This window comes from Bubalus kerabau, chromosome 4, assembly GCF_029407905.1.
Source record: "Bubalus kerabau isolate K-KA32 ecotype Philippines breed swamp buffalo chromosome 4, PCC_UOA_SB_1v2, whole genome shotgun sequence".
Taxonomy (NCBI): domain Eukaryota; kingdom Metazoa; phylum Chordata; class Mammalia; order Artiodactyla; family Bovidae; genus Bubalus; species Bubalus kerabau.
Window position 1 is genome coordinate 51,702,547 of NC_073627.1, and position 208,649 is coordinate 51,911,195.

At 38.3% G+C, this 208,649-nt stretch overlaps 1 protein-coding gene, 1 long non-coding RNA gene, 1 other non-coding gene and 1 pseudogene across 5 annotated transcripts; 3 read left to right on the forward strand and 1 right to left on the reverse strand.

Annotated features, from left to right (window-relative positions):
• Positions 1-1,717: 1,717 nt before the first annotated feature.
• USP32 (ubiquitin specific peptidase 32) lies at positions 1,718-208,408 on the reverse strand. Of its 3 annotated transcripts, none has more exons than XM_055577392.1 (34): positions 208,171-208,408; positions 144,189-144,316; positions 98,641-98,746; positions 95,085-95,203; positions 90,920-91,079; positions 62,371-62,502; positions 60,393-60,500; positions 58,371-58,486; positions 57,775-57,837; positions 56,403-56,486; positions 50,961-51,022; positions 47,694-47,796; positions 43,876-44,071; positions 41,525-41,700; positions 40,615-40,755; positions 36,424-36,583; positions 33,103-33,257; positions 31,936-32,017; positions 30,838-30,912; positions 30,210-30,348; positions 29,596-29,701; positions 27,744-27,917; positions 26,784-26,958; positions 26,128-26,279; positions 25,129-25,240; positions 23,577-23,788; positions 18,789-18,973; positions 17,517-17,603; positions 16,346-16,466; positions 10,469-10,660; positions 7,525-7,813; positions 5,681-6,105; positions 5,144-5,236; positions 1,718-3,895 (listed from the first exon to the last, which is right to left on the reverse strand). In XM_055577392.1, the coding sequence occupies exons 1-34, from the start codon at positions 208,226-208,228 to the stop codon at positions 3,722-3,724; spliced, it is 4,860 nt and encodes a 1,619-aa protein (XP_055433367.1). In that variant the 5' UTR covers positions 208,229-208,408; the 3' UTR covers positions 1,718-3,721. The 3 variants fall into 3 exon arrangements, with proteins under 3 accessions (XP_055433367.1, XP_055433368.1, XP_055433366.1); XM_055577393.1 differs by lacking the exon at positions 208,171-208,408 and adding an exon at positions 156,293-156,320 and having other exon boundaries at positions 36,466-36,583; XM_055577391.1 differs by lacking the exon at positions 208,171-208,408 and adding an exon at positions 156,293-156,320.
• Positions 31,733-60,626, forward strand: LOC129649691 (uncharacterized). Its single transcript, XR_008713218.1, has 3 exons — positions 31,733-31,869; positions 31,949-32,011; positions 60,408-60,626. It is a non-coding gene; the product is annotated as an uncharacterized LOC129649691 (long non-coding RNA).
• On the forward strand, positions 99,877-138,828 carry LOC129648502 (V-type proton ATPase subunit G 3-like; annotated as a pseudogene).
• Positions 105,098-105,204, forward strand: LOC129651891 (U6 spliceosomal RNA). The gene has a single exon (XR_008714393.1). It is a non-coding gene; the product is annotated as a U6 spliceosomal RNA (small nuclear RNA).
• Positions 208,409-208,649: the final 241 nt, after the last annotated feature.

Below are 208,649 nucleotides of genomic sequence, written 5' to 3' on the forward strand. Positions count from 1 at the left end.
CTCCCAACCTAGCCCCTATGGGCCTCTGAAGGGGCAACCACTGCAGTATTTATGACCTTGCTTTCCACTGCCACGAAATCTAAAGGCAGTGTTTTTCTCATTTGTTTTTTAAAGATTAATTTTTGGCTGCCCTGTGGCAGCTTGAGGGCTTTCTCTAGTTGAGGTGAGCGGGGGCTACTCTTCATCGAGGTGTGCGGGCTTCTCATTGTGGTGACTTCTCTTGTTGTGGAGCATGGGCTCCAGGCACGAGGGCTTAGTTGCTCTGAAGCATGTGGGATCTTCCCGAACCAGGGATCAAACCCATGTCCCTTGCCTTGGCAGGTGGATTCTTAACCATTAGACCACTAGGGAAGCCTGGCAGCCTCTTTTTATTGCACCATCTTGTATGGGTCTCTCATTACGAGGTAGGTACATTTCTGACCTCGTGATTTCAATACTAAGGAACCTACCTGGTGATACGTCATCGAGGAAAGCTGGGATCTTTGTTCCCTAAGCTGCACGTTCTGGCTATAGCCTATTAAAATTCTTATTTAACCTTTAGAACAGTTAGGGAAAATAAGCCAACGCATCCACTTGCTCCTGTTCAATGGTATATACAACAAAGTGAGCAATGCCACCAAGTGGAAGAGAGATTCCATGTTGAATTGCCTTAGCCAGAGCGGCTCGGAGGCTGATGACCACCCTCAATTTACAGGGCCATTCAGAACTAGAAGTCAAACACCCATCCACCTTTCTATGCTGTTTCTTTCCAAAGTTGTTCCCTATTCTTATTTTTTCATTAAAACATTATTTTATATATAACTGACTTCCTGTGTGCCAGGAACAATGCTTGAGATACAAGGATGAAGATATTCAAGGTGGTCATTTAAAAAGCCAGAGACACAGACTGAACTTTAGAAGTGGTGCTTCATTTTGGATCCCTTTTCTGTTTGTTTCCTTAAACAAGCTCCTACTGCTGCTGATTCAACATGTTTCATTCTATACATTTTTAATGTTTTGTTCCTGGGTTTTGGAGAATGTAGGCAGAGAGATATGAAATTCTTTGAGCGTCAGTGTAATAAGCGAATACATAAATCTGCTTGTCAAATAGGACTGAATCTCATGGGGGTAGGAGTTCACCTTCACTGAGCACTTATCAAGAAACTGTGTCAGGCATTTGTATACCTCATTTCCTAAAAATGAGCCCAAGAGGCAGGTATTATGATTTTAAAGGTAAATAAACAGGACTGAATGTGAAGGTTCCGTAACTCTAAATCTTCAACTCTTCTTAACACTGTCAATGGACTCCCTGGAGACCTCTTGGAACGACAACCTGGGATATATCCCTGCTTTCTCAGTGTCCTCTATAAACTAAGGATCATCTCCAGGCATCGTGTAAGAAGTGCATCTCTTCTTCACTTAATTCCTTAATCTGCATGAAAACTATTGCAAAAACTCCTTCAATTCTCAGTTTCAAATGAGCAAGCTACTCTTCTCCTAAACACTTTCAATGTCTTCCAAAAAATTTCCTAACAGGGATGTGAAGCAAATTTATCTGGTCGCTGCAAGTACCTTGTTCTACATTCAACACACCTTCCATTCTCTCAGAGATGGAACCTCCAACTCTGTACGTCAGGTAGGTATTCAAATAGGAGAATTAAAACAGGGTCACAGAGAGGAAGGCTAAAGAATTTGACATTTTTGTGTTTACTTGTATAGAGGAAAAAGAGCACATAGATGCATCCACAGTATTTAATTTGTTTGGATAATAGTTACAGAGAAACAGGTACACTCCATATACAATTACCAATACTTTTTTATACAGTTCATATTTCAGTACATCAACACTATTTTATTTACACTCTATGTACATTAACATCTTTCTAAAGTCAGTGCATTGTCAACAAGTTTTATACAGTAATTTACAAGGTGAATGTAGTTAGTTAATTTAATAAATTTTCTGCTAGTCATGAATTAAAAAAATTAATTACAACCAATGTAACAACACAGATCAAACAACATTAGTAGATTGTGCTACCTGCTTAAATAAAACATCTGTAAGGAAATTATTTAAAATCTTCCACTTTTTCATGGGACTTGTCCAGTTAGGAATGGACAGATTTTATACACTGAAAATCATGAAACTCTAAAGTCTGCATTTTGTCTGACTTCATTATATTATAGCATTTAGGCCAACCCTTCCTACTTGCAATTATAGTCTTCTTCTGAATAGGCTTTCAACTCAGCCATTTACCTTTCTAAATGCTCTGAGAATTGGTTAGTAATCGACCTTAGGTATCAAAGCACAAACGCTTAATTACATTGGTACCTACTATCTATGAGGAAGGAAGGGTAATGGAATCTGACAATTAATGAGAATCAACTTCCAGGGTCCAGATGAATAAAAAAAGTGAAATATTTACCTTGAATATATATTTAGAAACAACACAGAAAAAAAGTGTTGCCTGAAATAAATAACATTTATATTTTTGTTCCAGTCTTGAATTATTGGAGGATAAAATGAAGTAAGCAAAGAAACATAACTTTTGATGACCAGTACTGTTTAAAAAAAAAGCAAATGGAGATGCAAACAAAAAGTTTACTTCCTAAATCCCCCAACTGCATTAAAAATACTTATACATTATCAACGTTTGGGATGTATTTTGTTTTTAAATTTAATATGATAGGGGAAAATACCCCCATCAAGTTAATTTATAGCCCTTACAGCCATCAAATATGAACAAGTTCTGAAAAGTTCATTTGCACATATTCTTTTTTTAAAGTGCAAAACAAAGAAACAAAGAACAAACAACCACTAACTGCAAAACACCATCTAGCTTTGTGGCCCCGTCCCCTCTCAGACACTGCACAACAGTGCATGGAAGGATGGTGTCCATGTCGGCCGCCACTCCCCTCCCACCCTCAGCACAGGGGGAACGTTTTTGAGGGCACTTGAAGCACCCTCAGTGCAAGCTGCCTCTATCTGGAGGGCTATTTTAGCTGGATCTCCCACGATGTTTTTTTTTTTTTTCCTACAGGGTCTCCCAACCAAGGCCCTGGGGAGAAGGCACGCAGCTCTTAAGAGAGCCTCCCTTTCAGATTGACCACTTATATATGTCTCTACTACAATGACACAACAACAGAAACAAAAAGCAATGAAGATATAGAAAGAGTGGGAAAATGGTTTAAAAAGTAAATTGAAAAATCTGTGTCCATGCTGTAAGAATCCTTCACACGCCTTCATGATCTCGCTTTCTCCATCGTGTCAGTCGCTACAATGGAATAAAACTTCAGGAAAAAGGAGGTAGCATATCATGTCGTCCCCAGACAACACTACAATTTTTTGTTTTACTTTGACTCTAAGGAGATTCGTAATATTCTGTTACGATTATTGGTAAACTATATTCGCTACAGGGTTGTTCGTGTCTGGACAAGCACAATTTAGTTCTTATTTGGTCCCAGGTGGCTGGTGCCAAACCCTTTTGTTTACAGGCTCATGGTGGGCTCTGCCTGAAAGCTCTCTACCAGGGAGCTTACGTGAAACACTTTCAAACAAAATTATTACTACTGGTATGTTAACTGCTATTTTAATTAGAGTTTTTTTTTTTAATTTTGTGCTTCAGGGTCACAGGATAAAATAAGTACACATTGAGCTTGCCTTTCAGCGATGCTTTTGCCAAATGTCAGCTACAGGGAGTCATCTCCCTCATCACCAGTCTACCTAGCAGCCAGAGTGGTAGCTTCACTGTAACACACAGTACTTTTTGTAATCAGACTCGAAGTCTTCGTCCATGCTGCTTGTGTCTGCCATCTTTTTGCCATCGATCTTTGGCAGAAATTGTGCATAGTCTATCCCCTGCTGCTCATAGAAAAGAATGTAGGCAGAGTCGGTGTCAATTTCATCAGGGTGAAGTTCCTGGAGGAGCAAGAAAAGTTTTTAACAAAAAAGCTGGGCTTCCCTGGTGGCTCAGACGGTAAATAATCTGCCTGCAATGCGGGAATCTGGGTTAAATCCCTGGTGGGGAAGATCCCCTGGAGGAGGGAATGCAACTCACTCCAGTATTCTTGCCTGGAGAATCCCCATGGACAGACGTGCCTGGCGGGCCCCAGTTCATGGAGTCGCAAAGAGTCAGACACAACTGAGCGACTAAGCACACAGCACACACGCTGACTCTAAATCCTCACCAGGGAAGGGAGGACCAACCCTCTTTCATGACTAAAACGGATTGCTTCCAATCAGCTTAACATTTTGGCTTTCTCATACCTGCCCCTAAAATAAGAACCATTATTTTCAATGTTTGGTTTTGGGAAAATATACAGGCCATAGACAAGTCAAAAGAATGATAGAAAACAAAATAACACATTAACTTCTAATGGGATTCCCTGGTGGCTCAGAGGGTAAAGCGTCTGCCTGCAATGCGGGAGACCCGGGTTTGATCCCTGGGTCGGGAAGATCCCCTGGAGAAGGAAATGGCAACCCACTCCAGTATTCTTGCCTGGAGAATCCCATGGACAGAGGAGCCTAGCGGGCTACAGTCCACGGGATCGCAAAGAGTTGGACACGGCTGAGCAACTTCACTTTCTTTAAATTCTAATAGCTCAAAAGATAAGAACTTTTTCTTATTAATCAATACCTTCTATTTTTTCACTGTTTTCATTTTCTGCTCTGTATATCACTTTTTTGGGGTGAAGGGGCATGCTGTGTGGCTTGTGGGATCTTAGTTCCCTGACCAGGGATGGAACCCAGGCTCTGACAAGTCTCAGCCACTGGACTTCCAGGGAATTCCCTGCATGTCACTTTTATTCCTTTATATTGAAGGCATCTATATATGGATTCTAACAGAAACAACTACTTTCTATTCAGGAGAAAGGGCTTCCCTAGTAGCTCAGTGGTAAAGAATCTGCCTGCTAATGCAGGAGACACAGGTTTGATCCCTGGTCCAGGAAGATCCCTTGGAGAAGAAAATAGCAACCCACTCCAGCATTCTTGCCTGGAGAATCCCATGGACAGAGGAGTCTGGTGTGCTACAGTCTATGGGGTTGCAAAGAGTAGGACATGACTTAGTGACTAAACAATAATTCTGGAGAAAATCCATTATTTCAACAAATGTCTTCTAGATCTGTTGAATTTCTGTTTCTTTTATAAAAGATCGGGGACATTTACCTTACAGCTGCTGTCATTGTAACAGTACCACTTGCTATTTGGGTTTTTGGCATAAGTGACGTAATGGCCCCCGCCCAGAATTCCTGAATGGCACTGTAAGAGAGAAGAAAGTGGAGGTGTATTAGTAGTTGACAATACTCAGGCCAGGGCAAGTACCAGGATCCAATCCAAGGAAAAGTGTTTTTCTTCTTCCAAAAACAAACCAAGAAGGAAAACTGAAAATTTTAAAACTTTGAATCTTACCATTCTATTTTTGTAATTATTTTTGGAAAGCAAAACTCCCTCAGAAACACACACTTCTGAATGGCTTAAGCCTGTGACTCCACCTAGAATACTACATGACTGTTCCCTTTATTAAACTGTGAGCATCTTGGATTCTACCCAAAAGGCCAAGATATTTACTGCTAACTTAGTCTATCACCAAGCTCAATGCCTTGCAAATGAGCAGGCTCTGAAAAAATAATGAATGAATGAAGATGAACAAACCAACCACTGAAAAGGTAGATCATTCCAAAAATCATACAAGCAACCACTTACCGAAATTGCATATAGGTTATAAATAGGTTTAACATGAGTATCTTCTCTTTGGTCGTCAGTACTGTCTTCTTCACTGTGGTTTTCAAGCTGACCATTGCTGTAGCCATTGCCACATGCCTCGTGCTCATAAAGGAATCCATTGGCCAAAGCTACTTCGTGGTCCTGCGGGGTGACCAGCTCAGGCTGGCTGCCCCCTAGCACGTGCCCTCGGCTCAAGGCATCAGACAGGTCACAAACGTGCCCAGCCCCGTTCTCTTTGCTGGCATCCAAGTTCTCCTTACTACTTGACAATTTGTTTTTGCTGCCGATTTGGGGTAGGCGGAGCCTCCCTTTGCTTCTCCCTAAAGTCCTAGGGCTGCTGTTAGGGCTGCTGTTTTTGCTGGAGGGACAGCTGGTACCACTTTTTCTTGATGTAGATGGTGAACCTGTGAAAGGGAATAAAAGATAAATCCAAATGTCACAAGTTAAACCAGCCACCAAAAGCTAACTCTGCAGTCAACTGCACAAGCGTACACAAAAAGGTAAAGCCAGGGGCATCCTGACTGGCTAGGCTTTACTCCTATTATGTGGCCGATAAGTTACATTCTTGTCTTCCTCAATGCCAACCCTCTCAAGGCAGCAGTATCCTGAAAATGTGCAGTACAGTTAAGTATGGACTTAGAAAAAGAGCAGAAAGATGATTTAGGGCAGATTCAATTCAAAATAGTATTAGATGAAGGGGTTTGACAAATATGCATTCTTCTTTAGATTAAAAAATATGACCACAAATTATCAAGCACTTACTCCTGCAAGGCGTGACATCGGAAACTTTACTATCTCTACCTCTCACAACAATCCTGCAAAGGAGCAGGTCTCAAACAGCTCCTGACTCCCTTATATACCCTCAAAAATTGCTGAGAATCTTGAGAACTTTTGTTTTTGTGAGTTTCATTTATCAATATTTACCATGTATTTATTTACCATATTAGAAGTTAAAACTGAGGAATTTGAGAAACACAAGACATATATTTCATGGACAATATCACATATATGTTGGCTCTAAGTCAACCTGTGAGAGAATGAGAGTGGAAAGGCAAATATTTAGCTTTTGGTTTTTTTTTTGGCTGTACCATATGGCTTGTGGCATCTTCAGTTTCCTTACCAGGGACTGAACTTGGGGCTACAGCAGTGAAAGCGCTGAGTCCTAACTACCAGACTGCCAGGGAATTCCCAAATACTTAGTATTTTTATGAAAATAGCTCTGATCTTCAGAAAGGGTCTCAGGCACCCTCTAGGGGTTTCCCCAAATTTTACTTTGAGAACCTCTGATATAAGCAAACAAGGATGACAACTATCATTCATAATCACCAAATGCCAGGCGCTATGTCAAGTGCTTTACTCTCCATTTTATTAATACTATTTATTTATTTGGCTGCACTGGGTCCTGGTTACGGCATGAGGGACCTTCCTTGCAGTGCCCGGGCTCAGCAGTGGAGGTGCTTGGGCTTAGTTGTCCTGCAACAGGTGGGAGCTTAGTTCCCCCACCAGGCACTGAACCCTGGGCCCTTGCGCTGCAAGCGGACTCTTAACCCCTGGGCCACCAGGGAGTCTCTATAGTGCTGGATTCTTGATGTATCGATTTCTCACTCTGTGAACTGAGTATTTTCTTCTTTTTATGAATGAGAAAAGAGATTTAGTGAGGCTGTTCTCTTGCTAAAACTCACACAGCTCAAATGTAGATAGGTCTGAGTCCAGAAGGATCCTGGTACAACCAAGCTGTTGCTCTAGAGTGGAAGACGGAGGGAAACATGCAGCCTAGAGGGCCCAGGAAGGGCCCCCTCTGGAGTGAGCTTTGGGTTCCTCACCTTTAGGACTACTGACGACGTTGGCACTCAGTGAGGACGGGCTCTTACTCAGGAGCACGACATCTTCCCCAGCGGAGTTCTGAGCATCTGCTTTCTTCACCTCTCCTGTCGGGATCCTGGGCTCAGAGAGGTCATCCCCTTGGGGTGTGAGTGGTTTACGCTGACAGAGAGCTGGGTCCCTCGGCACCAGAAAAGCACTAGGGTCAAAACTTTCACGAGGAAATTTAACAATTTTCTGTGATTTTATCCATCGACCATTTACAAACTGAAATCGTTTGAGATGAATAATCTGGAGAAGAAGAGAAAACAGTTGTATTAACGTGTTCTGAAGACACAAATTACACACTAAAAAAAAGTCTAAAACATATGTATATGTTCCAAAAATATGTCTTTCCCCCCACCAAAGAATATATGTTCTTATGTAACCTAGTTAAGAGGCCACTGCCCTTTAGCGATGTGGCTAAAACGGTAATCCCCCTAATTTCATAATCGGTGTACATCCAAACTCTCTCCTACATGTCTTCAACATCAAAGGAGCCTCTTCTTCCATGTCCTCTGGGCTTGTGACTCACACTGACCTTTACCTCTCTCCAATATCATCCATTCACAAATACACGAGGCTAGAATACTATAGACTGAATCATTTGAAGAAAAGTGGAGGCGTTTTTAACAGATGAAAGTTACCCAGCCTCCAACAGGAGGCCTCTCCTTTCTTAACATTTCTGTTGGCTGAGATCAGGGGGTTTCACTGTCCTGAAGAGCATAAGAATCTTTCTTCTCCTTTCTGGCTTCTCTCTTTCTTTTCAAAAGCAATGAATTTCTTCAGGCTTAAACACAGTGTTATTATGCTCCCTATCGTGAGCATACTCTTGAGAGTTCCTTGGACTGCAAGGAGATCCAACCAGTCCATCCTAAAGGAAATCAGTTCTGAATATTCATTGGAAGGATTGATGCTGAAGCTGAAACTCCAATACTTTGGCCCCCTGATGTGAAGACCTGACTCACTGGAAAAGACCCTGATGCTGGGAAAGATTGAGGGCGGGAGAAGGGGACAACAGAGGATGAGATAGTTGGATGGCAACACCGACTCAATGGACATGAGTTTGCGTAAGCTCCGGGAGTTGGTGATGGACAGGGAAGCCTGGCGTTCTACAGTCCATGGGGTCACAAAGAGTCAGACATGACTGAGTGACTGAACTGAACTGACTGTGGGCACAGATATTTGGGTGGCTACCTCTACCCTAAATGCTTAACTATTTACTATTTACATACAGAGAATCCCTCTCTAAGGGCCACGCTGGTATGTGGATGTAACAAAAGCCCATCGAGCTATCAACATAACATTTACTCCTCATTATTCTTTGTGTTCAGTTGCTAAGTCATGTCTGACTCTTTGTGATTCCATGGACTGAACTGGAGCCTGCCAGAGTGATTCCTCTGTCTGTGGGATTTCCTAGGCAAGAATATTGGAGTGGGTTTCCATTTCCTTCTTCAGGGGATGTTCCCAACTCAGGGATTGAACATTAGTCTCCTGTCTCAAAAACACAGTTTTATAAATGCTGATACTTCATGATACGTGATATGTTTTATGTGATGGTCATATGAGTATAAGTAATTGTCAAAATTCATCAAACTAGATATTTTAAATCTATGAATTTAACTCCATGTTAACTCCATACCTCAATCAAAAAAAATATACCTTACCCCTTCCCACCTACTTGTTCTCAAGCCTGTCCCTATGCTCAGCTTCCCATCCCTGTGCTGTGCTTAGTCGCTCAGTTGTCTCCGACTCTTTGTGACCCCATGGACTGTAGCCTGCCAGGCTCCTCTCTGTCCACGGGGATTCTCCAGGCAAGAATAGTGGAGTGGGTTGCCATGCCCTCCTCCAGGGGATCTTCCCAACCCAGGGATCAAACCCAGGTCTCCAGAATTGCAGGCGGATTCTTTACCAGCTGATCCACCAGGGAAATCCATGAATATTTAAGTGGGTAGCCTATCCCTTCTCCAGGGATCTTCCTGACCCAGGAATTGAACTGGGGTCTCCTGCATTTTCAGGTGGATTCTTTACCAGCTGAGCTACCAGGGAAGCTATCCCTGGAGCTAGCCAATCCCTGTTAGTAACTTCTTGTGCTTCATTCCCTGGGGAGTTGTTCTTGTCTACATTCAGTCTCACAGAGTGGTAGGAAGAAGATATGAATAAAAAAATAGACACAAGGTCTGGTTATCAATATGATTTCCTCCCTTATGGAAAAAAGCTTTCTTAAATGAATAGGAAGAACTGACACTCCAACTCTTGACAATCAACAGGAGAGTCTCTAATCCATGGATGGAGAAGGCAGAAGTGCATCAAATCAGAAAGAACATATTAGCCCCCATGTACCTGGTGCACACACATTTAATTCAGCGGTGTCTGCGCCTATGTGACCAAGCACAGCGGGACCGGAGGCTCAGGCTCCTCTGCTCTTCTATAGTCTGTAAAGCGCAAGCCTCAAGCTTCCTCTCTCCCTAGAGCTAGAAGTGCTTTCACCTTCTCCTGAAGTTCAACTTCACCAGGCTTTACCACTTGGGGCACTTCTCACATGTCTCACTCAACTGCAGTTACTGGTCCATATGACTTCTCTTCCCTTGGAGGCTGTACCCTCTTTAGGATACAAAACTAGTAAATGTCTGTAGGACAATTCAGGTCTGCGTACACCAGCAAAAGTGTTTTATGTATGTAAATAGTTGGTTGAACTGCGTGGCTTGTGGGATCTTAGTTCCCTGACCAGGGACTGAATTGCCAATGAAACTGCCGAGTCCAAAACACAGGACTGCCAGGGAATTCCCAGCAAAAGCATTTTAAACACTGTGGCAAGAAAGATTATTCTCAAAAATTCTTATTTGTTCACAGCTTCTTTCCTTCAAGCTAGACTGCTACTCTCTCAGAGGTGGGGTTGTAACATACCAGGATCGGGGGAAGCCTCCAGAGATCTAGCTTCTTGGTTGCCAAGCAGTGGGTCTTACACTTGGAGCAGTAGTACATCTCGTTCTCCCCCAGCTCCTCCTCGCTGGTGAAAGCTCGGAGACAGCTGTCCAGGTTGATGGGCTCAGCTTGTGCACGCCGACTCTGTTCCACACTCTCGTGCTCATCTACAACCTGCAGGTGGAGGAAATGAGGAACGGGAGAAGGGGTAGGAGGGAGTTTAGAATGGTCACCTGCTCTGCATCATCCTCTTGGTGACTCAATCTCATTTACTTTACTTTAAAATACAACCAAACCAGAGTCTGAGTAAATAGAGCATTTGCACATTTATTCCCAGATATCACATCAATAACATCTTTGATCAAATTTCTACTTAAATGACCATAACTTTTTGGGAAAAATTTCTGCATGCTACTAAATGACAAAAACAAAACCAACAAGGAATTGCCTGTTTATTTTACAATTTTGAAATCCAAAAACAGCTTATATGCAGGCTGGCTTTCAAGTCAAGGGTGTTGAGGTTAGGACATTTATTTTTTTAACAGGGACAGGGGACATTATTAGTATGCTGCAGGCTCTACAGAGGCTAGGAGAAATAATATCACTGGAACACAGAGGCCAGATCTGGATTAAATAAGAAAGGGTACAGAAAAACTCACCTTGAGAGGACAGTCACCAGGGCGTTAAAACCCAGAGCCACAATCATTTGCATGTTGATGCCAAGTCATAACACAGAGTTAACAAAACACCATGTGTGTGCTGAAGAGCAAATAAGCCCATGCGCCACAACTATTGAGCCTGTGCTCAAAACCCTGGGAGCTGTGACTACTGAAGCCCTCACGCCCTAACTCCTGTGCTCTGCAACAAGAGAAGCCTCCGCCATAAGCCCGAGCACCGCAACTAGAGAAAAGCCTGAATAGCAATGAAGACACAGCATAGCCAAAATAAATAAATCAACAAAATTATGAATATAAAAAAAACAGCATGTGTATCATTACCTGTCTCTTGCCTCTTGGTGCCTTTTTATATGACATGGTTAACAAAAGGAATAGCAGACTCAAAACAACCTGATTTTCCTAAGACCTGCCCACACCTCTGTGGTGCTATTGAAGCAAGGAAGAGGCCAACATGAGGAAGGCGGTGGCGTGGGAATCAGGAGGAAGGAGACACTGAGGGGCCTAGGATGCAACAGAAAGAAATTTTCCCTCTGCCATTCTTGGCTGCCACTTAGAAAGCAATTAGGAACCACAGCGGGTGAGGCACACATTGCATGACTATGAACAACCGTGAGACCACACACAGGGATCACATCCCAGGGTGGAGCCCGGACAAGCACAACAATGAATGTCTCTTTTTGGCAAAGGTCATACTCAGGTCCCTTCACCCTACTTGTTACTCCTCCCTTCCAGAGGTGAAATGGTTCTCTTTGCCCAAGGCAATTTCCCTCCAGCTTTCCTTCCTGAGCTCTCAGTTTAGAACAGCTTTCAGGTGTGACTTTGTCCCTGCATGAGATGGCTGAGTCAGAGGCCGTCAAATGTTTGTATAAACTATCAAGGTTGGGGTTGATCATGCAATGAAGAGTTTAGCACTGCATCACCAATCATTTCTAAAGAATTTATTTGAAAACGGGGAATTTCAAGGAAAACCCTTTCAGAAAGGGAAATCTGGATTGACCGTGAGTCACTGACTTCTGACACTTTCCCCAGGGAACACTGACATGCTTCAAAAAGAAACATGCTGTATCATGGTGGTTAGAATCAGAGTAGAAAAAGAGGTATGTCCGGAAGGTCATGTACACACTGCTATATTTAAAATGGATAACCAACAAGGACCTATTGTATAGCACAGGGAATTCCGCTCAATGTTACAGGCCAGCCTGGATGGGAGGAGGGTTTGGGGGAGAATGGATGTATGTATATGTATGACTGAGTCCCTTCGCTGTTCACCTGAGACTACCACAACACTCTTAATTGACTATATCTCAATACAAAATAAAAAGTTTAAAGTTTAGGGGAAAAAAGAAAAAGAGGTAGGTCAAATATAGTACTGTCTCTTTTCTCACAGCCAGTTAAACATTATCTATATTATCTCTACCAGGGATGCTTTATGGCCAACCACAAATTACAGTAAGCAGGTAAAGAATGTTGACTTTTACTGACTATATTTTCTATACAACACACAGGCTAGACAGCTGGATAGAGACAGGAAGGAATGAGAAAATGGATGAAAAAACATATCTGCAGATGACAGTAATTTTTATTAATAAAATTTCCCCTTGGGATCTAGCTCCAGATTCTCTATAATTATTCAAATAGTCTAAATTATTTATTGGCACCCTCTTCCTTTATTTTTCTCTAAGTTGCCTGAAAGCTCATCCTTAGTCCAAAACATAAAGTAATGAAGTAATAGCTTTCATACATTATAAGACTATTAGAAAAAGAGAAGATCTAAGAAGTTACCTAGTTTAATTTTCTATTAATGAATATGAGGGTCAAACAGGGAAAAAATTAAAAGAATAAGAGCAATTGCCTATTTTTTCCCCCTCCTTATCAAATAAAACATTCATGTAGAAATTTTGGAAAGCAGTGAAAAATGTTAAAAGGCAGGAAACCTTATAAAGGCAAACTGTCAAAATATTGGCAGATTTTCTTCAGCCCTTTTTATATATTTTTCAGGATATGCAATTTTATATCTTACTTTATAAAAAACTTCACATGATATTATTAGCATCTTTCCATATATGTTGGTGTAAAAACTTCTGGTAATCCTCATTTTCAGTGATTGCATAGTATTTTATCCAATCACTATACCATGCTTTATTTAACCACTCCTCTAATGTGAGAAAAATACAAGTTGCTTCTAGTTTTTTTTAACTACTCTAACAAATGCTATGATGAAATTTGTCAGCAAATCAGAGTATTTCCCTAGGATAAACTCTTAAAAGGGAAATTACTAGAATAAAAAACATAAAACATATATTTTACAAGGCCACATGAATAATCTCAATTTTGAACCAAGATATCTCTTTTGTCTACGTGACTCTCCAAGCACATGCAGAATCCACATGTAGGAAGATATTAGTCATGTGGCCCCATTCCCCAGAAAGGAAGGATATCTCAACAGCAGCTTGGTTTCCATGGTACCCTAAAAGCATCACTGAAAATGGAAGTGGGGTGAGATTTAACAGGTCACACAGGTCCTTCTTCCTGTAAGTAGGATGTCCTCTAGAGTTTTTCAGATTGCACACTGGGCTTCTTAAAAAGGGAAGGAGATTTACAGCCAAATAGTTTTTCATCTTTGACAGGAGTTATCTTGTCACAGTAATGTCCTGTCAGATTCTGTGCTAACAAAGATTTAAGAATCTTTCAGTTGCTAAAATTTTCCCTCTTCAAAGGAAGTGTGGTGGAGGTTACTGAATTAATCTTGCTCCAATGAGCAAAATCTGCCAAAACATCAATTTCTCTGCAGCTTCCTTTCATTTGGCAACTATCCATAAAGAATTCTTGGTTAGTGAGAGCCTGAGGGTGTGTGGGGACATAGTTAGGGTTCCAAACAGGGAATCTGGTCTAGAATCGGGAGTTCCCCCACTCCTCAACAGCACAGAAAGACAGAAAAGTCCATAGAGAACAGACTGTGGTTGCCAAGGGGGTGGGGAAAGGTTGAATGGTGGTTTGAGAATCAGTTCAGTTCAGTAGCTCAGTCGTGTCCAACTCTTTGCGACCCCATGAACTGCAGCACACCAGGCCTCCCTGTCCATCACCAACTCCCGGAGTTCACTCAAACTCACGTCCATCGAGTCGGTGATGCCATCCAGCCATCTCATCCTCTGTGGTCCCCTTCTCCTCCTGCCCCCAATCCCTCCCAGCATCAGAGTTTTTTCCAATGAGTCAATTCTTCGCATGAGGTGGCCAAAGTACTGGAGTTTCAGCTTTAGAATCATTCCTTTCAAAGAACACCCAGGACTGATCTCCCTTAGAATGGACTGGTTGGTTAGCAGATGCCAATTATTTTATATAGAATGGATAAATGACAAGGTCCTACTGCATAGCACAGGGCACTGTAGTCAGTACCCTGATTATAAACCATAATGGGAAAGAATGTATATATGTATAAGTCAATCACTTTGCTGTACACCAGAACACTACACTGTAAGTCAACTATACTTCAAAAAAAAAGAAAGAGAAAATTTAATTTTCATTGCTACCTTATCTAAAGGGAATATATTAAGAAACAGTGAAGGAAATTTCCATCAAGAGTCATATAAATGCAAAATCCACTACATTTCTTCATGTGACTAAAACATTGCCTTTGATTCTGTTGCTTTTACTTCTCCATCGGATTCTTCCTATCTCTAAACACAAGCCATCTAGTCAATCTTCCCTTCAAATATTTTTGCATATGCAGTTAGTGGAGTTAGTATTCTCTTGGAAGTTTTATTTTCAAAATTGAAGAACTGCTCTGGCCTGAGAGTGGCAGTAGAGGAATGCTAAGTGTGAAGAACAGGCAAGGAGATGTACTCTTAGGTGCCCCATTTTGAAACAGTCAATCCTTTCTCTAATTTTTCTGACCACTATGTCTATTAAAGGTGGCAGCTACAGCCCTGGAATGCATTTGAGCTAAGTAATAGTGGTTACCAAATGCTGAAACTTCAATAATAATTAATAAACAGGCAGAGAGATTGGCATGCTTGACATGCCCTGGCCAGAGAATATATCTTCTTACTTATGCCCAAACTTTGGTTTCAAGATTTACTTACTATTAACATTTTCTTTATTTTCTTGGGCTCCAAAATCACTGCAGACAGTGACTGCAGCCATGAAATTAAAAGACGCTTGCTACTTGGAAAAGCTATGACAAAAGTAGACAGCATATAAAAGCAGAGACCTTACTTTGCCAACAAAGGTCCATCTAGTCAAAGCTATGGTTTTTCCAGTAGTCATGTATGGATGTGAGAGTTGGACTATAAGAAGGCTGAGCACCGAAGAGTTGATGCTTTTGAACTGTGGTGTTGGAGAAGACTCTTGAGAGTCCCTTGGACTGCAAGGAGATCCAACCAGTCAATCCTAAAGGAAATCAGTTCTGAATATTCATTGGAAGGACTAATGCTGAAGCTGAAGCTCCAGTACTTTGGCCACGTGAGGCAAAGAGCTGACTCATTAGAAAACACCCTGATGCTGGGAAAAATTGAAGGCAGGAGGAGAAGGGGAGGACAAAGGATGAGATGGTTGGATGGCCTCACTGACTCAACGGACATGAGTTTGAGCAAGCTTGGGAAGATTGTGAAGGACAGGGAAGCCTGGCATGCTGCAGTCCATGGGGTCGCAAAGAGTTGGACATGACTGAGTGACTGAACAACAACAACAATACAATTAACTCGTGTTTTGTTAGTGTGTGTGTGGGGGGGGGTGGGGGGGGAATGCTCAGTCGTGTCCAACTCTTTTTGACACCATAAACTGTAGCCCATGAGGATCCTTTGTCCATGGAATTTTTCCAGGCAAGAATACAGGAGTCGGTTGCCATTTCCCACTCCAGGGGATCTTCCTGACCCCAGAATCGGACCAGAGTCCCTTGTGTCTCCTGCACGGGCAGGCGGATTCTTTACCACTAGTGCCATCTGTGAAGCCCCACAATTATCTCTACAAGTGGGAAAACTGAAACCACATAATCATGCTAATATATCTAAGTGCCACAGAGAATATCAATGAATATTTGTCTGGTTATTATTTAAACTGTCTGAAAATAGAAACGGCATGATACAGTTAAGCTGGGGGAAATTTTACATATATTTTACATATAAAAATGTATATATTTTTATTTACATATAAAAACTGCCATCTTATGGTGACTTGGAGTACTTACCCTTTCCTGTGATGTTTGATAGCGGAGGTGAAGGGCTGTGGGGTCCCAATCCACAGCAATACAGGCATTTCCAATGAAAGCCCTGTCTTCCCCACAATCAATTTTGCAGCCTCTGCAAAATCTAAAGGGGGGAAAAACAATCTACTGAGGAAAGAATAATTAATGAGTCCAAATTTTCTTTATCAAAATTATTCTCCCTGGGAATTCCCTGGTGGTCCAGTGATTAGGACTTGGTGCTTACACTAACATGTCCCAGGGGTTCCATCTCTGGCTGGGGAACTAACATCCTGCAAGTCATGGCCAAAACATAAAAAATTCTCTTTCTACTTCTCTACTTTCCTTCTTGGCATCACAATTCGTCATGGGCTTCTAACTTCAGACTGATAAATGCATGAATATGTATTAGTAATTATTAGTAGTTCAGTGAATCACACTTAACACTTCTCAAATCTTTAGTTTTTCAAGGCATTTGATAACCAATTGTTAATCCACATGAATATGTGAAACTTCATGGCAAATAAATGATAAGGGAAGTGGATATTTGAGATAATTTACCTCTCATGAAATTCTAAATTTAGTTACTTAATGCTTGAAGTTAGGACAACTTATGGGGCATAACAATGCCTATTTCCTTGTTTGTCAAATGGCACATTAAATACATATAAAATTTTATGAGTGGGTAGGAACCATGACAAAGGCCATGGCTTCACTGCCTATACGTCTCAAGTTTGTGAAGGCCACTACAGTGCTCTGATAGCTGACTTCAGTACTCAGGCATTTTCCAAGCTGGAACACTAATGACTAATCAATCTCTATAACTTTTCTTAAAACCAAAAACAGACTTCCAGTAAGGTCTAGTAAATAGAATATGTTTTACTGAACTCAGAATTGCTAAACTGATTTATAACTAAGGAGCAGAAGGTCTAGAATAATAAATGTTGATCATAAACTATGAATCTGATGAGGATTGTCGAGTTAACAAAATCATCTAAGTCTCAAGAGCAAAACTTAGCTATAGACCTCACAGGGAAGAGATGAATGAAGAACTCCTAAGTTTATTTCAAGCTTCCCATTACTACTTATTACATCTAAAAACTGGAAAGCTTATGAAAAAGGTATAATATCTGAAGCTGCAATTCTAACATTTTTCTTTTGCAGAAGGTGACTTTACCTGTACCATGGGCACCAAGCACAGGAGTTCCCATCTTTCTGCACAACTCGTAGAGTGAATGGATACTGATAACCCATACTGTCATCACTGAAACAGAACATAAATCAAAGAGTGTAAGAAACATTTCTTACCTGGAGTCTCTTTCATCTTCTCTGAAGTAACCCTAAAAAGGGGCATCTGTTAGAGCAGTATGCTCACACTGACAGCTCCATGCTGGTTATCCTAACCCATTCACTTCAGCCCTGCACAGCTGTGCTCAGGGCTCCCTGCTTGTAGAGGGGACACACAGCAGACTGCCAGATGCCTCTGACACAGTCCATGTGGTCCATGGAAATTTCATAAAATAAGCTAATCATGAGATCAAATGCTAGTTATCTTTCGGCCCTAATTCTATCAGAAGATTTAATTCACATTAAACCAGACTCCTTCTATGACAAGAACACAGATACAACACAGGAGAGTGAAAGGTCACAACGGTTTTAGAGGAGTTGACTGACTATATATTTAGAAGTTTCTTTAATCCGAATCCCTGATGTGGTACATGACAGACATCCCTTTTTCCTTGCCCTAACTATCTAAAGCTATAAGCTATATAACATATTTAGAATAATGTTTTAACTGCAAGATAGCTTTATGAGTTCTCCGACTGTAAAAAAAAAAACAACAAAAAACTATTCATCCTTGCCCCAATAAGAAGCAACACAAAGAATATAACATAAGAGCAATATACTTTATGGATCATTCGGCAATTTGTAGTGGCTATCACATGACTGCTAAAGGTAATGAAACTATGATAAGGACTCATGGTTGTAATGGCACCCATTGTAAGGGCAAGAACGAGTATTATGCCTGTCACAGCAGTTCCCATCTTTCTGTCTAACTCGTTGACTGAATGATTATGGATAGCCCATGTTGTCCAGTATCATGTCAGTGATAACCAGGTCAACAGTAAGTAAGGAATGCAAAGAAAGATAAAGAGATAAAACAGCCAGGTAACACTCCGGCAGAGAACTATACAACAATTCTCTTCTAAAAAATTTCTTTACTTACAATATTTGCCAGAGAGATTTAGGTAAGAGATCAGAGATTATAAGGATTACAGGACTCTGGAATGTCTAGGTGATGAAAGTAAAGTGTAGTGTCTCTCCTACTCAGAAAACCAAAACAAATGGTTGAATTGTAGTGAGTCCTATAAATCACCCAGAATTAACATAAATTCTCCTTTTTCTACATTTGGAAATTGTACATCTAGGAAGATGCCCAGAGACTCACCAATCCTGAGCATGATTACTCGCTTCCTGAGGTGGGAGTGGGCTGGCTAATCGTGACACTTGAATCCAAACCGCATCATACAGGTCTTTCTTCCGGGTATGCACAGTACATGGAACAATCAGAGGCATTCCAAAAAGGCTGGGGCGATTCTTCTGAGATGACAGGAAATACAGTTCTGTCCTCATCTATAAGTACAAACAAGAGAAGACTGAGCTGAGAACAGGCCTCTGATTCCTCTCTTTTTTCTTCTAGGACTGCCCCGAACAAGCATCACTACCATTTTCAAATCAGTCACTATCACACTTCTCTTTATTTACAGAACTATCTTTTATTAAAATGTGAAGAGAATGGTTATTCAAAGTGGAGACACTGAAGGGGTGCCAATTTCAGAGTTGCCCTCTATCAAACTTGGGTTTTCAGCATTTAATATTTTCAAGTTACACAGTTTTCTCTGATAAACATTTCTCACACACAATGAATCATATATAAAAATTTTTAAATCATATTTTAATTATATGATGGAATAAAAGGTAAACTTTTGAGATGTTTGCTCTGAGTATGTTAAAGGAGATTTTTATCACTTCTTAACATGCGAGATACTGCACAGAATTAGCCTGGAAATGGTGACTTAAAACAAAAGTTTAGTATAATAGAAAAGCTGCTGGGAGTTAGTTACAGGATTATTAAAAAAAATCTGCTGAGCACTTGGACATTTAATTCTTTAAATTTGAACTTTATGTAGTAGAGAAGCTAAGCCAACAACTTATAAACTCACTAGTTTCTAAGTGGAAGACTCTTATTTCAGATCCCCAAGTATTTTATTTTGCTGTTATTCACTTAAGATTATTATCTAAATACATGATTTTAAGACCCCATTTCATGTATTGGTGGTTATATTATTATCAGACCTATAGAAAGGAGACATAGTTCAGAAGAACTATTTTTTAAAAATCAAAAAACTTTGATTAGTTTTTCTCTCCTTAAACTTATACCTTTCTTCCACTCCAACTCTCAGTAGATGACTTATGTTACTAAATAAATCAGATTTAAGCAACTATCTCTTTCTTCTACCCTTCTCAGTGTTATTTCTTTTCTAAACTCATATGATTTTCTTCCTCTTGGAGGTAACTTCTTCCAGCCAGGGCCCTGTGGCCTATACCTCCCATACCTGCTCAGTTCTTCATGGGATAATGCTCCCAGCTTTACTGTACAGGAATCTTTCTTTGGTTCTATCCTAACAGCTTCTTTAATCTGAAAAATCTCACTTGACCTAACTGTGCTAAATTCTTGCCCTATTTCTTTACTTGGTTACTTGGCCAAACTCTTCAGTTTTCATTCTTTTCGATGTCTCTAGTCCATGTAGCCACTTCTTTCTTTCCTCTTTTGAAGTTGACTTCCCTTTAGTAGTTGTGTCAACACAACACTATTATTTCTCCCTTTATTCTCTGATATTCTTGCTTATGTGACCTTGCCTTATTCCTCTTCTTTTTCTTTCTGGTAGAAGGGAGTAGAAGACAAACTATTTTCAAAGTAATTCAATCATGAGATCAAAGCGTCTGAAAGAAGAAGGTGGCAACGAAAATGAAGGAAAATGGTAAATTCAAGTAGTATTTTGAAAGAAGAAATTAAAAGGCATGATATACTAGAGTTTCAGAAGAAAAGGGGGAAAAAATCTAAGAATATCTCTAGCCTTGAGCCTTTAACATGGAAGGATGGCATTGCCTTTCACATAAAAAGAAAGGGAGTTGGCTTGGGATAGATGGTAAAATCGATTTTCAGTTCAGTCGCTCAGTCATGTCCGACTCTTTGCGACCCCATGAATCGCAGCACGCCAGGCCTCCCTGTCCATCACCAACTCCCGGAGTTCACTCAGACTCATGTCCATCGAGTCCGTGCTGCCATCCAGCCATCTCATCCTCTGTCGTCCCCTTCTCCTGCCCTCAATCCCTCCCAGCATCAGGGTCTTTTCCAATGAGTCAACTCTTCGCATGAGGTGGCCAAAGTATTGGAGTTTCAGCTTCAGCATCAGTCCTTCCAATAAACATTCAGGACTGGTCTCCTTTAGGATGGACTGGTTGGATCTCCTTGCAGTCCAAGGGACTCTCAAGAGTCTTCTCCAACACCACAGTCCAAAAGCATCAATTCTTCAGCACTCAGCTTTCTTCACAGTCCAACTCTCACATCGATTTTAGGCACTCCCCAAAGCAGCTATTAGATTATGAAGTAAACTGGAAACAGGGAACTGGTTAAAAGGTAAAAATTTAGAGCACACTTTATGGTCCAATAATTACAAAAAACGCTGTATATAATGCTTTAAGCACTTACCAACCACTTTATATAACATGCATGATAGATGAAGGGAGCTGTTTTGTAAGAAAGATTTTTTAAAAATACATCCGAGTTCTTAGTATTTAATCTGATAATGCTTTGTTTAAAGACATGGGGAAATGCACGAATCACTCCAATGATCTTAGCTGATGGGACTGTGCTTAAACAAGATTTGAGTTGCACTTAAACAAAATTCTAAGACACAAATATATCCCTTAATTCTCTAGGATGTTTACTCAAACAACCCTGTCTGGAAAATGATCCACAGACCATCATCTACATGGTCAGAAAAATCACTTTAACTTGGGAGTTACTAATTCAAAGGGAAAATGTACATTTCAAAGAATTATCACAAAGTAATTAGCTGTGTAATCACCAATCAGGTCAAGAAGCAATTCAGTCAGCACTCCAAAGCTTTCCTTGAGCTTCCTCCTAGAGGTAACAGTTTTTCTGAATTCTGGTAATTATATCTTTGCTTTTCTTTGTTTTATACGCTATGCATAATAAACTGTAAATTTCATCTTCCCTGTCTTTAACGTTTTATTTATAAATATATTATTTCATTTCTTTTTGTTTCTGACTTCTTTCCTGCATTATTTTTATGAGATTCTTTTATGTTGGGAATAAGTATAAATTCATTCATTTTCAATGCTGCATAATATTCTATGACTACGACTCAACTGCCTTACCCTTTCTACTACTAATGGACATTTTTAAAAACACAAAATAGAATGGTGGAATTATTTATCTTCAGTTAGAAAACTTAGTTTTCCAATTAGCTGTATTAATGTGCACTCATCAGCAGTGTATGAGAGCTCTTGTTGGTAATATGAGTTACAAACATCTTCTACTCCACGGCTTGCCTTTAATTCTTTTAGTGATGTCTTCTAATGAAACTGAAGTTCTTAGTTTTAATGATGTCCAATTTAACAATCTTTCCTCTTATATTTAGTGCTTTCTGTGCCCTACTGAAGAAGTTTTCCCCCTAAACCAAGGTCATGAACATATTCACCTTTGTTTTGCCTTCATATTTAACTCTACAGTCCACCTGCAACTGATTTTTATGTGGTGAGATCTAGGTATGTCAAATTTCATATGGATACCCCATTATCCCAGCACCATTTACCAAGTGAGTTGTCTTTTACAGCTCTGTAATGCCATCTTTGTTATAAATCAAGTGCCCATACATGTGTGAACCTGTTTGGGGGCTATTTTATTTCATTGGTCTATTTGCCTTTTCTCATACCAGTATCACAATGTCTCAAATATCATTGCTTAATAAAATCACTCTTTGCGACCCCATGGACTGTAGCCTACCAGGCTCCTCCGTCCATGGGATTCTCCAGGCAAGAGTACTGGAGTGGGGTGCCATTTCCTTCTCCAGGTGATCTTCCCAACCCAGGGATTGAACCTGGGTCTTCCGAATTGCAGACAGACGCTTTACCGTCTGAGCCACCAGGGAAGCGTTAATAAAATCATGATATCTGATAGCTCAATTCCTCATTCTTTGTTCTTTAAGACTGCTTTGGTTATTTTAGTGCTTTGTGCTTCCATATATTAGAATCAGCTTATGAAGTTATACACATACACACATAACATACAGAGTTTGCATTTTTATTAGGACTGTGCATTGAATCTATAGATCTGTTTGTGGAGAATTGTTATTTTTGAAATATTGAGTCTTCTAATCCATGAGTGCATGCTCTGATGCTTCAGTCATGTCCAACTCTTTGTGACCCTATGGACTGTAGCCCTCCAGGCTCCTCTGTCCATGGGATTCTCCAGGCAAGACTATTTGAGTGGGTTGTCATCCCATGGACATAGTCTATTCCTTCAAATTGAGTCTTCTTTAATTTCTAGCAATAATATTTTATTGTTTTCTACATAGGTGCCTTGTATATTTTTTGTAAAGTTTATTTTCAGGTATTTACAAGTTGGAAGAGGCAAGAAGGATTCTCTCCTAAAACCTGTAGAGGGGCACAACCATGTTGATGCCTTGATTTCAGACTTCTGGTCTTCAGAACTGTCAAAGAATTAATTTCTATTGTTTTAAGCCACTAAATTTGTGCCAATTTGCTATAGCAGTCCTAGGAAACAACTTGTCTTGCCTAGCAATCTTCTTGTTTCTCCCTCCAAAACAAACAAAAGCTTATCTAAGGCAGCCACACTTATATGGTAACGAAGATGTACACGCTGACATGAACATATAGGAGTCACAAACTTTCTAGAGACAACAGTATTCTGATGCACCAGCTGTCTTGTTGCTGCTTAATGTGAGTGAGGAGTATCATTTCCTATGTAGGCCATCAGATGTGATACTAGATCCTGGCTGTAACCACTTAGAACAGCATACACAACACACTGAAAGTGCACACACTGAAGATGTTGCCAAGGCAGAAACTGCTGTTTCATAAACAGCACTGGCAAGACCAGCAGTAATTTGCCTAACATTGAACTAACCATTTTCCGGTGGACTGCAATGATGTAGCCTGTAAAGGAACTGTCGGGAAGAGATGGCATATGACCATTCACCATTCCATTTGTGAAGTTTTTCTCAGTTCCACATGGCACAACAGTGTTTGGCATTCCATTGGGAATGAATATTGGTCGAGGCAGGTCCCCGTTGGCGGTCAGGGTGAACATTCCGTTTGTAGATGGGGAGGAGGAGAAATCTACAAATTCAAAGGTAAGCACAGCATCATATGTTTGTGGTACCTTTATCTTTGCTCTTTTCTCAAACATTGCTGGGACCCAGACCACTGACAGTCTATTTTAACTTAGGACTGGAAGTAATCATATGTCAAATAATTCTAGATTAACTGGAAGATTTTCATTTTAGATTTTACTTTCATTACTAATACTTTTGATTAAATGACTAAACAAGAGTAACTGCTAGAAAGAGTAAGTGAAATTTTTACAACAATCTTTATCAGTCCTATGTTATGGCATGAAAATAGTTCTGCTTTTCTTTTTCTTATCCTCAAAAAATTCATTTCTCCATGTAGTCTTTAGCCAGATATTTTACAAACACTTTATTTTTAAAAACACCTGCAGAGAACTCCCATCTGCTCCCTGCCCCGACACAAGCACAGTCTCCCCCATTAGCACCCTCCCCCACCACAATGACACATTTGTTATAACTGAGGAAAGACAATGCTTTTTAAATTACAAATGCATTTTCTTAGTTTTACTAGCCACAGTTCAAATGCTAAACAGTTGGTGTGACTATTGGATACTCTGCTGCTGCTAAGTCGCTTTAGTCGTGTCCGACTCTGTGCGACCCCATAGACGGCAGCCCACCAGGCTCCGCCGTCCCTGGGATTCTCCAGGCAAGAACACTGGAGTCGGGTGCCATTGCCTTCTCCACTGGATACTCTATTGGATGGCAAAGATTAAAGAAAGTTTTCATCATTGCAGAGGGTTCTATAGGACAGTGATATAAATGATATAAACAAACAAAAAAAGCAATAATAAATCATCCACCAACCCACCATCAGTACTATCTACTGAGCACCTATGAGAGGAGTCCCCTTCTCTCTAAAGCCTTTGACAGCTGGGAAATCTAATTATCAACAATAAAAAGAAGAGACGATGGCCAAGAAGACTAACTGGATGACCATATTAAATTATATGAATGACCATATAAATATCAGAGTATAAACAAACTTCTTTTTTAGACAAATTCACTATTCTGTTTTCTAAAGCACATTTCTCTCATACCGGCTGTTGCCATGTTAGTATTAGATAAGAGAGTTAAAAGATCTGAACTCCAGTGGTAGATTTAGCTAAGAACTACCTATCCAACTTAGGTTCTCTGAATTTTAGGTTCCTCATCAATAAAATGAAGAATTTAAGATGTTCACTACGGTTTCCTACAGGTGCCAAAATTCTTTGGCTGCAATTTTTTTTCTCTCTAATATTTTTAGCCTAAACAAAAACCAAAAAAGAATGACAACCCTTAGACTATTATTCAAAGCTAAAATCATGAGAAAGAGCTCTAGTTCTCTCTTACCTGTCTGTATTGGACTAGAAGCTGAAATTGGAGATCCAGGGATGGGAATTTCAAATGCACACAAAAATCCACTCACTGAGAGCCGTACTTTCTGGTTGTCCTGAGGGAAATTCTACAGAAAAAGAAGCAAGAGGAGAAGGGGGAGATGTTTCAGACAAAATGGAAAATCATCTCTGATATATTTGAAGCAAATGTCTTAGAGTCTTTTATCAGTAAAGCAAACAAGATGTCTGAATAAATTTTCTAAAATAACTAAAAGATGCAGGTTTGATAAACTGAATGAAAACTAACCTTACTGGAGAAACCGTTATCCTCTTTCATAGGAAGGTAGTATGATGTGTATAACTGACTTAAGTTTTTTCCTTCATTTCAAGAATCTAAACCCCAAATCCCAAGAGATCTCACCTCTGCATCACACATGAAAAAAATGTTAAGGAGGTGGGAACTTGTTTAAAAATCCTGAAGATGAATATAAATAATACCAATGGTAGGAACTCAATTTAGGGCAACTTATTTATTGAATTGCTTCTTTCTCCAGCTGGTATGGAGGAAGAAGTGATTTGCATCACTTTGTTTTTACCCTCTTAGTGTGTTTAAAGGCCAGGTATATATATTTATAAATAAGTATTAAGAACACACATTCATAAATACACAAAATACTTAAAGAATTCTAGGAACAGTAGTAACACATAAGAGATGTAAAACAAAGCAGTGGTGGTCCTTGGGGTAAATTCAGGCTGTACTGACATAGCTAGATCACTCCATACAGGGGGCTCTGGGCTTACATGTTTCTCTTCTTTAAAAATATCACCATCATTTTACTCTTTTATTCTGGTGGACAACTCTTTTAGTTTCTTCTAGAATGAAAAGCTTTACAATTTTTTTCCAGTTTTTATTGTGTTTTATTATCTCCCTTGGTCATTTAACACAATAATTAATTGAGAAAACTGTGATTTTTGAAGGAATCAAGGGTTTCCCAGAGAGAATAGTTAATATCACCTTTATGTTGGAACCATGTACTTCGGCAAGAAGGATTTGTTCTGATTTAAGTCCACAGAGATCACTCAGCTGTTTTTTTAAACCTGTGTACTTTTCATCCATATTCAGTCTTAGTCCATATCGTACAGGGGTAGTACCATCCAGCTTAATAACTAGTAAAGAGAAAAGATTTTTATTAGTAAAATTCAGGTTTCACTGAAAGCTTTATACCTGTGTGTGTGTGAGACTTGCAACTAGTAAACATTTGTCTAGAATTTTTATATGTACACACTACAACAGGTGGTGTTTAAAATAATATTAAGTGAAATCATTATTTTTGTATGTTCACTCGATAAAGAAGTGTGAGCGGCTTTGCAAGATTTTTCAAGAGAGCTTCTGGCACATTTAAAATTAAGAGAACTCAATGAGCACAAAAACGGACGCATGTTCAAGTCTTTCAAACCTCAAATCATGCCTGAAACCAGACTTGTTATCATTACAGAACATTGTAAATCAATTATACTTCAATAAAATTTTTAAAAAACTATAACATGCTGACTACCAATCTTTATGAGAACTCACTATAAACAAATGACTAAACTTACAAATTCAAGCTGACTGAATACAAGGTTAAAAGACTAAGGAATTAAATAATATTTCAGAACTTTGTGACCTACCTGTTATTTCTAAGTGCATGTAACTGTCCATTGGTAGTGGCAAAGACAAAAAATTGAAAGGGTCAAATCGGACACTTATATGTCCACATGTCTTGCATTTGACTTGGGACCTTAGTTGCCCATGGAACAAATCCACAACAATTGATCTATTTCTCCTTAGATGATTATCCCAGGCCTAGCAAGAAAAAAGATTAGAGAACTTTTTTATCCCCTCCAAATTCAAAAGATAAGCTTTTCTCCAAAAATTCAAGGCAATGGTTAAATATATTAGATTTAATGTCAAGATTATAATCCTTAATTTTTCCTTCAAAAATAAGCTTTCTGCCTACAGATTTACAAGTCAGGTATGTAATTTTAAATATATTGCCCACTGAGAAAGTAAAGAAAACCAGTGATTGAATAGAATGTAATTCTTTTTTTTTCTGGCCACACCATGCAGCGCTCAGATCTTAGTTCCCTAACCAGGGATCCAACCTGGGCCCCCTGCAATGAGAGCATGGACTCTGCCACTGGACTTCCAGGAAATTCCTTAGAATGTGTTTCTTTTTGCTCAATATAGAAAATACTAAATTCAGATGAAAAATCCTACTTTCTTTTTCTTTTTACCATGGTAACAATGGTGAGTTCTTTGTCCATTAAAGGCACATAAAATATGCCTATTAGTCACTATACACATTACTTTAGCAATTATGGGGACTCCTAAAGTTCTACTGAATAATTATTCCTACATCCTCTCCCCAAAATGTGTGATGTGAAAAGGAAATGTTTTTCTATGTTCATTAACGATACTTTGTTTTGGGATTATGGCACAAGAAATAAGCAGAGAATTATAAAATTCCTTCATTTTCACAGTAAAATTCTGATCACAGAACAGTTTAGTTAGTATTTAAGTTGCACAAAACTTATTTGGGGCCAGAATATTTTATCTGTGCTTACATTAGAAACTCAAAAGTGACAAACCTCTGCAGCTACTTCCCAGTCTGGTCTGCCATCACTGTCCTTCAGTTCCACATATGGCTTCTCATGGACTCGGTTGAGATCTTCATGCAGACCATCCAAGAGAAAAGCCAGAAGTTCTTGGGAGTCTTGTTGCTGGAACCCATTAAACCTGGGAGCATATTTTGCTATGGTCCACTATAAATGTAAAAGGAATCAAATTCGTTATTTGCTATCCCATAAAATTGAGACTGACCATACCCATAATTCAATCAGAGAATAAGTAAACTATACAGTCCACGGGATTCTCCAGGCCAGAATACTGGAGTGGGCAGCCATTCCCTTCTCCAGGGGATCTTCCCAACCCAGGGATCGAATCCAGGTCTCCCACATTGCAGGCGGATTCTTTACCAGCTGAGCCACCAAGGAAGCCCAAGAATACTGGAGTGGGTAGCCTATCCCTTCTCTAGCAGATCTTTCCGACCCAGGAATCGAACTGGGGTCCCCTGCACTGCAGATGGATTCTTTACCAGCTGAGCTACCAGGGAAGCCCAAACAATATAGAACTTAGTCTATTTCAGCAAACATATTTTGGGTAATCAGGAAATCTTTCTAATCTTTATATCAAATGATGCTCTCCCCAGCCCACTAAAAAAAGTATTATGGCCAGTCCTGTGTCCTGGTTTAGTATCAATATAGGCAAACAGTTCTTTAGGTACATGCTGCTAAGTCACTTCAGTCGTGTCCAACTCTGTGTGACCCCCATAGATGGCAGCCCACCAGGCTCCCGTCCCTAGGATTCTCCAGGCAGGAACACTGGAGTGGGTTGCCACTGCTATTTAAGATACAATATGAAAATATTAAAATAGCATTTGGTCACATTGGAAGATTCCCTGTTTTCTTTTACAGTTAGCTTTTCTGGTGGTGTTGTATCCTAACTTTTATTATTAGAGGCAGAATAGCCCAGTGTTCAACTGTGAGGACTTACTTACTAGCTTGCAACCTTGGATAGGCTACTTAACTGCTATTAGCCTTAGTTTCCTGAGCCATAAAATGGGGATTGTAACACTGCTTTATATTATGGGGCCATTTAGAAGATTAAATGAGTTAATACACATAAAGTAATCAGATAGTGGCTGCTAAGTGATAAGTAACCAAATTTTTAGCTACTATGATTATTTAATTTTTAACCTAAAAAGCTTTTGCCTTGCCTTAAAAAAAATTATTTATTTATTTGGCTTCACCAGGTCTTAGCTATAGCATACAGATCAATCTTCATTGTGACATGTGGGATCTAGTTCCCTGACCAGGGATCAAACCCAGGCCCCCTGCATTGGAAGCAAGGAGTCTAATAAGCCACTCGACCACCAGGGAAGTTCTCAACTTACTTTTAAATAAAGATAAAAAATAATCCAAACTTTACTAAAATTCACTATAAACAATATTAATGTAAAATTTATATTCATTAATTACAGTCGTTCTGCTACTTTTTTTTTTTCTCTATGGATAGAACTAATTATCTTAGTGATGTTAAAAATGTACTGAGTATCATTAATTAGACTCAGGGCTACCTTGCAGTTAGAATACTCATAATAATGAAGGTCGAAAAAAGAAAAGTTTACTATATATACAAGTAAAATACTTGATAAATTAGTAAAATGAATGAAATTTCTAAATTTAGACTGTACTTCTGAACTTTTTCTATCTACTATGCCTATAAGAGTATTTTGCTTATATTTGAACAAGTAAAAGTTTATGTCTTATGAAAGACCCAAAAACATTAAGCTAAAATTAAAAGATAAATACAAAAAGCAAAGAAAATTACTTAAACAGCTGCTTAAGACTTAATACCTTTATATTATTTTAACATGCTTACCCGAAGCTTTAATGGGGCGACATTCTTCTGAGTTCCACTCCAAAGCTCCTGTACTAAATCCCCATAGCATTTAGCCATATGCCCCTTCATACCAATGGGATTTGTCCTACAAGTTTGGGAGGAAAATGTATTGCTTAATGATTCTTATAAATCACAATCATGTGAACACAGAAATGCCTAGTATCTGTTTTCTCACATCAAAACACATTTTCAAAACAAGAGAAGCAACATGTGGTCCTTGTCCTTCAGTTGCTTCAGTCGTGTCCGACTCTTTGCAACCCCATGGATTGTAGCCCACCAGGCTCCTCTGCCATGAAATTCTCAGGCAAGAATACAGGAGTGGGTTGCCATTTCCTTTTCCAGGGGATCTTCCTGACCCAGGGATTGAACCCATGTCTCCTGCATTAGCAGGTGGGTTCTTTACCAACCCATGTCTCATGTACTGGCAGGCGGATTCTTTACCACTGAGCCACTAGGGAAGCTTACTTCATGCTTAACAGGGCAAATAAGATGAAGAATTTTCTCCCTCAGGGTGAATAAAGAACAGATTTAGGTAATATTGGGTTCATATCAAAATTACGAAAGTTAAGAGCCAATGACTCAAGGAAGATTACCTGTTGAGTTCATAAAGATGTCTTCCTGAGATAAAATACTGTGTCAGTGGCTGCGTGTTACTAACACACTGGATACTTGAATTCATGAAGCATGTATTTCCCAGGTTACTCAGACCTGTGGCCCCCTTTTCTGTCGGAACTGGAACAAACAATATGAGAACAGAAGCCTAGCTGCAGCAAGATGTCATAGACCAAACAGTTATTTGTATTCAATGCAATGATTTTTATAATTTTTCTAATCAGTTAGATGGAGATAATAATTTTCTGTTGGGTCTTGCAATGTTAAAGTAGAAGTTTTTCACGGAGCCTCACTGGCAATCATGATAATCTACTGGATCTATGCTCATTTGTACTCTGGAAGTAGCAATGATTCTCTTCAATTGCTCTGATGGTTTTTTAGAGTTCAAACAATTCTCTCCTAGAATTGTATCTTTTAAAATGACTAAATAATTTAATTGCAAGGTTAGAAAGAAATGTGATGCTTCAGGAAAAAGAAAAATAAGACGAGGCTTAATCACTATTGAGCTAGAAAGCTACAATTTGTTAACACTTCAACAGCTGAAAGAAGAAAACATAAAATAATACTTTTAAGATCATCTGTTTAAAAATAAATACAGTGGAAACTTACCCTTGTGTCTATCTATTTTACTACTGTTTGCTATAAAGGACATTTCTTCAGGCCAACTCATATCTTTGTTGCGAACTAGAAAGACAATAATGTGTTAATCTCTTATCCAATCAAATCACACCCACTCAAGTGTACTGTTTAAAAACAAAAACTTATTTCTAAACCAGAAACTGAAAAAAAATTTTTTTTTGTAATTGGCTCTGAAACCATTCCAATTCTTTAGATAGGGGGCTTTATAGTCAGTGATTAGAATTAATTAGTAAACTAATCCCTCAATTGCATACCTGAAGTAAAATTATACTCAACCTTCAATAGAAGGAATTAAAATTCTTAAGCCTAAAACACTGGAACTATCACAATTCTTTCTTCTTTCTTTTTTACAATTCTTTCTTAAATTGTGAAACTGCCGGAGTATTCATTTTAATACAAAGGCAGCTAGGAATGTTTCATGAATCTTGAGAAAAGACACACTAAGTTTTCAATGACTTATACATGCCAGTATGTAAATGTATGTTACTCGAGCTAAGCTTTCTTGATCAGTGTTGAGGACTAATGAAAAGCCTGCATCACTAACAATGCAAGAATGTTAATCTCCTCATTCAAACTCAAGGAGGGAGCTTGAAAATTTTAATAAACTGTAAACTTATAACTGAATTCACTTGTTTTTACAACTGTTTCCACCCTTGCCAGATAATGAATGTAGACATGTTTTTCCTCTTAAAGCAATCTAAATAGTATTCCATTACAAAAGGATTACATAAAGGTTTAATGGGTTTTCTTTACTATGAAGAAAACTGATCAAATACCAGTTGGAAAAACCTATAAAGGAGGCTTGTCATGCTCAGTTGCTCAGTCGTCTTCGACTCTTTGCAACATCATGGAATTTTCCAGGCAAGAACAAAGTAGGAGTAGGTTGCCATTTCCTGCTCCAGGGGATCTTCTCGACCCAGGGATCAAACCTGCATCTCCTGCACTGGCAGGAGGATTCTTTACCACTGCACCATCTGGGAAGCCCCATGAAGTAGATTATCGGTGAGTAATTAAACCTTTCATTCTTCCCCTAAAAATCTAATACAGATGTATGCTTCCATCTTGTACCTTCAATTACCAGGTGCTGCTCATCCTGGATTTTCAAATATTCCAATCTGTGATCCTCATCATCCAGAAGAGTGAGGTAATTCTGTGTATGGAGGAGGAAATGTTTTGTTAATTTAATTACTAACTTTGAAACAAATGCTGAAATAAAAATGACAATTTAAAAAATTCCTTGAAGGTACATGTACATAACTCATGTACAGACATTTAGCATATTACAGTTATTCAAAAGTACTTATAATTTTGGTGGCAAAATAAGGGAAAGAATCTATACTCTGTAAACACATATTTTATATTTCTAAAAAAATTATATCTGATTTTGGGGAGACCAGGAAAGACTGATCACACAAACCAAAATCCACTGAGGTTTAGATTTTCTAAACAGCTTACAGAAAAGAAGTTTTGATTAACATATAGTAAGTATATACTAAACTGAGTAAATGTGCTTGTATTCAAGATGGACCTTGATCACTAACTAGGAAATGAAAATGTAAAACCAAATGCCATGCAACAGAATTATACATTTTGTTGACACTCACCCTGTCTAAAGTGCTCGGAAAATTAACTCATCTAATTCTTACAACTATCCTAAGGGAAATATTATTATTTTCCCCATTTACTCATGGAAAAACTGTGACAGAGAGTTAAGGGACTTGTCCTTGGTTAGTTAACTAACAGGAGTGAGTCAGGACTTAATCCTTGGCAGTGAGGCTCCAGGAGCTGTGCTCTCAACTTTCTTTACTATACTGCTTCTCAGTTCTCAATGGTGACCAAAGAAGGATGTAAGAAAGAAGGAACTAGGGGATAAAGAGCTGGTTAAAACTACTTACCATCCAATTTCAGAGTAAAATAAAAACATATTGCATGTGTTAGGAAGAATACATAAATAATTAAAAGCACTGCCTCTAAGGAGAATGGAAGACAGAGGTCAGAGGATGGGAAGAATTTTCACCACATACTTTCGTATTGTTTGAATTTCAATATGTGTGTACCTTACTTTAAGACAAATCTGAAATAAACTATTTCTTAAAAAGATGTATTTATTGTTACTTTATAATAATAAGTTTATAAGATTGTACTGTTCATGAACAATTAATGTAGACAAACCCTCCATACTTATGAAACATGGATCTAACAAGGAGGACTTTCCTTGACTGACATGCCTCTTACCTCACTGTTGTATAGCCACAGGCGCATATCTTCCTCTTTGATGCGCAGCCTCTGAGATAGATATTCATGAATTTCCTTGATGGTCTGCATTCGACTAAAACAGCCTGTATAGGCTAAGACCCGCTTTAATGGTGCATTCGGAGAAGGGACATTTCCTATGGTCATAGTAATCACAGTAAGGAAAAAGGCAGATGTTAAAAAAAGAGAAAGCACCCCTTTTAGTAATGGGGACCATACTATTTTAGGAAATAATAATGAGAAATAAGAATTACAGATTTAATAATTTTATAAATTAAGAAATTTTAAGAAGCTGTAAAATGAAGATAGGAGTCCTAAGCGTCTTAGGGTAAGCCTTAACTTTGACAGGAAGAACAACAAAATCAGATACGCAAATAACTGGCAGTATCTGGAATCCAAGAAGAGTGGCAAATATCAATGGGCACTGATTTCTTGGCCCTCAGCTGGGTCATACTCAATAGCAAAATCAAAACTCAGAGTTAAAGAATGGGGAAGAGTCTTACACTGGGAAATGGGACTGGATTTGAACACCACAGAAGGATAATTGGATTCACCTGATCTACTTTCTTAAAATAAACTGTATTTGCATTGCTAATCCCTCACTCTCATTAAGTGGCCCAATTACCTGGTCCACTGTGGCACAATTACTCAAGAAACTTTTACTTAGAATTCTAAGTAGGCACAGATATTTCATGGCCAACAGAGCTTTAAAATAAGCCAAAAATGTCCCATGACAAAAAAGAAACTGCCCTATTGAAAGGTACCAGGGAGAACCATAAGGCCCGTCTACCCAATAAGGACAGTAGACATGACCTTGAATTCTTGAAGGGCTCAAAGTGCAAACAGAAAGAGGCAATAAAGGGAAAGAGTAAAGACTAAAGGAAGAATGTATCAAGTCTAGCCATATATTTCAAAAGAAAAGGGGGATAAAATGACAAGAGATTATGGAAATCAAAAACAGGTTGCTAAAACCGTCTGCTAAACCCTGGGTAACTATTCAGCCAAAAATCTAGACAAAAGCTGAAGCTTAAAATGGTCATCTCTGCCTATGGGAGGTTATATTTAGTTCACTGAGCAACCCAAAACAAAAATACACTCAATGTATCAATATAATCTATCAAGGGTACAATTATACACTCCAGGTAATTTTCTACCCATTCAATGGTGACTTAGCTTTTTTCCTTCCCATTAAATGTGCTTTGAGTATTTACTTACTAAACAGAGGAGAAAAGCACTGGCATCATCTACTTTTTCAGAGCTTCCAAGAATTAACTCACCTAAAATAGGCTGAAAAATCATTTAACAATGACTTCTGTAGCTTTGTCTATTAAAAAGGCTACCATTAAGTCATTGATAACTGTAGTAAGGTTTGGAAACCTGTTACTTCAAAAGGAATAAATTGTGTGCTTAATCACTCAGTCGTGTCCGACTCTGTGACCCCGTGGACTATGGCCCTGCCAGGCTCCTTTGTCCATGGGGATTCTCTAGACAAGAATACTGGAGTGGGTTGCCATGCCCTCTTCCAGGGGATCTTCCCAACCCAGGAACTGAGCTCAGGTTTCTTGCATTTCAGGCAGATTCTTTACTGTCTGAGAAACCAGGGAAGCCGAAAAGGAATAAAAGAGCCCAGTAAATAGCTGTGATAAATTAGAAAGAAAGATGAAAACTATGTATGGAGAACAAAACCCAACTACGATTAACTTTTAAATTCTAGCAAAGCAAATCATTTACTATCAGCAAGCAAAGGATAATCCTAGAAGAAAACAAAAGGGCAAATTTCTCTAAATACACATCAGAGGATTAGTTATAAGATTACAGCAAGAAAGCATGTTTTTATAAACTTCAAAATGATTAATGATTGATTTCATAACTAATTAGTAAGAAATAAAATTTCAAATTAAGAACAAATTTGGAGCATAATGACTATACAGTTGTAGGATTCAGAAGCATTTGCTAGTGTCCAAGTCAATTTCTATTGTCCTAAGCCATATAAGAAATTTATTTGAATTCTAGACAGTTTTTGTAGCATAGCTCATTAAGCAGGCAGCCACTTATTATACATAATTTCATACTTTTGAATAGCACCAACAAATCTAGTGGAATTTACAGAAGCAGCAAAAATCTAGGATCAGCACAAGAGTTATAAAGAATACTTACTAAAAGCGCAACAACACATCTTGCCTCTCATGTTATCTTTCAAAGAGAATTGAAAAAGATATGTACTATGGGTGCCATGAAAGAAAGGCAAATACTATTGATATTACTCAATGGAAAATTAAATCAAGAGTGTTTCAGAGAGATTCTTATTTCACTGTTTTTTGATTATAATGTGTTACCTAAAGACAAAGTTTGAGGGCACTGCTTTGGTATAATTCTTACCAAACAGTACATGTAAGAATTTCCATATATTATCTGAATATAATCTTTAATGATGAAATAAAACTAATCCTACTAAATTTCAAAGAAGAGATGATACTTACAGGGTTGGTTTGGGTTCATAGGTGGTTTTTGCATAAGTTATAGCGATTATAATAACATTATGGCATTGTTAACATAATCGGAGATTTTGTGTAAATGGATGAACTCATTATTTTTGCTGAAGAACTATTTCAAATATTTGTAATGCAAAAGCATAGAGCAAGCCTGGCCCATCGGTAAAATTTAACCTCAGAGAGAAATCAAAAGGGAACTTTTTGCATCTATCACATTAAAATGAAAACTTATTTATATATCATTTTGATAGGCTTGATGTTTTTGAAGAAAATGTTCACTTTCATTTTTAAAAACAGATCTTTTCCTTTGTATTATCTGTTATAAAGGCTCCTTGGGCCTAGCATGAGAAATGTATCATGTTTTATTACAAAAACCTCCCAAAACAAAAAACTCAACACACACACACGATTAGAGGATACTGCTGAAGAAATTACTTCTTAGAAATCTGAGTGGAGTTGAAAAGAACAGTCACTGGCTGGCAGACTCTAACTGAGGTCAAGCACATAATTTACAATGGCTTGTTCTCAAAGAAACAAAGTATATAAAATTCATTTCTGCTTATTATCTTTGTATGTTTGCAAGCCAGAAAAGGAAACAACCCTTTTCAGTTTGCTGCTGGGACTTTGCCTCTACCCCAGCTAGTCTTGCGCATGACCGTAGATCTAAGGCCCATAAGAGATTTTCTGATTCTGTATGAAAACAGATGAAAATGTGTATTAGTAATAGTGGCACCAGGCTTGGAGCAAATTGGTTTTCATTTTTATTTTTTTCAAGGAAATGCACGGTATTCTTGCTGCATTCTTAAGTTACCTCTTGGTAAATGCTGAGGAAACACTCTCAGGCTCATCATACCCATATTCACCCAGATGTTAGACTGTTGTGTCCGAGTGGCAGGCTGCTGTCTCAGGAAGAGAAGATAGCGAGGAAACAATTCCAGTTCTGGGATTTCTGTCTTGCTATTTTTGATCACCTGTTGTTTTAAAATATATGAAGTGATCACTATAAAAGAAATAAAACCTGCCATTTTTTACCTAATTTCTGAGATTTACTTCCAAAATGAAATGTTCAAAAGCTTCACTGCCTATAGGTCAGAAAGTCACCAGTTTACATGACATGGGTTTATAGGCCCTCAGGCTCCCGCATCTAAGTCCATTTTCCAGGATTAGGATTCCTGGTAGGTATTTTCTCCCCCTTCATTTAAAAGCAAGTAGTATCAATATTAAGGGGAAAATCTTAAATATTATCTACAATTCTAGTACTTTCACACAATAAGTCTTTTCACTTTTACATATCTCATATAGAAAAATGATGTTCTTTTAGAGGACAAATTCTTAGGAATGGAGTCACAAGTAAAAAGTACAGGATTATTCATCAATCTTGCCTGGGGAGTCCCAAGGAGAGAGAAGCCTGGAGGGATAGTCCATAGGGTCACGAAAGTCGGACAAGATTAAAATCACTGAGCACACACGCATTCATGTTATTAACTGCATAACTTATATGGCCACCCAAAATGCAGCAATTTACAATATTCCCAGAATTATATGAATGTATTACTGTCACAAAACCTTATCACTGGACATGACTTTAATTTCTTTAATACATATAAAGAATATTTTAAATGTACTTGTATTAGTAGTGAGAACAAAAATGTTTCCATGTTAAAATTTACTATCTATGTTTTCTTTAACTGGACTGTTCATATATTTTTTTGTCTATGATTAAAACAACTAAATTGGATGTACTAAACTGAAAGTCACATGGTTAAAACAGCCCTCACAGGCTCCACAACACAGGCTTAGTAGTGTGGCACATGGATTATAGTTCATCAGGACAGGGACTGAACCCATGTCCTCTGCATTGGCAGGTGGATTCTCAACCACTGGGCCACCAGGGAAGTCCTCAACTCTCTAAAACATAAAATCTTACAGAATTTTTAACAACCTCAAGTAATTGGGCTTTCATTTTCTTTTGCTTTAAAAATCAATGTATTCTGCAACGGAGCATTTTTTAATATCAAGAGGGGGCAGTAAAGAGCCAGATAAAAACAATGATACAAACCAAACCTTTAGGACTATTTCTTTAAAGTATTCTGCATGTTCTGATATGCTACAGTATACTACAAAAGCTCCACTTGTAAGCTTTATCAACTACTATTTAAATAATAAGCAGTAAAAGGAGCTCTCCCCAACAGTAAGACCAATGGAGAAAAACAAAAGTCTCTCCATTTCTTCTAGAGTCACTGAGAGCTACAAAGCCAACAGTCAAATTTTCTTAGGACTTCAGTTTAACTGTGATTTGGGGAAAGATCAATAATTCTGTACCTGTAGTTATCAGGCTACAGAGAAAACATACTTTTGGCAGAATCTGAACTGATAATGAAGTAACTTTTATAATGTGTAGAATACTTTTCAAGATAAGTGAATTTGTGAGCAAATTACAGATCAACGAATTCTTATACATTCATGCATAATCAAACATATATACATATTTATTTACATTTTAATTATTCTTGTCTATGAACTAATTGAACTACAACTGGATGACAATAAATGCAATTCCATTTACAGAAATTTATCTTAAAGAAATCATCACACGTTGGAGAAGAGAATATTCACCAGAAAATCATTTTAAACAACGAAAATCTAGATGCAAACTAATTGTCTATCCATGGTGATTGGTTAATAAATTATGTTATTAACCTAGAAAGATATCAATAACATCTATATTAGATTGAAAAGATTACATGACAGCAAGCATAATTTGATTCAATTTCATAAAATTATTTATACTAATTTGTATATGAATAGGCACAGAGGAATGTTTGGGAAGACGTACACTGAAATGTTAATAGTAATTACTTCTTAAGGAGTAGGATATGGTTTTTATTTTCTTTGTTCTTTTTTACTTTGCTCAATTTGTCAATGAGCTTGTTCACAAGAATTAAAGTTATTTTTTAAAAAAATGGTGTGATTTATGTAAACATGGCAATGAAAGTATTGATTTTTAACCTTGCTGTGGCAAATATATTTAGTATTCTTTAACGTGGAACACCATACTTTAAGTGTTTTTATAGCAATTTTTCCTGAAATCAGGCAAATTATTATATTTAGAGGTGAAAAAATATTGTCAAACCAGCAAATGAAGCTTTAATGCAGTAAAATGGTAGCTTAACTAATATTTATCTGCTATCAATGTTAAAAAGCATGACCTTTTGTGAGGCTTTGAAAAAACTCATTTAATAATTATAATGATGATGACAGCAGCAACAGGCAAAATTTGCTACTGACCATCACTGTAACTCAGGTGCTGTGCTAATCATACGCATTACTTACTTATCAAAACAAGTCTAACGAGGTAGATACTATTGCTAACTCCATTTTACAGAAGAGGAAACTAAGATTTAGAGATTAAAACACTGATGCTTTTGAACTGTGGTGTTGGAGAAGACTCTTGAGAGTCCCTTGGACTGCAAGGATATCAAGCCAATAAATCCTAAAGGAAACCAGTCCTGAAGCTTCCTGATGCGAAGAACGGACTCACTGGAAAAGACCCTGATGCTGGGAAAGACTGGAAGGCAGGAGAAGGGACGACAGAGGATGAGATGGTTGGATGACATCACCAACTCAATGGACATGAGTTTGAGTAAGCTCCAGAAGTTGGTGAAAGACAGGGAAGCCTGGTGTACTGCAGTCCATGGGGTAGCAAAGAGTTGGACACGACTGAGCAACTGAACTGAACTGAACTCAGTGTGAATTCAGGCAGACTCTAAAATATCAGACTGCATCTATCTATCCATCTATCCATCAAACATCTATCCAATTATCACAATGATTCCCTTACAGGTACAGAATATTAGATAGAACAGGGAAGTCCTAGAAATTAAGTGATTAATTCAAGGACTACCCCAAACCCCAATAAATAAAGAATATGTATGCATATACATCTATGTATATTCATATTTACATGTAACTACCTAGGAGTTCTGTTGATAAATATAGTAAAAACCTTTTGGAGCCAACAAATACAAACCGTAAATTCCTGATTAAGATTTAAACATAATTTTTGTAAACATAATTATTAATAACAAAATCATTATAAAATTATAGACTACGGATATACAGCAGAGTTTTACTCTTTGGAAGTGATCTAACTTACTATATCTTATCTATGTAAAACCTTCCTGGTATAAAAAAGTTCTAGTTTGGACATTATATAAGGGAGAGTGTTTTTTGATATGGCAAAAGAATCTGCTTATAAAGTATTTTACTGCATCAATAATGTAAAGAGTATTTAAGGCAATGAATACTGCTGTTTACTGTATAAGCAAAATGATCCTGTAGAGTTAACTAATATTTTCATATTATACACTCCAAGCCCTTTAAATTACTTCAGAGCATTTCACTTATGCTCTAAATGACTCATTCTATTAATGGTCACGATCAGAATTCACCGGCTTTGAATTCTTATTATCATCTACTGTGATCTTGTTATGTCCCTCCTTCAAAAAGACAAACCACAAAATCCAGAACAGCTAAGTGGATGCCTGTGTGGCTAATGGGAATAACAATTTTAGAAATAACATCTGCACCACTGTTTCTATATTCACTGAACTTCTTGGCACTGGCTCTCAGACTTCTGCTCCAGTCTAAGTTCTGCATTATCTAATGTTTGTGTTTATGTGGATGACTTATGTAATTGCCTAGCCTCATAATTCCTTGACTCTATTTAGTCCAGTGATTATTTCCTTCGCTTTATGTAAGTTGCCCATTCCCAAAGGAGTATCATTTTGTGGTTAGAACCTAATACAGTGCTCAATAAATGTATGAGTAAATGAGTGAATGAACATAAAAGAACCTAAAATTTATTCAACTAATTTGAACAGGTATTGAAAGCTCTATCATGGTTAAGAGCTAATTTGTGGGTAGTGAGGTTCACATAGTGAATTAATAGAAGGCCCTATTATAAATGCTGCTTATATAAGGCAATACTGGCTGTACTTACAGGTCTAGGTAGGGCCAGGTTTGCTCCATACCAATGATAAAGTGCTCTCCATACAGGTTCTGGAACCATCTCATAATCTCTTCCATGGATCAGCTGTGGGGTTCGTTTTAATCGTCCTCCTTCTAGTGTTAATGATGTAGCCTTAGAAAGAATGGAATGTAAATGTTGACTTTTTTTTTGGCCCCACCTCTTGTCTTATGGGATCTTAAGTTTCCTGACCAGGGATGGAACCCAGGCCCACAGCAGTGAAAGCTTGGAGTCCTAACCACTGGACTGTCAGGGAATTCCCCCAAATGTTGGATTTAAAATTAGTCTCTTGTGTTTTAACAAAACCTAGTTGCCACTCCAGTGTTCTTGCCTGGAGAATCCCAGGGACAGGGGAGTCTGGTGGGCTGCCGTCTCTGGGGTTGCACAGAGTCGGACACGAATGAAGGGACTTAGCAGCAACAGCAGACACAGGAAAATAAACACATGTCACTACTCAGTTTCACATTACTAGAAAAAAAAAAGAATTTTCTAACAGGTTTTTATTTTGAACTTTCAAAATAAACTATTTAAGAAAGGAAACTCATGGTAAATCACTTGAAAGAAAATCACTGGAACATTTGAAAATATTAAGGATGGCTTTCATAGACTTCTTTCCAACAGTAAAAAGTACTATTATTTTTTAAAAAAGCTTTTTTCACATACATGTGAAACTACATTTTCATAGCAGCTGTTCTAAGTAAGAAAAATAACATTTCCAAGGATCACTAAACTGAGTCTATGCAAGTAGTAAGTCATAAAATACTCTCACAGAAACATTTCTATCTACAACAGGTTAATAAAATGAATCACAAACATTTTCTATGTGCTGAACTCTTTAGAATGAAATTTATTAGCAACTTGAAAGAGATGTCAAATTACTTACCTTTACTGGTTCTTGAGTTACTAGTGGCTGGTTATCAATAGCCCCTGGCTTCTGAGGATTGAGGTGCAACAAAATAGTCCCATTGGCTCCTAGTAAACACTGGTTGTTATTGTCAGAAGTGTTATGTTGTCGAGCAAAGCACATGTCTGTTCCTGGTGTGGCAGAATACATAAAACCTGTAAAGGACAAAGAAGATGGAATCTCTGTTTTATTATACATAAAATAGGCTTGAAGATATGAACTCAATGTCCATGTATTAGGTTAATGCTATTATTCTGTGGACATGTCAGTACAGTGTTAGATTCTGTAATTGTGTAGAAGACACAGAGGTATTCCTTTCTGGAAAATACCTAGAATAACACTAGGTAGAATAAGTTTTAAAAGCTATTATCAAATGAACATTTGGCCAGACTCCTAGAATATCTAATAATTCACAAGAATTCTATGTCCTCTGACAGGAAAGGAAGAAATATAGCCAAGTAGCTGGACTCTCCCATACCTTCCCTTAATTCTCTTCTGCCCACAAAGGTTCTTAGTAGATAAGGGTGATAACAAGTCTCTAAACCAAAGAGCAGGCGCAAAAACAAGAATGCCAACAGGAGAATGGAGAATGCTAGGACAGAAGAAACTGTTCCCTAATAAATCTATTTGAAAGGAAGGCATGGATGTTACAACAGAAAAATATATACAGGAAAATGATTGATAAGTCTGACTGAAGAGCTGTGAACCTGAATGGCATCTTAAGGTATTTCAACTCTCAACCACATGTAATCTCTGGTAAACATTCTAGTCATCAACCACTTTTAACCTTCTACTTGTGGTGCTGCTCCGCATGTGGACAGCACAGAGGTGAGCTGTGTGCAGAGTGAGCATATATCAAAAAGGACCTGAGGGAGGGTCAAGAAACAGTGAAACGCTGATCAAAGACAGCACTTTTAGGACTGCTGAGTGATCTCTGTAATAACATCAGATGGGGAAAGAGAGCACCGAAGAACTGATGCTTTTCAACTGTGGTGTGGAGAAAGCTCTTGAGAGTCCCTTGGATGGCAAGGAGATCAAACCAGTCAATCCTAAAGGAAATCAGTCCTGAATACTCACTGGAAGGACTCATGCTGAAGCTGAAGCTTTAATACTTTGGCCATCTTATGCAAAGAACTGTCTCATTGGAAACGACCCTGATGCTGGGAAAGACTGGAGGCAGGAGGAGAGGGGGACAACAGAGGATGTGATGATTGGATGGCATCACTGACTCCAGGGACATGAGCTTGAGCAAGCTCTGGGGGTTGGTGATGGACAGGGAAGTCTGGCATGCTGCATTCCATGGGGTTGCAAAGAGTCAGACACGACTGAGCGACTAAACCGAACTGAGATTCTACAAGGAGTTCTGTAAAGAAAATGCTGCTGCTGCTACTGCTGCTAAGTCGCTTCAGTAATGTCTGACTCTGTGCGACCCCATAGACGGCAGCCCACCAGGCTCCCCTGTCCCTGGGATTCTCCAGGCAAGAACACTGGAGTGGGTTGCCATTTCCTTCTCCAATGCATGAAAGTGAAAAGTGAAAGTGAAGTCGCTCAGTTGTGTCTGACTCTCTGCGACCCCATGGACTACAGCCCACCAGGCTCCTCTGTCCATGGGATTTTCCAGGCAAGAGTACTGGAGTGGGGTGCCATTGCCTTCTCCAGTAGAGAAAATGCTAGCTCTGTTCAATTTGCCTTCTTGCTCCACAGAAAAGGGAGAAGAAAAATCTCAAAGGTGAAACAACAGAATAAGACTGGGAGTCCTGGAGAATAACAGGAATCAACTAAATTCATTTGGGCCAAAATATAGCAAAGTGCCTTCCAGATAAGTGTAAAACTACTAACTTTTAGGTAGGTATCAACAACCAAAGGGGATTATGGGCAACATTATCAATTCTTTCTAAATATGTTGACAGAATAGCTCCCAAATTCCAGCCTGGAATGTCTGAATCTAATATGAGGATGCATTTGATCCAATGAAGGTGAGCTATGGTTAGAGTTCTGGAGATAAAAATTTAGATTTTCTTCAAAAATGGCTTCTCTAATCTAAATTTATTGACAAAATGATTTAATAACAATATGGAAAGATTGACCTTATCAATGAAAACTGTGAAAATATTTTCAAATTGAGAGATTAATGATGTAGAATATACAAGAGTTCCTCTTTGTAAAGCTACTAATACATTCAAGAATCTGTTAATTGACTATTTCATTCAAAACCTGTTTCTGTGAATGGAAGCCTGATGCCCATATCCCACCAAGCATACTCTCTGACAAAGTGTACCACTTTAAGAAATGACCCTGCCTAAACCTCACGGAAAATAAGTTGTACTGACCACTGCCAGCAGTTTCTGAGGCTTCAGATGCACTAGAAACGTTGTCTGAAAATTTTTCTTCGGTAGTGTTCACATAACTTGGGCTGCCTCCTCCAATTCTATCTTCACTCTGCTCTATAGGATGTACTGTTGTTCCAAATAAGTATTTTCCTCCATTCAGCACAGATGATGGCTCAATCACCACAGGGCTGGCATCCTAAAAACCATGAAGTCAGAAATTAAGAGGTAAAATTCAATACTCTGACAATTATGCAGCCTTCAAAAATGAATCCCCCAACTGTCTACTGTTTCTAATTCTCCTGTGGCTGGCTATGGCACTTAAAACATTTGGATGTATAACTGAGTTTTAATTTCTTCAAAGAAGAATAGTGTATATAAGTAAAACTGGTAAGGTAGAAGGGGAACAGACTGCAAGCGACCCTGTGCCACATAAAGTAATTTAGACTTTATTCTGTTGAAAGTTGAAAATCATGGAAGGTTTTTATCGATATTAAAAAGCTAAATAGTATTTATTCTTTTATTATTAAAGATTACATTGTTATTATAGGAAATATAGAAAAACATGAAGAAACTAAACATTACAAGTACTCAGATTCCATCACTTAGCATTAACTATAGTTGACATTTTGATGTGTTTCCTTTATTTTTTGTGACTGAACATATACACATATCTATAAAAAATAAATGTGGGGGATACGGTTAGAATTAGGGGCAGGGTACTGACTTACCAGCTATGCAGCCTTTCATAAAATAAACTTACAAGCCTCAGTTTCTTTATAGGTAAAAACTAGGATATTCGTATCTCAGAGTTATATGAAGATTTCATGAGTGACACATGTAAATTGCCTGGCATTTAGTAAATATAAACTATCCTTCTGGTTGTTGTCAGAAAACACATTTTAAATACAGCATATTGCTTCTTTTTCTTTCACTTAACATTACATTGACAGGATTTTTCTGTGAGAGGCTTCTAAATAGGGGATAGCATAATTCAGTTTTTGTTTTAAAAATAACTCTATACTGCGCAAAAAGCAGGCAGAAAGTGAAAATTGAGACACAAGTTAGAAGACTTCTATAATAATTTAGACAAGAGATGCTGAGATACTCAACCATAAAGCTAGAACCAGAAATAAGGAGATGGAGAGAGAGCATGGATTCAGGAGGGAAAAAAAAAAAAGTGGCAATTAATCGTGTATGAAAGAAGGGCACAGATAATTCCAAAGTAGAACATGAGATGCTGACTTGGACGACTAGATGGGAGTTGACATCTTCATAAGATAAGGTGTATAAGTGAATGGGATTGTTTTGGGAATGAGCTTATTCTGGTTTGAGATTCTGTGGACATGTGAGTCTACTGCTCAGGACAGAGTATGAGATGAGATATAGATTGGGGACTATATAGATTTCTGGAAACCAAGAATATGGCATATGTAGAATAAGGAGAGAACAGTATTTATAGGATTGATGGCAGAAGAATCTAGGAAGGATACTGAGTCTGGATGACCAGAGAAAAATCAGGAGAGGCAGCTTCCCAGGTGGCACTAGTGGTAAAGAATCTGCCTGCCAACGCAGGAGATGCAGATTCAATCCCTCTGTCGGTTGGGAAGATACCCTGGAGGAGGAAAATGGCAACCCACTCCAGTATCCTTGCCTGAAAAATTCCATGGAAGAGGAGTCTGGCTGACTACATGCAGTACATGGGGTCAGAAAGAGTCAGGCACGTATGAGTGACTGAACACACACACAGAGCCCTAGAAGCAGAGGCAGCTTGCACAGAACTATTTCCTACTAAGCTTATTTGTGAGGAAAAAAAAAAATCAGCGAACAAAAAACACACAGAAAAACAGAGAGAACTAAGATTGAGGAGAAGAAGAAAGGAAGGTGCTATGAGAATACGTATCTGTGAGTCCTTTTAAAAGATCAGGATATTTTTAAGTGAAGGTAAAGACTAAAGGTGCTAACCAGTAGAACAAGGTCCCAGAGGCATCTGAGGAGACAGACAGCATGGCTAGAGGAAGTAAAGTGGTATTCAGTAAACAGCAACATAAATTTTAGTAGATGAAACTTATGAATATCCGGATGGAGGGCTTGAAGGCACCACTTAGAAAGTAACTAACTGAAACTTAAGAAAAACATCAAATTTAAAACATAAACTCCAAGTCACAGCATAGCAATAGCACAGTGGAAGCTTTAGATTCTTTTTATACAATTATAGCATCCCTGTGAAGTCACTCAGTCGTGTCCGACTCTTTGCGACCCCGTGGACTGTAGCCTACCAAGCTCCTCTGTCCATGGGATTCTTCAGGCAAGAATACTGGAGTGGGTTGCCATTTCCTTCTCCAGGGGATCTTCCCAATCCAGGGATCGAACCCAGGTTTCCCCCTCTGGAGGCAGACGCTTTAACCTCTGTAAGCCAGGTGAACACTATTAATTTGTAGATTCTTCAAAAGCCAGTTCTGAAGAAATTACAGTGATTTAATCAAAAAAGTGGCAAGAAGAATGAGAATAAAACCTAGATTTCTTTCTACATACCAATTAACTCTATTGAACTAAAAAAAGTTAAATAGCTTTATTGTTAAAACTTCAAATAATTCAGAAGCACACAGATTCATAGTCTTTATTACAGATCCAAATGTTAGTATCTTCTATTAATTATTAACTTTCTTAAAATATATGAAAGGTAGCAGATTATGTTGGGTTTTAAATAACTCTACTTCACAGTGAAAAAATTATTCCCTATTCAATTCTCTTCCAGTCCTTTGATTATTTTGAGGAAAGGGTCTCAGTTTGGTGTTAATGTGCTAACTGAATATTTGATATGCCAATCTAATACTTGATAATTTCTCTTTTTAACAGAGAACAGGCCTTAGTATCGGTCTTCAAAAGGCAATACTACTTGGAATTTAATATACTTTATTTCCATTAAATTTATTTTTATATTGATCTTCTACTTCTGGAATGTGACACTGATTTTCTATTTAAGATAGTGACATAAATAAGATTTAAAATATGATATATTAAGATATATTTATTTACGTAAAATGATAAAATTATTTATATAAATATAACTAAGAAAATAATAGTATGGAAATTATATGGCAAAAAAATGGTGATATAGTATACAGAATACAAATGATTAAAAAAAAACTGGCAACCTACCTTAAGTATGGATTTGGAGCCATTAGTATTTTAAATTCAACTATTAACTAAATAAGTCATAATTGTATGGACAACAGAACAATAGAATCACACTGACCTATGGCCTGTGAATTAGGCCTGAGTATTTAAATTATTAATCATATGTTTGGACTTCAGTTTGTAGACTTCTTGGCAAATCATTAAAGATATATTGATCTTCTCACAGCTTTTCTGACAGCAAAATGCATTTCATTTAAATTAGATTTCAAAGGAAAATTTTCAGTATACAAAAATGACTTATTTAAATTAATTCAATCCCTTTCTCCAATTATGCTTTATAAATTTATTTGCTCAGGAATTTTTTTTTAAAGCTTTCTATGTGATTCTGCTATGCAATCAGAATTGCTAACCACTGTCCAAGTGAGAATTACAGTCTCATACTTTTGTTTTCATAATGTGCTATAAATACTAAGTATATAGTACTTGATTTCTTAGTGAATCTATTACTTGCTCTGGAACTTGCTTTTTAGAAAAGCAGGTTGGTCCTTAGCAAGCATCATTTCTTTCACCTTCAAATCTTTTTCTAGGTTGGAGCATTTTATTACTGTCCAGTAGTCACACAAAGTCTGATGGAGCTAAAAATCTTATTTTAAATGTAGATAAATAGGGATCTTACTTACATATTTGACATATTCTTTCCACTGCTGCCACCACTGCATAGAGATGATAAACCAATTGTGTCCTGGTTGCAGACCATACCTGCTTTCTCGTTCTAACCATCCTCTACATACAAAAGAAATTCAGTACATCAAACGGTGTGTAAAACAGAGGACCATATACTCACAAGTTATCATTAGAAACTTTTCAAAGGAAAAGCATGAAACAGATATACTTGGGAAATGGCCACATATTAAATTAGTGAAACACTGATAAGCCAATTTCAGGAGTCATAATACCACTATTAAGCCTCCAACTGATGTTTCAAAAACAGCTTCACTGAGGAATAATTTAATAACATACAAGTTATCTGAATTTAGTGTAGAACTCAATGATTTTGGTAAATTTACAGACATGTGCAACCATTACCACAATCCAATTTTAGACTATTTCAGATACCCCCAGAAGACATCTTATGCTTTATTTTTAGTCATTTTTTTAGTCAAATTACTGCCCTCAGCCTCATGACACCATTAGTTTATTTTCTATCTCTTAAAAAGTCACACAGTTATGCCTGACTCTCTGCGACCCCATGAACTGTGGACCACACCAGGCTCCTCTATCCATGGAATTCTCCAGGTAAAAATAATGGGAGTGGATAGCCGTTCCCTTCTCTAGCGGATCTTCCCAGGGATCTAACTCAGATCTCTTGGATTGCAAGTGGATTCTTTATTGTCTGAGTCACACACTCCTGATAGCAAGGTTTAACAATGCCTGTTCTCCCAGTACTGCGATCAGAGTGGCTTGTCAAAATTATTTTTTGTCAATGTGCAAAAGAGACAAATGATGTCTCAGGGTAGCTTTGGTTTGTACTTCTCTTATTATAAGGTCAATTTGATTCTTTCATATGACGATGGGCCATTATATAGCTTTTTTGTGAATTGTTTATTCATGTCTTTTGTCCTTTTTTTCTACACATTTTTTTGGGGTATTTTTTTAACTTTGATTTTTAAGAGTTCTTTCTATATTAGACATATTGTTGTATAGTTGTTAAATCCTGTCCGACTCTTTTGAGACCCCATGGACTGTACCAGTCAGGCTCCTCTGTCCATGGGATTTCCTGGGCGAGAATACTGAAGTGGGTTGCCATTTCTGAACATTTCACAATTTTAAAATGGGCAAGGGAATTAAATAAATAAATGGAATGTTATAACACATGGTCTCCTGCATTGGACCTCTTTTACTTTGCATAATGTTTTGAAGTTCATCTATGTTGGAGCGGATACTATTACTTTGTGTGTTTTTTTTTATTATTATTGAGTAATTTTCCACAGGGTGTTGGTGTATGTTTTGCTTATCTATCTAATACCTGATAATTTGCAACTGGCAAACTGTTTTCCAAAGCAGCTGCACCATTTAACTTCCCCATCACTATTGTATGAGGGTTGTGGTTGCTCCACATTCTCACTAACACTTGTTATTGTCTGTCTTTTCTGTCACAAATCTAGTGGGTGTGAAGTGGTGTCACAATGTGATTTTTAAAAACACTATTCTTATTGAGAAGAAATTCATATAACATAATGTGGTCTCTGCACATTCTGACTGTATTAAATGCCACTGAATATTATATATGCTTTACAATGGTTAATTTTATGTTATGCGAACTTTTCCAAAACAATTTCATACACCACAGCCAAGCAGTTATTTTCTGTTACTTCTTTCCCCTAGCCCTTAACAATCCCCAATCTGCTTCCTGTACTGATAGTTTAGTTTTACCTCTTTTGGATATTTCATATAAATGGAATCGTATAATACGTCACCTCTTGTGTCTAGCTTCTTTCATTTGCGAGGTTCATCCATGTCATATCATGTATCAGTACATCATTTCTTTTTATGGCTGAGTGATATTTCATGGCATATATATACATTTTGTTTATCCATTCACTTTACTGATTGATATTTGGGCTGTTCCCACCTTATGGCTATTGTGAACAGTGCTAATAGGAAGATCTGGGTACAAGCATTTTAGTGTCTATTTTCAATTTTTTTAGATAAATACCTAGAAGGGAATTACTGAGTTATGTGATAATTGCAATTTTGAGGAAATACTAACTTGTTTTCTATAGCAGTTACACCATTTTACAAATGAGAATCCCAAATTCTCAGTGACACAATGAGAATCCCAAATTCTCTACATCAAAATTACAAACATCCTAGTAGGTACATGAAAGTGGAATTTCATGTGGTTTTGAGTTGCATTTCCCTAATGACAAACGATTTTGAGCATCTTTTCAACTGCTGGACAACCATGTGTATATCATTTGTGTAAATCATCTCTGGAGAAATGTGCATTGAAGTCCCTTGCCCGTGTTAAAATTGAGTTATATTTTGGTTGATGAGTTGTAGGAGTTCTTTATATATTCTAGTTACTTGATTCTTGTCAGATCTATGATTTACAAATATTATGTCTCAGTCCGTAGATTTTCTTTTCAGTTTCTTGACAATGCCCTTTGAAGAACAAGTTTTTAATTTACATGAAGCCAAATTTACCTATTCTTTCTTCTACTGCTTCTGTTCTATATAAGAATTCATTTCAAAATCCAAATCACTCTTGAAGAAATATTTTTTCGGGATATAGAATTCTTGGCTACAGTGTTCTTTTTCTTTCAGTGCTTTAAATTTTATGAAGGATACACACAGGTATCTTAACGCTGTTACTGCTTTAAAAGCTCTGTCTCTGGGTTTTGACAACCTAATGGTAATGTGTCTTGATATGGATCGCTTCATCAGCTTGAAGAGACAGCTCTACTCTCACATTCACTGCAACATTACTCACAATAGCCAAGGCATGGAAACAATCGAAGTATCCAAAAGTGGATGAAAAGATGAAGAAAATGTGCTGTTTATGAATATATAAAATGGAATTTTATTCAGCCTTTCAAAATAGGAAATCATGTCTTTACAAAAACACACAGAGGAAGCTTGAGGGTATTATTCTAAATGAAATAAGCCGGACAGAGAAAGACAAATATTGCATGGTATCCAAAAAAAAGTTGAATTCAGAAACAGAATAGAAAAGAGGCTGCCAGGAGCTGGGAGAGAGACTGGTAAAAAGGTACAAATTTTCATTATAAGATATATGACGGTGATGGGTGCCTTAATTAACTCAGAGCGGGAATTCTTTCAGAACACATACAATATACCAAGTCATCAGAGTAACGATATATTTCAGATGTCAGAAATTTTAACTATTTAATGAAAATATACACAGACTGTATCTATAAACTTACCTAATAATTTGTCCTTCCTCTTCTGGAGTAGCTGGTCTTAACCCCAGAACTATGTGGCATACCTAGAAATAAAATGGTAAATTAAACTTCATTGGTGCCAATGACTGGACCATTTCACATTCTCTATATAAGATCCACTTCTAGACGGGAACCTAAACTAGCAATAGCTTTTGGCTTATGAATTACCAATGATCCATTTGAGCAAATCTGAACTTTAAAGTTTGTGTTTTGTTTTTTTTTTTAAAGAAATAAATCATTTCAATGGAAGCAATTTCCAAAGCTCTATGATAGGAGGGAAAAAGAGAGAGAGAGAGAAAGGAAGAAAAGGACAAAGAAAGGAAGGAAAAAACTACTTTTTAGAATGTTTCATTAATACTATATACCTTAATTATCTCACACAGAGAATATTATCTTCTTTCCTGAAATCTGAAGAGCATACTATGGCACTTGGGTAGAAAGGTAAAGGGGAGATGAAAAGGATACCGGAAATGAAGGATAAAGGTAGCATTTCAACTTAAACAGCACCGTCTATGGGGTTGCACAGAGTCGGACATGACTGAAGTGACTCAGCAGCAGCAAGAAGAACATTAATGCTACTAGCGCTACATATGCTTTAAAAAAAAAGAATTTTTTTTTTTTAATTTTTGGTATGCCGGGTCTTTGTTGCTGCCTGGGCTTTTTCTAGCTGCGGCGAGCGAGGCTGCCTCTCTTTTGCAGTGCACAGGCTTCTCCCTGTGGGTGAGACTTCCCTTGTTGTGGAGCATGGCCTCGGGGGTGACTGGGCTTCAGCAGCTGTGGCATGCAGAAGCAGCAGCGGTGGCCCGCAGCTTAGCTGCCCCACAGCACGTGGGATCTTCCCAGACCAGGGAGCGGACCTGCGTCTCCTGCGCTGGCAGGCGGGTTCTTAACCACTGGACCACCACGGAAGTTCTAAGCATGCTTTTTAAGGCTCATTTTCTCCTCAATTTATTTGCCTTCTCTAAATCATTATTTATTCCCCACCCCCCCACCATTTTATCATGAAAAATTTCAAAAATACAGAAAAGTTGAAAGAATTTTACACTGAACACCTCATACTCATTACCTAATTCTGACATTAATATTATATACTTCATCTATCCGTCCCTCAATTCATCTATTAATCCACCTTAATTGTTGCATGTATTTCAAAGTAAGTTATAGATATTAGTACAGCTCCCTGTAAATATATCAGCCTGCCTGTTTATAATTTTGTTTACCTTTTGAGGTAAACAAAACAGTAACACAAATTAGGTTTATGAGACGCATCCATTTATCAATAGTTCATTGTTTTATTGAGACAATACTTTTTAAAGGTTTTTAAATTGAAGTATAGTTGATTTATACTGTTGTGTTAGTTTCACATGACCTTCATCTAGTCAAGAAACAGAACATCGCTACCTCCCCCAAAGTTCCACTTTGAGTTCCTTCCAAGACACGAAGTACCCTTTGATGTATTCACTACCCTGAATTCTACACCATGGATTGCTTTTTGTCTGTTTTTCTGGTCCAGTATTTTCCATTCCATATTGTGTAAGATTCCTTGATGTGGTTGTGTGTAGAAGTAATATATTTATTTTTATTGCTTTAAACTAAACCATGTGTATGCAAGTACCACCATTTATTTTATTTTATTTTTTTTTACCATTTACTTTTATGTATTTATTGTTGACAGGTAGAGTTAGGTCATTTTATGTTTGGGGCTGTAATAAGAAGTGATTAGAAGAACTTATTCTATGTCTTTTGGTGTTCAGATATACAAGTTTCTATAGAGTATATATAAAAACAGCATACTTGTAAGAATTTATATTCCTTCTGGCAATGTTAAAGTTACACTTTCTTATCTTCAACAATGCTTTATTATCACTTCAAGGCTAACCATTCTAGTGGATGTCTAATGGTATTCCAAGTACAATTTTAATATGTATTTCCATTATGACTAAAGAAGTTAGCCCCCTTTCATAATTATTAGCTATGTGGATATTCTCTTTTGTGAAGCACCCATTCAAGTTTTTTGTACATTTTAATATTAAGCTTCTGCCTTGTTTCCCATTGATTTTTGTTCTTTGTATGCCCTAGATGGGCTTCCAGGTGGCGCTAGTGGTAAAGAACACGCCTGTCAATGCAGGGGATGTAACAGACATTGGTTTGATCCCTGGGTCAGGAAGATTCCCCTGGAGAAGGGCATGGCAACCCACTCCAGTATTCTTGTCTGGAGAGTTCCATGGACAGAGGAACCTGGAGGACTACAGTCCAGGGGGTCAAAAAGAGTTGAACATGACTGAGTGACTAGCACACACATGCTCTATACATAAGTCTTTAGCTGGACACAAGTAAAGCAAATAAATTCTTATCGTTTTCTTAATGGCATCTCTTTAAAAAAAGAATTCTTAATTTTACTGAAGTCCAACTTAAAACTTTTTTTGTGCTTGGCATGCCCTACGCTGTTTAAGAACTCTCTGCAACCTCAAAGTCATTCAATATCTATGTTATTTTCTAGACACTTTATTTATTCTTTACTTTCCAAATTTATTAGATTTATAATCTACCTAAAATTACTTTTAAAAATTTTGTTTGTTTTTAACTGCAGGATAACTGCTTTACAGCGCTGCACTGGCCTCCACTGTACAACAGTGTGAACCAGCCACATTAGTTGCTCAGTTGTGTCTGACTCTTTGCAGCCCCACAGACTGTAGCCCGCCAGGCTCCTCTGTCCATGGAATTCTCCAGGCAAGAATACTGGAGTGGGTAGCCATTCCCTTCTCCAGGGAATCTTTCTGACTCAGGGATCGAACCTGAGTCTCCTGCGTTGCAGGCAGATTCTTCACTGTCTGAGCCACCAGGGAAGCCCAAATCAGTCATAATTACACATACAACCCTTCCATCCTAAGCCTCCCTTCCCGCTCCCATCCCACCCTTATAGGTCATCACAGAGTACCAGGCTGGGTGGGCTCCCTGTGCTCTACCGCAGCCTCCTACCAGCCATCTATTTTATACTTGACAGTGTATATATGTCAATGTTACTTTCTCAATTCATCCTACCCTCTCCTTCCCCTGTGTGGCACAATTCTGTTCTCTACATCCGCATGTCTATTGGTTCCCTGCAAACAGGTTCATCAGTGCTGTTTTTCTAGATTCCATATATATGCGTTAATATACAATATTTGTTTTTCTCTCACTTACTTCACTTTGTGTAACAGGGTCTAAAATTATTTTTCATGTAATAGGGTGAATAATGATGCATAGTTTTTCCCATAAGAATACTAATTAATCCAGTACCACTTACTGAAAAGACCGCCCCTTCTCATCCGCAATGCAACGTCTTCTTTGTTATAAATCAAGTGATCACACCTATGTAGGTCTGTGTAAGAACACTCAGTGTTGTTCCATTGGTTGATCTAACTTTATGCAGACATCACACTATTGTAACACTTGCTATTTTATAAAAAGTTCTAATATCTGGTAATATAAATCCATTGTTTCTGCATTTCTTCTTTGCTATATTTTTGACCCTTGTACTTCTCTGTGTACTTAGAATCCTCTGGTCACGTTCTATAAAATCTCAGTGACAAAAATGAGCTTCTGGGGATTCTGATTTTGAGTGCACAAATCTTTAAGTCAACTGAAGGGGAACTGATACCTTTAACACATTGAGCCTTCCAATCCATAAATATGGGTTATCTCCCTCTGTACTGGATTTTTATTACTGTTGTAATAAATTATCACAAAATTTATAGCTTAAAACAATGCAAATTTATTATCTTACAGTTATGCAGGTCAAAAGTAAGGTACAGATCTCTCCAGGCTAAAATCAAGATGGCAACAGGGTGGTATTCCTTTCTGGAGGTCAAAGGAAGAATAGGCTTCCTTCCATTTTCCAGTGTCTAAAATTCACCCATGATACTATGCTCATGGCTCTTTCTCTATCTTCAAAGCTAGCAGATCTGTACCTCTCTAGCCCTGCTCTTAATGGCATCTCTTTTTCTCTGACCATAGCTGGGAAAAGTTTTCCACTTCTAAGGACTCGTGTGATTAGACTGGACCCATGGGGATAATTCAGGGCAATCTGTTTACACATATATTAAGTGAACATAAAGTTTTAAAAGCATGTCTAAATATGGGATAAAGTGAGCACGGTAAAAGGTAGATGATGGGTAAATGGGTACTTGATGAAAAAAATCTTTCAACTGTTTAATATAATGCTGGAAACACTGACATACAAAAACAAATCTCAAGCATTCGTGTATTTATAAATTAGAATCACAGGAAAATACTGTCACAGCAAGTCCCTGATAAGCATGAGAAAATAGTCAAGGCAATACAAAAATTCAAAATGCTTTGCTACCTGAGAGCTACAGGATGACGCAAATACAAACTCAAGTGGTCAAAATGTTTATATAATTAATTATGACTTAAAATTTGAGAATATTATTTTAAGTGAGATTAAAAAAAAGAGCTCATCAATTTTCATATTATCAAGTAAGTCATTTCTGTTTACAGTAGTGATTTATATTACTTTTGTACATTTTTTATTTTCCAAAGCCATCAACTTAAATTCCTGTTGAAAACTGATAGTGGAGTAGCTGAGTGATTTAAATGGCTATTAGAAGTGTATCAGATTGCATATGCTTTAAATATACATTAGTTAGTAATTACCCATTAGGAAGAGTTCAATTTCCATTTATTCTAACAGTTATGTCATAGACCTCTTTATTTATAATGGAAGATCATGATAAAGACAAAGATACCAAACTTTTCTGACTTTCACAGGGTGCTTTTACAAGGAAAGGAAAATAAGGAGAATCTAAAATATCACTATTAAGTCAACTTACATATTTATGAAAAACTATGAAAAATGGAAACCATAAACTATTTTTTAAAATGGGATCAAGAGACCTATTTTAACTGGGAAAACAGTTAAAATCTGGCTGCTCATTCCTAGCAGCTATTCTTTCTTCTTTCTCCTTTCATCTTTTTTGGACCTTATAAAGAATTAGAATTTGCATCTAAGATAATCTCTTAACTGGAAAGATTGAATATTTTGTGAAAAATTTTACAGGTGCCTATTTATGAACCATTTCTGTTCCAGGGCCTTATTAGGAGGGGTCTTTGAAGAAAAATAGCAATTATAATGGCTTTCACAATTTAAATTATTCTCTGTGTCTACATTCTGCTCTGTCATGAGTTTTAAGATTAAACATAATCAGCTATATTCCACTTTCCTAACTTCTCATGACTTTGAGAAACTTTAGTAGGCATTCATGCTTTATCTCACCATCTTTCAGGTAGTATACAGGATAATATAGTTTTTTTTTTATACTATATGGTTTTGTAGCTTAGATGGCAGTAACTACTATGTAATGGAAAAGATGAAGAATTACTGGTATCACTGTCCTCTGTACTTATCATTTACCTTAAACATACCTGGAAAAGTAGATTCAAAAATTCATTGGCAAGAACATTTTTCACACTCCAGATTTGATAGTCTTCTAGAGTAAGATGACCCATCTGAAAGAGAAACAGTATTTTAAAAGATCTCATATTAAGAATGCCCTCATTTTTATTTGAGTAAAATCTGGTTTATTAAACTTCTAATGATTATTTGTCTGAAAGAAATCCAACAATTTAAGGCAGGTGCTATCTGTTCATCTGAGAAATAGGCCAGCCAGGAAAGTTTAAAAGTTTTCGTTAAAGTAGTCAATGGCAATGAGGATAATTTATCACCAACCATCTTCTTCTTTCAACAACACCTGGGAAATAATTCACATTATCTTCTGGTTCATACGTTACCTATGGAACCTACAAAAGGCCCTAGGTTGACACAAATACAAACTCAAGTGGTCAAAGTGTTTATAAAATCCTAACAATTTTCTAAGACCCCCTTCTTAGAAATATCTAGCAACTTCATCAGAGTTCTTAGAGATTGAGAAGAACTTAATAAAAATAAAAAATGAGTATCTATATTACATTTCCCTAAAATATAATTTAATGTTACTCTTTTTTGGTTTCAAAGTGTACTAAAAATTACATTTTTCATACATTCTGTATGAAAATCACAGCAAGCTACAGGAGAAAACCTATTATAATATCCCTAACTAATAAATGTTGTCAAACTAAGTTCAAGAATTTATTTGTAAAGTACACGCTTATTTCTATTACATGGTTATTCTGGATGCTATTAAAGAACTCAGAAGAGACCTTTACCAGTATTACTTTAGAAATTTTGTAAAACAATGTATGTATCCAGATTAAGGTAGTCATTCCATCATCTCCTTATGGCCCTTCCCAGTTGAATCACTCATCTGCAAAACCACTGTTATAACACCTATTACCATTTGCTGGTTTTGTCTCTATTCTCAAACTTCATATAAATGGAATCATACAATGTGTTTTCATTTTACCAGCGTTTCCTTTGCTCAGTACAAGGTTAGCCTTTCTATAACTTATTAAAATGGGAGAAATACAGATTACAAACTGTAGATGGCATGGGCTGTGTTTACTTAATTTTTATAACATGCCTACCTTATAAAATATAAATGTTTTAATGTATATAACACTTCAGCGGAGTTGTTTAAAGGTGGAATAGGCTTTGCTTGCTTCGACAGCACATATACTAAAATTGGAAATACAGAATAGGCTGTCTTTAGCGACAACTTGGAGGGACTGTAACCACTGGTCCAAATAAGCACTTGGTTGAGACAACGTAGAAGAGATTTAAATATATATATACCAGCTACATATACCAATTCAAAGTATGAGATATTTTTAGAAAAAAGTCAGTCCCAGGTGGACTCACCTTTGTGGTGTCATGTGCATTCAATATGCCTTCTACAATGTCACATAGATCCATGTGTAATTCCTGTAAAAACAGAAACCCAAAGAAGTAATTAGAAAAAAAGCAGATTATCATTTTTATTAGTCAGTGACTAAGTATATGATGTTGGGCTTCCCTGGTGGCTCAGAGGTAAAGAACCTGCCTGCCAATGCAGAAGACATGAGTTCAGTCCCTTGGTTGGGAAGATCCTATGGAGAAGGAAATGACAACCCACTCCAGTATTGGTGCCTGGGAAATCCTAGGGACACAGGAGCCTAGCCAGGCTACCGTCCATGGGGTTGCAAAAGAGTCAAACACAACTTAGTGACCAAACAATAACAAAAGTATATGATATTTTGGTCAAATATTTACAATACATTCAGTTTATTAAATTTTCTAAGGCAAATTCTCTTCCCAATTTTGTACTTTTAACTACAGATATTTTGAGTAGCATAATACAGCAACTAGAAGTCAAAGCAAATCCTTTATTCTTGATCTCTTTAAAAATTTTATTCACTCCATTTTCCTGTTGGTGTGAAGTTTACATGCACCAAAATGTATATACAAGCAGAATTTACCGGTATATCATCGGTGCGGTTGTCCTTCCAGACCTCTAAGAGTGCAAGAACCATGTTTCTCAGCTCAACCCTGGAGAGAACTCCATCACGGTCAACATCAAACACCTTGAAACAAACTAAACAAAAGAAACTCTTTTGGAGGGAAATCACTTTTATACTTTGAAGTACAATACATATTACTAGAAGCTGCCCTAGTAAAATTACTAAGTTTCTCAAGCAAGTACATTCTGGATTAAGTTTTCATCTGGAGCAGACTATGTCATGGAAGTCCTCTAAACTTGTAGGGCTTCCTGCACACATTTCTAAGTCTCTCTCTCCAAATCATTAGCCAGGCTGGAGAACCTTATCCTTCCTCTAAATCTAGAGCTAAATTCCTTATAAACTGAAAAATATTAATAAGATCCAATTTACTACAGTAAAAAGCCTCTTGATGAAAGTGAAAGAGGAGAGTGAAAAAGTTGGCTTAAAGCTCAACATTCAGAAAACTAAGATCATGGCATCTGGTCCCATCACTTCATGGGAAATAGATGGAGAAACTGGAAACAGTGTCAGACTTTATTTTTGGGGGCCCCAAAATCACTGCAGATGGTGACTGGAGCCATGAAATTAAAGGACGCTTACTCCTTGGAAGGGCAGTTATGACCAACCTAGATAGCATATTGAAAAGCAGAGACATTACTTTGCCAACAAAGGTCCGTCTGGTCAAGGCTACGGTTTTTCCAGTAGTCATGTATGGATGTGAGAGTTGGACTATAAAGAAAGCTGAGCGCCAAAGAATTGATGCTTTTGAACTGTGGTGTTGGAGAAGACTCTTGAGAGTCCCTTGGACTGCAAGGAGATCCAACCAGTCCATCCTAAAGGAGATCAGTCCTGGGTGTTTATTGGAAGGACTGATGCTGAGGCTGAAACTCCAATACTTTGGCCACCTGATGAGAAGAGCTGACTCATTGGAAAAGACTCTGATGCTGGGAGGGACTGGGGGCAGGAGGAGAAGGGGATGACAGAGGATGAGATGGCTGGATTGCATCACCGACTCGATAGACATGAGTTTGGGTAAATTCCGGGAGTTGGTGATGGACAGGGAGGCCTGGTGTGCTGCGATTCATGGGGTTGCAAAGAGTCCGACACAACTGAGCGACTGAACTGAACAATTAGAAATACTAACATTTGCTAATTAACATCAAATGAATCACTCTAGCTTATTAACTTGCACTAGCAAAAAACAATTTTTAAAAAATTTTAAGGCAATAATAAACCTCAACTGAGAAGCAAAGATGTCAGTCTCTTTATTTAGTATTTGAACTTTAATGGAAACAATCTATCATAAAGTCATGTTGGAATAATAGTATACCATATCAAAGAAGTGAAAAGAAATCTAACAAGTAGCATATCCAAAATAGGCAACATTTGTGAAACTGTATTTTTGAAAGACACAGAGATAATGACTTTTGTAAATATATTAGAATTAGATTCCAATTAAATGTAAACTTACATTTTCTCAAATATGGTTAAGATTTGTTAAAGCAATATACTAATGCTTATAAATTATGGCATAACATTTTTAGTAGGTTTAAAAGGCTTTTAGTATTTAATAAAATTGTGTTTTGATCATAAATTTCATTTTGTTAATAAAATATTAATGTATAGAAGTGACAGAAAATAAATTATAATTCAAGTCATGTAAGATACAAAATTTTCTATATAGACTACCAGAAAATATTTTCTAAGTGCTTAACATTTTCAGAGATATCATGATCGATGTAGTTCATTTATTATGAACTGCACCTTCATCTGGAAAATCAACCCCATTACTAATGACAAAGATTCCAAATCACTCCACAGTAAAAAAAAAAAAAAAAAAAGACTAAATCCTTACAGTGACCTCACTAGAACTTCAGCATAGATATTTGCCAAAGTAGTGAAAATTTAAGCCTTAATCCACAGATGATTTCTACATGAATGAATGCTGATATTTTTCTCGGTATCGTTTGCAAATTTTGTGACAATGTTTAACACACTCACATTTTTGTCTTTCAGCCAGAGGTCCTCTGCAACAGGCTGATAACCCACAGGATATCTCCTTAAAATCTATGTGATTGTCACGATTTTCATCAAAAGCATTAAATAAACCTGTAAAATAGGAAAAGACAACATAAATCAGAATCAACAAATTTCCTAATGTTAATGACATGTTTATGAAAGGAGGCATGACTTTTTCCCATAAACTACTGAATTAAAAATAAAAGTTCATCAGTAGCTCCCACTGTCTCAGGAAGGTTTTTTTTTTTCCTGATATAATTATAAAACTTAACTTTTTAACAGACTGCAAAATACATTACTATCATTTAGTGTTTGGTTCTGTTTGCCTGCCTGTCTCTATCTTATATCAAATCCTATAGCTAAAAATGACTACAATATGTAAAAAATAGAAACAAATTAAAAAAATTAAGAACCAAAAAAAAAAAAAAAAAGCCAGAGACCACAACTATCCTTATTTGGAAAGAATGAGAAGAAATAGGAAAAAAGAAGAAAAGTTGAACTGCATATCAAAGATATACTGTGCTGTTATTAATAAGCTCCATTAAGCTCTTTCATGAGGCAAAAAAAAAGTAATACAGTACAAGAGAAAGAAATTCTGTATTGCAGTCTTCTTTGTGCTACTTAATAATATAAATATTTTAAATTTCAGAAATAAAAGGGAATTTATAATATAATCTGTGGTTTTCAAACTTTTTATATGACATAGAAATGAAATAATTTTGTTTTCAAATAAAATGACTTATCACTCTCTAATTCTACAAAGGTTAAAAACACAACTGCACCTCTGAAGTAGGTGATGTCCTATATCTTCTGGCTCCCCTAACAAGTATTTCTGAAATACACAGGGAATGTGAAGAACACAGATAGTCTACAAGACTCTACTTCTGTGCCCTCAGTTTAAAGAGTAGGAAAATCATAGCTAAGGAGGAGTTAAACAACTTGCCAAAAGAAAGTTTAACAAGGTCTGGACCAGAAAGAAAATCCAAGTATTCAGACTCCATATGTGGTTTTTGTGATATCACCCGACAACTACTGTTTACATTTCCATCTTTTTAAGTGATAGCAATGAGAAATTTAGGGCTAAGTGAGAACTGTAGATATGGACCAGTCCAGTGGTTTCCTAATCTTTTTTTGGGTGGGGGAAGGAGTGATACAACAGTGGCACCTTTTTCTTCTTTTTTTTAATTTTTGCTGTGCCACACACAGGATCCTACTTCTCAACCAGAAACTGAACCCATGCCCTTGGCAGTGAAATCAAGCAGTCCTAACTGCTGGACCGTCAGGGAATTCCCCAGTGAACTTTCTTATGTGAAAGAAAAATTGTGGAGGTTCTTGAGCTGAGGAAGAGGTGGGGCTGTATGTGGAAGTCCAGAGCTTTCCCTGCTCAGTGGCCACCTCCCTAATCCCTGGACTATAGGAGTGAGTTTCTGAGGCACCCATAGGAGTACAGTTTCATAACCACTGTCATGGTCAAAACATTTTACATATGAGAATATACAGGTGAGAGGGAGGCTTCCCAGGTGGCCCTAGTGGTAAAGAACCTGCTTGCCAATGAGGAGCCACAAGAAAACCTAGTTTGGACCCTGTGTTGGGAAAATTCCCTGGAGGACAGCATGGCATCCCCCGCCAGTATTCTTGCCTAGAGAATCCCATGGACAGAGGAGCCTGGCAGGCTACAGTCCATGGGGTCAAAGAGTCGAACATGACTGAACGACTAATTAGCACATATGTACAGATGAGGGAGCTAAAGTGACTTATGAAAGGTTACATAAGTAGAATAGGACGCTCAAGACTATAATCTTAATTCCCAATTTAATTTTCCTCCCCACCGAACTATTTGCAAGAAACCTGCAAACCTATAACATTATGGGCTTTTAGAGTTAAGATGTACTGGTTAGAAATAAAAGCTGGTTTCATGTGTGTTTAGCAAGGAACGTCATATAAACAGAATGATTCCTACCTTCACTTAGAGATGGACGAATTGGTGGTGAAACCAATGGGCCAAATGTCTCTAAATCGAATCGTCCAGTTCGGGATTGAGCCTTCAGCAACCAATAGCGTTTTTCCAGATCAATGATGTCTGATTCCTCCACTGAGAGTCAAATCAAACAAGATCATAAAACCTCAGTCTTGTCTTCTAGGCAGTTAGTTAGCTCATGCTGAAAATGCAACTTCTAAGGATATATTTTAATTTCTCAGTTATACTGCTAACAACTACCTAAAACAAAACTCTGAAAAACAAACACATTATACCTAAAATGAATTGAAAAGTAAGTCAAATTAACATAAAACGGGTTTTAAAATGGAATTTTTTTCCCAGTAGGCTGTTTTAAGTCCAACATGTAAATAGTAAACAACTGAGATGTTTCATTCTGGTTTCCCACAAAATTTTTATCTGTACTCATTTTTGCTAATATTCAATCTCTATCCTGGATTTGATGATTTTATATATATATGTATATATATATATATTTTTTTTTCCTTTTCTCTCCTGGCTATACTGTAAACATCCTAACAGAAGGATTCCATGTCTGATTCATCCTGTTGATATGGTAACTACTTACACATTCGATACTTATTAAAGAAACGAAAAGGAACAGGATAAAAGATGTTAAAAGTAATGAAGTTCCCTTCGATGTTCACCTGAAACTATCACAACACATTATTAATTGGCTAATTCCCAATATATAATAAAAAGTTAAAAGATATATATTAAAAAAACTCAAATTATGAAATCAATAAATGAGAAAGAAAGTAAATTAGAATATACAGTGTGATAAGTAATAGGGGCATCATGAAAACATGAACAGCTTTTTCTCCTCGTTCACCAGAAAATGCATTTTCTTTTAAAAAAAAGTCACAGATAAGCTCTAATTATGGTTACATTCTATATGTGTGGTTTTTTTCCTTCCAAGGAACAAAGACTGAAAAAATTATTAGAATCTCAGTGACCTGTAAGGCAATATCAAAAGTACAGCAAGGCTTCCCTGGTGGCTCAGTGGTAAAATAGTCCACCTGCCAATGCAGGAGACCAGGTTTGATCCTTGGTGCAGGAAGATCCCACACGCCGTGAGGCAACTAAGCACATGTGCCATGACTGCTGATCGTGTCCTCCAGAGCCTGTGCTCTGCAGCTACAGAATCCTGCTCACTCTAGAGCCCATGCTCCACAAGAGAAGCCACCACAATGAGAAGCCCTCTCACTGCAACTAGAGAGTAGCCCTCAAAACTAGAGAAGAGCCTGCGCAGCAGCGAAATTCAGCACAGCCAAAAATAAAAAAGTTTTAAAAGCACAGCATATATATTATTGGGGTCCTAGGAAAGAGTGGGCAGAAAATGTTTAAAACACTTAACAGCTGAAAATTTTTCAAATTTGATAGAAACTATAATCCCATAATCCAGAAGTTCAATGAACCCTGTGTAAGAAAAATTCAAAGAAAACCAAACCAAGGTAAGATGTAACCAAGTTGCTGATAAAGAAAAAAAATCTCTAAAGCAGCATGAGAAGGGATAAAAAATACATTATAACCATGGGAATTAAACAATGATTTCTCTTCAGAAACAAGGCAGCTAGAAGACAATGGGGGCACGAGGAGGGGAAGAGGATCAAAAAGGAGAAAAAAAACTAAAACCCTGTTAATCTCAAACTCTAAAACCTATGAAAACTCCTTCAAAAATAAAGGTAAAATAAAGCATTTTTTTGACAAACAAAAGCTGAGAGAATTCATCAACAGCAGAACTATACCAAAAGGAATATAAAAAGATGTTCTTCAGATTAATGATACCAGATGGAAACCACTATCTATACAAAGGAATGATGAAAACAAGAAATGCTCGGCTCCTGACGTCCACCTGACATCATTAATCATAACAGATTGTGGGTGGGCGTTTAGCTACAGCTTTGGTTAGACGAAATACACTTCTAGTTCAAATGTTCTGAAGGTGAGCTCGTGTTTCTATTCCAGAGAGCCCAGAAACTACCAGTTTTTTAATCTGGAGGTCTACAAATTCTAGCCTCATTGGTTGCATGCTGCTGCTGCTAAGTCACTTCAGTCGTGTCCGACTCTGTGTGACCCCATAGACGGCAGCCCACCAGGCTCCCCCGTCCCTGGGATTCTCCAGGCAAGAACACTGGAGTGGGTTGCCATTTCCTTCTCCAATGCATAAAAGTGAAAAGTGAATGTGAAGTCGCTCAGTCGTGTCCAACTCTTCGCGACCCCATGGACTGCAGCCTTCCAGGCTCCTCCGTCCATGGGATTTTCCAGGCAGGAGTACTGGAGTGGGGTGCCACATGCATGTTTGTATAAATAATGTTTTATTAGCACACAATAACATTTACATACAGAGTTTATGGTTGCTAATATGTTACAATGGCAGAGTTGAATAATTGTAATGAAGAGCCATACGGCCCACAAGTCTGAAATACTTACTGCCTTTTAAAAATATGTTTGGCATCCCTGAATTGAAATTGCACAACCACAAGACTCCAACTCCATAAATGACAGCATCTGAGGACCACAGAGTCTTCAGACTGCAACCTTCAAGATTCTGAGACTTCAAAACTGTGAGCCATTGAAACTGCCAGCCCATGAAACTGCCTAGCCTCAGTCTCAGCAAAATTTCCACAGGACAGAACTACTGGCTGGAGATGGTTATCTCCTGACAATGTGAGGATAACATGGGCAGAAATCTCAAGGAGGCAAGGGGTCCAATCATGGAGAGAAAACACTTTAGACAGAAGGAACAAGGATAGAGGCTTTGAGATAGAGCATGCCTCGAAAGCTCAAGGAAGAGAAAGAACACGAGTGGCTAAAGTAAAGTTAGTAAGCAGAGGGAATAATAATAATAGTAAGGAGAGAGTAGTAGGAGATAAAGTCACCAAGAAAACGGTGGTCAGATTATACAGGCCACTGGAAGGATTCTGATTTTAAGTCAAACTGTGAACCACTGGAGGGTCTGAAGCAGAGGAGTGCCATGATCCAACCAACAAACACCACTTTTGACTGTTGAGTTAGGAATAGCCTGGTGGGCAGCTAAGAAGAGAAGTGTGTTTAAATCAATACATGCAGTTAAAAAACATAAAGACTACAATAGATTAACAAGTACAAGACATACAATTCATAAAAATGGGGAGAACTTTTCACTAAGAATAAAACGTCATTTGAAAAGAACAATTTAAACAGAATCATGCTACTTCTCTGCTTCAAAACTTTTTAACCCTATTTACCAAGATACCTGCATGGCTATTTCCACAACTCCTTCAGATCTTTTCTCTTATGTCACATTCTCAAGATTTTCCAAAGTCCATCCCATCCAATGACATTCCTCCACCCCTTTCCTTCATTTACTTTGCTCTCTACGACTCATTTGTTTTGTTTATTGCTGTCTCCTCCAACTAGAACATATACTCCTTGTGGGCAGGTTTTTGGGTCTATTTTATTCTTTGCTATGTTCTAAAACTTCGAATAATACCTGGTACATTTTGAGCACTCCATAAATATTTTTTAATGGACAATATCTTACAAGATACCTGGGAAGACAAGAACAATGTATTTTAAATTTCCAGTGACTTCAAAGCATTCATTCTTACACTATTTCTTAGGAGTTTTAAGAAAAAATTTCAGGTAAAAACTTGTCCTTATCAGCAAGATATCTAAGAGATAGTCAAATCAATGTATGTATTGTACTGTATTTATACAAATATCATAGTCATAAAAATTGGTTAATAAATGAAAACATATTCCACCAACTTACATAAAATTTTAAGAAAAAAACTACTCCTTTGGTTTGACTTTCAAGGGGCTCCCAGGACAGAAAGCTAATGTTTCTCTGTCTTTCCTTCCTATCCCCTACTCTACTCTGACGTTCACTATGTCTAAAGAGCTAAAAGAGAATGACTTTTTTTTGAAAACAAAAAATAAAAATCCTTTGCTGGGAGAACAAAATTTTGTACACATCCTCTTATAGATCAGTAAATTAAAGAAGTGAGATTTTCAGAAAGACACTCTTCTAATTTATTCTTAAGTAGAAAGAAAAGTTCATGGGAATAACTATATACCTGCCATAGCTGCAAACAAAAAAGGCTTTGAGACATGTAATTAGTCCCCACAATTTACAAAGATGAATGCTCTCCTGGAAAGTTCTTGCCTTGCCTATCCTAGAACATATACTCTTAAAACCTATGGAGAAGGAGTCCAGGAGCAACAATGAAGTTACCCTACACTTGAAGTAAGGGCTTCCCTGGTAGCTCAGACAGTGAAGAATCTGCCTGCAAAGCGGGAGATCTAGGTTTGATCCCTGGCTCTGGAAGCTCCTCTGGAGAAGGAAATGGCAACCCACTCCAGTATTCTTGCCTAGAAAATCCCATGGACAGAGGAAACAGTCAGGCTACAGTCCACGGGGTTGCAAAGAGTCGGACACTACTGAGTGACTAAGTCAGAAAGCAGTCACATTCCACTTCCCACTTCTTGAAGTAAAGGAAACTAATCACTTATTATTTACTAAAAGTAATAAGTAACTGAGTGATAAGGATATAAGATAATGTATTTTATGAAGTTAAAAAATGAAAATACTAACAACACTAAATTGATTTAAAAATTTGTATTACTTATTTTTATTAAACTAGTGGTATATTTTGCTGCATGAAAAATATTTAAAATGTAGGTAATCAAAAAAAGGAAAAGGAAACAGTTCTCTGGCTTCATTTAACTATAATCATAAATGTACTTGATCGTCACCTGGGCTGTTTGGGAAGATTATATCTAATAATTTCATTCTATCATCTATACCATTGTATGATTTTTCACATTACACAAAATCCTAGTTCAGAGGGGTTTTTTTTTTGCTATGCCTCGTGGCTTGCAGGATATAGAATCTCAATTCCCCAACCAGGGACTGAACCCAGGCAGCAACAATGAAAGTGCCGAATCCTAACCACCAGGGAACTTCCCCTAGTTCAATTTTAAATAATCAATGGGATAAATTCATTTTTAAGATTTTACAGAAAAATCATCAAAAGTGAGTGAAAGTCACTCAGTCGTGTTCGACTCTGTGACTCCATGGACTATATGGTCCATGGAATTCTTCAGGCCAGAATACTGGAGTAGGTAGCCTTTCCCTTCTCCAGGGGATCTTCCTGACCCAGGAACTGAACAGAGGTCTCCTGCATTGCAGGCGGATTTTTTTTTTACCAACTGAGCTATCAGGGAAGCCCAAAATCATCAAAAAAGATGACACAAAAAAAGATACAATTTTCATACAAGGTATATGTCTCAGGTACATACAATATAACTATCATATATTTTTTCTTATTTAACCAAATAACAAATATATTACTTCCATACTACATTCATTACTATATTGTAACCTCTTGATGAATTAACCTTTGCAAAGGTTCAATTACTTTGTAACTGGAATTGATTTTTAAAATTATATGAAACTTCTATGAGTTGTCAGCTGAACTGCTGAGAAGAAAAACAACTAACTTTATTTTCACTTAAAGAAGTTAGAGGTAATAATTGCAGTAGTTACTCTATTTGCAATTCATAAATCAATACCAAAACTTCTATTTTATTTGCTAAACAGGAATGAATTTATCACCCACCTATGGGTATAATTTTTTCTGGTTCACAACAGTAGCAAAACATATTCCCAACAGTCTAAATAGTTGTTGGCCTGCCCTTTGAGCCATCCTAATCAAGTCCCACCTTACCGGAAGGCTCCAGCTGCAGAAAGCGCTTTTTAATGCCAGAATTGGATTCTCATTTAAAAACAAAAAACAAGGCCCAGGAAAATAAGAAGTATTTTCAAAGAGTAACACAGTTCTGCAACATTTCTGAGAAAGCAACCTGTTCTCAAAAGCAATGACCTTCTGTAATCTACTTAAGCCTTACATCATTACAACCAGATAAGAAGATAATGAAGAGGATATTGAAGAAGGGACATGAAGATTTACTAGGCAGTTGATGGCCGAAGAACCACTCAAGTACTTTTTTCTTACACAAAGAAGGTCTTAATATTGCAAACTAAAATGTGGCAAGGTAATATATGTATATTTTAGTTGAGGTAATAAATGCTAAAATAGAAACTATATAAATTTGACTCAGATAAGAAAAGAAAAACAATGAAAGAGAGTTCAATGGCCCTAAAATTATCCCCAAATATTTATAAATTACCTCAGGATCTAGATTCTACTATTTGAAACACATATTTACACAAAGAATTAGCACACATATTTTCTTCTAAATAATATACCTGAACTCTATGAAAATATGATCATCATTAAGGAAAAAAATTCTCAATTTAAAACGCAGTCCTTAAAAATCATAGTTCTTCTAATCACCTATTTCACTGCTGGTAAACGATCTTGCTGGATCCAATGAAATTAATTATTAAAGAGAAATTCAAAATAATAATCATTTGAAGGTATCCCAAGGGGGAAAAAAAAGGAAATTGGAAAAGTGAGCCTGCAAGGCTGTCCAAAGCAAGTCTGAGAAAGATGGCTCACCGCAACCACAACTACATGGCCACCTCCTTTTACCTGCAATCACAGACCACTCATAAAAGATTAAAGAAGCAAAATAACTGTGTGTCAATAAACTGTCTTCAAATCCTAAAGGGATAATAATATGCACTCTGGGTTCTAATATCCCAATTTCAGCACCTCTTAGCTATTTGATCTTGAGAAAAGTTTCTTTAACTCTTCATAGCTGTGGTTTCCTCATTTTTGGAATGGATATAAAATTAACTTCAGAGGTGGTACAGGCTTAAGTGAGACAATGTACAAGGAGCACAGTGCTTCCTTTAGTAAGTGCTCAGTCTGTATGTGGTAAATTGGAACCTTCCTAAGCGTTTTTTTGGGGGCTTCCCTGGTGGCTCAGAGGTTAAAATGTCTGCCTCCAATGCAGGAGACCCAGTTTTGATCCCTGGGTTGGGAAGATCCCCTGGAGAAGGCAATGGCATCCCACTCCAGTACTCTTGCTTGGAGAATCCCATGGACGGAGAAGCCTGGTAGGCTACAGTCCACGGGGTCGCAAAGAGTCAGACATGACTGAGCGACTTCACTTTCTTTCTTTCTAAGCATTTTTTTTGGGGGGGAAGAAAAAAGAACAGGAGCAATAGTCAAGATCATTTAATATTTGGCAAACATTCATAAAGACATTTTATGTGTCTGACATTGTGCTAAAAATTAGACATGACTGTGAACAAAATAATTGTATTTAGATTCTAGTAGAAGAGAAAATGGGTCATTTTAATCTAGTGTGGAAAGTACAACGAAGGAACAGAGACACAGTTTTCACAGTTTAACAGAGCACATTAGCAGATAGATAGGCCCTGGAAGTCTTGATATTAAAAAGAGGTACACACAGAACATCTAAGGGTTGACCAGAAAGGAAAAATGAGTGCAGCAGAAGGATATTACAAACAAAGGCAAAAACACGTGTAAAAATCTCTATGGAAAACAGGTAGTATTAGGTTGGTGCAAAAGTAATTGCAGTTTTGCAATGTCGTACTTTGCCATTTGATACTGGAATATATTCTTAAACAAATGTGGCTATTTTATACATCATTTTAATGTGTATTTCTCACTTCACTTTTTTTTGCTAATGACTTATTACTTGATGTGTATTTTATATTTATTTTATACTAGGGAAATGATGTCAGACAAAAAGCAAATTGAGTGATTTTCTTATTCACATTCAAAATAGGTCATACAGCAGCAGAGATAACTTGCAACATCAACAATGCATTTGGTCCAGGACCTGCTAATGAACGTACAGGGCAGTGGTGGTTCAAGAAGTTTTGCAAAGGAGACAAGAGCCTTGAAGATGAGGAGTGTAATGGCCAGCCATCAGAAGTTGACAACAACCATTTGAGAACAATCATCAAACCTGATCCTCTTACAACTACATGAGAAGTTGCTGAAGAACTCAACATTGACCACTCCATAGTCATTTGGCATTTGAAGCAAATTGGAAAGATAAAAAAGCTCGATAAATGTGTGCTGCATAAACTGACAGCAAATTTTAAAAATCATCATTTTGAAGTGTTGTCTTCTTCTATTTTACGCAACAAAATAAACCATTTCTTGATAGGACTGTGATGTGCGACAAAAAGTGGATTTTATATGACAACCAGCGATGACCACCTCACTGGCTGGACTGAGAAGCTCCAAAGCACTTGGCAAAGCCAAATTTGAATGAAAAAAAGGTCATGGTCACTGTTTGGTGGTCTGCTGCCCGTCTGATACACTTCAGCTTTCTGAATTCCGGCGAAACATTACATCTGAAAAGTCTGCTCAGCAAATTGATGAGAAAACTGCGATGACTACAGCTGGTACTGGTCAACAGAATGGGACCAATTCTCCACAACAAGGACCGACAGCACATCATACAACCAATGCTCAAAAGTTGAATGAACTGGGCTATGAAGTTTTGCCTCATCTGCCATATTCACATGACCTCTTGCCAACTATCACTTCTTCAAGCATCTCGACAGCTTTTTGCAGGTAAAATACTTCCACAACCAGCAGGAGGCAGAAAACACTTTCCAAGAGTTCCTAGAATCCCAAAGTACAGATTCTTACGCTACAGGAATAAACAAACTTCGTTCTTGTTGGCAAAAATGTGTTGACTGTAATGGGTCCTATTTTGATTAATAAAGATGTGTTTGAACCTAGTTATAACGATTTAAAATTCATGGTCTGAAACTGCAGTTACATTTGCACCAACCTAATAATAGGACAGACAAGCAAAAACAAAGAATAACCGTTATATTCTGCTATAATTAAAAAAAAAGCAAAAGGAGAACCTATAAGAAGGATTTATGCTCTGGACCCACGATAAAAGACAAAAAACAAGAAAGAACTTTACTTTCCAGTGAGTGACACCTCCCCACCCTCTGCCAAAAAAAAAAAAAGGAATGTTAAAAATGTCAATTCAACCTAGAATTAGTAGACAGTTCAGTTAGAATGTAGACATTCCAAAGCATCTAAAAGATGAGCCTTCAAACTCAAGCAGACTTCCAAACTGTGTTTAGCTAGGACTATGCATGTACAATAGTAGGGGATTCAAAACACTAAATTTGTAAAAAGTTGATTAAAACAAATTACATTTTGAGTTTATAGTCTGTGTCTCCAAAGTTCAACACTATGTGATGCTAAATAATGATGAACAAAATGGGTGAGGAAAGGGTACTAAAAGGAAAAAACCAAATGATTAGTTTTAGAAAGTAGAATCTTCTTTCAGATATCAATAATAATGATGACAACAACAATAAAATCTGTACCAAACTATTTCAAATATTTAAACTATATAGAAAACGTTTATGTTATCTATACATGTTCTCCAATTCGGAATATCATCAAAATGTATAAAAATTAATTTGTCAATAAAACACTGTATATATATTAACATTTGACAAAAAAGATCTTTTTAGGAAATCTAATCTTAGGTATTTAAGTAGCAAATTACAAAATAAAAACATATCATAAAAATCTGTTGTTGATAAAAATCTGTTTAACAATTTAACCTTTTGGCTGAAGTTCTAATTCATGAAATTCCCTGGCAGTCCAATAGTTAGGGCTCAGTGCTTTCACTGAGTCCCTGGTTGGGGAACTGAAATTCTGCACTGTGGGTGGCATTGCCAAAAATCCAAAAAGTTCTAATTCAATTTCTTAAATTTAAATAAAAGGTAAAGTAACAATAGATTGGAATCTTAAGTTCTAAAAACTACTGGCCATGACAAAATTTAAAATCTTGTATAGATCAAATTAGTTAATTATTCTAAACTCTGTACTGAATATACAGTATTCAGTGTGTAATAATATAAATAAACAGTGACCCAGTTTCATCTGTAGTATACATAAAAGAGAAAAAATTTGATTAAAAATGGCAGTATGTTCAACTTACTGGACTTCAAGTTTTACTTTATACTCGTATGTGAAAAAGTAAATACATCTGTACTCTAACATAAATGTTATTTACAAGTGAAAACTTATAACTCCTTTTTGTTTCCTAGATACCTTGGCTTATTACACAAATTTAAATGCAGTCACTGATGCTTTAAAATAAATGTCTACTTATAAATGACAAGTTAATAACATTCTCTATTTTTATCCCAATTTTCCACATTCCTAATATATTATTTCAAAAGTTTAATGTACCAAATATTTTTGAGTGGAAAACCCTGCAATGTGGTCCACAGTGAACTGCTTAGCTAGAAGCTTAGAATTTATAACTAATACAATAAATCACAGTCATCAGAATATAAACCTGCCCATGTCAGGATTTCTATAAGAAATTTAGCAGTAATTCTGATTTTATGATAATGCTTTCATAGGAAAGTCCACTAAGAAAGCAGTTATTTGCTGAAGCCAGGAGCAATTGAGTTGTATGTTATACCTTTATTTTTATAAACTGTAAAGTAAAGGAAAGCAAATTAGTAAGGAAAACATTTTCTTCCTATTGACATGGATGAGTTAATTTTTGTAGTGATCTACAGTCCTCTGTTAGAAAATTGCTTGTTCCCAAAACAATTTCTAGAAAATTGCTTGTTCCCCAAACAATTACTCTCTGAGAAAGTGGGATGAAGCTTACTGACATTTCCTAGCCAAGTGTTTACTAATACAAGAGGATGAAGGGACTCCCTTACTGCTAAGTCGCTTCAGTCATGTCCGACTCTGTGTGACCCCATGGACGACAGCCCATCAGGCTCCTCTGTCCCTGGGATTCTCCAGGCAAGAACACTGGATTGGGTTGCCATTTCCTTCTCCAATGCATGAAAGTGAAAAGTGAAAGTGAAGTCGCTCAGTCGTGCCTGACTCTTAGCAACCCCATGGACTGCAGCCTACCAGGCTCCTCCATCCAAGGGATTTTCCAGGCAAGAGTACTGGAGTGGGGTGCCATTGCCTTCTCTGAAGGGAATCCCTTGGTGGTCCACTTGTTAGGACTCTGTGCTTCCAATGCAGGGGGCACAGGTTCAATCCCTGGTCAGGGAACTAAGATCTCACATGCCTTGCGGCACCTCCAAAAAAAAAAGAGAGGATGCATATTCATTGTAAAGCGCCTATTCTATACCAGGCACAATGCTGAGTCCTTTAAAAAAGGTAACATTTCATGTAGCACCATATGCTACCGGAAATGCTGCTTCAGTATAAGGATTATTTTGAGTTGAAGGCAAATGAGAAGCAGCAGATATAAGAAAAGCCCTCTAGTTCCCCCTACTGGCCTAATTTGAAAAGATGGCTTCCCGATCCCTCTCCCAGGACACAGGGAAAGGAGCAGTGACCTGCACAAGACTGAGCCAGACCTGCCTTGGAGGCACGTGTGAGCACTGTTCTGCTTCGAGGACAGGGGCTCTGGCTGCAGCAGACCTGGGAGGCACGGCATATGGCATATGTCCTCTTGGAGGAGGTCACCATTAGCTTCACTGTAGAGCTGCCAAGCAGATGACAAACAAACTGGAGAACAATTCTAACAAAGAAGTTCCCGCCCTCTTGGAAAAGTTCTGTGCCCACATTAGATTTCCCAACCTAGGGATCCAGCAAAAGGACAGAGAACCCCCAGGGAATCTGACTTTGAAGGACAGTGGGATTTGATTACAGAACTTCCACAGGACGGGGGAAGCATTCTAGGAGGGCACAAACAAAACGCTGTGTGCACAAGGACACAGGAGAAAGGAGCAGTGAACCCACAAGAGACAGGGTCAGACTTGCAAGTGAGTGTCCAGGAATCTCCGGCGGAAGTGTGTGTCGAGAGTAGCCTGTCTCGAGGTCAGAGGCACTGACTACAACAGTCCTGGGAGCTGCGGCATGCTGGCGTAAGTCCTCTGAAGGAGGTCGTTATTACCCCTATCATAGTTTGGCCTCACTGAAAGATGAACTCCCCAGGTCAGTAGGTGACCAATATGCTACTGGAGAAGAGTGGAGAAATAACTCCAGACAGCATGAATAGGCTGAGCCAAAATGGAAACAACATCCAGTTGTGGACGTCTGGTGGTGAAAGTAAAGTCTGATGCTATAAATAACAACATTGCATAGGAATCTGGAATGTTAGGTCCATGAATCAAGGTAAATTGGAAGTGGTCAAAGAGGAGATGGTAATAGTGAACACTGACATTTTAGGAATCAGTGAACTAAAATGGACAGCAATGGGTGAATTTACTTCAGATGATCCTTATATCTACTACTGTGGGCAAGAATCCCTTAGAAGAAATGCAGTAGCCATCATAGTCAACAGGAATCTGAAATGCACTACTTGGGTGCAATCTCAAAAATGATGGAATGATCTCTGTTCATTTCCAAGCCAAATGGAAATCACAGTATTTCCAAATACTGTGAGCCAAATCAGTATCACAGTAATTCAAGTAATTCACAGTAATTCAAGTTTATGCCCCAACCACTAATGCGGAAGAAGCTGAGGTTGAACAGTTCTATGATGACCTATAAGACCTTCTAGAACTAACACCAAAAAAAGATGTCCTTTTCATCACAGGGGACCGGAATGCAAAAGTAGGAAGTCAAGAGATACCTGGAGTTCAAGTTTGGCCTTGGAGTACAAAATGAAGCAGGGCAAAGGCTAACAGAGTTTTCCCAAGAGAACGCACTGGTCATAGCAAACACCCTTTTCCAACAACACAAAGAGACAACTCGACACATGGATATCGCCAGATAGTCAACACCAAAATCAGACTGATTATATTCTTTGCAGCCAAAGATGGAGAAGCTCTATACAGTTAGCAAAAACAAGACTGGGAGCTGACTGTGGCTCAGATCATGAACTCCTTATTGGAAAATTCGACTTAAATTGAAGAAAGTAGGGAAAACTACTAGGCTATAACAGTATGACCTAAATCAAGTTCCTTATGATTATACAGTGGAAGTGACAAATAGATTCAAGGGATTAGAACTGATAGAGTGCCTGAGGAACTATGGACAAAGGCTCGTAACACTGTACAGGGGGTAGTGATCAAAACCATCCCCGAGAAACAGAAATGCAAAAAAGGCAAAATGGTTCTCTGAGGAGGCCTCACAAATAGCTGAGAAAAGAAGAGAAGCTAAAGGCAAAGGAGAAAAAGAAAGACCTACCCATCTAAATGCAGAGTTCCAAAGAATAGCAAGGAAAGATAAGAAAGCCTTCCTCAGGGACCAATGCAAAGAAATAGAGGAAAACAATATAATGGGAAAGACTAGAGATCTCTTCAAGAAAACCAGAGATATCAAGGGAATATTTCATGCAAAGATGGGTACAATAAAGGACAGAAACAGTATGGCCTAGCAGAAGATATTAAGAAGAGGTGGCAAGAATACACAGAAGAACTAGACAAAAAAGATCTCAATGACTCAGATAAACATGATATTATGATCACACACCTACATATTCTGGAAGGTCAAGTCAAGTGGGCCTCAGGAAGCATTACTACGAACAAAGCTAGTGCAATGATGGTATTCCAGCTGAGCCATTTCAAATCCTAAGAGATGATGCTGTTAAAGTGCTGCAATCAATATAACAGCAAATTTGGAAAATCCAGCAGTGACCACAGGACTGGAAAAGGTCAGTTTTCATTCCAATCCCAAAGAAAGACAGTGTCAAAGAATGTTCAAGCTACCGCATAATTGTACTCATTTCACATGCTAGCAAAGTAATGCTCAAAATTCTCCATGCTAGGCTTCAACAGTACGTGAACCAAGAATTTCCAGATGTTCAAGCAGGATTTAGAATAAGCAGAGGAATCAGAGATCAAATTGCCAAAATACGATGGATCATAAAAAAAAGGCAAGAGAATTCCAGAAAAACAACTACTTCTGCTTCACTGACTTATGCAGAAGTCTTTGACTGTGTGCATCACAACAAACTGTGGCAAATTCTTAAAGAGATGGGAGTACCAGACCATCTCACTTGTCTCCTGAGAAGCATGTATGCAGGTCAAGAAGCAACTGTTAGAAACAGATATGCAACAATGGACTGGTTCCAAACTGGGAAAGGAGTATTGTATATTGTCACCCTGCTTATTTAACTTATATGCACAGTATATACATCACGCAAAATCATGGGCTGGATGAAGCCGAAGTTGAAATCTAGATTGCTGGGAAAGTATCAATAACCTCAGATATGCAGATGACATCACCCTTATGGCAGAAAGTGAAGAGGAACTAAAGATCCTCTTAAAAATGGATTAAAGATCTAAATGTTAGACCAGAAACTATAAAACTCCTAGAGGAGAACATAGGCAAAACACTAACATAAATCACAGCAGGATCCTCTATGACCCACCTCCCAGAATATTGGAAATAAAAGCAAAAATAAACAAATGGGACCTAATTAAAATTAAAAACTTCTGCACAACAAAGGAAACTATAAGCAAGATGAAAAGACAGCCTTCAGAATGGGAGAAAAGAATAGCAAATGAAGCAACTGACAAACAACAAATCTCAAAAATATACAAGCAACTCCTACAGCTCAATTCCAGAAAAACAAACGACCCAATCAAAAAATGGGCCAAAGAACTAAATAGACATTTCTCAAAGAAGACATACAGATGGCTAACAAACACATGAAAAGATGCTCAGCATCACTCATTATCAGAGAAATGCAAATCAAAACCACTATGAGGTACCATTTCATGCCAGTCAGAATGGCTGCGATCCAAAAGTCTACAAGCAATAAATGCTGGAGAGGGTGTGGAGAAAAGGGAACCCTCTTACACTGTTGGTGGGAATGCGAACTAGTACAGCCACTATGGAGAACGTGTGGAGATTCCTTAAAAAACTAGAAATAGAACTGCCTTGCTGCTGCTAAGTCGCTTCAGTCGTGTCCGACTCTGGACGGCCCCATAGACAGTAGCCCACTAGGCTTCTCTGTCTCTGGGATTCTCCAGGCAAGAACACCGGAGTGGGTTGCCATTTCCTTCTCCAATGCATGAAAGTGAAAAGTGAAAGTGAAGTCGCTCAGTCGCGCCCGACTCTTAGCGACCCCATGGACTGCAGCCTACCAGGCTCCTCCGTCCATGGGATTTTGACCCAGCAATCCCACTGCTGGGCATACACACCAAGGAAACCAGAATCAAAAGAGACACTTGTATCCCAGTGTTCATCGCAGCACTATTTATAATAGCCAGGACATGGAAGCAACCTAGATGTCCATCAGCAGATGAATGGATAAGAAAGCTGTGGTACATATACACAATGGAGTTATTACTCAGCCATTAAAAAGAATACATTTGAATCAGTTCTAATGAGGTGGATGAAACTGGAGCCTATTATACAGAGTGAAGTAAGCCAGAAAGAAAAACACGAATACAGTATACTAACGCATATATATGGAATTTAGAAAGATGGTAACAATAACCCTGTATACGAGACAGCAAAGGAGACACAGATGTATAGAACAGTCTTTTGGACTCTGTGGGAGAGGGAGAGGGTGGGATGATTTGGGAGAATGGCATTGAAACATGTATAATATCATATATGAAACGAATTGCAGTCCACGTTCGATGCATGATACTGGATGCTTGGGGCTGGTGCACTGGGACGACCCGGAGGGATGGTATGGGGAGGGAGGTGGGAAGGGGGTTCAGGATGGGGAACACGTGTACACCCGTGGCGGATTTATGTATGGCAAAACCAATACAATATTGTAAAGTAACTAACCTCCAATTAAAATAAATAAATTTATAAAATAAAAAAAAGAAACTAAAAAAAAAAAAGTGAAAGAGGAGAGTAAAAAAGCTGGCTTAAAACTCAACATTGAAAAAACTAAGACCATGGCATCCAGTCCCATTACTTCATGGCAAACAGATGGGGAAACAATGAAAACAGTGACAGACTTTACTTTCTTGGCCTCCAAAATCACTGCAGATGGTGAGTGCAGCCATGAAATTAAAAGATGCTTGCCCCTTGGAAGAAAAGCTATGACAAACCTAGGAAGTGTATTAAAAGCAGAGATATTACTTTGCCAACAAAGATCCGTATAGTGAAAGCTATGGTTTTTCTAGTAGTCATGTATGGATGTGACAGCTGTAAGATAAAGGAGGTTGAGCACTGAATAATCAATCCTTTTGAACTGTGGTGCTGAAGAAGACTCTTGAGAGTTCCTGGACAGCAAGGAGATCAAACCAGTCCATCCTAAAGGAAATCAACCCTGAATATTCATTGGAAAGACTGGTGCTGAAGCTTCAATACTTTGGCCACCTGATGCGAAGAACTGACTCATTATAAAAGACCCTGATGCTGGGAAAGATTGAAGGCAGGAGGAGAAGGGGACAACAGAGGACAAGATGTCTGGATGGCATCACCAACTCAATGGACATGAGTTTGAGCAAGCTCCAGGAGATGGTCAAGGACAGACAGGTAAGCCTGGAGTGTGCAGTCCATGGGGTTGCAAGGAGTCAGATATAACTGAGCAACTGAACAATAATAACTCTTCTACCAGGAAGGATAGATGTTAATCACCAGAGAAAACTCTAGATCCTTACCAACCTGGAGATGGCACCAGAAGAAAGAATCTACATAACAAATCTTATTAACCAGCCAAATCAACCAAAGTCTTCTCCAGTAGCTCAGACAGTAAAGAATCAGCAGGATTCCCAGGAATGCAGGAAACCCAGGTTCGATCCCTGAGTCAGGAAGATCTTCTGGAAAAGGAAATGGCAACCCATTCCAGTATTCTTGACTAGAGAATTCCATGGACAGACCATGCGGTCGCAAAGAGTTGAACACGTCTGAGTGACTGACACACATACATCAGGCAATAGTTTCTCCATGTATTTGTTTTCCCACAATGTGCCACTCCTAGCAGCTCAAAGTTCTTTTCCTTTGTTTTGTCACTTCTCCACAAATTATCGTTCTGTGCTAAGATGCTATGTAAGCTCAAGCTCTAACCACCCCTTTGAGTTATTCATCACTAAATGTTCCAGTGCGTAAGTAACTTAGTAAGTAATAAGTAAGCTTATGTTTTTCTCTTGTTTTCTGTCTTTTGTTAGTCTAATTTAAAGGGTCCCACCCAATGAACCCAAGATGAGTACAGGATAATACTTTTCCTTCCCTGCCCTCTTTACCACAAATCTATGATGTAAGTTGTATCATTACCCCTGTTTTCCATAGACAAAGTAAGAAGTTAAGAGGTCTGCAAACTAAATAAGTGGCTCACTGAACTCTACAAAGAGATAGAGGAAAACAATGGAATGAGAAAGACTAGAGATCTCTTCAACAAAATCAGAGATAACAAGAGAATGTTTCATGCAAAGACAGGCACAATAAAGGACAGAAACTGTATGGATCTAACAGAAGCAGAAGATAGTAAGATGAGATGGCAAGAATACACAGAAGAATAACTATACAAAAAAGATCTTAATGACCTGAATATAACCATGATGGTATATGATCACTCACCTAGAGCCAGACATCACAGAGTGTGAAGTCAAGTGGCCCTTAGGAAGTATCACTAGGAACAAAGCTAGTGGAGGTGATGGAATTTCAGTTGAGCTATTTCAAATCTTAAAAGATGATGCTGTTAAAGTGCTACACTCAATATGCCAGCAAATTTGGAAACCTCAGCAGTGGCCACAGGACTGTAAAAGGTCACTTTTCATGCCAATCTTAAAGAAGGGCAATGCCAAAGAATGTTCCAACTACCATACGATTGCACTTAAATCAAATGCTAGCAAGTAATGCTCAGAATCCTTCAAGCTAGGCTTCAACAGTACATCAATTGAGAACTTTCAGATGTACAAGCTGAATTTAGAAAAGGCAGAGGAACCAGAGATCTAATTGCCAACATCTACTGGATCATAGACAAAGCAAGAAAATTCCAGAAAAACCTCTACTTCTGCTTCATTGACTATGCTAAACTTTTGACTGTGTGCATCACAACAAATGGTGAAAAAATTCTGAAAGAGATGGAAATACCATACCACCTGCCTCCTGTGAAACCTGTATGCAGATCAAGAAACAACAGTTAGGACTGAACATGGAACAATAGACTGGTTTCAAATTGAGAAGGGAGTATGTATATTATTACCCTGTTTATTTAACTTATATGCAGAGTACATCATGCATAATGCCTGGCTGGATGAATCACAAGCTGGAATCAAGATTGCCAGGAGAAATATCAATAACCTCACAAATGCAGATGACACCACCCTTATGGCAGTAAGCGAAGAAGAACTAAAGAGCCTCCTGATGAAAGTGAAAGGGGAGAGAGAAAAACCTGGCTGAAAAACTCAGCATTCAAAAACCAAGATCATGGCATCTGGTCCCAGCACTTCACAGCAAATAGATGGGAAAACAAAGGAAACAGTGATGACTTTTTTTGGCCTCCAAAATCATTGCAGATGGTGACTGCAGCTCTGAAATTAAAAGACACTTGCTCTTTGGAGGGCTTCCCTGGTGGCTCAGCTGGTAAAGAATCTGCCTGCAATGCAGGAGATCTGGGTTTGATTCCTAGGCTGGGAAGATCCCCTGGAGAAGGGAATGGCTACTCACTCCAGTATTCTGGCTTCCCTGATAGCTTTGTTGGTAAACAATCCACCTGCAGTGCAGGAGACCCCAGTTCAATTCCTGTGTTGGGAAGATCCACTGGAGGAAGGGATAGGCTACCCTCTCCAGTATTCTTGGGTTTCCCTTGTGGCTCAGCTGGGAAAGAATCCACCTGCAATGTGGAAGACCTGGGTTCAATCCCTGGCCTGGGTTGGGAAGATCCCCTGGAGAGGTGAAAGGTTACGCACTCCAGTATTCTGGCCTAGAGAATTCCATGGACTGTGCATGGGTCACAAAGAGTCAGACACAACTGAGCAACTTTCACTTTCACTGCGCCTTGGACGAAAAGCAATGACAAACCTAGACGGCATATTAAAAAGCAGAGACGTTACTTTGCCAACAAAGGTCCGCATGGTCAAAGCTACAGTTTTTCCAGTAGTCATGTATGAATGAATGTGCGAGTTGGACCATAAAGAAGGCTGAGCATGCCAAAGAACTGATGCTTTTGAACTGTGGTGCTGTAGAAGACTCTTGAGAGTCCCTTGGACAGCAAGGAGGTCAAACCAATCCATCCTAAAGGAAATCAACCCTGAATATTCATTGGAAGAACTGAGACTGAAGCTGAAGCTCCGATACTTTGGCCACCTGAGGCAAAGAACCGACTCACTGGAAAAGACCCTGATGCTGGGAGAGATTGAAGGCAGGACAAAGGGACGAAAGAGGACAAGATGATTGGATGGGATCACTGATTCAATAGACATGAGTTTGAGCAAGCTCTAGGAGGCTGTAGTCCATGGGGTTGCAAATAGTTGGGACACAACTGAGTGACTGAACAACAATAACAAATTATTTCCCAAAATGCAGTTCATGATCCATCCATATCAGAATTACCCAGAGTTAAAAGTACAGAGCCCTACGGCCCACAGATAAAAAATCTTTGAAGACAGAACCAGTAACCTGCACTTTTAACACGCTCTTCAAATAATTCTAATGCTCAAGATCAAGTCCATTAACTACAAAATAGTGGTTGAATAGTTGATTATTTTGGTATATCCTTCTTACAAGAAATAAGGACACAACAAAATTCAGCTAAGAGGTCAGCAATTAAAAATATTATAAATAAGCGAGAAAATTAAAAGCATAAGTTATTTCTTCAGGTTTTTATGACACACTGCCAACTTACTTCTATAGCCACCAAGGAAACCAACAGGTACATTATAGAAGGAGATAAAATAATTAGTTCAGACAGCTTATTCCATGTAGTGTTTGGGGTGGGTTTTTTTTGACATTTTATTTATTTATTTTTTAAATTAATATTTATTGGAGTATAGTTGCTTTACAATGTTCAGTTAGTTTCTACTGTACAGCCAAGTGAATCAGTTATATGTATACACATATCTTCTTTTTCCCTATAATATTTAAAGTAGACTGATCTCTGTGCGCCTCAAGTTACTGCTAACCAATTTTCCGTAGCTCACATAATTTTTCTAACCAAAAGTTTTAAAGGGAAGATCTAAGAACAACTATTTTGCAATCTTAAGCAGTTCTTTAAATTGACATCTACAATTCATTTTCACTCTAAAAATATGGTAGGTCTTTATATGAACACTTACATACTATGAAGTTGTTAAACTTTATTCAAACATGATGATTTATCTTGGTCCTTCTCCCTCCTGTAGGTTTAGTCCTACAATCCTAAAACAACATATTCCTCCTGCTCTCCCCTGGGGAATTCAAACGTTTAAATCAATACTCAGAATGCAGACTTTTGGTTGTTGAAAATTTTCCAACACAGTTCAGTCCAACAACATGCATTGTAGATCACTGAACTAAGAAAAACCCAAAGATGAATAGAATATAAGCCTTGTCCTCAAGAGACTTGTAACTTCTGTTGAAAAACAAAGCCATTTTCAACTGACTTTACAGTAAGGCAAAAAGCATCTTAAATACTTTAATTCAAAAGTAAAGTGTGCAGGAATGCAAAGAGAAAAAGTGATTAATTCCAACTGCAGAAAAATGGAGAAAGCATGACAAAAGGGATATGACATTTGAGTTAGGATTGATGACAAAGCATTTTACCTGTCAGGAACTGAAAGATGGAATGTATTCTTATATGAAGGAATATTAGGAGTGATGGTAGATAGGGTAGCCATGAAAGTTCATGGTGCGGTCATGGAATACTGACCAGTGCTCTTCAGTTGAAGCTGAGAACATAAGTGAGGAGAAATGAGAATAAGAATAATAAACTAAGAATATGAAGATTTCTCAAAGGTTTCAAAGCAGGGAAGTAAGAATGGTTTGTTTTTGCTTTTATGCAAACTAAGTAAACAAAAACAGAAATGTGTCTTTCATTACTCCTATTATCAAACCATAGTCAGGTCAGATAAGTAAGAAAAACTATCATAATGATGACAGTGGCAAAGAAAGATGCAAGAAATATGGTTAAGATTGATAGGATTTAATATGAAGCTTGATAAAGAAAAGTCAAAGGTAACTTCAAATTGGATTACTAGAATTATTAGGTTGGTGCAAATGTAATTCCAGTTTTTGCATTGGTGAAATTTGCCATTTGATACTGGAATACATCCTTAAATAAATGTGGTTATGTTACACAGCATTTTAATACACATTTCTCACTTTATTTTTTTTTTGCTAATGACTTACTACTTGATGTGTATTTTATATTTATTTTAGACTAGGTATACGTTAGACAAAAAGCAAATTCAAGCAATTTTGTTATTCCAGTTCAAAATGGGTCCTAAAGCAGTGGAAACAACTCGCAATGTCAACAATCCATTTGGCCCAGGAACTGCTAACGCCATACAGTGCAGTTCAGTTCAGTCGCTCAGTCGTGTCCGACTCTTTGCGAACCCGTGAATCGCAGCACGCCAGGCCTCCCTGTCCATCACTAACTCCCAGAGTTCACTCAAACTCATGTCCATCGAGTCAGTGATACCATCCAGCCATCTCATCCTCTGCCGTCCCCTTCTCCTCCTGCCCCCAATCCCTCCCAGCATCAGAGTCTTTTCCAATGAGTCAACTCTTCGCATGAGGTGGCCAAAGTATTGGAGTTTCAGCTTTAGCATCATTCCCTCCAAAGAAATACTTCCATACAGTGCAGTGGTGGTTTAAGAAGTTTTGCAAATGAGACGAGAGCCTTGAAGATGAGGAGCATAGTGGCCGGCCATCGGAAGTTGACAATGACCAGTTGAGAGCAATCATCAAACCTGATCCTCTTACAACTACCCAAGAAGTTGCTGAAGAACTCACTGTCGACCACTCTACACTCGTTTGGCATTTGAAACAAATTGGAAAGGTGAAAAAGCTTGCTGAGTGAGTGCCTCATTAACTGACAGCAAATCAAAAAAATTGTCATTCTGAAATATTGTCTTCTCTTATGCCACTCAACAAAAATGAACCATTTCTCAATTGGATTGTGACGGGTGACGAAAAGTGGATTTTCTACAAAAACTGGTGATGACCAGCTCAGTGGCTGGACTGAGAAGAAGCTCCAAAGCACTTTTCAAAGCCAAACTTGCATCAAAAAAAGGTCATGGTCACTGTTTGGTGGTCTGCTGCCCATCTTGAGATAGGAGACAGATGGGTTCCAAGCTGGACATTTACAATCAGCCGGCCCCCTGTCAGCATTTCCTGAGACAAGAGCTACGTGGGCTCCAGTTGAGGAATTTACAATTGCCCTCCGAAATGGAAGTAACAACAGAAACGAGGTAAACAGCCAGTCTTTTTCTCTTGTCAACATCTTGAAGAAATATAATTATGGAGAGGAAATAATTATGGCAAGGACAGAGGCAAAACACTTTCTGAGTAAACGACTGAAGGATCTCCGCTTCTTCCTTTTTAGGATAAGGGAGACACTATACATTTTCACAAAGGCTCCTTGGGGTCAAAAGTCAGAGGATAATTCCAGGCCACAGTGAGTCTTGCTCCTCCCAGAAGTCTTTGCTTCAAGATTCATCTTGGCTAAAGGGGTGCATGTGCACCCCAGAGGAGAGTCCTGATACAAATTAGCGGGGGGATGGGAACAAAGCAAGATGACTGGCCTGAAGGAAGACAAAAACTTCTTACTTTACTCTTTACTTTCTGCCTCCTTGCCTGAATTCATTTTTAACTAGTCAGGCAAGGACTAGGAAGGGACTCCAGCCTTCACTGCTGGCCCCTGTGGTCCAGTGGTTAGGACTCCAGTCTGGGAAATTAAGACCTTGCTTCCAGCTATTGCTCACTGCTGCTTACTGTTAAGCTGCCATTTACTGCTGTGCATGTCTGAAATCAGTCTGCTCAACCACAGCATTCTGAATCCTGCCTGGTGGGCTGCAGTCCATGGGGTCGCAGAGAGTCGGACACGACTGAGCTACTTCACTTTGACTTTTCACTTTCATGCACTGGAGAAGGAAATGGCAAGCCACTCCAGTGTTCTTGCCTGGAGAATCCCAGGGACGGGGGAGCCTGGTGGGCTGCCGTCTATGGGGTCGCACAGAGTCAGACACGACTGAAGCGACTTAGCAGCAGCATACTCAGCAGATCGATGAGATGCACCTAAAACTGCAGTGCCTGCAGCCAGCTTTGGTCAACAGAAAGAGCCCGATTGTTCTCCACAACAACACTTGACCGCCTATCACACAACCAATAATTCAGAAGGTGAACGAATTGGACTACTAAGTTTTGCCTCTTCTGCCACATTCACCTGATGTTCAGCCAACTGACTACCACTTCTTCAAGTATCTCAACAACTTGTTTTGCAGTGAAAATGCTTTCACAACCAGCAGGATCCAGAAAATGCTTTCCAAGAGTTCATCGAATCCTGAAGCAAGGATTTTATACTAGAGGAATAAACAAACTTATTTCTTGTTGGTAAAAATAAGTTGACTGTATTGTTTCCTATTTTGATTAATAAAAATGTGTTTGAGCCTAGTTATAAAGATTTAAGGGCTTCCCTGGTGGCTCAGACAGTAAAGAATCTGTCTTCAATGCAGGAAACCCAGGCTCAGTCCCTGGGTCGGGAAGATCCCCTGGAGAAGGGAGTGGCTCCCCACTCCAGTATTCTTGCCTGAAGAATTCCATGGACAGAGGAGTCTGGCAGGCTACAGTCCATGGGGTCACAAAAAGAGTTGGACACAATTTGGCAACTAAACAACAAAAGCAAAAACTATACTTCAATTTACAAAAAGAGTAAAAAAAAAATCATAGGAGGAAGAATAGGATGTTTGCTTTTTTTGACCTACAAATGGACTAAAGAAAGGAAAGGTGTTATATATGAAATTAAGATGTTAGAATATATATCCAGGAGGCATTTATTAAATATACAGTTTGATACCTCAAGATCAGTAAACTTCATCTAGGTATCATCTGCAAAGACATGAAGGATAAATGAAGCAAAAGAAATGGCTGTAATGAAGCAAAAGCATGCATGCCAGTCAAGAATAGAATAGAACTAAAGGCTGATCAATGAGAAATAACTTAAAACTACAATGTTTCAAAATCAAGAGAGAAGAGAATTTCAAGAAAACTCTCAATAGTGCTAAAATGCTGCAGAGATATTAGTAGGTACAATGAGCCTAGGAGAAAGCCACTCAGTTTAGAAATTAGGTCATTATTGCAGATGAAACAATGCATAAAATCAAGATAAAATATTTTTTAACAAGACAAAGGTCATGTACTTTTCAGTCAGTTCAGTTCAGTTGCTCAGTCGTGTCCGATTCTTTGCGACCCCATGAATCACAGCATGCCAGGTCTCCCTGTCCATCACCAACTCTCGGAGTTCACTCAAACTCATGTCCATCGAGTTGGTGATGCCATCCAGCCATCTCATCCTCTGTCGTCCCCTTCTCCTCCTGCCCACAATCCCTCCCAGTGTCAGGGTCTTTTCCAATGAGTCAACTCTTTGCATGAGGTGGCCAAAGTATTGGAGTTTCAGCTTCAGCATCAGTCCTTCCAATGAACACCCAGGACTGATCTCCTTTAGGATGGACTGGTTGGATCTCCTTGCAGGTACTTTTAGATACCATTAAAAATCTCAAAATCTTCCCAACTGATAAAAAATTAAACTGAAAAGATCATTTTCAAATTAAAATGGAGTCATATAATGGGATAACATTTTTAATATTTTGATAATTATTTTGACTGATTAAATTTATACAAGCCTGTAATCTTTGATACAGTGCCTTTGAAAAACAAACAATAAGCAGCTTATTTAACTTATATGCAGAGTACATCATGAGAAACGCTGGACTGGAAGAAGCACAAGCTGGAATCAAGATTGCCGGGAGAAATATCAATAACCTCAGATATGCAGATGACACCACCCTTATGGCAGAAAGTGAAGAGGAACTAAAAAGCCTCTTGATGGAAGTGAAAGAGGAGAGTGAAAAACTCGGTTTAAAGCTCAACATTCAGAAAACGAAGATCATGGCATCTGGTCCCATCACTTCATGGGAAATAGATGGGGAAACAGTGGAAACAGTGTCAGACTTTATTTTGGGGGGCTCCAAAATCACTGCAGATGGTGACTGTAGCCATGAAATTAAAAGACGCTTACTCCTTGGAAGGAAAATTATGACCAACCTAGATAGCATATTAAAAAGTAGAGACATTACTTTGCCAACAAAGGCTATGGTTTTTCCAGTGGTCATGTATGGATGTGAGAGTTGGACTGTGAAGAAAGCTGAGCACCGAAGAATTGATGCTTTTGAACTGTGGTGTTGGAGAAGACTCTTGAGAGTCCCTTCGATTGCAAGAAAATCCAACCAGTCCATTCTAAAGGAGATCAGTCCTGGGTGTTCACTGGAAGGACTGATGCTGAAGCTGAAACTCTAATACTTTGGCCACCTCATGCAAAGAGTTCACTCATTGGAAAAGACCCTGTTTTTCGGAGGGACTGGGGGCAGGAGGAGAAGGGGACACAAAGGATGAGATGGCTGGATGGCATCACCGACTCGATGGACATGAGTTTGGGTAAACTCTGGGAGTTGGTGATGGACAGGGAGGCTTGGTGTGCTGCGATTCATGGAGTCGCAAAGAGTCGGACACGACTGAGCGACTGAACTGAACTGAACTGAACTGAAGCAGCGTTTGCATTTGCAAAGTGTGTCAGAACTAATTCAATTTGAAGCAGCCGACAGAGACTCTCACCTTGACTAAAATTTAGTCCCACTCCTTTGAGCCCTCTTTTCTACTAGGCTCAGAAGTTGGTCCCTTATTCTGTCTTTGGCCTGCCCAGCTGAATCTTAGCAAAGAATCCTGCTGTATCATCCCCTACCTTTGATACCTGATCAAGTTCCTCATACCCCATATTTAATGAATAAGTCTTTGGCCGGCTTTTAGTAAGAATTCCCCTATCCTTGATGATTTCTCTTAGTAATTTTCCTTCCACTGATCACCTCACCTTGCTCCTTGGCTGTAAGTTGCTTTCCTTATAATATCTGGAGGTAAGACCAATCTCTCTCCACTACTGCAATATGCTACCGCAAAAGTCGTGAAGTAAAGTTTTGTTTATGGGACTTCCCTGGTGGTACAGTGGATAAGAATTCGCCTGCCAATCCAGGGGACCCGGGTTCCATCCCTGGTTCGGGAAGATTCCACATGCTGAGCAACTAAGACCGTGTGCTACAACTGCTGGAGCCTGAGAGCCCTAGAGCCCACATGCTGCAACCAGAGAAAGCCTGATCACAGCAACAAAGATGCAGAGCAACCACAAATAAATACTTTTTTCAAAGTCTTGTTTACCATTTTATTAAGTGCCAGAACAATTTTTTCTATAACGTGAGTCACTCAAGGAAAGTAACCACACCCTTAGCCAATAATAGAAAAATAATTTACCATACAATTACAAATGAAAGCAAGAGTTCAGCAGAACATCCATATGACTGATAATGATAGAGCTTAAAGTATAAAAAGATTTCCTAATTTTTTATGCAAAACGATTTTTTAAAAAAGGCTTTCCTCTCAAAATAAAGATGGTAGTGCTGAAAAAGTAGGAGCATCAAATTAATTGCCTATTCATGCCAGGATTTATGTGTCAGAATTTTTGGTAACAATGGAATAAAAATGAGAGGGAAAGCAGCTGGTGAATAATTAGTAGCCAACTCATAAATTACAAGAAAAAATAAATACAAACAGTGCTTGATACCCAAGGTCCTCTACTCGGTCAACAAATACTTATTTAAGGCTTGACACTGAGAGTGAATAAAAGAATAATACAGACTCTCTATGATTTAAGAAAAATGACATGTACAAATAAATCAAATATTATAAATAATTATAATACAAAGATGAAAGTGGTAAGTTCATCCAAGAAGAGTACAAAAGAAAGTGTTATGAGAGTTCAGAGGAAGGAGAGATGATTTCTCACAGGAAGGCAAGAAAACATTTCATGGAAAGCAAGCAGCATGTGACTTAAATCTTCAAGGATGACTAGCGTTTGCAGGGAGAATAAAAGGGAAAGGCATTCCTTCTGGTCTTAAGAAGCAGCATAAGCAAAAGCCCAGAGTACGTCCATTCTGTAACCACAGAAAAGAACAGAAGAAGTTAACATTTAGGCCTGTGCTGTGGTGGACTAAACAGCATCCCTCAAAAGTTCATTATCACCTGGAATCACAGAATGTGACCTCACTTAGAAATAGGGTCTATGCAGGTGTAATGAATTAGGGCTCTAGAGTTAAAATCATCCTAAACTTAGACTGGGCCCTAAATCCAATGAGTGGTGTCTTTAAAAGAAGGGGAGAGGACACACACACACACACACACACACACACACACACACACACAGAAGGCTATATGAAAACAGAGGCAGAAACTAGAATTATGCTGCCACAAGTCAAGCAAAGCCCAGGTTCACGAGAAGCTGGGAGTGGCAAGGAAAGATGCTTCCCTGGGATCTTCAGAGGGAACATGGCTCTATTAACACTTTGGTTTCAGCTTCCAGAACTGTAAGAGAGTAGATTTCTGTTTTTTCAGTTTATGGATTGTGTTAATTTGTTACAGCAGCCCTAGGAACTAATATAGTTTGGTTAAGAACAATTAGTAGAGGGCTGCTGTGAAATAAGTGATATCGATCCCAGTTCTTGCTAATATTTTCTCTTTGAGGACATTTCTTTAATTTCCTGAGTGACAGGAATGTCTGATGCAGAGCTCCTAAATCCCTCAGAATTTTCTGGGTGACAGGAATCTTTTGTTCTGATGCCTGAAGTAACTCTCGGTAGGTTCCTGCAAAGGGGCTGGTCACTAGAAAGACCAAGCCATACAAGAAACTTGGAACTTTCAACCCCATCCCCCAACCCCCCATTCTCTGGAAAGAAGAAAAGATTTAGAAATACAGTTAATAACTGATAATGCTTATGTAACAAAGCCTGCACAAAAATCCCAAAGCACAGGGTCTGGAGAGCACCTAGACACATCTACATGCCAAGAAGGGGGCAACACAGCTCCATGTGGACAGAAGCTCCTGGGTTTGGGACCCTTCCAGATTCTGTCCTACATATCTGTTCACCCAGCTGTTCATCTGTCTCCTTTAATACAGTTTTTATTATATAATAAATCAGTTAAGGTAAATGTTTCCTGAAGTTCTAGTAAATTACCAAACCCAAGGAGAGGGTCATGGGAAGTCTCATTTATAGGTGGTCAGTCGGAAGCACAGGTCACAATCTGGACTTGGCATCTGAAGCGGGGAGGGCAGAGGGGCAGTCTTTTGGGACTGAGACCTAAACCTGTGGGGTGGGTCTGCACTAATCCCAGCAGACAGTGTCAGAACTGAACTAAAGTGTAGGACACGCAGTTGGTGTCCATAGAGCACTGGAGAATTGCTTGGTGTGGGGGGAAAAAACTTACACATTTGGAGTACGAAAGTATTCAGTGAGTAGACAAAAAAAAGTTTATCTTTTTCAGTTATGTACTCAAGCCTCCAGCATTCCATGTTATTACACTTTGGAAGAAAAAAAAAGCCACACTGATAATAGGCATATTCTCTTATTACCAGGCAATTGTGTTAAAAAGTGAACAGAGCACAATAAAATGCCATTACTTACAATGTGTGACTCCAGCCAGAGTTTGGTAGAAAGTGGGAGTATCACTATCATCAGTGAGGGTCACATATACACCTCCAGACAGTAGCCAACGAGAGAAGGTAAAAGCATCTTTGTTTAGAAGAAGCCAATTTCTAAACTTTTCATAGTTTACCTTTTCACCCTAAAATTAAAACAAGAAAACACAGGTTTAGTTAAACTTTAAGGTACCTTACTTGGAACTTACACAATTTAAAATTTGCATTTAATTGACGTTTACTCCCTTCTACTATCTATAAAGGAAGAATAATCTAAATATCATTATAGGCTATATATGTATTTGGAAAAAAAACTTTTCAAATATAACTATTTCAGAACTTCTATTTGCATAAAACCTATATGCTAATTGCAAATTATTTTATCAATTCATTAAAGCAGTGAACTTCCACTAAGTCACATTTTAGTTGCTAAGGTACATCTTGCAATCAGTGTAAACTGCATTTCTTTCAATGCTTAAGAAAAGCCATTTTTCATTTGCTTTATCCTGCTTCAACACTTCCATTGGTTAGAATCAGCACATTTTAATCAATGTGTATGGAATATGAATAATCTTTTAAATTTCATTGGCAAATTAAAAACTATCCAGGAGTCCCCTTCCAAAAGTCATCACTGAAAACGTACATTCACAAGTCAACTAAAATACAAAAAAGAAGCAAGGAGGTTTCTATTTCTTTGCTTTCTTTCCAAGTACTTGTGTTGCTAAATCTGTGGAGAAAAAAAGTTTCCAGGCTGAGAAAAAACATCATATGGCTGTGCAAGTCAATCTCTTTGACTGGAAGACAGAGTATGGGCCAGATATTTCTATGAGAAAAAGGCAGAAGCAACCCACATAGAAATACAATGAAGAATGACACTCAGGAGCCTAGTAGTTATAATCCTGATGGAGCTATTAAGTGATACAAATAACTTATAACCTAAAAGAGTTACGGTAGAAATAATTTCTATATTGTTAGTAGCATCCTATTAAGTACAGTAATATGCTTAGCTTCATGGTTTCAGAATATTTAACAGTACAATTCAAGCAATCAAGACAACATTGGAGGGACTTCCCTGGTGGTCCAGCAGTTAAGAATACACCTGCCAATGCAGGGGACACAGGTTGGATCCCTGGTTAGCAAACTAAGATCCCACCTGCCGAGGAGCAACTAAGCCCATGGGCCGTAACTACTGAGCCTGCGTGCTGCAACTACTGAAGCCCGTGGGCCTAGAATCTGTGTTCCACCACAGCGAGAAACTGATGCAGCACAACAAAGGAGAGCCCTCACTGGAGGCAATTCAGTCCACACACAGCAACGAATACCCAGCGCAGCCAATAAACAAATAAATAAGACAACACTGGAAGTCTTAGCTTTCTAAATGGAGGACTATGGCACTCAGACTTGCTGCAGGGACATGAGGACATCGCTGCATGTTTAGAGGATCAGACCCATTTTCTTTCTCTACCCACATTTGGTCTACAAAGAGGGTTTGCAGTATAAATTCCACAAGCTGAAGCACATTTTTACACATTAACATCTTTGACATTGGGATAAGTCTTAAAATCAATAATACCCTTTAAATGTAACTGGTAGTTTTTTTGTTCTTTATAGTAATACATAAAAGCACATCTTATTAATCAAAAGCATCTTATATCCAGTGAACATGGTGGTTTTAACGGTTTTATGAAGCTAAGATGTTATTATAAGATGCACCTTCATGTACCACTAAGAAAAAACTGCCTGTGATAATAGGTGCTTCTAACAACTTCACATACAGTTAATATTTAATGTGTATTTACAATGCCCTAAGCACAATTCTGAGTATTTTTATACTCATTTAATCCTCAAGCAATAATAGGAGATACTATTATCCCCATTTTACACACGAGAAAACTGAAGCTCTGAAAGCTGTATGTTCAAGGTTATACAGTGGCAGAGATAGAACTGAACCCAAGCAGTCCAGGCTCCAAAGTCTCTGTGCCTGAATTACACACTATATATACTGCCTGACAACTTAGTGAAATACAAAGCGACCTCTCTAATCTGCTTGCCCATTAGCAACACTCCATACAACTGGCAGTACTAAAATCCCATCTGTCAAACATGATTTTCTATGTTCTTGAGTCATGGCTCTAAATAAGGAAGCAAAATGGATATCTTTTATAAACTGTCACAAAAGTAGTCTAGAAAAAAACTCCCAGTACTATAAATGGCAATTAAAAACAAACAAACTTCTGAAATTGATACATCTTTGAAGAGCAATATAAAGTATGAATTCCCACCATGAGAATCAACAACCAAAAAAATTCAATAAGAAAAAAATCAATGTAACTCCTATGTGGATTTCCTTCATCTCAAGTTACTGGAAACATAGTAACTCAAAAAGCAAGAGTGTGGATCACATCACATACCTTACTCAAAAATTATGTAGGTAAATACATCAAATAGTTGAATTAGGTAAAATTAGCCCATTCACAGTCTTTTTTTACTTTACACAACCATAAGTACCTAATGATGTAAACAGCTATATACACGAGTATCCCCAAACCTTGGCCTCTCATTTCTTTGATCTCCTCTCTTCCAAAGACCTTATTCTTCATATAAGACTTTCCTAGCCATTTACTACCATACTCATTTCCTTAAAATTCTTTGTTCTAATGTCCCTTTCTCTTATAAGCTGTTCCTAACCATCCCATAACAAAATACCTACACCTAGATATCGCCTCCCTATCACCACCTACCTCCTGTAGTCTACTTAATTTTTCTGTACAGCACTAATTATTATCTTAGTTTGTGTACCTGCTATTGTGTCTAAATTTTAAGAGAACTGGGTGGCTAACCAAATTAAATCCCCGTCTATAAAACAGGAATGTCTGCATAAACCTTATTAAAATGAAAAAAAATACATTCTCCCCTAAAATAAGCAAACCACTTGATATTTCTGTGAAAAATCCAATTTATCAGGCTTGCAAAGATTAGATAACTCTTTTTTTTTTCTAATAAAATTTGGCCAGCAAATTTTAGAGAGGAAAAACAAAAAACATGATCTAGTTTGTCTTAAGGTACTGAAATACTATCACAGCAACTTTCAGTCAATAAGACAACCAAAAATGCAGGAAGACAATCCTTTTAGCACCAAACATGTAGAACTGCTGAGTAAAATGTAACACCATAACTACTACCAAAAACTACTTAGCCAAGCTGAAAAGCAAGAAAGGGAAATCTCCAGGTGTTATTAACACAGGGGAAACTTAAAGCCAGAGTGATGAAAAGCTAAAGCCAGAGTCCATTTAAAATAGATATTAGAACCAGATATATGCACATGGCTGGAGTATTAATAATCAGTGCTTATGTAGTTAGGAAGGTGACTAAACTAACTGAATAAAAACTCTGAATAAAACCAATAGCAGTGAAAGACTCTAATTAATCTGTGAAATGGAAGTGGATCAAATGGCCACAAGAAATTACACAGCACTGAATGCTGCAGGAAAGGATCAAAAACTTGTAGAAGAGCTTTATTTTGCCACCTCTTGGGACTTCCCATGTGAGCAGACCTCTGAAAAGAAATTAAAGAAAAATTTTCTCTGTTAAAAGATACACATTATCTGTTGTTAAAGTTTTTTTACAATGAAAATATATTATTTATGAAAACAGGAAAATGACCAATTTTTAAAACCCAAATATTTCACTATGCAAACCAATTAAAAAAATAAATTATAAAATGCATTTAAGATAAAATAGGCATTGATGGATCACAGAGGTCACCTACAGCTCAAGGCCAATGAGTGCTATTTCTACGTGCTCATGACGAAAAGCAATGAAGAGCACCACAACTTAAGCAATGCTCAGGTGTCTGCAGGATCACGTGTGAGTGTGTGTGCGTGGTGGTGTGAGAGTGAGGGAGTATGTTTCATTACGCCATAAGTAGAGATAGTTGCCTTTACAGCAGAACTGGGAATTTTCAGATTCACAAACACAGCAGCAGTAAGTGTCATGGACCTTTGAGTCTAGATCGCTAAAAAACTTCAACCATTAAATACAAAAATGTCAAGAATATGCTGCACATAAACGTCTATTCATCACAGCTAAACTCATACAACTAAGATTTAATACTCTGTCCACAGGGATGCAATGTACATCTTTAAATGTACCTCTGAGAAACACTTCCTGAGTGTATCTGGGACTTTACCATCCACCACATGAAGCATTCTTTCCATTTCTTCCCGTATAACATAGCTCCCGGATTCACTTGCAAAAAGACTAAAAATGTCTAGGAAAAAGAAATAATGAATTAATTTTAACATAGATTAAAAGTACCCTGGTGGATGTAGGGAGGAAAGAGAAAGGTAACAAGTATTGAGTGACCGAGCATTTTATAAATATACAATTTATCCCTTAAAAAAAAAACCCAATGCTAATTACAACAGCAATGTGGTATCTTTTCACATACAAAATTTGCAAAAACTGTTTAAGTGTGACAATACAAAGTGTTAGCAATAAACTAGGATAAACTGGAACTCTTATATACTGTTAATGAATATATATTACTGTAACATCTTTGAGAGTATCTTGCCAAAATGTAAAGATGAAGATTTATGCTAGAAGTTCAACTCCTAGGCAACTCCACCTCCACTTGTAAAAAACTCTCATACATATCTGCATGAGGTACAACATACGCCGAAGCAATCTTTGTAATAGCGAAATTTAGGGGGGGGAAAAGATAAATGTCTACCAACAAAAAAATAGGTAACCTGAGACACACACACAATGAAACACTATATAGCAATTAAAATAAAGGAACTAATGTTCCAACATGGTAAATATCAATAATCTTCAGTACAAAAAGCAAACTGAAAAATCTGTATAGTATACCATTTATTTGGCTTGGCCATGATCTTTAATTTTGAAGAAAAAAAAAACAACAACAAGATCTGGGACAAATATGACACAATGGTAAGAAATAATAAAGTTGGGTAGAAGTACATATTATGTTTGAAATACTGCTGTTAAGGGTTGAACTGCATCCGCCCAAAAGATATGCTGAAATCCTAATCTCCAAGTACCTGAGAATTTGAATTTATTTGGAAACATAGGTGATAAAAGAAGAGACATTCTATTCCTCTGAAGGCCCACTGGGTTCCTTGCCTGCCCACCCACATGCCATGGCTGATTCTGTTAGGGGGGGAATATTTGCTGGAAGGCTCTGACCATCTGTTATGGATTAAATTATATCTCCCCCCTCAAAAAAAAAGTTGGAAGTCTTAACCCCAGTACTCATGAATGTGACTTTATTTGAAAAAGGGTCTCTGCAGATAAATCAAATTAAGATGAGGTTATTAGGTTGGGTCCTAATTCAATATGACTGATTATAAGAACAAAAGACAGAAACACTGGAAAGAAACCATGAGATGAGATAGTGAGAGATTGGAGGGAAGCAACTGGCAAGTCAAGGAACACCAAGCATTGAGGGCTACCACCAGAAGTTAGGAAAAAGGAAGGATTCTTCCCTGTAGATTTCAGAGGGAACAAAACTCTGCTAATATCTTAATTTTGGACTTCTCCTGTACAATTGTGCTCATATCACACTCTAGCAAGGTAATGCTCAAATCCTTCAAGTTGGGCTTCAGCAGTACGTGAACCAAGAATTTCCAGATGTACACGCTAGGTTTAGAAAAGGCAGAGCAATCAGAGATCAAATTGCCAACATTTGCTGGATCATGGAGAAAGCAAGGGAATTCCAGAAAAATATGTACTTCTGCTTCAATGACTACACTAAAGCCTTTGACTATGTGGATCACAACTCAGCAACTAAAAAACAACACAAATTTGTTGTTCATTGTTGAGTCCAACTCTTTGTGACACCATGGACTGTAGCAAGCCAGGCTTCCCTGTCCTTTACTATCTCCTGGAGTTTGCTCAAACTTAGGTTCATTGAGTCAGTGATGTTATCTAACCATCTCATCTGCCGCCCCCTTCTCCTCTTGCCCTCAATCTTCCCCAGCTGCAGGATCTCTTCCAATGAGTTGGTTCTTCACATCAGGTAGACAAAGTATTGGAGCTGCAACTTTAGCATCAGTCCTTACGATGAACAATCAGGGCTGATTTCCTTTAGGATTGACTGGTTTGATCTCCTTGCAGTCTAAGGGACTCTCAAGAGTCTTCTCCAGCACCACAGTTCGAAAGCATCAATTCTTTGGCGCTCAGCCTTCTTTATGGTCCAACTATGACATATGTGCATGACTACTGGAAAAACCAGAGCTTTGACTATAAGGATTGTTGTTGGCAAAGTGATGTCTCTGCTTTTTAATACACTGTCTAGGTTTGTCGTGGACAATTGCACTCATTTCACTTGATAGCAAGGTAATGCTCAAAATCCTTCAAGCTAGGCTTCAACAATATATGAACTGAGAACTCCCAGATGTACAAGTCAGATTTAGAAAAGACAGAGGAACCAGAGTTCAAATTGCCAACATCCACTGGATCATAGAAAAAGCAAGAGAATTCCAGAAAAACATCTACTTCTGCTTCACTGACTATGCCAAAGCCCTTGACTGTCTGTGTGCATCAAAACAAACTGTGGAAAATTCTTAAAAGAGATGGGAATACCAGACCACCTTACCTGTCTCCTGAGAAATCTGTATGCAGATCAAGAAGCAACAGTTAGAACCAGACATGGAACAATGGATTGGTTCAAAACTGGGAAAGGAGTATGTCAAGGCTGTATGTTGTCACCCTGTTTATTTAAATTATATGCAGAGTATATCATGCGAAATGCCAGGCTGGATGAATCACAAGCTGGAACTAAGGATTGCCAGGAAAAATATCAACCACCTCAGATATGTAGATGATATCACTCTAACGGCACAGAAAGTGAAGAGGAACTAAAGAGCCTCTTGATGAGAGTGACAAAGGAGAGTGAAAAAGCTGATTTTTAAAACTCAGCATTCAAAAAACTAAGATCATAGCATCTGGTTGCATAGCTTCATGGTAAATAGATGTGGAAACAGTGGAAACAGGGACGACTTTATTTTCTTGGGCTCCAAAATCACTGTGGACGGTGACTGCAGTCACAAAAGGAAAAGACACTTGCACTTTGGGAGAAAAGCCACGACGAACGACTGCAACAAATACGTACGTGTGAAAAGTGTTTGGTTTTCTCCTCTTAATCTGTCTAACATCAACTTAATTATTAAATCAGCCAAAGAACCTAGAAAGGAAGTTTTTTCTGCTCTTTCAGAGTACTTTATTCCTTCTTACTGTCAAGCAATATTCTATTGCTGGTTATATTACACTTTATGATAAATGCATCAGTTGATGGGCATTAGGATTGTTTCCATTTTGTAACCATTACGAATGTGCTGTTATGAACTTTTTTTTAAATGAATATATGGTTTCAGTTTCCTTGGGTATATATCTAGGAATGAAATTGAAAACTCAATGTTTAACAATTTGAGAAACTGCCAGTTAGTTTTCCAAAGTGGCTGCATTATCTATCTTACACTTAAGTGGTATCTCATTGTAATTTTAATTTACATTTCCCAAATAACTACTTATGTTTAACATTTTTTCAAGTGCTTATTGGCTATTTGTATATCTTCTTTGAAGAAACATCAATTCAAATCCTTTGACAGTCATCAAAATTTTGAGGTAGATAATTCTGTACATAAATGTGGTGTTTTAACTTTTTGAGATAATAAAAGTACTTACATTTTGCTTTCTCTTCATCTCTGCCTCTTGTAAGAAGGACAAGTCCAACTATTAAGTTATTGAAGTGCAGTCCTTTGGATGTTCCACCAAAAGAACAGTAAATCACCTAGGAGAAAATAAATGGTAAAGCCAACCTTAGACATTTCAGTTGTTGAGGAATTTGAGGCTGGTAACCTCACCTTTAATAAATCTTATCTCCATCTCCAAACAAGGTCCTGGTAAACTTCAGCACAATGATGTTAAATTTCTCCCTCTTCTTCCTCCTTTATACCTTGTTATCACACTCAATCAAGAATATACTGTATCCATCCTAAAGTATATGTATCACTGGCTGACTCACTGAATTTTCTTTCTCTTGGGAGTCCTCATCAAAGTCCAAAGAGATAAGCTCTTCCCCTTCAATAGTCCCATGTGATCAGAATTTTGACCAGAGAACCTCCTTAAACTTCTGTTAAATGTCTACATATCATTTTGATTTGAAAAATCAACATTCTGTAAGTGGGTGTTCAAAAATACGATGGTGATTATACTACAATATATAAATGCACCTAATTAACATGCTGTACACCTTAAATTTATACAATGCTGTACATTAAATATATTCAACTTTTAAGTAAAAAAAAAGAAAAAAAAGACATTTTTATACTCTTAAAATTGAATATTATAACAATTAGAAATAAAGAAGAAAAGCTATTCATAAGAAAGTGACAGTAACAGCAGTCACATAAATTCATTCACTCAACAGTTCTGTGTTGAGAGCCTAGTGTGATACTGTCATATAACAAATGTATTTTGGTCTTCTGCCAGGTTCCAAAAAAAAACAACGCAAGAGATTCTAAAATCTTTGGAATTCCCAGAGTGATACAGATGAAAGGTGGAGAAGGAAATGGCAACCCACACCAGTATTCTTGCCTGGAGAATCCCATGGACAGAGGAGCCTGGCATGGGGTCACAACAGCTGGACTTGACTTAGCAACTAAACCACTACCCCCACCACCACAGATGAAAGGAGCATCTTTTGTTATTGATAATAAGCCTCTTTAAGCCACACCTGAATTTATGCTAATAGGGTAACCCTTGGCAGGTTAGGGTTAGCTTACAAAACTTTAGAATGGGAGCTGGCAGTCAGAGGAACTAATGACGTGATTAGAGGGTTAGAACTTTCAGCCCCACTTTCCAGAGTCAGGGAAGGAGCAAAGGGCTGAAAATGGAGCTAACCACCAACACGCCTATGTAATGGAACTTCCAGAAGCAGCCCTAAACTATGGGTATGTTGGTGAACATATCATGGTACAAGAAGGGTGGAACACCAGGACATGGAAGTACTGTGCACCATCTCCTTCCGAACTGTTCCCCCGCCCCCACGCTATCCGCCATCCCATGCATCTCTTTCCATCTGGCTGTTTGTGAGTTGTATCCTTTATAGTAAACTGGTAACAGTAAATAAAATGCTTTCCTGAGTTCTGCGGGCCCTTTCTAGCAAATTACTGAATCCCAGGAGGGATACATGGGAACCCCTGACTTACATCTGATTGGTGAGAAGTAGAAGAAGTTGGGGACCTGAAACTGGCATCTTCTGAAGCGGGGGGCAGACCTGGATGTCTGCACTAACTCTGGGTAGTTAGTATCAGAAATGAATTGATTTATAGGATACCCAGCTGGTGCCCAGAGAGTTAGAGAACTGATTGATGTGGGGAAAAAACTCCACACATTTGGGGTTAGAAGTGCTATGTGGTTTAAAAAAGAAAAAAACATGACCTAGTATCTGCCAAGAAGAATTTGTCATTAAAATACATGATTAAAGATAATTCAAATTAAAGAGTCAACATATGAAAATACATATTCATTAAATGATATTTATAAATATATTTAATAACACTATGACAGCTGATGCTAGAAACTGTGTGCCTACAGTGCCACTGATAGCATGCTCAGCAGAAACTAGCACAGGGACATGTTTCCAAATCAGAATACACAAAACATAAAAAGAATATAACACATCTACTTTGTAGAGTAACTATTTCAAGTTGGCCCCTGCATAACCAGGGGTCATGCAGGCCCCTGCATAATTCGTGTCCAACTCTTTTGTGACCCCATGAACTGTAGCCCACCAGGCTCCTCTGTCCATGAGATTTCCCAGGCCAGAATACCGGAGTGGGTTTCCATTTCCTTCTCCAGGGGAGTTTCACACCCCAGGGATCAAACCTGGATCTCCAGCACTGCAGGCAAATTGTTTACTGTATGAACCAGGGAAGCCCAAGAAGAAGGTATCCTCTATCTCTAAGGGAGGGTCAGGAAAACATCATAGCCACAGACCTTTAAAGGTCCCCTACCATTTGGCAAGAGGCAGAATCAGTGAGAAAGTCTCACCCTCCAAGTTGCAGAGACGTAAGGACCGCCTAAAACTGAGACAGCAATAGGACAACAGAAAGTCCCCCACCTGGTGCCCCTCGCCACCTCCACCACTGTGTTAGCAAGTGCTGAGCAATCAATTACAGCAGTCTACCACTGAAGGAGAGGGAAGAATGTGGAGAGAGCTTCTCCGAGGTACAGTACCAAGGAGAAAATAAGATCAAAAGTTAAAGGTAGAGCAGACATTACAAATCTCCCCTGGCAAACGGGCCTCTAATCTAAAAGAGGTAACCTTAGTGTGGAATTTGAAGCCTGTAGTGTCCACTGCGGGTAGTCATAACAACACACTAAAAACCCAGCTCAACTCAAGTCTAGACTGACTCAACTACTTGTGCTAAGACTCAGCCAGGCACAAACACTGTTTAGCTCAGTCTCTACTGTCCTATATAAAGCATCTATCTTCCCACCACAAATTATAAGTCACACAAGGAAGCAGAGAAAAACCCAAAACCTCACAGACTGACAAAGGAAAAACATAGAAATAGAGTTTTATAAAGCTCTGGAATGGCTCAACAGCAAACTCAATAGGCTCAAGTTAGAGATTATCCAAACGAAACACAGAGGGGAAAATATGTGGGGATGGGAGGGGACAAAACAGGAAATCCAAAGGCTGTGAGAAAATACAAAATGATTTAACACACATGCAACTGAAATCTGAGAAGTAAAAGAGAATGGAACAGAATAGCTGAAAAGATAAAAGGTTGAGAATTTTCCAAAACTAATCGACACAAAACCACAGATATAAATTGTTCAGAGAACAGGTAGGACAATCACTTTTAACTCCCCAAAACCAGCTAGACAAATTGTATCCAAACTATTCAAAGCAAAAGGTAAAAAGAAAACCTTTAAGGCAGCCAGAGGAAAAAAAATGCATTACATTGAGAAAAACATTTCTCATCAAAAACTACATAAACCAGACAACAGTGGAATGACAATTTTAAAGCAATTAAAGAAAAGAAAAGAAAAAAAAAACAAAAAAACAACCTGAGAATCCTATTCCCAATGAAAATACCTTTTAAAAAGAAAAAGTAGAGTTTTTCAGGAAAATAAAAACAGAGAAGCAAACGTATACTACATAAAAGGGTAAAAGAAAGCACTTCAGGCTGAAGGAAATAAGATATCAAACAAAATAACTCTATCAACACAAAGAAAAAAAAGAGTAGGAAATAGAATAAATCAAATATGAAATTTCCTTATTTTTCACTGGTCTAAAAGATAATTGGCTGGCTAATGGAATAAAGAAAGTGAAAGTTGCTCAGTCGTGTCCGACACTTTGCCACCCCATGGACTATAAAGTCTATGGAATTCTCCAGGCCAGAACACTGGAGTGGGTAGCTGTTCCCTTCTCCAGGGCATCTTTCCAACCCAGGGATCGAACCCAGGTCTCCCTCATTGCAGACGGATTCTTTACCATCTGGGCCACCAGGGAAGCCCAAGAATACTCTGGTGGGTAGCCTATCCCTTCTCCAGCGGATCTTCCTGACCCAGGAATCGAATCTGAGTCTCCTGCATCACAGGTGGATTCCTTATCAGCTGAGCTACTAGGGAAGGAATAACAGTAAAATCCTAATGTGTTTATAGCATATGTAAAACACTTGACAACAGAACATGGGACAGAGGAATTGGAAGTTTACTACTGTATTCTAAAATGTTATTCCATGTTGTAGCTCAGTCTTCACAATGCCAGTGAGAAATTAATCACAGCACATAGTGTTTAACCCAACATCAACTCCATTAATAAATTTATAAAAACAATAGCTAATAATTTTAAATTATATATTATTGTGTTAGTTGCTCAGTCGTGTCTGACTCTCTGTGACCCCATGGACTGTAGCCCGCAAGGCTCTCCTGTCCATGGGATTCTCCAGGCAATAATACTGGAGTGGGTTGCCGTTCCTTTCTCCAAGGGATCTTCCTGACCCAGGGATCGAACCCGGTCTCCCCCACTGTAGGCAGATTCCTTACCACTTGAGCCACCAGGGAAGTCTAGTATTAATCCAAGTGCTTTGCTTCACCAGTATTAAACCTCAAGATAATTCCATGGGGAAGATATTACTGGTGTCCCTCTTTTATGGCTGAGAAAAACTAGAGCCCAAGTAGACTGAAATAACCTTTCCCAAGTCATACACCAATGAAGCAGCAGGATCAAGATTGAAACCAAGGTTCCTAACACTGAACTCTTAACCCTTTCACTGTTCCACAGCACAATTATACACATTCTTTAGCATATAAAATGAAAAACATCACCAGCAAGATGTATACCATTTTGATCAAATATACTGAAGACTAAACAAAAGAAATTTCAAAGTATTCACAAACCCAATCTACAGACACTATGTTTTTGGCATCCCTTTCTTTCCACTTTTTGGCATCCCTTTCTTTCCACTTTAACTTGATAATGTGGTCACTTCACTGGCTTTTATACAAAGAGAGCAAAGTCATAAAAGTAAACTTAACCAAGAAAGTCTGAGTAAGATATGATTTTTCAGTTTTGCAAGTATCTGTAAATTGTAGATTTTGTTTTGAATACATCTGGTTGGAATGCTGGAATGAATATAGTGGTCCCTCATGCCCAAAATATAAGAACAGCAATAACTTTCTAAAACCACAAAGTTCAAAAGTTCATCTAACAGATGATGAAAGCAGGCCCAAGAAAATTACCATATCCCCTGATTTAAGATGAATGTATTTTCCACCTTTTATTAATGTTCCAGAAATCATTATGCATCTAACATTAAATGTGTAATTATCTTTCTTTCACTCTGCAGAAGTTATTTTTATATCAACAGTCACCTTATAACTGACAATACTTTAACATTAATGAAATGTTAAGTGCCATGCTCATTACACTGTTCTTAGGATCCACTGAAAGAGGCTGTACAGGATAAACAAGGATATTTTGTTGCTACTTTTTAAAAGGCACGTGAGTGTTAACTTATTACTATAATCTGTTATAAAAACTTTATTTTAAAATCCCTCTAATAATTTTCTGTAGCTATTAGAAATGAAGAAGAATAAAAAACATATTTTCTTAAGCATTTCGTAGCCATTAACATCTGGATTGAGACTTTGGCATACTGTTACACTAATGTGTAAAATTGATGCTTACGGTAATGATCTCACTAGCCTCTTTTCAGACAGTGATATCATCCGGTAAATAATATGATTAGTTGAGAAGACTGGGGAATTAGTCTGCATTTTAAAAGAGAAAGACTTATAATATACAAAGAACCTAACCCTCTCCATATAGTTAGAAGGTTAAAAGGCAGACGTACGTAGGTGTCCAGTGTAAAGGAAAGACTGTGTCACGTTTCAACTGACGTTCTACGATCCTCATCCTTCTCCTTTTAGCATCTTTTGGACATGAAGTACAAGGATACGCCACTGTTCCTAGGGGACAGCAGTAAGGGATGCATATTGTTTCTAAGGGACGCATATTGTTTCAGAGCACTGCTTTTGGGGTCAGGGATTCCTGAACTGAAACCAGGCTTTACTAATTTACCAGCTATGTAATCTTGGGCAAATCACTTAACTACCTGAGCCTTAGTTTCAGTCCTCTGAGGCTTGGTGTCACATGTCTTCTCATTCTAGAACCCAGGTGGAAGAGCAGCCCCTGTGTGAGAACGGCTACTCTTAGGGCAGAAGGCAGACTGCAGCCTGACTCCATTCTGTTTATCAGTAAGAATTAATTCAGCATTGATGAGCTCATGGTTTTGCCCTTGAATACAACTTTTCCTGAGTAGACACTATTACATTTTTTAAACGATTTTGATTCAGTCAAAAGAACCAAATTAATATCTTCAAATTTTCATTCATTTTATATAATTTTCAAGAGAATCAAACTTTTCCATTAAAATTTTTAATAGATATTTGATTGTCAGCTGGTTTTTGTTCATATCAAAAGTTTCTGAACTATCAAATCTAGTCTTCTTACATCAAATTTAGCTGATCTAAATTTGTTAATGAAAAATTGATTTTTCTAGAAATGTCTAAACAACAACAAATTCTTAACTGTGTGCTTGAATAAAAACAAAAACAACCTGCAGTGCTCACTTCAGCAGCACACATACTAAAACTGGAATGATATAGAGGAATTTAGAATGGCCCCTTAGCAAGGATGACATGCAAATTCATGATGGGTTTCATACTATGGTATCACTTATAAGTGGAATTTAAAATATGACACAAGAAATTCCCTGACAGCCCAGTGATTAGGACTCTGTGCTTTGAATGCTGAGGACCCAAGTTCAGTCCTTGGTTGAGGAACTAAGATCCCACAAGCTGCACAGTGTGGCCAAAGAACAGATTTTAAAAAATAAAAAATACGACACAAATGGACTTATTTATGAAACAAACAGACTCACAGAAACAGGAAACAGACTTGCGGTTGTCAATGGTGGGAAGGGAGAAGGGATGGATTGGCAGTTCTGAATTAGCAGATGCAAGCTATTATATACATAGAATGGATAAACAACAAAGTCTTACTGTAGAGCACAGGGAACTATATTCAATGTCCTATAAAAGAATATAAAATAGTGTGTGTGTATAGAATCACTGAGCTATATACCAAAAATTAACACAACATTGTAAATCAACTATATTTCCATTACAAAAAAATTTTTTTAAATAAGTAGCTAAATAAAATTAAAAAACTTATTATAGTTTATTCTTAATTTGATATGAAAATATTGTCTCTCTCCACAAGATATTTTTAAAATATAACACATAATATCATTATCAAAACTAAAAAAATCCCTCTCTTCCCAAATTCCTATGTTGAAACCCAGTAATGGGACTTTCAGGAGGTGATGAGGTAATGAGGGCGAAGCACTTATAAATGGGACAGGTGGTCTTTTTTTGAAAATTTGTTTATTTTTGGTTGCCCTGGGTCTTCGTTGATGAGCAGGCTTTCTCTTGTTTCAGCAAACAGAGGCTACTCTCCAGTTGCAGTGCACGGCTTCTCGTTGCGGCGGCCTCTCCTGTAGCAGAGCATGGGCTCTGGTATGCACGAGCTTCGGTAGTTGTAGCATGTGGGCTCAGTAGCTGCGGTACTCAGGGGGTCAGTACTCTTATAAATGGGAGACCTAGGAAAGCTCCTTTACCTCTTTAGCCACAGGAGGACACAGCAAAAAGATGGCCATCTATGACCAGGAAGTGGGCCCTCACCAGATACCGAATCTGCAGGCACCATAATCCTGAAATTCTCAGCCTCCAGAACTATATGGGAAATAAAATTCTGTTTATAAGCTACCCAGAACATGGTATCGTTATAGCAGCCTAAAAATGGACTGAGACAAATACTACAAAAATTCCTCAGTAGCATCAAATATCTAGTTAGTATTCAAATTTCTCCAACTATCTCATTTTTTTTTTTCAACTTAAGATCTAAAATATATAATTGATTGCTAGTCTCTTAACTCTCTGGATCTGTAGGTTTTCTTTCTCTCTCCCTCTCTTTTTCAACACAATTTATTTGCTGAAGAAACAAAGACATTTGTCCTAGGGAGTTTCCCAAGGTCTACATTTTGACAATGTAGACCTTGGGAACAGGTCTTGGGACAGACCTTTATTGTCTGTCCTCTGTATTTCCTGTAAATAGGTAGTTAGACCCAGAAAACTGATCACGTTTAAATTATATTTTTTGGCAAGAACCATCTCCCAGTTGGTGCTATTGCATTTTCATCAGGAGGCACATAATGACTGCTTATCTCTCTTTTTGGTTACCCTGAGATGCACTTCTTTTCCTTCATTAACCAGTTTTTAAAATATGAGTTGGTTTCCCAGCATCTTTCAGAGGTATCTGTGCAGAAAAAAGAAAATATAGACTACTTGAGACTGTTATCCTTAAATCCGCTTTCAAGTTTGGTCCTTGACTGGTATCTGTGAACTTGGATTTTGGGGAGACTTCCTGAATCTAACTGTTCCCTAAATGTTAAATGCGGTTAACTGCTTAAACTGTTTATGAAAACAATGTGGTTTATGCTCAACATCTGCTTTCTTTTGGAAGTTTGGAATTTTGGCCTGTGATAAATTAGAAGGTGTCCAGGTGACCAGCTTCAATAAAAGCCCTAAGCAATGCGTGTCTCTCTAAAGAGCGTCCCTGATGATAACATTTCACACCTGTTGTCACAACTTACTGCTAGAGAAACTAAGTATATCCCCTCCGGAAGAGGAATGGGTGAAGCTTACACCTGGTCTCCTCCAGATTTTGTCCCATATTCCTTTTCTCTTTGCTAATTTTGCTTTCTATCCTTTTGTGATACTGAATCAGAATAGTTGAGTATGACTATGCTCAGTCGTAGGAGCCCTTCCTGTGAATCATGAATCTGGGAGTGGTCTTCGAAACCTGTATCCAAAAGGGGTATATTTTTTTTCTTTTGCACTTTTTATTTTGTTGGGGTATAGCTGATTAACAATGTTGTGACAATTTCAGATGAACAGCAAAGGAACTCAGCCACACATATACACATCTCCATTCTCCCTCAATCCCCTTAAAAGGGGTAGTTTTTAAAATATATTTGATATGTTTCAATCTCCTTACACTCACACTTAGTTTAGCCATGATCAATTTCCCTATCCCTTTGTAGAGGCAGACTGTTCTTCAAATTGGCTCCTGAAGCCATTTTTTATGACTCTAAGTACTGTCTGACACTTTCCTTCCTTTCTGGTACAACAAGATATTCTAAGCTCACTTTATAAATTTCCTGACCCAAACCTAGAATCAGATATTTTCCCAAGCAGCCTGGTTCTTTAAAGTGGGAAGTTCTATTTAGAGATCACAATCACGATACTAAGGGTGCTTGCTGCTTGGGTATTATTGACTGTCTCTCAAACTTTTCAAAAAAAAAAAAAAAACTTTTCAGTGGACAGATCTAGGAAAGTAAAACCCAGAAGAATGTATACTAATAGTCCCACATATATACAATCTTTTTTCCATTTCATCTCCAACTAAGTTAATCACTGCATTTGATACAGATTAAATGTTTCATATTAACAATGTTTCAATGTTCCTTTCTAGAGGACATTATTGAACTAAGGTAACAGAGAAATAGGATAACAAGAAGATAATTCTAAATGATAACTTCCAAAGGAAATCTAGGGATTTCCCTGGTGGTCCAGTGGCTAAGTGGAGAAGGCAATGGCACCCCACTCCAGTACTCTTACCTGGAAAATCCCATGGACAGAGGAGCCTGGTGGGCTACAGTCCATGGGGTCGTGAAGAGTCGGACACGACTGAGCGACTTCACTTTCACTTTTCACTCTCATGCACTGGAGAAGGAAATGGTAACCCACTCCAGTGTTCTTGCCTGGAGAATCCCAGGGACGGGGGAGCCTGGTGGGCTGCCGTCTACAGGGCTGCACAGTCAGACACGGCTGAAGCGACTTAGCAGCAGCAGCAGCCAGTGGCTAAGACTCGGGTGCTCCCAATGCAGGCGGCCCGAGTCGATCCCTGGTTAGGGAACTAGATCCCATATGCCACAACTAAGGGTTCGCATGCCACAAATAAAGATCCCGCATGCTGCAATTAAAAGAAAACAAATGCTGCAACGAAGATGGAAGAGCCCGTGTGCCGCAACTAAAATCTGGCACAGCCAAATAAATAAAAACTTTCTTTTTTATGCTCTGAGAACATAAAGCATGAGAATACTGGACCTAGATATTTGTAAAAGAGAATTCTGATGCTCTCACAAACACAGTTTCCCTTTCCTTGGGGACATAAGGCATGGAGACATTTCCCCCATGCTCCCTGCAGATGAACAGGGCTATATATCAACTTCTGGCTAAAAGGTTATATAGAGAAATGACACCACTTTTGAGCCAAGTACCTAATTGCATGAGTAACCGAGCATGCCCTCCATTACTCCAGTACTGATTTACAGAGCTCTTTCTGATATGTTAAGTGCCAAAGATTTGACATTGCCAAGCAAAGCCACTAATTCAAAAAGATACACGTATCCTAATAATGTTCATAGCATTATTTACAATAGCCAAGATATGGAAGCAACCTAAGTATTCATTAACAGATGAATGGATAAAGATGTGGGGTGTGTGTATATACCTACATATATACAATGGAATGCTACTCAGCCATAAAATAGAATGAAATTTTGCAATCTGCTACAACATGGATGGACATGAATGAGTGACTAACCATGAATGCATGCCAGGAAGATCTCACATGCCACAGGGCAACTAAACCCAGTGCCACAACCACTGAGACGGTGCTCTGGAGTCCAAGAGCCACTGCCAGTGAGCCCATGTGTCAAAATTACTGAGGCCTGCACGCCCGTGCTCTGCAACAGGAGAAGCCAGGGCAATGAGAAAACCAAGCACCGCAACAAAGAGTAGCATCTGCTCTCAGGCAACCAGAGAAAAGCCTGTACAGCAACGAAGACCCAAAGCAGCTATTAAAAAAAAACAAAAACAAAAACAAAACGCAGTTGCATATTCAAAAAACAAAATGCTTCAGTCTGCTTTATTTCTTTATGCTTCTGCTAGATCTTAAAGATTGCAATAAATCTTTTAGTGCTTCATACATTACAGACAACAAATATTTTTTGAATTATTGAGTGCACTTAAGAAAATAGACATTTCACCCCACTATCCAGGTTTGTTGGCAGCTAGAGTCCCATTGTGCCAACCTACTTTCCATTAAAACACTACAGCTATAAGAAATTAGGAGTAGATTCATGGGACATACTAATAATTAAAATACATAAGATCCTAGACAATTTTGAAGTTCCTAAAGTCCATTCCCTTCTTCTGAATGTGAACTCATTTCAGTGTTGAAACCAGACATAGCTGTAGTCTAAGATTTCTATCTTCTTGTATGCTCAGTTATGTTGGACTCCTTTGAACCCTATGGACTGTAGCCCACCAGGCTCTTCTATCCATAGGATTTTCCAGGTAAGAATGTTGGAGTCAGTTGCATTACCTTCAGAGGATCTTCCCAACCCAAGGCTCAAACCCACATCTCCTGCATCTCCTACATTGCAGGTGGATTTTTTACCACCTGAGCCATCGGGGAAGCCTTGTATTACTTATAACCCATTATTTCAGGAAACTTAAGTGATTCTCTGGCTGCTTAGGCTCAAAAGAACTAATGACATATATCCTTCTGTTTATACTGTCTTAAAGGAAAGCTGAAATTACACAAAGTTTTAAAAGACTGGCAATTTTTCACTTTGTATGTTTTGCTTATGATCTGTCTCTCCTGAGAAAAATGTAAGTTATACAAGAGGCAGGGATTCTTTGTGACTAGTTACTGCTATTCAGCACTAGTGAGTGCTGAATATTCCTCTTTATTGGAGAAGCAAACGGCAACCCACTCCAGTGTTCTTGCCTGAAGAATCCCTGGGACAGGGGAGCCTGGTGGGTTGCCGTCTATGGGGTCACACAGAGTTGGACACGACTGAAGTGACTTAGCAGCAGCAGCATTCCTCTTTATATAAATGATATTAGAAAAACACATTTTCAAAGATAATTATAATGGATCATTTTTTTTCTCCTTAAGTAGGTCCTTTTAGATCAAATTTATACAGGTACCACTTGTTTTTACTTCAAATGATTTTGAATCTTATACAGAAATCTTAGAAAAATCAATTTTAGACTTGAATTAATCTTATGCTTCAGATTCTCCTGCAATGATGAGATGAATGTTTAATTTGGAAAAATAAATAGTCTATAGCACTGGCAAAAGGTCAACTTGACATATTCTTTGTTTTACCAATAATATAAGAAGCAACTATTTTCAAGTGAATGAAACAATCTTCTAATAATAACTGAATATATCAATTCTCATATTTTTCTACACTTATTTTGAAAAAGGATTCAATTCAAATCTCTATAAAAGTGAATTTTTATGAGAATTCCCTTAAGGTCCAGTGGTTAGGACTCCAAGATTCCACTGGAGGGGGCCCGGGTTTGATCTGTGGTGGGGAACTAAGATCCAGCAAGCAGCACTGTGTGACCAAAAAAAACTGCTTCACTTTTTAAGCTTGCTCAAACTCATGTCCATCGAGTTGGTGACACCATCCAACCATCATCCTCTGTCGTTCCCTCCAGAGGACATACAATGAAGACTGAGTGCAGACAAAAAGAAAAAGAAAGAAGAAAAAAAGCTGTAAAGTATAATTTTAAAAAATATACCTTTCCCTTTAAGAGATCACATAAGAAGTAGACCAATTTCTTCATATGCCCAGCTATAAAGCTAGCCTAGAAGTTACAAAAAGTTAATTACAGTCCACGTTATGACAAAGATCATGTTCCAGAAAATTAAAATGGTACAGTGATTAAATTAACTAATAATAATTAAGATGAACATGCTGACTTTATTTAGGAAACTTTATGACAAGGTCTCATATCAATAACAACATATTTTAGATAATAAATTGTGGACTGAATAATTAGTTAGGGTCACGCAAATCTCATTGAAACTCAAATATAAAAGAGTGATTAAAAATTCTACATCTTTTTTGGAAAAAATAGGTCTAAAGAAGTGCCAACCTGCCAACTATTAAACACTTTTTGTTGGGAGATGACTCTTGAGAGTCCCTTGAACTGCAAGGTGATCAAACCAGTCAATATTAAAGGAAATCAAGCCTGAATATTCACTGGAAGGACTGATGATAAAGCTGAAGCTCCAATATTGTGGCCACCTGATGCGAAGAGCCGATTCACTGGAAAAGACCCTGATGCTGGAAAAGCCTGAAGGCAAAACGAGAAGTGGGCAGCAGAGGATGAGATGGTTAGATAGCAATACTGACTCAACAGACATGAATTTGAGCAAACTCTGGGAGACGGTGAAGGACAGGGGAGCCTGGTGAGCTGTAGTCCTTGGGATCGCAAAGAGCTGGACATGACTTAGCGACTGAACAACAACAAATCAGTGATTTGGATTATGACATAGAAGGCATGTGTATTAATTTCATTAAAGACAAAAGCTGGGAGGAATGACTAATAAAACAGGCAATAGAATATAGAATTAACATCATCTTAGGCAGGAACACAAGGCTAAATGCAGCAAGATTAAATGTAATGTGGTCAGAATTTTTTAAAAAGTCAGAATTATATGTGAGGATAGAAGAACAAAATCAAGCTTGGAAATTTTAGCCAACAAAGCTATGACCTTTTTGCTTAAGCTAATACAATTTTATGCTACGTGCTGCTGCTGCTGCTAAGTCGCTTCAGTCGTGTCCGACTCTGTGTGACCCCATAGATGGCAGCCCACCAGGCTCCCCCGTCCCTGTCCCTGGGATTCTCGAGGCAAGAACACTGGAGTGGGTTGCCATTTCCTTCTCCAATGCATGAAAGTGAAAAGTCAAAGTGAAGTTGCTCAGTCATGTCCGACTCTTAGCAACCCCATGGACTGCAGCCTACCAGACTCCTCCGTCCATGGGATTTTCCAGGCTAGAGTACTGGAGTGGGGTGCCATCGCCTTCTCCGATGCTACATGGTAGTGATTAAAGAATTAAATATTCTCCTACTGTTCACTAATCTAATTCCATCTAGAGAACAAACAGCATGGGATTAACCACTATGCATATCAACTATGGTTAAGGAGTAGTAGTGGAAAAGGACTTGCTCAGGTTCCCACTTTGCAATTCAAATAGTTGAATTCCATCTCTGAGTAGCAGTAGATTTCCAATGGGGGTTCTAATGGTGACAGCAAAAACTACGGACTCATGATAACATGCCAAAATCCCCAGTGACTTCTACCTCTGTCCCTATCTCTAGAACCAGAAAATGAGGCTGGGACTAGGTCAGGTGAATATACAGATCTGTTTCAATGCCCCCAAATTTAAAGGGGGTAAATGAAAATCAAAAATTTCACTCAATTCATGATATTTTACATTTTCAAGGTGATGTGTCACATCAGTTTACAACATCTAACACTTAGCAAGACACAAAAACTTTAACAACATAAGAGAAATGTTAAACAGAGAAGGATGTTTGAGATAAAACTGACTATTACTAAGTTATCGCACTTCCCTGGTGGTCTAGTGGTTGACATCTGCCTGCCAATGCAGGGGACATGTGATCAATCCCTGGTCCGGGAAGATCACACATGCCACGGGGCAACTAAGGCTGTGTACCACAACTACTGAGCCTGAGTGCCTACAGCCCAGGCTCCGCAACAAGAGAAGTCACCAAAATGAGAAGCCCGAGCACTGTGTCTAGAGAGTAGCTCCTGCTCACTGCAACCAGAGAAAGCTAATGCATTGCAATGAAGACCCAGCACAGCCAAGAACTAATTAAAAAATAAATAAGTTATCAGTTACAATGGAATATTATCCAGCCATCAAAAGAAATGATGTTCTAACACATACTACAACATGGATGAATGCTGAAAACATTACACAAAGGAAATAAGCCACACACAAAAAGCCATGTGTATCATTTCACATATAAGCAGCCCTTAAAATAACTCAAGCAATTAGTTATTAAGTTATTTAATTATTAAGAAACAAGGAAATCATTCCCCACTCACAGACTACACCTTATAGAAAGAACTGCTTAGAATTCAGAATGCATTTTCCTTTACAACCAACCAATGATCAGATTTCCCTGGTTAACCCCATGAATTCTACATAAATTATAATGTGGTTAAAATACTGAGTAAGTAACAATAATTTAAAGAACACTTTAAAAGTATACAACTGTGAATGTATTCATTTCATCTGTATTATGAACTAAATAAGCTTAGGGGCTAAGTATAAGAATGCAGTCATTATTTACACATATCATACACTATGTGGTGAAAAGGAAATAAAAAGACAATATGAATGTCTCAGTCCATTTCTCCTCTTTATCCTGGCCCTATGCAGTCCCCACTGCTCAGATTTTATTTTCTTTTAGTTTTTATTTATTTTTGGCTGCATTTGTTCTTTGCTGCTGTCGTGGGCTTTCTCTAGTTGCTGGGAGTGGAGTGCTACTCTGTAGGTACATGGGCTTCTCACTGCAGTGGCTTCTCTTGTTGCAGAGCACCGGCTCCAGGGTGTGCAGGCTTCGGTAGTTGCAGCCCCTGGGCTCAGTAGCTGTGGTGCACAGGCTTAGTTGCCCCACAGCATGTGGGGTCTTCCTGGACCAGGGATTGAACCAGTGTCCTTGGCATTGCAAGGTGAATTTTTTTTAAATTTTATTTTATTTAACTTTACAATATTGTATTGGTTTTGCCATATATCAAAATGAATCTGCCACAGGTATACATGTGTTTCCCATCCTGAACCCTCCTCCCTCCCCATACCATCCCTATGGGTCGTCCCAGTGCACCAGCCCCAAGCATCCAGTATCGTGCATCGAACCTGGACTGGCGACTCGTTTCATACATTATATTATACATATTTCAATGCCATTCTCCCAAATCATCCCACCCTCTCACTCTCCCACAGAGTCCAAAAGACTGTTCTATACATCAGTGTCTCTTTTGCTGTCTCATATACAGGGTTACTGTTACCATCTTTCTAAATTCCATATATATGCGTTAGTATACTGTATTCGTGTTTTTCTTTCTGGCCTACTTCGCTCTGTATAACAGGCTCCAGTTTCATCCACCTCATTAGAACTGATTCAAATCTCTTCTTTTTAATGGCTGAGTAATAACTCCATTGTGTATATGTACCACAGCTTTCTTATCCATTCATCTGCTGATGGACACCTAGGTTGCTTCCATGTCCTGGCTATTATAAACAGTGCTGCGATGAACATTGGGGTACACATGTCTCTTTCCCTTCTGGTTTCCTCAGTGTGTATGCCCAGCAGTGGGACTGCTGGATCATAAGGCAGTTCTATTTTCAGTTTTTTAAGGAATCTCCACACTGTTCTCCATAGTGGCTGTACTAGTTTGCATTCCCACCAACAGTGTAAGTGGGTTCCCTTTTCTCCACACCCTCTCCAGCATTTATTGCTTGTAGACTTTTGGATCGCAGCCATTCTGACTGGCGTGAAATGGTACCTCATTGGGTTTTGATTTGCATTTCTCTGATAATGAGTGATGTTGATCATCTTTTCATGTGTTTGTTAGCCATCTGTATGTCTTCTTTGGAGAAATGTCTATTTAGTTCTTTGGCCCATTTTTTTTTTTTTTTTTTGTTTTGGTTTTCCAGATTCCACAATAATTTCTTTTTTTTTCTTCTTTTTTAAAAATTTTATTTTATTTTTAAACTTTACAATATTGTATTGGTTCTGCCATATATCGAAATGAATCTGCCACGGGCATACATGTGTTCCCCATCCTGAACCCTCCTCCTTCCTCCCTCCTCATACCATCCCGCTGGGTCGTCCCAGTGCATCAGCCCCAAGCATCTAGTATTGTGCATCGAATCTGGACTGGTAACTCGTTTCATATATGATATTATACATATTTCAATGCCATTCTCCCAAATCATCCCACCCTCTCACTCTCCCACAGAGTCCAAAAGACTGTTCTATACATCAGCATCTCTTTTGCTGTCTTGTATACAGGGTTATCGTTACCATCTTTCTAAATTCCATATACACACATTAGTACACTGTATTGGTGTTTTTCTTTCTGGCTTACTTCACTCTGTATAATAGGCTCCAGTTTCATCCACCTCATTAGAACTGATTCAAATGTATTCTTTTTAATGGCTGAGTAATACTCCATTGTGTATATGTACCACAGCTTTCTATTCATTCATCTGCTGATGGACACCTAGGTTGCTTCCATGTCCTGGCTATTATAAACAGTGCTGCGATGAACATTGGGGTACACGTGTCTCTTTCCCTTCTGGTTTCCTCAGTGTGTATGCCCAGCAGTGGGATTGCTGGATCATAAGGCAGTTCTATTTCCAGTTTTTTAAGGAATCTCCACACTGTTCTCCATAGTGGCTGTACTAGTTTGCATTCCCACCAACAGTGTAAGTGGGTTCCCTTTTCTCCACACCCTCTCCAGCATTTATTGCTTGTAGACTTTTGGATCACAGCCATTCTGACTGGCGTGAAATGGTACCTCATTGGGTTTTGATTTGCATTTCTCTGATAATGAGTGATGTTGATCATCTTTTCATGTGTTTGTTAGCCATCTGTATGTCTTCTTTGGAGAAATGTCTATTTAGTTCTTTGGCCCATTTTTTGATTGGGTCATTTATTTTTCTGGAATTGAGCTGTAGGAGTTGCTTGTGTATTTTTGAGATTAGTTGTTTGTCTGTTGCTTTATTTGCTATTATTTTCTCCCATTCTGAAGGCTGTCTTTTCATGCAAGGTGAATTTTTAACCACTGGACCACCAAGGAAGTCCCACTGCTGAGATTATTAATCAGACAAAAGAAAGCTAAAGAAAAAATGAGCAGCTGGAGTAGCCACAGAGGAAATAATCAAGTCCCTCCATGCCAGAAATGTCCTTGATAATACATCTATCTAAAATCACATTTCCAGAACCTAGACTACCATTCCTCTGAAGATTGATCAATCAAGCAAGATACTAACATGTTTGGTTATCCCTTTCCATGTCTTATTCTCATCCAGGAATCAGTTCAAGTCAAGAAGTAATGTGCATGAAACTAAGATTGGTGAAAAGTAATGGCAGTTTCGGACCCTGAATCTGAAATCATTATAACTAGGCTCAAACACGTCTTCATTAATCAAAATAGGAACCATTACAGTCAACACATTTCTGTCAAGGAGAAATAAGTTTGTTTATTCTTGTAGCATAAAAATCCTTGTTTTGGAATTTGACAAACTATTGGAAAGCATTTTCTGCGTACTGTTAGTTGTGGAAGCATTTTTCCTGCAAAAAGTTGTTGAGATGCTTGAAGAAATAGTCATCAGTTAGTGAGATGTCAGGTAAATATGGAGGATGAGGCAAAACTTCATAGCCCAATTCGTTCAGCTTTTGAAGCATTGTAACATGCAGTCAGGCATTGTCGTGGAGAAGAATGCCAGCGGCAGACGCTGCAGTTTTTGGTGTATCTCATCGATGTGCTGAGCATACTTCACAGATGTAATGGTTTCGCTGGGATTCAGAAAGCTGTAGTGGATCAGACAGCCAACAGCCAGCAGACCACCAAACAGTGACCATGAGCCTTTTTTTGGGAGCAAGTTTGACTCTGGGAAGTGCTCTGGAGCTTCTTCTCAGTCTAAGCGCTGAGTCAGTCATCACTGGTAGCTGCATAAAATCCACTTTTTATTGCACATCACAATCTGATCACGAAATGGTTCCTTGTTGTGTAGAATAAGAGAGGATGACACTTCAAAACAATTTTTTTTTGATTTGTGGTCAGCTCATGAGGCACCCACTTATCGAGCTTTTTCACCTTTCCAATTCGCTTCAAATGCCAGTTGATCTTAGAATGATCAATGTTGATTTCTTGAGCAACTTCTCATGTAAGTTTTAAGATCATCAGCTTATTGATGTTATGCTCTCAGTTGGTTGTTGTCGATTCTGATGGCCAGCCACTATACTTCTCATCTTCAAGGCTCTCATCTTCTTTGCAAAACTTCTTGAACCATCGCTGCACTGTACATTCATTAGCAGCTCCTGGGCCAAACACTTTGTTGATGAAAGGTGTCTCTGCTGCTTTACGACCCATTTTGAACTTGAGTAACAAAATCGCTCGAATTTGCTTGTTGTCTAACATCAAAAATATGCATTCAACAAATAAATAACATTCTGGGATATCTTATCATCAGGCAAATTTGAGAAACACCACACAAACCCAAACATACATTCATTCCAGGCAACAAAGACAAAAATAAATAACTACATCAAACTACAAAGTTTATGCACAGCAAAGGAGATCAACAAATCCCTAGCCCCAAATAAACGTAAAATAAACAGCAAGTAATAATTCATTAGCAAAAAACATAAAGCAAAAAATGTGCATTAAAGTAATGTATCATGAAACCACATCTATTTAAGAATGTATTTCAATATCAAATGGCAAAGTTAATGCAAAACCGCAATTACTTTTGCACCAACCTAATATAAGTTTAACTTAATGATGCTAAAGCTGAAACTCCAGTACTTTGGCCACCTCATGTGAAGAGTAGACTCATTGGAAAAGACTCTGATGCTGGGAGGGACTGGGGGCAGGAGGAGAAGGGAACGACAGAGGATGAGATTGGCTGGATGGCATCACTGACTCGATGGACGTGAGTTTGAGTGAACTCTGGGAGTTGGTGATGGACAGGGAGGCCTGGCGTGCTGCGATGATGGGGTCGCAAAGAGCAGGACACAACTGAGCGACTGAACTGAACTGAATCACTTTACTGTATACTAGAAACTAATAACAGCGATATAAAGCAACTATACGTTAATCAAATAAATTTTTAAAAAGAGAATTGAGCATACAGCACTCTTTCTGCACATGCGTACACTGGTTACTGGTAAAAATAAACCTGGAGGGAAAGTCAACAGCCAAACTAAGAGAACCAGCAAGGCGCTGTCATATGCAACTGCTCCCTTGTAGCTACATTTAAGAATATGTGGGCTCTAAAATGCCAGTTTTAAGAACTGACATGTTTTTGTGCCAAGATATTCTTATATTCCTATTTCCCTCAGTAGCCAAAAATATGCATTCAACAAATAAATAACATTCTGGGATATCTTATCATCAGGCAAATTTGAGAAACACCACACAAACCCAAACACACATTCATTCCAGGCAACAAAGACAAAAATAAATAACTACATCAAACTACAAAGTTTATGCACAGCAAAGGAGATCAACAACAAAATGAAAAGGCAATGAAGCAATGGGAAAAATATTTGCAAGTCATGTGTACGATAAGGGGTTAATATCCAAAATATATAAAGAACTCAATAGCCAAAAGAAACAAAACAAAAAAGAAACTGGGTTTGTATAAGGACAGAGGAACTGAATATAGACATTTTTCCAAAGACATACAAATGACCAACAGGTACATTAGGTACATCACTAGTCATTAGGAAAATACAAATCAAATCACAAGAAAATATCACCTCACATCTGTTGGAATAGCTATCATTAAAAAGATGAGACACTGTTGCATGGTGTACATGACAGTTATCAAGAGAGCAAATTAAAAGAGGTCTTCTCATGAGTAAAAAATTCTTTTCTTTTTTATATCTATATAGAATGACAGATGTTTAAATTTACTGTGGCAACATTTCAGGAAATATGTAAGTCAAATCATTATGCTGTACACCTTAAACTTCAATGCTGTATGTCAATTTGTATCTTGATAAAACTGGGAAAAAAAATAAAGTGGTGAGGCTGTGGAGAAAATGGAGCCCCAGGGTACTATTGGCAGGAATGTAAATTGGTGCAGTCATTATGGAAAACAATATGGTGGTTCCTCAAAAAATTAAAAATAGGATTACCATATAATCCGCAATCCCATTTCTGGGAATATATCCAAGGAAACAAAAACAGGATGTCAAAGACATATATGTACTCCCACTTTCAATGCAGCAAATATTATTCACAATAGCCAAGATATGGAAACAACTTAAGTATCCATCAATGGATAAATGAATAAAGATGTGGTATCCCCTTAAGAAGAAAATGGCAACCCACTCCAGTATGATTATCTGAAAAATCCCATGGACAGAAGAGTCTGGCAGACTACAGTCCATGGGGTCACAGAGTCAGATGCGACCAAGCACTCATACATTTACAATGGGGTCACACAGATTCGGACACGACTGAAGCGACTTAGCAGCAGCAGCAGCATTATTCAGCTACAAGAAAGAAGAAAATCCTGCCATTTGCAGCAACATGAATAAAGCTTGAGGGCACTATACTACAAGTAATAAACCACAAAGGGAAAGAAAACTTTTGGTGTCACTGACACGTGGAATCTTTCAAGGGGTAAAAAAAAGGTCAAGCTCTTAGAAACTGAGTGGAAAAGTAGTTACCAAGGCTTGGGGGAAACAAGGACAGGAAGGGAGAAAGGCACAAACTTCTCAGCTGTAAGATGAAGGAGGATGTCTGAGAACCTAATGTACAACATGAATATAGTTGATAATACTATTAATACATTATATGCTACTAATTCAAATTCATTAAGAGAACTTAAGTGTTCTTACCAAAACAAACAAAAAATACCAAGAGTTAGATTCTGTAAATTCCAGGATAACAAACTGTTTGGGAAATTTAAAGAAACTGCTGTGATGGCAATTTTTTAAAAATAGAGTAAATATCCCAATTCATACTTTTAAGATATATCTTAACTCTTAAAAGGATACATCAAAAATTAGTAAGAGGGAATTCGCTGGCGGTTGGTCCAGTGGTTAGGACTCCACGCTTCCACTGTCAGGGGCCTCGGTTCACTGCCAGGGGCTGGGTCAGGTAGCTAAGATTCCACAAGCTGCACACTAAGGCCAAGGGAAAAAAGTCCTGGTAAGAAATATTCTTCCTTCTGGGAAGGGAGATGAGGTGCCTTAGGGGACCAGGTGGAAAGGAGATTTTTTTCATCGTCTGTTCTTTTATAAATTTTGAACCATGAGAATGTATCATTTGTTTAAAAGTACAGAAAGAGAACAAGAAAAAAAAGATATATTTTCTAATTGTCCTCTCTGGCCATATCACACTGACAGGGATATAAATCACGTAAAAAATGAAGCCATGGTCACCAGAGAAGACGGTTTTTCAACAGAAGGCAGTGTCGTGCATCTTATGAGGGTAAAAGAATTAACATGACAAACGTAGGTTCTTGCAACTGCAGGTAAGTTTTCAGTGAAACATAATTGTTACCAACTCTGGAACCAAAAAGATCTGGGGTCAAATCCTAGCTCTTCTAATTAGGAGTTGTATGGTCAAATAAATTATGTAACTTCAATTTGCTAGTCTAGATAATGGGACTAACTACCTCCATGGTGCTATTAATAATAACACCAGCCACATGGTATGGTGAAAATTAAATGAGATAATTTACATAAAATAATTATTCTAAGCCAGGTACATAGTAAGTAACTCCATGAATTTTAGTTATTATCATCATTATGGGAGGCAACACAGAACAGTAGCTAATAAGGATTTGGATACCTGGACCTGAATCCTGGATCTCCTCATTAGGTTTAATACTGGGGCAACTAACCCAACATCCTTAAGACTCGGTATCTTTTTCTCATTCATAAAATGGTAGTAACATCAGTACTTGCATCATGAAAAACATAATATATACAAATGTGTAAGTTAAATGAAAAATTGTAAATTTACTAGGCAAACACAATTTTTACCAAGTATTCAAAGTTAATATCCCCATTAACAGAATTATGTGGTTGTTCAAAGTATAATACTAAAAGATCTATTTGCAAAGCAGCATATAATATTAATAAACCACCACCAAAGTCTCTCACAGTCATATAGTATCTCTGAGGGAAAGGTTTGGTTTCAAATAAACAAATTACTTTTATTTGTACCTCCTGTAATGTTTGCAAACCACGTTATCATATATAACTCTGATATTGCCAGTTTGGGATTCAGCTGAAATTATCCATAGAAGGATAAAATGAACCACCTTGGTCATTATAGCATGATGCTCTAAGTGACCTAGTAGAGAAAAGGCTAATGGTAAGCCCAAGTCATATCTCTTTGGGATTCAAGGACATGAAATAAATGCCCTATTATCCTCCAAATAAACAGGCTGGTGAGGGCTTAAAGTGGTTCCTATGGGTGACTGAAAAAAATATTGCTGATCCTAGTAAGGGGAAAAAAGAGACAATGAAAATCAGTAATGGGGACTATTTTTCAGTCCAAAAACATTCAATACAGTGCTTTCAAAGTACCAGTACAATTAAGCTGCTGACCCTTTTTCAGGGCTTTCTTGGACAAATGAAAGGATCCCCAAACATACTTGAATGAGGGACTTCAACTCTTAGGAACTAAAGGGTATCATGAGAAGTGCCCCCTACCAATCAGAACCAGAAACCAAAGGAACTTTGCTGGAAGACTGATAAATGGACTGCGGTAAATCATACTGCATGTGGTTCCATGCTGCGACTTCTACCAACAGAAAACCCACAGGTTATCAAGCTATGAAGCTTTGATGACTTCACCAACTATCTAGTATCTTGATTGTGGTGGTAGATACATGCACCCACACAGTTATAAAACTATACAGAATTAAACACACACACACACACACACACGGAAAGTGAAATGAGATCAGTGGATAATACCAGTGACAATACCTGGTTGTGGTTTTTTTGCATCTGGAAAATGTTATCTTCATGAAAAACTGGCAAAATATATTTTTATTGTTGTTATTAAGTGCTCTTTTCTTTGTTATTAAGTGCATGTGAATTGGTATTTATCTTATTAAAAATTTCAGTTAAAAAGTTTAGGATGAACAGATCTTAATATGTGAGTAAATGTATCACAGAAAGAATTTTTAAGAAAAATTTTCTGTTAAATGTATTCTACATAATATTTTCTCTCTACTATTAGCTATAATAGCTAGTTTTTCTCCTAAAGGGCAAGTGACCACAGAAAAAAATTCCGCATAGATCGACACATTTACAACATGAATGTATTTGAAAACAAAAAATAATATAACACTTTCCCAATTAAAAAGAAGAAGCAAACTGAGACTTCCCTCACTGTCCAGTGGTTCAAATTCTGTGCCCCCTACACAAGGGGCATGGGTTCGATCCCTGGTTAGGAACTAAGATCCCACATGCTGCACAGCACAGCCAAAAAGAAAGAAAGAAAGAAATTATTTATAAAGCCAAAAAAGTAATAAAATTATACCCCACATAACAAATATTATCTATGTGCCAGGTATCAAATGGAGAGGCAGTAAAGAAGGAACAACTTAACTGATCTTTCTTGGCACCAACATTTTGTTGAACTTTAATCAGAAACTGACATATACCTCTTCTGTTCCATGTGCCTTTTGCTTCCTCAGTCTACATCTTCATTTTGTCTTGGAACTTACTCTTGTACATTTTTTAAAAGTCCTTTGAAATGGCAAAATTATTTGATCCAGTGCTGTATACATGGACATCACCAGATGGTCAACACCGAAATCGGATTGATTATATTCTTTGCAGCCAAAGATGGAGAAACTCTATACAGTCAGCAAAAACAAGACCAGGAGCTGACTGCTCAGACCATGAACTCCTTATTGCCAAATTCAGACTTAAATTGAAGAAAGTAGGGAAAACCACTAGACCATTCAGGTATGACCTAAATCAAATCCTTTATGATTATACAACGGAAGTGAGAAATAGATTTAAGGGCCTAGATCTGATAGATAGAGTGCCTGATGAGCTATGGAATGAGGTTCGTGACAATGTACAGGAGACAGGGATCAAGACCATTTCCATGGAAAAGAAATGCAAAAAACCAAAATGGCTGTCTGTGGAGGCCTTACAAATAGCTGTGAAAAGAAGAGAAGCGAAAAGCAAAGAAGAAAAGGAAAGATATAAACATCTGAATGCAGAGTTCCAAAGAATAGCAAGAAGAGATAAGAAAGCCTTCTTCAGCGATCAATGCAAAGAAATAGAGGAAAACATCAGAATGAGAAAGACTAGGGATCTCTTCCAGAAAATCAGAGATACCAAAGGAACATTTCATGCAAAGATGAGCTAGATAAAGGACAGAAATGGTATGGACATAACAAAAGCAGAAGATATTAAGAAGAGATGGCAAGAATACACAGAAGAACTGTACAAAAAAGATGTTCACAACCCAGATGATCATGATGATGTGATCACTGACCTAGAGCCAGACATCCTGGAATGTGAAGTCAAGTGGGCCTTAGAAAGCATCACTACGAACAAAGCTAGTGGAGGTGATGGAACTCCAGTTGAGCTATTCCAAATCCTGAAAGATGATGCTGTGAAAGTGCTGCACTCAATATGCCAGCAAATTTGGAAAACTCAGCAGTGGCCACAGGACTGGAAAAGGTCAGTTTTCATTCCAATCCCAAAGAAAGGCAATGCCAAAGAATGCTCAAACTACCGCACAACTGCACTCATCTCACACGCTAGTAAAGTAATGCTTAAAATTCTCCAAGCCAGGCTTCAGCAATATGTGAATCGTGAACTTCCTGATATTCAAGCTGGTTTTAGAAAAGGCAGAGGAACCAGAGATCAAATTGCTGGATCATGGAAAAAGCAAGAGAGTTCCAGAAAAACATCTATTTCTGTTTTATTGACTATGCCAAAGCCTTTGACTCTGTGGATCACAATAAACTGTGGAAAATTCTGAAAGAGATGGGAATACCAGACCACCTGAACTGCCTCTTGAGAAATTTGTATGCAGGTCAGGAAGCAACAGTTAGAACTGGACATGGAACAACAGACTGGTTCCAAATAGGAAAAGGAGTATGTCAAGGCTGTATATTGTCACCCTGTTTATTTAACTGATATGCAGAGTACATCATGAGAAACACTGGACTGGAAGATACACAAGCTGGAATCAAGATTGCCGGGAGAAATATCAATAACCTCAGATATGCAGATGACACCACCCTTATGGCAGAAAGTGAAGAGGAACTAAAAAGCCTCTTGATGAAAGTGAAAGTGAAGAATGAAAAAGTTGGCTTAAAGCTCAACATTCAGAATATGAAGATCATGGCATCCGGTCCCACCACTTCATGGGAAATAGATGGGGAAACAGTGGAAATAGTGTCAGACTTTATTTTTCTGGGCTCCAAAATCATTGCAGATGGTGACTGCAGCCATGAAATTAAAAGACGCTTACTCCTTGGAAGGAAAGTTATGACCAACCTAGATAGCATATTCAAAAGCAGAGACATTCCTTTGCCAACAAAGGTTCGTCTAGTCAAGGCTATGGTTTTTCCTGTGGTCATGTATGGATGTGAGAGTTGGACTGTGAAGAAGGCTGAGCACCAAAGAATTGATGCTTTTGAACTGTGGTGTTGGAGAAGACTCTTGAGAGTCCCTTGGACTGCAAGGAGATCCAACCAGTCCATTCTAAAGGAGATCAGCCCTGGGATTTCTTTGGAAGGAATGATGCCAAAGCTGAAACTCCAGTACTTTGGCCACCTCATGTGAAGAGCTGACTCATTGGAAAAGACTCTGATGCTGGGAGGGATTGAGGGCAGGAGGAGAAGGGGACGACAGAGGATGAGATGGCTGGATGGCATCACTGACTCGATGGACATGAGTCTGAGTGAACTCCGGGAGCTGGTGATGGTTAGGGAGGCCTGGCGTGCTGCGATTCATGGGGTCACAAAGAGTCGGACACGACTGAGCGACTGATCTGATCTGATCTGTATCATCCCTATTTATTTATTTATTTATTTTTCTATTTAATTTTTTTAGAGAATTTTTTTGGGGAGGTGCTGTGCCAGGTCTTCCATTGTGGCATGCAGGCTCTGGTTGCGGCATTAGAACTCTTGGTTGCAGCATGTGGGATCTAGTTCCCAGACCAGAGATCACACCCAGGTCCCCTGCATGGGGGGCATGGAGTCTTAGCCACTGGATCAGCAGGCAGTTCCTATCAATCTTATTTCTTAAATGTAAAATTTGCAGTAAGGACAGCTCTTCTGAGAACTACCTTCATAGTCAGTATCTCTCACTGAACAAAAAATGAGCAAACTTCAGTATTATACTGTTATTAGCTTGACCTGTCCCTCCACCTAAGAGCCAGGAATGCTCAGATCACAATCTTCTGAAACTTACGCCTTTGGTAGCTTATACTGACCTAAACACCACGCCACGTAACTAGTAGGTATAGGTAAATACTACATAACTCTATGAGAAATGGGAAAATCAAGACTCAAGTCAACAATTTATATGAGGATGTGGTAAACACTGTGTAAACAGCCAATTTTATGTAATTAAATGACAAGGGCAACTAGAATACTTATTACAAAACCAAAGAGGACAGGTTATAAATACCTTCAATATCATCATTAGCACAATGCCACCCACACAATAAATTTTCAGAGAATAATCACTGTTGAAAATCTCTAACTGAGAAACAACCAAGAATAATTATGTAAACTTATTTCCAGTAGTCAAGGAAGATTTATTCAATTAAATAAATAAAAATATTTTCAGATAAGGTAATAAACCTGGCATTTTAGAACATGCCCATTTATTACCACAATTCCACAGACACGCCACATGCAGACTCCAGGAACTAGCACCTGGAGATTTGGGGGTCCATGATTCAGCCTATCGTACTCTCCAATTAGAGGAGCTCCAGTCCCAAGCAGGTGAGACAAACTCTCATTATTGGTTTTTTCCTCTCTCTTGTCCTCTCTGGCTTGGCTCTGATAGGAGGACTAGAAATGGGAGCTCAGGGAAAGGAAAAGTATTATGGATATTGAGAGGAGGAAGCAGCTCAGGAAAGATGTTTTTGAACTCCTGGGTTTGAAAGATGTTTTGAACTCCTGGGTCTCCAAACTGCACATGCATGGATGTGGCCCTAACCAGCATGGATCTGACCCTAAACAGAACTACAAATTGAAGACAGATCAACACCCAGGTTCCAGACTGTCCACTGGGTGGCCTGCACATCCAGTACAGATCCAAACAGCACTGCAAAGGCTGTGAAACCTTCACTGACACAACCAAAAGAAGACTGGTTGGAACTTACAGCCTGAACCCATCAATACCCACAGCATGATAAAAACAAACATACAGTTGTCCCTTGGTGTCCACGGAGGACTGGTTTCAAGCTCCTGGCAGATGCCCAAATCCATGGATGCTCAAGTCCCTTATTTATAATGGAGCAGTGGGACTTCCCTGGTGGTCCAGTGGTTAAGAGTCTGTGGGTTCAATCTCTGGTCAGGGAACTAAGATCCCACGTGCCATGGAGCAACTAAGCCTAACTGCCGCAACTACTGAGCTCATGCAACATAACTAAAGAGTCTGTGCACCACAACCAAGACCCAACATAGCCAAATAAATAAATAAGTAAGGAGGAGTATTTGCCTATAACCTATGAAATTCTCTCTATACTTTAAAATCATCTCTAGATTACTTATAATACCTGCTGCTGCTGCTAAGTCGCTTCAGTCGTGTCCGACTCTGTGCGACCCCATAGACGGCAGCCCACCAGGCTCTGCTGTCCCTGGGATTCTCCAGGCAAGAACACTGGAGTGGGTTGCCATTTCCTTCTCCAATGCATGAAAGAGAAAAGTAAAAGTGAAGTCGCTCAGTCATGTCCGACTCTTCGCGACCCCATGGACTGCAGCCTACCAGGCTCCTCCACTTATAATACCTAGTACAGTGTAAATTCTGTGTAAAAATAGTTGCAAATACAATGTAAGTGCTATATAAAATAGTTGCTAGCCTGTGGCAAATTCAAGTTTTGCTTTCTCGGAACCTTCTAGAATTTTTTTCCAAGTTTTTTTTTTTATCCATAGTTGGTTGAATCCTCACTTGAGAGACCTAGGAGATCTGGAGGGCCGACTGCAGCAACATCTCCATAGTATTTGAAGAGATTCAGCATTTCATAATACTAAAAATGTCTAGCGGGAGTTCCCTGGTGGTTCTAGTGGTTATGAGTTGGCATGATCATTACTGTAGCCCAGATTTGATCTCTGGAAGGGGAACTGAGATCCCACAAGCTTCATGGCACAGCCAAAAAATTTTAATAATATATATTTTTAAAACATCTAGAATATAACCCAAAATTACTCATTATATTAAGAACCAGTAAAGTTTCAATTCAATTAGGAAACTACAATCAGTAGGCATCAACAATTACACGAGACAGATATCAGACTTACCAAAGATTTTGGAGGAGCCATTTCTCCCAAAGAAATGAGAACACTTTTGAACGAAAAGATGAAAAGTCTCAACATAGAAACCAAATGGAAATTTTAGAATTGAAGAATACAACAACCAAAAAAATAAAAAAAAAGAATTCATTTACCTAGATCTACTGATTAGAAATCTGGGAAAACAAGTTCATCTTTTAACAGTAACAACTCCTTGAAGACCAACTATATTATTCATTAACACCTCAGTGTTATTTTAATGAGATGACTTTCTTCACAACTCTGAGACACTGTATTCAACTTTGTCACAACTTTCAGTTCAGTTCATTCAGTCGCTCAGTCATGTCCGACTCTCTGCAACCCATGAATCGCAGCATGCCAGGCCTCCCTGTCCATCACCAACTCCCAGAGTTCACTCAAACTCATGTCCATCGAGTCGGTGATGCTATCCCGCCATCTCATCCTCTGTTGTTCCCTTTTCCTCCTGCCCTCAATCCCTCCCAGCATCAGGGTCTTTTCCATTGAGTCAATTCTTCACATGAGGTGGCTAAAGGATTGGAGTTTCAGCTTTAGCATCAGTCCTTCCAATGAACACCCAGGACTGATCTCCTTTAGAATGGACTGGCTGGACCTCCTTGCAATCCAAGGGACTCTCAAGAGTCTTCTCTACCCCTTTTTGATAAAGGGCCTATAGCTGGCACCATTAGTTAATGAACAAAAATAAATAATATCAAAATATAAGTCCTTATGAGAAGAAAAAAAAAGTAAAATGTGACTACTAGGTACAAGAAAAGTCCACTGTTGTACAAGATGTGTTTAATATATTAACATCTTGAGATTCAACATGCTGTTTCTTTAAAGTGAGATGAGTAGGCAGCTCTGTGAAAGTGAAAGTCACTCAGTTGTGTCTGACTCTTTGCGACCCCATGAACTATACAGTCCATGGAATTCTCCAGTAGCTCTGTAGAACTAAATAACATTTGTTTGTGTATCTAAAAAATTGTCCTTGGAGAAATGAATTTAGTAAGTATTATACTACAAACCAAGAAAATATATAAGTGATTTAAAAGCACTTTATCTTGGTTCTCTATAAATTTTCAGAAAATTTATACAAAATTAACAGATAAATATTATAAAAAATGGATTTTAAAAAGGAGAAATTCAGAAAAGGGATCAAGACTGGAAAACATCAAAAATGAACTGACTTGGGGTTCAAAAAAGAGGAGACAGTCCCTGATTTCTAGACCTAGAATTTATAAAGCTACCATATAAAATATAGATTAAGTCCTTTATATCAACATTAAATTTGATGAATGACTATTAAAATTTTCAAATTTTAATTTGATGAATGACTTAAATTTTCAAAAGTATCTATTGCTGAAATACAGAAAACCTCAAATTCTTCAGTGTTTTGAAATGGCTTGAGCCAATTAAGCCAAATACAAACTGTCACATATATGTATACCACAGAATGTAAAAACCTTTACTATACATTTTACATCCACTAATATATTTAGTCAGGATACCTGAACAGTTACTCTTTTCAAACACTCTTCTTTAAGAAAATAAAAACTTTATTTCAGGATACCACTATTTAACAAAATGCAAATCAAAACCACAATGACATACTACTTCACACACACTGGGATGACTATAATCAAATACAGTTAATAACAAGGTTGGGCTTCCCAGGTGGCTCAATGGTAAAGAATCTACCTGCTAATGCAGGAGACACAAGAGACACAGGTTCCATCTTTGGTTGGAAAGATTCCCTGGAGAAGGAAATGGCAACCCACTCCAATATTCTTGCCTGGGAAATCCCATGGACAGAGAAGCCTGGCAGGCTACAGTCCAATGGGTTGCAAAAAGATCTGGACACAACTTACCAACTAAAACAACAAATAACAAGGTTGGCAAGGATGTAGAGAAATACTGGACCCTCACACACTGTCGATGGTAATGTAAAATGGTGCAGCGACTTTGCAGAACAATCTGGCAGTTCTTCAAAAGGTTAAACACAGAGTTATCATAAAGATACAGATATTTCATCCAATGTATATACTCAAGAGTAATGAAAACACACGTCCACACAAATGCACATGAATGTTCATAGCATCATTATTTATAATAGCCCCAAAGTGAAAATAACTCGAATATCTATCCATAAACAGTAAGCAAAATGTGATATAGCCACATAATAGAATATTATTCTATAAAAGGGAATGAAGAAGTGATACATGCTGCAAGATAGATGCTAAGTCAAAGAAGCCAGTCACTAAAGACCATACATGATGTGATTCTACTTATATGAAATGTCCAAAATAGCTAAGTCTATAGAGATGGAAGGTAGCTAGCATATTCGTTAGTTGAGGGCTGGCACAGGAGGGGATGGAGGAAAAAAGGTTTCTTTTAGGGTGATAAAACTGACTGTGGTGATGGTTGCACAACTCTGAGAACCAACTAAAAACCACGGACTATATTCTTTAAATGGGTGACTTAAAGAGCATATATTGTATCTCAATAATTAGGAAACTGTTAAGGAAAAAGCTGCCAGGAAAAGAAAGACTACTATTTCATTTAAAGCAAAGAAGGGGCATACATAGCAAAGTTGGTTTAATACACTTTTCTGAAGACTGCTCCTGTAAGTCTTTTGATTCCTAAAGTTTCTGAAAATAAAATGTAACTACAAGAAAAAGCAAAGATGGGAAAAATAGTTCAGGATGAGTCTTAACATGAGGTATGATATGCCAGTATAGTTTTCTGTACAACTGTCAAAATGCCTTTACTGCTTCTGTCATTCAGAAACTTATGAAAAAATTATTCTTCAAAGATAGAATACTATTAAATTTGCCACCCATACATAAAACTATTTTGCCTACTACTAATTTCTATGAACAGCACAAATTATAAACTGATTTTTAGATTAATAAACTATTTGAAGAGCTAAACTCTAGCCAGAATCTAGAAAAAAACAAAAACATTTTCAGAGATGCTGCTAACCTGATTTTAAAGGCTATTTCAGCTTCTTTCATGAGGGGAAAAAATAAAATTAAACAATTCCTAAGCCTGATTTCTCCTTCCTCTGAGGTCAGCTGCTTTGTACAGATGGAATTTTATATCTAGTATATTCCCACTGTTGTCATTAATGGTAATTTAACAACATGCAAATGATGTGATTAAAATTCACCCTCAATTCACCTCCTATATTTTATCGCAATGTCCCAGATTACTTCAATAGCCAGTAAGGTAACGTCACTAATTAAATCTTGCATCAAATTTTTTTTTCATTCATGGTTAGGACAAGGAATTCTAAAAAGCACAAAAATCCATGGAATATTAGAGGAAACAAAGAAGCCCGGTATAAATAGATGGATATGACATGTATATATGAATCTACCACAACTAAAATACTTAAGCTAAAAATACATTTAGAAGATCAGTGTACAAAGTTAACTACTGTCTCACAGAAAATTAAACTAAAAAGCTGTTTGTTGGAAGGTGTAGAACAATTTAGCCACGGGTATGAAAACTAAGCAAATAAAAATATAGGCAATATTTTATAGCAGCTATAAATGGAGCATAATCTTTAAAAATTGTGAATTGCTCTGTTGAACATTATAAAACATGGTAAATAAACTATACCTCAATTTTTTAAAAAAAGAAGGAAATGGTTACAATTCCAGGAAAAAAACAAAAAAATTAATAAAAAATTAAATAATACTACAACATGTTGCAGAGAATATTTACACAGTCATAATGCTATAAGTAACAAATAGCAATTTAATCAAAGGTTATGATACAATAGCATTGGGATGACATGGTATGGAGTGTGCAAGGATGTTAAATATCTTCTGCCATTGGAAAGGAACTTTCCTGGTGGTCCAATAGCTAAGACTGTGCACTCCCAATGCAGGGGGCCCAGGTTTGATCTGGGAGTTAGATCCCACATGCTGCAACTAAGACCCGGCAGAGTGGGGAGAAATATCAATAACCCCACATATGCAGATGACACCACCCCTAGGGCAGAAAGCGAAGAGGAATTAAAGAGCCTCTTGATGAAGGTGAAAGAAGAGAGTAAAAAAAGCTGGCTTAAAACTCAACATCCAAAAAACGAAGATCATGGCACTTGGTCCCATCACTTTGTGGCAAATAGATGGGGAAACAACCGAAACAGCGACAGACTTTATTTTCTTGGGTTCCAAAATCACTGCAGATGGTGTCTGCAGCCATGAAATTAAAAGACATTTGCTCCTTGGAAGAAAAGCTATGACAAACCTAGACAGCGTATTAAAAAGCAGAGACATTACTTTGCTGACAAAGGTCCATCTAGTCAAAGCTATGGTTTTTCCAGTACTCATATACAGATGTGAGAGCAGGGCAATAAAAAAGGCTGAGTGTCAAAGAATTGATGCCTTTGAACTATGGTGTTGAAGAAGACTCTTGAGAGTTCCCTGGACTGCAAGGAGATCAAACCAGTCAATTCTAAAGGAAATCAACACTGAATATTCACTGGAAGGACTGATGCTGTAGCTGAAGCTCCAATACTTTGGCTACCTGATGCGAAGAGCCAACTCATTGGAAAAGACCCTGATGCTGGGAAAGATTGAAGGCAGAAGGAGAAGGGGAAGACAGAGGATGAGATAATTGTATGGCATCACCAACTCAATGGACATGAGTTGGAGCAAACTCCAGGAGATGGTGAAGGACAGGGAAGCCTGACATGCTGCAGTCCATGGGGTCACAAAGAGTCAGACACGACTGAGCAACTGAACAACCACCACCATCATTGGAAAGCAAAGGATAAAATCTAAAATTAAGAGTGAGGAGTAAAGAACAGTATTTAGAAAATGGAGGCATGTATAGAAGAAACTATTACTGGAAAGTGGTTGCTTCTGGAACCATGATGAGATTTAAATAGGTGGGGACAAGGATTCCTGTTTTTAAACCTCTGATTCTACTTTAACTATATGTATATATCACTATGATAAAAATAATAATTCAGATCATAAATAAGAGTTCATAGGATTATAAAACATGAAGTATAGAGCAATTAACAGAAGAGCACTATAATTCAATATAAATAGTATAACTAAAACATTTATTGCATACATTTTTTAAAGGCAGTTTTATTAAATAAAATATTCAACTGTCCAATGTATTTAAGTATATTCCTGTTGCTGTTTATCCTGGATCATAATACACCCTGTACGATACAGCACATCGCAGAAACCATTAGTTATCTACATAATTCTATTTTCTTTTCTTTCTTGTAATAGAACCCTAATTTTTTCTAAGATACTATCATACTTGTTCAAACTTACAATTTTTACATTTTCTAGCATCTCTTGCAACTTGGGAGAACCAATGAGATAAAACTGAAAGTCAACAGATGGACTTCCAAAAAGACTGATCAAATATGGCTGGGTCGCTAATAATATAGTTTTCTCTGGTGGCTCAGCAGTAAAAAACCTGCCTGCCAAGCAGGAGATTGCGGTGGGTCAGGAAGATTCCCCCAGAGAAGGAAATAGCAACCCACTCCAGTATTCTTGCCTGGGAAATCCCAAGGACAGAGGAGCCTGACAGGCTAAAGTCCATGTGGTGGCAAAGAGTCTTCTCCTTCTGCCTTCAATCTTTCCCAGCATCAGGGTCTTTTCCAATGACAACTCAATGGCTCTTTGCATTGGGTAGCCAAAGTATTAGAGCTTCAGCTTCAGCATCAGCCCTTCCAATGAATACTCAGGGTTGATTTCCAAATTAACTTAGCAACTAATCAACAACAACAACCCTAACGATAAAGGGCAGCTGCCAGTCAAGCCCTAGAATACCTACCTTTGAAATTCTTTTACATAAAAGAAAAAATCAATATATTTAGTCACTGTGGATTTTAGGTGGGAGAAGGCGGTTTATTATCAATAATAAAGCCTGTATGTCAGCCCATCTACCCTTATAACTAGATTTAAGATCCATATTTGAAATCATGGTTTATTTTCTCATTCTGCTGAGACTTAATACTTGTGGTAAGTCACATGGTATTCTTGGATCTCAGTATGAGATATTCTGTAAGATGCCTCTCTCCTTGAAATTATCCTAAAGATGAAAAGTTCATGCACAGAATATAGCATACTTTGTAAGTCCTATCTCCCCAAACATATGCAGCCAAGTATTGTGACACAAGTCTGGTTATTTTCACAGGATATCCTAAGATACAGATATTAATTTTCTTTATATAGATTACTATCCTGTCAACTTACTTTATTGTTAAAGAATATATTTTGAAATTTATTATTAAAGAGAAAACATTAAGTATTATTTTCAGAAAAAATTAAAACATGTTAGTTGCTCCATATTCTTGGTATATTTATTTCATTAATATTTGTCCTACAATTCACTATTTTTCACGTTAAGAATTATCCCAGACCTGTGTCAAATATATATCCCACGAAACTGTTATATGCTAGTCATGAATCCATGCCATTAAATGTTTATGTACGAGTCAGGAAGTAAGTTACTAATAAATATTCTTTTCAAATATAGAGAATAGAACATTCATTATCTTCTCTCTTTTCCTCAAGTCCAAAAGCAAAGGAGCCTTGCCTAAACAAAACATTCAGAATACCTCTGTACATTACTTATTTTATATCTCATAGACTGTCAGACCAATAAACTACTCCCAGGAATGACTAAACAAACCAGACTATTACCTCTGTCTTAAGTAAATTCCTGCTGCCACCACACTGGATGGTAAGTCCTGAGATTCAGTTTATACCCTCCTTTCTCATCTCTGAAGGTATCTTGCCTACTGAAGTCTATTCAAATACACAACTAGAAAAGAAACTCAGTATAAACTACACTGTCACTAGACATCAGTGAGGTAAATTATTGGTGTACCCTCTCAATTAGCTTGGCCCTGACTTAATATAATTAAATATTGTCTTTGAAGTTCTGGGTTGTAACTCCCCTTCTACTCACTAGCTTCCTTTAAAGCAAATATTTGTCCTTTATAACTTATCTATTCCCATCTGAAGGAAGAAATGGAATTTTCCGTAAACCCACTGATGGTTGAAGAAAGAAACCTGTTAATATGCTACAAATTCAACTACTAAGTTTCAAGTGAAAATTGTTCTCCCTGGAGTTAGTATTCCTGAATTCTGTCTAGGGAGACTTCTTGCCTAGCTTTCTTCTTTGCTGTTCCACATCTTGATCCATGATGGTAAGATTGGATCCCTGTCTTCACACTGGCTCCCCATGTCTGTCCTTATCTACTTTATTATCCATACTTTTCTTAGAAGCTAATTATCCTAGACCTTTTATGATCAATGATCTCATTCTAGAATTGCCTTGCTGTAACTTTTGTTTTCTAAAAGTTTAATTTAACCCATGATTTTAAATCAGGAGAAAAAGGTAGAACTCCAAATTTATCATTGAGAATTCCTTCCTTTCACTGCTCCAACTTTCCCAGATTAACCTAGCCCACAACCTTCTCTCCTCCAATTCAGGCAGATCTCAAAGTCAACAGAAGAACATCACAATTTAACTGCACTTCAAACTCTTATAATTATAGTCATGCTGGTCATAAACCTATATATTCCTACAATGATTCTGATGAAAGGTTTAGAGGTTCTTTTGCCTCAGAACTTAAGTGACTAGTAAAAGATCATGAAGTACATAATAAAGTTAGAACTAAAACCCAAATATCCTAACAAAGACTGAAAAGGAAATCATACATCTGTCAATAATCAATTTTTATATTTCTGGCTCACTTTTCCAAGTAGATTAAATATTCTTCCTGAAAAGCTCAAAAAGTACATCCAATCAAATGTTTTACAAAGTTTTTGAGGAATAACTGAGGTACAATTACCCTCACATATTTTATGTTTACAATTTATCCGTTTTGTCATATGTCATGCCATATCAATGAAATCATCACCATAATCAAGAAAAGTTTCAAACATTCCTATCACCTCAGAAGTTTCTTATCCCTGAGGAATTATCCTTCCCTCTCTTTCCTCCTGTACCAGCATCAGTACCCAGTCTCTAGGTAAGCTTCATTTCATGACAGACTCTGTATTTTAAAGAATTTTATATGAATGGAATCATAGCATGTGCTCTGTTTTTACCAATTATGTTTTTAAATAGCATAATTATTGTGAGATTCACTCATACTGTTGAGTGTACAATAATTTTCCTTTTTACTGTTAAGTCATTGAATGTAATTTTACAAAGTAGTTAAAAAAAAATTCCTTGTGGACTTCCCTGGAGGTGCAGTGGATAATAATCTGCCTGCCAATGCAAGGGGACACAGATTTGATCCCTGGTCCAGGAAGATTCCACATGCCGCTGAGTAACTAAGCCCCTGTGCCACAACTACTGAAGCCCACATGCCCCAGAGCCGCAAGCCACAACCACTGAGCCTGCCTGCACCACTACCAAAGCCCATGCCCCTGCAGCCCATGCTCTGTAACAAGAAAAGCCACCACAGTGAGAAGCCTGTGCACCACAACCGAGAGCAGCGCCAGTCTGCCACAACGAGGCAAAGTCCACACCCAGCAAAAAAGACTCGGTGCAATCAAAAATAAATAAATATTTTTTTAAAAAAAGGAATCAATAGTCTAAAAAAAAAGAATACTCTCGGAAAAAACAACATACATTTATAATGAGCAGAATGAGCATTTTCAATATACTTCTGTTTTAAAAGGAAGAATGTCAAAGACTGCCTAATGAAGAAATACATTTTACTAGTATCAAACTCTCAGGAAAAGTAAGAATAAATTAAAGACTTCAATAATTTAGCTCTAACAGCTAAAAATATAGGACAAGACTTATTTAAAATATATTCCCATGAATTAGTTATTAAATGTACATTGCTGAGAAAAGGTAATTAACATGGGAGAAAATACAGTGGTAACATGCTAGTGTGCATATTATAACCCATTTATTACACACTATGATTTTGAATTCATTTCAAAAACCTTTTATATATTCACAAAAAATCATTTTACAACAAATAACTATTTTAAATAATGGGAATAAATGAGACTCTTACTAAAAACAACACTGTAAAAAAAAGGATAGACTATACAAGGACTTTCTTTTAAGCCATCATACATAAACATTTTCCAATAAGTAACTTGCTATCCTGTATTAGTTTGTGTGAATATAGGAGGATATACTGTTGTTTCTTCAGGCCATTTATTTCCTGAGAATACACCTGTGAAAGTCTCAAAATTGAGTGAAATGTTCCTTAATTGCAAAGTTAACCCTAAAAATCACAATTTTAGATAACTATAAAATGGGTTATATATTTTTGAAACTACAACATATGAACTGTATATATTTGTATTCAAAACCACAACATATATATAGTATGAAAAAGTTAACCATTACACAGTTAACAATTATGTCCATCATTTTTTATAATCGAGTATTTGGGACAACACCTCAGATTCTCAGAAAGGTGCTTCAGGATGTTCCTATGACTTGAGAGAGACCCAGGGACAAAAAAGTATACCTTAAAGCTATAAGCATAAACGACTCTGAACACAAATTCTTTTCTCTTCATATTTTCAGGCAGCTACTCATAAAATATAAAGCATCAAGAAATTACATTTAGAAGTACATTAAGAAAAGATACTCATATTTACCACTTAATGACAAAAATATGCAAATATAGAAAGTTCAACTGTATTTTATAACCCTTCTTACATTTTAATATAAATACAGAATATAATAACTCACTACTCAAAGATGATAGTCTAAAAGATAGTAACTACCATATACAAGGCAAACATAAAACCATTCCATTTCTGTTACAAACAGAAATTTATTAGGAGGCACTCAATAAAACACAGCTGTATTTATTCCATAGGCAAGCAGAAAGGGGGAAAAGGATAACAATGAATATGCTTTCCTTCTACGTTCACCCAAGTTTAGAAAACTTGGGTTGTTATTTTTCCCATCATTTAGAATTCATTTTATATAAAATTTCCAGCTTCTATAGTCAAACTTGGCTGAATTTTATCAGCTAAATTTAGGCAGAGGTTTTTAACACTCTCAACTATCCATTAAATCAACCTTATTTTATCTTATAATACCAATTAAGGAATATGTTATTGGATAGATGTGTCTTATCAAGACTGACTTGAAAAAGATACCAATTATTTTCATAATCTACTTCACTAGTCATGTCAATAGCTCACTTAATATACCCTGGATTCAAAACAAGTGATTATGCATAAGTTATTTTCTGTAAGAGTAATTTTTAGTACCAATGTAAGTGAGTAACTTCTTTGACATCTGGCATACCACTTAGACATTCATAATTTATATAATGTATTTGACACAATGTTTTATACAAGGAGTTCCCTAGTCCCATTATGCTTAATAACATGTCAGCTCTTCTACTATAAACTTTGTTTTCCAACAGTTTATGAAACTGTTGAAAAACTGCTCTAGGATAGCTCACTCCATCAAGCCATTTGTAACAGGCAGCTGTGCTTAGAACTCACTGTTGACACAACAGTGTGAGCTGTGCAGTGATTCCTCAAAGGATGAACAGATCCATCACTTCCTAGAGTCACAGAAGCTGCCTGACTGGAAGCTGCCACCAGGACCAGCCAGTCACAGGGAATCCACCAGCTCCTCCAGGCAGAGAAAAGGGACAAGGACAAACTCAAGGAAGCCAAGAAGAGAAAAACCAAAATGATTGCACCAAGCCAAGTAAGAAGAGATGGCAGCTATTGACCAGTACAGAATGCAAAATCGGCAGTTTCGACAGAAACACGCTAAAATAATGGGCTGTCAGAAGTAACATCTCAGGAGAAACACAAGTGGAAACACTGAAGAAGATAAAAGAACTGAATGCAAGCTACATCAAGTCCATGGGAAGTGTAAGTGTAATCAATGAGCTTTTACGCACTGCCTGATGTGAAACCAGAAATCCATCTGAACTATAGAACTGCCAACTAAATGTGTACCCCATTGTTCAGTAAGTGGTATCTACAGACAAAGGAAAAAATTGTTCTAGGATAAAACTTGGCAGTTAAGAACCATCAAGACAATAATGTACTTTTTAAAAAAGTCTATATATAATTTTACAAGAAGGGAGTGATATATTCTCTCACTATCTTCATCTAACAGACCCTTTGGAATCTTTTTTGACCAGTCATATAAAGAGAAGTATTTTTTAAAAATAAAATAAAATTTAAGAACTAGCATGAATATTACACTATGAACAAAAGTGATTCAGTTGGACTTCCTTGGTGGTCCAGTGGCTAAGACTCCACCTCCCAGTGCGAGCGACCAAGTTCAATCCCTGGGAGAGGAACTAGATCCCACATGTCACAACTAAGAGTCTGTGTGCCACAACAAAGATCGAAGATTCCACATGCTACAACCAACACAACCAAATTAATAAATTTTTTTAAGTGATGCAGTTAAGATAAAGACCAGTGGATATTTTATAGATTCTAGTTCCAAGGAAAGATTTTAAATCAGTAGCCGGCTTAGTTTTCTCCTGTTAGCCATAAGGTCAAGATTAGGATTTAATGTAACAAATGAAAACATTAGCTGCTTTTCTCTGGTTGATATATTACTTTAGTCTTTTATAATAGTCAATGATCAATAGCATCAAGAGATAACAGTCAATGACTGGAGTTGTCAAGAAAGTTGTTACCCATGATGCTTGTAAATCCAACATAAAGGAATGCAATCAATAATACTCATCAACAAACATCAAAACAAACAAAAAAAAAATCACAAACCTGTATTCTATGGGTAGTCCCCCTAAACCTAGACTGTCTAGTAAATGCATGTCTTGAATCCCAAGGGCCATCTAAATGCAATACAAATACTTCAGCATAAATTTATCAATACTAATGGAAAAATATACTACTAATCAGTTGCTTGTCTGCACATGTTGATCACTATGCTAAAAACACTCCAGGGTCTGTGATTGTTTTTGCTTAAAATGTGCATTTTCCTCTAATTTGGAAAAGATTTAATGTTCAAACAAGAGTATGGTTTCAGCATCCTTCTGCATGAAGATTCCAAAACTATCTTTCCTTGCTCTTGATATTATGTTATTACTACTACTGTAAAGAAAAGCTCTGATTAACTAGGGAATAAAGTTCTTTCTCCATCTACAATTGGCAGCTTACAGGGGTTCTGTGGCTTTTCTTATAAAGGGGGGCTTCCCTGGTGGCTCAGACAGTAAAGCATCTGCCTGCAATGTGGGAGACCGAGGTTCAATCGCTGGGATCTGATACTGGTGTTAAAACACGACTATTGCCTCAAATCATTATTTTCACAATCTCACCAGGAGTAGGTGACCCTCTTCACCTAGATTCAAGGCCCAAACTCTCCAGAGGATTTTAAGAAAGATCTCACAATGACTATATACAGTGGAATGATTATTTCCTTAGCTTTGCAACTAATCACTTTGTTTAGAAATCCCCTCATTTCCCTGCAACTAGAGAATACAGATCTTCCATTCTATGAGTCTGCCTACCCACTATTATCTAAATTCAAATTTCAAAACTATCTGCCCAGATTTATACTTCCATTCTACTTCAAATGTACTATTTCCTCTTTAGCAAATAACTATGTACTCTGCAAAGATGAAACATACTCATGAATTCATTCCTTTTCCCAAATACACACAAAAGTTGATGAAATCTATCTATTAACCTGCCTGCCTTGGAGAGACGCCTGAAATAAGCAAAAGGCTCATTTTACACAAATGCTGAAACTGTTCCAGAACTAAGCTTAATGGGGGTCACTCATTCTTTGAGATTACTGTATGAGACACTACACAGACACCGTTCCATGAAAAAACACCAGAGATCAAAGACAGAAGTACTTAATTCCTTATAGTACTTTAAAACTTACACTATGTTATATGTACTAATCAATACTCACGTGCTAAAGTACTTCTCACTTAAAATAAGCCTAGGTCAGTAAATAATAGAATAAATGAAGCTCACCACCATCATCACTAAAAGCATTTATAAAATTCTTTTTGTGTTTAATACTGTGGTAGAATGTACACACAAGAATGTGTAAGCTGCAAAGAAATTGAAATTTGAAACTATCACTGTAGATTTTACAATTTAAAATTAAGATCGTTCTTGTAAAACAATTACTTTAGTTTTTCTAGCCAGTGATAATTTTTAACACATAGTCCAAAGGACAGAGACTCCTGAAATAGTTTTGGGTAAAATGAAATTTACAAAATATTCACATATAAACAACGCTCCAGGGAGTTCCATTTTCACATTAGCTGTAGAAAGCCTGAAAGAGTGTCACTCCTAACCAAAAAACAAGAAAAAACCGTTTAACTATCATCTTATATTTCTTGAGCATATCAGAGAGCTGAGCTAACAGGGAAACCTGTATTTGACATTTCAAGAAGGACAGATTCCTCCACAACAACAGGGGGAAGAGGCAACTACTATGCAAGAAAGTAAGACAAAAAATAGGCTAAAATTTTAACGAAAGTGCCATTAATTTCCTATTTCTATAGAGTTGGCTATCCTGGCCATTTCATGCAAATGGAACAAAAAATTATGTGGTCTTTGTGTTTGGCATCTTTGACTTGGAATGTTTTAAAGGTTTATCCATGAATGTAACAGAAAACTTCACTCCTTTTTTATTAACAATATTCCTTTCTACAGATATACCACATTTTGTTCTATTGATGGACATTTGACTTGTACATTGAAAACTATAAAACATCACTGAAATAAATTAAAAACCTCAATCAATAGAAAGGCATTCTAATTTCATGAATCAGAAGATTTAACATATTGTTAAAATGGCTGTACTCGAGTCAATGCAACCCTTATCAAAATCTCAGCAGCCTCTTTTGCAGAAATTGAAAAGCTGATACTAAAATTCATATGTAAATGCAAGGGACCCAGAACAGATACAACTTGAAAAAGAATAAAGCTGAGGAGATGACACTTTCTGATTTAAAAACTTGCTACAAAGCTAGCGTAATCGAGATAATGCAATATTGATGCAAGGACAGACAGAAATCAATGGAATAGAATTGAGAATTCAGAAATAAAACCGTATGCTTATGGTCAACTGATTTTCAACAACAGTGATAAGAAAATTCAATGGGAAAGAATAATCTTTTCAACAAACAGTGCTACAACTGTAACTGACGGGAAGAAACTTTGACTCCATACTGAATCCATTCCTTTAACTCTCACCCTTGTGCTCTGCTGCCTCTGCTTAGTCATGCAGGCTCTGCACCTTTTCTAAAAGAATGCTATAGCCTGAAACATACAGGAGAGCCCATTCTCAAGGCTCACTCATATAGAGATAAAAAGTAGAATGGAGAATAATTGTTATCTCATAGGAGGTCTAGGAACATTGTGATCAGACCTGCCTGGACAGCTGTAAGAACAAAGGTACCGAAAAGTTTGCAACAACCTGCCACACCCTCTCTCCCCTTTCAGTATAAAAGCCTAACTTCTAATTCAGGTATAAGGCGGCTCTCTGGGACACTAGTTGACCATCTATCTTCCTGATCTGCTGGCTTTTCGAAAAAGTCGCTATTTCTGGCACCAACAACAAACACATCTCTTCATTTACTGACCTGTAATGCAATGAGCAATAGGAGCTTGGACTTGGTAACAGGACAACTAAAAAGCTATTTGCAAAAGAACGAAGTTGGACTCGTCGCACCATCCACAAAAATTAGCACAAAACAGACGAGACCTAAAAGTAAAAGCTAAAATTGTTACAGGGAAACAGAAGAGTAAATCTTTGTGACCTTAGTATCCCAGACGAAACAAGGAATGAAAGGAAGAATGGGTAAGCCCATCAAGAGAGTGAATTACGTGACGAGTGAATATTTTTGCAAACCATGTATCTTATAAGGGACCAGGATCTAGAATACATAAAGAACTCTTACAACTCAAGTATTAAAAAGACAAATAACCCAATTAAAAACTGGACAAGGACCTGAATGGACATCTATTTATAAATATGGAGATGGACACATGTAAATCTTTATACATGATCCAAAGAAATAAATCAGATATTCTAACTTTTCTTGGCACCACGAATTTATAGTCTGACAATTTCGACCTAAGGAAGAAGCTGAAGAAAAAGAAAGGCTTAAGTTAGTATATATTTGAATTTGGAAGAATGTTGTTTTAATTACTATGGATTCAGTTTAAATCCCTTCCTCTAATTGGCAACTTATATTAATTCGTTAAATTGCTGCTGCTGCTAAGTCGCTTCAATCATGTCCGACTCTGTGCGACCCCATAGACGGCAGCCCACCAGGCTCCCACATCCCTGGGATTCTCCAGGCAAGAGCACTGGAGTGGGTTGCCATTTCCTTCTCCAATGCAGGAAAGTGAAAAGTGAAAGTGAAGTCACTCAGTCGTGTCTGACTCTTAGCGACCCCATGGACTGCAGCCTACCAGGCTCCTCCATCCATGGGATTTTCCAGGCAAGAGTACTGGAGTGGGGTGCCATTGCCCTCTCTGTGTTAAATTGCTAATTATATCCTAAAATGAGAAATTCTAAATTCCAAATTTTTATATTAGCATTTAAGACAAAACAGGAGGATTTTGTTCAGTATGAACAGAATTCATACTGAAAAAAAGTCCCAATAAATAGTATTAGGAAAAAGTTGTCATAAATCCAAAATAAAGACAGCAAGAAAGTACATAATAATTCTACACAAGAATACATGATAAAATTAATACACCATATATCCCCACCAAGAAAAAAAGTAAAACACACATAAAAAAGCAGTAAGTGTACTTTCTATATTATAAACCATAAACTCAAAAGCACATAGCACAGGTTAGAAATTGCAACTGTCACTAATTGGGACAGTGAATTAAGGTTTGTGAAATACACTAAGCTTAAAATTCTTCCTATAATTTTCAGTTTTATTAATTGTATTCTCATTTCACCTTTCAAATGACATATTACATAACTGTATATATACTTTATTCACTGTATAAGGCAGTGAATTTAATGTTAGAAAGGGAATATTTATACCAACTTAGCTCACTGTATCTCTACCTAAAAATTTTTCATGGAATCTAAATAAGACTTTACAAGTTTCATATACAAAATAATTTTACAGAATTAATTTAATTAGGTCTTACTATATGGAAAGGTTTAAAACTCAAAGTTTATAAAAACACTCCCAACATAAAAAGGACATGTCAGAGTGACAAAGTTCATAAGAATAAGAAGCCAGTCATATAAATGGTCCCATGATTATGATCTGCGGCTCTTAAAGATTGGAAGTACACAGAAGCAGAGCTGCACGCCTGCAGTTCTCCCATTTGGCCTCTAACAACACAGCCATATTGACATCTAAAACAACACCTATTTACCTACTCAGCAAGAAAAATAACTGTAGGGAAGATTAAATTGGTCAAGACCAGGAGAACCCTCAAGAATTCAGACTGGTGGATAACTATCTCAAAGGAAAACTTAGAGCATGAAGATTACCTCGGCAACTTTTGGAGGCACTCCATCTCCAAGCACTTCCCTGATGAAGCAGTGCTGGCCCATGTAATACGAGAGTCCACAAGTCCTCTTGAAGGCATCTTTCAGTCGTTTCAGCTCGACATCTGTAACTGCAATTCAGAAACAGAAGACAGGTAAGAAACCTGAGGAGAAAAGATGTCTCTCAAAATCTTTACTTTTTTTTCAACCCATTTCCTAACAAAAACTAGCAAATACTACTTCTCTTCCCAAATAAGTAAAATAAATCCAAAGATATTTTTTATAATTCTAATATTTTCAAATTTAATCTTAAAAATAAATATGAAAATTCTTGACCCACTATCTTCAATTGGCAGAACATTAAATTATGCATACAAATTCTAGGCAGGGGTAAAGAAGAGGTAACAATTAGCAGGTAAGCTGAATGGCATTAGGCTCTGACATTAATACCTTTTCAGCAGCAATGTACTCCTCTGGAATAAAAATTATATTATTTGTACTCTTTGAGCACCTATTTATCCATGCTCCCAAGTTTAGCTTAAACTGTATCATCCTCAACAAAGAAAGTAACCTATAAATAGATGATTCTAATAAACTATAATTTTTAGACATCCACTAACAAAAAAATTACTGAGCCATTACTTTATTTTAGGCATTGAAGCCTTTCACTGAATAGAACAATCTCTGGCTACAAGGAGAGAAAACTATTCTTTAGTACTATGCGGTCAGTGAAGGTACACAAATGGTGCCTCTAGCCCGTGCTAGAGAAGAAAGAGAAGACTTCTGGATGGAAGGCTGGATGGAAATTTAAAGGCTAACCCAAGAGAAATGGACAAGGGCATGCCAGGCAGATATGATAGTTTGTTTCAAAGTATACAGAGCAGGATGTATAAAGTTACCAGAACAAAATGAACAAGGCTGGGAGTAGTAAAAGATAAACCTAAGGCAGTCATTGACCAAGTCATAGCAATTCTGTTCTGACACAGTAAGGAAGGGATTCAGTCAGACACAATTCAGGTATGAACTCCAGGCAGATAGGAAACAGAACACAGTCAGATAAAATTCAGGTAGTTTACCAGTTCTGTGGTAAGCAAAATGTGGAAGCAAAAGGTGGACTGCTACTATGAGAAGAAAAAGGAGGAGCTATTGGGAACTATTTAGAAGAAAAGTCAACAGAATTTGAAACTTAACTGAAGAGTAGAAGCAATGTAGAATAACATTCAGGATTCTACCCTGAGAAACTTTGAAGGATGGTTTTAGCATATAGAAAGGGAATGTAAGAAAAAAAAGTGAGGAAGGAAAAATGATAAATAATAAATTAAATGATTAGTCATGTATGGATGTGAGAGTTGAACTGTAAAGAAACCTGAGCGCTGAAGAATTTGTGCTTTTGAACTGTGGTGTTGGAGAAGACTCTTGAGAGTCCCCTGGACTGCAAGGAGATCCAACCAGTCCATCCTAAAGGAGATCAGTCCTGGGTGTCCATTGGAAGGACTGAAGCTGAAGCTGAAACTCCAATACTTTGGCCACCTGATGTGAAGAACTGACTCATTGGAAAAGACCCTGATGCTGGGAAAGATTGAGGGCAGGAGGAGAAGGGGATGACAGAAGATGAGGTGGTTGGATGGCATCACCGACTCAATGGACATGAGTTTGAGTGGACTCCGGGAGTTGGTAATGGACAGGGAGGCCTGGCATGCTGTGATTCATGGGGTCGCAAAGAGTCAGACACGACTAAGCGACTGAACTGAACTGAACTGAAATGATAAGGACATACTGAAAATGAGCAACCTTCAGGAAACCCACTGAGTTTTTACAATTATGAGTGTAAAGTTTAGGCAAGGTTTGATGAAAGTCATGAGCATGTAGCTGGCAATTAAAGTCATGAATAAAGAGCACAAATGACATAGAGACAAAACTGGATGAAACCAATGCTTCCAGTACCTGCTGAGAAAGAAAAAAATATTCAAACAAGACTGACAAGGAATACTTGGGAAAAACAAAAGCAGTTTCCAAAGGACAAGAAGAAGGGGCTGGTCTACACACTCAAGGAAGGCAGAAAGGGCCAGCAAGATAAAGACTGAAGAGTGCCTGGCACATAGTCAAGAAGTCTGTGGTAGGGAGGGAAAGTTCACAAATTCTACAACCTGTAGGTCAATGATAAAACAATAAGAACTAATACACAAATAAGCAGCTACAGAAAAGTATAACTACTAAATGCTTAATTCATTAAAAAAAAATGAATTCATAATATTAACATCCCAATTTACTGATTTTTCCCCCTTTTTAGAATGCAAAAGTGAAAAAACAAAACAAAGATAATTTTATAAATTACAGTTATGGAGGAGAAATTCCTTCAGCTACTGGAATACTTATTTCTTCAGTATGCCTACTTTTCATTAACGGCTTTACTAACAAATTAGGATGCTCGTAGTCCAGAGGAGGAGACAAGAAAAATCAATCACTGTGAGAATCTATACACTGTTGGTTACAGATATTTGAAGGAATGCTTGGTAATATGTTTAAAAAAAGCAATGATGACTGATGACTAATGAATCTATTCACTTATAACATGAGAAGACATACACATAAACTTTTTAAAGCATTTGTAAAAGCAAACAGGGCTTCCCTGGTGGCTCAGTGGTAAAGAATCCGCCTGCCAAAGCAAGAGACGCAGGTTCAATCCCTGGGTTAGGAAGATCCGCTGGATAAGGAAATGGCAACCCATTCCAGTATTCTTGCCTGGGAAATCTCATGGACAGGGAAACTTGGTGGGCTACAGTCTATGATAGCCAAAAGAGTCAGACACGACAGAGTGACTAAACAACAACAAAAGCAGACAGACAGACTGAATAAGCTATTGTATAGGCACAAAACAGACTATCAGACACTAAAATACTGCCAGAGATCCATACTTACTGAAAATAAACAGTATTTTTATTAAAAAATAAAATCTGACAATTCCTTGTCTCCAACCTGCAGACAAGGAATACCTAAAAGTGTTCACTATACAAGTGAAACCTTGAAAACGTTCAAAATAAAAATTTAGGCAGGATGGAAAACAAAAGAGAATCAAGCCTAGAAAATTTAAGGTAGGAAAACATAATATTAATTTAGAAAGAAGAGGCAATTTCTGGAAAAACTAGTAAGTTCAACACGTGGGATTTTTCTTTACCTCCTTTCTCTCTACAGACTTCACTAAAATTGCAGCAAGAATAAAAAAAGGACACAAACTCACAAGGACAAAGAAAACAGGAGAAAGAAGAACTGAGGAACTATGAGAGTCAATCTTTTTCTGGGGAACATTAGTGTCTGGACGAGTGGTGACTCACTTAAGCAGACCCATGAAAATTGAAACCTAAGCAATCGAAACCAACTGAGAAATGTGGACAAGAAAGTAAACTAACTTAACCTGTCTAGAGCACCCAAAAAAGGCTCCGGAATTCACTGTACTAGTTACCACACACAAAAAAGGGAGGGTAGCGGTAAAAAGCGGGATGGAAGAAAAATTGGTTGAAAGTTACAAGAGAAGTGCTTAGACTAATCTCAGGTCCTTTAAAGCACAAGAGTCAGGCACCAATCTACCATCTAGCCACCGCATACCACTTTCAGATGTAGATATATATCAAGAAACCAAAGACACATTCTCTGAGACACTGAGACAGAAAGGCTCCATACTCGACCACACCAGGTTTAGCTGACAGCTACAGGAAGGACAATGAGGTATGAAAAAAGGTGAAGATTAAGTGAGCATCTGCATCATGCTGCCCTCCCTCCCCCTGTTCTCTCCCTGGGCAGAATCAATGAGCATTCTTCTCTGAAGAGAGTAAATGATCTTAGAACAAAGACCTACTGTTACTGACATGGGGTGAGGGGGATGCCGCCATTCCCCTTTTAAAAATGGCTGGGTTCCCAAAAGGAAAATCCACAAGTCAACAAGGGATATCAGTTCAGTTCAGTTCAGCCGCTCAGTCGTGTCCGACTCTTTGCGACCCCATGAATCGCAGCACGCCAGGCCTCCCTGTCCATCACCAACTCCAGGAGTTCACTCAAACTCACATCCATCGAGTCAGTGATGCCATCCAGCAACAATGGATGCCATCTAGCATCCACAACAAGGGATATACTCAAACATATGTCTTCCAATCAATCTTTTAATGCATAAACTATTTAAAATAAAAAGTCAGTTTGATAGTCATTATACAGCTGCTTCCCTGGTGGCTCAGAGGTTAAAGCATCTGCATGGAATGCAGGAGACCCGGGTTCCATCCCTGGGATGGGAAGATTCCCTAGAGAAGGAAATGGCAACCCACTCCAGTACTCTTGCCTGGAGAATCCCATGGAGGGAGGAGCCTGGTCACAAAGAGTCGGACACGACTGAGCGACTTCACGACACGATACAGTTAAGCATATACTTAACCTTATAACCCAATTAATTCCACTCCTTGTTAATTACACAAGAAAATACTGCTCAGAAATGTACATAGGAGCTTTATTAACAATAGGAAAAAAAAAAAAACTAGAAACAATAACCCCTTGATAAAGGAACAGGTGATGAAGTAAATGCAGTATAGTCATACAATGGAATAGTATTCTGCAGTAAACATGAAGAAACTACTGATCCATGCATCAACATAAATGAATCTCAAAAACTACACTGAGCAAAATAAGCCAGACACAGAAGAGCATATACCATATGACTACATTATATATAAAAGTCACAAAGAAGCAAAACCAGTTATGGTGTCCAAGACAGTGGTTGACAGGTAGTGAAGTAGGGAGAATGTGACTGGAGTTGTAGGAAACAGACACCTGCAGAGAGACAGGAGGGAACTATTCTGAGGTGTGGAAATGTTTTATATATTTGATTGGGGTGGTGGCTACAAAAGTGAACAACTGTTCACTTACTGAATTCTTAAAATCTATGCATTTTATTGTATATAAATTATGTATCAATAGCATAGACTGAAAAAAAAAAATGAACAGTCAAAGAACACCAAATATTGAGGAAGATTTCAATAAGAAAATTACCAAGACAAACAGGGGAAAAGAGGGGTAAGTAGAAATAATAATGAAGGATGAAAAAAAGTGAAAACCTTCAAATATTTTCAGAAAAGGAGAATAAGAAAATTACATCCAAATAACAATAGGGTACTATAAAAATTTAACAAGGAAAAAGTACGATGCTCTCTTGTACCTTTTCCAGAAAGTTACAGGAGACTGTCCTACAACAAAATGAGGGGGTAAACAAAGGAAAGAAGACAGATCCAGGAAACACTGACTGTAGCACTTCAGTTCAGTCACTAGTTGTGTCCGACTCTTTGTGACCCCATGGACTGCCGCACACCAGGCTTCTCTGTCCACCACCAACTCCCAGAGCTTACTCAAACTCATGTCTATCGAGTTGGTGATGCCATCCAACCATCTCATCCTCTGTCAGCCCCTTCTCCCCCGACCTTCAATTGTTCCCAGCATCAGGGTCTTTTCCAATGAGTTAGTTCTTCACATCAGGTGGCCAAAGTATTGCAGTTTCAGCTTCGGCATCAGTCCTTCCAATGACTATTCAGGACTGATTTCCTTTAGAATGGACTGGTTGGATCTCCATGCTGCCCAAGGGACTCTTAAGAGTCTTCTCTAACACCACAGTTCAAAAGCATCAATTCTTTGGCACTCAGCTTTCTTTATAGGAGTACATCAAAGCTGTATATTGTCACTCTGCTTATTTAATTTATATGCAGAATACATCATACGAAATACCAGGCTGGATGAAGCACAAACTGGAATCAAGATTGCCAGGAGAAATATCAATAACCTCAGATATGCAGATGACACCACCCTTATGGCAGAAAGCAAAGAACTAAAGAGCCTCTAGATGAAAGTAAAAGAGGAGAGTGGAAAAGTTGGCTTAAAACTCAACATTCAGAAAACTAAGGTCATAGCATTCGGTCCCATCACTTCATGGCAAATAGATGGGGAAACAATGGAAAAAGTGAGACTTTATTTTTGGGGGCTCCAAAATCAAGGCAGATGGTGACTGCAGCCACAAAATTAAAAGATGCTTGCTCCTTGGAAGAAAAGCTATGACCAACCTAGACAGCATATTAAAAAGCAGAGACATTACTTTGCCAACAAAAGTCCATCTAGTCAAAGCTGTTTTTCCAGTAGTCACGTATGGATGTGAGAGCTGGACGGACTGCAACAGGAGAGAGGTAAAGGAAATTTCCAGGATGATTAAGGTATCTGAGGAGGACAGCTATGCAGTAAGCACAGAGAACAAGACCAGATTAGAAATGAAGAAAGGACTCCATTTCCACTCCAAAAGTGGAAAGTCTGACAGTAAACTAATGCATCTGACCACAATGATAATATCTTAAAGAGGTATTTCACCTTCAAAAAAATAAATCTTGGGACTTCCATGGTGGTCCAGTGGCTAGGACTCTTTGCTCCCAATGCAGGGGGCTCGGGGTTCAATCCCTGATCAGGGAACTGGATTCCACATGCTGCTACTGAAGAACCAGCTCAGCCAAATAAATAAATCTCAAGGACTGGTTTTACTTTAGGTTTTGCTTAATCTAAGAAACTGTAGAAACATTTCAACTACACCTATAACACTCATGAGAGTTAAGAAACCAACTAGAATCTTATTGAAAACTATAGGAACAAAACTAAAATCCTTTCTCAAACAGGAAAAGTGAAAGTGAAAGTCGCTCAAACAGGAAGTATGAATAAAAGACAAGGGAATAAGGGAGAAAGTTTGCTCTTCTCATATCAAAACAAATTTTCAAGAGAATTGAACACAAACCTCATTCAACAAAAAGCCTTGATTTCAAGACATCTCAGTTTTCAAAATACTCAATTAGTGAGAATTAGCAACTCACACTCAAACACAAGATATGGTAAGAAAAATAAAGTACTTGATAGTCACTTAATGATTAGAGCACGAAAGTATTGATAAAAGCAATTAAACAGAAAAGGCAAATACTGAAGTAGAAATAAAATAAAGATTATGGTGTTTATCTCAGAAACAGAATCCCTCCAGTAAGACCCTCTGAAATGCAATCAGTCAACCAATCATTAATTAAAGGTTACTGGGCCCTTACTGATCACATGCCCAAAAACTGTGCTAGGCCATGAGGAACACAAAACTAATAAGCCAACTTTGCCTTCGAGGAACTCAGCCAAGAGACAGACTCATGAATAAGCAATGAAATACAGTAAACATAAAAGACATAGTTGTGCACAAGGAAGAACACCTAAAAACGGGAAAGAGTGCTCCCAAACTACATTACTAAGTACAACTAAGAACAAAGCAGATAGCTAGTTGTGATTTTGGTGACTATTTGCATATATATATATATTTCATATCAAGATCTCCTTATTGTGATTTCTTCTCACATTTGGGCATCCATAGCATGACATTCTCAAGACCTAGAGGACCTATAATAAACCTAATATAGCAACTTATCAATATAAACAACCTAAGCTGAAACTCCAATACTTTGGCCACCTCATGTGAAGAGTTGACTCATTGGAAAAGACTCTGATGCTGGGAGGGATTGGGGGCAGGAGAAGAAGGGGACGACAGAGGATGAGATGGCTGGATGGCATCACTGACTCGATGGACGTGAGTCTCAGTGAACTCCGGGAGTTGGTGATGGACAGGGAGGCCTGGCATGCTGCGATTCATGGGGTCGCAAAGAGTCGGACACGACTGAGTGAATGAACTGACCTGAATCGCCAGTTATGTTTATAAGAGAAAATACTTGTCTTCTGAGCTAAGTAGGATTTATATGCATGCATGCTCAGTCACTCAGTCGTGTCCGCCTCTTTGCGACACCATGGACTGTAACCCACCAGGTTCCTTTGCTCGTGGAATTTTCCAGGCAACAATACTGGAATGGGTTGCCATTTCCTACTCCAGGAAATCTTTTCCACCTAGGGATCAAACCTGCGTCTCTTGCATCTCCTGCATTGGCAGGTGGATTCTTTACCACTGTGCCACTTGGGAATAGAGAAGTAAGATTTACAGCTTGTATCAACTGGTGTAACAGTGACTGATGTGGCTGGATCTGGTTTAAACATAACCACAAATCTGTGTTTCCTGAACACATTCTCATCTAAGACTTTCCCACTCTCTCTCATTACTTGGTTTTCAGCACAGGATGAAAGCAACAGTATACTGTGTGAGCTAAGGGGAGGACGCTGAAGTCATCCAGGCAGTCTATATCCCAGTGACAGACTACATAGTCAGGGTGGTGGGCACTAACAAGAAACTTGTGCTTCTTTAATACTCTCCACTATTTCTGAACTGAATTTCATTTGATTCTCTCCCATCACTATCAATAAATACTGTCCAAATAAATGAACATACATGTGTAATTCCAACGCAAAAGGCCAGAAACATGAGCCATCTCCTTTGTACCTGACTATTCTCAGATTCGACACTGGGAAAAAAAAGTTGTATGAATAAAATATTCTGTAGCTCCTCTGCTCTGGAACACAAGTTCAAGAATAAAAGGAATTACTGGTGGTAGTAAAGACTAATGATGCAAAGTTCAAAAACAGAAATACTGGTAATGATGAAGTGGGGCAGGTAGGGCCTGTGGAACCCTAGAAAACACATATTCCTTCCCCAGCATGAAGCTGCTACTAAGTTCCAGGCATAGGCTGCAATGTAACAATGAGGAACCCAAGAATGTAAAATTTTTGTGAAATCTCTCTACTTTAAAAGTGTTAGCAGTTAATTAAAAAAAAATTAACCAATATGCAGTCTTAATATGGCCCACCAGCTGCCAAGTTTGGAAACCTCTGGTCAACTGGTTATGAGCACAAACAAAACATACATATATTTGAATCTAACACTGTCACTTACGTGTGTGTGTGTGTGTGTGTGTGTGTGTGTGTGTATAATAAAGACTTTAATGCTGGAAAAGAATGGATGTCCAATAATGCCAGTCTAGGAGGAGACGAGGAGATTTCCAGCAGCAATGAGAGCAGCCCTGTTCCCTTTCCACTCCTAACTCTGGAAGAAAGTTGTGACAAATGAGGTCCAGAGGGAGGAGGTAAAAGTTCAAAAAAGAACAATTTTTTTCTGCCCCTCTCCTTTTTCCTCCTTACCTGCAGACTAATATTACTACCCCAGCAGACCCACCTAACCCTGGAACAAAGGAACGGAAGGAAAAGAAAAAGCAAGGAGGAGAAATATCAAGAAAAAGGAGGCAATTTCTGCAGGTATGACAGACAAGCATAGAGAAAGTTATTGTCATTCATTAATTGTAAAGAAGGCACCCAAGTCACCTCTTAGTATCCTCAGGGAATCAGTTCCAGGACAAGCACTGCCACTCCACTCACCAAAATCCAGGGAGGAACAAAATCTCTTATATAAAATGATGTAGTATTTGCATAGGATCTAAAGAAGTCCTCCTTTAGATTTTTTTTTATACTCTGTATTTTAAATCATCTCCATATCCTTTCTAATGGGCTGCCCTGGTGGCTCAGTGGTAAAGAATCTGCCTATCAACACAGGAAACTGAAATATCCCCTAGAGAAGGAAATGGCAAATCACTCCAGTATTCTTGCCTGGGAAATCCCATAGACAGAAGAGCCTGGCTGGTTACAGTCCATGGGGTTGCAAAGAGTTGGACGCGACTTAGCAACTAAACAATTCCTCATAATACCTAATACAATGTAAATATGAGGTAAACTGCTGCTGGGAGCCAGCACGGGAGTTCCCACCCATGACAAGGTCATGCGGGAGAGCCCTGACGGGCAAGGCGAGTCAGGGCTCAAGGGCCCCCCTGGATCTGCCTGAGCGTCTACCCCAAACCAGAATCTGTTTTACTATTTCACGACTTTCACCAACTCAGAATTCTGACATTAACGGGGGCTATCCCCAACCACCTTTCTCTGAAAAAAATCAACTTAGAGCTCTAGTTAATAAGTCTCCTGGGCTTAATAGGAGTGTTTCAATTCAAACCCCTCTGATGACTTTCTAGCTTGCCTGACAGGTTTGTTCAGACTCCTGCAGCTACCCATGTGATTGTTCACAGCCTCCCAACCACAAGAGGCACGGGAAGCTCAAGATAGTCTAATAATGCAGAGCTTCTCAGAGAGTTAAAATTCTAAGAATAGAACTAGTAGAGGATTTCTTTGTTGAGCTAATGCTTGCTGCCAAGTTTCCATATCCCTTACCTACTGTGTCCCTGGGAGTGTATTGATTAATATAGTTGCTATATAGAAATGTAAGTAGTAGCTTTAATGTTTGTAACCTTGGACCCTTGAGTTAAGTCTTTCCTTGTTATAGCCCACCACACTTTTGCCCTATAGGAATGCAATTTTATCTAATGCTTTCGGAGGGTGGCACCTGACTTTAGAATAATCACTTTTAAAGAAAAATAAGTTTTTCTGAAGAAAGGGTCATAAAATGTTAACAGGCCTCCTGGCCAGAAGATGATGTAAATCACCTAAAGCCTTTGCATATGATAAGTTTGCAGAAAGAAAGCCTGGCTTCGATAAGAGTCAAAGACTGCTGACCTTGCATGACTCTACACCCCCTATTATCCTCTATGCACAATTTAAGGTATAAAAGCTACTTTGGAAAATAAAGTTGTGGGCCTCACTCATCAGACTTGGTCTCCCTGTGTCGTTCTTTCTTGTTTCCTTTTCTCTCCTTTTCTTCTATGTTCTTCCTTCAGGATGAATGATTGGAGCGTGGGGGCTCTCTGAGACTACTTATTTGCCTGGGCTTCTAAGACCCACTTGAGAAGGTGCCTAAGGTGGGGCACCTTCCGCGATTCGAGAGAGCGCCTGCGGCCTCCTTAGTCAGAACAAGTTCAGTGTCACGAACTTGATTAGTTTCCCACGTAAACCAGTCAGATCAAGCCTCTGTGTCTTTCTCCTTTTATCTATCCTTTTAATCGCCAATGCCGTCCTCCCGAGGGAATCCCTGGATCCAACCGGGGTTAGGGTTAGATGCTATCAATATATAAATAGTTGTCTGCATGTAACAGGACTGGTAAATTGAAGTTTTGTGGAACTTTCTGGAATTTCCCCCTCCCAAATACCCTTCTTCACTTTCACTTTTCACTTTCATGCATTGGAGAAGGAAATGGCAACCCACTCCAGTGTTCTTGCCTGGAGAATCCCAGGGACGGAGGAGCCTGGTGGGCTGCCGTCTATGGGGTCACACAGAGTCGGACACGACTGAAGTGACTTAGCAGCAGTAGCAGAGGGTGTTTTTAAATAGATTTTTAAAATATAAGGCCTTTGACTGTGTAGATCACAACATATTGTGTAAAATTCTCAAAGAGATGGGAATACCAGACCACCTTACCTGCTGCCTGACAAACCTGCAGGCAGGTCAAGAAGCAACAGTTAGAACCAGACATGGAACAGCAGACAGGTTCAAAATTGGGAAAGGTGTGCGTCAAGGCTGTATACTGTCACCTTATTTATTTATATGCAGAGTACATCATGAGAACTGCTGGGTTGGATGAAGCACAAGCTGGAATCGAGATTGCCGAGAGAAATATCAGTAACTTCAGATATGCAGATGACACCATCCTTACGGTAGAGAGCGAAGAGGAACTAAAGAGCCTCTTGATGAAGGTGAAAGAGGCAAGTGAAAAAGCTGGCTAAAACTCAACATTCAAAAAACTAAGAACATGCATCCGGTCCCATCACTTCATGGCAAACAGATGGGGAAACAATGGAAACAACAATAGACTTTATTTTTGGGGGCTCCAAAATCACTGCAGATGATGACTGCAGCCATGAAATTAAAAGATACTTGCTCCTTGGAAGAAAAGCTATGACAAACCTACACAGCGAATCAAAAAGCAGAGACATTACTTTGCCAACAAAGGTCCATCTAGTCAAAGCTATGGTTTTTCCAGTGGTCATGTATGGATGTCAGAGTTGGATCATAAAGAAAGCTGAGTGCCAAAGAATTGACGCTTTTGAACTGTGGTGTTGGAGGAGACTCTTGAGAGTCCCTTGGAGATCAAACCAGTCAATCCTAAAGGAAATAAATCCTGAATATTCATTGGAAAGACTAATGTTGAAGCTGAAGCTCCAATACCTTGGCCACTTGCTAAGAGCCGACTTACTGGAAAAGACCATGATCCTGGGAAAGACTGAAGTCAGGAGGAGAAGAGGACAACAGATATTGAGATGGTTGGATGGCATCACAGACTCAGTTGTCATGAATTTGGGCAAACTCCAGGAGATGGTGAAGGACAGGGAAGGCTGGCGTGCTGCAGTCCATGGGGTCACAAAGAGTCGGACATGACTGAACGACTGAATAACAACAACAAGAATATAAACAAAAGCAGAAAAAACATTTCACTGTTGTTTGTCTAGCTGTTTCCAGTTACATAGTAATCCAAACATATTCTGAATGGCCCATACAGCTACATAAAATATTCAGGACAGCTAAACAAAACTATGTATTTCAACTAATTATATACAGGCAGGGCTTCCCAGGAAGAGCTAGTGGTAAAGAACTCGCCTGCCAATGCAGGAGACATAAGAGACGTGGGTTTGATCCCTGGGTCGGGAAGATCCCCTGAAGGAAGGCATGGTAATAACTGACTCCAGTACTCTTGCCTGGAGAATCCCATGGACAGAGAAGCCATTGGGTCCAAGCAGGCTACAGTCCACAGGGTAGCAAACAGTCGGACACAAGTGAAGCAACTTTGCATGCATGCATACACACATACACAGGTATCCCCCAGTTTCCAAAAGTTCACTTTATACCACTTCACTTTTAATGAGAAACCTGCATTAGCACCTCTTTTCGTTAACCAAAAGAAATCTGAGGATGTTTGTTTTTATAAAAAAAAGGTGACAAGAGAAAACAGCTTTCAGCATTTGTTTTGCAAAGGACTATTAGAGAGGCATCACGCACCGCAAGCACTGAGAGGGGCACTGCCACGCGCCTTCCCTAGGCACTCCACCAGCATCTCAGCATCAAGCCACCACAGCTCTGAACTCTGTCTGTGGGCACTGTGTTTTATCTTTATTCCATAAATTCTTATTCCTGGAATCACCTGAGGTGCATTGAAAGAATTCTGATGCCCAGGCTCCAACCCAAAACAATAAACTGAAGTCTGTAAGTAGAACCCAGGGATTCAAATGTTTGCTAAATAAATGAATACATAAGTAACATTCTAATAACACAAAGTAGAATATAATAAATAGCCTAAATGGTATAAGCAAGTGATATGGCAGTACAGAAGGTTACAGAGGAATCTAGGAAGTTTCATAAAAGGGGGCCATTCTCACGCTAGAAAATTAAGAATGAGCCCAAGACAGAGAAACAGGAAGAACAGTCAAGTATCAGGAAGGGAGTGAGCACAGAGGTCAGAGGATGTTAGGAATGTTTAGAGCGGGGGTCCCCAGTCTCCAGGATCTAAGGCCTGGTGATCTGAGGTGGAGCGGATGTAATAACAATAGAAATAAAGTGCAGAGTAAGTCACCTGAATCATCCCCAAACCATCCCCACCCCCACCCCCGGTCTTCCACGAAACAGGTCCCTGGTTCCAGAAAGGTTGAAGATGACTGATTTGCAGAACAGTTTGAGAGGCTGGAATGCAAATTGTGGGAATTGTGAAAGAAAAGTATGGGAAAAGAAGTGGAAGGAATATCTAGGGTGATAAATATGCTAATGAGTTTTATGTTTTCAGGAGTTATTCTGGTAAGACTGTGAAAGAAGTATAATAAAGTGTAAACTTTTAAAATTTGGAATGCACACCCGGAGGCTAATGAAAAATTAAATCTGATTTAAGACTTCTATACTAAGTGTTCACTGTTTATATGAACGCAACACATTCCACGTATGGACCCCAAATCAGATCACAAGGCCTTAGATGCTGGAGGTTTGGGGACCCATGCTCTAAACATCTGAAAAATCTGAAAAAGAAAGCCAAAGAGATATACATTAGCCCTCATACAAATCCATCCCTCCTCATTTTATGTCATCTTCTGATAACAGAGAAGAAAGGCCACTGGGCCCTGATTTGAGATCTCCAGCGTTATGGAAAAATATTTACCAAAATTCCCACCATCAGTTTGCTGGCCTAAGAAAGAAATGATGCAGGAAGTAGAAGTAGAACAAGATTGAAGAAATGAAGGCAAATGAAATAAGAAAGTTAATTAAGTGAAAATAGAAAGGTTAAAGAGAAAATATTAGACAAAGAGGCATCGAAAATCAACATACATTTCATTGGTAACCCATATTTAACTATACCCAAATTTAACTAGGGTGGTGGGTCAGCACCCTGAACCCCTAAAGTTAATCAAAGGTCAACCATAATTACATTTCTGTTATGGATCAAATGTATTTGTCACTACACATTCATATGCTGAAGCTCTAACCCCCAGCGTGACTGCATTTGGAGTTAAGAAGTCAGTTCAGTTCAGTCGTTCAGCTGTGTCTGACTCTGAGATCCCACAGACTGCTGCACTCCAGGCCTCCCTGTCCATCCCCAACTCCCGGAGTTCACTCAAACTCATGTCCGTTGAGTTGGTGATGCCATCCAGCCATCTCATCCTCTGTCATCCCCTTCTCCTCCTGCCTTCAATCTTCCCCAGCATTAGGGTCTTTTCAAATGAGTCAGTTCTTTGAATGAGGTGGCCAAACGATTGGAGTTTCAGCTTCAGCATCAGTTCTTCCAATGAATATTCTGGACTGATCTCCTTTAGGATGGACTGGTTGATCTCCTTGCAGTCCAAGAGACTCTCAAGAGTCTTCTCCAACACCACAGTTCAAAAGCATCAATTCTTTGGCACTCAGCTTTCTTTATAGTCCAACCCTCACATCCATACATGACTACTGGAAAAATCATAGCTTTGACTAGACGGACCTTTGTTGGTAAAGTAATGTCTCTGCTATTTAAGTTAAGAAGTAATTCCTGTTAAATGAGATTATAAGGGTGGGGCCAATCAGATTAATGTCCACATAAGAAGAAACATGACTCACAGTGTCTCTAGGACCTTCCCACATACATAGTAGGCCATGTGAGGAGCTCAGAAAGAAGGCAGCCATCTGCAAGCCAAGAATAGTCCTTACCAGAAACCAAACTCTCCTAGAATCTAAACTTTTGTAGACTTTCAATCTCCAGAACTGAGACAAAATAAATTTGTTTTTTAAGCCAACCAATCTATGGTATTTGTTATGGTGGTGGTATTGTTTAGTCACTCAGTCGAGTCTGAGTCTTTTGAGATGCCAGTCTCCTCTGTCCTTGGAGTTCCCCAGGCAAGAATACCAGAGTGGGTTGCCATTTCCTATGCCAGGGGATTTTTCTGACCCAGGGATTGAGCCTACATCTCCTACATTGGGAGGCAGGTTCACTACTGCTGTGGCACCAGGGAAGCCCTGTGTTATGGCAGCCCAAGCTGTTTAATAGGTACAGAATTTGGTACTGAGAAGTGAGCTGCTACTGTAACAAATGTATACAAATGCAGAAGCAGATCCTAAAAGAAATCAACCCTGAATATTCACTGGAAAGACTGATGCTGAAACTGAAGCTCCAATACTTTGCCACCTGATGCAAAGAGCTGACTCATTGGTAAGGACCCTGATGCTGGGAAAGACTGAAGGCAAAAGGAGAAGCGGGCAGCAGAGGATGAGATGGTTAGACAGCATCACCCATTCAACAGATATGAATTTGAGCAAACTCCAGGAAACAGTGAAGGACAGAGGAGTCTGGTGTGCTGCAGTCCGTGGAGTCTCAAAGAGTTGGGCACGACTTAGCGACTGAACAACAACAATGGGTAGAGGCTGGAGGAGTTTTGAGATACTTGATAGAAAAGGCTTAGACTGCTGTTAAGGAACTGTTGGCAAAAGTATGGACATCAAAGGCAATTCTAGGGCAAGCTCAGAAAGAAGAGGGCTACAGAGAAAGTCTCCAACATCTTAAAGAATGCATTATTAACAGAATGTTGGTTAGGAATATGAATGCTTAATGCCATTCTGGTGAGACTGAAACCAAGTCCCACTGAAACCAAGTTCCCCCTGCAGAGTTTATTATTAACCTCTCTACCCAAAACTTCATTCCTGGCTGCTATCCAAAAAGTCTACAAACAATAAATGCAGGAGAGGGTGTGGAGAAAAGGAAACCATCTTATACTGTTGGTGGGAATGCAAACTAGTACAGCCACTATGGAGAACAGTGTGGAGATTCCTTAAAAAACAGGAAACAGAACTGCCATACAACCCAGCAATCCCACTGCTGGGGATACACACCGAGGAAACCAGAAATGAAAGAGATACACCCCAGTGTTCATCGCAGCACTGTTTACTATAGCTAGGACATGGAAGCAACCTAGATGTCCATCAGCAGAAGAATGGATAAGAAAGCTATGGTACATATACACAATGGAATATTCAGCTATTAAAAAGAATGCATTTGAATCAGTTCTGATGAAGTGGATGAAACTGGATGGAGCCTATTATACAGAGTGAAGTAAGTCAGAAAGAAAAACACCAATACAGTATATTAATACGTATCTATGGAATTTAGAAAGATGGTAAAGATGGTCCTATATACGAGACAGCAAAAGAGACACAGATGTAAAGAACAGACTTTTGGACTCTGTGGGAGAAGGCGAGGGTGGGATGATTTGAAAGAATAGCATTGTATATTATCATATGTGGAATAGACTGCCAGTCCAGGTTCAATGCATGAGACAGGGCACTCAGGGCTGCTGCAGTGGGATGACCCTGAGGAATGGGATGGGTGGGAGTGAAGTGGGAGGGGGATTCAGGATGGGGAACACATGTACACCCGTGGCTGATTCATGTCAATGTATGGCAAAAACCACTACAATATTATAAATTAATTAGCCTCCAATTAAAATAAATAAATTAATTTAAAAAAACTTTATTTCCTTTCTTGTACCACCCCTGCCCCTTGTGACCAAGGAGCATCAAAGAAAAGAAGGAGACTGACACCAAGTGGGACCTCACAGAATCTTCCTGGGTACTAGCCCCTCTGTGTCCCTCTCTGTTTTGGCCAAAGAGGAGACTCAAGTAGTTAACAATTAAAGAAGTGGAAAATGCTGACACAAAGGAAAAGCAGTCAAGCAAGAAAAGTAATAGCTTGAACGGAGTCACAAAACTAAGTCACTGGAGGGATACAGAGAACAGTCTGACATGTATCATTGAGCTGTTCTACAGAAACTAAGATGACTACCCAGTGGAGGGTGGTAACTACAAGCTGACCACAAGCACAAAGACCCCAAACTGACTGAAACCAGAAAATTGATGATTAAGATTCCTGAATATCACCACCAACTAATCAGAAGGATGTCCACTAGCTGATTCATGCACTCCATGACCCCAATCCCTAATTGTTGCCTTTTAAAACCCTTGCCTGAAAGCCACGGGGGGAGTTCAGGTCTTTTGAGCATTAGCTGTGCACTCTCCTTGCATGGTGCTCTGCAAAGAAAGGCCATGCATTTTTTCACCACTACCTGGCGTCAGGAGACTGCTTTGCTGAGTGGTGGGCAAATGAACCCAAGTTCAGTTGGGTAAAAAGGTATCAGATAGAAATGAGGAAGAAGAAACCAGAGGAGAGGTGACCCTTATTGTTGTTGTTTAGTCACTAAGTCATGTCCAACTCCTTTGCGACCCCATAGACTATAGCCCACCAGGCTCCTCTGACCATGGGATTTTCTAAGCAAGAATACTGGAGTGGGTTGCCATTTCCCTCTCCAGGGGATCTTCCTGATCTGACCTAGGGGATCAAACCCACTTCTGCATTAGCAGGCGGATTCTTTACCACTGAGCCACCAGGGAAGCCTCTGATTCTTATTAAAATGTGACAAAAAACTTGCCTGAACTTGTGGTCATGTTCTAGTGTTCTACAGAATACACAACTTTGAAGTGATGAAACTGGTTATTTGGGTGAGGAGATTTCTAAGCAAAATGTTGAAGACTTGTTTTCCTCTTACTTGTTTTTAGTAAAATGTAAGGAAAGAGATAAATGGAAGGAATTGTTGAACAAAAAGGACCCAGAACTTTAAGGTTTGGAAAATTCTCAGCCTATCCATACTGCAAAAAAATGATAAAGGCTTGATCTGAAGAGAACGCTAATATCTATTTGATAAGGAATTTAGTTATGTCCACGAGCCCCAAACTTCAGCAACTACTTCAGCAGAAGCCAGGAATAAAGATGGGAATATAGCAGGAGATAGGCTTCCCAGGTGGCTCAGTGGTAAAGAATCCACCTGCCAATCCCTGGATCAAGAAGATCCCCTGGAATGCCACCCCAAGCAGACCAATACAATAGTCATATCACCAATAATAAACAGGCCAAATCCTCCTTTCTAGTTTAGATAGAAAAACTACTTCAATGCTTCTACAGGATCAGATGAAGGGATTAGAACACAGTCTTTGAAAGGAAAATAAATGTCTATATTTGTGATTGCCCTCCCCTTAAAAATCAGTATAAAAAAACAGAACATTGCTTATCTCTAAACTTTTATAATTCTTTTGTCTATACCAGCAGTCATCAACCTTTTTCTGCAATGACCCAAGATGGATATTTTCATTTCCATGTGCATTCTCTGAACTCTAGCTGAAACTACACTCTTTTTAACTTCCATTTAAATCATATACATATATGTAAAGCATATGAAATTTAATCCACTTTTGTAAAGGTAAGCTTTTTTTAAAAGTTCAGTACTTCACTACTACTCATTACATGCTTATAAAATATTTCACAATATTGGTACTCTATACTCCTATTATACACTGCCTTAAATCACAATTTTTTTTCAAAGGTTATGGTTAAGTCTTATGTCTCCAAGTAGATTTTAAGTCTCTTGAAAGCAGGGACCAAGCAATCTATTTCTTCATCTTTCTTATACAGCCAAAGCCTATCATGCATTCAGATTTTTGCTAAAAGATAGGAGTTGCTATTTAACAATTTGGTTCCAAAGGCATGGATGAAAATTTAACAACATCTGAAGCAGAAGATAACCACAGAAGTAAACAAACACTAGGAAATATGCTTTTCTCTGCCAAACTAGAATAAGAATATCCAAATACAGAAGGAAAATGCCCAAAGTAGAAAGAAAATCACAACCAATATTAATTTATAAATGTCCTTGATACATGTATATATGTATGGCTGAGTCCCCTTTGCGTGGTTCACCTAAACTATCACAACATTGTTAATCGGCTACATCCCAATACATTTTTTTTTTAATATGCTTAGTGTGGTTGATCTAAAAGTGAATTTATCTACCAAAAGCCTCTGGCAGACTACTTAAAACAAAAACTACTACAAAGTCACTTCAAGTAGATAATAAAGGCCAACCTGAATGTCTCAGATTTAAGAGACAGCCTACGAACAGCAATTTTTTTTTTTTGCCACTAGTGACTTCAGAAAACAAGAGTTTCAGAACATGGACTTCCCTTGTGGTCCAGTGGTTAAGATTCTGCCTGCCAATGCAGGAAACATGGGTTTGAACCCTGATCCAGGAAGATTCCACCTGCCACGCGGCAACTAAGTCTGTGCACCACAACTACGAAGTCCAGGTACCTTAGCGCCCGTGCTCTGAAACAAGAGAAGCCACTGCAACAAGAAGCCCTCGCACTGCAGCTGGAGAGTACCCCCCACTCGCCACAACTAGAGAAAACCCCACGCAGCAATGAAGACCCAGCACAGATGAAAATAATACATTAAAATTTAAAAAAATTTTTTTTAATTAAAAAGTTTCAGAATATATCTAGGGTCAAATGGTACATAAGAGTTTCTCCTCTGATAAGAAGGGGAAAAGCTAAGTTGAAGGATTAAAATCACAATCCATATTCATATTCATCATATTCATAATCTTTAATCAAGTGGCACAAAGTTAGAAATTCTGAATCTTGCCTAACATTTGTTCCATAAACTACAGTTTCTAATATAAAGCATCAATTCCTTTTAAGCAGACATTCATTTTGACACAGGAAATTAACTCTAAATAAAGTAAAAATAATAATTTTAATGATTATGTATTTATTCTTCTAAAAAGACAGGAGGCCAAAAAAAAGACTGATTTGGCTAATCAAGGACAATGTTAGTATTGTTAAGTACTGATTTTGATCTCTAAGAAATATTACCCTCAAAAAAACTAATGGCTCGTAGGAGTCGTAACAATGCTCACACAAACTGTTGCTGTGGCAGATACGGCTATGGCTCTACCTGGGAACCCAAAGTTTAAATTCTATTATTACAATCTAAATTAATAAGCTTTCTACTTACTCTGAATTCTACCCATCAAAACACAAAAAGCAAATGAGATCATTGAAGGTCCAATCCCTAGCCCTCTCATCAATACAGAAAAATCACTGCCTGGTTTAAGAGTTATTAACTACATTGCTTCTGAACATCTACAACTTCATCTCTAAGTATCAGACTCCTTCTATTACCTTCCATTAACGCAAACATTAGAAAGACAGAGAGCCCAACTGAAAGACAGGAAAAAACACTTAAATGAGCATTTCATAAAAGAAGATAGAAATGTAAATTAGAACCATTGATGAGGGGCTTCCCTGGCAGCCCAGCAGTTAAGACTCCCCTTCCAGGAGTCAGGAGGTACGGGTTCCATCCCTAGCCAGGGTGCTAAGATCCCACATGCTTCGGGGCCAAAAAAACAAAACATAAATCAGAAACAATATTGTAACGAACTCCATAAAGACTGTTGAAATGGTCCACCTTAAAAAAAAAAAACAAAAAAACTTCCTCAAGAAAAAAACCATTGATGAGACACTATTACACAACTATTAAAATGGCTAAAACTTCAAAGGCTAAGAACACCAAATGTTGACAAGGATACAGAGGAAGTGAAACTTTTACTCACTGCTAGTTTGGAGAAGGAAATGGCAACCCACTCCAGTGTTCTTGCCTGGAAAAGCCCAGGGATGGAGGAGCCTGGTGGGCTGCCGTCTATGGGGTCACACAGAATTGGACACGACTGAAGTGACTTAGCTGCAGCAGCAGCAGTGGAATATAATAAAATGGCATACCTTGCTTAGGAAAAAGTTTAGCTGTTTCTTACTAACACATACCTATCCTATGACCCAGCAATTTCACTCCTAAGTATTTACCTAAGAGAAATAAAACTATACGATCCCAAAGGACTTGTACAAAACGTTCATAGTAACTTCACTGGTAACAGCAAAAAACTGGAAATGACCCAAATGTTCACTGAACAGGTTAACAAAAAATCATTATACATTAAGATTACAGAATACTATTCAGCACAGAAGAGGCAAAAGCTACTGAACCAAGTTAACAACATGGATGAAGTTGTTGTTATATTGAGCAAAAGAAGGCTGACTTAAAAAAAGAATAGATTCTACCCATGTGAAAAATCTAACACAAATGCATAGGAACATTCCTACAAATACAAACACCTGACTTACTGACAACTCCCCAGCTATTTACAAATAGACAAAAGTTCCCTAAGAATACTCTTAACCTTCTTTGTGACTAATGCAGCTGATAAACACTCTGAGGCTGCATCTGAAAAGCACTCACTGACTTAGCAGAGACCAGTATTCCACATATTCAAATATTAGCATTTAGATATATTTTAAAATAACTTTTTCAACTTTATTGTTACTGTAGTTCATCTAGTATCCCCACAGAATTGTTTCTATTACTTTTTTATTGCAAATATACAATATCTCAGATACACAGGGACTTAAATTTCTGTAAATCACCACCCTATGAATCTAATCATCATTTCTAACACTGTTTCTATGGAGAAATAAATTTTAAATTCCAAATAAACTTACAGAACTCAAAGTGTAGAGTACTTTAAAACTAGCTCACCCTCTCTTTTATGTGTGTGTGTATATATATATGTACATATACACATATACAAAATACATTTCGGGCTTTCCTGGTGGTCCAGTGGTTAAGAATCTGCCTGCTGATGCAGGGGACACAGGTTCAATCCCTGGTAAGGAAAGAGTCCACATGCCACAGGGCCACTAAGCCCACGTGCCGCAATTACTGAGCCTGCACCCAGGAGCCCTGCTCTGCAACAGAAGTCACGGCAATGAGAAGCCTGCGCACTGCAACTAGAGAAAACCCAGGAGCAGCAATGAAGACGCAGCACAGACAAAAAAAAGTTTAACTAAAAAAATAATTTTTTAAAAAACACATTTCAATTGCTCAGTTAATCCAGTATGTTTCTCTTAACCTCATTTAAATCATTCAATAGTACAAATCTAATTTCTTATAGTGAACATGTCTACCAAGATAAATTTTCACAAATCCCTCTAAGCATTCACAGTATTTTGTTTGACTCTAAAACACAGAAATACTGCATTTTTAAGGAAAAGTCAAAATAACCGTTCTTTCAAAGTTCTCAAAGTATCTAACAGAGAGGAAAAGAATGGTAAAATATAAACAGTTAACTAAACATAAAAGCACAAGTAATAAAGCAGAAATCCCGCAACAGAAACAAAGAAATCTCTACAAACATGACACACGAAAATGGTAAAAAGCAAACGAGTGGTAAATAAATTATGTCTGGCATGAACACATTGCAAAGGTAAGTACAAGATACATTAACCTAGCATAAAAGTAAAACTTCTGAACTAAATCTGGATATCTAATATAATCAGGAGAGCATATAAAAGATAATTTAATGGTTGTGCTATGCTGTGCTTAGTTGTTCAGTCATGCCGAACTCTTTGTGACCCCAAGGACTGCATGGAGCCCACCACGCTCCTCTATCCATGGATACTCTCTAGGCAACAATACTGGAGTGGGTTGCCATGTCATTCTCCAAGGGATCTTCCCGACCCAGGGATCAAACCCAGGTCTCCTGCATTGCAGGCAGATTTTTTAGTGTCTAAGCCACCAGGGTAGCTTGTAATTTAATGGTTACTTGAATATATAAAATATATAGGGAGCAATCAGAAAAAAATCAGTTATAGGTCAGAACCTCACAACTGAGAAACAGTACTAGAAAAATGCAGATAATGCAGAATTCAAAGAATCAGAAAACCAGTAAAGGGTTAATAAAAGTAAAGTTACTCTGTACATCAAGAATACAAACCCCAAGCAAGAGTTTTTACATCTAAAAATTAGATTTTAAATGAAACTAATTTTTACAGAAAGAGTTTATTCTATATTGAATTTGGATAAACTAGCCAAGACTAGAATACTGATGATGAGAATCCTTGTCTTAGACGAAAAGGATCTAAGATGTTTTAGCATGCAATAAATAGAAGATATTTTTTATCTTTTTTTTTGGCCGCTTGGCATATGAGATCCTAGTTCCCCAACCAGGGATCAAACCTGGGCCCCTTGCAGAGGAAGCACGGAGTCCTAACCACCGGACTGTCAGGGAAGTCCTTTTTTTTTTTTTTTTTGGAAAAATTTAACTGTAGAACTTAGAATGAGAAGTAGCTACACAACGGCTCCAACTATTCCATTACAGTTGACTCGAATAATGAATGAAAGGGGTGGAAGTTGGGGGGAGGCTGGGGTACCAACCCTCCATGCAATTGAAAAATTCATGTATAAAACTTATAGTCGGTTCTCTGTATGTGCAGTTTTTCTGAATACATGGTTCCTCTGTATCTTCAGTCCCACATTCTCAGATTCATCCAATCATGATCATACATATGTATTTACTACTGAGAAAAAATCTGAGTACAGATGGACTTGTGCAGTTCAAACCTGAGTTGATTAAGAGTTAACTGTATTTACCATTCCCTAACAATATTATACTCACTGTCATTCTTGCACTGCCTATTAGAGACAGTGCCTTCAAGACAGGGCTGAATGTCTCTCTTGTGCTTTTCCTAGAAGCATATTCTAAAAGCTTCCATGCCCCACTACCTAAAAAGTTAGGTGTTCCTCCCACAGAATGACATTCCTCATCACCATTTACTTAGCATCAACTTTTCAATGCTTCACCCTTTAAATAACACAACTTACACTGTATTCATTGATTTAATTGTGTATCGCCCCTCTGCTCGTGAGAACAAAGAAACGACTTTATTAATCTGTACCCCAACACCAATCAAAGAATCTTAAATACTACGATGTTCAATAAATTTTTGGATAAAGATTCAGATTTCTTTTAATGATCAAATGAATGTCCTATCTATTCTTCTATTCATAACCTTACACTTATTACTGAATCACAGCATCTAAAACAATACTGACTCACAATGGGGCTCAATAAAACCGTTTTCTTATTATCTTACACCTAATGTTTGTCATCACTAGAAGTATCTCCTCTTCTTTCATTTAGTATCCTACTAAATGAAACCCAGGTGGGAAATACAGTATGTTAGAAAAGGCAGAGGAACCAGAGATCAAATTGCCAACATCCGCTGGATCATCGAAAAAGCAACAGAGTTCCAGGAAAACATCTATTTCTGCTTTATTGACTATGCCAAACCCTTTGACTGTGTGGATCACAATAAACTGTGGAAAATTCTGAAAGAGATGGGAATACCAGACCACCTGACCTGCCTCTTGAGAAACCTATATGCAGGTCAGGAAGTAACAGTCAGAACTGGACACGGAACAACAGACTGGTTACAAATAGGAAAAGGAGTACATCAAGGCTGTATATTGTCACCCTGTTTGTTTAATTTATATGCAGAGTACATCATGAGAAACGCTGGGCTGGAAGAAGCACAAGCTGGAATCAAGATTGCCGGGAGAAATATCAATAACCTCAGATATGCAGATGACACCACCCTTATGGCAGAAAATGAAGAGGAACTAAAAAGCCTCTTGATGAAGGTGAAAGAGGAGAGTGAAAAAGTTGGCTTAAAGCTCAACATTCAGAAAACTAAGATCATAGCATCTGGTCCCATCACTTCATGGCAAATAGATGGGGAAACAGTGGAAACAGTGTCAGACTTTATTTTTGGAGGCTCCAAAATCACTGCAGATGGTGATTGCAGCCATAAAATTAAAAGACGCTTACTCCTTGGAAGGAGTTATGACCAACCTAGATAGCATATTCGGAGAAGGCAATGGTAACCCACTCCAGTACTCTTGCCTGGAAAATCCCATGGATGCAGGGGCCTGCTAGGCTGCAGTCTGTGGGGTCGCTGAGTCGGACATGACTGAGTGACTTCACTTTCACTTTTCACTTTCATGCATTGCAGAAGGAAATGGCAACCCACTCCAGTGTTCTTGCCTAGAGAATCCCAGGGACGGGAGAGCCTGGTGGGCTGCCATCTGTGGGGTCACACAGAGTCAGACACAACTGAAGCAACTTAGCAGCACCAGCAGCAGACACCATATTAAAAAGCAGAGACATTACTTTGCCAACAAAGGTCTGTCTAGTCAAGGCTACGGTTTTTCCAGTGGTCATGTATGGATGTGAGAGTTGGACTGTGAAGAAAGCTGAGCACCAAAGAATTGATGCTTTTGAACTGTGGTGTTGGAGAAGACTCTTGGGAGTCCCTTGGACTTCAAGGAGGTCCAACCAGTCCATTCTAAAGGAGATCAGTCCTGGGTGTTCATTGGAAGGACTGATGCTAAAGCTGAAACTCCAGTACTTTGGCCACCTCATGCAAAAAGCTGACTCATTGGAAAAGACTCTGATGCTGGGAGGGATTGGGGGCAGGAAGAGAAGGGGACGACAGAGGATGAGATGGCTGGATGGCATCACGGACTCGATGGACGTGAGTCTGACTGAACTCCGGGAGTTGGTGATGGACAGGGAGGCCTGGCGTGCTACGATTCATGGGGTCGCCAAGAGTTGGACACGACTGAGCGACTGAACTGAACTGAATTCTTAAAAGTGCTGTGGAATAGGTATAATTTAGACATTTACTTGTGCAAAGGCAGAAAATCAAATGATGACTCACAATCTCTTAACTCTGATAAATGTACCTTTTTCCTTATCATTAAAACAGATACCATGTATTTAAAAATTATGTATTTATATATTTTCATGGTATGTTTTTTGCTTCAAGATAAAAAGTGACAAGTTTTAGAAGAAAGAGAATCACACAATATCAAACAAGTCAGGTAAGATACAAATTGGATATGACACAGTCTTGCTCCAAGGGGCCTCCAAATTATTTTTTAAAAAAATTTTATCTAACATGTGCTCTATGGGAGACACTATTCCAGGTGTTTTACAAATATTATTTCATATAATCCTTGTAATTTGCCTACAGAGTACACACTTATTATTCCCATTTTACAGATGAGGAAGTTGAAGAACAAAAGGTAAGTCACTTGCCCAAGGTCAGGCAGCTGAGTGGCAGAAATGTGATTTGCACCCAAGGACTCAGTTTCCAGGGTCCATACTATTCATCTCTATGTTATGCTTTTAGGAAGAAATTTGAATGCTGAGGTTATGAAGTTAGTGCACTTCACCTTTGCTGGTAGCATCATATACTGGTAAAAATCCTTTTGTAAATTAATATGGAAATACTTAAGAGCAGGAAATGTTCATATCCTTTGATCATATGGTTCATTCCTGAGAGTTTCATTTAAAGAAATAATTTAAGAATATCATTAAAGATGGCAAAAAAAAAAAAACCTTTCATAGAACCTTGAAAACATGCTTATAAGATAAACTGACCAAAGATTATTAAAAGCATACAAAATATATACACAATGAATGATATTCTACAAAAACAAAGTGGTTGTTGTATTGGACAGTACTTTGGGATAGCTTTTTGATTAACTTTTTTTTACACAAGTAATAAGTAAAAGCAGTCTTCTTTTAAATTCAAACTGCACACAGATAAGGCTAAAGGCCTCACCACTACCAAATCCTTGTCACTTCCTCCCACTAGTTTCGATCCCACCCCCTTCTTCAGTGTTTGGTCCACCTCCTTTCAGATCTTTTTTCATGCCTTTATAAGTACTACTCATAGAAATGTAGCTCATTCCTTTATGTGCTGCACAGTATTCCGTTATGCAACAATGCTACAGATAGTCTAGATATTTACTTATTGTTGGACATTTATCTTGTTTCTCATTTTTTCCTTCATACAACATTTGCCATGAAAAATCATGCCTCCTAATAAAATATATACATATACACATATATTATGCTTCTTTAGAAAGTGCTAACTAGGTCATTCACATTTCTTTCATTTAATAAATATCAAACTTCCTTCCAAATGGCTCTACCAAATTACATGCCTACAATTGTACTTTTCCGAGCCTTTTATTCACTGTTGTTTATATAGTCTCTATAATTCAAACAAAAATTTCTAAAAGAATCTATCCTGTACAGTTAGCTATTCAAATAATGGAGAAAATAAATCTCCATTTCTCTTGTTATTGAGAAGGTATAAATCTAGTTCCCTGCTTTTATGTACTAGTTTTAAATCATCTGTAATTCATAGAAAACAGAGTGGCAACGTCAATGCCATTTAGCCTTAGCACTCACAGATACAATGCAGGCAGTGTTGCTACGTGTGGGTGTGTGGAAAAGTGAATGCAGCACTTCTACGATGCCCATACAAAGTTGTTCTTGGCTTTACCACCACGCACACGGTTAGTGCATGCTGTAGAGTAGACTGTGGCTCGGTATCTTCACTTCACAGACTGCCAGTGTCTGTAATCAAAAGGAACCACTCTGTCTTTGCAGACCATCAGGTTGAACCATCTGCCACTACTTCTGCTTCCCCAGCATCCCTGAGCTTTGCTGCATTGCATAAAAAATTGCAGTAGTCGAAGAGAAAATTCTGTGTCTTGCTATTAGTTTCTATTAACAAGGATAAAAATGTGAAAAAAAAAATACAGAATGGAATATGTGTGCTGGACAGCTGAGCTACTTTATCAATGAATGCACCAATAACAACTCATCAGCTTAGAGCACAAATGGAGAAACAGGCAAGTTGTACACGTTTTCTTCTACTAAGAATGGCAGCTCACATTCTGAAACATGCCAAATATGTCACTTAACAATCTCAAATAATTTCTAAGGATGAATGTGCCTTTGAAAACTGCCCATAAGAACATAAATCAGAAAAGACACCACTTAGTTTTTGATCACAGGAAATCTGTTGTATACTTAAAATGCTGCAGGAGAGTCTTAAAAACGTCATGGAAAGAATGCCTTTAAGTATTCACTTGGCTTTTTTTATTCTCCATAATATAAAATGACTATTTAACATATGTTGATGACAAGTTTTCTAGTTCATTCACTTGCCTCCAGCAGTTTTTCAAATTAAACACACAATTTATCATTCTCCTGGTTCATAAACTTTTGAGCTATCAGCAACACTGCACTGATCAGTTCAACTACTCTAAAATATATGATTCCAAGTACTCTCCTTTCCCCCAGAGATGAAAAAACTTAGTCAAAAGACAATCAGTAGCCCAAATTTCTCTGCAAATCTAACCAAATGTAATGACAAGTTGTCATCAGTGCCTTTAATCTCTTAAAAAAAAAAAAAAAAGAATATACGTTGTATCTAACCTAGCATTTTATGCTTTAAAGGCATTTTCACAGACACTATCTCATAAGATTCTTCCCAAATAAGTGGCCGGCGGGCGGAATTCCCTAGCAGTCCAGTGGTTAGGACTCTGAGCTTTCACTGCCAAGGTCCAAGGGTTCAATCACTTGTCCAGGAACTAAGACTCCACAAACTGCTGGGGATGGCAAAAAAAAAAAAAAAAAAAAAGGATTTTTGCAATAGTTTAGTCAGATAAGCACGGACCACAGCTTGTTTAACTCAATGAAACTAAGCCATGCCATGTGGGGCCACCCAAGACAGATGGGTCATGGTGGAGAGGTCTGACAGAATGTGGTCCACTGGAGAAGGGAATGGCAAACCACTTCAGTATTCTTGCCTTGAGAACTCCATTAACAGTATGAAAAGGCAAAAAGATAGGACACTGAAAGATGAACTCCCAGGTCAGTAGATGCCCAATATGCTACTAGAGATCAGTGAAGAAAAACTCCAGAAAGAATGAAGGACACCGACTCAATGGACATGAGTTTGGGTAAACTCCGGGAGTTGGTGATAGACAGGGAGGCCTGGCGTGATGCGGTTCATAGGGTTGCGAAGAGTCGGACCTGACTGAGCGACTGAACTGAACTGAGTCAGATAAGGCTAACATATATCTCTGTACTGATTCTTTTGAGGAGAGAGAAAAAGACTGAAAGCAAGGAGGGAGGGGAAGGAGGAAGCAGAAAGGCAAGAAAAAGGGAAGGAAGGAAAGAAGGGGGGGGGTGGGGAGGAAAGATAAATGGGAAGGAGGGAGGGATGGAGGAAGAGAAGGCCAGCCCACACACTGGTTTCAGGTTTCCTAAGAGAAATATGAGAAACGCTGGGCCGGAAGAAGCACAAGCTGGAATCAAGATGGCTGGGAGAAATACCAGTAACCTCAGATATGCAGATGACACCACCCTTATGGCAGAATGTGAAGAGGAACTAAAAAGCCTCTTGATGAAAGTGAAAGAGGAGAGTGAAAAAGTTGGCTTAAAGCTCAACATTCAGAAAACGAAGATCATGGAATTTGGTCCCATCACTTCATGGCAAACAGATGGGGAAACGGTAGAAACAGTGTCAGACTTTATTTTGGGGGGCCAAGATGGCGACTGCAGCCATGAAATTAAAAGATTCTTACTCCTTGGAAGGAAAGCTATGGCAAAGCATTACTTTGCCAACAAAGGTCCGTCTAGTCAAGGCTATGGTTTTTCCAGTGGTCATGTACGGATGTGAAAGTTGGACTGTGAAGAAAGCTGAGCGCCGAAGAGTTGATGCTTTTGAACTGTGGTGTTGAAGAAGACTCTTGAGAGTCCCTTGGACTGCAAGGAGATCCAACCAGTCCATTCTAAAGGAGATCAGTCCTGGGTGTTCATTGGAAGGACTGATGCTAAAGCTGAAACTCCAATACTTTGGCCACCTCATGCAAAGAGTTGACTCACTGGAAAAGACTCTGATGCTGGGAGGGATTGGGGGCAGGAGGAGAAGGGGATGACGGAGGATGAGATGGCTGGATGGCATCACCGACTCGATGCACATGAGTTTGGGTGAACTCCGGGAGTTGGTGATGGACAGGGAGGCCTGGCATGCTGCAATTCATGGGGTCACAAAGAGTTGGACATGACTGAGTGACTGAACTGAAGGGAACCAATGATGTTTCTTTCATCACCATCCCCTAAAACCTGCTAAGCCAGTCACATTTAATATCCATGAATTTAAAATTAAAAAAATTTACTACTTTCATTCTCTTTCCCTTTAAGACAAGTTTTTTTTATAACATAATACAGTAAGTTCCCGACATACAAACAAGTTTTGTTTTGACTACACATCTGCAAGTCCAATTTGGTCATAAATCTGACAAAGTAACTCAACTAACACAATAGGCTATATATTATAGTACAGTACTGTACCTATGTGTGTGTGTGTGCATTCACTCAGTCATGCCTGACCCTTTGCCAAGACCCTGGACCATAGCCCGCCAGGATCCTCTGTCCATGGAATTTTCCAGGCAAGAATACTGGAGTGGGTTGTCATTTCCTCCTCCAGGGGATCTTCCCCACCCAGGGATCAAAACCGTCTCTTGCATCTCCTGCGCTGGCAGGCAGATTCTTTACCACTGCCCGACCTGGGAAGGCCCAATAATAGCCCCATTTCACACAAATAGTACATTAACAAAACAAACACAAAAATTAAAGAAAATATTTTTAATTTCACAGTACAGTACCTTGAAAAGTACAGTGGGAAGTACAACAGCTGGCATACAGGGGCTGGCATCCAGTGAACTGGAGGAGGGAGGGGAGATCAGAGATGGCACAGCTGAAGGATCATCAGTAATAGGAGACAGATGGCAAGCTGCGATTTCACTCACACCTGAAGTTAATAGCACAGGTTCTGGATCCTTGCTGATTTCAATTCTACTGACCCTTGAAAACAATCTTGAAAAGATGATCCAGTGATACCTGGGTAGTAGCTCTTTGCTCATCTAGATGACACGGTAGCAAGGGATTGCATTCAGAATGGCTGCTGCAATCTTTGTATACTGTCCTATGTTCAGGTCCTGTGCCTCCAAAACTAACAGTGCCTCCTCAAACAAAGAAAATCCCCTTGGCATCTCCTGCACTGTGAATCCCTTTGGTTCTTCAGTTATTTCTTCTTCTTGTCTCTCTTTGCCCTTTCTCTAGGCCTCCAATTCCATCTTTTCGCCTCACTCCACTCTCTCCATCATTTTCATTTTTGCTTTCATCATTACATCACCTGGTGTTTCTTAGCAGTACCAGCTACTTCACTGCTGCTTTTATGCTTGCTTCTAGACATATGGGTTTGAAAAAGATACTGTACTATTGTTGGCTATGCAGTACTGTAAACTACATAAAAGCACAAGTACTTCTAGAGGACGCACACACATGATGATGTATCCCAGGCACGACGATGAATCCCAGGCACGTGAACTAACTAATGTGACTGGATATGCAAATGCACCTTCGCATCTTTGAAAGTTCACAACTCGGAGACTCATACGTAAGGGACTTACTGCATATCCTAAATCTCCCCTTTTTAGAAATTTTACTATTCACTCAGATGTCTGCAAAGAAATGAAAGCTCAGTTCTCCAATGACATCATCTTCCAAGTAAGTCAAATTTTATATTTTAGACTCCCATTGGTAAAGAAAGTCACAAATAACAACACAGGTACATCTTTAGCAATTAATTACAGAATTAAAAGCCTGACATTCTATAGTCTACTACCAGTACTAATTAAATCCATAATATTCAAGTTTAAAGTTATTTTTTATACTTTTCAATTAAGAAACCATAAAAAATTCCCCACAATTCTATGAGAATTCACCTATCTTTATGTTTCACTAAGATCCTTGATGACAGGCATGACAAAGAAAACCACTTCAGAAGAGAACAAGTTAATGAACTTTGGAAATTAAAAAATGTATTAGAAGAAAACAAATTAATGAAATTTGGAACTGTTCTTTTAATTTCCATACACAGTGGAAATAACTAACTTTTTAACTATCCTGGAAAACTAGTGAAAAAGAACACATACAGTGCCTCTATTCTCAACACTGCTGTCATTTAGGAAGAAACAGTGTTGAAAATAAATCGATGCCTTGGCAACTACTACGCCTAATAAAAGACAGGAAAAAATGTCATATTCAGTACTACTAATGATAATAACATATAACAACTGACAAACTTTCATATGTTATTCCTTCAGATACCAAAAGCAATTTTGAAAAGAATTATTTAAATGGGACAATTTTGAATTCTTTAAAGAAATTCACATATTTACATTGTCAAACTGAGTTTCTGCTTTATATTTTCTCAATAGTCTTTACTCATACTTTATGATAAGAAGGTGCACACCAACCTGGTAATAACAAATGCTTTAATCTGAAAATTTTTTAATTAAAATTATAATAAATCTAACAGCTTCAAATTTTTATAGGAAGGATTCATATACCATAGACAGTTAATTTTCTTGAGTAGTTTAGATATTGTCCCTTACCATTTCTCTTATCTCAGATTTTCTAATAGCAATGGTTATCAACAAGCCCTGGAGGGAAAAGCCATTACTAGTCTACTAAATACTCAGGTAGAGTTACCGACAACAGCATTACCAACTTACGGTCTGAACGAAAATGAAAAGGAAGTTAATTCAACAAGTGAAAGTTAATTTTGTTTAAATGAAGAAAATATGTATTACTTTCCAGCTTTCCTTGTCAACCAAGCTCTAATTATTCAGTTAATTTAGTTTCATAAATGATTTTTTTCTTTAAAAATGACTGTTTTAAAGTTGAATTTAACTTTCAAGACAATTAATCTGTAACTAAAGAATTATCTTTCCTGTAATCATTCACTCAATATTTCCCCAAGGAACTTCTGTCCTAGTTATGTACAAAAATTTTATTACTTTTATCATAACTCTACACTGTGACCTCATGGCAGTGGTTATTAAGTCGTCAGGAAGCAAAGTAATTACTAGAAGGATTCATTCAGAGAGGCATTTTTTACAAATAAAATTTTATATATTTATTAAAATACCCAAAATAATGCCATGGAATAAATATATAAGAGGAAAAATTAGAACAGGGGTACCAAAAAGAGTTCTGCCTTTTGAAGAAATTTGATCATATTTTTAATAGTTTTATTTAAAACTGAAATGAATATTTCACTGCATTTTTAGGAAAAATATAACTGAGATTTGGTAAGAGCCTGCTATTGATTCATGATTTTTATAATTCTAAAAATATTCTAATTTGACTCTATTTTTGAAAATTGTGGTGCTGATGTTTTTCCCAGAAACAGAAACATGCTGCTATTATTAAAGTGGATAAGCATCTTAAACCCATGTTTTAAAAGAAATCCATAGGCTCCCCTGGTGCCTCAGTGCTAAAGAATCTGTCTGCCATGGCAGGATACATGGGTTCAATCCCCGATCTGGGAAGATCCCACATGCAGAGCAACTAAGCCCACGCGTCACAATTATTGAGCCTGTGCTCTAGAGTCCGGAGTAGCAACTATGGAAGCCTTTGCACCCTAAAACCGCTGCTCCAAAAGAGAAGCCAGCGCAATGAGAACCATGTGCATTGCAACTAGAGAGGTGCCCTGCCCCTCACCTTGCCCAAACTAGAGAAAAGCTTGCACAGCAACCAAGACCCCACACAGCCAAAATTTTTTTTTTTAATTTTAAATAAAAATAAAAGAAACCCATATATCTCAGAGAACCATTAAGCTAATAGGCAATAAACAAATAAAAAGAAAATGCAAGGGTTGACAGTAAGTAAAACTTTCATATAACCAAATTCACCTTGTTTCATAAACACAATTTCATCCTTTCTGCTGCTAGAAAAACACAGTATTTAGAGATAATGAAGTATTTCACGCTGCACAACACTACTGGATAGAGTTCTGCTTGTTGTTTATTTTAATGTAAAAATTTTTTAAACTTGACAGAATTATATAAACACTAAATTTCATTTCAATATGAAGTGGGGTTTTTATGTTTTTCTTTCTAGCAATCAAGGGAAAGAGAGGTTCTATTGTTAATAAGAAATCCTGACATAAAGATCTAAAGGAGCTTTACTATTAGAAGAAAATCTTTTCACCAAAAGGCCCTGGTCCAAAAGAAACAGGCTACCAGTTATATGGCCATTATAAGTAGAGGGGATAAAGGCTATCAGGAAAATATATTTTAAACTAAGGTCATAGCTAAAGAAACAAAAATAAAACAAAACAAACTATTAAAACCAAGAATTGAATCTGGCCATCAAAAAATAAACATAAAACAAGCCCAGGAGTTTCTTTTCTCTATTGCACACAATAAGCACTTCATAATTGTCAGCAATTTCCTGATAACCATACATGGCTTTATAAACAACCTCAAGATGGCAACATTCTGAAGTTATTACACAAAACCAAAAGTGTACAAACACTTCCCAAACAACCAAAGCAGAACAAAATAATTTAAAATAAGGAAGTCTAGATTACATATGATGCAATTCAAGTTTCTCTGAGAAAATACACAAGTTTCTGTGGCAAGACTATGTGGAGGAATAATCAGGACGAAATTTATGAGGCAAAATAGGAGTTACTACACATATTCAAGGAGAAGGAAATGGCAACCCACTCCAGTGTTCTTGCCTGGAGAATCCCAGGGATGGGGGAGCCTGGTGGGCTGCCATCTCTGGGGTCACACAGAGTCGGACACGACTGAAGTGACACAGCACACATATTCAAATTCTTTTTAAAGACTTTTTAGAAAACGGAAATGTTTCCCTGGCTCATACTGGATTAGCTGCTTAGCAGTTAAAAAAAAACAACACATAACTTTCACTCTAAAATAAATTTCAGGTAAATTTTTTTAAGGCTCAATACTAAAAATATAAAGTCATAAATTCAAATTATTTTTTTTTACATCTATTAAGAGTAAAAATGTGAAACTTCCAAAGTGTACAAAATACAGTTCACAGGTTTAACTATATACAAATTTTAAACTTATGCATATTAAAAAATAGCAAAAAGCAATCAAAAAAAATGGTAAACCAACTGGAGAAAATACAGCAAATATGTCAGACAATTTACATTTAAAGTCTTTATTATAAAGAGGTTCTACAAAGTGATTTTCTTTAAACTTAAAATGTTGGTAAGAAAAATGACAAAAAGACAATGAGTAAATACAGATACCAAAAATGACAGGAAAGCTCCCAGTCTGACAACTAAATAAAAAAATACAAAATAAAATAAGTTGCCATTTTAGACTATTCAATTAGCAAATAATTTTTTCGCAAATTATAATACCAAATTCTGACAAAATCTTTAGTAAAATCAACACTCATATCACTTTCAGAAAAAGATATCAAAACAACAAAGTCCTATTATATATATACCACAGGAAACAATATTCAATATACTATGACAAACATAATGAACATGAAAAAGAATATATACATGTATGATATAATTGAATCACTTTTCTATACAGCAGAAATTAACACAACTTTGTAAATCAACTATACTCCAATAAAATTAATTTTTTAAAAAGAAAATGATTCAGACAAAAGATGTTATTTCTTGAATTCTATCCTAAGGAAATAATCCTAAATTTGGAGAAGCTTCAATGAATGAAGACATTCATTTCACCATAATGTAATAAATGAAAAACTGGAATAAATTTAAATATCTAATACTAAGGCAACAGTAAATTATAGGCAATTTAGGCAATGCAAATATAAAGCAACCAAGAATAATTACAAATATGAAAATGTAACAATTTGAAAAACTAACATACAATACACTATGTGACAAAAAACAGAGTTTGATTAAAAGAACACTAGACTGAAATATTTAATTTCACTCCCTGCATAAGAGTCCACTGAAACTCAGTAAAGGGACTGTTTTCTTTAAATGCATAAACGCCCCCAAAAAAGAAATCGGCACAGGAGATAAAGCTAAGAAAATTCTGGAAGTTATAAAGGATGGACATATATAAAATATTAGGACTTAGTAGATGTAATAAAGCTGAATCCTAAGCTGACAATAGGAGGTGAGCTTTTTATATGACAGAATCCTATAAAGGCTCAGAATGAGTGGGACCAGGTTACCTCTAGACGGTATAGAAGGGTGAGAATAAAGAAGGCAGCTGTGCTATTGGCTCAAAGCTCTTTAAGAAACTGTGATACTCCAGAGATCTCCAACTCCATTTCACACAGCCTGGCCACTAAGCCTCCCCAGCCATGGCAAAAGACTAAAACTTGATTGTCTAGAAGATAGGAAACATTTCTCTGGACATCAGATAAATGAGATTAGGTAAGCCATTCTAAAAATAAGGGTATTAAATAAATATATGAATGGGAACGTAGAGACATCTCTCCTCTTCCTCCTCTGAGCTTCCAGAATCTAACAGTCACAAATTTACCCTCCAGACAAAAGACTAGAGGGGACTTAGAGTGAGAAAAGACCTAAATATACTGAGTTGGGGGTTGGCACATTAAAAATGCTCAGCAACAAGCCTAATACAGAACTTCTAATCAGCATTATAAGAAGAGAAACAAGATGATTAGGCATCTGCAAAATGCCTCTAATACGAAAGAAGCAAAAAAAAAAAGAAAAACAGGAAAAAAATTAAGGAAACAGTCTATAGAGTTAGGGGAAAAAACCTGTTAATAAAAAAATCATTAATATCCTCAAAGATAAAATATGAAAAAGATGAAGGAAAAAAAACAACACTATTAAACACAATTCACAGAACAAAAAAGGGCTCTTAAAGACATACAAATAGCCAACACACACACAAGTAAAAGTATTTAACATTATTAGTCTTTAAGGACTAATAATGTTAAATAGACCTTAAAGGCTAATAATGTTAAATACTTTTACTTGTGTGTGTTGGCTATTTGTATGTCCTTAAGAGCCCTTTTTTGTTCTGTGAATTTTGTTACTTTCATGCATTGGAGAAGGAAACGGCAACCCACTCCAGTGTTCTTGCCTGGAGAATCCCAGGGACGGGGGAGCCTGGTGGGCTGCCGTCTATGGGGTCGCACAGAGTCGCACACGACTGACGAGACATAGCAGCAGCAGCAGCAGCAGTCTTTAAGGAAATGCAAATTAAAACAACACTGAGATACTGCTGCTGCTAAGTCTCTTCAGTCGAGTCCGACTCTGTGCGACCCCATAGACGGCAGCCCACCAGGCTCCCCCATCCCACTTCCCACTAATCTGAATGTTTGAAATTTAAAAGTCTCACAATACCAAGCATTGGTAAGGAAGCACAGCAACTGAAACTGGTGAAAGTGAAAAAATTATACAACCACTGTGAAAAGCTATTTGATGGTTTCTAATAAAGGTAAACAAACACCAATTCTATGTCCCAACCATTCCACTCCACTCCTAGGTATATACGAAAGCATATGTTCAGAAAGTCTTGTACAAAAATGTTTATAGCAGTTTTATTCATAATAGCCAAAACGAGGAAACCCAAATGTCCTACTGAAGAATACTAAATTCACATAGGAGAATACTACTCAGCAATAACATGGATGAATATCACATCTCTCAGACATTTTTTGAGCAAAAAAAGCCAGACACAAAAGGATACACACTATATGATTCCACTTATATTGAGTGTAAGAATGAACAAAACTAATACATGGCGACAGAAATCAGAAAAGTGGATGCCTCTGGTGGGTGGGGGAGAAGGAAATGGCAACCCACTCCAGTATTCTTGCCTGGAGAAGCCCGTGGACAGAGGAGCCTGGTGGGCTGCTGTCCATGGGGTCACACAGAGTCAGACACGACTGAAGCGACTTAGCAGCAGCAGCAGCAGCAGCAGTTGGTGGCTGGGAATAATTGACTGGAAAGAAGCATGAAGGGTCTTTCTGGGGTGATGGAAATATTCTATATCTTGAATTGGGTAATAACATAATTGTAAAGCATTTGTCAGAATTCACTGAACTAAATATTTAAGATCTATTTTGAAAGTAGTGTAGGTAACATGAATGCATGTTTTTAAACTCATTGACGTGTACACTTAAGATGTGTGCATTTCACCACATGTAAATTTACCACATGAAAATTTTCAATATGAAAAAATTGCGCTCTTAAAAATTTAAAAAAATGAGAGCAGAAAAACAAAGATCAATTGAAAACCTGTAAGGTAAATTTAAAGATATCTCCCCCAAAGTGGTAAAAAGACAAAGATGGAAAAAGCTAAGAAAATTAGAGGATTAGTCCAGGAGATTCAATATCCAAATAAGAGCTGCAAGAAGAAAGAAAATCTAAGAGAGGAAATGATCTATGAGATAATTTTTTTTCACTTCCTGTTCAGATTAAAGGATTCCGTTTTTAGTGGTAAATAGGTGAAAACAGAGCCATACTAAAGGACATCATTGTGAAATTTCAGAACATTTTAGATAAAAATCCTGTAACCGTCCAGAAACAGAAACAAATACAAAGGTTGGAGAATTAGAATGGCACTGGATATCTCAACAGCAAATGGGAAGCCAGGGTAAAAATGAAGCAACACTTTTTCAAAATTCTGAAGAAAATTGATTTCTAACTTACAATTCTAACTCAGACAAACTTTCAGTTAAGCATGAGAACAGAATTAAGATGTTTTCAGACTTACATATATCCACAATGAAATAAAAAGTAGGAAGTAGAGTCCACACAGCTTAAATGATGTGGGCGCAGTAACAGTGAGGAATTTGTGGAGTATAGCGTCTTTTTATCAATATGCTATTTGTAATGCCAGCTATGAAAATAAAAAGTCTTACACTGTTAAAATATATATATTTTCAGACTTACAAATTTTAATAATTTACCTTAAACTCATGCTTAAAAAGTTCCTCAAGGAAATCAAATCAAGGAAAAATCTAGAAAGCAGAAGATATGGAATAGAAGTAACAAAGATCTAGAACAGGAGAAGCCCCAGGATAAGGGTAGAAGGAATTCCCAGGATCCTAACTATGGACTAGGTTCAAAGAGTAACCAGTCTAGTTTGAGGTGAGTTCGAAGGCTACAGGAAAACATTAGAAGAAACTGATAACATCTGATAATCTTGAGAGGTGAGTATAGGGTTGAATTAGTGATTCTTACTTAGGAACACTAAACAAACACAAATAAAACCACCCTTATTAGCACTAAGGGGGAAAAAAAATTGTGATAGAAAAATCATAGCTCACTACATAACGTTGGCTGTGAATTATTATGTACATGGTCCTCAGGTACACACTGAATATCTATCTAATCAAAATTACTATATTACTGTAGTGGAAGGATGAAGTAATAGGGAGAGGTGAATGGGGAAGTGGTTAAGGGGGAGGGAGGAGAAGAAAGCTAAATTCACATACTAAGAAGTCGGGAAGTCAACAGATAATGCCTAGAATATAGTCTCTTGTGAGAAGGAGAAAATATGAAGATAAGGCAACTGCTTATTATTCAACAAATCTTAAACTATTTACCCCTTTGAGCTATATGCATGTATGGCACTAATAAAAATAGACATCTCAGAAAACACTAGACAATATAAAACTGCACATGTTATGGTTCAGTTCAGTTCAGTCACTCAGTCGTGTCCGACTCTTTGAGACCCCATGAATCGCAGCACACCAGGCCTCCCTGTCCATCACCATCTCCCGGAGTACACTCAGACTCACGTCCATCGAGTCAGTGATGCCATCCAGCCATCTCATCCTCTCTCGTCCCCTTCTCCTCCTGCCCCCAATCCCTCCCAGCATCAGAGTCTTTTCCAATGAGTCAACTCTTCATAAGAGGTGGCCAAAGTACTAGAGTTTCAGCTTTAGCATCATTCCTTCCAAAGAACACCCAGTGCTGATCTCCTTTAGAATGGACTGGTTGGATCTCCTTGCAGTCCAAGGGACTCTCAAGAGTCTTCTCCAACCCCACAGTTCAAAAGCATCAATTCTTTGGCGCTCAGCTTTCTTCACAGTCCAACTCTCACATCCATACATGACTACTGGAAAAACCATAGCCTTGACTAGATGGACCTTTGTTGGCAAAGTAATGTCTCTGCTTTTGAATATGCTGTCTAGGTTGGTCATAACTTTCCTTCCAAGGAGTAAGCGTCTTTTAATTTCATGGCTGCAATCACCATCTGCAGTGATTTTGGAGCCCCAAAAACATAAAGTCTGACACTGTTTCCACTGTTTCCCCATCTATTTGCCATGAAGTGATGGGACCAGATGCCATGATCTTAGTTTTCTGAATGTTGAGCTTTAAGCTATGCTTAAAATAATATAAAACATTTATCAGAAAAAAAAATAAGTAAAAGCAAATGACTGACTGTGCCAGGTGACAGGATCATCAGTGAAATTCTCTCTCTTTTCCAGGTTTCAGTAATTCTACTGTATTGCTTTTTAATTTTTAAACACATTTGACAAAAGTGCTATTGGTTGTTAGATGACATCCCTGTTTGCCTATCTTTACAATGCTCCCTCCTTCTCAATAGATACCACCCTACTTTTTACAATGCCACCTGATCACCTCATCATCTTTCAGTCCTCTTTCCTTTCATCCCCAAACTCTCCTTCATGATCCTCTTTTATCTTACATGAATCATAAGGCCCTGAAGGTCATATCATGTCTTATCTTGGTACAACTAGCACTCACAACAGAGCCTAGAACAGTACATAGGCATTTAGTAAAAGAATTAATCATCCAATTGTTTATTTCAATAAGAAATCTAAGTGCTTTTGTCAAATCTAACAAACTATGAAGGTTTTAAAAGGGGGGAAAGGCAAAAGGAACTTACAAGTTACACACAAAAGAGATTTGTGAAAGAAATGTAATTTCTTACTATTTAACTTTATTTTTTCTACTTGAACACTTTAAAAATAATCTACCTTTAACTTCTCTATATAACTCATATTAACAAAGTAGTATTCAAATGTTTAATAGGAACTTATCTAGATTACTTTAATGATAAACTCAAAACATCTTCAATTCTTTATAAGCTAATGAAAGAGGCAGCTATCAAATCATTCTCCAAACTTTGAAGAAAATGTACTACAATTTTTAGAAAAATTTCTTCAATTATATTGAAAAAAACTGAATATTTTTCAGTAAGTCCTAGAGCTCTTAACCTGATATTCTGTCAACACAAACACTTTTAATTGTGATACCAGCAAATAGCCTCTATTTTTCTGCAGCACAAAAAACTTTGAAAAGTTGTTAAATGGTAAAGGGAATAAATTAATAAAAGCTGTTGAAAGCTTCATAAAACACAACTCCATGTTCATAATGGCCAGAAAGCACACAAAACGTATTTATACATTAACCTGAAAATTTAATTTTAAAAAAAGTCACAGAAAATTTACAATGGGGGACTTCCCTAGTGGTGCAGTGGCTGAGAATCCACCTTCCAATTCAGGGGATGCAAGTTTGATCTCTGGTTGGGCAACTAAGATCCCACATGCACTGGGGCAGCTGAGCCCAGGAGCCACACAAGGGAGCCGACGTGCTGCAACTAAAGAGCACTTGTGCTCTGGTGCCCACACGCCACAACTGGACAGAAGCCTGCACATGACCACGAAGATCCCACACGCCTCAACTAAGATCCAACACAGCCAAAAACAAATAAATACTTAAAATTTCAATGTGACTTTAATTCCACCGGAATATCAAAAGACATGGAACTCCTTATTACAGCTAAATATGAAAGAAACACACGTCATTCATGAAGTTGCATAAAACGTGATACTGCCTCATTTTTTGGTAATAAGAAAATACAACTTAAGCTATTCTGAAAATCACACATACAAGGAGACAAGAAAAATACCATCAACTTCACAACACTGGGATAATCTGTTAATATTTTACAATATATTCTTCAAATTTGTTTTCCTTTACATGTATACCATTTTTACAAAACTGAGATCACACATTATACTGCTTTTCTCACTGAACCATATTTTGAACAGCATTCCATGTTATTAAATATTCTTCTACAGTATCAGTTTTAATGAGCCTATGATATTCATTGTGTAAATATAATTCACTTTACTAATCTACTGGTGGACACAAACTGTTCCTAATTATTTTAATTATAAACAATTTAAAACAAATAATCATTAATAAATTTTGGGGGTGAAATAACACTATCTTTGTTAATCAATTTCACAAGGTAGGTAAGAAACAAAAAGCATCTAAAAATCTACCCACAGAATGTAAGCACATCATACATTGTCTATGTTAAAAGCAATAAGCTCGTAGAATTTTTAAGTGTAAGAAAAAACTGAGGTTATATAGGTTAAGCCTCATATCCTTTGGCTTCCCTAGTGGCTCAGTAGGTAAAGAATCCACCTGCAATGCAGGACACCCAGGTTCCATCCCTGGGTCAGGAAATCAGCTGCAGAAGGAAGTGACAACCCACTCCATTATTTTTGCAGGGAGAATCCCAATGACAGAAGAGCCTGGCAGACTATGTCCATTGGGTCGCAAAGAGTCGGACACAACTGAGTGCCTGAGCACACATGTGCCTTTTATTCTACAAACCATAGACACATTTATTCCCTTCTTGAGAAATCAAATCCTCACCAAAGCATTTATGAACTGTAGAGAAACTAAAGTTATTCTTCCTAATACAAAGGCAGTCCTTGCTTTGTATGGTTACCACACAATGCAGAATTTCAGTTACTGCAGTTTAGCTGAATAACCCAAGTCCCCCCAAAACATAGCTTAAATTTCAGTTATCATATTCATATTAACTGTAAACGCATAAAGTCCAAACTTCACTGCTATCTCTTCAGTGCACAAATCTCTATGCAAACAGGCACATGATCATCAGTGATAAATCATGTCACTTCTCTAAAAGTATGTCTATAATTGGTCACTTAGCATCTGTTATGTAGTTCTCACATGGAAAGCAAAGGTACTTGCATAATAAATCCATGATATTTTATGAAAATGAATAATCAAAAGAGGGAACTCATCAACAAAGATAAAAAATGTAGCAAACAAATGAAGAAATAATGCTAAATTCAAATTGAACATAAATGGAGATTTAGAAGAAACAGTTGACCACGGAAATATTGATATTACCATCTTTTAAGAGACTGCTGCTGGTGCTAAGTCGCTTCAGTCGTGTCTGACCCTGTGCGACCCCATAGACGGCAGCCCACCAGGCTCCCCCATCCCTGGGATTCTCAAGGCAAGAACACTGGAGTAGGTTTCCATTTCCTTCTCCAATGCATGAAAGTGAAAAGTGAAAGTGAAGTCGCTCAGTCATGTCCGACTCTTAGCAACCCCATGGACTGCAGCCCACCAGGCTCCTCTGTCCATGGGATTTTCCAGGCAAGAGTACTGGAGTGGGGTGCCATTGTAGATATGCATTTAGAGAAACTTAGTGAAAGGCTTCCCTGGTGGCTCAGACAGTAAAGCGTCTGCCTACAATGCGGGAGACCCAGGTTTGATCCCTGGGTCGGGAAGATCCTCTGGAGAAGGAAATGGCAAACCACTCCAGTATTCTTACCTGGAAAATCCCATGGACGGAGAAGCCTGGTAGACTACAGTCTATGGGGTCGCAAAGAGTCTGACACAACTGAGCAACTTCACTTTCCCTTTCAGTGAAAGGCAAATAAGGACAGTGGTTGTGTTGAAAATGATGAAGATGTCCTAGAGGAAGCAGCACAGGTGCAAAAAAAAAACCCAACTTTAAGGAAACCTCAGAGGTACTTTCACAACACTGGAAGCACAAAAGAGAAAGTACTGGAAGTTAATCCATATTTAGAAAGGAATATGACAATTCACGAAAGAAAAGAGGCCCACTCCATATTTTAAGTTATACAAGAAGGAAACTTGAAACCATTCATGATAAGTTTTTTTATTACAAACAATAAAACACTAATTCTGATAATTTAAGTTATAGTGTACTACATGAACAGTATTATTGATCATTTAAAGAAATATCTATAATGCACCATAGATTATATAGCATAATGCCAGAATCTGCATTTTAGGATCAAACATATATACACACACCCATGAAGTGTATAAATAACATATACTAAATTATCTCTGGTTAATACTGTTTTTCCTTTTCCTATTTTAAATGTAGTACAGCTGAGTATACTCCATGGATAAGGCCAGAGTTATGATTACCCTTATTCCATCAACACTGGTAGAAGCAATCTGACAGAAAGCTGCAGAGATAAGTCTAACATGCCAATCAGAATTGAGATGTGAATTCTAAGCACAAAATGTCAGCAGGAAGAAGGTGAAAAAAGTAAATACTAATTTTGACTCATCTTTTTTAATTTTTCTAACAAATTTCTAATTTCCACATTAATTTGGAAATAAAGAATAACCCATATCTTCCAACATATGTAATCAAAAAACAATAGGTCAGAATATGCACTGCATTTTTCCTATCAATTTTTTTGCCAATTATATTCTGATCTTTTCAACTTTTTTAAAATGAAGAAAACTTAACTTCTTCCTTGGAGTATTCTACTGTAATTGTACCAAAATATAACATTAAAGTATTAATAATTGATTCAAGCCAGTTACTCAGTTAAACAACATTCAAAAGCTGGGGGAAAAATATTCAGGCTAACATAGAATATCAGCCTTAAGTCTAGAAAAGAAGTTTTCTCCAATATATTAAGTTTTAAAAAGCCACTGTCAAGAGATAAAATCTTGTGAAGTAAGAATCATTAGATGAGTGGCTGACAACCTCTAATAAAATCACACAAAGAACACTGGTATAGTAAAATTTTGATATGGCAAGAACTACATCTGTGAGGTTACAAAGCTAAAAATAAATCTGTTATAGCAAGTATTTATCACCCAGTATTACTCATCTATTAATCTCTATATGCCCATTAAGATATAACTTTTGACAATCTATTTCCAGGTAGAAAGTTAAAAAAAAAAAAAAAGGCAAAACTTTCTTTAAAAGAATGCCTACAAAAACATAAGATTTTAAGACATATAAACATTATTTGCATCACTAAGTACCATCTTAACAATAAAACGGTCTCTACTCTGGCAGCATATATAACACATAGGCTTTAGGCCTCCTTAGAATTGATAAAGACACAAGGCACATCTCATTCCTTGTGAGGCTATCAATTATCATTTGTGCACGTTTACCAACAAAGGTCCATCTAGTCAAAGCTATGGTTTTTCCAGTAGTCATGTATGGATGTGAGAGCTGGACTATAAAGAAGGCTGAGCACCAAAGAATTGATGCTTTTGAACTGTGGTGTTGGAGAAGACTCTTGAGAGTCCCTTGGACTGCAAGGAGATCCAACCAGTCAATCCTAATTTCCTAAAGGAAATCAGTCCTGAATATTCATTGGAAGGACTGATGCTAAAGCTCCAACACTTTGGCCACTTGATGAGAAGAACTGACTCATTGGAGAAGACCCTGATGCTGGGAAAGATTGAAGGCAGGAGGAGAAGGGGATAACAGAGGATGAGATGGTTGGATGGCATTACCGACTCAAAGCACATGAGTTTGAGGAAGCTCCAGTAGTTGGTAATGGACAGGGAAGCCCAGGATGCTGCAGTCCATGGGGTCACAGAGAGTCAAACACGACTGAGGGACTGAACTGACTTGCAATGATAGAGGTTGATCTTTACACTGTTCCTCAGTGAATATTCCAATTTTCCAACCTGACTAAATTTGATCATGAAGTTGGCTCTCCAGTACTTTCATTTCAGACAGCACTGCCTTTATGAATATTGTTTGCTTTCAATTTACCCACAGCCTGTGCATATTATTTATGTCCAAAGGATTCTCTTATTTGGGGAAGTCTTTTGGATATAGGAAGTAGGGTTCTTTCTGCTCTGGATTTCTACAGCTGTGGGTTCAATCTTTTGGGGTTTTATGGTTTTATCCTCTACACACTCTATAACATTTAAAAACAAAACTAAATACCTGACATCAAAATTTTGACCACCAAAGACACTATCAAGAGCATGAAAAACATCCCCCACAAAGGGAGAAAATATTTGAAAATCATATATCCAACATGGGATTAATATCTAGAATATATAAAGAACTTGTTGTCGCTCAGTCATGTCCGACTCTTTGTGACCCCGTGGACTTCAGTCCACAGGCTCCTCTGTCCATGGGATTCTCCAGGCAAGAATACTGGAGTGGGTTGCCATTTCCTTTTCCAGGGGATCTTCCTGACCCAGGGATCAAACCCAGGTCTCCCGCATTGCGGGCAGATGCTTTAACCTCTGAGCCACCAGGGAAGCATAAAGAACTTGTACAACAACAAAAAAGCAAACAACTCATTTCAAAAACAAGAAAATACACCAATGACGGAGCACAGAAGAAGATGATCAACCATCACTAGCCATTAAGGAAATACAAATCAAAACTGCTATCCACTAGGGTGGCTAAAATAAGAAAGGCAAATAGGGACTTCCCTGGAGAATCCGCCCTGCAATGCAGCGGATGCGGGTCGGATCTCTGGTTGGGGAACTAAGTTCCACGTTCCACAACAAACAAAGCCCGCAGGCCACAACAAAGATCCCATGTGCTGCAACTAAAACCCCACAGAGCCAAATAAAAAATAAACAGCAAAAACAAAGAAGAAGAAGAAAAAAGACAAATAACAAGTGTAGACAAGGTGATGGAAAAACTGCAATCTCATACACCGCTGGTGGGAGTGTAGAACAGTGCAGCCACTTAGGAAAACAATTTGGCAGTTCATCAAACTGTTAAACGTTGAGTGGACAGTGACTCCAGCCATGAAATTAAAAGAGGCTTGCTCCGTGGAAGGAAAGCTATGACAAACCTAGACAGCGTATTAAAATAAAAAGCAGAGATATCACTTTGCCTACAAAGTCCGTATAGTTAAAACTATGGTTTTTTTCAGTAGTCATGTACGGATGTAAGAGTTGGACCATAAAGAAGGAGGAGCACCAAAAAATTGATGCTTTCAAATTGCAGTGCTGGAGAAGACTCCTGAGAATCCACTGGACAGCAAGAAGATCAAACTCATCAACCCTAAAGGAAATCAACCCTGACTATTCACTGGAAGGACTAATGCTAAAGCTGAAGCTCCAATACTCTGGCCACCTGATGCAAAGAGCTGACTCACTGGAAAAGACCCTGATGCAGGGAAAGACTGAGGACAGGAGAAGAGGGTGGCAGAAGATGAAATGACTAGATAGCATCACTGACTCAATGCATATGAATCTAAGCAAACTCCAGGAGACAGTGAAGACAGGGGAGACTAGCGTGCTGCACTCCATGGGGTCACAAAGGGTTGGACATGACTTAGCGACTGAACAACACTCCAAGGTATATATCAAAAGAACTGAAAGCAGGGTCTTGGACAGATATATGTATACCAATGTTCCTAGAAGGATCATTTACAATAACCAAAAGGTAAAAACAATTCAAATGTCCAGATGAATAGATAAATGAAATGTAGTATATACATATTATCCAGCCATAAAAAGGAATGAAATCTGCTACATAACCTTGAAAACATTATGCTAAGTGAAATTAGACATGAAAGAATAAATATTGCATGATTTTGCTTGAGGTACCTAGAACAGACAAATTCAGAGATAGAAGTAGAATAAAGGTTATCAGGGGCTTGGGGGGGGGGGGGTGGCAGAAGTGAGGAGTTATTATTTAACAATTATAGAGTTTCTGTTAATGAACAAGTTCTTGAAATAGATACTGGTGATGGTTGCACAATATGAAATGTACTTAATGGCAGTGAAGTAGGCACTTTTAAATGGTTCAAAGAGTAAACTTCATACTATATACAGTGTACTATAGTAGTTTACTATAGTAATAATAAATTGGTGAAGTCAGAAAAAAAATGACATATACACCCAAGTCTGTGAGGATGAGACAAAAATTCACATAAAACATTTCAGAAGTTCCTTACCATAAGGTCAAGACATAGTTGAAAGTACTAGACATAAAGCTATATTCCTATTACAATCAGCAATCATAATTGAGTACAATTTCACTTTCTCTCATATGTATGAGAAAAGTATATTTTATTTGTTAATATTAGGAATACACACACACAGCATTTAGAAAGGGTTTTACAGAAGTGCAAACATCAAATCAGTTTTCTTTTTTAAATCAGGAAATAATTGTGAAGGACTTAATAAATGTGAACATTTTGAAAGGCTGAAAAATCCACTTGCAGTGTTTTCACTTGCATCAGTCAGTCAGTTCAGTCGCTCAGTCGTGTCCGACCCCATGAATTGCAGCACGCCAGCCTCCCTGTCCATCACCAACTCCCGGACTTCACTCAAACTCAGTCCATCGAGTCAGTGATGCCATCCAGCCATCTCATCCTCTGTCATCCCCTTCTCCTGCCCCCAACCCCTCCCAGCATCAGAGTCTTTTCCAATGAGTCAACTCTTCGCGTCAGGTGGCCAACGTATTGGAGTTTCAGCTTTAGCATCATTCCTTCCAAAGAACACCCAGGACTGATCTTTAGAATGGACTGGTTGGATCTCCTTGCAGTCCAAGGGACTCTCAAGAGTCTTCTCCAACACCACAGTTCAAAAGCATCAATTCTTTGGCGCTCAGCTTTCTTCACAGTCCAACTCTCACATGCATACATGACCACAGGAAAAACCATAGCCTTGACTAGACCTACCTTTGCTGGCAAAGTAATGTCTCTGCTTTTGAATATGCTATCTAGGTTGGTCATAACTTTCCTTCCAAGGAGTAAGCATCTTTTAATTTCATGGCTGCAATCATCATCTACAGTGATTTTGGAGCCCAAAAAAATAAAGTCTGATGCTGTTTCCACTGTTTCCCCATCTCTTTCCCATGAAGTGATGGGACCAGATGCCATGATCTTCATTTTCTGTATGTTGAGCTTTAAGCCAACTTTTTCACACTCCTCTTTCACTTTCATCAAGAAGCTTTTTAGTTCCTCTTCACTTTCTGCCATAAGGGTGGTGTCATCTGCATATCTGAGGTTATTGATATTTCTCCCGGCAATCTTGATTCCAGCTTGTGCTTCCTCCAGCCCAGCATTTCTCATGATGTACTCTGCATATCAGTTAAATAAGCAGGGTGACAATATACAGTCTTGATGTACTCCTTTTCCTATTTGGAACCAGTCTGTTGTTCCATGTCCAGTTCTAACCGTTGCTTCCTGTCCTGCATATAGGTTTCTCAAGAGGCAGGTCAGGTGGTCTGGTATGCCCATCTCTTTCAGAATTTTCCAGTTTCTTGTGATCCACACAGTCAAAGGGTTTGGCATAGTCAATAAAGCAGAAATAGATGTTTTTCTGGAATTTTCTTGCTTTTTCGATGATCCAGTGGATGTTGGCAATTTGATCTCTGGTTCCTCTGCCTTTTCTAAAACCAGCTTGAACAACTGCAAGTTCATGGTTCATGTAACTGCTAAAGCCTGGCTTGGAGAATTTTGAGCATTACTTTACTAGCGTGTGAGATGAGTACAATTATGTGGTAGTTTGAGCATTCTTCAGCATTGCCTTTCTTTGGGACTGGAATGAAAACTGACCTTTTCCAGTCCTGTGGCTGCTGCTGAGTTTTCCAAATTTGCTGGCATATTGAGTGCAGCACTTTCACAGCATCATCTTTCAGGATTTGAAATAGCTCAACTGGAATTCCATCACCTCCACTGGCTTTGTTCATAGTGATGCTTCCTAAGGCCCACTTGACTTCATATTCCAGGATGTCTGGCTCTAGGTGAGCGATCACACCATCGTGATTATCTTGGTCATGAAGATCTTTTTTGTACAGTTCTTCTTGGTCATGAAGATCTTTTTTTGTACAGTATTCTTGCCACCTCCTCAAGTGCCTGCTGCTGCTGCTGCTGCTAAGTCGCTTCAGTCATGTCCGACTCTGTGCGACCCCAGAGACGGCAGCCCACGAGGCCCCCCGTCCCTGGGATTCTTCAGGCAAGAACACTGGAGTGGGTTTCCATTTCCTTCTCCAATGCATGAAAGTGAAAAGTGAAAGTGAAGTCGCTCAGTCGTGTCCGACTCTTCGCGACCCCATGGACTGCAGCCTACCAGGCTCCTCCATCCATGGGATTTTCCAGGCAAGAGTACTGGAGTGGGGTCTTCAAATGCCTATCTTCTAATTAATTCTTCTAATACATACTGAACCGCTATGCAGTATAGTTCTCTTGGACCTATAATTGTAACCTTCACTTACATTCCTACAAAGTTTGAGGTATGAGCCACATGTTATTTCAAGATTCAGATGAAGACATGGAAATGAAATTTAAAAGGTACAGTGGTCCCTTGGTATCTGTGGGGGACTGGTTCCAGAATACCAAAATCCACAGATGCTCAAGTCCTTTACATTAAATGGAGCAGTACAATGAATACAGTCAGTCCTCCTTATCAGTAGACACAAAACCCACAGAACACAGAGGGCCAAGTGTGTATCTTACAAGAAAACTAAGAAATAACTATTGGTTTTATATAAAGTACAACACATCATAATCATGTAAAGACACCAATGACTGTAACCATCTGGTTCTCTTGTGCTGTGTGCTCAGTCACTGAGTCGTCTCTGACTCTGCGACCCCACCAGGCTCTTCTGTCCGTGGGGATTATCCAGGCAAGAACACTGGAATGGGCTGCTATGCCCTCCTCCAGGGAATCTTCCCAACCCAGGGATCGAACCCAGGTCTCCCACACTGCAGGCAGATTCTTTACTGTCTTAGCCACTAGATAACCCAAGAAATGCTGAACATCTACCTGTGCAAAGTGACTTTTTTTGAAAAAATATTCCTCAAGAAACTTGCACTCTAGCAGGAAGACTGAATTAATACACACAAAACACCACCATACATACGTAAAAATACTGAAATAATAAGTATATAAATTAAGAGTCACAGGAATTCAAGGATAGTAAGCTCTGGATAGTTCAGTAATGTTCTAGAGAAGACAGGAAGATTTAGGCAAAGTCTGCTGCTGCTAAGTCGCTTCAGTCGTGTCCAACTCTGTGCGACCCCACAGATGGCAGCCCACCAGGCTCCCCCGTCCCTGGGATTCTCCAGGCAAGAACACTGGAGTGGGTTGCCATTTCCTTCTCCAATGCATGAAAGTGAAAAGTGAAAGTGAAGTCGCTCAGTCGTGTCTGACTGACTCTTCGAGACCCCATGGACTGCAGCCTACCAGGCTCTTCCATCCATGGGATTTCCCAGGCAACAGTACTGGAGTGGGGTGCCATCGCCTTCTGCGAGGCAAAGTCTAGAAGTCCAAAAAGATGAGTAGAATGAGAACCATTCATACTCCAGCCTCATCACGCTTGTCCAACACTTCATACAATATAAAATTATTAAAATAGATGAAAGTAGAGAAAATGTCACCCAGGCAAATGACAGAAATTTGAAATGAGGAGAACCAACCAATTAGCCCAGATAATGCTTATTATGGAGAAGTTTAAATTTTTAAAGTAGGAGTAATATCAAATTGTGTAAATCATATGGAAAATATTCCTAAAAATTACATGGACTTCTGACATGACTTTTCCATTGTATCTATTCATACTAGTATTTACAGCTTATGAGAAGTATGAGTGTCTCAGAACCATTAAAACTTTTTGCTCATCTGTAAAAAGTGGGCACTCAAACTTAATCAAAGGTTCGAATTATAACACAAATTAGAAATCTACTAGTCCTTGCACATAAGGTTGTGTTTCTGTTTTCCTTCATATTTTCTATGAAGTGCTTCATGGATTCCGATAATTTTAGTTCAGAGCCAGTTTGTAACTCAATTTTAAATATTTATATTCCTGGAGCATTCAAATATTTGCATAAATGTCATGCAACAACCACAATTTATCCTGTAAAAATACAGTTTACCAGATTATTACTATTAGCTTTATTCTGTCAGCTTTCTTCATAAATCAAAAGGCACTAAGCTGGCCCATTCATTCTGTGAACATTTTAATATAAGCCCTGTCAGGTACCTTCTAGATCCCAGAGTTCTCATTCTCAAGCATTTCAGAACTCAACATAAAGTAGAGGTGACAATTAAACCAGCAGCTGTGATGCAGTGGAGTAACTACTACAGTAAAAGGGCATTATAGCAGGAGGGAAAGCAGGAGCAGCATCAGCGAAGGCTTCTGAGAGGACCTGATACCTGGGCTCAGTTTTGAGGGATGAGGATCTGATGAGGGAGCTAGTACAGGAAGAAAGATGCACATCAATTCATGTCAGCCTCTATGTCAGCTTCTAGAAATAAAAATAATACACATTGACCCTAATTTCAAGACACTAGTAATCTTCTCAAGAATTTACTTCATAGAGAAAAGCCTTAAAATTTGGCCTTAAAAATGAGTTTACACTCAACTTTTTAACAAATGAGTTCACTGTGCACAAAAAGGCAAATATTACATGATCCTATTTACACGAGACTCAAAAATAGGCAAACCTAATCTACAGTGACAGATGTCAAAACACTAGTTACCTCTGAGGGGTAGTGTTAACTGGGAGAGGGCAGGAAGGAGCCTAGTGGGGTGTGGAAATGTTCTTTTTCTAGATTTTACATGGTGGTTACTTGGGTACACATCTAAAATTTCATCAAGCTGTACAGTGAGACTTGTGCACTTAACTATATGTAAGTGATAAGAAAGCATTCCAACATCTAGGAAGCAGCATTTTCAAAGGTAAAGAGTATTCAGGCAAGGACCAAATCACAGAAACTACAAGTGCTTGCCATGCTAGAGTGACTTTAAACCATAGGGTACAGGTACATTTCATTGAAAGGCACTTGAGAATTTCAGAAAGACTATACTGGTGGAAAAATAAATAATGGATTGGAAGGGTATGAGATTAATAGTCCAGGAGACAGATGAAGGTCTTTTCTAAGGCAACAACTTTAAAGGTGGAAAAGGAACAGAAGATAATAAGGCAGCATCAAAGGGACATTGTGACTGATTAAATGTGAACAGAGTAAAGAAAGGAAAAGTCTCAACTGATGACTAGATTTCTGGCCTGGGCCCATGGGTAAATCGCAGACATATGCATTATAAAAGCAGATCTGTAGAAAAAGAAGTTGCATTTAATTTTACACTCTACTGAAACAAGAAATATGCTCCAATCAAAATGGAACATTTTTCTACGAGATGTTACTCACTGCCAAGTGTTCATTCAGATGATGTCTTATTTCTTTGTAATTTAAATATATTTGCTTGGTAATCACCCATCAACTTCTGTTTGAATCTCTAAGATGGTACCAGTGATATGACAATATAAAATGGATCCACCATTAGGTAATTCCTCCTTATTACACCTCCAAACTTATAAAGAATAGGCAATTTGTCCTTCCATAATCAGCTTTAAAGAGGTCGAGTCAACATCTGACAAAATGAATAACTTCTGATCTATAAAATTCCACACAGTGAAAGACTTCATTTATAGATGCTTACATAAACTAAAGAATTTCTAAACCAGATTTATTAATCCAACAACTGTTCTAAACCCATCACAGTTTCCCGCCACAGCTGCTCACCAATAGATTCCAAAACCAACTTTAAAGCAGAGCCAAAATGACATAATAACATGCCTAATACAACTAACCATTTTTTAAAAGTAAAAGATGCATTTAAATACAAATATACTATAGATATGAAAACATGAGTTTTAGGCCTCTGGGCACACACACACATATATTCAAACCAATCTTCCTCTAAAAATTCAATCTAGTTTTTAGAAAAGAATGCTTTGATATGCAATTCACTCATTCAACAAATATGTATTGAGGACTTCCCTGGTAGTACAGTGGGTAAGAATCCGCCTGCCAATGCAGGGCACACGGGTTCAATTCCCCTCTGGGAAGATTCCACATGCCACAGAGCAACTAAGCCCATGTGCCACAACTACTGAGCCCAAGTGCTACAACTACTGAAGCCTGTGCGCCTAGAGCCTGTGCTCCCCAAGAGAAGCCACTGCAAGGAGAAGCTCGTGCACCACAATGAAGAGTAGCTCCTGCTCGTCACAACTAGAGAAAGCCCAGCACAGCATCGAAGACCCATTGCAATGAAAAATATATAAGTAATTCTTAAAAACAAAAAAACAACAAATCTATATTGAGTAGCTAATATATGATAGGCCCTGTGTAAGTGCTAGGGATACAGCAGTGAGTAAAACATACATGTCCCACCCTCGTGGAGTTTTATACCTTAGTACTAGTGGTCAGTTTTCATTCCAATCCCAAAGAGAGGCAATGTCATAGAATGCTCAAACTACCGCACAATTGCACTCATCTCACACGCTAGTAAAGTAATGCTCAAAATTCTCCAAGCCAGGCTTTAGCAATACGTGAACCGTGAACTTCCTGATGTTCAAGCTGGTTTTAGAAAAGGCAGAGGAACCAGAGATCAAATTGCCAACATCTGCTGGCTCATGGAAAAAGCAAGAGTTCCAGAAAAACATCTATTTCTGCTTTATTGACTATGCCAAAGCCTTTGACTGTGTGGGTCACAATAAACTGTGGAAAATTCTGAAAGAGATGGGAATATCAGACCACCTGACCTGCCTCTTGAGAAACCTATATGCAGGTCAGGAAGCAACAATTAGAACTGAACACGGAACAACAGACTGGTTCCAAGTAGGAAAAGGAGTACGTCAAGGCTGTGTATTGTCACCCTGCTTGTTTAACTTATATGCAGAGTACATCCTGAGAAACGCTGGACTGGAAGAAGCATAAGCTGGAATCAAGATTGCTGGGAGAAATATCAATAACCTCAGATATGCAGATGACACCACCTTTATGGCAGAAAGTGAAGAGGAACTAAAAAGCCTCTTGATGAAAGTGAAAGAGGAGAGTGAAAAAGTTGGCTTAAAGCTCAACATTCAGAAAACAAATCATGGCATCCAGTCCCATCACTTCATGGGAAATAGATGGGGAAACAGTGGAAACAGCATCAGACTTTATTTTTTGGGGCTCCAAAATCACTGCTGATGGTGACTGCAGCCATGAAATTAAAAAATACTTACTCCTTGGCAGGAAAGTTATGACCAACCTAGATAGCATATTCAAAAGCAGAGACATTACTTTGCCAACAAAGATCCGTCTAGTCAAGGCTATGGTTTTTCCTGTGGTCATGTATGGATGTGAGAGTTGGACTGTGAAGAAGGCTGAGCACCAAAGAATTGATGCTTTTGAACTGTGGTGTTGGAGAAGACTCTTGAGAGTCCCTTGGACTGCAAGGAGATCCAACCAGTCCATCCTAAAGGAGATCAGTCCTGGGTGTTCTTTGGAAGGAATGATGCTAAAGCTGAAACTCCAGTACTTTGGCCACCTCATGTGAAGAGTTGACTCATTGGAAAAGACTCTGATGCTGGGAGGGATTGGGGGCAGGAGGAGAAGTGGATGACAGAGGATGAGATGGCTGGATGGCATCACTGACTCGATGGACGTTGAGTCTGAGTGAACTCCAGGAGCTGGTGATGGACAGGAAGGCCTGGCGTGCTGCGATTCATGCGGTCACAAAGAGTCGGACACGACTGAGCGACTGAACTGAACTGAGTAGTGGTATGTTGTCGTTTAGTTGCTAAGTCGTGTCTGATTCTGCAATTGCTTGGACTGTGGTCTGTCAGGCTCCCCTGTCCATGGGATCTCCCAGGGAAGAATACTAGAGTGAGTTGCCATTTTCTTCTTGAGGGGAATCTTCCTGACCCAGGGATTGAACTCACATCTCTTATGTCTCCTGTATTAGCAGGTGGGTTCTTTACCACTAAACCATATATGATCATGAAAACTGCATTCTAGGGCAATGTCTTCCTTCCACCCCAGTCTGATTACTACAATGAATCTTCCCTGAACCTTAAATTAAGACCCATATGACTGGAGATTAAGTGTTAGGATTATTCAATAGGAAATTCAAGATAATTAGTTGATTAAAACATAGAAGGCCTCTCGGATACTAAAGACTAGAGAACAATAATAATTTTAAGGGAAGCACCAGCTTAGGGCCTTCCCTGGCAGTCCAGTGGTTAAGACTCCAAGCCTTGACTGCAGGGGGGCACGGGTTCAATCCCTGGTTGAGAGACCAAGATGCCACACTCTGTGTGGTGTGGCCTCACCAAAATGGAAGAGTAAAGCAAGAAAGAGGGAAGGAGGTATACAGACAACAGGATCCAACACAGGACAGCAGAGGAGATATCGGGACAGCAGCTAGGCTGGAAGCGCAAGGGCAAAACGTACAGACTGGAGCAGGCCAGAAGGCTCCAGGAAATGTTTTTTTCTAATATGGTGAACTGAGTGAACATCTGAGGTCTATTAACATATGGAATAGATTTAACATTTGGTGGCAACTCTGGGGGTTGAATTACAGTAAGCAGAAACCTACCAAATAAAAGCAATTAATAAGGAAATATTTAAGAGGAAATAAAGTGTACAGGAAAGGGAAAGTAATCATATTAATAGTATATTAAATAGCTTAGCTGAGAAGAGCACTTACAAAGGCCTAATATATAAACAGTTAACAACTATCTCTAAACAAAATTAAAATATACACACACTAAGAAGAGAAAATGGGAGGACAGGAGTACATATGTGTGTGTTGGGGACTGGTAGCAGTGTTAAAAAAAAAAAAGCCAAGTCCTCATCATTTTATTTCAAGACATAAGGACCAAATTAATAAATTTAAAGTGTTCAAAGTATTGGCTGATGGCTGGATGAAAGCTGGGAGAGAGAATAACAGTACTATTGTTTCCATAACAAGCCCTGTAAAATCATTTGATTTAAAATTATGTGCATATATCATTGTGATAAAGATTAGAACTAAAAGACTAAGAGAAAGAAAGGCATTAGCTGTGGAGTGTACGAAAAATAAGCTTAATTTTTTTTTTAAAAGCTATTCATAAAATTTAGTTTAAAATCATTTGGATTATTTACAACCAGTGAGAATGCTCTATATGTTGATGTGAATTTTATTCCTGGCTTCCAAAGTAACTCTGTACAACACTTGAAGCATGTAAGTTTCCAACTCTAATCTCATATCCAGCAATAGAATGATACTTGTCATTATGGATGAAAAGTATATGAATATCAATGTATAAAAATAAACTGAAAATAAATCTCTTCCCAAAAAATCACTTCATTAACAAAATTACTAAATACTACGTATTACTAAAAGACATTGTTAAGTGTTCATAAACACAATACTGACTGCCATTCTAGTCTCTCAATGACTACTCAGGAATGTACATTATTAGATTAAATACCTGAACTAAACACACAAAATTATGTATTACTTTTAAGGATCCCATGTTTTTAACCACAATTCAAAACCTTTAGCAATTTTTTTCAAAGTTGATGAAAGGAAAAGAAATTCTGGGATGGATATATTGCTCAGCATACTCATCCCTGTCAGCACTTCACACTTCACCCTCCACAAACATTATGTGGTTCTCCAAATCTCCTCTCCATCATTTATATATTCACCCAATCATGCAATATTTGCTGAGCACAAAATACACCAGGTACTGAACTTATCTTGGTACTGGGAATGCAGCATCATGACTGACAATAAATATAACAATCACAAGTTGTGAACTATGCAGAACAGTGCAACACTGACAGAAGTGTAAGTATCATGTAAGTGTAAGTATCATGTAAGAGGATACGAGAAGGCCCATCTGAGGCAATCAGAGCTGGGACTTCAGGTATGAAAAATGAGTCAGACACGGGAAAATTTGTAAACAGTTTTTCCAAGCTGAGAGGAAAACAGGTTGACAGGAAAGGGATGACAGGATCCCGTCTGAATTCTATGATTACACTGGCTGCTATGTAAAACTAGGAAACCACGTGAACTAGCAAGAGATGACGGCAACTGAGAAGTGGCGGCGAAGATGAGCAGACGCTAACAGACAGGACTAGACAACAAACTGGGTGACAGACTCAAACTGGGGATAAGAGGATAGGTCAGATGGTGAAAGAGAGGAAGGGAGGGTGTCTATCGATTTTTGGCTTTAGGAACTGTGTTGGAATAGTGGTGCCACTTACTATCACATGGAAGACTAGGAGAGGCCTAGCTTGATACAAGAGTCCTTCTCACAATGCAATCTCTCTAGACTCTTTTACAAGTTATGAGGAAAAGGCAAGACACCACAGCAGACCTTAAAAGCTTTTTTCTGCAAGGGGTAAGATGTTAACACAATCTAACTTTATAGAAATGAAACAGAAGGAGAACTTCCTCTGTAACACCTCACAGTTTTGCTCCTAATACTCCAACCACCATCAATTTTCCTGAACCTTGTTCACATGATAGTGATAAACATGGGATTTCTCTAAAATAAAGAGAGCCTTATATTAATATTAAATTCCTAATAAAAATGGGTGACAAGGGAAGGCCTTCATCTTTCAATAGATGGATCTTCTAACAGAAGGCCTCTGACTGTAACAGTAAATATCATAAAGCCGGTTTTGTCAGGTTTGGGGGTCAGTAATCAACTATCTACCTCCGACCTCCAAGAGCTCTTTCTTATTAAAAGAAAGGAAAGAGGCTGAGTAGGTGGCCCAATTTAAACACAAATATCATGAAGCCCAAAAGGTAAAAACGGAAGCATAAACAAGCCCTGAAAAGAGAAGCCGCGCTTTCTGGAAACGGTTTGGAAAGAACTGTCATCAACAAAGATCTACTGTATAGCACAGAGAACTCTACTCAATTTCCTGTAATAATCTAAATGGGATAGGAATATGAAAAAGAATAGATATATGTATACATGAATACTGAATCACTTTGCTGTTCACTGGAAACTAACACAACATTATAAATCAACTATACTCCAATGTAATTTTTTTTTAATGTACGATATAATTTAAAAAAAAAGAACATCTTAGCCTTCTCAGTACCACTATCAAACCACCAACTTTTAATTCACAAATAAAAATCTCTCCACCTCTGCAGCTGGCTAATAATGGAGTTTAAACTCTCATCATTAAACTCCAGTGCTCCAAAAACAGATTTTCTACAGCCACAGCAACAAAAATATTCACATTCCGAACTCTTCCAGTGACCTATCATAAAATCAAGGGCCAAAAACCTTCCCTGTCTCCTGAGAAAACACCTGGCTATAGGCTGGTCACAATATTCCCAACTCTAAGGAACTTACACATCTTTCTGGAAGGCAACCCTGAATGCTGTCACTGTGAAGTCTCACTAACCAAGCACAAAGGCAAACAATGAACAAGAAAAAACAAACAACAGCTGTCCAGTTTGGTAAATGGGGAGGCCGTTAACAGTCAAGTGATGTCACCTCATTCTGCTCATCCCCCCCAAATCCAGGGTTCACTGGTGTATTTATCTCCTCTTTGTCACTGACACTCCATATGGAGTGTCAAACTGGAGATTATGAAGAACAGTATCTTTGTAACTACTTAGGTGACTACATATAAGCAAACTAATCCAGTGACTAAGACTCCATGCTCCCAATGCAGGGGTGCGACCCCATGGACTGGAGCCCACCAGGCTCCTCTGTCCATGGGGATTCTCCAGGCAAGAATACCAGAATAGGTTGCCACGCCCTCCTCCAGGGGATCTTCCCAACCCAGTGATTGAACCCAGGTCTCCAACCTTGCAGGCAGATTCTTCAGCATCTGAGCCACCAGGGAAGCCCCCAATGAAGGCGGGTAGGTTCAGTTCCTGGTCAGGGATCTAGAGCCCACATACTGATCTAGAGTGCACACACTGCAACTAAGACCTGGTACAGCCAAATAAATAATTTTTTTTTTAAAAACTGCTCTGTTTTTCTCCTTTACATATAATAACAGTTGATGAGGCATACTTGCAAAAGGCTAGACCTACCATTCCACACTAATGCTAGAGAGTTCACTGGTAAACTTAGCAAATACCGATGAAGGCAAATTGGTGTCTTAATAAAAGAGAACAGTGCATCCCAGAAAGTACCAACTGTGAAATTCAATTTCCATTTGCACAATGATATGTTACACTAAACCAGCTAACATCACATCAGGGTTAGTATAATACTAATGAAAATTTAATATTAATACTATAAAACATGGAGGATAAAATTTTGGTTGAAGAGTCAATGTCTTAGAGCACATTAGGGTTGGTGGGTAAGAAAAATGGGAAGTTTTGCAATCTTCAACTATTCCATGCTTAATTATTTCACTAGCAAACACAATGACCTTTAAGTGCTAAATTCTTTAACAAACAATTATTGAGCACACACTATGAAATGAGTATGGTGGCAGGGCACCTCCAGGTCACCAAATACTCCCACACACTTTGCACTCCCACAGCACTCCCTTCTATAGTACTGTAGCACTTAATATATTGTGTTAATTATTTATAAATTTAATACATAAAACATTTAGAAGTTATTATGCCCATTATCAAATAAACACAAAAAAAGAATCTTAAAATAGAATTCCTAATATTTTATTTCCACCTCCCATGGATAGTCCTACATACACTTTGAAGTATATACTGTATATTTCAGTGGTGAGCACTGACCCAGGTTATAAGAGAGGGGGTCTCAGTCATCTCTGTTCCTTCAATGTCTAAGTAGCCAATGCTCAGTAAAAAGTTGCTGAATGTATGAGCAAAGAGACACTTCAAAACGTGAATCCACAACAAAATTTTCTGACATCACCTAGCTGCTTAGTCTAATATAACTGCCAAATTCTACTCAAAGAAAAGGATTGGAAGAAATTTACCCACTGTATTGTATTACCACAATTTAAAAGCTAAGGTGGCTCAGATGGTAAAGGGTCTGTCTACAATGCGGGAGACCCGGCTTCGAAGATCCCCTGGAGAAGGAAATGGCAATCCACTCCAGTACTATTGCCTGGAAAATCCCATGGACAGAGGAGCCTGGTAGGCTACAGTCCATGGGGTTGCAAAGAGTCGGGCACGACTGAGCAACTTCACTTAAGGACAATTTTAATTTAGCCAATTCTTACTTAAAAAAAAAAAAAAAGCCTTATAATTCTGTTTCCAGAATGATGCAAGGAAAGGAGGAGCATGAAAAAAGAATTAAAAAACTGGAGAAGATATTCTGAGTTCTGAAATGCTCTAAACTGCAACTCCTTTTTTTTTTTTTTTAATGCTATGCTCCAAGCATTTAGAATACATTTTTAGGAATACATGGCCAAAAACTTAATGCAATAAAGAACTGAAGTAAAGAGATGCAGAACTTATCTGCTAAAATTTTCACTATCCATAAAATATAGTAAGTATATTATACTTTAGATAATATATGCAATTTAACTAGAGTCAAGCCTTCAAGGGAAAGCTTGTGTTCTATTTAAGAAAAATAGAGATACAAGCCAAAAATAAAAGCTACCACTAATACATCTCCTTTGAAAAAAGAAAGATTAAGGTATACTTTAAGGAAACCATTAATTTTTATTAAGCTGATATACAGTGTAGCTAAAATAGTATCCAAAAGCAATCTTCTAATTTCGAGAGCTTCTGAAACGTAAACAAGAAGTCACCAGACTGCCCTTTCACTCAGGTCCAGTAGGTGTTATCTGTCGTTAACACCGCATTTCCATGGCCCCATTCTGCAAGATAAACAGCCCGTAACTCCATATTTGAAGGTGGCAATACATACTTGACTTTTTTTTTTAATACCACCTAATTATGGTTCGGCATTATTTAGGGCTCACTACTTTTAAGTAAAGCCAAGCAAGTAGGTATTTCAGTAGTTTGTCAAGTTAGCTTTTTACTTGTACAATGATTCATATAACACACATTGTGTATTTGTCCTATCACCCTCCCCATTCACCTTATACAATATAAGCAAGCAGTTAAGACTAACAAATGTAAGTTTTAGTACCTATTTAGATTATTCACATGCCTCAAAAAAGTTCTCAAACTATTTTCTAGCTCTATCAAAAGCTTTATAAATTCCTTCTACAAGCTTACTAAAAAAATTCTATATCAAAGTCTGACATTTAACAAACAGTATCATAATCAAAAGAATTACCCACTTTATTTATTTTTATTTATTTAAAAAGCTCATCTCTTCTCAATGTTATGTGGCAGCCTAGATGGGAGGGGAGTTTGGGGGAGAATGGATATAGGCGTATGTATGGATGAGTCTTTTCCCTGTTCGCCTGAAGCTATCACTTTCACAATTAACACTGTTAACCGGCTATACCATAATATAAAATAAAAAGTTGTTTTAAAAAAAAAGCTCCTGGTTTACATTTAGAAATGCTGTTTAATCAACAGCTTGCTTCTCTTTCTTGCCTTAATTTTCCTCTGCAGCAAAAATGATAAAACATAAATTCAAACAAGTTTAATAAGATTTTAACAAATATTTTGCTACCTTTTCAAAGATACGTTTTAAAATTCAACAAGCAGACACTGTCTAACAAACTGAACAAAGACCTTCAGTCAAATCAGTTTAAAATACACCAACTGTTAATTTCCTTTATATTTACAACTGTAGAATCTTACTTTATATGTGGCTAGAGTTAGATAAAAGTTTAATTTCAGAATTCCTTAATGTCAGCTAAATCACCCTCAAACTTAAAACACCTCTAAACCTTGAAGCTGTAAATCAGTTTGACTGAAGTCCTCTTTCATGCCATGTAAGCCATTGCCTAATTGAGGCCAGACCTGTCAGGCTCAACAGCATCCCGGAAATGACTAGCCTACTAGAGCTGGAAACACATCAAGAATTTGCAATATTTCTCATATTGAAGCAAGGAAAAAAGTTCAAGCAAGATTGCCCATAAGAACAATCAGTATACTGTTTCACAGGATGAAAAAAGACCTAAAAGGTGTATTTTTGTTATTCTGGTCATTTCCCAAGAATATATCAAAATTCTGTATGTAATTTCAGGTGATGGCCCAATGAACTTACCCTTTCCTTCCAACATACGAACAAGAGTTCGCTACTAAATTCTCATATTGAATGCCTGTCTTGTAATCTAGTTTTTTTCTTCAGCTACTAATACCATCACCTGGAGCATTGCTGGTTTCTTGACTTAGAAACCTGTTAACAATAATGCCTAACATCTAAGCTGCTTAATGTTTTTTTTTTTACTTTTTACCAAGAAATACAAGCGCAAGCGTGCGCGCGCGCGCACACACACACACACACACTCTTTCTCTCAAATCCCAGTCATGAAAAATTAAGTCACATTCCGGCCATAAACTGAGCAATAGACACTTCCAGTTAGCGTGTGCTTTAGTGATCATGGACAGTGGTATCAGATTAAGTGGTAGGGGGTTGGGGCTGCTAACAACATACTGTGCATCAGAGCCAATAAGCTGCAGGCTAGAACCGGCAGCAAGAAGGCCCGTCTCTAAAGGGAGCTATAACACAATATTAGAATGCTGGATTTCCGAATGCCATTTTATGGGGAGGGAGGGGAGGCGAACAGGGGATCAAGTGTAATGAAAGGTTCTGACCAATGTCTGAGGCGATGAAACCGAAGACAAGGTCTTGTGGCAACACCAGCTGTCCAGTCTCATCTCACCTCAAACACAACTCAATTTCAGGTCGTTCTCATCAAAGTCAGCCGCTCAAAGGGTGAGGGGGTGGCAGGCAGTGGATGGTGACAGCCCCCCAAGAGACTGGCAAAAAGCCCTTGGAAACGGCAGAGACGGCACACAACTGGAAGGGGCTTCTGCTAGCGAAGAGAGAGCATTGCAGCCGCCTTCCCCCTGCCTTCCAGCCAGGGCTGTTAGTTACGAGGTTAGGATGTCGCTGGAGGGTTTATGAACGAGTGATAGGAGAAAATGGCAGTAAAGGATAAGGGGGGCTGGAAAGGGCTGGTGCCACCCAAGGAAAAAGGGGAGGAGGACTTCCCTGGACACATCCAGAACAACGCCACCAGAGAGCACCGTCAGCGCCCTGCCAGCGCCTGACACCCCTCTCTCTGGGAAAGCTTCGCCCCCGTCCACACGATCTCAATCCCCAAACACTGCTCCCACCCGACTCTGCTCCCCCGCAAAAATCCCCATCGTGGCCTCCTTTCCCTTCCGCCTCAGGCGCCCCACGCCCTCAAGCTCCCCTCCCCTTCCCGGTCACCCACCCTCCGGGCGGCCCGTCGCCGGCCTCCCCGGCAGCTCGCCCAGACCCCTCCCCCCCTCACCTCTCCTCAGCGCCTCCTCGTAGCTGAGGAATCCGATCCGTGACTCCTTGGCGCCCATGCTCCCTTCATCCCCTCGGCCGGGGGTCGGAGCCCGCTCTCGCCCCCACCCCCCTCCCGCCTTCTCCTCGGCGTCCCTGGCTGACGGTGTCTGCGTCCCCCGGTCCCCACCTCCCCCAACACTAACAAGTGCGGCTCCTGCCCCGGCGGCTCCTCCCGGCCGCCGCCACCGCCTCCATGCCGAATCACGTGACCCGCTCCCACCCCGCCCCCTTCCCCTCCCTCTTACTCCGCCCTTCTCTCTCCTCCCCTCCCCTCCCTTCCCTCCTCACGCCCTCTTCCCGCCCCCTCCCTCCCGCCTGCCCCGCCGAGGGTCACCTGACCCGAGGCCGGGGATTGTTCCGGGTAATGGCCGCCAGGGGCCACCCACTCCGCCCCGCCTCACGCTTGCCGCGCGCAGGGCGTAGGGGCGGGGTCAGACC

What these genes read in the sequence shown, in the direction of transcription:
- USP32 (XM_055577392.1), bottom strand. Translation starts at nt 208,228, where the DNA reads ATGGGCGCCAAGGAGTCACGGATCGGATTCCTCAGCTACGAGGAGGCG. An exon ending in AGTAATCATGCTCAGGATTG is followed by an intron (nt 17,604 to 18,788) that starts GTGAGTCTCTGG and finishes GTTCTGTTTCAG; the next exon opens with TGATGACAGTATGGGTTATC. An exon ending in ACAATGACAGCAGCTGTAAG is followed by an intron (nt 3,896 to 5,143) that starts GTAAATGTCCCC and finishes TTGCTCCTCCAG; the next exon opens with GAACTTCACCCTGATGAAAT.